Source organism: Arvicanthis niloticus, chromosome 10 (genome assembly GCF_011762505.2).
Source record: "Arvicanthis niloticus isolate mArvNil1 chromosome 10, mArvNil1.pat.X, whole genome shotgun sequence".
NCBI classification, from domain to species: domain Eukaryota; kingdom Metazoa; phylum Chordata; class Mammalia; order Rodentia; family Muridae; genus Arvicanthis; species Arvicanthis niloticus.
Genome location: NC_047667.1, coordinates 51,039,914 through 51,328,271, shown reverse-complemented (window position 1 = coordinate 51,328,271; position 288,358 = coordinate 51,039,914). Strand labels below are relative to the sequence as shown.

General features: G+C 41.7%; 3 protein-coding genes and 2 long non-coding RNA genes across 13 annotated transcripts; 2 read left to right on the top strand and 3 right to left on the bottom strand.

The window, feature by feature from the left end:
• Positions 1 to 86,265: 86,265 nt before the first annotated feature.
• LOC143443717 (uncharacterized) lies at positions 86,266 to 91,970 on the bottom strand. Its single transcript, XR_013112922.1, has 2 exons — positions 91,758 to 91,970; positions 86,266 to 87,460 (listed from the first exon to the last, which is right to left on the bottom strand). It is a non-coding gene; the product is annotated as an uncharacterized LOC143443717 (long non-coding RNA).
• Positions 91,971 to 104,287: 12,317 nt separating this feature from the next.
• On the bottom strand, positions 104,288 to 114,721 carry LOC143443716 (uncharacterized). Its single transcript, XR_013112921.1, has 2 exons — positions 113,950 to 114,721; positions 104,288 to 108,656 (listed from the first exon to the last, which is right to left on the bottom strand). It is a non-coding gene; the product is annotated as an uncharacterized LOC143443716 (long non-coding RNA).
• A 141-nt stretch (positions 114,722 to 114,862) lies between these two features.
• Atp1b1 (ATPase Na+/K+ transporting subunit beta 1) lies at positions 114,863 to 137,135 on the top strand. The gene is made up of 6 exons (XM_034512963.2): positions 114,863 to 115,929; positions 120,109 to 120,237; positions 130,126 to 130,281; positions 131,384 to 131,568; positions 134,831 to 134,914; positions 135,709 to 137,135. Exons 1-6 carry the CDS (start codon positions 115,833 to 115,835, stop codon positions 135,970 to 135,972), a joined length of 915 nt encoding a protein of 304 aa, XP_034368854.1. The 5' UTR covers positions 114,863 to 115,832; the 3' UTR covers positions 135,973 to 137,135.
• Positions 136,945 to 269,764, bottom strand: Nme7 (NME/NM23 family member 7). Of its 9 annotated transcripts, none has more exons than XM_034512959.2 (14): positions 269,619 to 269,764; positions 269,116 to 269,306; positions 264,494 to 264,576; positions 247,360 to 247,467; positions 244,653 to 244,819; positions 236,446 to 236,556; positions 234,009 to 234,059; positions 230,653 to 230,860; positions 228,314 to 228,419; positions 191,761 to 191,825; positions 189,756 to 189,824; positions 183,938 to 184,039; positions 165,734 to 165,841; positions 136,945 to 137,228 (listed from the first exon to the last, which is right to left on the bottom strand). In XM_034512959.2, exons 3-14 carry the CDS (start codon positions 264,551 to 264,553, stop codon positions 137,196 to 137,198), a joined length of 1,188 nt encoding a protein of 395 aa, XP_034368850.1. In that variant the 5' UTR covers positions 264,554 to 264,576; positions 269,116 to 269,306; positions 269,619 to 269,764; the 3' UTR covers positions 136,945 to 137,195. The 9 variants fall into 9 exon arrangements, with proteins under 9 accessions (XP_034368850.1, XP_076797632.1, XP_076797633.1 ...); XM_076941512.1 differs by lacking the exons at positions 136,945 to 137,228; positions 165,734 to 165,841 and adding exons at positions 182,548 to 182,769; positions 256,416 to 256,564 and having other exon boundaries at positions 264,494 to 264,579; positions 269,183 to 269,306; XM_076941517.1 differs by lacking the exons at positions 269,116 to 269,306; positions 269,619 to 269,764 and adding an exon at positions 256,416 to 256,567.
• A 68-nt stretch (positions 269,765 to 269,832) lies between these two features.
• On the top strand, positions 269,833 to 285,564 carry Blzf1 (basic leucine zipper nuclear factor 1). The gene is made up of 7 exons (XM_034513594.2): positions 269,833 to 270,209; positions 270,835 to 270,908; positions 274,659 to 275,095; positions 277,156 to 277,355; positions 278,599 to 278,727; positions 281,447 to 281,666; positions 284,302 to 285,564. Exons 2-7 carry the CDS (start codon positions 270,878 to 270,880, stop codon positions 284,485 to 284,487), a joined length of 1,203 nt encoding a protein of 400 aa, XP_034369485.1. The 5' UTR covers positions 269,833 to 270,209; positions 270,835 to 270,877; the 3' UTR covers positions 284,488 to 285,564.
• Positions 285,565 to 288,358: the final 2,794 nt, after the last annotated feature.

Genomic DNA, 288,358 nt, shown 5'->3' with positions numbered 1-288,358 from the left:
TGACAGCAAGCAGCAGGCATGGATGCTGAGTTCACATCTCAACCTCAAGCATGAAGCAGAGAAGACGTACTAGAAGTGAAGTGAGACCAAATGCCTTCTCTATACATCCCCACCACCACCCAGGGACCTGAGACTTGACTTCACTCCATCAAGGCCACATTTCCTGAAGCTCCCAAAAGAGTGCCATTTATTGGGAAACCAAGTATTCAAACACATGAGCCTATGGGGGACATTTTTTCATTCATATTTTCAGAAATCAAATCTATTTGCTGCAAGTGAGGTTTTGCCACAATTACATGTCCAAATTTGTGACTATGACTTTGCCTAATTCTTTAATAATCTGTTTCAGCCCTGTTGCCTGTTTAAGCTTGTTAGGGCCTAGGTAAAATGTTAAGGTTTAGATAACTATTAGCTGTCTAGCCTGCCCTTTTGTGCTGTTACCAATGTTATAAGGAAACTTTCTCAGTTGTTGTTACTGCTGTTACTAAGAAACTGTCTCAAGCCTAAGTTGATTGCGTATTCTGCTATATTCTGTGCTCTTGGAAACAAATCACAATAGTAGTCAGTTAGAACTGGTTTGTATAGTTAGCCACAATAAGCTTGGACCAGAACCAACCATCCAGCAGGACTTCCTGTACCTGTGTATAAGCTTTTATGGTATTTGTCTTTATAAATTGCTCCTGGGATGTACTTCAACATAAGAGAGACCCCTGAATGTATTTAGAATAAGACTTACATTTTGGGTAAGCGTCAAGTAAAGTTTAAGTTCCTAAGATCTCCCTGGGAACTGACATCCTACTTGGCAGAAAGAAACATGTATGTGGGTAACTGACATCCTGGTTGACAAATTAAGACATGAATGTTGGACCAGGCAAGTCCCCTGTCACAGCTGAATACCCCAACCAATGTGAGCAGGATAAGTACACAACAACCATGTTCCTAAGGAAATCCTCTATCCCCCAATTCTGATTGGTAGAATAACTTGGCCCAGATGTTTGTAGATCTCAGGCTTCAAAAACCCTATAAGATCTTGACTTAACATCACAACCAACTCCTGAGTCTGGATTGTGAGCTTGATCAATCAGTTCTGGGACATATGTTCAATAAACTCTTCTTGTCTGATTGAGATCAGTGTTCATGTGGTTTGTGGGCCAATTCCTGGACACCAACAATATTCCAGGTTCTTCTAAGTGAATGCAGCATTTAGTTGATTCAACTAGTAGATTGACCAGAGTACTATATATGATAGTTAGTATTAATGGTCAACTTGAGTAAATCTAAAATCTGGGCAATAAGTCTCTAGACATGCCTATGAGGGATGATTTTGACTTTATTGGTTGAGATAGGAAAGCCTTCTATCTGTGGGCAGCACTATTCCCTGTTTGAGATATTGGACTGAAAACAGGACAACAGAATGGGTTTCTGAATGTGGATGTGATTTGATCAACTACTTCAAGCTCCAGCCATCTTGATTTCCCTATATGATAGTTGGTAGCCTTGAAGCATAAACCAGAATGAACCTTTTTTTTTTCTTAATTAGCTTATCATAGCAACAGGAAAAGAAAACCAAAGCACTGTCCTAGAATATTTTGCATCTTTCTTCTTTCTAAGGACTGTATTTCTACAAATAGACAAATAGACAAATATCTGATTGTATTCTACATGATTAATACATTCATAGCTGCTACAATAATGTATAGTATGTAAGACCCCAACTTACCTTTAAAATACCCCATCTTCTTCTACAAGTTAACATGTCATTGTGAGGAAATCCTGATAATTAAGGTCGAAGTCTACCATGACCAGATAGCTCTTCTGAGCTCATTGAAAAATGGAGCAGGGTTTTTCTTTCTCTGACCTTGTCTGGGGACCCTGAACTCCCCATGTGCTACCTGGAGAAGGTGGACTAGTCCTTGGCAAACCTACAAGTTCAACTTCCTCTTTCCCAATAAGAACCCTCCCATCAAGTACCTGGGATTCTTAGAATGCCTCTCCATGCAAATAAGGCATCCCCAGTACTTTAAATTCTAGCCAATGAAACTTTACCTTAAGAAGAACACTTTCCCACTCTCCAAGATCCATATATACCCCTGGTTCACCTGAAATAAAGTGTATGAGTACAAGCCCACTCCAATAAAGGTATGTGCACAAGCTAAGGTTGTGGAAGAGAGCTTTTTCATTGAAGATCATCAGAGAAGTTCGTAGCCTAAAAGAACTGTAATACTAAAATCCTACCACCCACCTTTCTCCACCCCTACTAGACCAGGATCCTGCAGAACCCCACCTGTTCCTCAGGACTGCACTTCAATCATCCAGCCTGGTGTTCAGGTGTCTGGAAACTCTGAGAGGGAGGAAGGGGAGGACAAGGAACCACAGCTGGACCCCAAACACACATAACACATGCCATGTCATGGGATTTCAATTCTTAAAAATGAAACTCAATATATGTATGCTTATCATATGTAAGATATATATATCAAAGTATTTATACAAAATACACATTAGAGAATAGTCAGTTGTTATAAAAAAAACTGTTTTAATTTTATTTTTTTATTTTTAGGACTTCCTATATGTGCTATTTAAGATTAAGTTTCTTGAAATTGATAAAGGCCTGTGGAACTGAATGATAAACATGAGCATATTTGTATTTCAGTGTACATTTGAGCATCAATTTTGTATAAACAGCATCCCTTGCAATTTTAGTCTTTTCTTCAATTCAAACATATGAACAACTGCATTTCACTAGTATCATATAGTAATTGTAGGAATTCCTTATCATGAATATAAAGGTTGTGTAAGTCAAACATAAAACATGGCAATAAGCATTAGCTATAACATATAATCACGATGTTGTATGTTTTCTAGTAGTTTGTCATTTTACCACTATGTTGCCTAAACATAAATATATCATTATAATAAATGAGACTTATTTTATTGCTGCATGAATATATATTATAAATGTATATTTATGAATATATAATTAAATCTCTAATAGTTAATTTTACTTTAAAAACATTTATTCTATTTTAAGTATGTGTGTGTTTGGAGGGGTATGTATATGTGAGTATAGGTGACTGAAGAGTCTAGAAGAGGGTGTTAGAGCCCCTAATCTGGAGTTACAAGCAGTTGTGAGGTACCCAATGTGGGTGTTGGGAACCAAGTTTAGGTCCTCTGCAAAAGCAGTTTGAGCTCTTATCCATTGATCCATCTCTCCAGCCACAGTAATTAATTTTAAAAGCCCATAGTTAATCATGTTGTATAGCAACTTGGACATATTAGAATCTACAGATTACATAGACATGTATTATATATAAATTATATGTACATGGATGCACACCCACACATATATAAATGTCTTTTGCCATCTTGCAGTGTGTTGCTAGAGTTAAGTGCCTTTCAGATATCCCTCTATCGAGGCTCATAGCCAGCCCGTCAGGTAGATGGCGAGCATCGTTCCTGTCAAGCTTGAAGGGTTTAGTAACTGGCTGAAAGGACTTAGCTCCTCAGCACCAAGCTCAAACATCAGTCTAACTCTAACTGATTCCCTACTGTCATTTTACCCAGAATTTTCCATTCACAATCATCTGTAGCGTCTGTCTGCAATGTTCTCAAGGATCTCGACAAACTGGAGAAAGGCAGTTAAGTATAGTTATAAACAAATAAAAAATATGAAATTTTTGATTTAATACTAACCTAAAGACACACATTCTTTGCAAAATAATGATTCGACATATAAAAAAAATAACTCCCTGAGTACATCGAAAATATTATTCAGTTTGCCATAAAACAAATCACACATGACTTTCCAGCTTTAATGTGTCTTGTGCTTATGAACTAATGCTTTAGATTTTTGTATTGGCCTCTCTTATTTCTGAGCTAAGCCAAAGACCCTGCAATGGCCCCTGCTTCCTAATGTTTATACTCTTGTATTGTCAGACAGACATGAAATGAAGGAAGAGATACCAGACTTTCATCTTGCCTTAGTTATTGTGTGGGCCAACTGTGAAGCCAATGCATTTTTAGAAAAGACAACTTCTAAAAGCCTGTAGGGTTTTTTTTTTCCTTCCTCTTCAGAATAGAATAAATTTAGCTGTTTTACATTATCTTGTAATTGTTTTTCCTCACCTATCTGTGACTTGCCTTCAGAGCAGATTTCAAGATTCTTGTATATGGAAACTCTGTGTGGGCAAGCAGAGCACATGTGTGAGTGCATACAATGTAACTGACAGGATCCCCAGACAAGCTCTCCCTGCCCAGGGATCCTACCACTGCTAACCTTGGCTGACCCACCATGGCAGACATTGAACCAAAAGGCCTATAATGAGAATACCATCCTGGAATAAATATTCATTTAGGCTCCCAACAGCATCTACGTAGCTCATCTTCCCCAACAAGATAGGCAGTTCTAACATTCCCAGTTCTAACAGAATGCAGCTCCCTCAGTCTGGTCAAATACTCAACTACTCTTTGCTGAGAAAGATAAATCTTATAGGTGAACCACACTGGAAGATATTCAAGATTTGATGAACAAACAAAAGAATAATAAAACAAATGAAGTTCTTTCTAGAAGACTTTCCTCTTCCGACTCTTTTTTTTTTTTCCAGAACTCTCAGCGGACAGGGCGGTCGACCGAGACCTTAGCGACAAAGTGTTGAGGCAGAGTGTGGGTTCAACATTTGTGGCATCCAACGTCGGGCTCCAGTAAGCGGGATACAGTGGAAGACACCCTGCGCTGGAGAACCAGTCGACTGATGGAGCTGGCTGAATTCGGAAGTGAAACAAAGGTGATTACATAGTAACAAAAATGGGGCAAAAAATAAGCAAAAACAGATGAAAAGGGTTTTAAAGATGCAAGGAGTAAATTGCAGGCTGCTCTGAGTCAAGAGAGCCAAACAGATAGATAAAGGTTATAGTAACAAAAACGGGACAAGAAATAAGTAAGCAGAAACAGATGAAAAAGGTTTTAAAGATGCAAGGAGTAAATTACAGGCTGCTCTGAGTCAAGAGAGCCAAACAGATAAATAAATAAAGGTTATAGTAACGAAAATGGGGCAAGAAATAAGTTAGTAAAAACAGGCGAGGAATAAATAGAAGGCTGCTCTAGACAGAGAGCTAAGCAGAATGATAATGTTAATTGATTTAACTTCCAAAATGGGTGTGATTCTGAGTTATATAGTTATATTTTTCTGGATAAAAACTCAATATAAAGGTTTTTCTGGTTACTGGCTTAAGGAAAGGCTAATTTGGAAAAAAAGTTTTTTCTATGAGTTTTCTGATGAGGTCATTAAGGTAGTAGTTATGTCTTCCAGAATTATATGGATCAGACATGACAGAGGTAGGCCTCCAGAACACTAGATTTCAGAGAATCAAAATAATTACCTTGATACTAAAACTTGTTTTGAGATTTGTATATTACAGAATACACAGCCTTGGTGAATGAATCTTCTTATCACCTGCATGTTCACTGATGTCCTGGACTTCCAGCTGGATGCAGTTAAGACAGACTTCAGATGCTTATCAATTTACCCTTCCCCTCATTCCTCTTCTAAAAGTCAACACCCATGTTCAGCTTGAAGAAGTTAATGAGGAGTCGGTGCCCCAATTCCCTGGACTTGGGGACTGAGGTGGTTAATATTAGGCTGTCTAAATCTGTATAATTGTTACTAAGCTGATACAAATTCAAAGATTTCATTGGTATAATTTCTTCTATTGAAAATTTGTGGGTACAAGGCTTAGACCTTTCACTTCTCCAACAGGGGAAGTTGTGTGTTGCCTTAAAGAGTGTTGCTTTTATACCAACTATTTAGGCATTAAGTCTCTTGTCTCTTGGGTTGATGTGGTTCAACTGACTGATGGCTTTTATACGACAACAGATAGATGCTATTCAAATGAAACCCATACAGGTCCAATATTACAGGCTGGAAGCAGGGGACTCTTAAACCTCTGTCATCAAGACTGATGAGGATTAACCCCTAACTTACGTGTTAAGCCGGATAGCCAATGACGGGTAAGAGAGCATATCGAGACCCTTGCCCCTAAAATAAGGGAGGCCTCACCATCTTAAGTGAGGCTGGGGTCCTTTGTTCCAACCTAGGACAGGCACAGTTTCCATAAGTTTTCCCAGCTTTCCTTTTTGAAAAAATTTTAAAAGGGGGACCTGTTGGGAGCCGACTTTAGTAGAAAGCGGCTAGATCAACTTTAGTTTCCAAAGCCCAGAGTAAGTATTTGTTCATTTGTGTCTCATTTAGTACAATTTTAACTTGTACTGGGCCTTCATCAGGGTGCAGTTCAACCAGAAATATCCCTGTTTGCTTTATCTCCTAATACCTTAGTGCAGCACCTACAACCTGCATGTGCTATTTCTTCTCCCAAGTAGCACCTGATACACTATAGCAGGTGACCTGGGTGTAAGCCTCAACTAGAGTTTTAGCTTTCAAGTTGGATTTTTTTTTTTTTTTTTTTTTTTTTTGTATCTGCACAAGTTTGGTAGGAGGGAGAAGGTCAGAGAACAGTGAAAACAGTGAAGAGGAGGAGGAGTAAGAGGAGAAGAGGAGGAGGAAGAGGAAGAGGAAAAAGAGGAAGCAGAGAGAAGGGTGGATGTTGGCCTAGTGTTGAAGAGACACATGACTTTGCAAAAACTTACTGATATATAAGCATGAGGCCTGTAAACACCAAATAGCAAGAATCCGTCATCAGCAACAGGAAGAACCTTTTCAGGAGAGAAGCATCGAGAATTCCAGGAAGCACATATTCAAAGCCTGTTCCCTAGGCAGCTGAAACCACCCACCATCCCTTGAACAAACGGAGGCCGATTCAGTTCTCAAATGTGCTGTTTGCCTAGGCTTTCAAAATAATCCTGGGTTCTCTTGCCTTCTGAAAGCAGCCTGTTAGAGAAAGGTTTCACGATGTTCTCTATCTGGCCATGGACACACTTTAATTGCCCGCCTCACCCTCTTACAGTACATGTCCCACTTGCATGGTGTCTTTAACCTAAGCTTCAGTATCAGTACCTACAAAGACAGTGTCTTTCAAGCCTTTAAGTCCTTGAAAATGAACAGAGTAAAACCTCTATCACTGTATCTGAAACCCAACACTAGCCGTTTAAGTCTGGCTGGACTTCAGGGAAATGCAAATTAAAACCGCTTTGAGATTCTGTCTCACCCCAGTCCAAGTAGCTATTATCAAGAAAATAAAAGACATCAAATGCCTGGGGAAAAGGGAGACCCTTATGCTGGGAGAAGTGGAAACTGGCGCAGCCATTATGGAAATCACCATGGTGGTTTCTCAAACCATTTAAAATGAAGCTTTTGTAGGGCCCTGCTGTCCCACTCCTGAACATATACGTAAAGGACTTCATAGCTTTCCACAGAGATTCCTCCACCCTGTTTATTGCTTCTCTATTCACAATAGCAAGGAAATGGAACCAGCCTAGATGCTCATGAACAGGTGAATGGATAATGAAAGGTTGGTGCATAGACACAATGGAATTTTATTCAGCTATAAAAAAACATAAAATTATGAGATTTGAAGGAAAATTAAGGAGTCTGAAAATTATATTAGTAAAGAAAAATACTGTATGTCCTCTCATAGGCTGACATAGGTATGCATGTATATACAAGCCATGACATTATAAAAGGAAACATGAGAGAGAGAAGATGGGTGAATGATCAGACACATGTGACATAAAAACGGAACAGAGACCGCTGGGGATGGGTGGAAATGCAACTGGCAAGGGTATTAGTAAGGACAGGGGATTGCCACAACCAAATTTCAGATTTAACACACAGATACACACACACACACACACACACACACACACACACACAAATATGGCTTTAGATAGACAATGGTAAATGTATGCGCTAAAATACTGTGTAGGCAATATTGAATATGTTATATGAAAATAACGATATTCAGGAACATTTAGGGCATAGCATTATTGTCATTATTACAATGATGGAAATGGAATCCAGGTCTTTGTGCGTAACTGACAAATACTCTCCTCCCGAGCTACACCCCCAGAAAACAGTAGTATATGAAAGTAAAAAAAAAAAAAAAATTAAATTATCCTAACAAAGTAAAAATGTGAGCCTGGAAAGAAAAGAAACAAAGAAAAGTGTTAATTATTTTTAAAAAAATAAACAAGAATTATACAGTGTAAAGCCACGGGACTAGCGTGTAGCTCAGTGGTAGTGTACCTGCCTGGCAAGCTTAAGGTATTAGGTTCAATCCACAGTTTTAAAGGAAGTGCCACAGGGTCTTCTGTGATCTCAAACCCTTCTGCCTCATCTCTCCTCTCCACCTAAAGCACCCAGGCCTTGCCCTCACAAGCCAACATTTTGTTCTGTACTGTCCTAGGTCCCTGGCAGCTCTTTGAATGCATGTCCTGTTTGGCTAGACTCTCTTGTTTTCCTCTTGTACAGAAACACCCACCTTCGATGACTAAGCACAGAACTGCACACAGCAGGTATATGATTGAATAGCTAGCCATCAGAGCCAAAGTCAGTGAGAGGCAGGAGAGAATGTTAGTGGTATAGGAAAAGTGGAGTTAAAATAACAAGATGATAGTTGGATGCAGAATGGTGTTTTCATAAGCCTTTGTGTTGTCTAAGAGGAAAGGGGGCTATCTGTTCTGAAAAAAGCCCCCCTCCCCTGTGTGTATGTGACTGTCTGTCTCTTTATGTTTATATGAAAGAGAGAGACAGACAGACAGAGACACAGAGACAGAGAGATAGAGAGAGTTCCACAATAGAATCCCTTAGCAAGTGACTTAAAATTTGGTCATGCTTGATAAATAGACTTGAGCTGAACAAAAGCAAACACCCACTCTCCACCGAATTGTGCCACCGCTTCCAACACAAACCCTAACTGAGGTTAGAGGACGCGGAACAGGGCCAACCGAAGCCCCTCCACAATCCTAAGTTTGGAGCAGCTGTTAGAAGAAAGGAAGTCAGCAGAAGCTGCTGTAGGCAGAGAACCACTAAAAATCACCATACCAACACTTTCTATTACAGTTTCCCAGAGAGACTGGCATAGTCACCCATCCATGAGTACACAGCAAACCCAGTCCATTCCTGCTAGGACTGGAATGTCTTACAGGGTGGAGATTCTGAAAAGGCTTAAGGTAAGCCTTGTTAAACTAACTCACAGCCCAGCAGCCAGATGGATCTTTTGTTTTGACTTGTTTTGGCCTGACTCTGAATGTGTAGTGTTTTATAAACACTTGACTTTGAGTGGTTTCTTTTCTATGGTGCAGGTGTGCTCCGATTTGCCAGGTCCCCACTCTTCCCAGTCCTTTCTCCTCGCTCGTCTTGTAACTGATATTGAGCATTCTAATTTCCACTAGAAATACAGCCATGGGAACAGAGATTCTAGTACTGGGAAGAGTATAGTTAAAAATGTTAATTTTTAGCAAACATCCAGTTAGTGCTGCTGCTGCACTGGGGTCTATTTTAAGAGTTTTATATGCAGATAACATTGAACATTCCAAGCAGGTTGAGGCCTCCGCTGCAAGGATCCTGTCCTGTCCCCTTTTGACCATTTCTGCTAGACTGGATGCATTCAAATTGGGTATTTAGAACTCTTTTTCAAATGACTGACTTAAGGACACTGGAGCCTTGTAATTTCCTAATTTCCCAAACCCCCTTCCCATTGATGATATTGGTTACAGGTTTGCTTAATGTAATATCTCTCTCTGTCTCTCCATCTCTCTCTCTCTCTCTCTCTCTCTCTCTCTCTCTCTCTCTCTCTCTCACACACACACACACATACACACACACACACACACACACAATTAGGTTGGCACTTCCCCTGAAAGCCTTCCTCCAATGGACTTCTCCTGTTGCCACACTTGCTTATTCTTATTGCACATATAAAGACATCAAAGCCAAGATTAGCTTCTACTACAGATTCTCCAAAATGACAAGTTACAGAACCAGATCTATGTGAGCTTCAGTGATTCCTAATGGTGTGCTAAGACGAACAGAAGTCATTTTTACAATGACAGGGCTAGTTTATCCAGACATGATTGTCTCCCCTCTTCTCTCTCCCCTTCACATCCTGTTATCTAAGGGCTCTTTCCTGAGGAAACTCTACATTCACAAAAGGATTTTGTTGAGGAGTGAGATCACTAGAAGCCAGCTATGTGTTAAAGGAAACCTTGAAGAGTAGATGTGTTGCATGTTGCTCTATGCGTCCAACAAATGCTACATTGTCATCATCTTGACAAAAAAAAAAAAGCACTGCGTAGCTTAGTTATTTTGTATTGTTCCAATTAGTTTTGAAACAAATACCAAAAAAAAAAAAATGAGTCATATGTTCATATATTCAAATAATATCAATTGCAACCTACTATGTACAAAGTCCTGAGGTCAGATTTGGGACTTCAGTGCTGACCAAAAGAGGGTTGTTGTACAGATACACTCTGAGATGTTATTTCTTGAGGCTACAGCCATAGTTTTCCATAAATATATGTGAAGTAGGGCACTCACTTTTCTCAGGCTTGCTCTGCCCAGAGAAAGACAGGACTCATTCTAGGCTGATTTGCAGCATCTTTTGAATTTCATCAGGCTCTGTGTTTTAATATCATCCTGAAAATGTCCCCCAACAAGTGCAGCCACACCTCTCTGCATCCTCCTTAAGTTAATTAATTACTTGTTTTCTCTGTTTACATCTGGATTCTTAATACAGTTGGTACAAGTGTGAATTAAATGATTAGCCAGAATTTCAGAAGGCTGAGATTTCATTAGGAGGTCACCAAAATAAGTCACAACAACACAGAGACACACACAGACACACAGACACACACACACACAGAGAGAGAGAGAGACAGAGAGACAGAGACAGAGAGACAGAGAGAGGGGGGGACAGAGAGTCCTATTCAGAGGCCTTAAGTGTTTCTTTTCTACCTTGCTTCCTTCATCTATTAGAACAATCAAACATTTCAAATCCTTCATAATTGCTTCTTGGCTTCTCTTCCTTCCAAAAGCATCATGCATCTTTGTCCTTACACTTACAGACCATTTTGTTAGCGTCCGTCTAAGAAAAATTAAAGGAAGTCTACTTCGCTTTTTATTTTTATTCTTTTAGTGGATAATCATCTTGAAATTTGTTTATGGTGATCATAACACTTATTATGTTTCCATAATTGAACTATTACAGAAGACAATGCCCCTATATTTGTTTCATCGGTCAGTGACTTCTTTAATGATCCATTGGTTTTTCTCCTAATCTACTTAGCTGAAGCCTGGTATTAAACAAATCTTGTAGCTGAAATCTGTGGTCAGTTTAGGTCCATCCCCTTATCACAGACACCATGATGATATTGAAACCCTAGCTCGTAACCTCCACAAGGCAGGAGACATTTCTGTGCTTTAGGACAGTTAATGAAGTACCCCACCCAGAGGACGCATAGCCAGGTAAGGGTGAAGATGCAGAATGGAAAACGAGAGCTAACGTGGGAAATGAGCTGCAGAAAGCTAATGCAAACAACCAAAGAAATCGCAAAGATAATCAGCTAAAGATGCTTAGCTGAGAAAAAAAAAGGGGGGGGGGGTAAAATTGCTCAACTTTGAAAGAGAAACTCTACACTTCAGTGTTGTCGCTGCACAGCCTTTTCGCGGTTCTATGCCTCTCGCTCAGAGCACATCGTCTCCAGAGTCCCAGAGCTTATGAATACTTACGAGTGACAATCATGGAGAAGCCCTACAGGGGCTTTATATCTAGTCAGCTTTATATCGACCTCTGAATTACCTATCCCGTAGGACTATGTTGCTTACATAATCCAGGAAATCCAGGTAGAATAGAACTGGAAAATTCTAATGTGTATAGTCTTTGGGGGAGATTCCCTGAGTTCCTGTCTGTCATAGCAACAACAAAATTGACTGCTGAAAATGTCTGGAAGATCTCAATCAATGTAGCCGGGGACTTCATGCTTCGTAACATCTTTAGGAATAATGACCCTCTTGTATCAGTCGGTGGATAAAGCACTTGCCACGTGAGCGTTCTGACTGGAATTCCGACCTTTGGAACCCATTAAAGTTTACTGAGGTATCTCCTTTCTGTAATCTAAGTGTGTCTTTGAGGAGAGAGAGGGCAGAAGCTTACAGGGCAGTTATTAGTAGCGAATGATAGGGGGCCCCACCTCAAACAAGGTGGGAAGGGTACCAGAACCCAAGGTTGTTCTCTGGCCTTCACGTGTGCATTGGGCACATGCTCCTCCTACGCATGCGCAAAAAGACCCAGGGCCTCCAGCTCAGTGGTGGGAGACTCAGAATAAGAAGTTCCTGTACAGATGACTCCTGAGGCTTCTTCTAGGTCTAACATTCTATTTGTCCCTAAGTTAGCATCATTGCAATCACATTTTAACACTGCCAAGTTTTACTACATTGTTTGGGCTATGCATTGTAACATCTCTGAGTGTCTGGTGGCTTGTCACAACTGTAAAGAGTAACAGAAGTAATCGTGTTTAAAAGCCTGAGGTTATAATGAAAAAACCCCTTTCACCTCTGTGGGAAATCATATAGACAGATAAAGCCCCCTTCTCAAAGACATCTACACCTATTCCTTGGATCTTCTAAGTATATGAAATCATACAGCAAAGGGAACTTTGCAGGAGTATGGTCCTTTGAGACTTTGAGAAGGAAAAAATCCTGAGTTATTCAGTGGACTCAACCTAATCACATAAACCCAAAACTACAGAGAGGTTTATCCAGCTGGAGTCAGGGAGAAGTGGGCACAGTAAGGAGAGGGAGGGGCAAGAGAAGACCTTTGTGTGGGCACAGCAGACACACACACATACTACATATACCACACACAACACATAGATACCACATACACCACACGCACACACACACACACACACACACACACACACACACACACACACACCACAGAGCTATGAAACTGTAGATTTCAATTGTTTCAAAATAAGTCACTAAGTTTGGGGTAAATTTTAAATCAGCCATAGGAAATCCTATCACTGCTTCTTTGGCCCATCTCATGACAGCCTTATCTTAAATGATGGAAAGGTTGCTGGTTCCTGCATTGACTTTAAACTAAGACGTTCCCTCTTCTGTGGTTTCTTATTCTCGCTTGCTAGTTATACTTTTCATTTTTCCCTCAAATTATATTCATCTGTTTGCTTATTCATGAATGAAATGTTAGGCAACAGTAATCAGAAGAGAAGGGACACTTTGAAGAGAGGGTTTCCTTCTCAGAATTTCCATTGTTGTGATAGAAGCTGCAAGCCCAGCTGGCCTTTCACATGACTAAGCATGTGGTCAGGACCCGTGAAGACAGCTTCCTCAGGCTCCACCCCTCCCTTGCTTATCAGAATGAAACCTGTCGTTCCTGGATTTCTCACTCTCATTTGACGATTTTCAACACCTGTAGGTTACTGCCCAAACCTGTGCTGGGTAGGTCTCTCCTAGGATGTGGTTTCCACACACATGTGATGACTGAGGTAAACTTGGAAAACAGCTAGGCCTCAAGGCAAGGCAGAGCCTCTGGTTTATAATCTACCTGGATCCTCAGGGCTACCCTGCAGTTCTTTAAGCTTGCTCATTGATGATACTAATGATAGAAAACTGGATCAAGTTTGAAGACAGAGAGCACCAAGCTTCTACACACCTAATCAACCCGTGTGGGTCAGGTTGGACTATCCTTTTGCTTCTATAGGAAGACCATCCTTGGACCTATGTGGGGATCAGATATCTGGAGTGCACCACATAGAAATGATGCCAACACGCACAGCAGCCAATACATTAGTGAGTGGGTGTCAAATCCAATCAAGACAACACATTTAACCTCCATGGCTGAACTTGAAGCTTCTCTTTCCCACTGTAGAACTTTTCTATTACAGGATAAACTATAGTAACAGCTGTTGGAAAGAGTTTACCTTTAGTTGTTCTTAAGGCCACATTGTGTTACTTGGGGTTTGTTTTGTTTTGTTTTTGTTGTTGTTGGTTGGGTGTTGTTGAAGTTGTTTGGTTTTTGGTTTTGTTTGTTTGTTTTTTCTGTTACTCTCCTTCCTTATCACAGAATTAGCCTGGCCCCTAACCTTGGACGACACTTTGATACAAACTTGGGTCTGAAATGGGAGTGGAAGGGGCAACTTTCCACCTAGAGCCAGCTTCTTAGTGATTTACAAACTATACATTACACCATGAAGGAAAATACTAGCTTGTGTCTAAGGAATGATCTGAATCATCTTAAAGGTAGTGACCTTCCCCTTCAGTAAGTAAATCAAATTGTCTTAAAGGTAGTGACCTCCCCTCCAGTGAGTAACTCAAGGCTGCTCCATGATCCAAGTTCAGATTACCTAATTCAGAAGTGACGAGATGGGTAGTAGAAGGAAAGACAGTGGTCACGCTCACAGACTGATCACTGTGTGGGATGCCATCACAAGATCTGGATTCAGTTCCTTATTCTATTTAATAACTGAAGGAGAGGGAAACGTTCCCTTCCTGAATCTAGGGTTCTCTTCCTTTCGGTGTACGTAAAAATAACCATCATTTCCCAATGCTTTTGCTTTATGTGCAAGTTTCATTTATAAGAAATGAGGCCATGAATCTGAAATTTTTGCAAACTATTAATCTGTACACGGGGGCAGGAGGTTTGTATTATTCTTCAGTGAGAAGTAAAGGCACTACCAGATCTCTTGACCTCAAAAGAACACCACTTAATCATTTGTACAAGATTTTTTACTTTGAGGTGTTAGGTTTATCTGGCAAGTTCATTCCCTGTCTGTGACTTTCCTCACTTGAGGCTTTGGTAGCTGTCTGACACATTCGCTTTCATAGTCAGATGGTTCTCCTCCAGAGACTCAAGCTGCTCCACAGACAGTTATCGTGTTCATCATTGCAACCTGAGAGAGAAGTGGGGGGAAGTCCTTTGAGTCTGGTGAACTAGAGAAGAGCAGAATCAAAAAACCCACACAGTTTTTATCCATATGTCCTCTTATTTCTATGGCTAATGCCCACTTCCTGGCCCCTTACATCTCTACCAGGCATCCATCCTAGGGTTCCATCCAAGACATCAATGGTAGGAGAGGCAAGTGAGTATTAACAGAGCTTTGTGAAAGACTGGGCAAAATGGTGTCCCTCTTGTTGGCCATTCAACTATCCAATACAATGCCTCAAAGTCCTGGTCACATTTGATAGAGAAGCTTGGTCTTTGCTTCGACTTACATATTTCTTGGGAAAATATTTTTATAGTCAGCCTGGTTCTGATTTTCTGCTTCTACCAAACTACTGTAAATCACACCGTAAATCTTCAGCCCAGTCTCTACTTGCAATCTCATTTCTCTTCTACCTCACACTAACTCACACTGTGAGGTAGCACCCCAACTAACCCCAGAAAACCACCAACCCAAGTATGTGTTGTTTAATACTTTTGTTTCAAGGTTTAAGAAAGTGGAAAGTTTTAATGTGACAGCCTTACCACAAAGCAAGGGTGGAGGTCACTGGAAAGATGTCTCAGTGGGTAAAGGTATTTGACATTAAGCCTGTTGGCCTAACTTCAATACCCATGACTTACCTGTTAGAGGAGATAACCAAGTCCCCCAAATTGTCTTCTGATCTCCATATATATGTCAGGGCAGATGTATGCCCACATATGGGTACACATGCACACACACACATGAACAAACACATATACATGTGCACACGTGCACACACATACAGACACCATTATAAAATACTAATGTAATAACTTTTTAGTGGAGAAAAACGTATCATGAACATATGTAAGTCTTTTGGCAGTCTTCCTCTGAAGATTTCTCACAGGTCTCCATAGCTGTGTCTCCCAGCCTGTGCCCAACTTTCTCCAGACTCTTCTGGCTTCCTGATTTCATCAGTTCCAGGCTTCTGTTACCTTCTTGGGCACGAAAGCCTAGTGATCAGTGTTAACATCTGGTCTTCATCTTCTTTCCCAATATATTTGAGCAGGCTGGTTTTTTCAGGACAAAAGGTTATCTATTTCAGAGAAGTATTACAGTCCTCAACTAGGAAGCAAAAGTGGCTGGCAGTTGAGTATGGTCTCTAAAAAGACTGTTTATATTTTATTTTATGGTGTTTGAAAACTGTGCTTTTTATTCTTTAATTTTATTATGAGTGTAAATTCTTTGCACAAAAATGGTGATGTTCAGTACAATATTTCATGTATATCGTGCACTTTGTTCACATTTACTTCCCATTTACCGCCCCCTTCCAAATGGTCTCCTTCGTCTTCACAAATAGTCCCCCTTTTACTTTAGAATCATAGATACACACTTACACTCATACACACAGACACACACACAGAGATCTACATTTCACATGTAAGAAAAAATGTTACTTTTATCTTTCTTAGTCTGGCATATCTCACTTAACATAATCTACAGTTCCATTTAAGCATATGGAACAAGTGTGTGTGTGTGTGTGTGTGTGTGTGTGTGTGTGTGTGCGTGTGTTCCATCCATCATGTGGGTTCTGGAACCAATTAAGGCTGTTAGGCTTGATCTCTCTGGCTCCTTAAGGAGTCCTTATTTTAGTAAAATCTGACTTAGACAAGTTCAAGACATGCCTAAGCTATAGAGGTAGTTCAGACCCAACCTGGGCAACTTAATTAGATTTGAGATTCTGTCTTAAAACAGAAAGATAAACAGGGCAGGGAATGTGGCTCACTCATAAAGAGCTTGGCTCAAATATGTGAGGCTCTGGGTTCGGTTCTTAGTATCTGTCTGTCTCTTTGCTTATTGTCTATCTCATCATACCAGGAGTCTACAAATGTATTCAGAAGTTGCTAGTTTGCTAGTTGGTTTTGATTTTGAAGTTCGTACCAAACAGACCTCAAACTCATATGACTCCTGAATCAGCTCTCAAGTATTGAGAGACCAAATAGTGCATCTAGCTGGCAAATGCTTTCTGGCAAGAGCAGAAAATGAATACTTTAGGGGTTTTTTTCCATTCAGTTTCTACTGCTACTACTCAACTCCACTGCTAGGTATAAAAGAAGCCATAGACAGGACCCCATACAGCTGTGTCCTAGTATTGATTTTTATATTCCATGTGTGTGTCATGAAATTTTATTCTTATTTTATTACATTTTAAAATATAAAAATCACTCTTAGCTTGCAGGCAACAGACTGTAGTTGGCCTGGGAGCTGTAGTTGAGTGAGTCCTGGAATAGACCAGAATGTCCAGGAAGTAAAAATGAGTTCAGTTCATTCACTGTTGAGTGTCTAACACAAAGCACAATGTTTGGCATGTAATGATGATGTGTGTTGTCCAGCTCAAAGCAAAAAGACTGATTGACTTGTTGGAAGGCCAAAGGAAGGAAAACATAATAGTAAAAATCAGAACTCAAGAAACCGCCCAGGCAAAAGCTGAAGACAGGCTACTACTCAAATGTGCACTGTCTGAAGCAAAATACCATGGCTCTGCAATATGATGAGAGTCCAAAGGCTCAGAGCAGTCTTCTGCAAGCATTAGCACCTATGAGGCTTAAAACCTGTGCTACCATAGGATGAGTTGTACTGTTTTCATGGTTTGGAGAAGGAAATGGTTCATTTGTTAGTAATGGGGAGGGGGTGGGAATAGTCCATTTGCTGGTAAAGGGGAAGCTGTTGCTTTATACACTGGGTCTGTTGAGATTTGGGTGATATTTTTTAAAGGTAGAGTTTAGCCATTACATTAAAATGATTTACTTTTACTGTGAGAATTTGAAAAATGGGTCAGTCAGTATGGTACCTTTCACAAAAGCATGAGTTCAGATAACCATGAACTGCATAAACCTTTATATGGCAGCACACGCCTTCATTAACCTAGTACTGGTGGAAGAGTGGGAGTGGAGACCAGGTAAACCCTGGAAACTATTCATCAGCCAGCCTACACTAATCCATACACTCCATGTTCACTGGAAGACTCTACCTTAAAAATAAGATAGAGAATAATTAAGGAAGACACTCAACATTGACTTCTGGCTTACTTGTGCATCCATAGCTACTCATACATACTCACAGATACATATACACAAACCAGATAGATAGGTAGGTAGATAAACAGACAGACAGACAGACAGACAGACAGATAGTTTAAAGGAACTGTTGATTCAAAATGTGGATAATTTAGATTTTTTAAATAATCATATTAAGCTTTAATGTAAATAGCAGTGAGTCATAAGAAAGGCACAGAATTTATATGTTTGTGTGGATACATTTTACATCCTCAAAGGCAACTTTCACGAATAACTCTGGTGTTTTGATTACTTTGAAGTTGAGCTGTTCTTCAAATTTTTATCATTGCCTTAAACATCCACCTTGTCCTTGACCCATCTATTGCTGAAGGCTTTTGTACTCAATTCTAATGAGGCCTTTGTATTTCCAGTATTTAGGGAGACCTCTTACTTTTCTAATCTCATGTTTTGGTCAAGATATTTCCCTTTAAGAAAGGAGTCTTTGTCTAAATCCCACTGGGCCTGGAAAATCATGGGGGCTACGTTTGAACTCAGTGAAGCAAGTCATATTCAGTTTCGTCGTCTTCATATTTATTCAGTACCTGTTGGGCATTCCTCCATCTCTAAATATGGGCATCAACATTAATGGTGTCTATGACTCTGCCACCAACAGAAATGATATTTTTTTATATCCTGTTGTATATACTGAACTGTGCTTTGCGGTCACTGCAAGTTGATACCTCCACTAGTTATTAGATTTGCTGTTAAGCTCACTATGAGGTAATTAATTTAAGAAAGTAAGTAAGGCGGATTTATTTTTCTAAGCCTCCAAAATATTGAAATACTTTTTAAATTGAATTTTAATACAATTTCTTTTTTTGTGATTCTATGCACCTCATTAAATGATTTTTTAAAATAATTCCAAGAAAAGAGTCTACAAGTGTCACCAGGCTACCAGTGTGTTCTATGCTCCAAAAATTAAAAATTCCTGCCCTGAAACAACACCCATGGCCTCTCTTACTCTTCCTTAGAGGGAAAGACCATTGAAGTTTAGAATGAAGTGTCTTTCCATAGGCCCATGCTTTGAATGCTTATTTCTAGCTATTTGGGCATTTTGGAAGGGCTATGGGACCCACCCTCTAAGGAGATGCTGGAGAAAGTCACAGCCTAGCCTCTGGTTCTAACCTGCTCCCTGATTCCTGGTCGTCCATGATGTACGAAGCCTTTATTACAGGCTCCACCTTTCTACCTTCTACACCCTGACATTTGGAGACACTCTGAAGCTCTGAGTGAAGTAACTCTTGCCACCAGATATTCCTCCCAGGCATTTTGTCAGGACAACATGAAAGTAACCAACGTAACCTTAATGAGCTACTTTTCCGTTGCTGTGATAAAATACTATGGCTAAAAGCCCCTTAGATGTGGTTTAGCTTACAGTTTGAGGGGCACAGTTCATCGTGGCATTTCCATGAAGACAGGGCAGCAGGTGAGGCCAGCCTGACACTGTGCCCATCGGAAGCTAAGAAAACAACAGGAAGTTGGGACCCCAGTGACTTACCTCCTCCACTAAGGCTCCACCTCCTAAAGCTTCAGCTCTCCCAACAGTGCCACCAACTGCAGACCAAGTGTTTAAAAATATGAACCTATAGGTGACATTTCTTATTCAAACCACCACACAAACCTACTCACCTAAAGCTGTATATAGATATAGAGATGGAGATGGAGATGATGGAGATGGAGATGGAGATGGAGATGGAGATGGAGATGGAGATGGAGATGGAGATGGAGATGGAGATGGAGATGGAGATGATGGAGATGGAGATGGAGATGATGGAGATGGAGATGGAGATGGAGATGGAGATGGAGATGGAGATGGAGATGGAGATGGAGATGATGGAGGTGGAGGTGGAGGTGGAGGTGGAGGTGGAGGTGGAGGTGGAGGTGGAGGTGGAGGTGGAGGTGGAGATGGAGATGATGGAGATGGAGATGGAGATGGAGATGGAGATGGAGATGGAGATGGAGATAGGCATGGAGACACATTCCTTTAATCCCAGGACTTGGAGGAGGCAGAGGCAGACAGGTATCTGTGAGTTCATTAACAGCTTGGTCTACATAGTGAGTTCCAGGACAGCCAGGGCTACTTGCAGAGACCCAGTCTCAAAACAAACAAACAGAGAAAAGAATAAAAAGAAAGGGAAGGAAGAAGGGAGAGAAGGGAGAGAAGGGAGGAAGGAAGAAAAGAGGGGAAGAAATTAAATTACTGATTGATCAAAATGTTTTCAGCATCCCCTCTTTTGCCTGTCTGGTGGGATCTTGTACTCGCTGACTCCTCTTTCTCCTCCCTTCCATCTCCTCTGTACGTCTCCTGCCTGCTCTCTACTTAGGAGTAAGAACTTGAGGCAGGCTCTGACAGCGGGGAGGCCAATAGCCATCTTGCTCTGCCTGGGACAAAGGAGACAACTTTACCCCTGGGATGTGGTACTAAGAAAGTCACCACAGGCTTAATTTAAACTGATCCATATTTGATTATCAAAAAAAGTGATATTTTTACTTTATATTGGCCTCATTTCTCTAACCTAAACTTGTTCTTAACTTGAAAGAAAAACAAAAAAATATTAATTATGAGGCTCCTAAAACCAACATAGTAACTTTGAAAACATAATTCCAAATTTATCTTCCTTTTTTCTTTCTTTCTGTCTTTGTTTCTTCTTCATTTTTTTTTAAATTACAGAAGCTTTCAAATTTTGGATCAGTTTATCTTTTCCTTTTAATTTCACCCACTGCCTTATGTTTAGGAATATCTAATATGTTTTCCAGTCTTCTTAAAAATTATTTTACTTTAAAATCATAATTAACCTGAAATTTATCTCACTATATGCTGTGACACAGTGGTCCTCTCAATGGACTGTTTTTTAGCTTCAAACAGCTAACAAAAGTAATTAAGATTATATTCATGTATAATAAAATAATGATCCCTTATGTTCTTTGATTCTATGGAAATTTTTGCTACATGCTTACTGGGTGCCAAGGCTAGTTCCTCACAGTGTAACTTCAACATGGAAGAAAATTAACTCTCCTCCTGGACGTATTCAAGGTCTGATACATTATGTTGGCTCATCTTTTTATGTAAGTCCCATATGAACTTCTATAATCTGATAAGATACATTAATATACATTACAGTTTGGATCAATAACTTTTTTTCTGTGTAAGAAGACATCTCAACACTTGGTGACTTAAAACTATAAATAGCAGAAGCTAGGGAAATGGCTCAGTTGGTAAAGTGCTTGCCTTGCAAGAAGAACCCTAGCTCAATTCCCAAAGCCCACATTTTTCTTTAAAGCTAGGCAAAGTAATAATAATCCCAGTGCTGAGGAGGCAGTGATAGGTAGATCATATCCCTGGGCTCACTAATCAGCTACCCTAACCTGGTTGGAGAGTTTCAGGACAGTAAAAGACCATCCTTAACACACGGACAAACAAAAAGGACATCAGGTTACACCTTGGAAATCATACCCAAGATCCTTTGACCTTCACAAAGTGCGTGCATGTATGTGTGCATTCACACACAAACACACACACACTCTACAATATTTGCTATTTTTCATGACTGCATATTTGCTATTTTTCATGACTGCATGGCTAGCTAGACATCTGTTCTAAAAACAAAAAAGCCAGAACAGAAAAATCCATAATGGATTCCACCATTCACAGGATCAGTCTCATGAAAAACCATGTTGGTTGTCACGTCTTTCATCTTCAGGGAAACGCTCCAGCTTTGTTTCTATGATGCTTTTCAGATCTGTGCAGCAAGAGGAACAAGTGTCTGTGGACAAGCATTTTTGAAACCCTGCTGTGTCATATTTCCTTTTATTCCACTGGCCGGGGCCACTCATGTGACTGGGTGCAGACAGAGTCCACACAAAGGATGACACCCATAGATCTGCTGGGTGGAGAACTATGTGAACCCTTTTTCAAACAAGCTACATGGTAGATCTCTAAAAAAATGTTCCAGACACTTCTGAACCTTTTTCTTCTCTTAAATACCATTTTACCCAAATCTTCAAAGCTTCTGAAAATAATACCAATGGCATTTTTATGTGATAAGTCTATAAATTAGTAGAGACATAACTGGGTCTTATTTGGCATCATATGTATCCTTACTTAATTAAATATTCTTTTGACATTTTTATCTACATCCTCCCTCATGTTTCTAACTATAGTTCGTCTTATGTGCGTTATCTGCTATCTGCATTATTCTCAATTGTGAATCCAGTTACATTTTGAGTGTATGATCTAAGGAAAGAGAAATAAATACACACAAAACCAGTCTCTTCCTGCTCCTGTCCATACATGTTTATGAAATGGAATAACCCTTCAGTAAGACAATGGAGCAAGCCTGGCAAACAGTTCACATCTTCAATGAGATAGAATCAAATAGCCCTAATGAGAAATGGGTTTCTGTGGGTTTATTTGTTTGTGTTTATTTTCTGCCATTCTAGATTGAAAATGATGGAGAGCCAGTGTAACTGCCTAGGCAAAGAGGCTGCAGAGGAAAAATTGCCTGATGACACCTCAGTAAAATCACTGAGTGAAAAAGAAAGAAATCTAAAGCTGGGAAATGGGCATTAACATGAACTGACTGCCTGACCAGAAGTCAGCCAAGGTGACTGGGCTCAGGTGGGAGAGTTAAAGGCCACATGTAGGTGACTAGTTAGTGAGGGGTGCATTTCACAAATATTGTTTCTTGTTTCTTTCTGGCATCATGGGTGATATGAGCAAAAGACAACCCAGGTAGAATCCGAGGCAGAGGAGATGTCCAAATGCAGCCCTAGGTCTTCTAGTCGAGTCGGCCATTGTCCTTCACCAACAGGAACCCATTGCTAATTCTACTCTACTCGGACTGCCCCACAGGACTCATACTGGAACATGCTGGCAGGTCACTGCAAGTTTGCTGTAGCACTTCAGGCCACGTGTGATCTACCTGAGAGGAGCTTCAGGTGATGGCCAGCCTGTTCCCACACCATCTGTCAAGGATCTCAAAGAAGACCAAGCCAGGTCTCTTGCTGTTGCCACACCATTCCTAAATCTATTCACAGCCTCATGTGGGTATCACATGGGTTATTATGATAACACACACACACACACACACACACACACACACACACACTAATGCACACATGTCCAAAAGAACCATATAGCCCCAGCTCAGCTGTGCCCTACTGTCTTTTCAGCCTCTGGCCCATTTTCCTCTGGCCTGAGGCCATCCTCAGCCATTGAACTGGTGACTCCCATGTGCTCTGTACTAATCAAATGACCTCCACTCACCATGGTCACTTCCTTTTATCTACTCCTTTCTATGTTTGCACCTTGTGTCTGTCACTTCAATTCAATTCTTACAAGTTCTTCATTGTGCATGTCTGTGTGCTGATATTAACTTCTGAGTCTGAGAGAGGTATTGCCAGCTCTAGAATGTTCCAGAAAATAAATGCAGCCCTAGACGCAGAACCCTTGAAGGAAGAATCCCATAAGAGTTCCCCCAAGTGTTTATGTAGATCCAACTGGAGGTTGGGGAAAGACTTCTCCAAAATTGATTGTTTCAGGCCTGATCTAGAATGTGTAAATTTGGAGTGTCTGTGCATCTATTGTACATATATCATGGAGAGACAATCACAATCTGCATCCTGACTCACATCCAACTGGTTAACACAAGGCACCTACCCTAAGCTGCTTGCATGCCTGCCCAGCCTTAGCAAGGAGGTGCACACAGATAACAACACAGACAGTAGCCAGTGGCAAATACAATTGGTATTCCTGTAGTGGATAATCCTCTGCCTCAGTTCCCCTAATCAACATAAGGCTATACCATACTCCCATCATTCACAGAGCCTCTGACTGTAACACTCAACTGCACCTCCTCCCATTCTGTCTTTAGCCCCTAAATGATGGTTGAGCCTCAGACATTGTCCTTGGACACTGCCTTCTCCTCCTAGTCTAGGTATTCTCACTCCAGGTCACTTTAGTTAAGAAAAGATACCACACAGAAAAATAATATCGCTGAAATGTCTAGACTACCCAATGTGATCTACAGAGACAACACCATCTCTAGCAAAACTTAATTTTTCACAGAAAGAGAAAAAAATTACTTCATACCAAAACACAAAGGAAGTACAAATTAAAACCACAATGAAATAGCGTCTTACTTTAATTAGAATGAATAGTATTTAAAAGCTAACAAATACTGGTGAGAACACAGAGAAAAGATGCAACTCTTAAACATTGTTGGTGGGAATTAAATTAGTAGAGCCGTTATGAAGAACTATATGGAGGTATCTCAAAAATTTAAGAGCAAATCTACCATGTGATCCAACTATCCTACTGATGGATTTAAACCCATAGAACATGAAATCACTATAACAACTAGATGACCAAAGTTCTGGGCTTACTGTGACTTCATTCACAATACCCAAGGCACAGAATTAACTTAGATTATACACTCACAAATGTGAGTGCTACTCAACCATAAAAAGAGTGAAATCCTCTCACTTGAAAAAGTCCACAATACTGGAGGAATTACATTGAATGATACTAGCCAAATATAATAAAATAAGCACTGAACATTCTCTTTTCTATGTGGGCCCTAGAAAAGGTTTCCCTGAATGTTGTTTCTAGAATCTGGGAAGGGTGAGGAAAAGAGGAGATAGAAGTGTGGACAGTGGATACTATAACACAGCTAAGTAGAAGAACTAAATTATAATGTTTCATAACATCATAATTTGGTATGATAGGGTGACTACCATTCTCGGTAACCTATTATAGACTGGGTAGAGGCCTAGAGAAAAGCTTAATAGCTGTAAACATAAGAAAGTCAAATAGAAGTAAATCAAAATTATCCTGATTTAACCACAGCACTTTCTATGAATGTGTTTAACTTAATGTAACCTTAGTATGTACAATTAATACTTGCTACTAAAAATGCTGCTTAATTCAAAACCTATACTATAATGCTATAGTAATCAAAGCAGCATGACACTGGAATAAAAACAGATATATAAACGAGTGGAAAAGAACAAGGTACCCAGAAATAAACTGATAATTTACAGCCAGGCAATATTTAGTGGAAGTGGAGAACACGATATGAATAAAGGACAGTGTCTTTGATGATGTTGGAAAACTGAATATCTCTAGGCAGAAGAATAAAATTGAACCTATCTTACTCACAAAACTGTCTAGAAATGAATTGGATATTTCTTGGATAAAAAAATCACAAAATTTCTTTATATAAAATATAAGATAAATTGTTTTTAACAGTTACTTTTTTTGAAATGACATTAAATTTGTAGGCCACAGAAACAAAACTAAACAAGTTGGACAGCATTGAAGTTTCTGCACAACAAACATCTCTGCCAGCCAAATGCCAGGCAGTAAGCAGAACTTCAGAAAGTATCTGACAGCCAAATGCTAGTAAGGGGTCAACACTCAAAATACATGGAAAACTCATAACTCAAAGGCAAAATATGTCACTATCATTATCAGATTAGAACTGAGCAAAGTACCTGAAGAGATATTTTACCAAAGAAGATATACAAACATCCAATGGGTACCTTAAAAGGTGACTCACCACGACTCACGAGGGAAATGCTAGGAACACACCAATAACCATGGAGTAGTGCATATTATGAGTAGGTCACTGCATAAGCCACAATAACTAGAGTCAAAGGAAAGATGGCATGATGAATGACCAAGAAGCCATGAAAAATGCTAACATTTCATTTAGCTTATAATGACCCAACAGGAACAGAGGCTATTAAAAGGGACATTCTCTCTCTCTCTTTCTCTTTCTCTTTCTCTCTCTCTCTCTCTCTTTCTCTCTCTCTCTCTCTCTCTCTCTCTTTCTCTCCCTCTCCCCACCCCTGTTACATATGCACACATACCTTTTTTCACAGTTGGTGATCAAATACATTCCCAGCCCTGAAATGGGACATAACCTTTATTTTTATAGACTTGTGGATGGCTGTATGCAGGGCAATAGAGCTTATTTGGGAAAGCAAAAAATAATATCACTAGGTAAAAGTTACAGGGAGGCATTTCACCTCAGGATAAAAGAATTCTTCACTAAGAGTCTGAGTAGCTTGAAAGAGAGTATGTGTCACACGAAGTAGAGCGATATTGGAGATGCCCATGGAGGACCACAAAACCCTTGCTACAGAAGACATCTACACTGAAGAGCTGTAATGGACCAGGTAATATCTGAATGTCCCACTCACACTAATACAGAGTCATCATATCTAAGAAGGGGAAATGGACTCCACTGCCATCAATGGCTTTGTGGTTATTAAGCCAACTTCTGTGTGAAGTTCTAGAATTCGTGGGCTTACTTTTGTCATGCTGTTCTTTTTAGGGCAATAAGCAAACTTTCACTTATTTTCAGCCTCACATACAATCATTAAGGACATGTTTTATAATTTTCCACCATATGCTACCTGTACCTCTCCTGTCGCTTACTCATTCATTCAAAAAGACTTCACGGAGCACTGCGAGCAAAACAAAAACAAACAAACAGACAAAACATACTTGTCTTAGTTAGGGTTTTACTGCTGTGAAGAGACACGATGACCAAGGCAACTCTTGTAAGGATAACAAACCATCACAATACTAGACTCTCTACTTATTTCTTGCTTTCCCTCCTCTGGATGAACTCCTATCTGTATGCTCAAAGTACAACACACTTGGAAAGCTATTTCTAGCAATACCTGAATGGTGCTTGCATGAAACACCAGTTGAGGGTAGCTGAAGATCTCATCATTGTAATCTGTAAGCAATTACATTTTTGCTCTGTGCATTAATTACTTTTTGCAATGTTGTGTCAAACTACAAAGCAATTCAGGGAGGATAGGTTTATTTAGGTTGGTGGTATGAGGAGATTCAGCCCATCATGAGAGGGGGAGTGTGAGATGACTGGTCATACTGCAGTTAGACAGGAAACACAGAGAGATGAACGATGTGTTCAGCTTGTTTTCTATCTTTGTTCTTTTTATTCAGTCTGGGAACCCAGCCTACAGGTTGGTGCCTATGGTTCAGTGTGGGTCTTCCCTCCTCAATTACAATTCTCTAGAAATACCCTCATGGACCACATACAGAGCTACATCTCCAAGGATGATTCAGAAGCCAATCAAGCTTAAAATGAAGTTTTACTGCTACCGTCCATTTCTAGAATCATTAAATCATTTGACTGCCTTGATCAGCTGATCACTAAAGATAATTCTCTTCATTTGACCCTAGTGATGTCCAGCCTCTACTTAACAGCCAGACAGAAATGGCTCTGGTTTTCCTGTGCTTGAGCTAGGCAGCTCCCAGTCTGCTAACAGGACTCTGACTTCTTCCTTCACCTCTGTGTCTCCATGTTTTGTCTGTGAGAGCACACAACTGCTGCAATGGCAAACAGGATTGCACTGGTGATCAAGTGGCCTGAACTTGGGGAGTGCCTTAAGAATGAGTGAATGGCACTTCCTAAAGGTGCCTCCCACCCCCATCCCTGCCAGCTGCAGATTTCCAGTCTTCTCCTAGCCCTCTGGTCCTCTCTCCTGTCTCTCTCCACACCTGATCTTGCCAGAGAAGTGGGATGGAGGAGGTTCCCAGGAGTCTATGAGGGTGACTTTAGCTGAGACTCAAAGCAGTGGGAATATGGAACCTGAAATGGCCATCTCCTGTAGCCAGGCAGGATCCCCAGTGGAGGGATAAGGACAACAACCCACCCACAAAACTTTCAACCCAAAATTTGGCCTATCAGAAAAAAAATGCAGGGTCAAAGATGGAGCAGAGACTGAAGGAATGGCACTCCAATAACCAACTGAACTTAAGACTCATCCCATGAGCAAGCATCAATCCCTGACACTATTAATGATACTCTGTTATGCTTGCAGACAGGACCCTACCATAACTGTCCTATGAGAGGATAGCCAATGGAAAGAGATGCAGAGACCCACAAACAAATATTGAAGGGAGCTAGGAGATGCTTATGGAAAGGTTGGGGGAGGAGTTGCAGGCCCCAAAGGGAATAGGAACTTCACAGGAAGACCAACAGAGTTAACTAACCTGGACTCTTGGAAGCTCTCAGAGACTGAACCACCAACCAAAGAGCATATATGTGCTGGACCTAGGCATAGATAGATAGATAGATAGATAGATAGATAGATAGATAGATAAATAGATGATAGATAGATAGATAGACAGACAGACAGATAGATATCACATATGCAGTTCAGCCTTCATGCAGGTCCTGAACAACTGGAACAAGGGCTATTCCAAAAACTGTTGCCTGTTCGTTCCCCTAACTGGGCTGCCTTGTCTGTCCTCAGTGGGAGAGGATGCACCAAGGCCTGCAGAAACTTGATGTGCCAGGGTGGGGGAATACCCAAGGTGGGGGGGCTCTACCCTCTCAGAGGAGAAGAGGAGGGAGTATGGGGGAGAGATTCTATAAAAAGTGAATAAACAAACGAACAAATGGACAAAGAACACAAGAATGAGTGAACAGAGCATTTGCTAACGCTCAGTGTTGCTGCGTCTTCACGCCACTTCCCTGTCCTGTGGCTTTATTCTCTCAATCTGAAGAATGCCATGTACAGTGTCTGACCCACAGAAGACATTCCATAAACAGCATACGAAGTCATTAATAAATCAGCATAGGAAACATGAGTCCATCCTCAAGGATCAGACAGACAACTCATCCCTCTATGGTTGGGAAGTGACTTACTCAGCTGGGACATTTCAAAGAATGAACCACAAATCTACAAGATCACCCCTAAAACATGCACTGTCTCTACCATCCCCCTACACACACACACACACACACACATACACACACACACACTCATGGTATCATTCTGACACTGTATTTGTTTGATGCCTGTTGAGAAGGGTTAACAAGTGCCATGTGTGTCCAAAGATGAGTTATGAAGACCAAGCGTCAAACTCACCAAACCTATCTCATCCAAAGATCACACTCCCTCATAAGGCTCTCAGAAGAGTCACCGACCTTCTGCTCAAATCACACAGCAGAGCAACTCCCTCCTGCCAGGTGACACTTTGTGCTCTCACTGATAAGATGCCGGCAAACATAACTCTCTAAGTCTAGTCTCATATCTGGCCATGTTTAAAGCCCCCCATCAGTTAATGCCTCCTGGGACATCTTTTTATACCATTTTATACCCACTACATAGATCACTTAATCCCACTGTAGAGAGAGGGTGCTCACAGCTAGGGAACACAGTAAGTAATGGTTACGGCCATTTCCTAGGTAAGCGTAGTATATTCCTGGGGGTTGGCTTTTTCATATGACAAATTTTTAGGAACTAGAAGAAAGATCTCTTCCATCCCATACAGGACAAAGTTATTTGTGGTCAGGATTAATTTATCAGTTATCAAATTGTTTTGTAGTATGGGGATACTGCTCTATACTAGAGCACTTGTGTAATGTGCACAAGGTCCTGGGTCCGATACCTGGTACTGAATAAAGAAAAGAAGGGATGGAGGTGGCTGTTAATGGAGGATAAGAAAAAGCCCCCAAACACCAGCAAAGGAAACATCATTAATGGGCACAGTGAAACCACAGGGGATGCTGGTTACAAATGAAGAAGATTCCTGTGCTCTCAACATCCAAACGCTCAGATCCAAAACATCTAGAAATCAGTGTGATGAACGTGGCTCCAAGGAAACCTTTCTCTCTAGACAGGTCTGTACACAGAAATGGAGGCGGCTCTGGCCAACATAGATCTGTCAGCCTCCTCTGGGCCGAGATAGACAGTCAGTAATTTCCCCTGAGCCTCAGCAGCAATCGGAACAGCGGTGGCAGCGGCAGGACCTATGTGTGCTTCTCTGAAGGCTGTATGACATCCCATTTGATTGTTTTTACAGCATTGCTCCCAGGGGACAGAAGGCTATGCCCAATTTTCTTTGATCTGACACTGAAGAGATTTCCCATTGCTGCCTTCGAAGTGCTGAGTCAAAGCTGTACAGGAACCAGGAAGACAGGTCTAATGTGGAACTGCTCTCTCTCCGGTGAGTGAGAGGGGCATCCGGAGTTCAAGGACACTTTGAAGGTCACAGCTTGAAAAAGACTCTGACTCAAACGCCTGAGTCCCTCCAAAATGTCCTTCTGGGCTGAGACTTTCCAGCATTCCTCCTTTTTATTCATTCCCAGGTGTCAAAATGAGGCTGGCTACAGGGAAGGATGGGAACTGGGAAATGCTGTGTTTACAGGCGCAGCTGGAGGAAAATGTAGAATGTGTACTCCTTCCCTTCTGGGCCTTCCTCGTTGGACCTTGCACAGAGTATGCCCATGAGGAGCCCAGAGGAAATAAAATGTTTGTGTGGCCCAGAGGAGGGAGGGCCTGCAGCGGGTAACAGGAGCAGAGTGTGAGGGTGAGCGCCAATAACTGCATCTTAAAATGCTTATGATGTAACATTTTAGCAAACACTTCAAAGAGACGAGTTTGAATCTTGCAGGACCCTGGTGAATGAAGAGAGGAACACTAGATGCAGAGACCCTGAGAGGCAAACTAGAAAAAATAGTCCCAGGGGCTAGAATAGAATGAGCTAAGGACAGTAGGGACAGTGGACAGTGACATCTGACATGCAGTGGAGTGACCAAAATATATGATGTAGAACCTCAAAGGACAGGCTAAGTATGCCAACATGGAGTCATTTGAACACAAGTTATTTTATGCTTTAACTAGGTCAATATGGCGGTTGTACTGAGACTAGACAGAAGAGGCCAGAGCAAAAGGTGAGGGAGCACTCTGAAGACTATCATAACTATCCTTGTGAGACACTACGGTGATGCCACCAAGGCGATGTCAAGGCAATGACCAAAGAATGACAAAACTTGCCTCAAAATGAGCAGAGGAAAGCACGACAAACTTCAAGGAAACTGAGCCCTGAATCCAGGTGAAAGGCACTCTTGGGATCTTTGTTCTTTTCTCTCTCCCTTTGAATGTTACAAGAAAGTTTTTAAACAAGCACACACAAAAATGAATGATCCGAGTAAATCATTGAAGAAGCAAAGCACCAGCCAATAGGCACAGAGCATGGCTGTGGGGTGTGGGTCAGGGTTAGCCTTTCTCGACAGGAAAGAATAAAGGCTGGATTACAGTGGGGAGCAGGGGCGAGGGGTCATGCTTAGAGGCAGAGCAGGAAAGGAAGAAATAAAGGAGGGAGGGCCTCATTCAATGACCTCAAAATTCTCACAAAGCTGAACTCCCTACCTTGGGCCTACGCAATGAAATAAACAGGAAGTCGGGTTAAGGTTTGGAGAAGAGAAGTTTATGACGCAACCGTTGCGCATGACGCCAGAGAAGACGGACAGCAGGGACAGCAGGCTGCAGGTTCGTCTGGCATCTCGGCGTCTCAGAAGAGCAGTGTGTTCTGAGACCTCACCACAGTTCTGCCATGTCATTTCTAGGCACTCCAGTGCCTCAGAGTGTATTATGCTAGGAAGGCCACTTTCCTTTATTCCTCGGTTTTTTCAAGGTTGTGGAGATTCTTTCTTCCTACAACTCTCTGCAGCCAGCTCCCAGAACTCTAGGGTTGGGGGTGGAGTGGGGTGCCGGACAGTGGTACTCAAACAGTAGATAAACTTTCTTAGTCATTAGTCAAAAAAACATTTGCTCTGCAGTGGCCTTCAGGATTCAGCAAAATTAATAAGTCAGTCCTAGTGGGGAAGAGGACACATAAGCCAGCTGCTTCCATCCAGGGAGAAGGACACGTGACAAAAGCCTAAGGCTAGCACTAGCGTTTTAGTGTCTGGCACAGCCATTCAGAGACACTGCCACCTCCCGATTCTTTTCACAGGCTGTGAGGCCTGGTGTATCATGGAAACTTACTGTGCCTGTGGAAAATTTCCAGGAATGCAAACTGTAAGAGTTCTATCTAAGCTGAGCTGCAGGGCACTTGTTTGGCCATCTGAAAAAAACTGGAACGCTTGCAAGTTAAATGACAAATGTCAGCGAGAGTCCCTTAGGAATAATTCAACATACCTTGATGAACTTTCTTAGACCTTAGTCATTAGTCAGAGAAACGTTCGCTCTGCAGTGGCCTTTAGAATTTCAAGACATTAATATGGGGGTGGGATGTGGTTAAAATGATAGGGCGTCTTTAAAAGACTTAACAGTGAGGCTAGCACATACCCAGTTCTAGAAAATACTGGTCCTCTTAACTGCTGTTCACTCATTGGAAGGGGATATGAGTAGAGCTACTAGGGACCAAGTAACACACTGTCCCTTCACTGAGGTTCTGGCTGAAGATGTAAGTTCAATTTGTAAAAAAAAAATCCTTAATCTGCACTCATAGGATCTCCATACTTTTATTCACGTTAAGTCTGAATTAAAAGTTATTAAATGTTTATGGGCTAGAAAGAGAGTTCTTCAGTTAAGGGGACTTGCTGTGCAATCATGGGGACCAGAGTTCAGATCTTAAGCACCATGTATTCTACACATACCTGTAACTCCTTGTCTGAATGGAATGGAAACAAGAGAATCACTAGGGCTCACTGGCTTCCAGCCTAGGTAAACACACACACACACATGCACATACCATATACACATATACACACACACTGTATACACATATATACACACATACTGTATACACACATACATACACATATACACACATCATATACACATACACTGTATACACATATATACACACATACTGTATACACACATACATACACATATACACACACATCATATACACATATACACACATACACACATGCACTCATACACACCATTTACACACATACATATATACACACCATATACACACATACACACACATACACATATACACACACATCATATACACATATACACACATACACACATGCACTCATACACACCATTTACACACATACATACATACACACCATATACACACATACACACACATACACACACATACACATATACACACACTCATACACATACCATATACACACATACACACACTCATACACACACATACACAGAGTTATACACACATACACATGCACATACATACACAGACAGCCATACACACACACACACATATCACAGGGGCAGAGAGAGGGACCTTACGTCAGAGAAACAAGCAGAGAGTAAGAGATGAGGATGACAATCCATGCTTGCACACAGGCACCTGTACCCTCCTCATACACATATGTGTTCATATGCTCACACACAGAAACACATACACAAATAAATAAATAAAAATTTTAAAGTAATTAAACTCAAGAAAAATACTGCCGATCACAAGTGACTGGTTGAAGCCAGGCGGTAGTGGCGCACACCTTTAATCCCAGCATTGGGAGGCAGAGGCAGGCGGATTTCTGAGTTCGAGGCCAGCCTGGTCTACAGAGTGAGTTCCAGTTCAGCCAGGACTACACAGAGAAACCCTGTCCTGAAAAACCAAAAAAAAAAAAAAAAAAAAAAAGTGACTGGTTGCTGGTTGATCTATTAAGTCAGGACCATCTCTACTTAAGTTAATTAAAATATTTGAATTATCTAAATTTTAATATTTTTCAAATACTTATAATTTGACATTCCCTTTTACGTAGACATACCTACACTGATAAAATTAGGGAATATTTCTCAACTTTATATATGTATGTGTGCATGTATACATATGTGTGTCTGTCTGTGTGTGTGTGTTGATATTTTGAATGAACAGCTTTTACCTTTTTCATTTTCCTTCTTTCAGCCCTAGTCACTATTGTTTAGAAACTTCTTTAGCAAGTAAGAATAAATGAAAGCAAGGAACCAATGAATATATGTATACATACACATGTACGTGTGTATGTTACAACCATTCTTGCTTTATAATACATTATAATTTTAGTCGCTTACTTCTTTGAAATTTATGTGTCTGCTTCCTATCTGCCTCTCTTCCTAGATATGGGCTGTGAGAGTCACATAGGGTTCTCTCAGTCCTTATATTCCCTGAAACCAACAGGGTGCCTAGTTCATAGGCAAACACTCAGTAGTTGTCGAATGAACAAATGAAAAACTTGAAACAATGAATAAATGAGAGATCTTCTATTTGTTTTGATTGAGCAAGTTCTTTGAACAAGCCCTAGAGAAGACATGAGCCTGTGTCCCTGCTGCCAGAAGAATCTATGATAATGTAAAGAAACAGAAGGGCCTTTCAAGGAGTCTCTCAAGTTCTTTATTGGGTAAATTGTTCAAATAAATGTCAGAGAACTTTGTCCTTATTTTTATTACACAAAACTTTTCATCTTAGAAGTGCTTTAAAAACAGGTCCCCTTCATTGTATGTATACTAGTGAATTTTCCTGTTTATACCCAAGAAACCTTTACGATAAAGTCATAAAGGACCCAAGAGAGAAATAAATGAAACACATAAGTTCAACCTGAGTTATTAATAGTAATAAAATATAAGAAATCACACACACCAAGGACAGAGAAACTACATGGGTAAGCATAAAACAACAACAAAAAAAAAAAAAAAAAAAAAAAAAAAAAAAAAAAAAAAAAAAAAAAAAAAAAAAAAAAAACGAGGATAAGGGGGTTGTTTCAAGACATGCAGACACATCAACAAGAGATGACAGAGCTGAGAGAAAAATTATTCCTCTACTGCCTGTGTGTGTGTGGAGGTTTGAATGCCGCAGCATCCACCCGGGGAAGGCTGCTCAGATGCAGATCTCAGCAGGGCTGGGCTTGAAGCTGAGAAACTTGACCTTCAGAGTTGCCTCCCACCTATTACATGTTCCCACATTCTCACCCACCAACAGATTTCCTGTCTTGCTGTTGGCCAGCCTCCCCTCACCTTCCCAGAGAACAGTCTTCTAATTATCAACACCCTGCAGGGCAACACCTCTTCTTTCAGGCCTGTTCTCTCTCCAGTCCTCTGTCAAGGCAGCATAGGCCTAGGTCTCAGACCCTAGAACCCAAATTCTTTGTCCCTCTTACAATTTAACTCACATTGTTCTTTGTCTTTGAGTGACTTTACAGAGATTGAATTCCCTGGCCATGCTAGGCCTCCATTTAAGTATGCAGGCCAGTGGCTTCAGTATATTATAACTGCACAATCACCACTGTTAATCAGTTCTAAAATAGACTCACAGTCCTGGAAATACATTCCAGTACCAGATCTAACCAGCCACTCTCCTGGTTTCTGCCTCCAGGGAGATACTTTCTATGACTTGGGCAACATGTATGTGCTCTGGCTTCTTCCTCTAAGCAGGAAGTTCTCAGTGTTTGCCCCTGTTATAGTGGGAATCAGGATCAGTAGTTCCTTCCTTGTTTCTGAATAATACTCCATTGTATGAATAGCCGGCATTTGTGTTTACTGATTCTTCGGGTGACGGATATGTGGTTTACTCCCACTTGTTGGCCATGCTGAATAAAGCTATTGGCTAGTCACAAACTGTCCAGTGTTCTTTCCTGGTGTGTTAGAACCAGAAGACATGTAGCAGTCACCTGGTATAATCCTGTTTAACTTATAACTCTTTTTGACAAAGCCTTTAAAATTGTGTTTAGCCTCGTTGGAATGACTCCAAAAGTGGGGAACTATCCTGGTGAAGCACAAAACATATATATTCCTGCAAAGGTCAATATTCCGTACCAGACCCAGACTGTCACAGCTGCTGTGAGTTGATATGTGCAGTTGCCCCTTTGTGTGTGGAAACTACTTCACTGACTCTGGCTCTTAAAACCTTTCTGCGATGAACCCCAAGCCTCAAGAGGGAAATGCAGAATATAGGTGTCCTGGTTAGGGTTATTAACCTCTGGAATCCCACTTCCTCATCTACATAATTGAAATATCAATTCACTTTGCCTTATAAGTAGCTGTGAGACATAGATAGACCAAAAGCTAGGTTAATATTCTCCATCATTGTCAAGAAGCTATAATATGCCCTCCTGTGAGCTATTATTACTAATTGTCAACATAGCAGATATGAGATCTCTTTCTTTCCAAGGTATCAATACTGTTCCCACAACAGATTATCTATACATCACACATATCAGGAAATAATAATGAGTACCATTAACCTTTCCAGATATGCAATATTGGCATGTAAACATCACCTTCATTAAACAAACTTTGAGGGGTGACTTCCTATATAGTAGCAAATACCATAATAAAATGATCTTTACGTAAGAAGAAAGGTTAAATTGGTAGTGACTACTAAAGGAGAATCATTATAACCAAATAAGGTTTTCTAAAAATAAAAGCACTGTGTTTATGATACCACACAGAAAGGAAATTTTCTTTTGAAGGAAGATGTCTAAGGAGATTGTTCTCCTTTGACATCACGGACATTCCTAGCAGCACTAGGGGCTGAAGTGCATCTCTGCTGACTGTAGAGGCAAGCCTCCACAGTGAAGCTGTCAATCAGAGCCTTTAAACACCTTCTCCCTGTGAATTTCTGTGCCAGTGTGTTACACAGAAGTGAATTGGGGATTTATTAACCACAGTGGGTTCTAATCAACAGAGGACAAGAAGTCCCTCGGGGATCCAAAGAAGCCATTTGGTTCACATTTGGGGCTTTAGTAACAAGAACATTTGGATGGGTAAGGCCGCAAGGGACAAAGAAAACAAAAATAGAAGGTAAAACTGACTAGGTAAGAAATAGGATCACCAAGCAAATGAGGACAACTTCTGTTCCCACTTCCTTGTCCAAGCACACAGATTGTCTATCTGTCTTCTCTCTGCCCGTTCCATGGAATCTTCCCCATTCCTATGGGGTTTTGGAAGCTGAGGTAAGTCCTCTCTAAGATATTGTCTCTGTGGAGATGAAGAACTTCTGGGATGTACAAATGTCTAAGAGAGTGACCACTATAGCTTCTAAAGGCAGCTCAGCCAGAAACAGGGTCAACCCAGTATCCATTTAGCAAATACTGATTAAGCCACACATTTCTTAGCCACAAAGACAGGCACTTTCAGTCTTCAGGGGAATCCACATCTGGCTCTGCCTTCAAGAAGGCCATTGTCTGTGGAAGCTTCCACAATGATCTGGATCTGAGTCAGAGAGATAGAAAATCCTCTGTGTCACTTTAGAAGATAGAAGAAAGCCAGAGAGAAGAACATGGAGGGGGGAAGGTTTCCACAACTCTCTCACTGATTTCCACACAAATTCTGGGGGTAGACAGCAAGAACCCCGACACAAGCACACTCCAGCTTCTTCCTAGGAAATCAGTAGCTACACTTAGAGCTTCCTCTACTAACAGCATCTAGGGTAGATTTCAAAGTCTGGAGAACTAGTGACCTAGCAAACAGTGTGAAAGGGACAATCAAATCTGGGCCTTTCATAACAGGCAGACATTTCCAGTTTACAAAGTCAGCCTTGGAAATTAGGGGGTGTGGGGCTGATATCTCACTTTGTTCAGCACTGTGCACTTCCTAAAAGTTTCTGTCCAATTTTAACACCAATTACGAAGCCCCTGATTGAAGTCAAACCATCTACTGAACACTTCAAATCTACTGATTCATTGTAATTTTGATAGTTACTGTGTTAGTTCATTGTTGTCAGAAGGTGAATCAGAAATTGGTAACATGCACCAAGTTCAAACAACTAGAAAACAGCAACAAGATAACATTGTCTATGAAGTCTCTGTTTACTGTGTTTCCCCCACTCCTTCTCTACCTAGAGTAGACACCATTGATAGCTTAAGTCTCATACTACAACAGAGAAAAGAGTTCACATGATCAATGGACATCTTATGGGCCCATTTGTTTCCTCTACTACAGGTCATGGACTGGAGGGTCCCTCCAAATGTGTGTGTCGAAATCCTAGTACCCAGGACTTGAGAATGTGGTTCAGTGAGATGAGTTTTTGTCATGACTTCAATATTTGCAGAGAAGCATATAAGAGAACAGCCTCGTGGGACAGGATTCTTCCCGTTTCCATCTGTGCCTAGAGCTGACCCTGTGCCACAGCTCTCCATACTCAAGTCCCACCAAAAGAGAGCAGGTCTCCCAGGAGTGCTGACACACCTGAGAGAACAGGTGAGACCACCACTTCTGCTCAAATTCCTGGCCCAAGAGGGTGCCACCCAGAGCCATCAGGACACTGGAACCAGAGGATCCTTCAGTTTCAGTCTGTGCCTGGAGCTGACCCTGTACCACAACTCTACAGTCAGAGACTGCAAGACCAGCTAAAACCAGAGATAACTAGATGGCAAGAGGCAAGGGCAAGAACATAAGCAACAAAAACCAAGGCTACTTGCCATCATCAGAACTCAGTTTTCCCACCACAGCAAACCCTGGATACTCCATGACACTGGAAATGCAAGATTCTGATTTAAAATCACATCTCATGATGAGGACAGAGGACTTTAAGAAGGACATAAATAACTCCCTTAAAGAAATACAGGAGAACACAAGTAAACAGGTAGAAGCCTTTAAAGAGGAAACAGAAAAATCCATTAAAGATTTGCAAGAATAAACAAACAAACAGGTGAAGAAATTGAACAAAACTATCCAGGATCTAAAAATAGAAATAGAAACAATAAAAAAAAATCACAAAGGGAGACAACTCTGGAATTAGAAAACCTAGGAAAGAATCGGGAGTCATAGATGCAAGCATCATCAACAGAATACAAGAGGTAGAAGACAGAACTTCATGTGCAGAAGATACCATGGAAAACATTGACACAACAATCAAAGAAAATGCAAAATACAAAAAGCTCCTAACCCAAAACATCCAGGAAATCCAGGACACAATGAGAAGGCCAAACCTAAGGATGATAGGTATAGAAGAGAGTGAAGATTCTCAAAGGACCAGTAAATATCTTCAACAAAATTATAGAAAAAACTTCCCTAACCTAAAGAAGGAGATGCCCATAAACATACAAGAAGCCTACAGAATTCCAAATGGATTGGACCAGAAAAAAAATTCCTCCTGTTACATAAAAGTCAAAACACCAAATGCACAAAACAAAGAAAAAAAATGTTAAAAGTGGTAAGGGAAAAAGGTCAAGTAACATATAAAGGCAGACCTATCGGAATTACACCAGATTTTTCAACAGAGACAAAACCATATTTACACAATATCTTTCCACAAATCCTGCCATATAAAGGATAATAGATGGAAAATTCCAATACAAGGAGGGAAACTACACCCTTAAAAACGCAAAAAATTAATCTTCTTTCAACAATCCCAAAAGAAGATAGCCACAGTTATGCTGGTATCAAAACCACACAAAGACCCAACAAAGAAAGAGGACTACGGACCATTTTCCCTTATGAATATCGATGCAAAAATACTCAATAAAATTCTCACAAACCAAATCCAAGAACACATCAAAACAATCATCCATCATGATCAAGTAGGCTTCATCCCAGACATGCAGGGATGGTTCAATATATAGAAATCCATCAATGTAATCCACTACATAAACAAATTCAAAGAAAAAAAACCACATGATCATTTCATTAGATGCAGAAAAGGCATTTGACAAAATCCAACCTCCCTTCATGGTAAAAGTCTTAGAAAGATCAGGAACTCAAGGCCCATACCTAAACATAGTAAAAGCAATATACAGCAAGCCAGTAGCCAACATGAAACTAAATGAAGAGAAACTTGAAGCAATCCCACTAAAGTCAGGTACTAGACAAGGCTGCCCACTCTCTCCCTACCTATTCAACATAGTACTGGAAGCCCTAGCCAGAGCAATTAGACAACAAAAGGAGGTTAAAGGGATACAAATAGAAAAGAAAGAAGTCAAAATATCACTATTTGCAGATGATAGTATAAGTAAGTGACCCAAAAAATTCCACCAGAGAACCCCTACAGCTGATACACAACTTCAACAAAGTGGCTGGATATAAAATTAACTCAAACAAATCAGTAGCCTTCCTATACTCAAAGGATAAAAACAGGCTCAGAAAGAAATTAGGGAAATGTCACCCTTCACAATAGTCACACACAATATAAAATATCTTGGTGTCACTCTAACCAAACAAGTGAAAGATCTGTACAACAAGAACTTCAAGTCTCTGAAGAAAGAAATCAAAGAAGACCTCAGAAGATGGAAAGATCTCCCATGCTCATGGATTGGCAGGATTAATATAGTAAAAATGGCCATCTTGCCAAAAGCAATCTACAGATTCAATGAAATCCCCATCAAAATTCCAACTCAATTCTTCATAGAGTTAGAAAGAGCAATTCTCAACTTCATTGGAATAACAAAAAACCAGGATATCAGAAAAACTAGTCACAACAATAAAAGAATGTCTGGGGGGGGGGGGGAATCATCATCCCTGACCTCAGCTGTACTACAGAGCAATAGTGATAAAAGACAGCATGGTATTGGTACAGAGACAGGCAGGTAGATCAATGGAATAGAATTGAAGACCCAGAAATGAACCCACCCACTTATGGTCACTTGATCTTTGACAAAGAAGGTAAATCCATCCAGTGGAAAAAAAGACAGCATTTTCAACAAATGGTGCTGGTTCAACTGGAAGTCAACATGTAGAAGATTGCAAATTGATCCATTCTTATCTCCCTGTACAAAGCTCAAGTCCAAGTGGATCAAGGACCTCCACCTAAAACCAGATACACTGAATCTAATAGAAGAGAAAGTGGGGAAAAGCTTTGAACACATGGGCACAGGGGAAAAGTGTCACTAGGACACTGTCAATAGGACAAAAAGGCAACCAACAGAATGGGAAAAGATCTTTACCAATTCTACATTTGATAGAGGGCTAATATTTAATATATACAAAGAACTCAAGAAGTTAGACTCCAGACAACCAAATAACCCTATTAAAAATGGGGAACAGAGCTAAACAGGGAATTCTCAACTGAGGAAACTTGAATGGCTGAGAAGCACCTAAAGAAATGTTCAGCATCCTTACTCATCAGGGAAATGCAAATCAAAATGACCTTGAGATTCCACCTCACACTAGTCAGAATAGCTAAGATCAAAAACTCAGGTGACAGCAAATGCTAGCAAGGATGTGGGGAGAAAGAGAAAAACACTCCTCCACTGCTGGTGGGATTGCAAGCTGGTACAACCACTCTGGAAATCAGTCTGGTGGTTCCTCAGAAAATACTAGTACTAATACCTAGTATTTCCTGAGTACCCAGCTATACCATTCCTGAGCATATACCCAGAAGATGCTCCAACATGTAATAAGGACACATGCTCCACTATGTTCATAGCAGCCATATTTATAATAGCCAGAAGCTGAAAACAACCCAAATGTCCCTCAACAGAAGAAGGGATACAGAAAATGTGGTACATTTACACAATGGAATACTACTCAGATATTAAAAACAATGGCTTCATGAAATTCACAGGCAAATGCATGGAACTAGAAAATATCATCCTGAGTGAGGTAACTCAGTCACAAAAGACAACACATGGTATGCACTCACTGATAAGTGGATATTAGGCAAAGAACATAAAATACCCACGATACAAGTCATAGACCACATGAAGCTCCAGAGGAAGGAAGACCAAAGAGTGAATGCTTTAGTTCTACTTAGAAGGGGGAACAAAAAATCATGGGAAGTAGAGGGTGGGAGGGACTTGGGAAGAAGAGAATAGGGGGAGGGGAAAAAGAGAGGAAGAATCAGGTGTGGAAGGAGATGGAGAAGTACAGAAGGTCAGGAAATTAATTAAACAGAGATGTGTAGCAATGGGGGATGGGGAACTGGGAGTAACAACCAGAAAGTCCCAGATCAGGAAAGCAAGAGGTTCCCAGGACCCCGCGGGGATGACATTAGCTGAAATACCCCACAAAGGGGAGGGAGAGCCTATCGAGGCCATATCCAGAGGTTAGGCATGGCCCCCGGTTGAGGGATGGGGCCACTCACCCATCTCCAAAATTTAAACCCAGAATTGCTCCTGTCTAAAGGAAATACAGGGACAAAGAGTAGAGCAGAGACTGAAGGAAAGTCCATCCAGAGACTGCCCCACCTGGGGATCCATCCCACATGCAGACACCAAACCCAGACACTGTTGTGGATGCCAAGAAGTGCTTGCTGACAGGAGCCTGATACAGCTGTCTCCTGAGAGGCTCTGCCAGATCCTGACCAATACAGAGACAAATGCGGATGCTTGCAGCCAACCATTGGACTGAGCACAGGGACCTCAATGGAGGAGTTAGGGGAAGGACTGAAGGAGGTATGTGGCATCAGTGGCATCAGTGGCATCAGTGGGAGGGGAGGCCCTTGGTCCTGTGATGGCTCGATCCTCCAGTGGAGAGAAATGCTCAGTGGAGAGGGCAGTGAGGCAGGAGTGGGTGGGTGGATGGGGGAGCACCCTTATAGAAGCAGGGTAAGTGGGGATGGGATAGAGGGTTTGCAGAAGGGAAACTGGGAAAGGGGATAACATTTGAAATGTAAATAAATAAAATATCCAATTAAAAAAAGAGAGAACAGCCTCTCAACCTTGGTCTCTGAACCACAGGGGTTTTTTTGTTTTGTTTTGGCTTTTTGTTTTTTGTGTTTTGGGGGTTTGGGGGTTTGGTTTTGTTTTGTTTTGGTCTTTGCTTTGCTTTGTTGTTTTGTTTTAGGAGACAGGGTTTCACTGTGTAGCAAAGGCTGGCCAGGAACTTGCTATGTAAATCAAGCTGACTCAGAACTCCAGGCAATCTTCTAGCTTCTGCTTCCTGAATACTAGGATTACAGGTACCAACTACTGTGACCAGTCTATGGAGCATGAGTGTGTGTGTGTGTGTGTGTGTGTGTGTGTACAGGAGATTGAACCCAGGACCTCATGCATATTAGGCAATCCTTCTAATACTGAATTATATCTCCAGCCCCCAGCTAAGGAACTTTTCCTTGCAGGAGCATTGACCACATTTTCTAGGGTCATGGAACACAAGAGCTGATAATGGATTTTCAGCTGGACTCACTCCCAGAGAGCTCCGCATCCCTTCATCTCATCGACAGTAGTACAGTGGCTAGAAAAAAAAAAAATGCTTCATTTGCAAACTACACGATTCAAATGTGCAAAACTAAAAATGTGAATTCTTTTATTCATCTCTAACTCCACTTCTATTTCAAGCACCAATTTTCTTCTTGTTGGCAGAAAACTTGATCCAGTCAATTGAGATAAAAACAGTAGTCATATTTAAATGTGGTCATTTCTATAGTCCCTACTCCTTAAGTAGCATCAAGGGTTGGGAGATTTCCATGGTAGATGATCTGGAGTGAACAGGCCTGTGGTAGCTTTGCTCCCTCTATCAGAGACATCTGTAGCCACTGGCACTTCCTGGAACATCTGAGATTCTATCTAGTTTCCAGCCTTGGTCCACATTGCTTCTGCTTCTGCTTCATCCAGGTCTCTATGTACAGAGGCCAACACTTGGATAATTCTGAGTTTCCCTTTACCTTCTGATAGGGCATTTGGGCCCTACCTCCTAAAAGATCATCTAGGCAGGAAGAGACCCAGGGTTTAATCCTTTGTCTACAGTACACATATACACACACATACATACACATTCACACAGACATACACAGACACATGCACACAAACATACACACATACACACATACAGTCACACCCACAGAGACAGACATACACACGTACTCACAAACACAAACATATATACAGACACACACATTTATGCATACCTACTTATACACACAGTCACACTCAGAGACAGACATACACACACATACACACACAGACATACACAAATACACACACATATACACACTCTCACATAGACATATATTTATGTACACGTATACACTCACAGACACACATATATACATGCACACATACTCACACACACACACACACCCACACACGCATACACACATACTCACCCAGAGACACGCACACAAACACACATACGCACACAATCATGCATACACGCACAAACACATACTCACATACACTATTAGAGGATCAGCATAGTTGGGATAAAAAATAATAATAGCAAAATCTGTCTGAGAAAAAATAAATGTCAAGAATGTTTAGGTGAAGTCAGGAAGACTTCCATTTGCTTGAGAGAAAAGAAAGAAGCCACAGTGGTTGGGGCTCAGTCAGGTAGAGATAAGTCAGCATCAGAAACACAAGGCATGTGCACCCACTATTGCTGGTGCCCTGCTGTAATCGCAGGAGACTCTGTTGCAACAGCCTGGTTCCTTAAACTCCCTTCCTGCAAATCCCTCTCCTCCTACTCTACTCCCACAGCAAGAGATGACCTTGACTCAGACTCTGAGCTCCTAGCCCTGTCCCTGTCCTGCACAGGGGCACATTCAAAGCCCCCTTACATAAAGCATCGATGCCCCCTCCTTCAGCTTCCTTTCTCCATAAACAGGCTTTGGGAAAGGTCTGTGGCCCTTGATTCTTCCCTGAAGAATCTCAGGTTTCAATAGATTTAGATGAGACCAATGTTTTTTGCTTTCCATTTCAAGAATTTCTAAGCTCCTGCTTTTTTCCCCTTAAATGACGTCATTATACTTGCTTCTATAAGGGAAACATTAGTGAAGCAAGCTATATGGGGAAGACAAGAGCTCAAGAACATGACTTGGTACTGCCTGTGTTTTCTGAATCCTTGCCCTACATAACCACACTGCCAAGTAAATGGACACGAAGTCCAGAGGTGACAAGGAATTGAAGAGAGAGAAAACTGCTCCAGTGTTTGCTCTGTTCTTAATGTCACCTCTTCAAGGGAGACCATTCCTGTTCCTCTCCCTTAGCAGCCCCTCCCCCACACCCATCACCTTTGTAATGATATCAGCTGTCTTCTATTTGGTTTTACCCATTTATATTGTCTCTCTGCTCTTCTTTACCCATCACAGAGAGAGAGAGAGAGAGAGAGAGAGAGAGAGAGAGAGAGAGAGAGAGAGAGAGAGAGAGAAGGAGGATGTAAGCTTAGGAGCGATTGGGTTTGAACTGTTGACTGTCATATTCCTAACGATTATAGTGTGTCATATTATAGTATGTCATATTAGCTATAGGAAGCATTAAGGGATGAAGAGGCATAGGGGACTGTTGTCTGGTCATCCCTCTCCCACCTCAGCTTTTCAAGAGTCTCAAAACACATTACCCAAAGTTTGTCATCTTACTTCTTTCAGGAGCCATGTTTGTATTCTCTGCTTTTCTCCCAGCCCTTAGGTGACTCCCGACTCAGGACTCAGGCTGTTCTTCCGAGGCCATATGCCTGTCATCAAGGCTTTGCTTAGCATGGGGCAACCTACAGGGAGATCCAGTGTCCCGTATGGCATATGCTTCTGGGACACCAGCCAAGATCACCCCAAAACCTTCTCTTCTCTGCTCACCCCACAACAATGTGGGGAGAAGAGAGTATTGTTAACCAGGACTAGGAGTAATGGAACACACAGCTCTTCACTTTCTTCAGTCAGGGTTACATTCTGAGGTCTTTGTGGTGGCCCATATCCCTCCCCACAGGGACAGTCAGTCTCCATCTGAGCTACCTATTCTGAGGTCTTCCCTGGTATGGGCTCTGGCATGGCCATGCTTCCGTTCATCTCCTCTCTGAGCTTACAAGCATGATGCTGAGGCATTCCCACCCCACCCCCCTCCAATGCCCTCTTCATCTCATTTAACAGGCAGACTTCTTCCTTTCAAGCTTCAACTCAAACCTGGAACTTGTCTGATCCCACCTCCTTCTCAGTCTGGATTGGTTTTCCTCCTCCCCCTCCCCCTCCTCCTCGTCTTTCTCCTCCTCCTCTTCTTCTTTTTCCTCCTCTTTTTCCTCCTCCTCCTCTTTCTCCTCCTCCTCTTTCTCCTCCTCCTCCTCTTCTTTCTCCTCTTCCTCCTCTTTCTCCTCCTCTTCCTCTTCCCCCTCTTCCTCTTCTTCCTCCTCCTCTTCCTCCTTCCCTCCTCCTCTTCCTCCTCCTCCTCTTCTTCTTCCTCTACCTCCCACAGCCAGCATGTTTGTCATTCTGTGTTGTAATTACAATTCCCTTCCTCTTTCACCACCTGCTATGGGGGAGAGGGTGCTACTGAAAACAGAAGTCAGTCTAGTATCTGCAGTATTGGCTGTCCCTAGCTCAGAGTCTGACACGTGCTCGTCATAAAATGAACGTTTGGAAATTCGATTATCCATCCCACATACTGGAGCCAGCACTAAAAGTACTAAAGCAAAAACCTCAGGCGTGATCTCTGTCCCCAAGGGTCTGCATTACAATTGACTGTGAGAGTGGGGTGGGTGAGGAGAGCAGGCAGTAACCAAGTAGTTGCTGATTATTATTAAGCTCGCGAAGGAAATAGTACTTTGATCAGCATTAATAGAGGGGTGTTTCTTTAAGGAGAGTATCCAGGAGAAATATAGGAAAAGAAATGGATGGGTGGATGGATGGATGGATGGATGGATGGATGGATGGGATAATTAACCACAGTGAAGTTGGGTCCAGAGTACAGCCTAATCGCTACACGTCTCTGTATCCTGGGAGAGTTTCTGTCACTCAGAATTCAACAAGCAGCAGAGATTTAAGCTTGGCTTTCTAGGCAAATGGCAAGGCAGACTAATTTACCCAGAAGTCTCCTTTCTAGTTATCTACCTTGTGGGTCAGTGAGAGGAGAGGTGTTAAGATTCTGGAAACACAGTAAGGATGAAACTCAGTTACTCCTGAGAGCTCACTGTGCTAGCGCTTAGAGGCAGGCCCTGGAGATAGCATTAAAAATGCATGGAGTTTCTTCCCTAGGCAAACCTCTGGGAGCTTAGGTGTAAACACCTAAAGCCGATCCACCGAACAGTTGTCACAGGACAGAGAACAGGAGACTACAGAAACATAGAGGATGGACAGAAAGCAGGTGGCAGACAGACAAGGGGAAGATTAAAAGAAGGGGCACTGGCAAGAATGGCTCACAGGAATGAGAAAGCAGAAACAGAGAAGCAGAGAGGGACATGTAGGAGGAGGCCAGGTGTGACTGGTGCTGTAGTGTGGAGGTGGAGAGAGAAGGAAAAGAAAGAGGCTTGGTCCAGCCCGTGTGTTCAGGCAACACAGGAATGTCAGGGCCTCCTTCATGCTTCTAGAAAACAGCTTGCAAAAGATCAGGAAATTCACATTCAAATTCAGAGTCTGTATCTGTAGGAAATATCAAATAATGGCTCCCACCTTCAGGGCAGGGATAGCAGGACAGGCCCTGCTCCCAGGGCTAACCCTAACCCTAAGGAATACACACTTCTGGGTGAGGGGTTGGTGGGCATAGAATATCCGGGGAAACTGGGACTATAAAGGAAGTAAGATGAACCAGATGCCTGACTCCTTCAGGCACAGACAATAATCTTGTGTGTGGGCTCCAGCAGCTTCTGGATCTTCAGCACTGCTCAGGAAGGGTGGAATCCTCTTGTACCTCTGTCCTGGGGATTTGTTGATGAGCCACCTGTCCCTATAACAAGTACAGGACACTGCCAAATAAAGCCTTTAAGACCAGTCATGCATCCTGGGTTCTGACAACCCCACCTGCATCCAGGAAGGATAGCACCTGTACTCTCTTGCCCCTGGTTTTCCTTTGAGGGATTCTGACAGAAAGACCTCCTTGCAAGGGGTCTCAAGAAGGCCAAAACTAGTGCCTTGTGGGAAATGATGGGAAGTAGAGGCATACAGAAGATACAAGATTGCTTTCCAATAAGTAAGCGTGAGTATGCACAAAGCACTTACGTGTGCCAGAATCCGGGTATACACATAAGCACCAAGCTTTTAGTGTAAGCATTGGTTAGATTATATTGCACAAACAAAACCATCTATCTTCTCAGCTGATGCTGCATTTTGCCTTGGGCATTCTCAGTGGGAATGCTGACTTCCACAACTCTGCATATGAGGAAGGTCTGAGGAAAGCCCACAGGTCCTGCAGGACTAAGGACTTTCTTCTGTGGGATATACTGAGTGCTTCCTTTAAGTCTAGAGCCTAAAAGTGGAGACTGCGGAGCCTTAGAGCAAGCACTTGGGAAAATATGTCTCGGGAGGTATGTAGGCAACAGCTCACACTCGTAACTTAGTTGATCATTAGCTCACCCACACACAGATCACAGGGAAGACAGAGGACAGGTGTGTGCAGGGTTGTAAGCCACGCCCTGCCCTGCCTGGCCATCCACATTGGGCTCCTAGATCTACTTCCTCATGAAATTCCTAGTATCATCTGACCTTCCCTCCTCCCCTCCCTCCTCCTACCCAATTGCACTACAACCCCACCCATGTCCTGTGGCATCTTCTGTCATTCCGGGGCAGCTTCCAGTCTCAGAGATCCCCAGGTGTGCCCTGGGCTGTTTGAGCTGTCCTTGGCTCAGAGCTTTGTTTTCTGAACACTTAAGCTCACACTCTGTGGTTGGAACTCCACCCATGTCGCTTCACCATGGAGTGGGCAGGGGGAGGCAGGAAGGAGAACCAACCATCAGTGGGTTTTGTTTGTTTGTTGTTTTTTCTTTCAAAAATAGAAAGCAGAGGACTAAGGAAAAGGAGGTAGCCATAAAGGCACCCAAGAAACCAAAAGAGGAGGTAGTGGGAAAATGCCCTGTCAATGCAAAGGTAGTAAGGGCCAAATAGCACTGAAAGGAAAGCTTGCAAGAAGCAAGCTAAGGCTGCCTTCCATGCACTGGACTGAAGACTGAAGATGATGGAGCCAGTAACCCAAAAAAAAAGATGGGTTGGAAAAGGCAGCTGTAAGTGATGGTTTAAGCAATTATAACTTGTTCAGGGATAGTGGTCTTCAAAGATCAACGGATATACAAATCATAGGGGATGCTTGTTTTAATATAGGGCACCAGGGTTAGGTATGTAATACAGTGGCCACAGTGCTTGCCTTGTATACACAAAAGTCCTCAGTCAAACTCCAGCATGTAAAACAGTAGACATGGCAGCACATGCACATAATCTCAAGATTTTGGAGGTCAAGGTGGAAGGATTAAAAGTTTTAGGTCATCCTCTACCATATAGCAAGTTGAAAGCCAGGCTGGGCTGCACTGAGCAAGTTGGAAATGTCCTTAGAGAGAGCAACATGGTGTGTGAAACTTTGAAGCGCTTATCCTCCAAATCTGAAATTTTAAATGTTCTATTTTGAGATCCATCTACTTTCTTTGGCCATAGACGCAAAAACTGGGCTTGGTGGCATCTGACTGTGTGTGCCAGGTGCCTATCTGAGTCTCACATCGGGGCAGGTGCTTGCTTACACCAATCTTCTTGGCTGTGACATCGGAGGTGGGGTTAGAAAAATTCCAAGGACCATTTTGTTGAAAAACAAAAATTCCAGAATTTCTGAGATTTGGTCATTTTGGTCTGCTTTGACAAATTTGTATATTCTGAAGCTGAACCCGGACCAGATGCTTATCCTTGGCTCGGTTTTCAAGGTCACTCAATCCTGTCTCCAATAGCCTGGCCTGCCCAAGTCACTGTAACACTCCTGCCTCATGTCATCTTAACTCTGCCTCTTTGCATTTGTTCACACTGATGGCCCCCATCCAGAGTTCTTTTTGCCTTTAAACCCCATTCTATTCAAAAGGTGACCTGAGCATCCTGGCATTTCCACAGAAAACAGCTTTCCCACACTCATGCTCCCTCTCCTCCAGATCCTCACAGAGTAAAGACTTCATTGTATCATTTTCTATCTCATGATGTATGGCTGTCTACTTTCTACCTGGTCACCTGTTAGTTTTCACATCTGTTAGTCTTTTTTTCCTATGAAAAATATAAATGTTTGAAGATGATGCCTGCATCTTCCTGTTTCACCCAAAGGACCCTTTCAAAGAGAAGGCAAACTGGACCCAACCCCAAATGAACAACACACGGTGTTTTTACATGCATTCACCCAGGGATGTCATTACAAAATACCACAGGCTGCTTGGGTTAAATATCAGAAATTTATTTCTTACTGTATTGGAGGTTTGACGTCCAAGATCAACAGCATGCTGGGGTTTCTTGGAGACCTCTCTTAGCAGCTTTTAGATAGTCACTTTCTCCATCCATATTTTTTTTCTTCTAAGGAAGCCAATCAAAACAGATTAGAGTTCACAGGAATGTTCTCATTTTAACTTAATCACCTCTGTAAAGACTGTCTCTCCAGATACATGCCATATCATAAAGAAGTAGGAGTTAGAGGTTGAACTTACAAGATTCCTGTCCCTTAAACTATAGTTTAGAGTATGGGTAGATACATGCCCCAAAGGTGGCTGTGGTGGTTTGAATAGGTATGACCCCCATGGACTCATGTGTTTGACTACTTGGCTATAGGGAGCGGCACTATTAAGAGGTGCAGCCTTGTAGGAGGAGGTGTGTCACTGTGGAGGTGGACTTTGAGGTCTTCTATGCTCAAGGTATGCTTGCTGAGGCACACAGTCTCCTTCTGAGGGTTAAGATGTAGAACTCTCAGCCCCTTCTCCAGCACCGTGTCTGCTTGCATGCCACCATGTTTCCTACCATGACTATAACAGACCTCTGAAACTGTAAGCCAGCCCCAACTAAACATTGTCCTTTATAGGAATTGCCATGGTCAGGTTGTCTCTTCACAGCAATAAAACTCTACGACAGCAGACAATCCATACCCAAGTATTCTGCAAGAACAGCAAGAACAAGTGCTCTCAACCACTGAGCTATCTCTCCAGCTACAATAGAAAGGTTTTTAAATAGAGACTCATATAGTCCAGGCTAACTTCGAACTTCCAGTGGGGTGGGGCCAAGATGAGGATGACTTTGAACTCTTGATCTCCTTTCACCTCCCAGGTCCTGGGGATAGCTAGTAATCTGTCACATGGCTTTATACAAAAACAAAAACAAAAACAAACAAACAAAAAAACCCCTCTCTCCAGCAAGATACAATGGTAATTGCCTAGAAAAGTTATTTTCTTTCCAAAGAACTTGAAACAGAGAACATAAAGAAAAGCTGCCTGTTGTTCACAGGTAAAGGCAGAAATGTTAATATTGTGTGTTCTTCATGTCATTCACACTTGCCTCCTGTTAGTACCCCAGTTGTTCAGTATATACCCATTGAGTATGGTTCAGCGGAGACAGATTCTATCAGAGGTCTACATTTCCAAGCATAATTTTACCTTTGGGCACTAATAGCACTCTAATTCATCTCTAAACACCTAGTGTTTGCCTCAAAGTTTTCCCATGCTTACCTTCAAAACTGGCTTCTATAGCCAGTTATGGTGGCTCACCCTTGCATCCCCAGGACCTGAGAGGTGAAAATTGATGAAGAGCTCAAAATCACTCTCAGCTTGGCCCCATTGGAAGTTTGAAGCTAGCTTGGACATCCGACTGTTTTTAAAAACCTTTCTACTGTGGCTGGAGAGAGAGCTCAGTGGTTAAGAGCATTTATTGTTCTTGTTGTTCTTGCAGAACACTGGGTTTGATTCCCAGCACCCAGGATGATTCACAACAGTCTGTAATCCCAGTTCCAGAGGATCCAATGGCCTCTTCCAGCTTTGATGAACACCAGGCATGCACACAGTACATAGATATACAGGCAAGCGTGAGTTAGCCATACCCATAAAATAAAATGCTTCTATTTGAAGGCAACTGCAGATATAACATTTACGTATTCTCAAGGACTCCAAAATTCTACATCAGATACAAACCTACCCTGTACTGACCTATACCTAATACAAAAAACAAATACAACAACCCCCTAGAAAAACCACTTTTCCAGGCCTACATAGTCATTCTGTGAATTATAAATTCAGAAATGGACAGCTTGCCTCTATGCTAAAATATGAAGTACTGGGTGGGATGACTTGATCCCTGAGGATTATTTGATGGTAAGAAAATGAGATCTTATAAAGGATCACTCACTCAGAGTGGTGGTCCACAGGGGACTGTTGGCTAGGAGGACCTCAGCTATGGCAGTCCACGGAACTCTCATATCACCTCTCCACATTACCTCTCCACAAGGAGAAAATCCTAAGTGTTCAGGACAAGCATCTCAAGGGAACTAGGTAGATGCTACCCTAGTTTTAACAGAGTTTTGTTTCTGCCATAGCTTCACATTTGCTCAGTTTCAAAGAAAGGGGTAGAGTCTCTGTCCCTACATGAGCAAGACTGCACTACAAAAACAAATGGTGTTGTTGGGGCTTTAACTGGAAAGTACAATTGTTTAGTCAGTTATTTATCCTTCTTACCTGATAAATTCTTGCCTCTAAGACCACCAAATCTCACTCGATCACGACATCAGGCCATTGTTTAAACCAGGCACCTCAGATACAGCAATCTGAGTACCATTCCTCCACCATTAAGAGTAAGCTGAAGTTACTGAACGTACTCTCCACCCCCACCTTTCACCCCCCCCCAACCCCCAGTTATACAATAGTTCAACATAACTATGACAGACACTCCTGTTCATAATGGAAGGATGTATGAGGTGCATACCAGTCACAGGTCCAGACATCTTTCTGAAACCCAGAGGGGCACATACTGCCCAGTATTCACTTGGTTCTGAAGCTCTTGGCACTGTCTGCCGAGTCCTTGGCTCTGCCACTAAGTAATTTTCTCAGCCAGCTCATTACATGTATCAAGGAGTCCAAATGTCCCATTTCATTTGTGCTGGTTGTGAGCCTTTCAGTGTAAGCTGATACAATCCCTTTGAAAGCTTTGTGAACTTTTGGGGTTATCAATTTATAATTTATTCTGTCAGACTTTTAAAAGCCTGACCACGAATCTCCTTGTGACTGACTTTGCTTTCTCTGCTTTGGGGTCCTTGTGATATTTTATAAGGCAATAATATCCTTAAGGCTCTTTTCATTTTTTTTTCTTTTAACTACATTTATTTATTTGTTTGAGATAGGTGCACTTGTGCCAGGTCCCTCATGTGTTGGTCAGAGGACAGCTAGCAGGCATCAGTTCTTCTCCTTCTGCCATGAGGGTCCCTTAGGGCCAAACAAAGTCGTCAGGCTTGGTGGAAAGTGCCTTCAGCTGCTGAGCCATCTATCTTACCAGTATCCTACCCTTTCTCTTTCTTTTTCTTTTTTCTTGAGAAAGGGTCTTCCTACATAGTCTTCAGGGCGACTGTGAACTCATGATACTCCTTCCTCGGCCTCATAAGCTCTGGAACTGTGGAAGGAAACCATGGCCACTGATGCTACAACATCTTTAGAAGTCCTATTGCCAAACAGAAAAGGAGGTCAGATGTTACCAGCTTTTCTGGAGTGTCTTAGACAACAGTGAGGTAGGGGTGCTAAACCTATTCCTGCTCTAAGCCAAAAGCTACTACTGAAGGCTGGACCTCTGTTTGAAAAGCTCAAAGGCAAACTGTCTTTGGGAACAGAACCACAGGATTCCAAAATCATTAAACTCAAGTTGGGAACTCATGAAGATGGTCAAGCAAACAAGAGGGGCAAACCACTTGTGACAACATATTTAGTCAACTAACAATTGCAAATATTGGGGCTGTCAAATTAAGATGGGGAGGAGGAAAGAGAGAGAGAGGCAGACAGAGAGACAGAAAGCCTACAAATAGGAATTGAAGCAGAGACTAGAGACAAGTGTTGCTTCCTGGCTTTCTTTCCATGGTTTGCTCTCCTTACTTTCTTATACAACCAATGACTCGGGGGAGGTATCACCCGCAGTGATCTGGCCCTCCCATATCAACAATAAATCAAGATGGTATCCCATAGACATGCCCAGTGGAGGCAATTCCTCAGTTGTCTTCCCTCTTCTCAACTGACTCTAGTTTTTGCCAAGTTGACAAAGAAAGGTTTTTTGTTTGGTTTTTTTTTTTTTTTTTTAATTTTTTTTACATTATTGGAGCAGGGGCCTAGGGAGATGGCTCACTGGGTAAGCACTTCCCTTGCAAGTGTGTGAGGTCTTGAGTTCATGTCTCCAGAATGTAAAGCCGGATGCTGCTGTCGTGCTTGTCTGTAATTCCACAGCTCCTGTGGTGAAATGAGAACCCGAGCAGGAGCATCTTTGCAAGTTCTTGGACCAGTGAACAGCAAGTGATCCTGTCTCTGCATAACTGCACCCGGGCTAGGGCTTGTGCACACTAAGACACACAAATGTGCATGCGTACACACGCATCCATGGACATACATCCTACACTGCACACACATAAGCAATTCATGAAAACAGTCAAAGACACTCAAATTTGCCCTACATGTCAGATAATATCGTGTTTTCCATGGGGAACTTTCTGAATCTGCTGTGTGTTACGTCAGAGAATGTCCTTGCTCTTTGGAGACATGTGCTAAGTTATTCCGGGTAACAGTAACTGAATTCTGTGTGGAAGGACTTTTCAGTGGTACATCAGAAAATAGTGTGAGCATGCAAGTGTGAGAGGAAAATGGAAAGGCTAGCGTGGAAAGTGCTGGAAGCTGGTGACTCTAGGTCTGTGGTCTCAACCTGTCAGTCATGACCCCTTTGGAGGGACAAGTGACCCTTTCACAGGGATCACCTAAGATCATCAAGAAAACGCAGATGTTTACATTCTGATTCATAACAGTAGCGAAATTACAGATATGAAGTAGCAATGAAAATAATTTTATGGTCAGAGTTCACCACAGCGTGATGGACTGTATTAAAGGTGTTAGGAACTGCATTAAAGGGTCACAGCACTAGGAAGGTTGAGAAGCACGGCTCTAGATAAACAGTGGGCAGAATGGGCAAGAGCAACTTTTCCATGGGTTTGGATTTAAAAGCACATAAAGTAATAGATTGAAGAAAACATCAGCTGCAAAGAAAAAACAGAAGATGCCATATTAGTTACCATCAGGATCTCCTGCACCTGAGACGGCCATTCCTCTCTGCCTGGCGAAGCCAGACCTTTTATTACCCTCTTTTGAAAAGGCCTGGCATGATGAGGCAACTCCCCAAGGCCTCAGAGAAAAGTGTTAAATATCTTGTTGAACAAGCAGAGACTACAAAGCTGGACTTCAGACACATCTTTGCACACATTTCCTGCAAACATGAAAATAGCCTTAGCTGATCGGTCATGTAAATTGGAGATGAGCCTGGGTAGAGAACATACAGACGAACACAATGGCATTGGCTGTGCTGGGGCGGTGGCATCGAGCTGATGTTCTGTGGGCTTTCCTTTGGCAAAGGTTTGAAAAGTTTAGCCAGGGAAGAGAAGAAAGAAGGATGAATGCTGCCTTGGGTAAATGTTATGGATACCACTGTAGCCCATTATGTGGCAGAGCCCATCTCAGATTGCAGAGTCTCTCAGCTACCCAACCGTCTTTCTCTTGCCACCATCTCCTGGAATTCCAGTAGACTGGCCTGCCCAGTCACTGCTCAGTCCTTTGAACCTGAACTTAGACCAATGGCAAGTCACATTGCCACTTGAAAGCCTGGGAGGCCACTCAAGGACAGGCCACTATGAAGCCAGAAGAATATAGTATGTAGTCTGTATTCACACAGCCTTAAGGCTCAGAGGACTGATGGAGGTATGATTTTCTTCTTCCTCAGTAACAGCACCTCCGTTAAGGTTTCTCAGATTCCAGGTTCACACTTGACCACTTTTCTTTGTGCTTCTTTTGATCAGAGGTGACTGCCTTTGTGCTGTGCTTCTGTAGCTCGGGGGGTGTGTGTGATCTTGGGTATGACATATCAGTTAGCACTTTTAGAATCATCTGTTATGCTTTCTGGTATCCTAAAATGGCTCATTAGGGGAGAGATACCCACCATCTTAGGAAACAGTTTGGTATGTGCTGATATTTTATAATTCCAAAGTCTTGTCAGAAGCAAGTTGCAAACTACAGAAGGATGCCTACAGCATTCATGGGAGCTTCCAGATCTTTCCAACTAGATCTCGGGGAGACCACTAGGACTGACAAAGAGGAGGTGGCTCTGCAGAGGTTTGCAATGTAGGGACAGTAGCTCTGTTGCTGCTTCCACCTCGTGGAAAATTTAGGCTCTAAAATGACAAGGGAAATAACGGCCTAGATGTGAGCCTATGTCCGGAATCCCAGCTCTCCAGAAGGTGGGGCAGAATTACCCCAAGTCACAGGCCAGCCAGGGCTATATTAGTAAATACCAGAGTACCTAGCCAGTCAGGGGTTCTAGCAAGACTCTACTTCAAATAGTAGTAGTTGTGGCTGTAAAAGTAGTAAAAAGAAGCCAGGTGGTGGTGGCACATGCCTTTAATCCCAGCACTGGAGAGACAGAGGAAGGTGTATCTCTGTGAGTTCAAGGCTACACAGAGATAGCATGTTTTGAAAAACTACTACCACCATCACTACCACCACCACCAACAACAACAACAGTAACAACAACAATAATAGAATTCCTGGTCTCCTCCCCTCTTCCTCCTCCCCTCTATCCCCCAAGCTCAGGACAATCTCTCTGATTGCACAGAAGGGAAAAAAGCCAAGTCATTAGTACCTTCACAAAGGGACTTCAGCACTCAGGGAAGTGTGCAATCTGGTCAGGGTCAATGTCCCTTTACTGTTGATGCAAGAGACACAACTCTTACCTCAAAAGGGATAAGAAATCATTTATTCTGGAGCCAAACATGAGTGATTATGGCCTGGGAACACAGATTTGGGTTGCCCAAAATTTCATGTTCTGATGAGGTAGCAATGTCAGGAGATTTTTATAGGAACAGAACAAAAAATAAAAAGGGTCATAAATCAATACATTTCCCAAGACAGTGGTGGGAACATCAGGTAACCAGGTTGCAATCAACCAGAGAAACCTTTGCTTGTGGCCCCAGATGCTGTCTAATGGCTTGTTTAGCTTCGGGTTAGTGGAAGCCAGAAATCTATTAGTACATTCCCAGTGATTTATCTAATAGTCGCAAGGATGTTAGGTCACAGAAGTGGTCACTAGATGGCTATTAAGGGGATGAAGACAGCCCAGGATAGTTTGCAACATTCTACCCATTCCACATCATTAAATCCTAAACAGAAAATCAGCCTTTATCGCTTCTGCTTCTTTCCAGAAACTTTTGTTCATGTTATCTAGACAGAGTGAAAAAATAAAAGAAAATAAAACTTTGTTGTTATTGTTGTTGTTGCTATCACGACTATTATTTTATAGAGATAGCTCAGTAGCTAGAATGCTTGCCTCTCAGGCATGAGGACCTGAGATACCCCCTTGCACCCATGTTAAAAAAAAAAGTTGAGTGTGATAATCCCAGTGTTTTGTAATCCCAATGCTGGAGAAACAGGGATAGGTGGACGGACCCCCTTAGCTTGCTCATGAGTCAACCTAGACTACTTAGCAAGTTCTAGGCTAGTAAAAGAGCTTATCTTTTAAAAATCAAATCAAATTATATTAAATTTAACATTTATCTAAAGATGGGCAATGCCTGAGGAGCAACAGCCTAGATTGTTCTCTGACCTCTGCACATACATACACATATACACATACACATATATACACATACACACATACACACATATACACATATACACATATACACATACATATGTGTATTCACTCATACAACATGAACATGCACACACAAACACACAGTTAAAGTCATCATTTCATCCTTTATGGTATACTACATAGATTGGGGAGACAAAAATTATAGTCCCTCCTCCCAAGTGACTCAGAGTAGAGTGGCGATGAGCCTGCATGAAACCACAGAACCATTAGACGGGAAGAGACCAATCCAGGAAAAGGGAAGATAAATCAAGATGAACCATCCCAGGAAGGATGAAAAGAGAGGCCCCTACTCAGGCCAAAGAACAGAGGGAAAGAAGAGAGCAGATGACTTGTAGCACAGTACACAGCAAAATTGTCAACATGACAACTCCAAGTTTGCAACAAAATGACTTTGAGTCATGATGAGTTGATAATCTCAGAAACCTTCAAAACGAACGGCTTGGGTAGAGGGAAAAGCAGTAACATTTGAAAATTGTAGCACGCAGCCTCGCTGATAAGGAGCACGCCACACTTCAGGATTCTTCTGACAGCATTTATTAAACAGCTCTCTTAATAGTGAGGTGGAGGAAGGACCCCTAGCTCAGAAAGCCCGCTGCTTAAATAGAGCTTTGTGAGATGTGCAGATCCCTCATTGGCTCAAATCTTTCATCCAATTGTCATACTCTGTTTTCGAGCCATGCGCAGGCACATTCTCAAGTAAAGCTTCCGTGAAGAACCAGGAAGCAGAAGCCTGCACCATCTTTTAATGGCAAATTCGGCTCCTCACAGAAAATCATCCAGTAAAGGATCTGTGGGAAACATTCTTAATTACAGTGCTAGCAGTCTGAGTGGTCCAGCTCTATGCATGTTTTCCCTTAAGTCTGGGGACTAACACCTCTAACATTTACTTTTAGACAAAAGCCCAATGTTTTGTGCTAAGTGAAAAGAGCCAGGCACGAGAAGGTGACTATCACATGACCTCCCTCCCATGAGCACTCTTGCACCTAATGCATAGAAAGAGAAGTTACCAAAAGCAGAGTGTTGGGGAGAAGGAACCTGCTAATCAAAGAACATACATTTCAATTAAACTAGAAGAATAAGTTTACGACATTTAGTGTGCATCACGGTGACTAAGAGTTGATATATCATATCTGACCTTTAAAACTACTAATAGTGTACACTTTAGTTGTTCTCAGCACACATACCAAATGTGGGTAAATGGATAAGTTAAATAGCTTGATTTTGCCACCCCAAAATGCTTATATATCAAAATCTAATGTTAAACTTCATAAATATATACAATTGGATGTCAATTAACATTTTAAATATTTTAATTAAAAATAAATATTCTAAATATGTTAATTAAAACATTTTTAAAACCATAAAATAATAATTAATATATTAATGTAAGGCAATAAAATACTTATTTTCAAAATACAAACACAGAGATAAACCTAAAGACTAGATTTAAGAAATATAAGCACCTGGGTCAAATGCCGTCTGTCCATGTTGACTAATTTAACTATGATTTAGTTAAGGCGGCCTGGGCTACAGCCAGATGGGCTTTGAGCCTGATGGGACATCTAGGCTACTGTTGGCTTTCTCGCAAGTGTTAGAAGCATTGACTGTGTTGTTACATCAGCTCTGTCTTAGCCATCTCCACTAGAATTTAGGTACTGGTAGACTAGTCCTGTCTAGAACAGTCTGTCCATCCTAGGGAAGCCCCTTCTCCTGAGGCAAGCCTTAGGGGAATACAAAGAGCCTGCAGTCAGATAGGCAGGATCTCTCCCAAACTGTGTCACACATGAAAGATTATTTTTGGTAACTAAATTTTCCTCTTATTTCTATCCCCCTTGACTCCTTCTCCCTTCCAGATTATTAACACTTAGGCTTTTTTTCTGTCTCTTTGAAGTATCTTAAAAGGCCTTTGATCTTTTTTTAATCCAAAAATGTTTAAGAAATTCAATTCAAATTTTGACCAAAGTTGGGCAAAGTTTTTTTTAAAGGGAATTGCAAAATAGACTCTCGATGATGTCTGACTTTTCTCTTCTACAGAATCTCTAGCCATTGGATCTCATTTGAAGAAAAACAAACAAGCAAATAAAAAACTAGCAGGTGTTTCATGGTGCTTTCTGGCCAAGCAACTTCTATCTCTGGTAGTTAACACCTAGTTAGAAAATTTCCTACTGAGCAGGTCACATTGAAAAGGCTGATAGTTTATTTGTTCACGAGTCTACTGTTAGGCCATGTAGCCATTGCCAATGGCAGGTCTGTCATACTCATGGGCAACCTCTGGAGCTCAGCTTTCTTGGTCAGGTTCCAGTTCTGTGATTTCCCAGGAGTGTGGCCACCTGAGCTCTTCTGTGCCTCAGACTTCTCATCTCTGAGATGGGAGAGGTGGTGACAACACCCTGGTGCAGATGTGAAGTCTGTTCACACATGGAGGTGACAGTGAGAACTTAAGATGTGGGAAGAAAAAACCTGGATGTGATGACAGAGCCTTATAATGTTAATACCTAGGAGACTGAGACAGGAAGGTTGTCAAGAGTTCAAGGCCACCCTGGACAATATGACAAGTACCAAGCTAATCAGAACTACATAGAGAAGTCCTGTCTCAAGAAATCAAAACAAAAACAAAACAAAATCAACATTATTAACTTAATTCCTCCCCTGCCCTAAAGAACTATAGAGATCGATGGCTTTGCTTCTGCCTCTCTTTGTTTCAACTCTCTTCAAAAGCTGTTTTCTTTTTTGTCTTTCTTATTTCTGCTGCATAGAAATTTGTAAGAGTCCATATCTTAGAGACTCTAGATATTTCTATAAATCAAAGTTATAACCCTGCTACCTAAATAGTGTAACAGACAAATCAGCATAAACATGCCTGTAATGTCAAAGTACTATGAACACTGTGCCTTTAGGGTGTTTGTGTGTTTGTCGTTTGTTGGTTGGTTTGTTTTTTGTTGTTTTATTTTTGTTTGTTTGTTTTGTTTTGTTTTGTTTTGTTGCCCCACTTTGCTTTCAAAGAGACAAAGAGGTAGGGACAAGCAAACCCTCACAATATACAATGGCTAACAGACAAATGCTTGTACCCTCTGTGGGCCAGAGCTGATGTCTTAACTCTGACACATGGCTTTGTCATCCACAAAACCAGTAAGTTGAAAAGTCCTAAGCAGGGTATGTTCACAGAATATGTAAAGAGAAAAGAAAAAAGAAAAAAAAAAAAAAAAAAAACCTGTGCCTAAAGGAGTGCTTAGCCAATAAATAGATGGGCAATGAATGACTGCATTGATTGTGGAAAGGCCAGATACTTTGGCAAACACTATGAATATCATTGCTGATATATAAAACAATAGCAGCCCCCAAAAGGCAGCATTAGTCTCTGCACTTTGTGGAAGAGGAAAGTGACTCAGACTGATTAAATAACCTGCCCAAGAGGCAAAGCCATGAGCAGAACTCCCAGCCACAATGATTTTAAAGCCTTCCTTTGCCAGGATGCATAGCAGAAGGTCTGGCATTTGCATGGAGGTTGTACTAAACAGAAGGCACAGACCCAGGTCAGACATTCCACTATAGCTCTGTGGCCCTGGCAGTTCACAGAAGCACCAGAAGAGCCTCAGACTGGAGAAGAGGCACCAGGTGTGAGAGGAGGCCTGGAGGACTGTCCTAGGTTGTCCCAGCAGCAGCACAGCAAAAACTGGATCCTGCTGTCCTAGACTAGCAGTGTCAACAGTCACTTGTTGGCTATGATACAAATCAAGTCTATCACCCCTACTTACAAAAAAGTAGGTACTTACATTTAAAATTGTCCATATCTTCTGAGGTTAGGCAGTAGGTTTCTATTCAAAATTAAAAGTGCCTAATTCTCTCTACCGTCTTCCCTGCTGGCATGTTGACAAGGATCACCTGAAATAAAAACAATGCAGATTTGCACTTATTTTAAAATACTCTGTTACATATTCACCTGAAAACACACTGGCCTAAAATTTTGTAAAGCACACTGATAAAGGCCTGGTGCAAGTTTTTGTTTATTAGAGATTCATGACAGCCCTGGTTTCAGGTGTAGGGCTTCCTAAAATATCTAATATGTATCAAATATGTATTGATTTAAAAAAATTTAAAACTAAAATTTAAAAATTTTTAAAAATTTAAAAACATAATAATTTTTGTACTTGTTAGAGAAAATATGTTTATTGTTTTCCTCTGGCTGTTCTTGTTAATTATAGTGTTTTTCTGTTGAAGCTCAGCAAGTGGTGCTATAAATGTGCCCTCATACCCAGGGAAGGCATGGTAAACACCTTCTGACCTCGGCAAGATGGCCACCCTGATGGAAACATATCAAGCCAACATAAACAAGAGGTGACAGCTTATTGCACAGACTGGTTTCCAAGAGGTAGACTGCCCCTGATCCCAAGTTCACAGTTCCAAAATCTATTGTTAACTAACTTGGAGCCTTAAGGTGGTGTAAAATTGGAAGCTAACCACACTCACTCTGTTGTGATAGTAAGCATGGAAGTAGTAAGGTGTGCTCAACAACCCAAAGATGCTGTTTGTCCATGTGTGTTCGTCTTCCTAGTTTGGGCTTCCTTACAATGCATGAATATTCAGATCTACAGAGAACACAAAGACCAGGTTCCTGCCAACTGCTAGGCATTGTCAAACACTGGACAAATTCTTTATTACTTTGTTATTTAATCTTTAAGCAACTTGGTGAGGTAGAATTTCTTAATCCTATTTTTCAGAGAAGGAAACCGGGCCTCGGATGGTTTTTGTTGAGTGCCACAAACCTAGAAAGTCCTCTCTCTAAAGAAAAAGGGGAAAGGAGCTGTCTCAGATCAGGCTCTTGTGACAGACCAGCCTGGGAGGCCTATAATCATGATAAAGTTATTTCCCAGTTTGGAGGCCAGCAAGTCAGAGATCAAGACTCTTGCCCTTTTTGGTGTCTGGTGACAGCCTAGCTCATAGGTGGTCATCTTACCATGTCTACATAGTAGATAAGATGAGGAAGTCTCTGAAGTCTCTTCACTAAGGGACTAATCGACTTACAAGAACTCCACTCTCAAGAACTGATCATCTCCCAAAGGCCCAGTTCCAAATATCATCAGGTTAGGGGTTAAATTCCAATCTATGACTGGAAGGGGGAGCCTAAGCACTTTGTCTACTGTCTATTTATATTTAAATGCCTCCATGACTATGTATTTACCTAACACATGCAAGCCAAATAAGTTCTATCTAAATATTTATAATACCCAGTGTTGGTCAGGGACTCTCATAAAATTCATAAATACAAATGGCACAAAATGTGTATGCATTTTAACTCAAGAATTATATCTGATACCCTATATCTCCTGGGAGAAATATGTCAGAATGAAAATACCATAACAGGGAGCTGGAAAGACAGTTTAGTAGTTGAGAGAGCAGACAGCTCTCGCAGAAGAGCAAGGTTCCGTTCCCAGCACCCACATGTAGGAGGCTCACAACCACAAGTAACTCTAGCCCCAGGGGATCAAACACCCTGTTCTGGCCTCTTCATCAGGCAACTGTAGGCACATGGTATACACCCATACACTCAGGCACACAAACAAAATAAAATAAATCTAAACCAACATTTAACATATCTTGATATTCATAACAATAGTGTTTATAACATCTTTTGATAACAACATAAAAGCCTTTCAGCATGGAACTAAGCAAATCAAGCAATACAAATAATACAGATAATAAGATGCAATAAAAACCTTTAAAGAGAAAGGTAGAAACACAGGAAAACAGTATCCAAGATATGGATCCTGTATGTGATTGTAATCTTATATTAAACAAAAAAAAAAATCTTTGTGGGCAGGCAGTTTCTAAGAGGAAAGGAGGGCTGGGCGGTGATGGTGCACGCCTTTAATCCCAGCACTTGGGAGGCAGAGGCAGGCGGATTTCTGAATTCGAGGCCAGCCTGATCTACAGAGTTCCAGGACAGCCAGGACTACACAGAGAAACCCTGTCTCGAAAAAATAAATAAATAAATAAATAAATAAATAAGAGGAAAGGAGGTTCAGTCTGTCTGATAACAAAGGGAATTTTGGAGAACAGGACAAAAAGATGAGAAAATCCCCCAGGATAGAGTAACCATTGACTAGGCAACCACAGTAGAAATACCAACAGATGTGGCTTCAAACTCCTGTCTATGGAGTGACCTCCTAGAACTAACCAAGGCTCTACCCTAACTGCCCCAGATTACAGGCAAGAGGGCACCTCTCCTGTGACACTGACTTGGGCTATAGACTCTGATTTCCCTGAGCCCAACAAATTCAGAATGCCCGCTGAACTGGGCAAAGCTGAAGCACCATGTCTGCTTTAGTGTCTAGATACTCTGCTTTACTTTCTTACTGACTGTCTTAGTTTGGGTTTTACTGCTGTGAACAGATACCATGACCAAGGCAACTCTTACAAGGACAGCGTTTAATTGGGGCTGGCTTACAGATTCAGAGGTTCAGCCCATTATCATCAAGGTGGAAGCATGGCAGCACCCAGGCAGGCATGGTCCAGGAGGAGGTGAGAGTCCTACATCTTCATCTGAAGGCTGCTACAGAATACTCACTATGACAGAGTTTTGAGTAGAGGAAGGGTGGGCAGGACCTGACTCCATTTTAGAAAGATGGCTAGTTATATAGTACCCAGTACCAAAGGTAGAAGCAGGAAGAAAGACTCAAGCAAAAGCCATGGCAGGAATCTAGGAGGGCAAACCATGGGCAAAAACCTAATTAGAGGGAGCATGAAAGAAAATGACTCAACTCAGATCTTAGCTGATTAACATAATTTTTTATCTTGGAGAAAGGGCCTCTTTATGAGGTCCAGTCTAGCACTGAACCTAAGAGCGTCCTGTTTCCTCATCGCTGCGTGGGTGCAGTAACGGAGCTCAGCGCTCCCAAACCTCAGTGCGCATTCCACACAACTCCCAGGGTTGCCTTTCTGAAGAGCAGATCTGACCAGTGTTTGCCTATGCCCACAGAGTGTAGAACCCCATAACCCAGCCAAGTCTGTCTCTCTGGGTCCACTTCTTTTCATTCCCTCCCTCTGACTGCCCACAATGCCCTCTCTCTGTGTGACTCCTCTTCCGCCATCACAGCCCAAATCTAATGACTTCTGTGAAATCACATCCCTTCCCCGGAGCTCATTCAATGCAGACCGGACTACTTCCCCTCTGCAGACTTAAGTTCTCTGTACACAGTTCCATTAAACTGCCATAGAAATATAATTATGAACTCATAAGCCTTAAAGTCAGGGTGTACAGGGGAATAACTGTGAGCTTTAAAATTAGATTAATCTGAGTTAAAACCCAAGCTCTTGGTTGCCATATATAACTTTAAGCCAGTTATTTGATTTCTCCACACTCCATTTCTTATAAAGATAATAATTCTTCCTTTATAGCATTGTGTCAAGAATAAATGAGATAAGTTCATGATCCAGTATAGGACCTAACCCTCAACAAGTCACTAAAAAGTATTAATACTTCAATATTCTTGAGGTCATAAAATGTTTTATTTATACTATGGATGTCGTATCGTTAACTGATCCCTGAGGTTTTACAGACATTGGACAGGTGTTGAGCTAACTGAATAGGCTCTGTCTTCTTAGAAATATTTATTATTGTATTTTAGAAATACATAGTACACCTGCTAAGAGGTTGGAAGGCAAGTGTGTGTGTGTGTGTGTGTGTGTGTGTGTGTGTGTGTGTGTGTGTGTTAGGCAGGGGGTTGGATAGAAGGTAGAAAAATGGGGAGTTCTACCCATGGTGCCAGGTAACAGGGATACAGGATGACCAATGCCACTTGGCCACTCACTGCTCATAAAAGAGTGTCATTTGTCAGGCTGGAGAGGTGGCTCAGCAGTTAAGAGCACTGACTGCTCTTCCAGAGGTCTTGAGTTCAATCCCCAGCAACCACATGGTAGCTCACAACCATCTGTAATGGGATCTGATGCCCTCTTCTGGTGTGTCTGAAGAGAGCAAAGTGTACTTATATAGATAAAAAGAAAAAAGAAAAAAAATTCTTTAACAACAAAAAAAAGAGTGTTATTGTCTTGGAACTAAAGTACAGGCAACTGTGAGCTATCAGGCACGGGTGCTGAAAACCAAACTCCAGTCCTAGGGGAGCTGCAAGAGATCTTAACTACTCTGTAGTCTCAGGGAGAAGTGGGCTTTGACAGAGCATCGTGTGGTGAGCCTGCAGAAGAGCCTCCATTGTTTATCTCTGCAGAGTCGGCAGTCTTCGACAGTGTTTTCCTCCTCGTTCTCTGGAATGGCTGTAACTGCACTGTTTCTCATTTCCTCCTCAGCTGCTCTCCCACTCCTTGGCCTTGCTTGTTCCCTCTGCCTTCGCCATTTTCCACCACACACCATATGGTTTTTTATGGTCTGCCTTGAGTTTGGGATTCCACAGCCCTCTCCAGATCTCACCAGGGCAGCCAGGGATCTCTGGCCCACCATCTACCCGCCTCCAACTTGCAGCACTGTCTGGGGCTCATGGTACAGCAGCCCTGTTCCCAATGAGATACACGCTAACAACCACCTCCTGGATCTGCGGTTGCCAGTTAACTCGCGGACTAGAGTGCTGTGAGCAGACATCGCTCATCCAAGCACAAAAGAATTCTCTGATTAATTCCAGATTATCAAAAGACTACAGGGCAAATACAGATAGGCACATAGTTACTTCTTCCCAATCTCATACAGGAGCAAGGTGTGTTGTCATGGTTTGTGTATGCTGGGCCCAGGGAGTGGCACATTTGGAGGTGTGGCCTTATTGGAGTGGGTGTGGCCTTGTTGGAGTAGGTGTGTCATTGTGGGTGTGGGCTTTAAGACCTTACTTCTAGCTGCCTGGAAGCCAGTCTTGGCAGCCTTCAGATGAAGATGTAGAACTCTCAGCTCCTCCTGCACCATGCCTGCCTGGGTGCTGTTATGTTCCTGCCTTGATGATTATGGACTGAGCCTCTGAACCTGTAAACTAGTCCCAATTAAATGCTGTCCTTGTCAGAGTTGCCTTGGTCATGGTATCTGTTCACAGCAATAAAACCCTAAGACAGGTGCTGTGGTTGAAGCACAAACACATGCTTGTACCCAAGCTCTGTGTCTCCATTACGACAGCACATGTGTTTGACGTGAGAGCCTACTTTCCACATTGGTGAAGCAGAGATCACAGCACCTGTCACAGAGGTCGTTGCAAATATGTGCTTGTTGTCTGTTAAAATCCTAACAAGTCAGCCCAAATCTGTGGCACAAAGACAAGAGTTCTTTTTGTTACTTCTTGTAGTTCATGATTTTTCCAGGTCCTGAGTCTTGAGAGTAGCTGAGATAGGTTGTCCTGGGGCTGACATGAGACTTCAGGCAATTGGTGGCCAGAATGAGCATCCATTTCAAACACATCTGCCTTTGATGGGATAAAAGTATGTATCAATTTATGGGGGAGGGGAATTAAAAGAATGAAAAAGAGAAACCAAGATAATGTTGGCACTTGCTATGTGCCATGCCCAGTGTTAAATGCTTAATACCCACTATCAATTTTAATCCTCAGAACAACCCTCTATGAACTCTTTTCTAAAGGAGAACTTTGGAGACTACAAATACTAAATTTATTATCCAGGATTAGAGAGCTATTAAAGACAGAAACCATAATAAAAACACATGACCAGACCTGAGATCCTTTAAGCCTAATCACTACAAAGGCCACCCTAGCTGGGAGACAAACAGCTCAGAAACCTGTGACTTAATCTGCATTTCTGCCCCCTTCATTTTCCTAATTTGAGAGGTGGGATACCTGCATAAGCCAATGGAAAGGAACCTAAAAATGTAAGAAGCCCCTGAACCCAGAAAGATGTTGCTTATGAGGGAAGAAAAGAGAGATGGGGGCTCTACCCATGGTGCCAGGCAACAGGGATGCAGGATGACCAGTGCCACTTGGCCACTCACTGGCTCTCCTCACCTGTTTAGCACCCAGTGTCCATGGAAAACATCTAACCAGAGTCCCTTCCACCAGCACCATGCCAGATTAGCTAGCTCAAGCACTGCTTCCCACCAGGGATTTCCCCTCAGTTTCTCCTCCAAGAGAAGGAAACCATCTCCCTTTGAATTGATAGGTATCTTGGGACTGAGCAGAGCTGGAGGAAAATACTGCCATTTGGATTCATCTTCATAGCATCTCCTGGACTCAAGCACTGAGACAGAGTAGAGTTTTAGCCAGAGCCAATCAGGAATTTCCTGGTCTAGCCTCTGAACCCTGACACACTGAGGTTGAAACAAAAGCTCTAACAAGCTGCAGTTTTTCCACAGTTCCTGAGAGACACCACTCTTGAGAAGGGATGCATTGACTCTTGCAGTGACCCCTTCAAGTTGACACAACCCTGCTCCTTCATGCCTGGCTTCCTCAGATGCCCGCCCTCTGACAATATCGGTACATGTCTGGCAGTCTGCCTTCATTGGTTCGTCTCCACCCCTCTGTGTTTTAGTCTGGACTCACCTCACACCGATGCTTTCCCTTCTTCAACTTCAGTGAAGTATTCAAAACACTCCTAGTTCTAAGTCTACAAAGTCAGCCATTAGAAAAATATTTAAGGAGCGCATGCCCCATGTGCCAGACATTGTTCTAGAACCGGAGAGTAAGCAAAGAGGAGAGTACAAGAGGTCCCCCTTCCCTGAGCTTAGGAGTTTTCACAGAAGGAGTTTTATCCTTCACAAGAAAAAAAAAAAAAAAAAAAAAAGACCTTGGGGTGGGTAGAGGTAAGACTAGAGGAACTTCCTCAAAATATTATCTGCAAGTTCCTGTCACAACTCACTGAAAGCACATGCTGCCACAGTCTATAAAACTAAGACAGTGCCCTTGGAACCGAGCGGTGGCTTGCAGGAAGTCACTTGGATTCTCAGCATGGTGACAGCCTTTTGACCTGTACAGCAGGGGAATTAATTTTATCTGTGGCAGGAATGTCTGGTCTGTGCTCACCCTGGAGTTTCCAGCTAGAGGATCAGAGGTAGGGAAGTTGCTACATCCACCCAAGGTATTTCCCTTGCTTTAGCCTCTTCCGTCTTGGCAACAGGGATCTTTTTCAAGTTCTGTCCACAGACTGCTTCTGGAAACAGACGCTGGCCAGTTGGCATCATGTGGGGGTAAAACCTTGCCAGGGATTGATGTAGTGTCACTTCCAATAGAAAATTTGCAGCATAAAAGGAGTTAAATAATTTAACTGGTGAGGTTTTTTTTTAAATGAATTTTACATTAAGAAAAAGATATTTTAGAAACTAGAATAAAATTTTCACATGAATTTCAAAGTTAAAGACATATGAAGTCTTTTGGCCTGGCAGCTCTAGATACCCAGCCCTACACATACACACACCACACACACATACACACATACCACACACACACATACACACATGTTGTACATATGTTAATTAACTAATAAATCCAGTCAGCATGGTTCACTTCTTGCCTCAATGGTTTATGTTCCCAAACGAGACACACACAGCTTTAATATTTTAATATGTCTTAAACAGCACAATAGTGTGTAAACAGTTTTGGGTGTTAACATGATTAACATTTGTAATACAAGCAGCTGCACACATACACACACACAGCACCCACATACATACACAGCACATACACACATACATACATATACACACATACCACACACACATACCACACAATATGCAAACACACACATACCACATACACACATACACACATGTGCACACACCACACCTACATATCACACACATGTACACACACATGCACACACCACACATACATATCATGTACACACACACACACACAGGAGTGTACACACACACACACACACACACACACCCCACATCCAGTCCTCAAGGGCTTGCCCTCCTCACTCCCTAATACCTGTAGACTGACTGAAAGGCTCTGCAGTGCACCTGCCTTGTCTTCTCCCAGCAGTTCCCCAAGCAGAGAAAGGCGAGCAGGCGAGCCAGACAATCAGACAGCCAGACAGCTGCCTCCCCCAGGTGTTCACTTGCTTTCACAATAGTAACCCAACCAGAAGAACCCTCCGAGGCTGGCCAGGACAATTCTCTCTCAGGGCAGCAGCTTCCAAACAAGAAAAGCTCCAGGGCTGTGTAAAAGGCCAGCTGGAAAAGGGCACCCAGGACCCAGACCCCCCTTCATTTTCTCTCTCTGCCATTCTGAGTTTGTTTGAGCTCATGACATCAAGATAGCTGCAATGGTTCCAACCACAGTCGATTTGCATAATGGCATGTGGGAACAGGGCAACAGGGAGCACTCCTACCTTGTATTGCTTTCTTAAGAGTAAGAAATTCCTAACAGCTTCCTCACACTAACAGATTTCCCCTCAGACCTGAACAAATAGAATTACAGCAAAAACTAGTAGACATGAGGAAGGAGATAGACATGCCAGGAATATCTGGTCCTGGAGCAAGAAGGGGACCTAGCCTTCCCTGAAGGATGCAGTCACTTGTAACTGAACCAATCGAGGGTTCTAGTTGTGTCTCCCATCTCCCCTCACCAGCAGAGATAGCTCTGTGGGAAGACGGAGTAATTAATTGTGAAAAATGTCAGTCGGCATTTTTCTTCTAAGAGGGAGGAGCTTCGTCTCTGGTTTTGCTTTTCTTCATCTGACTCACACTTCACCAGGTGAATCCATCAGTTGCTTCGCTTTCCAACTTGAAGAGTTTTCAGCTTGGAAGGAAGGAGCGAGCCAAGCCCAGGCTGAAGCAGGATCTTTCACAGAGCAGGTTTTCGAGCTTCTGCTGAGCCACACACTACATCCCCGGGATCAGGACACGGATGCTCAGAAGCACTGAACACGAATGCTGGGTCCTATTGGTAACACTCCTTAGATAAGGTAAAAGCAGACAGGACAGGGCTTCCCAAGCCCAGACATGCGTGTGCGCGCGCGTGTGTGCGTGCATGCGTGCGTGCGTGCGTGTGTGCGTGGCAGAGGACAACCTCAGGTATCCTCAGAAACAACATCCGCCTTCTTTGAGACCCTTTCTCTCATTAGCTTGTAGCTCTCCAATTAGGCTACACTGACTGGCCAGTGAGTCCCAGGGATCCCACTGTCTCTGACTCTCAAGTGCAAGATTACAAGGGTGTTCCACCACACAGCATCCTCACATGGTTTCTGAGACTCAGATAACCATTCATGCAAGCCAAATGCTTTACCAGCTGAACTGTCTCTTCAGGCCCACGAGGAGCCTTTTGACAGACAAGCCGGTCAATGCTGGCAAATAAATAGACTTCCACGACACAGACCAGAGGCAGAGGCTAAGACTGCTGCTGTGGGAAGCAGACAGAGCGGCCTTCCTGGCATATAGAAAGTGGGTCTCTTTAATCTTTTAGTCGAATACAATAAGCCCGCTCATTTTAAATAGGTTAACATCAAAGGAAGGAAAAAATTAAAACAACCATTTACATGAAATGGTGAAAATAAACACGATGTTTGACTTCAACCAGAGAACTCAGTTTAAACTACAGACAGAGCAACTATTTCTGTGGCTTACTGATGTCCTTCACAGATATTCAGGATGACGCAAACATCTCACTGGGCCGGAGAACTTCCTTTGGAAGTCTCACGCTTCATCAGATCAAGCAACAAAGATGCCATTGCCCATACATTTAGAATAAACTCAGTAAAATCCCAGTTATATATTTGTGCTGACTAATTGAAAAAGAAGCATTTGATAAATCCTAAGTGTTTGTTTATTTCTCTTTGAGACATTAGGGTTCGTGGTTTACACTTACGTGCTTGCCTTGTCTCAGGTACTGAAAGAACTCTCGAAAAGTTCTGAGCCAGGCCGTGTTTACCATGTCAAGTGAGTAAAATAAGAAGCTAGGAAGTGTTTGAGACTGGGAAACCTTTAAAGGAGAGGTAGCTGGTGATTTCCAGGAGGATGATACGTCCGTCGCCTCCTTCAGCAATCTACCGAGGATGGCTGAGTCACATGGATAATACTTTGTGAATTACCCAAATCTTTCAGGCTACTAGATTTTCTTGAACATCTCAGAATATAAACACTTAAATTCATCTTATTAATTAAAAAAAAAAATTCCTGTTAGAGAATTAGTATCCAGAATACACAAAGAACTCACAAAGCATTCCTTGGCATACGCCCAAAGGACTGGACATCCTACGTCACAGATACTTGTTCAGCCATGTTCCTCGGTGCTCTGTTCACCAGAGTCACCAAACAGAAACAACACAAATGTCCTTTGATGAGTGGATAATAAAATGAACCACAGGCCATGTAAAATGAGTAGAACTCAAAAACATTATGCTGAGTGAGGCAACCAGGATCCAGAAGAGCAAACACTACGTGACCTCTCCTGTATGTGGACCCTAGCTCCAAATCTTCAAATGTGAGCATAGAACCTGGAGTGACCACATTAACCAAGAAAATAAAAAAAGGATTGTGAGCAGAGTGCTCTGGGGAGGGGAACAGCAGGACATTGGGTGTTATGAAGGGGGAAATGGAGAAAACCAGATAAGGGGGCTGTGGCTGTAAAGGGGACATGGGGGGACAATAAGAGGGAGTGAGAGGGTACTAAGGATGTTTATAAAAGCCATAGGAAATATTGTATAGTAAATGTGTGTATGTATGCATAGAATTTACATAGAGTAAGACTACTTGGGGTGATGATGCAGTTAGACTCCTTGGGGAGACAAAACTTCTACAAGAGCCATGGACTATTTTACAAAAATACCAGTGCCAGGAATAGAAAACTTCCTATCTAGAGATGTTCGGGGGAGTCTAAGAAACTCCCCAAACAGTAGAAGCTATTGTTATTGCCCTTGGTTGTCTACCAGAATTTGAAGGTAGGACCTTCAGACACAGGACTTGAAGGAATCAAGGTGGAAGTATCTGAATTTGCTATGTAAGTTATCAAGGGAGAAATATCGATCAGTAGTCCTACCCAGTAGTAAAGCCTATGAACCACAATGACCAGCCAAAGCAAAATATGCCCAGTGGTGAATTAGGGGCATTTATATCTTTTGGGTAACCAATAGTTGTCTGACTGGACTTACATTCCTCTCAAAACGAGGAGATTCATGCCTGGTACTATAAACCCAGCCAACTACCTGTGGCCTGGGACATAATAGACCCTAGAGAAGAACCTACTAGTGCCACTTTCTTGAACCAGTATATTTCCTAACCACCTGTCCATATGATGGTCTTGTAGTGGGTTGTCCCTTTGTTTGTTATCCCAGTTTGCCTGCCTAAAAATCCTAGTCTTTCCATCCTACACCTGCTATACAGAAGACTGATGAATAGAGTATTCACTAACCTCTCACCTGTCATCTTAACCCTGTGAAACTTACTCAATCTCTGAATGCCTCATACAGTAAAGTTAATTATTAAGTGAAGTGCTATATGGAAATCTAGTACTTAATAAATGTTACTGAAATGACTAATAGTGTTGCATCATTATGCATCGTGAACTCCTGAAAGGGAAGGATTTGAACTGGCTTATTCCTGTGTCCTAGGAACTTAATTCAACACTTGTTACAGCGAAATACTTAACAAAAATAAAATGTTAAATTGAGTCACGTTTCCCTAGCACTTGTAGCCTGCACCATTCAAATGCTTTTTGCCATCCAGTTGCTTGCTCTGGCTTAGAGTACGCAGGGCACTTAACTTCAACTGACCCTTGTTCTATAAATGTGCATAATATCTTAGTCACTTTGGTGTGCCCCCTACCTTCTGCCTGCTCATAGTAGGTGTTCAGGAACTCTTCACAATCTTAAACTAACTTCATTTCTTAATCCTGATAGCAAGGAAATCACATGGAATGCGTAAGAGAGCAGATAGCATACATAATTTATACCCCAGCAACACTATCATTTAAGAGTGGGAGGGGATTCCAGATTATCAGGGCATCAAGATTGGGGCTGACAGACAGGAGTGGGAAGAGAGGGGCTGCCTGAAGGCTGGCCTGTGCAGTAAACTATGTGTTCCTCATTGGAATGACCTTGTTTCCTTGTTTCTCAGGCACCTGGTGCAGTGTCTGACACACACTGAGCACAATGACTGGCATAGAAAGTCATGAACTATGTCATGTTCGAGCCCACAATCCCAATATCAGAGGTGTTCTTATCAGCATTCCCTTGTACCTAAGTACAAAGCTCCTGCCCCACGCACGCTCTTTTTACTGCTGCCAGATATTCCGGATCTCTGATCAAGTCTTCACTCAAACCCAACTTGGCATGATTAGTCATGCTCTGTGCTTATGCAAAGCAACTCCAAGCCACTAATGCACACTCAAATCTCTCCTTGCTGTCCATAAGGTACCAACAGTGAATCTTACGTCCTGTCAGAGAGGAGAAAGTTCTTTTTATAAACCTCTTGGTTATACTCTTCTTGAACTAGATCAGTCTTTAGAAATAAGGGCCTCTCTCATAAGGACCAGATCTTTGAAGAATTGAAGCATTTTTAGGAGAAAGACCAGTCAGAACCACTAATCAGATATGCCTGCCTTTTTTTTCTCTTTTCATAGGTAAGAGAGAAAAGAGTTTGTCAACTCAGCTTCTTCAGTCAACATTAACTTGGCAAACAGAAGCCCTGTTGGATACTTTATCCAGCAAATGATATGGGAATAGCAGCTTAAAAAAAATAAGATTTAAAACATTTGTGTATAACTGGAAGTCTTGAGCTAGAGCCTCAAGTCTTGAGTCAAAGGGGATTCATTTGACATAGAAATATTACAAATCAACCCTATCTTGCAGTTTTTTCTGCATCTCCAAGACCTACTATGGGTCAAGTGTTACATACTGTCAAAAAACCTGATGATGAAAGGTAATGTCCTTACCTTGTACCTGTCTATCAGAAGCCTCCTTGTGTCTCTTTAGCCAGTGTTCACATAAACTGCCCATGATGAAGTAACCATTAGGCCAAGGGAAGCCACCTTTGAAGATGTACCTGTGATCATATAGAAGGTCAGTTTTTTTTTTTAAAGGGTTTGCATCTTCAGAGGAGAGCAACTAAATTCAGACCTTAGTAACAAAGAAGAAAGGGCTGGTGGGAGATAGTTTTTTGGTAGGTAGCCAACAGTGTCTGTGATAGATAAGGTTGACTAGGTTATCTCTAAGTAAGGAATTGAGTAAAATTTGAATAAAGTCAGTCTTGGGGACATATAACACGAGGACGAGCCTGCTGGACTCAGAGCTACCATCTGTCAAGAACTAAAGCACTCCGGAAAGCAATAGCTGAAGATGGCTTTACAGCCATTCTGTGACAGAATAGAACTCTCCAGCGAACAAAAGAGGAAATTCTCCTGCAATGGCCAGTCATGAGGTCTGCCCATATCTGTGCCCCCTATACAAGTTACGACTGTTACAGGAGAGATTCCCCCCAGGAAGAATGTGCTGCTACTTCTCACGGGAAACCCCAGTGTGGTTTTTGTAAAGATTCTTTTGGAAAGACTTGAAAACTTCTAACTCCTTGTGGGAGAAAAAAAAAAATACAGACATATGTAAGAGAACTGTTGGATCCTGAAGACATGTTTGTTGGTTTTCTTCTCTAAGATTTATATTAAGCACGAAATATGAGGATCAAGTTGCTGCTTTGCTGAGGATTCATTCCTTCTCTCAGCCTTAGGCTCTCTGGTCTCCTTCCTGTTTACACCCTCAGACAGCTCTCAGGAGCACAGGTGCTGAATGCCTGGATCTCTACCACTGATCACTGGCAGAAGAGCTACCAGGGCTTATCTCCCTCCAATACATATATGTGATGTGCCTCAGAATGTGACTGTGTCTGGAGACATAATCCTTAAAGAGACAATTAGTTTAAAAGGGAGTTTCCTGCAGAGGGGATAGGGACTCCACAAGAAGACCAACAGGGTCAACTAACCTGGACCCTTGGGGATCCCAGAGACTGAACCACCAACCAAAGAGCACCCATGAGCTGGTCCTAGGCTACCCATACATATGAAGCAGATGTGCAGCTTGGTCTTCATGCAAGTCCCCAACAACTGAAGGGCTTACCCTGACTCTGTTGCCTGTCTATGGATCCCATTCCTCTAACTGGGCTGTCTTAGCTGGCCTCAATTGGAGAGGATGTGTCTAGTCCTGGAGTGACTTGAGGTGTCAGGATGGATTGGTACCCAGGCAGAACCTCAACTTTTTCAGAGATAAAAGGGAGGAAAGGATAGGGGTGGGGCTATGAGAGGGGAGACTGGGAGAAGATGTAAAGTGAATGAACAAATTAATGGGAAAAATGGGTTACCTGGAGTATACCCTAATTTATTTTGACTGACATCCTTATAAAAAGAGAAAATTAGAGAAAAAAATTGGGGAAAAATGGGGGAAAAAAGGCCCCAGGGATGCACACATACAAAGGACAGTAGGTAGCCAGCTTCAAGCCAAGCAAAGATGCCACAGGAAAAATCGAGCCCCAAACCACCTTAATCTTAGACTTTTGACATCTAGTGCTATGTTTAAGTCACCTTGTCTATGGGATTTTGTTATGGTAGACTTAACAAATGAATACGGGGAGCTTACTTTGATTTTCCCCACCCCCTCCCTCTGTGGGAAGTCCCCACACTGGCTTCCCCAGCTGCAGGGCCCTCCACCCACAAGATGAATGCAAACCTACTCGGATTCTTCAGCAATGAACAGAGTACTATTTTGTTGTGAAATCCTTTCCTCCTCTGACTCCTCTCTCCAGGAATGACTAAGGATCAGACTCTAGGGTCAGACACAGAAGCGCTTTCCTCTGGAGAAGAATCAATGCTGTGATCCTGCAGAATGCATGGAAACCTCACCTGAGAAAACCCACAAGGATCTTTTCAGCCTAGTTCACTGAGCACTTTAGTTTGCTGTGCTTCCTGAGAGCATGCTGCTCTAGAGTTAGCAGAAACTGGCTGAAAGCAGAGGCAACAGGTTGTAAACTGTCAGGAGGATTGTTTCGGATGTGTGACCTTGCCAGACCAGAGTACACATCTTCTAGCAGGTATCCTACCCTGTAAACCAGAGCATAGGCTGTATGTGTTTATTGTATTCAGAAGAGAAGTAAAAAACACTCCACAGCTTAAGAGTTGGGGGTTAAGATGAGAGACAAGACCACCCTGTGTTTAAAGTTGAAGATATGTCGAGGGTTTAAATTCCTGCTCCATTGCTTACTAACTACATGTGACTTGAACATATTGTTCAACTCGTTTAAACCACCATCCACTCACCTCTAAAGTGAGAGCTCATAAAACAGCTGGATGGAATTAAGATAAAGCAGTAAAGTATTGGGTATAAAGAAGTCTACAGCAAGAATATCAGCACCAACTAATAAAACAGAAGACCAAGCAGAAGAATGCAGTGTTTCATGAGCCCTGACTGGGGCTCAACTCTGCACTTCTTGGTTGGTTATTTAAGTGGAAATGGAGGGTGTAGAGATGAAAGTGGAAAGCAGGTGGCCAGAATGTGGCATCCTTTGGAGATGGAGGAGCACAGAGTGAGCCAAGGTTAGATGGGATCTTAAGTTTGAGGTAGAGGCTATGGGGAAACATCCTGTGGTTTTGGAGTTTACCACTTCTTTTGATCAAGTATTTTCATCAAAGGCAGTTAATGTTTTCCCCAGTAGAAATAGTCCCACAGTCAAGTTACCTCATCCCAGAAACAACAGTCCCCAAGAGCTATTCCACTGAGAAACAACAGGTCCTCTTCAGCTATATCCCAAGGCAACAGCCCAGAGCATGCAACTCTGCCAGTTGTGGGAGAGCCTGCTATTTTAAGAAGTAGATTAAAAAGTAGAAACTCCTCTAAATTATGTCAACAACCAGGCCTCATGTCACAGTGCCTGTCCAGCCAAAAAGACAGTCCAAAAAGCAAGCTAGGGACTCCGGCTGTTTCTCAGATGGCTAGATGGACATACTTGGGGCAGTCTACTTTTACTACAGGAGGAAGGAAGAGTTCTAGGAGAGTAACCGAGCAGAGTGAAAGGTCTTACATTGTTCCTCCATCTTTCCATCAACAGAATAAACATTTGCACAGACTCTGGTATCTGCAAACATGCATGCTCACCAGTGAAAGCATGATGAGATTATTTACTAAGTGAAAACTTCAAAATTGACCTTCATTGAATCTATATAAAATTATTTTCTTACGTAGATTATGGAATTGGTGATTACTTTAAAAAATAAGAAGAAAGGGGGGAAGGAGAAGGAAATGAGTGAAAGAACATAATTTCAGGCTGAAGAGGTGGCTCAGTGGTTAGCACTGTCTGCTCTTCCATAGGACCCAGGGTCAAATCTCAGCACCCACATCACAGATCACAACTGCAGGCAACTCTAGCTTCGGGAGATCTAGGTCCCTCTTTTGGCCTCCAAGGGCACCAGGCATGTACACAGTGCACACACATACATGCAGGCACTCAACTATACACATAAAACAAAAATAAGTAAATCATTGTTGTTGTTGTTAAGAATATAAATTAAGCCAGGCAGCGGTGTCACATGCCTTAATCCCAGTATTTGGGAAGCAAAGACAAAATGGATCTCTGAGTTTGAGGTCAGCCTAGGCTACACAAAGAAACCTTGTCTCAAACAAAACAAAAGACAACAACAAAAAAGACTACAAGCTAGAAGAGAATAGGTGTGTACCCTGGAGATAGTATGAAATCTTATACATTCTACAGCACTCTCACCTTAAATGTGTGTGGGCTTGAAACTGTTTTGACCAAGCCAATAGTCAATCCAAGCCTGTGTCATAGAGTGACTTCCGGTTTCCACATTGTTTTCTGGAATGTTCCCCTTTGGACTTCTGAGCTGCCCTGTGAGAATTCTAACTGTTCCCAGGCTGTCATGCTACTTGGACCACATAAAATACTTGGTAGAAAGTCCCTTCTGAGGGAGCTTTCCAGCCGCCTCCTCCCCAAGGCCTGAGACATAAATATGACTCCATCTTGGATTCTTCAAAGGGACCAAGCCATAAACTGCTCGTTGCACAATGATGTACAAAAATTACCAGCTAAGCCAAACCCAAACCCCTAACCTACATAAAAAGAGTGTATAATAAAAATAGTTGTTGTTTTATGAGATTTCATTAAATCTTGAAATTGCTTGATTTAAGAATTGGATAACTGGGCCAATATAGAAGGCCTTTGAAGCACAGAAGCTTGGCAGGAATCCCAAGACTGTCATAAATTTGAATTTTTTAAACTTCTCTGTCAGGTAGCATCACAAACAATATTTAAAAAGTAGTGCTGAACTGGAAAGATGTTCTTATAAAACATGTAAGGAAAAGAATAAGACAATGGGAAATGCTGAGAACAAAGAAGCAGGTCTCAGAACAAACTTTAGGAGGTAAAAAAGAGAGTATGCCTACTATTTGTGGCATAATAGATGCAGATTAGATAATGAGACAGCTTTTTTGCCATAGAATTTGCAAGGATTCTAAAAAACAGTAACACTCATGCCTCCAAGCCGACAGTAAAGACAGGAGCTTTCCTCAGAGCCTATAAGGATGTGCACTGGTAACCTTTGAGGAGGTCAATTTAATAATATAAATTAAATTCTCCTGGTTCCAGTGATCATAATCCTAGAAGCCAATGAAAAATGGCAAAAAGACTCTACAGTGAAATTGTTGATGAATTTTTCATCAGGGAACACCAGAAGCCAACTACAACCATGTTTTTCAAAATATTAAAAGCCAGGGAGATATATTTTTGATAGAATTGAAGTGAAGAAAAAAGTAGTTAAAAGTATAGGAGAAAACTAAACAAGGTGGTACACACCTGTAATTCCAGTATTCCGGAAGGTGAAGCAGAAGGATTGAGAGTTCTAGATCAGTTAGTTGGCTTACACAATGATCCTATATTTGGAAAAAAGGAAGGAAGGAAGGAAGGAAGGAAGGAAGGAAGGAAGGAAGGAAGGAAGGAAGAAACAAAAATAAAGTACATAATGAATTGTTGCGTGGCTGGAGAGATGGTGCTGCACTTGGTAATGCTTGCTACTCTTCCAGAAGACCAGTTCCATCCCCAGAATCTACACAAGGTGTCTCACAACTGCCTGTCACTCCAGCCCCAAGAGATCTGATGCTTTTTCCTGTCCTCCATGGGCACCCACACACATGTGGCTTACACACCTAGACATAAAGATGCACACACAAATAAAAATAAATCTAAAAAAAACCTACACCTTTAATTCTAGCACTCAGGAGGCCTTAAAGAGAGGTAGATCTCTGATTCCAAAGTCAGACTGGTTGACAGAGTTCCAGGACAAGCAGGACTACACAGAGAAACCCTATCTAAAAATTATTGTTGTTATTATTATTAATAATAGCCAATAATAATATAGCCACAACTTTCTTTTCACAGATGGACAAATCGTTTTTAAAAATGAATGGAGGAGATGGAGAAGTGGCACAGAGTGGTTAAAGTACTTGTTACTCTTGCAGACTACCTGGGTTAGGTTCCCGACACCCACACGGTAGCTCTCAACCTTCTGTAACTCCTGTTCTGAGGATCTGATGGTCTCTTGTGGCTGAACGGCCACTGTCCTCACACAGTGCACATACATACACACAGGCAAAAAGCACATAAAAACAAGTAAATAAATAAATAAGTAAATAAATAAATTCCACAATTTTAATAATAGTCTGTGAATAAGGGGCCTAAGGAAATGTTATGTTCTTTTCCCTGTCAAATGTTTCTTATTTTCCAATGTGGAATTATAGTAGTCCTATAACCAGGGGAAAAAAAAATCTATTTTCTTTTAAGTGGATAATTAAAAAATACTAAAGTTCTAAAATAGTACCCTTGACAAAAACATACTCAAATGGTATCCCTAAAAAAGACAAATAGTATCTATAATGAATACACACATATTCACACATTCTCACACACTCACACATTCACACACACACACACACACTTTCAGTGCCCTTGTGTTAACATAAAATTACAATGGACAACCCTTAGTCTAAATATGGATTATATCTCTTAGTAATTTCCAAATCTTCCAGTGTTCTTCATAACTACAGGAATAAAGGTCCTTTTTTCCTAGTCCCCACTAAACACAACTAAAACCTATGAATATTCTAAAAAGAAGCCATGGGTTGAGTAAGGACCCCAAAGTCTCAATCTATTGTGGTACAGCAATATCTAAACTACATCTGAATCTCATCAGCTCAGAAATCCCAGTCTCCCTTCTAAGTCTCTCAAAAAGGTATGGAAAACACTCTGGGCGTGGCCCACCAGCCTGGAGTAAAATCTCTGTCTATCTAGGACTCATAGAGCTGGAAACAAGCTATTGAATGTTTAAAGGGAGATTTGGGAGAGTCATCAGTCCCAAGCAATTCTGAACTTCAGCTTGGAAAATTTCATGTATATATATATACATGAAATATATATATTTTCTCCCTCTCCCTTTCCTTCTCCCTCTCCTTCTCCCTCTCCCTCCCCTTCCCCCCTCCCCTCCCCCTCTCACCTCCCCGTCTCCCCTCCCCCCTCCCCTCCCCCTCTCCCCTCCCCCCTCTCCCCTCCCCCCTCCCCTGTCTCCCTCTCCCTCTCCTCCCGCTTACTCCCCCTCTCCCCTCCCCCTCCCTTCACCCTCTCCCCTCACCCTCTCCCCTCCCCCCTTCTCTCCCCCATCTCCCCTTCCCCCCTCCCCTTCCCCCTCTCCCCTCCCCCCTCTCCCCATCCCCCATCCCTCTCCTCCCTCTCCCCCCTCCCCCTTTCCCCTCCCCCTTTCCCCTCCCCATCTCCCCTCCCCCCTCCTCTCCCCCCTCTCCCCCATCTTCCCCTTCTTCCCCCCACCCCCTCTCCCCCCTCCCCCCTCCTCTCCCCCTCTCCCCCTCTCCCCCTCCCCCCTTTCCCCCTTCTCTCCCCCTCTTCCCCTCTCTCTCAACCTCTCCCCCTCCCCCTCCCCCTTTTCCTCTCTCTCTCTGTGTATGTGTGTGTGTCTGTGTGTGTATGTGTGTGTGTGTCTCTGTGTGTGTGTGTGTCTGTGTGTGTGTGTGTGTGTGTGTCTTTCATTAAAGAACCCAAAACATTGGGGTGGATAGTAAGGAACACCACTGCCGTCAGTGTCAATTGGAGTAGCATTAACTGGGAGCTGCTACAGAAATATTTAAAAGGTAGGATTTGAGATTTTATTTATTTGTTTGTTTGTTTGTTTTTTTAATTTTTGATGATGAAAGTAAAAACAAATAAAAGAAAAAAATGGCTTTGTTAAAATTGTTTTCATCTCCTTTGCTATAGAGGGCAGAAAGTCAAACTACAGAGTGAGAAAACGCATGCAAATTAAATATCTAACAAAAGACTAGAATCTAGAATAAAGAAAATTAAATTCTCTAAACTCTAAGTAAACAATAGTTAGAAAATAGACAAACTATATGGACAGCCGTTTTACCAAGGACAATATTCAAATAGCAAATAAAACACGAATAGATAGATATTCAACACCAAAAGCCATTAGGGGTGTACAAATTAAAACCACAAAAAGAAGTCTTGACACACCTGTCAGGATGGCTAAAGCAAAAATCATGAAAGCACTAAACACTGGTGAGAATGCACAGAAGTTGGGTGATGCCACTTATAGAACATTCTAGAAATGATACAATTATATAAATAAAGAGAAAATTAACAGCTGTCAAGAGTCAACGAGGTAGTGGGGATGGCCACATAGGTGACAAGAAGAAGATAATCTGTACCACCCTTATATTGATTAAAAATGCCCTTTCTTTTGACTGTATTGGTGTCAAATCCTAATTATATCATGGCAAGGTGTGCTAGTGATGGGAGAGAACAACAAACAGACTCTTTAGGCCTGCTAAATGGGTCAACACAGATCAGTTTAATGCACTTTCACATAAAAACCTAGGTCCCTTGTTGGGGATTGGTTCTAATGCTTTGATTAATTGGGAATCTGTATGTCCAAACGCTGAAGGTCCTTGTCCCCAATTGGTTTTTGATAGATCAATAAAGATGCCAGCAGACAATGGCTAAGCAATGAGAGATGGAGCAGGACCTTTAGATTTGTGCAAGCTAGGAACTGGAAAAAAAGGAGACAGAGAGTCTCCATGACTCAAGGGAGAAGAATGGGACACAGGAGCAGCAGGAGAGAAAGCCGACCAGCCATGTGAGAATTCAGGTGGGTGGCCACTGGACACCTCCCTGATTAGGCCTGGAGTAGCAGGGGAAGGTTTAGGAGTGTCCAGTCTTTGAGCTAACCAAGACATTTTAAAGTTTAAAGTTAACGTGTATGTGTGTGTGTGTGTGTGTGTGTGTGTGTGTGTGTGTGTGTAGCCCTTTACTGCTACTGTCCCTACCTTCTTGAGGAACATGACAGGATTTTATTCACTTCCATATATGCCTCTCGTGGGCTGAACTAGATGGGTAGCTGTGCTTTCAGCTTGGCCATATTGTCTATCATGTCGACTGTATTGTGTTTTATAAAAAGAAAAAGAAGCCAGGGATATGTTTGGTAGAGGTGCAGTATGGTGCAGGGGATAGACATGCCTCTGTGGGTCCATACTGAGGCACCCCTTCTCCCTGAGGTACCAGTCACATGACAGGTATAGTACATAAATAAACTCTATTCCATGAATAGGAATTCATGGAATAGAGTTTATTTAGGACATGGGGAGGGGAGTAGAGGGGGTAGTAGAGACAGAGAGGAGAGAGAGAGAGAGGAGAGAGAGAGAGGAGAGAGAGAGAGAGAGAGAGAGAGAGAGAGGAGAGAGAGAGGAGAGAGAGAGAGAGAGAGAGAGAGAGAGAGAGAGAGAGAGAGATGAATACAGCCATGAGCACGTGCAGAGAGAGGGGAGAAGGGAATGGGGAGAGAAAATACAGAGAGAGAAGATGGGATGAGAGCAAGAGAGAAGGGGGGGGCAAACAGCCCCTTTTATAGTGAGTCCGGCATACCTAGCTGTTGCCAGGTAACTGTGGGGTGGTGCCTAGAAGGAATGCTAACACACAGGAGTTTTTCTCCTAGGTATCACCCAGCTCTCCTGCTCTGTCTCTGTCTTCCCATCCCTCTCCCCTCTCCTTCTCTGTCCCCAGCACCTGCCCAGTCTCTGTAAAGTAAGCATTTGAAGTTTCTACTTTCATACAAAGTAGCTTGTTAATACCACCAGTTGAGAATAAAGCCTCTACCACAATTTTTGAGCCAAATTCAAAGCAGGCTTTATTAAATACCAGCCAGGAAGATGGACATTGGCCAGGTCCATACTCAGGATTCCCAGAGAATGGCTGAGAATTATGTTAGTCAGGTGCTCATAAAGGCGAACCCCACAAGGCTATGTACTTCCTACCTTCATCCAATGGGGGGCAAGCGTACATTCTGACATACTTCCTAGGTACATATCTTCTGCCTCTGTGTGATCAAGCACATCCTGTGCTGTTGAGACAACCACCTTATTTACAGAAGTGAAAACAGGCGGCTTGTTATCTTACAAGAGCAACCTCCAGCATTCCAGAAAGTCGTCTGTCCTTGGACAAGTGGGGCTTACCAGTTAAAGGCTCTTTTGTTTTATGGATTGCCGAAGCACAATACTTTAAACTTGAAACATAACTTTAGCTCTCACATTTTCTTACTCCAAAGGAGGCTGCAAAGCACAGTGATGCTATGCAGGGCACTCATGAAAATATATATGGCCTTAAGTCTGGAAAACAAGGACCTTGAACACTATGCTACCCTGCTGCAGTCTCCAGCTGCCTGGATTTCCTACCTAAGGATCTACCTTGGCCTATTTCTCCTCATCTTTGAGGACAGGATGCCTGTGAGCCAGAAGGTCCTCTTCAGGCAGCTTGTCAAAGCCAGTTAGAACTAAGATGGCTGCCAGAGTAAAGAGAGACAACATCACAATGTCATTTACATGTCAGATGTCCTCCTCACCCTAGGACCACAAGGTTAACAACTGCTGTGAAGGTGACTGGGAAGAGCTGTGACAGGAGTCATAGCAAGCAAATAGTAAAGCAAGCACCAGCCACTGCCAGAATACTTGGGATTCTTTGTCCTTTCACAGAGGAGATGTGAATATTCACACACACACACACACACACACACACACACACACACACACACACACACACACCTTGTTAGCCTGTCCCTCCTCTCTGCTCTGCTATCTTAAATCTGAAACTACCCAACCCCAATCAGATTGCTTTGGAGGCTTATCTCTTTGTCTCCTATTTTGCGCCAAGAATAACAGTTTTCCATGTTGCTCAGTCTTGTAAGCCTGCCTCCAACTTTAAAAGAGAAAATGGACCCAGTTTGAGGTCTGAAGTTTGCAAATAACTACACCCTTTGGTGGAATCTCTTGCAATTCAGAACGGCTTGGGTTAAGATTTCCCCACCTGTCCTTGGACAGATTAAATCTATTTCCACAGGTGTACTTATAAAACAGAGATAATAATACTAACTCAGTCAACTGTGTACTCACCTGCATAAAGACGTGCTTGCTAATGCATCCTTCTGTAATGGAGTGGCTCCTCCCTGCCTAACCAACAGCTCTATGCTGCACAAATTGGTTCCTGCTGGACTTTTATACACATGTTTATCACTAATGGGAACTTAGCTTTCATTTTAGTAAACACCTTATGGAATGATCTTGCAATCTTTGCAAATAATCTGCCAAAGCAGGTTCTTACTTGTACCCTCCTCTTCTTTCAAATGAGGAGTTTAAGACAGAGTCGTTTGGCTGCTGAGGGCAAAAGCCAGTAGTCTAAAAGCACAGACTTGAGTCTGTGCGTTTAGTTCTTTTCCCACAATCTCTTGAGGGTTGGGGCTTTCACACAGCTTGATAGAACTTTCCTTCCCAGACTCTGTCCAGGGACCAGCTGGCTTTTCGTGCTAGAGTAAGATGAAGTCAGGAATGGTGACTTCCAGCCAAGCCTTGCTTGACAGCCTTCAGGAGCCTGTCCTCCTTTTATGCTTCACCTTCTCTCCTAGGAATGGGAAATGTCTCTAGGGGTGAGCCTGTGACTCACCTCCTGGAACCTCCATGTGGTCGCTTGTTTGATTTTTTTTTTTTTTTTAGATGCCGTGTCCCACACAGAGAATATCGTTGTTTTGGGAGCTATCTTCCTGTGCTAGCTTTATTGGCATCTCTTCCATGAGCTGACTCTCTCATTGACACTGACTTATGTTGGCAAAGAGACAAAAAAACAATCAACAGAGAGAGTGAAATACCATCTCTCCGCGAGGACTGGTTGCTGGCCAACATTCTCAGAAGTGTCACTCACTGGACACGAGGACATGCAAGAACAGCAGGATACTCCCTGGCTCTTGAAGAGTGTCCAAGGCTTTCCCAGGAAACAAGAAAAGAGAAAAGCTTAAGGCCTAGTGTCCCATTAGAACCTGGGCTTGAGGCTCAACTCTTACATTTCAACCCTAGGTATTTGAGTAAGGTACTAATCATTCTTCCCAGGTCTGCTTTGTTCATTTTGTAAAATTAAATCAGTCCTTCCTTGGTCTTTGAAAGATGCACATGAGGTGAGACAGGACAGGTGCCTGCCACAGTACCTCACCAGCAATGAGCAGCCAGCAACACTGCTGGTATATTCCTTGGGATTTGTGATAAGCCAGTGAGAGGGTAGGATGATGATGATATTTTAATTATTATCTTCAAAATCATCAGAGGAAAAAGCTTAAACTTCAAAGGACACTCTAGAAAAGTTAGCCTCCCAGAAAAATTATAGGCTTCAAATTCTCTGGGCTTGAATAGTTGAAAATTAAACCAGCCAGGCATGGTGGCACATGCTATTAATCTCAGCTCTCAGAGGCAGAGGCAGAGGCAGAGGCAGAGGCAGAGGCAGAGGCAGAGGCAGAGGCAGAGGCAGAGGCAGAGGCAGAGGCAGAGGCAGAGGCAGAGGCAGAGGCAGAGGCAGAGGCAGAGGCAGAGGCAGAGGCAGAGGCAGAGGCAGGTGGATCTCTGTGAATTTTGAGGCCACCCTGGTCTACATAGTAAGTTCCAGGATAGCCAAGGCTATATAGTATGATCCTGTCAAAAAGAAGAAGGAGGAAGAAGAGGAGGAGGAAGAGGAGGAGGAGGAGGAGGAGGAGGAGGAGGAGGAGGAGGAGGAGGAGGAAAGAAGGAAGAAGAAAGAAGAAAGAAAAAAGATAAGAAATATTAAACCATATTTTCCACTTAAGTTAGTGTACAACCATAGAAATATTTTATTTTTGGTGTGATGGGCTTAACACTTTTATTTTTTGAAGCTCTTAGAATTAAATCCAGCTAGGTAAGTAGTCTACTCTTAAGACATAACTTAGCTTTGGGGCTATAGGCTTTTTTTGTTTGTTTGCTTGTTTGTGCTTTAAATAAAGAGTATGTCTCACTTTTCTAACTTTGCAACTTAACCAACATTATAATGTTATTCACCTTTTAAAATATTATCAGTTCCTTAGCTATAAAATTGGGCTCTAGATCACCCAGGATAACACATGCAAAGGTATTTTACAAAACAGTAAAACGATCTTAGATGCTAAGTTTCAATGGCTCCTCCAGGGTAGGTGTACCTGTGCTCTCTGCTTAGGGCATTCATAAAATGAAGAATACTTCCAATCTAAAAGTAATAGCAACCAAATTTGTCCTTCTACATTTACATGTTATTTTCTGAAAGAAGATGAAGCTGTGGGAAAGTATGCTGATGAGAGAGGAATAGGTCACGTGAGGAAAAGTATGTGGAAAACTGATATGTCAGAAACTTGATGAAACCCTCCCTGCTTCGCAGAGAGACAGATGGTGAAGGACAGAAAATGTTTCCACGTGACTATCACGGGCCCCATCACAAGCCTGGGTCTCTTAGATCCCAGGTAGTGAACTATTTCTGAGTCAACAGAGATCACAATCTGGTATTTTAGCTCACTGCTCCCCTGCTCCAGAATTCCCTAAGTGTCTATACACAGAGTGTGGTTCAGCTTCTGGTGTGGAGTTGTCGTCTTTATCAGGAGATGGCACAGTTCCCATGGCCCTTCTCCAGCAGGTCTCTGCCTGTCCCTGTAACATCTGCAGGCCATCGTGAGCATCCACTACTGCAAACAGTCACTCTGCGGCCATCATTTCTCCGGTCCTTTAGTCTTTCATCTCCTTTAATCCTTCCTGGCTCTGTTTTTTTGGTTTTTGGTTTTCCCCATCTATCTGCCTACTTCACCTGTTGTCTTAGCACCCAGGAATATCTATTTAAATCTTCACTGTCGTTAGTCACAGGCTCCCAGGATCCCTCCTTCAATGTCCAGGTGCCTTTGGCTCTTCAGCTGTGGTTACTTCTGCACCAACTGGAGTGGTCAGCTTCCTTGTAGGACCTACAGTGTAGATGAGTATCTGTTCCCAGCTGGGCTGTTCCTGCTGGAGAACCAAAATTATTCAGTTTGTTTGTTTGTTGTTTTTTGGGTTTTTTTTTTTTTTTAATTTCTGATGCATTGGGTTTTGTTTGTTCTGTGACTTTTTCCAGAAAGGCTTGAAGGCAGCTTACAATAAAAATATCACACAGACAGATATTACACACACACACACATACACACACACACACAGAGGACACACACACACAGGACACACACACAGAGGCACCCATGCACACACATGGAAATCTAAATAATCTGTGTTCTGCTTCGTTCCAGTTTCTCTCAATCCCAGGTTTTCATTCTAAAGATTCCCAGACTGTCAAGGCTCAGTGTCCCCATGTCCACATTAGGCCCTTAGTTTAGAGCAACATGGCAATGACAGAATCTGGTATAAACCCTTTATTCTGTTAAAAAAAAAAAAAAAAGTAAACATATACTGTATTTGTTAAAAGTAAGTTACAAGAAGGTATTGTTTTGTACTAACCTCCTATACTCATGGACAGATCAAAGCAAAAATCAAACTGCACTCAAGTAAAGTTCCATATCACCAAACCAAGGTAAGTTCATGCTACCTACCAAGAAATCAGGAGGGATAAAGATTGAATTCCTCAAACTGTTCTTTGTTTTAATGTTTACAGAAGGCAACCTGCAGTAGCCCAATGTTAACCACACCATTGTTTCATTGTTTCTCTATCGTCTCTCACCCTGCCTTATAAGAAGTAAAGTCAATTTCCCTGGTAATTCTTCCTTGCTTTTCTGTCTTTCCTTGTTTACAAAAAATAATAATAATAAAATAAAATAAAATAAAACAAAAACCCTCTTCTTTGGCTCAATCCAGCAGAAGAGATTTTTTTGGTTTTCTTTTTGTCAAATTTTTTTTACTGGATATTATATTTACATTTCAGATTTTACCCCCTTACTCCATTCCCCCCACCACCCAGGAACCTCCTATCCCATCCCCCCTCCTCCTGCTTTTATAAGGATGTGCCCCCACCTACCCTCCACTCCCACGTCCCCACCCTCGAATTCCCCCCCACTCAGTGTTCAGCCTTCATGGGACCAAGGATCTCCTCTCCCACCTATGCCCTACAAGACCATCCTCCTCTACATATACAGATGAAGTCATGGGCCCCTCCCTATGTGCTCCCAGGCTGGTGGTTTAGACCCTGGGAGCTCTGGTTGGTTGGTATTGTTGCTCTCCTCATGGGGCCACCAACCCTTTCAGCCCCTCCAGTCTTCTCTCTAACTTCTCCATTGGGAACCCCTTGATCAGATCAGTGGTTAGCTGCGAGCATCTGCCTCTGAGTATGTCAGACTCTGGCAGACCTCTAAGGAGACAGCTATATCAGGCTCTTGTGGATACAAAAGTTGAAAACAAAGTTAAGATCTTTGAACTAATGTAGTTCTAGTCTTGTTCATCTACATTCATGTGCTGTACACTGCTTGCACAGCTCATCCCAGAGCTGAAATTCCCTTCACCCTTCTGACCTATTCACTAAATAATGAAATTGAAGGGGGAAATTCAACTTCTTTTCCTTCTCTACCAACATATGATAAATTTGAAAAAAAGCAAAACAAATTGGACTCAGTATGTTAGAAAGAAAGGAAGAAAGGGAGAAAGAAAGGGAGGGAGAAAGAAAGAAAGAAAGAAAGAAAGAAAGAAAGAAAGAAAGAAAGGCAAGACACAAAGCTAGGAGGGGGTAAGGGGTTAAGATGGGTCTGAAAGGACTTAGGGAAGTAGTTTTGGTAAGTAGGATCAAAATACACTGTATTCATGTATAAAGTTTTCAAAAATTAGTAAAAATATTATATTAAAAAGCAGAGATCGGAATCTAGAAACAGCATGGTGAGCATACCATGCCATACTTAAATTGTATAACAATACTCATCAACTCAGTGTAACAAACTCAACATATGAAACAAGATGGTTAAGCTTCAAAAAGATTCTACAGGTAGTGCATTGTATTTATTTGACACAGGAAGTGCAGTGACAGACATCAGATCTCTGGTTGCTCCTGTGAGGGGAGAATTGACTGAGAATAGTTACAAGGGAACATACCAGAATGTCTGAATATCTCACCTTTTGATATACACCCAGAAAAATGTACTCAAAACCTACCCATTACACCATCTTCAGTTATACAGTCACAAACAATTAAGCTCCAAAAGCTGCTGCCTAAAGAATGTCTTGGAACTAGACAGTGTTGGTAGTTGTATAATGTCTGGCTGAAACTCACTGAACTGTTCCCTAACTGTGAGTGGATTTCATGACTTATCAAGTATATCTCAATAAATTGTGGAATGAAAAGATAGTACATGTGGGATTGTAAAGATAACCACTCATGGATTGGGGGGACATCTTTTCTTCAGGGCAATTTAGTGCTGTGTGATAAGACCCTTAAAGGAAGTCTGCCTTCTGGACAAGCAATTCCACTTTAGAAATTTTTGACAGGAAAGTATTTGAGGACATTCACAGGAATTTATTTTGACAGATGTATGCTGACGTACCATTTGTTATAGATGAAACTTGAAGGCAAGTTAACATCTACCAGTAATCCACTAGTGAAATATGTATGAATGTGTGTGCACACAGATATAAAATAATGTTGTAAACTAATAATAGTCTATATTGAAAACTATTCACAAGAAATTGGTAAAAATACATGTTGCAAAATATGTACAAAACAGTATGAATAATCTTATTATAGATCACATAGTGCCTTCAGTATTATTATGTTACTATTACTCACATATTTTAATACTACACTTATCTGGAATAGTGATTAAATGGGGCATGGTAGAGTTTAGATAGTACATTTGTATCTGTTTTTCCTAATTATGTGTTCCTTTGAAAATTCATATTTCATTTTTAAAATAATCTTTACAGGCCTAGAGAGACGACTCAGCAGTTAAGAGCACGGTCTGCTCTTCCAGAGGACGCGGTTCAATTCCCAGTACCCACATGGCAGCTCACTCACACCTTCCATTTTCAGGGGACTAATGCTGTCTTCTGGCTTCTGGTATCATGTGTGCAAGTGATACACAGACATACATGCAAGTGAAATAACCCATACTCAGGAAGTAAAATTTAATCTAATGTGAGTTAATAATAGGAGAAGTAAGAGATCCTTAGAATTAGTATTCATTTGTGGAGAATAAGATAATATAGTACAAAGAGATTCATATACTGTATGACTTTAATGGGTTCTGAAAACTTGGTCCAACTCATGAGTAAATTGAATCATGTAGTCTGATGCCAATAAAATTCTACAAGGAAAGGAATCACTTCAGTGCACCTATTGCCTGTGTTTCTGTCCTCAACATTCACAACACTTCAGCATTCCGATTAAATCAGAAAGCACTAAAACCTGTGTAGACTCATGTAATTGCTTGTACATGTAGAGGTCAGAGGCCAAAATCAAGGGTTTTCCTCAGTGTCTGTCTACCTTCTGAGACAGGGTTTCTCACTGAACCTGCAGCTCAGTAATTTGACCAAACTGGCTGGCCAGCAAGCTCCATAGATTCACCTATGTCCATCTTCCCAGCTGCTGTTATAGAAAAATACCAACTTTTTATGTGAGTGCTTAAGGAGCCAAACAGAGGCCCTTATCCTTGTGTGGCAAGCACTGGCTAAGCCATCACAGCCCCAGAAGAGATGCTTAATTGTTGTATTTTTGTATTGTGTTGATCGAATTCTTAAACTCAGTCATGTGAAGGAAGCCTGGCTCTTTGTCCTGCTTTAACTTTTCCAGTTTTAAGGGAGCAGCCACTTACCTGCTCAGCCACTTTAAGAACCAGCTGAAAGAGCTCAAATGCTTGAGGAATTGAGCTGATCAACTGGGACATAGCTCAGCTGGTAGAGTGCTTGCCTGGTATGCTCAGTCCTTGGTTTGAATGCCAGTGTGCATAAACTAGATTGTAGGGGTACATGCCTATTATTCCATAATTCTGGAGAGTCAGGAATTCAAGGTAATCCTTGACTATATTGTGAATTTAAGGCCTTGGTTTCATAAGTACCTGTTTCAAAAAAAAAAAAAAAAAAGGAAAGAAAGAAAGAAGGAAGGAAGGAAGGAAGAAGGAAAAGAGGAAGGAAGAAAAGAAGGAAGAAAATAATCTGCCTTCTTTCTAGGGATACTAAACTGTGCATGCAGCTGCCCTCATAGACTGTGGACAGGAAGCAAAACTACCTACAGTCCAAGAGCCAAGGGCCTAAGCAACATACAGATCCCCCCTCCCCCATAGGAGAAAAGACACCCTTCTCCATGGCATTCCTTCCAGAAATGGAAGTACCGAGGACTCACCTTTCTCGGGAAACATGAGCTCTTAGAGAAAGGTCACCTTAGCCAGGTGCTGTGCCCTCTGTGGAAAGTGAAACTGTAGCTCAAGGTTAGCCAGAAGTCAGGAGCAAGGCTATGGTTTTGGGTCCTTCGTCTCCTAACAAGGTCCAAAGCTCTAGGTGAAAGAAGACAATGAGGTTTGAAGCCGAACTTTAGGATGGGAAGTTGGGAAACCTGTGTGTTGGCGTTGGCTTTGTTCCTAATTGGCCACATTTTCTAGCACAGCCTTCTCCTGGTTTTAGCTGGTATACCTCCTGACCTCAAAAAACGTATGCTCACGGGAAAAGCTCCTTCAGGTCAGACAGCTTATGGCTTTCAGAAACCCATACTTTACCCGGACCCCCCTCAAATCTAATCCCAACAGGCATCTGTGCTCTCCTCACCCTCCACCATTTCTGGTACCCCTGGGCACATCTGCCTTGTCTCCTTCAAGCTTTGCAAGGTCAAAGGATTGTCCTATGAGCTGCTCAAGCAAGTGGTGAAACATTTTCACCCACTGCATGATCTTTTTAGCTAGAGCTGTATAACATTTTTCCTCATACAAACTGGATTAACTGGATACACATATATGTCTGTAGACAAATACTATTTATTGACCATACTCTACAGAGTAAATAGAAGTTCTCTTTTCCTTATATGGACACTAAGTGCCTGTGGATGTATACAGCCAAGATAAATGGTATCCTCAGGCAGCTGGTCTCTCCTCTGGTAGGGGCTGTTCAGATCCTGACCCAGACATGAGTGAGGAATGAATTCGGGGGGGGGGGGGGCGGGGCAGGGGGGGGGAAGAGGGTTTTGCCACATCCATCTAGATCAAACTATGAACCAAGCAAGAGAGAGGCAGAGGGATCTGGGTTGTGTTACTAATTCAATTTTCAATGCCAGTTAACTTCATTGGCCTAACAAGATAGAGACATTGCCAAAGTCAATACTGCCGATCTGTGTGCCTCAGGCAAGCTTTGGTGCTAAAGGAGCTTTTTAATCCCAGACAGTCTGTCCTCTGAATGTTAGTTAACGTCCATTTTAGTCTCTAGTTTCTACATGTAGTTATGAATCTCATATTGAAGTTGACAGGATTAAATTTTGAGTGTTCAAGCCAAACTTTTAGTAAGGTCTTCTATCCTAGATGCCATTTACACACATGTAAACTTGTATGGCTTTTTAAACATATAATACAAAATGATTTTTAAAATTAACAAGTATTTCCAGACAGGATGCTATTAAAATCATTCACTTCCTAGGCAGAATTAATCGTTTTTAACCATAAAAAAAAAAAATCCCTACCATTTCCTTATTAAAATGTCTTTTTAACATTATTTATTTTATTTTTACTTGTGTGTGTAAATCTGTGTATATGACACATGTGAGGGTTCTCAGGGAGGCCAGAAGCATTGTATGCACTGGAAAAGTAGTTACAGGCAGTTGTGAGCTGCCTGACATGGGTGCTGGGAATTGACCGCTGCTGCTTCTGGACCACTGTACCATCTCCCCAACCCTACTCTAGTCACTGAGGATGTAATCACTTCGAAGCTGAATATTGAAAGCCATATTTGTTTTAAAGAGATTCAGTGAGGCATGGCATAGAGCATCATCTGGGACACGTGACCTGTAGACAATCAGCCTCATCTGGGAACGATAGGTACTAATTACATAGTTACCTTTTTTCTTTGGCCTTCTTGCTTTAGGTGACTGACTGGATACATTTGTAGCCACACATCTGGACTATTTACCTTATAGGAAACCTACAATGTTAACTGGGCTAATTGCAAAGCATTGAGGTCCCGACATGTTTATCTTCTTGTGCTGGCTGAAGGGCAGCTTCTAATAACTCAGATGATGGTAAAGTTGTCTGTGCTCAGAACAGATCATGTTCTTTCCTGCTGAAAGCCTAGTGCACACCTGGAGTCTGTACTTTGCCTTCAACATATTCATATAAAAGTTAAACTTTAAATCTATAAAAAGGCCAATGTTCACCAACAATAAATCTCACCTACTTTCCCATTTCCCTTTCGTAGTGTGATGGTTCACTTCAATAGTTTTTGTAAAGAAAGGTTATTTGAGGTTTCAATTTTTGCTAAAAATATCCCATAATTGACTTGATAAAGTTAAGCCTTCTTTACGACATAGGTTTGCTAAGTATTTACAAGGGAAGATCATATGTTCCTTAGGATAAGAGATGTCTACATACCTATACTTACATTCATCAGCATTGTTAAAGTGGGCTCTTCCCTAGGCAGCTTTTTAGAAATTTAATTTTATTCTGTGTGCATTGGTGTTTTGCCTCCATGTATATCTGTATGACGGTGTTGGAATACCTGGAACTGGAATTACAGACAGGTGTGAACTGCCGAGTGACCTGCTGGGAATTGAACCTGGGTCCTCTGGAAGAGCACTCGGGGACCTAAGCTAGGCAGCTTTCCAAGAGAAAAATGCTACTGACAAATCCACTGAAATTTTCTTTATCAAAACATTTGCTCCTGTGTATAAATATGATTATCTTACTTTATGCCTTTAAAACATTTGGGTATTTTATCAAACGTTACACTTTCTTAAGTACACACCATAATCCCAGCATGGAGGAAGCTAGAATGGGAGAGGAGAAGAGCAGAGAGGGCTGCAGAGTGAGTTCTGGGCCAGCTTGATAGGATAGTAATATCCTGTCTCTATAGATCATACACACACACACACACACACACACACACTCACTCACTCACAAATATGTTGTTGTTTTATACAAGGTCTCATATATTCCAGACTGGCCTAGAGTTCTCTACATAGACAAGGGTAAATTTGGGCTTTTGAACCCCCATTTCCACCTCCGAATTGCTAGAACTGCAGGGATATACTACAATGTTCTTTTTGTTAGATGCTAGCGATTGAATCCAAGGCTTTGTACATGATGTGTGCTGTTCTGACAACTGAGCCACTTCCCCAGACTCCAAGATCTTTTGCTTATATGAATGTTCTTGTTTTGGGAGCCTTTACTAGTTTTAAAAGGTATTCAAAGGAGAAAATCAGGGCCTGAGACCAGTCAGTTAGAAACTGTCACCAGAAGAACAGCACATCCTACTTTGATCAGGAAAATTAAAATATTTTTCCAAGAAATTCTATTTGTAAAATAGTTTCCAAAACGAGGTCCAGTGGCAAGAATATTTTTGGTAACAAAGCAGCAGGGGCTGAGAACCTGGTCTGTACCAACTAACTCCGGTGACCAGGGCTGGAAAATCTGGCTTAGAGAATGATATTCTGAAACTCACAGGGCTTAGCCCATGTAAGAAACAACATGTGTGTGCTAGGCAGCAGCACTTTAGCCACTGGAGCTGGCCAGCTCCTCAGTACCCAGGGCATGGAATGCTGTGGCACTGAATGGTACATAAAGGAGAGAACACCTTGGGAGGAAGACATCCTGACGCTCGACATAAGCCTGGTATCTACACCTAGTAAATTTGAAAGACACATGCACCTGGCTGAACTGAAGTATCCTAAGGTCTGAATGGAGAGATTCAGAACCTTTTTGAATGAGATGCCAGGAGCATTTGGGGCATAGGGCTTGGCTGGCTGTTTTAAGCCTGGCAATGGGAATGGGAAGGCTTACAGGAAAATACCCACGTTAGATAAAACAATACAGGGGATCTCAAAATAACCCTGGCAAGAAAAAGCCAGGTGCTTTTAAAATGAGTTTATACTCCATGATTACATTTATATAAAACTCTAGCAAGTGCAAGCTAATCTACACTGACACAAAGCAAATGTTGCTTCTATGAGAGACAGAAGGAAAGATTATAAAGAATATATAAATACATTTACTCTTTTGACTATAACGATGGGCCATGGGTGTCTACATACATAAACCTTAACTAATTATATAGTTTGGATATGGAAAATATCTTGTAAGTCAGCTATATATCCATGAAAAAGAGACTGAAATTATACCCGACTTACAGAAATTCTGATTCTAGAGGTTGAGGTAGAACCTGGGCATCTTCACTATCTTTATGTGTTACCCAAATGATTAGGGATGCACATCCAGGCTGAACGTATGGTACCTTCTGAGCCACAGTGAGGTGTGTGGTGAGACTGAAGGGCATTGAACTCATCATTGCAGAGATCCAAGTAAAACACCTCTCCTGCCAAGTATGGTTTCTTTGGAGAACATGGGACCCATGTAGATATAGTTCTTCTACTGAGCCTATTGTGGCACTATAGTCAGTAGGTCTTTTACATTCTGAGAAAATCTATCACAGCTGGGCATAGTCTGGTTATTTGGTTTAGTTTGTTTGTTTTCACGCTGCCAGGTAACAAATGATTATAGTTTCCAGCTGCCAAGCCAATCAAGGTGACTGCTATGACCACGTTTGCAGGTTCAGGTTCCCAGGCGCCCACCAAGGCATCCCACCCTGGGTTCTCCTCAATCAATAGGCTTTCATGATAAGTCAAGCAAAACTCAACAGAGTATCGTGTTAAATTCCCCTGAGGTACAAACACAAAAGAATGCAAACTACTACCAAGGTCAACCCTATATTAGTAGCAAGAAGATATGTTGACACTGGTAGCTAGAAATACCTTTAATCCCAACACTCAAGAGGCAGAGGCAGATGGATCTCTGTGATCTTACAGGCCAGTCTGGTCTTTATAGTGACTTTCAGGACAGCTCAGGCTACATAGTGAGATACTGCTCATAAAACAGAAAGGAAGGAAGAAGGAAGGAAGGAAGGAAGGAAGGAAGGAAGGAAGGAAGGAAGGAAGGAAGGGGAGAGAGAAGGAAAGAAAGGAAGGAAGGAAGAAAAGAGAGAGAGAAAGAAAGAAAGAAGAAAGAAAGAAAGAAAGAAAGAAAGAAAGAAAGAAAGAAAGGAAGGAAGGAAGAGAGAAAGGAAGAAAGAAAGAAAGGAAGGAAGGAAGAAAGAAAGAAAGAAAGAAAATTTTTACATATTTCTATTTTGTATATTTTTAATTTTAAAAATTAGGCCTATAGGCCTTTAGGTTAATAGCTATATAGTTTCAGTTTAGAATACTTTAAGAAATTCATGTAAAATTTTGAGTTCTTGCTGAGTTTATCAGAATGTGGCACAATAATTTTAGGAACCAATATTTACATATTTGTGGATTTAAATTTACATAAATATTGAAGTATGTTAGAAGGTTTTGTTTCTTGGTAAAAGTAGTTTGTCCACCCCATTCTTTGGTTCACAGATACAGATGGGAGGGAACAGAATAACCACAACTTAAACTATTTTAAAGTATTACTATTTACTTATGGGCCTTTAACAAGAAACCACTAGGTTCTGCTAGACTAAAAATATACCCACAGATAAAAGCAAAATGGAGTTAACAACACTTATAATTTTTACTTTACTAGTTTCTATTAATTTTTTTTTGCAGGGGTAGAGGTTTGGTTTGGTTTCAATGTTGGTTCTTGGGACATGTTCTTGCTGAGTAACTTGGACTCGGAAGTCGGCCTCACTCAGTCTTTGAGTACTAGGATTAGAGGTATGTGCCAGCACGCCAGGCCAGACTGCTACTTTTCTTCATGTGTATGTGTGTACTGTGTGTATGTGTATACATGTTCACATGTGAGAGTGCACACATGTGTGGAGAACTGAGGTTGACATCAAGAATCTTCCTCACTTGGTCCCTACCTTATTTTTTGAGGTGCGGTCTCTCAGTTGAACCCAGGGCTTGCTGATACGGGACATGTGGGCATCTTCCAATTCTAGAACTACAAGCAGCTGCTGTGCCCACCCAGCATTTATGACAGTACTAGGGGTCTGCACTCTGTTCCTCACACTTGCATGACAAGCTCTGCCCACTGAGCCATCTTCACAAGCCTAGACTATTCATTTTTAATCTAAAGGTAAATTTCTGGGTAGGTTTTTCCCTATATTCAAGAAACATCTTCAATTATATCTAGAAACTTCTTTCCACATAAGGAACTACCACTGAGTGTACCCAATGTTGTGTCGAGAAAAGATGAACAAGCAGGAGGATGAGATCTGAGGATGGCCAAGAGAGTGCTTGAGGGTTAGGAGTCGGTAAAGCAAGAACAGGCTAGGACTGTACGCAGGGGAGAACCACAGAGAGTTTGACCACTCAACAGAGATGATTACTATGGAAGATGAAACAAGATTCTTTCTTTCTCCTTCTCAGAGTCCAAGGCCAGAAACTAAGAGGGAGCTCTGCCTCTTGGAGGAACAGTAAGATGTTTAGTGTGACTACAGTCTGCTTGGACAGGGAAGGGGAGACCTGCTCTCTCCAAATGGCTGAGTTTCTGGGAACTAGTAAAGTGGGTCTAGTGTCGTGTGATGAAGGACCAGAAGACCTGCTGCTGCAAGGCCTTCCCTCTTCAACATGTCCTTTGGCTCCATTATTTTGTGGGAGGAATTGTATGTCTTCAGAGAACAGACATTTAAGTTTCCTGGGATTTAACTACTCAGATAACCAAGGCTTTCCTTCAGTGTGTCTGACGCCTAAATGGACACACGGCAACTGAACAGCTCCTCTTGGCAAAACCATGGGGTCTCCGCCCTCTGAAACAGTGTGATTTGTTCATGGCAAAGGACCACAGAGGATCTACAGCAGAAAGGATCATGTCTCTCAGCGTTGCCATGGGGACTGCTGGCTGGGTTAACTGAATGCTCTGTGGAGAATAACTCTCCTTTTAAAAAGAAAAATAGCTTCTCTATTCCAAAGACTAAATGGTAGAGCAGGTAAGTAGAAATTCTAGGAGGGCAAGAAGTGGGAGCAGTTAGAAGTCTGACTGTTGCAGCAGGAGCAGCGTCTGGTTAGGAAACCGGAGTCATTCAACCCACCGCCAAGGGTAAGATCTCCACCAGAGGATGTGGGCTTTTCTCAGTTAACATCTGTATGAGAGGAGGAGTAGACATGAGGTTTGTAAGGCTCACTTTTAGTTCTATCAACTGCAGTCTTCAAATAACTCTGAGCCTCCTCACATGTCTCATGGGTCAGGAATAAGCCAGAGGAAGGGAGACCCAAGAAGCATTCCTTTCGAAGGTGTTAAGGGCACCCTGAAACAAAGCCATTTGCAGCAGTGCATGAATGTCTGTGAAAAACTTTTCATGCTAAGTTATAAGGACGCCTAGGCCTCACATCCCTGTGCTTGCCTGATGGCTACCTTACTGTTAGGACCTCAGACCGTACCACCAAATCTCCATAGAACAAGTGTCCGTGTACATTCCATCAATAGAGAAATGCCTTTGATGTTCCCAGAGCTACCTCATCGCCCACACAACACTGAATGGAACTAGATGATTGGGAGACAGTAGCTCAGCCCTGACATCTGCCCCAGACTGGCAGCAAGGGTTTTAGGAGTTCTGTGAACTATTGTGTCCATCCAACCTGCCATCTGTCACTGGTTTACCATGGCGTTTGGTCAATGACGTCCCAAGTCTGTGCCATCTGTGAAATGTGGATAACAGCACATCACAACCGCTGTCTGGTCTATCCTTTGTCCACAACTCTCTCTCCCTCCCTCTATTCCTCTGTCTTGTCTTCTTCTTCTTCTTCTTCTTCTTCTTCTTCTTCTTCTTCTTCTTCTTCTTCTTCTTCTTCTTCTTCTTCTTCTTCTTCCTCTTCCTCTTCTTCTTCCTCCTCCTCCTCCTCCTCCTCCTCCTCCTCCTCCTCCTCCTCCTCCTCCTCCTCCTCCTCCTCCTCCTCCTCTTCTTCTTCTTCTTCTTCTTCTTCTTCTTCTTCTTCTTCTCCCTAAATCAGAGAGACAATGTGTCTGCAAAGCTCTCTAAGCTCCTTGGAGACAGAAGCTCTATAAATATAAGCTGTTATCACTGTCACCATGGAAACATACAGGGAGAACTGAGCTGCATTCCTACGTGTGCTCAGCTTTGTTCTGACCTTCTTGCCTGCTGGCTGTTGAACACCCATGGTTTTATAGAGCTGTGTGGCCAGGTAGAGGTGGGGACCCCAGATTGAACTTGCTTACTGGTCAATTCTTCTCCATGTCACTTTAAACAAAGACATTGTATATCTGTTTGCTAAGTAGTAATCTAAAGCTGGTGAAAGGAAGAATGCAATTTATGACTGGCTTAATTTGCAGTGCACCCATCCTAGGACCTAAGTTAGAAACCAGGCTCACTAGGGAACAATTCTAATGTACTTTAGGCATAATATTCTACACATTTTCTAACGGTGTCCCCAATCCTGACTCCTTGACTTCAGAACTAAGGTTAGAAAACCTTTGCAGTGAAGAGGATTAGAAGCCTAGACCTTTATGCCGGGGATTGGCCCCTGGAAAGCAGAACTAGACCATTGTCATCACTGTCTTACTGGGCCTAGCACAGTGCCTGCCATGTAGCCGATGCTTTGCAGAGGTTTGCAACAAAGTGGATATTTGAATGAATAAGTAATCATCCTTACCTGTTACATAGAAATGTATCCAGTATTAAGTGGGACCTAGAGCCTGAAGTACATCATCTCTTCTTGAGGCTTGCCTGAGTCCCCACCCCACTGTCAAATACAGGAACAGTGCCCCAACCCCGAACGTCTAGTATCATGAGCTGCCCTGGGAAAGCCTTATACAGAATGATTTAGAATAACAGTTTCACCCTGACCCCAGCTCTAGGGCCGGCTTCCCAAGGGTGTAACCTGTGGAGTCACACATCCCCAGCACAGAGCACCTCCAGGCTCTATTTAGTGTTAGGTTAGCATCCTCTTGGGCTTTAAAATGATATAACAAGTACTTCACATTTTGTACCACATGGTAGGGTTTGCTTGGCTGTCTGTAGTCCTTGAGTGGTTTTTCTTCGTTCACATCCTGTAATCTCTCTTCGTGAAGAAAGGGGATCCCGCCATCTTCTAGTGGGATGGAAACATCTCCCAGACCTGTAGACTAAGCTCCAGGGAGTGCTTTTTTCGTGACAGGTAGCTTTCTTCATACAAAGTGGCTAATACAAGAGAATGAGCATGCATTGACTCTTCCATGAGCTGTTCTTTGTATACTTGCTGTACTAAAGCTATTTCCTCCAGTCATGGCACATTCATAGGCCTTCAAGAAGAAGAGTTGTGGAGTGACCTGTGGAGTATCTGGCCACAGCCACATCAGCAAGGTAAGCAGAACAATACTGCAGACTAAGTGTGTGGCAATAGAAACGTGGCTATTGACATTCCTATGGAGAAGGGAGAGGCACCCACTTAGACACCGCTCAGAGGCCACCTACACTCTACTCACTGCGTGCCCTTAACCCTCAGCCGTATGCGATCTTGGGGAACTGGGAGAGTTGCTACAGAAGAGGTAGAAGGTTGATTACATGGGATTGTTGCCATGGTGATAAGCTTTCATGAACCACAGCCCATGCTAGTGTAAGGCTTTTGTGGTGATGCCACTGCCTTTGAGTTAGCCACACTCATGTAAGCGATGCCAAGAAATGTACTGGTCCACCAAACTGAACTTGGGTGAAATCATTTTCTTTTTTTCTGGACTGCTAGTACCCTAGCTTGGGTGAGTAGATGTTTCTTTATGTCTCCCCCAAAAAAGCCACGTGATACTTAATGAACTTTGGTGAAATAATAGGGTAAAACAGATGAAATTATAATCTCATGATATTCAGTGAAGAAAGAAGAGTGAAAAGGTAGCAGGGGACCTATCATCAGATGAATGGCTGTTATATACTAGGCACTGCTAGGTGCTTTCTATTTTCAAATTAAGTGGAAAGTAATTGGCAGAGAAAAACAAAGCCTAAGTAATTGCCCAGGCCACTAATAACTAAGAGGTGGGCGTCAGAATCTGTTTGTCTAGTTTTTCTTTAAAGCTTGGGCTCAAAGTTAATTTCCATATATCTCGGTAAAGAAACTTACGTTAGTCATTCATCATTGTACCTCAGCACAAAAGAAAAGTTCATGTGACCTGTTTTAATTATATTCTCATTTTTTTTTTTTAATTTAAAATTTTTGGTTTTTTGAGACAAGATTTTTCTGTCCTAGAACTCAGAGAGAGATCTACCTGTCTCTGCCTCCCTCGTGATGGGATTAAAGGTGTGGGACACCATTGTCTGGCTTTTAATTATATTCTTTATTTGTAGACAGAGACTTGTTGGGGAATGGGGACTACCGAGGGCAAATTCAATCATTAACCAAGACGGGACTTTGTTCTGTGAAACCTTACAGTGTGACACCGGGAGAATTCATTGTCTTCCCACAACTTCCCTTTAATACTAGATGGAAAGAAACAGAGAGATTGCAGTCTGTGTTTGAAGGGCTTACTTAGTAAAGTGGAATGCAGATGTGCGAATGACTCTGTCTGCCATGCAGAGGAGGCCACCACCACAGGAGGCCGTGAGAGCAGCACTTGGAAGGACAAGGGACCTACCTCACTTTTAGGCTGTTGTGCAAGATGATGGCTCTTTTCTTGGAGCCACTGTATATTCAGGTTGCTGGGACCTCAACTTAGTTTTAACTACACAAGAATGACCAGTCTGTTCATGAAGGAAGCTGCCATGGAGTTGGTGTCCAGTCAGTCCAGTCTGCCGTCTGAGGCACCCTGATCATAGGCTTAGACACACCTCTAGGAACATTTGTAAATCCTGTGGTGGGGGAGGTAGCTGCAGAAGCATTTCAGCTAAGGCAGAGGTCGTGAGCGCCAGCCTATCCTAAAATTTCCAATATGCTATACATTGTGAGTGCAAGATGTCACATTCCAATTGCAGCATAGAAGACTTTTGCTTGCACCCGGGCTTCTTAATGTATAATATCTTTAACTAAAGGACTTGTTAAAAATGGGTCGCTACCCTTCTGAAGCCCAAGAATTAATTCTAATAAACGTCTAGGTGCTTCTGTTGCTGCTGCTGCTGGTGGTATGGGGACCACAGTTTGAGATCCTCTGGCACATACTGTGTACTGCCATTGCCTACTTGAAATCTATATAGCCTGTGATGGTCAGCAGGACATTAACCGAAGTCTGAATGCTAGATGCTAATGAATATTCAATGTTAGAGTATTTTGGTATATTCAAAATACCAGGATACATCTCCACTCTGTAGCACGGTGAGCAAACAAATACATAATTTATTTAACAAATCTCCTCAGTGCTGATTTGGAGTCAGGCATTGAGAAGCAGGAGGTACAAAATAGACAGAAATGCTGGACTTTAAGGATCTTAAAATGTGAGTGGGGAATATCCTTTACCAAACTTCAGCTAAGTCCTTTTACATCAAAGAGCTCAGGTTCTCACAGGAACAATGCCACTGTCCTGTACATCTCCAAGATGAGACTATGGAGACTCAAGTAGTTGTGACTTTCACAGCGCTCGATGCCTGTGTCCCCAAGGCCCATATGCTTTCCCCAGCATCTCAGGGAAATATTTATGGTTAAGTCTAGAAAAGGGACTTTCCATTGACGTATCCTGCACTCCATCAGGTAAGGATCTCTTTTCCACAGCTATAAGTGGAGAGATCTCTAAGAGACATTTCATTTTAAGATCCCCAGAGCTGAGATGGGCGGATCCTGGATGGCAAGAAGACAAAGGTTAGTTCTTACCCACACCCATTCACTGAACACCTGGCCAGGTAATTGGCTATTCAGAGCTTTTATGTTTAGAGGGTTACTTTGATCAGCAACTTGGCATTTACTCAGCAGGACCCTGGCTAAGAGTGATAATCCTTTCTTCCCTTTTGATAAATGTTGCCTAGAGTTCCTGAGTTCCAGACACTGTGCTTGACACTGGAACATTCCCAGGCAAGTGGAACTTGCTCCCCTGGTAAGTTCAATATTTAGGCTCCTCTGCTGCTTCTTCATGGTCGCCCTCTGTGTTCCACATTTGAGCCTCTTGGGGGCTTGTTCTAGTTTGCATCTCTACTGTTGGGATGACATACTGACCTAAAGCAACAGGAGATATAGTGGGGTGGTATTTTCACTTATAGATTACAGACCATCATGGAGGAAGCTGAGGCAGGAACCTGGAAGCAGGAACTGAAGCAGAGATTATGGAAGAACATTGCTGACCAGCTGGTTCCCATAGCTAACTAGCAAGGGGTTATTCTCCTATTTCATGGTTTAAATTTTTATTTTTATTCATGACCACAGCTAATATATCAATTTATGGCAGTGTTATGTTTGGTTTTAGTAGAGTTATTAAATAATAAGATCAGAGTATATAGTGAGATAATAATACAGTAATTGATATTTGAAAGAGAGATGGCAGTGATGGGGCAGGGAGATGGATTGCCAGTGAGAACAGTTGCCTCACAAGGAGGAGCTGAGCTGGGTTGTCCATTCTCACATCTAAGCCAGGTGTGTCCCTGTCATCCCAGCACCTCGGAGGGCAAAGACTAAAGGATGGCAGGGGCTTGCCAACTATCAGCCTATTCTAGGTGCAGTGAGAGACCTGTCTCAAGTGCCTACCTCATAAGTGCACGGGCACACTCAGCTGCCCCCAACGCACACTTTGTGCAGAAAACATACCCACACATAATAAATAAATAAATTGATTAAAATATGGAAAGAAATGACAGTGATTATCCAAGATCTTGAGGTTTTTTTTTTTTTTTTTTTTTAACATTTATTCAGTATTTAACATTTAAATATGTATGGATGAGCATATGGGAGCCGAGAACAACTTGTGGGTGTTAGTTTTCTCCCTCAGCCTTGTGAGTCTCAGGGATTGAACTCGGGTCTTCAGCCTTGGCAGCAAGCGCCTTTACACACTAAGCCACCTTGTGAACCCCTTAACTTTGCCTTTTGCATTTACTTACTTACTTTCTTTCTTCCTCTCTCTCTCTCTCTCTCTCTCTCTCTCTCTCTTTCTCTCTCTCTTTCTTTATTTGTATTTGGAGTATGTCTGTCTGTCTGTTTATCTGTCTGTCTGTCTGTCATGTGTATGCCAAGGGCTATGTGTGGACATGTAGAGGCAATTGGCCAGAGTCCTTCCATTATTCGGACAGACTGAGCCCAGTCACCAGTCCATTGAGAAGGGCTTTTTTGTTTGTTTGTTTGTTTGTTTGGTTGGTTGGTTGGTTGGTTGGTTTTTTTGTTTGTTTTTGTTTTTTGTTTTTTTAAGGACTAGGTCCTAGAACACTGAGAGAAGGTAGGTGGGGAGTTGGGGGAGGAATCCCTGGAAGGTAAAGAACCTTGGATCTTTAAAGGATAAGAACTAGCCTCTGAGGAAGCAGGGAGAGACAAGGAATCTGGGAAGAGGAAGAGATCTTTGGAATTGAAGGGGGTAAATGGGCAGAGAGAGGGGTAGGCAGTAAAAAACCACACAAATGCTCTGTGTGATTTGCTGTCAACTTTTGTGCCCTCTTTTGTTAAACGGCACATGAGACCATATATATGCCCAACTTCTTGTTCTTGTTTTTGAGAAAACAAAGATTAACATTTCCCAGCGGCTTTGTTTAAATATCTTTCACAGGTAACCTTATGTATACCTTAGTAAGTTTGGAGCTCTAAAAGCAGACTCAGGGCTCCAGAGAGGACTCTGTTCCTGATTCAGAAGGCCCCAAGTTAAGAACAGTGAGTCACCGGTCTAGAGGCGATAACAAGCCACTGATAACAACCAAAACCAAGTCCGATTTTTTTTTTTTTTTTTTTTGCTTTGTTTTGTTTTTTTCAAGATAGGGTTTCACTGTTAGCCCTGACTAGCCTGGAACTCACTCTGTAGACCAGGCTGGACTCAAACTCACAGATCCAATTCCTTCTGTCTCCCAAGTGCTAGGATTAAAGGCATACTCCACCACTGCTGGGCTCCAGGTCCACTTCTTTAAACCCTTCTGTGCAGCAGTGTTAAGTGAATCCACAGGGAAGACAATTTATCCCCATACTGCCTGACTCCCCAGTCTCATTTAACAGCTGCCTCCAGACTTTCCCTGCTGTTTTCAAGTCTCAGAGTGCAAAGCAGTATACTGCCATTCTCTGTTCTCTCCATTTAAGCAGAGGTAGCTCTTGAAGGCAACAAGAGCTGGCTCATTCCTACGGTGTTAAGTTGTCTCCTAGCTGTACCATCTCCCCACCTTCTCTCTTACCCTACAGTGGGGCTTCTCTGATTGAGCAGTTAACAGTGTCCTATACTGGGCATGTGATTCAGGAGTACTTGCCTAGTGTATGTGAGGTCCTGTGTGTTCAGTCCCTAGCACTACCCAAAAAATTATTCTAAATAAATAAACAAATCCATTTACCTAAAAAGCTTGTTCACGTGCCGATTTCTAAACTGCCAACATCTGTTTGTAAAAGTGGGATAAAGGTCAGGGAGCTGAATGTTAAGGAAGTGAGACAGGCCAACTGGAGGCAGGCTGCTCATAATTTACATAGAGAACCCTTGCAGCTACGTGAGGGTTGGAGACATTCAAGGGGGGCAGCTTCATTCATTCAGCCCAGTTAACTGAGAACACACTGTGTGTTCCCACAGGGTACTGGAATAAACAGGGTGAAACTCATTCTTATGAATTTACAGTTTAAGCAAATAATCATACAAGCAAGCATAGAGAGACAACAGTGACAAATTCACAAAGAATTGCACATAGCCTGGGAAAACATCTGACTCAGACATTCTCCCCACCCCAACTCCCCCAGAAATCAAGGAGTTTGTATCCCAAGGCTCTGTAGGTATTATTCAGCCTAGAGGAAAAGGTGAATATTCCAAGTGAGGAGGACCACAGGGAGTTTAGGACACCAGAGAAGCAGACAGAAATGACTGGGTGTCTTCAGTCACCCATGTCCAGCACTGGTCAACCCTCATGCGGGCTTCCAGAGTTCTCTCCAACGCCCCCACCCTTTTAGAAGGCTAGTGGAATTGAAGAAATATCAGTTTGCTGAACGCTGCTATTAATTCACAGCTAAATGCATGCTGCTTGCTTAAGACCCTTTGTCAGTTACACAGTTGACACTTCCGATGGCATTCAGGCTTGAGTAGATCACACAGCCTATGTCACCACATCCGGTGCTAAGAATGGGCAACAGCTGTCTAAATCCCAGAAGCTCCCAACGAGGCTAGCAGAGAATGGGATTCCTGCTGTGAAGGGAAGGGAGACTAGGACATCCACAGGGCTGGGCGTGCCAACTGGTCAAGTCAGTGATGGTGCCCTGTGCCATATGCAACTGCTTTCTGGTCTCTCTTAAGGATTCTGCCTGGCTGCTTCAAGGGCCACCTCACCTGACCCCAGAAGCCTGGACTCGTCTAATAGAATACCCTTGTATGGGATTATCTTACAGCAAAAAGAAAGAGATCTATTTGTGTGTGTGTGTGCGTGTGTGTGGAAGAGTAAGGTTTTAAACAATGCTTGCCCTCCTGGGACTTGTATTTTTAAAAAGTCTGGGTAATACTTTAGAGTTAAGAAGCCCATCAGGGTGCATCAAGTTTTCTTGTTTCCTCCTGCCCAGGCAGCAACGGGGCCCCCTGTTCTTAGCTAGACATGGTGCCCAGAATAAGAACCATAATTCTTAGCTTCTCAGTTCCCTAAGTGTTGCCCCGTGGCCGAGTTCTGACCAGAAAGATGGAAACAGAAGTGCCCTGGGACAGTTTCTAGGACAGATGTTTCTGTAAAGGGTGGCTGACTTCCATTTTCTTCTGTCCTCGTCCCTCCCTCCAGCCAGAATATGACTGCTGGCCCTCTTGGCTACTAAAGAGCCATGTAGGAGGGATGGTAGGAGAGCAGGAAGCGGGCAGCAATCCCTGAGACCTTAGTAGACAGAGCCACTGGCTTGGGCCATCGATCTCTGAACTTGTAGGAGAATAAAATCTGATGTCACTGAACACAATGATTTCTATCATCCACAGAATGGCAACTCTTCAGTCATGTTCCTCATCTGCCTTCATCCATTCCTCACCCGAAATCAGCCTTCTTCTTACAAATCTGGTGATGGTGGTAGTCCACATGTATGCTGTATGTGTGTGTGTGCGCGTGTGTGTATGTGTGTGTGTGAGAGTGCACGTGTGCGTGTATATGTGTGTGTGTGTGAGCGCATACATGCACATGATCGGTAGAGGTGGGCAGCAAGACCTTGTGGGTGTCACACTGGACAAGAAGCTGTCATATTTTCCAGTACATTTCTGTAAAAGGCACTCGCTTGCTTCTCCATGAGGTTGCTAGGGAAGGTACCATAGGGGGATAGGTATGAAACACTGTTACCATTTATTAATGAGAAAAAAAAAATAGTGTTAAGCAGCTGGTTTAGCTGGATACAGTGACTGCAACAGTCTGTCTGCTAAAAACGACTTATTACTTGATTTAGTTGTCATCTATTTGATGCAAGTTATTTTGCATTTTCCCATCTCCAAGTTTTTCCTTTTAAAGTCAAATGAAAGTAAAATGTTCTTGTTTTTGTCAACCCCCCCCCCAAAAAAAAAAAAAAAACTAGGCACAACAAAATGCAGTATTTCTAGAGTTGATCTGGAGAGGTACAGTTCCTTAGGGGGAAAAAAAAGAGGCACATTAGAGGTGGTATATGGGACACCCTTTGTTCTGTGTCTGCTTACCTGTGTGGCTCAGCAGCCATTCGGTCCAGCAGGATCCTCAGATGCTCAGTGCCTTGGCTACATGGGAGGGAGGAACCCAGGCCTCACATCCAGGCTTAGGTTTCCCAGCAACCTATGACCTGCCAGGAAAATGTGCCCTGTGTCAATCTGACTCCTTCTGCTCGGAGTCCAGACTGAAAGTGAAGCCTTGCCAGCTATCAGTGGGAACTGCAGCTTCGGGATCATGAGAAAGGCAGGGCTATAAAAATTGTAGGCATCAGACGAGGACACAGGAAGTCAGGGACATGGTTAGAGGCAAACGGCAGCATTTGGGTGGACACAGCCAGTCCTATCACGGGGGAATTCTAGAATTTATAATAGGTGTTAGCTTCTCTGGACATTACATTCCTTGGAAGCAGAGTAGCTTCTTAAGAAAGGCAGTGATAGATGAGAATCTGTGTGGAAGAAAGCAGTAAACATGATGTGAGAATTCAAGGACTGAAGAAATGCCGGCTTCCTTTTCCACAAAGTACAAATGAACTGGGCATGGTGGAGCAAAACTTACATGCCTGTGGTCTGCAGAAGCAGAGGCAGGTGGCTGTCTGTATGTTCAAGGCCAGCCTGGTCTATATAATGAGTTCCTTGCCAGTCAGAGCTACATAGTAGGACCTTATCTCAAACAAACAAAGAAACAAAAACAAGGCAAACAAACAAAAAACCTCCAAGGGACTGGAGAGATGGCTCAAACATTAACAATACTTGCTGCTTTTGCAAAGGATCCCAACTTGGATGTCAGTATCTATGTGGATGCTCACAGATACCTGAAACTTGAGTTCCAGAGGATACAATGCCCACTTCTGGTCTCCCTGGGCACCAGGCATACATGTAGTGCATATACATGCATGCAAAGACTCACACATATACATAAAATAACTAAATATTTTTAAAATATAAGCCAAGCCAGATGGTGGTGGTGCACATTTTTTTATCCCAGCATCCGGGTGGTAGAGGCAGGCAGATCTCTGAGTTTGGGGCCAGCCTGGTCTACAAAGCGAGTTCTGAAACAACCAGGGCTACACAGAGAAATCCAAAATCTTGAAAAGGCAACAAACTAACAAACAAACAAATCAAAAACCAAAAACCAAACCAAACCAAACCAAACAACCAAACCACAAAAAAAGAATTACAAAAAAGAAGAAGGAGAAGAAGAAGAAGAAGAGAAAGAGGAAGAGGAAGAGGAAGAGGAAGAGGAAGAGGAAGAGGAAGAAGAAGAAGAAGAAGAAGAAGAAGAAGAAGAAGAAGAAGAAGAAGAAGAAAGAAAGAAAGAAAGAAAGAAAGAAAGAAAGAAAGAAAGAAAGAAAGAAAAAAAGCTAAACCAAAATAATGTAAAATGGAGGGCTGGGAGGTTCGTTTTTTGATATTTGTAAATTGCCGTTTGCTTCTTGTTCTTGCAAACAAGGAACTAAGATTGAAGAGAAGTCACAAGGAGCTAGGGTTTAGCTCAGGATTTCCCAAGCACAGGATGTTTTGCTGCAGGGAGCATGTGGCTAGAGAGCTGAGAGTCCTGGAGGATAGTTGGCCTTGTCCCTGTAGATGGGAGTTTGAACTGGGGACCTCTCCAAGAGCACCACCATTGTCTTCTAGCCTTTGTCTGGATCTGCAGTAAGAAGTTAAAGATTAAGTTGACAAAAAAAAAAAAAAAAAAAAAAAAAAAAAAAAAAAAAAAAGACATTCCCTTTTATCTTTAAAAGACTCCAAAGTCTTTGAGGTTAAAAAAAAAAAAAAAAAAAAGCCAAAGAAGGTCATAAAATAGCCCCAGCTCTCCCTCTCAGCTACTTTTTATGTATATGTGTGAGTCTTTGCATGCATGTATATGCACTACATGTATGCCTGGTGCCCAGGGAGACCAGAAGTGGGCATTGTATCCTCTGGAACTCAAGTTTCAGGTATCTGTGAGCATCCACATAGATACTGAGACCCAAGTTGGGATCCTTTGCAAAAGCAGCAAGTATTGTTAATGTTTGAGCCATCTCTCCAGAAAAAAAAGCTCAGAAACTTTTCTGGAATGCTTATAGAAGAACCTTCCTTCTCCTTTAGATTACCCCTTCAGAAAGAAGTCCACCGTTGACTTAAAAAAATTTAAGTTTATGTTGTAGGTGTGTGCAACTGAGTTCGGGGACCAGCAGAGGCCAAAGGTATAGGTTCCTGCGGAAGCTGGAGTTTTAGGCCATCGGGAGCTGCCTGATGTGGGTGATAGGCACTGAACTCAGGGTCTCTGGAAGGAGAGCATGCTATTCCTAAACACTGAGCCACCTCTCTAGCTCCTCCATCACTACTGTCTTGAAAACAGATGGAAGATTCTGGAGATGAATTTATATATATATTGAGAAATGTATGGCTCTTGCCTTAAAGCAACCTTCCTCAGTAATTGGGGCTACCTTGAGGACCTATCCCTTATGGACCCTCATCTTTACTTCTGGCAACTGAGTTTACATATGCAACTAGACAAGTGCTCTACAACCGAAATTTGTACTCAGGCCAACAACTTTATTTTTAAAGCTGAGACAAGATGCCTTCTCTGGTGCAAATATTCTAAAGGAATTCAATCAGTTCACCTCTGACTGGGGGCACAAAGGAGCAGCTTGGGTGGTCCAAAAGCTCCAGCACGAGTTGGTACCAGTATCCCATGGGACTCCCAAACATGTGGGTGAGTCATGGTTCATTGGCAGCACCAATCATCTCTGTTTTGCCAGAACAAAGGAAACACCATTCTTTATGTATTGTTTTTGCTCTGCTGCAGCCACCTCCACCATATACACACTAAGATGGAAGGAGATGGAGAATCTTAGCTTGTCTTGATACACAGATGTCTTGTGGATTCATCAGTCAAGAAACAGAGCAGCAGAAAATTATTTTCCAGTTTCTAAGCCAAACAGCATCCTGGTCCTCCAACTAATAGTAGAAAAATACAACTTTCTAAGGATGGTCAGTCATAAAGGTTAAAAAGGTCTCTTTGGGGTTTTGAGGCCATCACATAGCCTAAGCTAGCCTCAGACTCACTATGCAGCAGGAGATAACTCTGAACTTCTGATCCTCTTGTCTGACCTTCTGGACCATTGGGCTTACCAGAGTCTTGGTCCTTAGTCTCCAGGGTCTCTATTTGCTATTTTCATAGTTTCCTCATATAGGTCATAGATTCAATGACCAAGGGATATAGAAAAGTGTCAGAAAGACCACAAATGAAAGCAGTGGAGGCTGGTGTCTATTAGTTTCCATTTATCTATTCAAGGTGTCTGAAACTGGAGCTGTCTCAGAAAATAGTTTCTCTGGTACCCATGAGGCATATTATAAAGCAGAGTGACACCCTGTGGACTAATCAGGAGTCCTTCTGTGATGGATGGTGAGGGTATTCAACCCTGCCTCTTGTCCACTTACACTCCAGCCACGCTGTTGACCAGTCCACAGCCTTTCCCAAGCCCTCCAACTGCAGAACTGTACATCTGAGCTGCTTTCTACATAGCCTGCCACCAAGCCATTTTCTTCTGCAGTGCACACAGCTTCTGCTGCCAGGATGAGTCACCTCCCAACTCATCCCTTCAGCCCCTCCACTCGGTACTTAAAATACTCTGGGGCTGGCCGAAAAGAACCCTGCTGTGTGTGAGCACGTGTGTGAGTGTGTGAAAGTAGGGTTGGTTGGCAGCTCAGCCTTCCGCAGCCTCTGCAGAGCCTGACTGCATTCTGTTTGCCAGAGGGCTTTAGAGAGCCGACTGCTCCAGGGAGTTCTGTTTTCGGTGGCTCTGGTTCTCTCAAGCAGGCTGCCAAGACTCTCCTTTTCGGGCACCTCCATTTTGGTCTCCTTGGTTTTGAGCAGAAGAATCTTAGAGATAATGTGTTCAGTATCTTTTCTCAACCCCGTTTCTGGATTGCCATCTTGCTACAGGCAAGAATATCTATCCCATTTTGCTTTTACCTGCTGGACCCTGTCTCTGCCCCCAGGTAAATGCTATATCAGTTACGAATGCATCTGGCTGTTTTCGGGAGTTGGAATCTGTTATCCTCACTTGGATAACACCCTGCCCTGCTCTTGGCTGTCAATTCTGTTTAATGCTTCACCTCTGTCCACCCACACAGAATATTAACCTTGGGCAGAACCAATCATAGGATACCAGAACCATCTCTTTTCCCTAGCCAGCACGGAAAGAGGTCTGTTCTCTCCTTGAGCCCTTATACTGAGCTGAATATTCTCTTCCTCCAGTGAACTTCCACAGGTACCTAGGGAACAATATGCTCTTGGTTCCCGACGGTCCACACCCAGCTGCACACTGCACACTGCACCTGCTGGAGGTACCCCTCCCTCTGGAGAACCACACACATTTTGATTTCAACCTGCTGGTACAGCACCCTTCACAGAAGGGGCCTTCGAACAAAAGCCCAGCCCAGTACACTCCAAAGGGACATTATGTGCTTGAGTTATTCATTACTTGAGTTACTCGAGGTCACAGAGCAGGAAGCAGGTTGGGAAGAGAGGGAAAAGGTGGCATTGAGGGTGGGGAATTAGTCAGGGTGACCTTCCAGGGCCCAAAGGGAACTCAGAGTCCTGGTTAAGTATCACAGTAAGATGGTCAGTCATAAAGTCATACCAATAGCTTCAAGGTTAGGCAAGGTCATGTGGAAGGAATTACAGTTAAGCTAGCTACTTAATAGCTCTTGCTATGCACTAGGCACAGCGCTTAACGCTTTCCCAGATCCTTCTTTTAATCCTGGCTACAATGTATCACTCTAATTTTACAGCCCTGGGAACAGCCCTGGAGAGCAAGCGACTTGACCAAGGTGGAGAAGCTGGCCGGCCTGGAAGAGAGGACTCTGTCTCATCTTTCCCAGGGCTGCTCTAGGTGGCAAGATGGGGAAATGCATACCAGACAGTTCCAGACGGTGGAGACTGCCTGGGCAGGTGGAGCTTGTGGTGAGCCACGAACAGAAATGGTTCCCACACAAGTGGGCTGAAATCATGTTCTCCTGTGGCAACACTAGCTCTGGGTGGGAACAGGGATGATTCTCAGGAACCTGGGGGAGATGCTGCAATGGCCCTGAGCAGAGCTGGGGAGCTCACTTGAGAAAGGGAAAAATCTACCAGAGGAAGACCTGGCAAGGGCAAGAAAGCAAGCTTGCCTCCCTCTACCCATTCCCAGTATAACAGGCATTTATCACACAAGTTGGCAGCTAAGGTGCAGCACTCTTTTTTTTTTTTTTTTTTTTTTTTTTTTAAATAATAAAGGAAGTTCTGATTTAAAACCTGCCACTATGAACTGTTTGCAAGACATGCTTCTGGGGGTTTGAGGTACACTGGCAATGAGGGATGGGCATGGCAACAACCTTAAGAGCCCTCTTACTCTCTTTTCCTTTTCTTAATTCCTCAGATTTGCAATCCTCCTGTCTATCTCCAGATTGGGGTTATAGGCAGAAGCCATCAAACTCTGGTCAAGCCTCATCTCTCTTAAGGCTTACCTTACACCCTACTTTTATTCCTTATGGGTTTTTTTTTTTTTTCGTTGTTTTCCCTGATTCTGCCCACAGAATTTCCTACCTCTTACTGTAGTGAATGTGAAATACACACACACACACACACACACACACACACACACACACCCTTCTCAGTGGTCTGGTCTGCCGGAAACCCCTCCATGATGTATGTTCTGCCTAGAGACAGTGGCATTGAATCTACAGGTACAGTCCCTTCCAATAGCTTACCAACCACAAACTTGGTTTTTTTCCAAAATAAACGCTGCAGGGGCAAAGCAGGGATGACTTCTTTCTCAACAAGCTGCTCTCACAGTTGTCCTTGACACAGCGGGTTGGCAGCCCCTGTGGACTCGGAGGGACTAAGTTGCTATTCCTTCCCTGAATTTTGAGAATTTTCAGGTTTTCTTCAGTCTTGCAAGTGGGATCAATGAGGAAAAGCTCATTTTGCATCCCTTTAATCCTGTCCGTGGGCCTGCAAGGTTGACCTTGAAAATGACAGGGTGCCTTGGGAAACCATCCCTGTGTTGGGAAGGTCTTTGATAAGAAACTAGCTCTTTCCACAACCAGCAGGTCGCTCCAGGGACAGGCTTTTCTGCAGCCACTGCAGAAGCATCGCCATGTTTTCTGCTGTGTCATCACGGTAAGAGCTGTGTGGGAAGCTGCTCAGGGGGCACGGTGGATGAAAATGAGAGTGGTTTTTCAGCCAACAAGTATGGAAAGAATGGGAAGCAGGTCATGTCCAACACTTCGTTCACGACATCTTGACATGTGAGCTGGGTCTTCCCAAGTGCTCGGTTATTTCAAGAATTCTACAGTATAGGGTAGGGGTGCCCCCAGTAAGATAGAACAGTAAGCCAACGGGAATACCAGCCACAGACCTGGGCCAGGAGAGTCTCAGGTGGCTGGATCACGTGCATAAATTGTTCCCCGGGGTCTAGACTGGCAGGAGCTACAGCCAGTTCCCAGCTACAGCCCAGGGTGGGTTTGGCAATTGTCCGGATTGAGGTGGTTCAGGCCGCCCACAAGAAGCACAGACCAGGAGTTAGGGACCGAGGCTGCCCGCTGGGCTGGCCTGCAGAAGAGGGACGGGCCGGAACTGCAACCGCAGTGTCAGAGAGTGCTAGGGGGCGGCAGGTGCACAAGCAGAGAGGCGGAGCAGAGCTGGGCAGAGTTACTAGCGTTCTGGAGTGACCTTCCCCCACCTAGTCAGGGCCTAGGGGAGGTGGACCTGCAGTAAACCCAGATCAGGAGTACCGGGGTAAGACCAGTACGAGGAAGGGGTTGGGGTCTCAGAGGCTCCCAGAGAGGGACGCAGGTGCAGGCCACAGGATCAGCGCACGGGGAGGGGGGGTTCTCCAGAGATAGCTCGCGGAGGAGAGAGGGCCAGCAGAGCTGCGGGAGCACTACTCACCCGCCCCCAGTCCCTCTCCGCACCCTAGCTGCCGTGCCAGCCCCTCTAGCCTAGCCGGCTCCTTTGTGCCGGCCCCGCGCCCGCCCCTTCGGGGCTCAGGTCCCGCCTTCTCGGCGCCGGCGATTGGTCTGCAGTGTCGCCGGTAGGCGGAGCTACGGATGGTGGAGGCGCGGTATATAGTAAAGGTAGGGCGTGCGCCCTCAGCCAATTTCTCGGCTCCTGGCCTGCGCGCCCGTGTGTCGAGCCTGCGCTCCACTCTTCTTGTCCTTCCCGGTGACTTTCCCTCCTTGTCCCTGGTCCATCTCGCCAGAGGTCACAGCAGGCAGAGTGGTGCAGCTACAGCTTGAAGCAGCAGCTGCGGGGTCCGCTGAGTCCCCCGGAAGGCGATCGGAGCGCGGGGAGAGCCCGAGAGCGGCCGCGCGCCCACCTCTAGGTGCGGGGCTCGGAGCCGCCCAGCCCGCGCGCGCCCTCCTCCCTCGTCCCTCCTCCCTCCGCCCCCGCCGCGCCTCCCCCTCCTCCCGCTCTGCCTAGACTGCTCCGCGGCGCGCCTCGCACTCGGAGAGCCGCAGCGGCAGCGGCGAGTCTCGCTTTCGGAGACAGAGCCGGGCCGCGGGGACACCGAGCAGCCGCCGCGAGGACGCCAGGGCGCGCGCCGCACTCGCCTTCCCTCGGCCTCGGCCGCCACTGCTGAGCAGACACCATGGCCCGCGGAAAAGCCAAGGAGGAAGGCAGCTGGAAGAAATTCATCTGGAACTCGGAGAAGAAGGAGTTTTTGGGCAGGACCGGTGGTAGTTGGTGTAAGTACGCGCTCTGCGGCTTTCACCGTCGGCGCCTTGGCTTTTCCTAGGAGGCGCATCCCTGTACGCGGGCACTGCGGACAGTTCGGCGCCCTCGGGGCTGTCCAGGGTATTAGGGATTGGGTGGTAGGTGCTGCTAGGAGCGCGCGGGCCTGGGCTTGGCATCTAGTGACAAATGTGGGGGGTCCCCAGGATACGGCTCGGGTGGGAGCTGGAGCTAGCTAGACTGAAGGTTTTGGGCATGGTAGGGAATCTTCGTTTCCTAAGCCTTCCCTCCTGGGAAATTCGTTCAGGTTTCAGGAGACTATGTATGTGCCCTCCCTCTCCATCTCCCAAGACCTTAGAAAAATGAGATTTGGGGCTCCGCGCAGAACTCATGAGCTTACCTGTTCTAATGCAGACGATTCTGCGATAGCATCATTCTTCCAGCCTAGAAATGTATCTAGAATGGAGAGGAACGGGGAGGAGAAATGCATCCACACTGCAGTCTTCACACACTGCAGTCATCACAGCCCAGAAATGGCCCAGTGAGCTCCGTATCATGGCCCGTTTTTAAGCCTTGGCTAGACATGGTGTTTTTTAAGAGCTTCATGATACAGATGAAGAAACAGGTTACATTAGTACATTTCATGCAGCCTGTTGCTTCCTTGGCTGGAATCCCCTCATACCCCATTGAAAATTAGATACCGTATTTGGATGTTTTACCTCCTTACACCGGAAAGGTGGCAGGTTTTTTTTTTTAAAGGTCATTTTGAAGGGCATAGTTGTAGACAAATCCATGAGTCGTGACTGCGGAAGGGAGGGAGGGAGGGAACTCCCCTCTGCTGCATCACTGCCCCCTCCTTCTCCAGTATCACCATCACCACCAGCACCTCTACCTCCTCTTTCGCCTCCTTCCCCCTCCCTCCCCTATAGCAGCAGCATTGCAGTCACTAAGGGAACCCTGAAAACTAGCGATGCGGTGTTTCTGTTTGGGGAGGGTCTATGGAAATAGGCCGGAGAATGAGTCAGGGAAACAACGCTTGGCTGACATTTTGAAAAGGAAGAAACTGGGATATATGTTTTTCTTTTTTTTTTTTTTTTTTTTCTTAATGAAAAAAAAATCAGTTAGGGAGCCTCTCAACTGACAAGAATAAAGGGTTAATAATGCATCATACTTCAAGGTTAGTCAAGGTGAAGCCTCATTCATTCTACAGTATTACTAGGAAGCATAGGCATCCCTGAGACATGGGAAAATGGAGTCTTAAATTGATAGCCTTTCATTTCACTTTATGTTCCATTTTATTTGGGGAGACTGTTCTTCCATGGGAGTATGCCCATAGTGTTCCTGTAATGTGGAAGGAGAAACCTGAAGAAATGTGAGGTCTGTACAGGATGAACAGCCAGGGCCACTACCTAGCAACTCCTTGTAACTCAGCTAGGAGGCCTAGGAGGTGCACTGCGGAACTGGCCCCTCCTCCCAGGTTAGCTGGGGCTGCCTTCCCTGGTGGTCTGGTCCCTGCAGCAGCATCACAGGACCAGGGGTGGCATGGACTCCAGGTACCTTGTGAAATTTGCCCTCTAGTGTTTTTCCACTTCTTAAAACATATTTCTTTCCTCATTCCAACCTCACACTCCTTCTTTGAATAATATTTGCTTTAGAGGGTAAGGAAGGCCGTATGGAACAGTTTGTTCTTTAAACCGACATTTAATGGGACAACCCTTCCATATCAGAAAGGGAGAAAGAATGAGCCTGTGTGGTCTTGATGATCACATCCAGCAAGGTAGTGATACCCACGGGCTTAGGAAGCAGCCATCGTAACTCATCTTCCATTTTGTGGATTCTGAGCTTGAAACCCAGTTTGTGTTTTGTGCAATCCTATTTGAGCCCTTTTAACAATGTAAGACGTGGCAGAGCAGTTCGTATCTCATAGAGACAGATGCCCGTTTCCAGCTCTGGGCCCAACATGGATGCCCTTGGGACCAGGGCAGGATGTCCTTGGCTTCGTTTTTTTTTTTTTTTTTTTTTTTTTTTTTGCTTATAGGTAGATTTTTCACCAAGATGGACGGCAGGAGGCTCCAGCCTGTCACCTGCTGGAGAGATCACAACTTACAAATCACTTTGTGCTTTCTACCTTTTTATTAAGTTAATACATGTGTTGGTAGGTTTTTATATTTGGCATTGGTTTCCCAGGCCACTTTTTAAACCTTATTTTTGACATTTTAAGGGATATGGAGATATATATATATATATATATATATATATATATATATATATATATATATATATATTTCTGGTGTTCCTTGTTCTTTAAATATAGAAGAAAAGAAAATTTGTTTTAAAGAATAAAAAATGCTCCTAAAGCCGACACCCCAGCCTCCAACATCATGTCACCAGCCTCCAACATCGTGTCACCAGGCTGGTGGGTGGGACTAACCTAAGGTGTGTGCCTGTTTCTACTGTGCCACTGGTAGCCTTGGTCTTGGAGAGTCCATTGGCCGAGCCCACTGGACATGCGTGCTGCGCTCTGTCTAACCAAGTGACTTTACTGCAGTGACAGTTTTACCAAGTCCGTGTCTAGCGGCAGCAGAGTCCCTCCCTCAGCTTTGCTTTTCTGTGGGCAGAGTGGAAAGGGTGTGTATGTTCTTGAGCTTAATCATTGCGCTTGTAAAATGACTAATTTTTCCATCAATTTGTCTTTTAAACTGTAGCCTCGGTCCTGTGCCTTCTTGGGTTGGGATTAGCTACCTGGAGTCCAGGATATGAGTAGAGAGGTTGTAGTTGCTAGGAGAGGCAAATGTGGCTAAGCTGAGAGCACCCAGGGTGGCACTGGAAGGGCAGCAGGACAAGACAACAGCTGAGAAGCCAGGCTCTCAGGGGCTCTCTCGCCGACTGGGTTATACCAGCTCTGTACCTCCTCGTTCCCTGGAAAAAATTTTCCAGATCCCTTGACGTCACAAGCTTGCCATTTGCCTACCACTGCCTGGATACCAAACGCAGCTCTTAACCCTTGTCCTGCCGGGAGGAAGGGATAGAATGGGGGCTGTGGTTCTAGATGGTGCAGCCTCCTCTCTTCTCATCTTTGCTTTTTATCTTTATGTAGGGGAGACTAGGGATGAGGCTCAACGCTTGTATGGGCTTTGGTGTGTGTTCTGGGTTGTTTCACTAGCTCCAGAACACTGCTGTCTTGAAGTATGTATTCCTGAAGGGGAAAGTTGGTATTTTTCCATGTATGGAGAGGGCTATGTGACTCATTTCCACGGCTCGTGTGTCCACTTCATTCCTGGCTTCCAGCATGTACATACATACCTTTTCAATAATCTCTTCACCCTGTAGCGTTTTCTCAGAGACCCTTTAGAAGGAACCTGTGCCCCCCTTTGCAGTCATGTCTCTGATAACCTTACAGGTCTCTTGCTTCCACTTTCCCCTTCTCGATGAGTTGTTTGACTGGCTCAGGACAGCCAGGCGATGCCTGGTACAGCCTGTTACTATACTGCTAATCGGGGAGATAATCCTTGTATACCAGTAACTGATAGCTTTATTCCAGTCTACTGGCTTCCTGTTGGTTCAAGGTGGTTTTTTGTTTGTTTGCTTGCTTTTTATTTTTATTTTTTTAAAGTTTATTTGTAGCTAGCTCGGCCTGCCTTCTATTAACCATGAGAAAAAGAAAATGTAGCTTACACAAGCAGTCCTTACTCTGCTAGTCAGATGGTGAGGTAAAAATGGCGGCCATAGAGTTTCCTTTGTATGTTTGACTGGTTCCAGTTGCCGCCCTGTGTCCTTGAGGAAAAAGATAGTGCTTTGTAGACTGAGTGACTTGATAAGGAGGGTTCCACCTGTGTTTCTGAGCTGATTGTTCTTAGCCGTTGCCGGGTGTGGGGGATCAGCAAGTGACGCCCCTAAGAGAACACACCGCTGAGTGTCAGATGCATTGCGTAAGCGTGTGAATGCAGCTGCAGGTTTGCTGCTGATTTTCTTTTCAGAAAAGGAAGTGACTTCCTGTTAGCCCTTCAGCTACCTCAAGCGTTTCTCCACCTCTGCCTTCCAAAAAAAAAATGTGGCTCCCTCTTTTGATTACTGAGAGAAACTGGCTGAAGAGGAGCCGGGAAGGAGCTGTCTGTGGTTGTCTTTGGGAAGGTTAGGCTTTGATTCTGAGCTCCTGAGTACATCACAGCCGTCTCTGTCTGTTCTGCCCACAGTTAAGATCCTTCTGTTCTACGTGATATTTTATGGCTGCCTGGCTGGCATCTTCATTGGGACCATCCAAGTGATGCTGCTTACCATCAGTGAGCTGAAACCCACATACCAGGACCGAGTGGCCCCGCCAGGTAAAACCCAGGGAGTGGCTTTTCCAGAGATAAAAGGATTCCATATCCAGCCTAGAGGACACCTTAAGAAAACCGTGTAGTAGAGCTTCAAGCTAAGCATGGGGAGGAATCGGGAGCTCTGCTGCAGCCACGGCTGCAGCCCGCATTGCGGCTGAACTCCAGATGGCTGGCTGCAGACATCCGTCTTACACAGCTCTCGGGTGAGGGTGGTGCATGCAGCCCCACTGTGTGACTGAGCACATCAGGGCCCCTCGGGCTTCATTCTCCTTGGCCTTAACACTCAAGCGCTTGGTCAGCAGGCTCACTCTGGGGCCCGTTTGGCTCTTAAACATTTGTTTTTTCACTTGTAATAAATCCTTCAAATACGCATGCCCACAGAGAGGAACCATGATGGGGGGGGGGTTGTCATTCTGCTGATTTGACCTTGAACACAAACACCCTCTGCTGTGTCTCACTGGGCCCCTTAGGGGTTTGTGAGCCCTCTTTCCAGTTTGGCTGTCTCTGTTTGTTCTAAAAAGTTCATGGGGGTGGGGGGGGGGTGCTGGGAGGGAGTCCTCATGGCGAAAGCAGTACTCCACAAGAGTTCAGAGGGGTCTTGGCTGTTGTCAGTGTTGCACACACGGGTCCTCACACACCATGGAAGGCCACTGCCGACAAGCCTGGGGCTAAATGACAGGCTGGTGGGCAATGGTAAACACAATTTTACCATTTGGTTCTTTTGCTTGGAGGATAGAGCTGGGGGAGAAGGAAAGGGGTTTGTGTTCTCACCTTTCAGTTTTCACCTTATAAATGACCTTGGGGTTGCAGCTGGGGTGACAGTGAGTCTTATGTGGGCAAGGCTACGGTTTGGAAACGGCCATCTGTAAGTGACAGTCTTGGGGGACACGTGCAAGCACTGAGTGGTGCCCATGGCACACATGTCTTGCACTTCTCCTTGGGAACAAGGAAGAAGGAACTGCAGAACGCACAGGTGGCAAACAGTACCTCACAGGACTAAGTCAACAATCCTCCTGCGCAGGTGCAGGGAAAGACCCAGGATGTTTTCAGATACATTTAGGTGGAAAATGAAAAAAGAGAACATGTAAGTATATGCATTGAATTCGGCCTCTTCTGTGATGCAAAGATCCCTGAAGCTCTTCTGTACCAAAAGGTGGGACTCAGGAAAGGCCAAGCAAGGTTCCGATGTGCTGACAACTTTCGGATCCACAGGGCTCCTGTGGTCCTAAGGCCTGTCTCCCATGTCCTCTTCTGCCAGGATCCTTACGTCAGCACAAGTAGTCGTAGTACTTTTATACAGAGCTCTTATCTTTTTGTCTTGCCACTAAGTTGTTCTTCAGTCATGATTCCGTTTTATAATAACTTAAACTTGAAGCAAAAGTCAACTTTATTTAAAAAAAAAAAAAAAGACTATAAATTTTGGAGAAATAAGTCATTTATTTATTTAGTTTTTGGTTTTTTTGAGACAGGGTTTCCCTGTGCAGTGCTGGCTGTCCTGGGGCTCACTCTGTAGCCTGGGCTGGCCATGAAAGAATGAACTCAGATCCATCTGCAGGATTCTGCCTTCCAAGTTCTGGGATTAATAGTGTGTGCCACCAAGCCTGGCAGAAATAATGAAATTTAAAACAAAACAAAAACAAACAAACAAAAAACAAAAACTCAAAAAAACCTTTTCCAGGTACTTTTCTGAAAAAAAATGTTACCTTCTAAAGTAAATCATCCAAGGGCCTGATGCAAAGTAAGGATTTGCAGTTGACCTTGCCCTGACTGTCTGAGTCAGTCCCCTCCCCCACCCCGTCTCCCTCTTTTCTTCCCAGCCTTTCCTATGAGCACCTATATTTAGTGTGCTCGCAGCAGTTGGACTGACCTGACAAACCCTCACTTCTCCAAAGAATGTGAGTGGCTCATCTTGGAAATATGCATTCCTGTCCTTCAGTCTGAGTCACAGGCGACGTCTTCGGTCCTTCACCTTCCCAGTCATCTCTGTGGTTTTATCACAAATCATTTAGTGATTTCTGTTTCTGTCTGTCCTTAGCTTTTACTTTAGTTGCAGAGCCTGCACACCACCCTGCCCTACTGTGGGTTTTTCTCTCCTTCTCCTGACACTTTTTCAAATATGATGGTAACTTTGAATCAGGTCAATAGAGTGAAAAATACAGCTCCTGGACAGTCCTGAGCACTCTGCAACCCCTGAGGGACCCTAACTGGACCCCTATCTTTCAGAATAGATGTTGAGAATGTGTGTTTGGGGGGGTATTAATAGTTCATTAACCCCACAGACTGAATAAATGTATGGAGGTATATTCTGATCATTTTTTGGCTTACACTTAATGTCTCCAAGTCTACATTTCTGTCTTGGGAAAAGAGGGAGTTCTCAGTCAGATGTAGAAGGGAAGTGTGTACAACCATAGCACTCAAAGCTACTGGGGATTATGTTGTGTTGTCCTCTGACCTTGGGGCACGAATACAAACATGGCCGTCCAGTCAAGTTTGGCATGCCTTTTACACATTGAAATACCTTGTAACTAGATCTCTTCCTAATAGTGTTGAGGGAAGGAGGGGGTGGGACACAGATACAGCTGTGGCAATCCTGCCCTGCTGTAATTGTGTAGGTTGTATATAGAATAAGCTAATAGGCCAAATGGGAAAGGCCCAGAGAGAGGAGAAAGATAACAGAATGGAAGGGAAATGGAAGGACAAACCAGTCATGTGATTTCTGGACCCGAGCAGTAGCTGCTGTCCTACCCCTACCGCTGTGATTGTCAGATCTAAGCTGCTCACTCCACCCAGAAAGCAGAGTCTTGGATGAGATGTTGACACATATTATAAAATAGCCATTTTCATAGCTCAAAAAAAAAAATCACCATTTCTAACTTTCTGTTGCTTTAATGTACTATTAAAGCAGTGTTCAAAGCTCAAAGCCATTAGCCCTTCCTGAAGTTATAAGTTGAGCCCAGCTCCCACCGCTCATCACCCCTGACCATACCCAGCCTCAGTTTGGTTATGAGGAATATCCTGTGACGGTTAGACAGAAGATCTTTGCAGAATGTTAGTACTTAACAGAGGTAAACTAAATACAGCTGTTGGCAGCAGCCTTTGTCCTTTATGTCTCTCCTTCCACTAGAAGCAGAAGGCTCTGGATTTCCAGACAGCCAGTTTTCGGTGATAGAGATGCTGCAGACTTAAATTTCATGGTGTCAGTCCGCCCTTAGCTTTCCCTGAAAAGGATTTGAATATCAGTGGATTAGAAAACATTCAGAGAGAGCCTCTGGTGAATCTAAGTGACACAGTAGCCAGCTCTTCTGTTCCACACCTACACCTGCCATGTAGCATCTGAGCTTCTGTCCAGAGGAGAATCTCTTGCAGGGTGTGTGGCAGTGTCTCCTCTCAGCTGGATCTTGGAGAGACACTGCCAGTTGCCATGCTGCAGAGAGTCAAGCCCAGCGCACATGTACTTGCATTCATGTATTCCCCGTGCATCCATTCTTGCTCATCAGGCCTTGCTCACCTGATGGCCTGCCCAGTGGTGTAATGGAAAAGTCTCTTTCCTGGGCTGTCACCCAACCCCCACCCCAGGTTATATGAGCAACTGTGCAGTAAATTTGAAGGTCACTGTGTGTCATCCCTAGTCCACAGAGTTCCCACCTGGCTCGCTTCCTGGAGCAAAGGTAGGAATGTATTCCCTGTTCTTCCTCTGTAAGTTGTGGGAGGTTCTTTGTTTTATTTGTAAAGGTGGCTCAGTGAGGAGAGAATTCAGTTTAAAGGGGTCAGGTTCTTGGCACCTGGGTAACTGGAATTGAGGCAGGAAGGTGGGGTGGATGAACATGAGCAGAGGCAGCCATTTTGTGAACGGAACAGCTAGCCGCTGCGTGAGGGCGCAGCCATCTTAGCCTCCCCCTCAGCACGCTTCAGGCTCAGAAAAACTGTTTTCCAACTCCTTGATGATTTGCCCTCTTCAATTTCAGAGATAGGAGTAGAACCAGCTTCTCCCTGTGATTTGGAGGAGCTGTACCTCCAGAGTGTTAGGGGCATTTGTTTGTTTGTTTTATCATTTCCTGTCAGTCAGTTGGTCTGTGATCACCTAGCTGACGCATTTGGGTTTGACTTCTGCTCACTCTTCCCATCCTCCCGTGAATCCTGACAACCTATTACCAAAGGAGCTAGCCCAAGTAGTTTATTTCTAGTCTTCTAGGTATGCAGGGAGCCCAGTGATTGACATAAGATATTTTTGGAAAGCCAGGTGTAGAATGTCTTAATGTCTTTAAGCCCAGTACTGAGAGGCAGGAAGGTTGTCACAAGTTTCAGGTCAGCCCAGAACTGCAGAAAAGTGGGTTTTACTCATTTGAAGATGAGTAAGTAGAGCTAGGACCTCTGTTAAGAGGAGCTAACAAGGAATGGAAGTGGTCATGGAGGAAAAGGCAGATATGTCAGTGTCACCTCAGACTTGTGGCGTTCTCATAAGAAGAGAACTCCACTCTGGGGATCAGCACTTGGTAAGACCATTGGTTTCACACCTTCATTTCTGCTGATGTAGGATCAGACAGGAGAGGACAGGTCATTGGCCATTGAGGGCTCTCATGCTAGAAGTTGCCACTTGATGTTGACCAGACTCCAGAGAGGCTTGGGCAATGAAGGGTATCCAGTGATGTATTATTACCCAAAAGCTTCTGACCAGGAAATTACCCCACATCATTCAGGGGTAGGCCTCCTAGAGTACCATCCATACTAAGGCATCAGATTTCAGGGTTTTAGTTACTTAGAGAGTGCTGTGTTTTGAACTTCGACAAGTCAAGTATACACTTGTTCTTTGTTTGACTTTGGCAAAACCAAACCAACCAACCAACCAACCAACCAACCAACCAAAAAAACATGTGTAAACTGCCTAGAACTTGTCTATTGCCTTCCCCTTCATAAAGAGGTAGTGCCTTCTTTGTTTTGTGAATAAACACAATCACGAGCTAGCCAAAACAGCACTCTATCTGGTAAAATTGTACTTTTAAAAGATACAACGTCCCTCCACACCAAGGGTGGTTAACCAGCTAAGTAGACTGTAGAAAACAGGTGAGCTGTTCCTCCAAGACTTTTCAAAGAGAGCAGGCCTAGGTGTCTGGGTATTCCTAGATGATAGATGGGCCTGTTGCCTCAAGGCAGACCACTTACTCCAGGCTAACACACATGCTAATCCTGAGGCAAAAGGTAAGTGGAAGGGGACTGGTTCCCAGAATTCTGTTAGATAACTGTCAATAATAACCCAACAGATAAAATAATAAAAATAAAGCACCTAGGTTGTTCGGATTGACATTTAATGGGAGGTACTCTTCCAAATGTGTAACTGTAAATGTGCACATGCGTATATGTAACCGGAAAGTACTTTAAACCTGGAATGGGTAGTAGCCATGCTCACATGAACGTTTCTCTTAGCTTCCCATGCCCTTGGAGGTTTCTATGGAAGATGATACCTGTATAAGAGTATTTGGCTTTGAGTCATCAGAAGTATTGAATGACAGGTCCAAGCAGCCTGCTCTGGGAGCTTTGGTATTTATTCACTGGGGGAAACTGCTACAAGGTTAAAATGGCCACATTCTCCTTAAAATACTTCAGCTCTGGGAGCAGATTGAGAAATCACAAACTTGCTACATTGTAGACCCAACTGGAAACGAAATGCTGGTTAATGAAAAGCCTCTTTTCTTTTTTGTCTTCTGTTCATTCCCCCTACCCTGAACACCCACTAAAGCCTGAAGTGGAGGTGTTTGCCTTCTTTGTTTCACAGGAGGTGGAGTCGGGAGAGGCAGGTGCATCTGGAAAGGGCAAATGTGAAGTCAGAGGCGCGTGCGTGCGTGCGTGCGTGCGTGCGTGCGTGCGTGCGTGCGTGTGTATGTGTGTGTGTGTGTGTGTGTGTGTGTGTGTGTGTGTGTTTGAGACCAGGTTTCTCTGTGTACCCCTGGCTGACCTGGAACTCTGTAGACCAGGCTGGCCCTGAACTCAGATATGCCTGCCTCTGCCTGGATGCTGGGACTATGGCTTGTGCTACCAACCACCTAGCAAAGCCAGAGGTTTTTGTTTTTATACTCCAGATCTTAATATAAAACTGAAGTACTTTTAAGAACCCCAAATTAACATTATTCAAATTATTGTTTCAGTCCCCATAAGTGACTTTGCTAGGTAACAGCAGGACTAGTTTTCACTGGTGAGGACGAAGCAGGGCTGTATTGAGCTTCACCTCCTTAATAGATATTTAGGCACTTAGAACAGAGTCAGGAGGCAAGATCTGCTTCAGGGCCCATAGTTTGGAACCATAGCCAGAGCTTGGATGTTCTGCTGTGGCCTCTGGGAGTTACCACTGAGGTAGAGCTCACCCTTGTTCAGTTATTACCAACAGCTTTAGGAGTGGGCAAGGAAAAACCAGAAGCCAAAAGCTCCTATGTAGGTGGCAAAGACAGCAGTTGACAAGTTGGGGGTGGGGGTCGGGGTAGGGCTTTGAGGTGGAAATCAGTGTGGCTCCAGCGTTTGGTTTTGTTATTTATTTGCCTTGACTAGAGAAGGATGGCACTGATTGCACGGCACTCTTCTGGGTCAGTGGTGCCACCGCAGGTAACTACAGTACAGGTCAGATGACAGGCCGTGGGCAGCTGACGCACTTGCTCATAAGTGAGGTCCTGAAAAACAAGGACTGAGTTACAGGAACTCATGTTTGGGAGTCTGGCACATGTCATTCTGTCTCTTAATGGAGACCTTGACTTGGGATGGTGAGAGAACGACAAGGACTCTCTGTAATCCCATGGTCCTTTGCTCTTCCAAGAAGTGGCGTCGCTGTACTTCATACAGACACCTAAGAAATGGCACCTCAAGTCGCCCCTGAAAGAGACTACAGAGGAACAGCTGGAAAGTGAGAGGTAGTTGGGAATTCCAGCTGATGCCAGGGCAGAAGGGACAGTGGCATGGGTGAACCTGCTTTGCCACCTGGGTCCTCCTACCTTGTTTTATTTTCATTGTAACCCTGAGGTCATTTTAGTGGGTGCAGCTTGTCTGCCGGACTCTCCTTGCTTTGTTAGCAGGGTGGGGCTTTGCCGTGTCTCCTGCTCTGCTGGGGACCACCGCTTGAACTGCTGTTACTTAGCATGCTGGTGGCCCTTCCTCAGCTGGCTGCAGTCTCTTTTCTCCTGGCTTCCCTCCTTTCTGAAAAAAATAGATAGGCCTGCTCCTAGCCTTCTGACATTTGATCCCTTTCATTTCTTTACCCTTCCAGCTGCTTCCACCCTCCTCCTGGGCCTGGGAGGCTGAGCAGCCCTGTGGTAACCCTGTGCACATAGTGCTACTCGTCCAGTTCTTCCTGAGAAATTCACAGGCACTTGTTCTCGGCTCTTAGGCATGACTGCCCCTCAAGAGTCCACTTTCTCTGGATCCCAGGGCTGTTCTAGAAAAACACCTCCACTCTCCTGACTTTATTCTCTAGCAGTGGTCTGTGCCCTTCATTTCCCCAGGGTCAGACAAATCACCTTGACTTATGTCTTGTTTACAACTCAGCCTAGGCGTGGACAGCCCTCTAGCTGCCTGCCCTGTTTGTTTCTGCCCTGTCCCCCTGCTCTCCCGTGCTGGCTGCTGCTGTTCTTGCCCTCGATGCCTTCCTCTTTGCAGAGGTCAGTGGTTCTCCTTGCTTTGCTTCATAACACAATGGCTAAGTCACAAGGCCGGCCTCCCATGTAACGTAAAAAGAAAAAAAAAAGTCTAGAATATATTGAGATTTATTTAGACATAAAAACAACCTTTCCTGATTTAGGAGGTTTTACAGAATATTTAATCAAGCCAGGTGTGGTGGTGCATACCTTTGATCCTAGCGCTGGGGGAGGCTGAGGCAAGTGGATTTCTGTGAGTTCTAGGCCAGCCTGGTCTACAGAATGAGTTCCAGGACAGCCAAGGCTACACAGAAGAACCTTGTCTTGAAAAATGGGATGGTGGGGTGGTGATGGGGAGAATGTTTATTGTAGTACCCTTTGTTTATTTCAAGCAGAAGATTTATGAGCTAATTCTGAATAGAATTCCTTTCCACCTGGCCACAGCTCTTTTTCCCTGTGTCCTTAGACTTTTCAAGATTCATTACATAAAAAAAAAATTACTGTTATATGCAGGGTGCACGTGCCATGGTATACACACGTGGAGGTCAGAGGACAACTTTGTGGAGTCATTTTCTCTTCCCCCCTTTATGTGGGTCCCAGGGATCCAGTCAGGCCAGTAGGCTTTTACTTTCTCTGCTGAGCAACCTCACTGGCCTACCCCAAGAAGATTCTTTGTTGTTTGTTTGGTTTGAGACAAAGTCTCACTGTGTAGCTCTGGTTGGCCTAGAACTTGTTCCAGGCTGGCCTGAAACATACAGATTTATGAGTGTTGGAATTAATAGCAGGGTGCCTATGCCACCATGCTGCCTAAGAAGGTGCTTATTGTCCATCTTGACACTGTCATCTTGAACAGTCCTCTTCCCAGCTCTATTCTCACTTCCTCGTCTTCATTTCCTCCCTTCTCCCGTCCCTCTGGCTAGCTGTTCACTGAGCTCCTGCAGATGGGCCACATAGCCGCTACTGAAGCTCAAGGGAGTTTTTACTAGAAAAACTAACAGCTATTACCTTTAACTTGTGTTGAGTGCCACACATGATGGCACTGGTAAATAATTAACTGAGTTGGTTGCACATCCACTTGAATTATGCCATTGTCTGCACTGATGTTGCTACTATTAAATTCTGATCCTCCAGAGCAGTCATTCTAAAACAAGGGTGCTTTGGGCTTAGATGTTATGCCGAGGTAGGCCTGGAATGGATCTTATGAGGCTGCCTGTGGAACATCCTGTGAGGAGAGTGTTGTGGGTGCTCCTGCCTGCCAGGAGGAGATGGAAGGAGGTCGGGTATAGCTCCTGACCAGCAGGCCCCTGACACGGAGTGAGGCTGCCAGATGTCACAACAGAAAACACAGGATAGCTGATTACTTTGAAATCTGCTAGACAGCGTGTGTATTCCTACTACAGAATTGCTCCATGTTTATTTGGAACTGGAATGTAATTGGCTATCTTTATTTGTCTGTTCTGGGGTAGAATGTCATTGTGATTACCTTTCCAACTCACTGACCTGGATGTGGGGCTATTGTGTAATATAGTCCAGGTGCCCATTTAGAGAACACTAAGAGGGCAGAGGCTTGTGATGAGAGACTAACAGTAGAGAAGGCAAACCCACGTCACGAGTCTTGAATTTCACTCTGACAGGGCTGACATGCTCAGACATTTGTATTGGCAACTGCTTATGTATCTTGAACTCCCCATTAGAAGCAGAAAGAAGCTATCCCAGGTTATAAGAGCCAAAGGACTGTCTCTGTGGAGCAGTCTTGAGGTTAGAGAGACTGAGATTTTTCTAACTTGTTGACATGGAACATCTGGGCAGGTGTCTGCTCCACACTTCCGTGCTATTTCTGAAGGGACAGCCAGCTGCACACCGGCTGCTAGCAACACAACTTTGAATATGATTGCATATAAGGGTGCTAGAGAACCACAGGCTTTGGAGAACTGCACACCTGGGTTGAAATTCTGGTTTTCCTGCTTTCTCTGAATCTTCGGACAGAACACTCCTCCTTTCATTGCCAAGTGGTATTCTCATTCATAAAACAGGTTAATCCCTACTATGCCATGTTGGCAAGGGAACTCAATGATATTTGATATTACATCGTCATCATTACATTTAGATAGCTAATCTAAATGCCATCAGAATTCACCAGGGAAGTGGGGATTTAACCCATTCCATGAGCCAGGTGGGGGCGAGGGAAGCGTGTTTGTGCAGGGAACGCCTGCTTTTGATGTCCCCGGGTTGCCTTCCTACAAATAATGACTGTCTTTCTGATTCTTCCCTGGTGTAGGATTGACACAGATTCCTCAGATCCAAAAGACTGAAATTTCCTTCCGACCTAATGACCCCAAGAGCTACGAGGCCTATGTGCTAAACATCGTTAGGTTCCTGGAAAAGTACAAAGATTCGGCCCAGAAGGACGACATGATTTTCGAGGATTGTGGCAGTAAGTGACTCACAGATGCACCCGGCCCCATCATTGAGAAGGACGAGTTGTCAGTTGGCTTCGTTGCTTTAGTAGTTTAAAGGCAATGCCACTGAATTCTTGTTAGAATTTACACAAGGTTTTCACCTTGCTTCAGGATGATTAAAAAGGGACAAATAATGAGCAAGGAGAAATTATGAAGGCATTTAATAAAATGCCCATTATAATAAGAATAGCTATACACAATATATATCAAATATAAAACAAAATATATGCATTGTTTTTCTGTAGCATGACTTAAATTCTGTATTCATTTCATTTTTCTCTGGCTTTTTATGTGAAGCGTGAAGAACATTTCCCAGTTGAATAAGTGCTTGTAATGGGAGGAGAATGTCCAGCCTCCAAAGACAAAACTGACAGCTTCCATCTCCTCCTTGACCATTTACCCTCTGATTGAAGGTGTACCTCCAGAAAATTCTCACCCAAACCTTCCAGCTCAAAAGCACTGACAGCCTTTTAAATTCATGTCCTTGTTGTAACATCCCTGTTTCTAAGAAAACCTGTGTGGGTCTGTGAAAAGGTTGCTGTTGGTGGTGGTGGTCTGGTTTCCTTCAGCCCTAAGTAGCTAGGCAATCCATTAGAGCAGTGGTTCTAAACCTGAGGGGTCTCTGTCCCTTAGGGGTGGCCTAAGACCCTTGGAAAACAGCTATTTACATGATTCATAACAGCAAAATTATGAAGTAGCAATGAAAATAATGTTACGATTGGGGGGGGGCGTCACCACAACATGAGGAACTGTACGATCGGGTCACAGTGCGTTAGGAAGGCTGAGAATCGCTGCCTTAGAACAAGAGAAAGACCAGCGGAGCCTCGGTCTCTGCTGATCATGAAGCAGCACTGCTGGTGAGCAGGTTAGCTTTGGGGTCGTGCACCAGCAATTGCCTTCGCTATACTAACACATCCTTACCTTTTGAAGAGAGCAGACAGCTTGTGGGAAGTCTTGTCTAACATAGACCACGTATAGCCCTGTCTTCAATGGGAATGTATAAGGAACAAGAAGTTCTTTTCTTAGTGGTGCAGAGCGAACGGTTGGTGCACTCTATAAATGTGTTTGTGCTTTTAGGTGTTCCCAGTGAACCCAAGGAACGGGGAGACATCAACCATGAGCGAGGAGAGCGAAAGGTGTGCAGGTTCAAGCTTGACTGGCTGGGGAACTGCTCCGGTCTCAATGACGAGTCTTACGGCTACAAAGAGGGGAAGCCTTGCATCATTATCAAGCTCAACCGAGTGCTGGGCTTCAAACCTAAGGCAAGTGCTGTTTTTACAGTCTCTCATCTGGGGGCCCAGCTGACATGAAAAGACAGGACATTTCAAAACATGCTTACTGGTACTTGTGAAGTGCAGTCAGTCAGTAGCATAACACCAAAATCTTTCTCCTGGATCAAGGGTGACCATCCCAGGCCCTAAAGCTGCAGATTGACTGCCACAGCCAAATTTTGGTGCCTCAAGGCCTTGGATTTTTGTGTTTCAGGATTTCATGTAGCCCAGGCTTAACTTCAGTCACTTTGTGGCCAAGGCTGACCTTGTCATCCCCATCCTCCTAACCCCATCTCCCCAGTGATGAGACTATGGTGTGTGCTCATTCACACCGTGTTCCTATTCTTAATACTCTGCTTCGTTCCCAGATTTAAAAAAAAAAAGTTATTTTTACATGTGAGGGTCTCCTGGTTGCTTGCTGTGATTCCAGGCTGCTTTTGGTTTGGGTCCTTAAAGGAGCAACAAGGGTATTTCAGAAATGCTGTCTGTTGATCAGAAAGAAGTTTTTTCCTGAATGATGATTTCACTACCAAACCAAACATATCACCTTCTCTGCCCTTTGATAATCACACAGTTTCTAACAAGTGACCATTACTTGATCAGCAAATTGCCACTGTATGATATTTTGTGAAATTCTTCACAAAGGGAAAGAAATACTGGTGTTGTCTCAGCTTTTCTAAACGGTTATTTCTCAGATTGCGAATGAAGCAACGTTGTCCTTCTGTAGGCGTGGCTTTTGTCTACAGGTTCCTCTAAGGCTGACATGAACACTGCCCCGTATTCATATATTTTAATTCTGAGGGAATTAACATCAGTACACCGAGTTAAAGCCACTTCCTTTCTGAAGCCTGGCTTTCATTTGCTCAGTTTCTCCTGCACGTCAATTTGTATCCATGATATTTGCTACCCCAAAGGAAATCAAATTAAAGGACGAATTTTCTTTTCTTTCTGTGAGATATGATATCTCTATGTAGGCAGCCCTGGCTGTCCTGGAATTCTTAAGACCAGGGTGGCCTTGAACTCACACAGAGATCCACCTGCCTGAGTGCTGGTATGAAAGGTGTGTGCTATCAAACCCAGGAGGAGTTACCTTAAAGAATACATCCAAGATCCTTTGTGCTATCAGAAGGAGGAACAAGTTGTCAATGGAAGGCTGGTTGTCTGAATGGCTGTCTGCTTGTCTTGTTGGGTCTCTTTCAAATGTTAGTGCACCTTTCAACAGATTTTTCATCTTCCCACAGAGACAAGCATGCAGTGGGAAGTATTGTGGTTGGGACCATTACCCCATGCTTGTACTTGACACTCACACGGTTAGGGTAATCTAGCATTCAGAGAAACTGGTGTGGTGTTTCTGAAGGAAGCCCGAAGCCAATTTCTGCTCTCCGGGTCATTTGCTTTTAATATTGCTCATCACACTTTCAGTGGCACGTGTTAACAGAGCCCAGCCTGGCCCACTGTGTGAGCTCTGTCTTCTACATCTGGATGTCCTGTTCTGTGATAGACATTGACTCCTTCTATATTATGGTCTCCACTTAATACACTGCTTCTTCTCATTTGTCCCTTCTACCCAAATCCCGAGCTGGTTTGTCAGTGGGATTGGTTTTTTGTTAGAGACTGCTGTATCTCATTATTTCCATTGGTGTACCTGGTTCTGTCTTTTCCGAGGACAGATTCTGACAACCTCTTAGATCAATAAGTGTTTCTTATTCCAAGTTTTCAAGGCAGAAACATTGGTAGCAGAAAGCCTCCTCAAAGAGTCAAATCTAGACACTATTTTCTTATATTCCTCAGCAAGTAATGCCAAAATATGAATTTCTAACTGATATGCAGACCTTCAAAACAGCTACTCATTAGACTCTCTGTGTGTGTGATGCATGTTCTATGTCGTGTGTGTGTGTGTGTGTGTGTGAGAGAGAGAGATGCACGTTCTATGTCTTGTGTGTGTGTGTGTGAGAGAGAGAGAGAGAGAGATGCATGTTCTATGTGTGTGTGTGTGAGAGAGAGAGAGAGAGAGATGCACGTTCTATGTCTTGTGTGTGTGTGTGTGAGAGAGAGAGAGATGCATGTTCTATGTCTTGTGTGTGTGTGTGTGAGAGAGAGAGAGAGAGAGATGCATGTTCTATGTGTGTGTGTGTGAGAGAGAGAGAGAGATGCACGTTCTGTGTGTGTGTGTGATGCACGTTCTATGTCTTGTGTGTGTGTGTGAGAGAGAGAGAGAGAGATGCACGTTCTATGTCTTGTGTGTGTGTGATCAGAGAGAGATGCATGTTCTATGTCTTGTGTGTGTGTGTGTGAGAGAGAGAGAGAGATGCACGTTCTATGTCTTGTGTGTGTGTGTGATCAGAGAGAGAGATGCATGTTCTATGTCTTGTGTGTGTGTGAGAGAAAGAGATGCATGTTCTATGTCATGTGTGTGTGTGAGAGAGAGAGAGAGAGAGATGCACGTTCTATGTCTTGTGTGTGTGTGTGAGAGAGAGAGAGAGATGCATGTTCTATGTCGTGTGTGTGTGTGTGAGAGAGAGAGAGAGATGCACGTTCTATGTCTTGTGTGTGTGTGAGAGAGAGAGAGATGCACGTTCTATGTCGTGTGTGTGTGTGTGTGTGTGTGTGTGTGTGTGTGTGTGTGTGTGTGAGATGCACGTTCTATGTCTTATGTCCAGGCTCAGATGCAGGACTAACCTGAGTAAGCAAATGGCTGCTTTCCAGCAGTGCATATTCATCAGCCACCTTTGGAGCTAGATAGGCCAGGGATGGAGGAGGAGGGCTGGGTATTTTGCTGTAACTGTCGGGTTTTTTTCCAGCCTGCCCCCAGGTTTAGTGGATGGTGAAAGCTTGTTTGAAGACTGCATTGAGGAAAAGCACAGAGTATTTACTGATGGCTCAGTACGGAAATCCAACTCTTGCACTAGAGGTGCACTACTCTCTCTTGCACTAGAGGTGCACGACTCTATCTGTGTGGTGACTGCCGTCTTAGCAGGCACCCAGTCAGCTCCTCATCACCCTGAGTCAGGCTTACAGGAGGTTAGCGCCAGGCTGTGTCAAAGCTCGTTTGTAGCGATTGTTTCAAACAAACCAAACAATTGTCTCAGATTGACAAGGGGGACCAGGCATTTGCTTTCCTGATGTGTCTTATTATTTCAGCAGCTTATTGACAACAAGGTGAATTTGTTTGGGCTACAAATGAGTTTTATTTTTCAGGAAAAAAAAAAAAAAAAAACTATCTTTTGCTGACCGATGTGGGTTTTACTTTTAGCCTCCCAAGAATGAATCCTTGGAGACTTACCCACTGATGATGAAGTATAGCCCAAACGTCCTGCCTGTCCAGTGCACTGGCAAGGTGAGAACACATTCGGGGAATGTGGGCAGGGTGAGGAATGGGCGGGACTCCTCACAGTTAGAAGGGCAGTGTTAATACAAGAAACTGCTTTCGGGTGTTAGGCTCAAAAGATGAATCAGAATTATACAAGCTAAAGGGATGGAACTGTGGCTAACAAAACCAAGTTTGTTTACTGGCACAAGAAACACAGATATCTAAATATCTGAATTTAATGTGTAATAGAATGTGGGTTTATGGACCTGAGAGGTGAGCTAGCCCACAGCATGTGCTAAATTCTGGGGCCAACTTTCTTCTCTCTTTTTAAATAAATGCCAAAAATGAGTGCTATGGTACTAAGCCAAGATGGATGTAAGAAATGAGAGGAGGCAACTGTGTAAGTCTTTGGAGAGAATATTGCTGAAGACACTGTCCATAAAGAGACCGTATCCACCAGAACAAGCCAGGGGTTCCTCTCACTATCGGCTTCCTACAAGGCTGAGCCGGCTTAGAGGAACACTTCCTTGGCCTTCTCCTCAGTGCCTCCATTTGCACAAGAGTCCCCTTTTGGGATGCTTCTCGGCTCTTCTGGGCTAGACCTGACCTTCATCCTGTGGTGTCATCCATCCATGTCACCCAGTGCTTGACGGGCTTAGCTTCTGAGAGGCTTGAGGTAGGCACACCACAGGGTGGGCTGTTTTCCTCTACTGCAGTTCAGTTTATGATGGGGTTGAGAGTCTTGCTCGTAAAAACAAGATGAGACCCACAATGTGTGTGTGTGCCCTTAAAATTAAATTGCGTGTCCTTTTGGTTTCCAGCGAGATGAAGATAAGGATAAAGTCGGAAACATAGAGTACTTTGGAATGGGTGGATATTATGGCTTTCCTCTGCAGTATTACCCCTACTATGGGAAACTCCTGCAGCCTAAGTACCTGCAGCCCCTGCTGGCCGTACAGTTCACCAACCTCACCTTGGACACTGAAATCCGCGTTGAGTGTAAGGCGTATGGTGAGAACATTGGGTACAGTGAGAAAGACCGGTTTCAGGGACGCTTTGATGTAAAAATTGAAATTAAGAGCTGATCACAAGCACAAGTCTTTCCCACTAGCCATTTAATAAGTTAAAAAAAGATACACAAACCTACTAGTCTTGAACAAACTGTCATACGTATGGGACCTACACTTAATCTCTATGCTTTACACTAGCTTCTGCATTTAATAGGTTAGAATGTAAATTTAAAGTGTAGCAATAGCAACAAAATATTTATTCTACTGTAAATGACAAAAGAAAAATAAAAATTGAGCCTTGGGACGTGCCCATTTTTACTGTAAATTAGATTCCATAACTGACTGGTAGTGAGCAGTGTTCTGGCCCCTAAGTATTGCCGCCGTGTCTATTTTATTTAGTGTACAGTAAGTACTGTAGGTGCGCACTCTGGTCATTTTTCAAGCCATGTTTTATCATATCTGTTTTCTACTTTCCGTGAGCAAGGTTTGCTGTCCAAGGTGTAAATACTCACTGGGAATAAAACTGGCATGGTACTTTTCCTTTCTTTCTTATTTTCTTGGCTCTGAAATCGCAAAGGTAACGGCCCGTCAATGAGCGTTTTAACACACTCCATAGTCTTTTCCTGTGGTATCAGGTCTTTATTATTATTATTATTTTTCTTTATTTCCTGGGGCTGGGGGGTGGGCTGTCATGGGGGAACTGCCCTTTAAATTTTAAGTGACACTACAAACAAACAAAGGTGATGGTTTGTGTTGTGCTCCGTGCTGAATGCTGTCTCGCCATCTCTCCCCTTGTCCTCCAGTGTGTTCTGAAGCTATGTATGAGATCTGGACCTGCCCGTCACTGGCTGGTGATGGGACTAGTTAATTTGCTTAGTCCGTTTCCTTTTCCTTCTTTCCTTTCTCTGGAGGCATCATGTGCTGGTGCTGTGTCTTTATGAATGTTTTAACCATTTTCATGGTGGAAGAATTTTATATTTATGCAGTTGTACAATTTTATTTTTTCTGCAAGAAAAAGTGTAATGTATGAAATAAAACCAAAGTCACTTGTTTGAAAATAAAATCTTTATTTTGAACTTTATAAAAAGCAATGCAGTACCCCATAGACTGGTGTTAAATGTTGTCTACAGTGCAAATCCATGTTCTAGCATATGTAATAATTGCCAGGAGTACAGTGCTCTTGTTGATCTTGTGTCAGTCAGGTTAACACAACGGACAATAAAAGAATGAACACATTCCTCATGTGTGTGACTCACTTGTCTGAGCGTCTCAGTCTGTGTTGTCTTTACTCTGTACGACTAATTATCCAAGATCTTGAAGAAATACTGGACCTGGAGGGCAAGCACAGATTGTCATTAGCTACATACAGGTCTGGGCTCTTCCACCTGCCACCTGTGAGAGGGTGGAGGGCCCAAGGGACCTAGATGCACACCCCTTCCCCAAGAGATGACGAGTTAACAAGGGGCAAAAGGAATGCTGAGGCTTGGTTTTGAGAAGTGTTTTACGGTGCTGTTCCACTCAATGAACACACGAAATCTTGACTCCCGAGACAATAACCACAGCTCAACAAAGCGTGTTGGCCGAGTGTGTGTGTGTGTGTGTGTGTGTGTGTGTGTGTATAAATGTTAAATGTTTCTATCAGTTAAAAAAATAATGTTAGGTTTGAGACTCAGTAACTTAAAAAGCACACATCTTGCTCTGGTTCAGGATTTAGTCTAAGTACTTACGTGGCCATATTTAATAATTAGTCTTAGTGTCAGAAAAGAAAAAAAATTACTTTCTGAACATTTTTTTTTTTTTTTTTTTTTTTTTTTGGTGTGATGGAGTTGAAGATTTGGTATTGCCAACATGGGGACATGCAAATTAAAATGATGGTGACATTGGACCTGGAAGTCTTGCAGAAGGCCCGGGTAACTATGGCTCCACTAGCATTCCTTCCTACCTTCAGGCTACTGAGAATGCAGGACCACGCCAGCTGGCTCTGAAAGACTAGAGCTAATTTACAAACACTAGTCACAGAGTTGGTTCCCACCTATTCCATACTAAAAATCCCCATTTTTTTCCCTCTAGGTGTGGCTCACCACACCTGTGATCCCAGAACTCAATGGTCACAGAATAAGACTTTGTCTCACTGTATGCAGCCACAAATTATGCGATGACAGATGAATAGCAGAAGAACAGTTCCTGGACCTAACAGGAAGTAACAAAAGACAGCTGTGTTGAACAGCCCAGTTGCTGAACTTCACGCGTTTTAGGAATTCTCTTTCTAGCAAAATTTATAAATGGTATCGTCCATATTAAAGTGGGTTTTTCAAAAAATCAGCTGTATATTTATATAGAATAGAGGTGTCACTCCAGTGAAGAAGATGGTTTATTTTATTGAGACAGCTTGTTTTGAGATCAGGTCTCACTATGTAGCCTTGTGATAGGTAGGTGCTGGGATTGGGTGTGTGCCACCAAGCCTTGATACAGCTCATCTGTTTTTAGGCTGTGAATGAATTATGTTCATGATGTTTGAATAAGAAGGGGAGTGGAGTGGGAGTCTCATCAAAGAATTTTAAACTGGAGGACCATTTACAGTTTTGAAGTTATTCAAGGGTCCCAGTCTTGGTGAGACAAACCTATTGGTTTCACAGACCCTGTGTCCCCAATACTCTAGAACTACCGCACAGGCACACACCAATTTACCTACTACTTCCTTCAAAATTCTTTCCAAATCTTGTTTCCCACAACCTCTGGCACTCCCCACCCAGGATGCTCAGGACTGTACAGGCTAGGAGCCTTGTGAATGTTGTTTACATTCTTTGACTTAACATACACTTGACTGCCCATTACATACCTGCTTTGTCAAGCAGCCGTTCATCTAGAACTAGGTCAAGCTTCCAAAGCGTAAGCCACTCCGCAGTGACACATAGTACGAACGCCATACTCAAGGCATTTTCCTTCCATACACTCAATGTGGGTTTTTTCTCATGTTCACACTTGAGGATTTTTTTTGTTCATGTTCACATTCGTGTATTCTAACCACTTCTTGGGTGTGTGCAGAGAGAGCCATCACCTACCTCCTATATATAGCATGATTGTTACCCTGTTTGTCTAGATCCAGCCAGGCAGACACAGGCAGAAGGGAATGAGGTTTTTCAAAGGCAGTGTTAATCAAAGATAGGCTGGCATTGAAATAATGAGAAGGCTCTTTCTGTCCGTCATGGCCCCTGACGTGTTAGCATGTCCTAGTCCCAGGTTAATAATAAATGGAGGTAGGCCATGAGCGTGGCCTTAGTGAGCGTATTATGTAATTAGAATTTAATGATCTTTACTTTCATTGTATTGATTATCTTCAGCTAAGAATAAGAGTAGTTTTCCATCTATGGCCTTAACATAAACACTCATGTAGAGTAGTAAATATATTTAAAGGAAAATACTACAAAAATATCAAGTAGTAGTAAACTGTGGCAGAAATCTCGAAAGTGAAACTGGTGTCTGAAAGTGGGAGAGAAGCCAGTGTTTCAGTTGTGTACCTGTTTGGGAAAAACTGAATTTGAACTCCATTGATTCTAGAACAATAGCATGTTCTGTCTGCTCCAGCTGTCCTTATTACCAGATGACTGCCCAACTTTAAATTAAAAATGTTATCAGTGACCACAGACAAAAGCCCAGTTATTAGAATCTCTCTAACCCAGCAGTAGCTCAAACTGGCCCTTAAAGGATTAGTAACACTTTCCATTATGTGTGTATATTGCCTACGGTAGAGAATCAAATGGGGTTACCTTGAAAGTCCAGGGCTGAAGACCCTCTACATACAGAAAAAGACTATCCAAGGAATGCTTTCAAACAAGTAAGTAAAGAGATTGGGGTTTCAAATTCAACAGAGGAAACCTGGCTCTATCTTCTGTAAGAGGGGGGCTAGCACGGTGTTTTTATTCCTGAGCTCCTCACTGGGAAACGAGATGAAGAAATAACTGACTGGCAGCTCCCGTTAGCATCACATTCTACTCAATGAAAGACAAGCACAGCTGCAGCACCAGTCTAGTATCTTCATTTCTCTCTGAGTCCATGCCATAAAGGGGGTGGCATGGGTGATCTGGCACTCAGGCACAGCTCCTGATACGGTTTTATTGGGTCTGTCTTTTGGGTTAAGTGTTGCTGACTGATTTTATTTTCATGACTGGAACATACTATCTGTCAATGCCCCTTGGTGTCCATAACTAGTATAGGAATCTATAGTCATTAAATTGGTAGTGGTGGGGTGGGCACAGACCAGCCCTGCAGAGAGGACTCAGGAGCTAGTTTTCATACGGAGCCACGGCAGCCACCAGGGAACGCAGAGGCAGGGAACGCTAAGATCAATGCAGGATTTGAATCACTGAGCTACACAGAGAACCTGCGCCAGCTCCGCCTATTTCCTGACTTCTTCACTTTAAGAAAATCTGCAGTTTGTTGTTCTTCTGGCATCTCTGACCCCCTCAAGCCGATCTAAGAGGACAAACAACAAGGAAGGGGCAGAGTGGCGCTCTGAGGCCGGGAACCTCAGCCTAACTGCACTCCGCCTGCTGCCACCAGCCAGAGGCTCTGGGGCCCATGGCCATTTTTCCCTTACGCTAAGTACATGCCACCGTGTGTGACATCTTTGATACAGACACTGACAACGTGCAGACTAATCTGAAAGCAGCAAACAGGTGGGACAGTTGTAGAAAGAAGTTCCCTATGTGGGGGGGGGGGATCAGAACTCCTTGACTTTCCTTATACATCATCAGCTCAAGAATTCCCCTCTGGCATTGATCCAAGATGAGTTCCAGCTCCATGAATTCCTTCACAACTCACAGTCCTTGGGAAACTTAATAGTGACTTTCAACTCATCCTGATCTAGAATCAGCAGAGACAAGCCTCCCTGGGCATGTCTGTGAGAGATTATCAAGGTTAGGTTAACTGAGGTGGAGAAAGCATCCCCCCACCCACACACACACACACATCTGAGCCGCAGTACTCTCCTGGCTCAGTCCTGACTGTTGAGAGACAGTGATCCAAGTGCAAGCATTCCTGGCTTGCTGCTGCCTGACTAGAGATGCAACATGACCCTGCTTCCAGCTTCCGCCACCATTGCTCCCCTACCTTGAGGAACAGTGCCCTTGAACTGGGAGTCCAAATAAACCCTCTGCTCTTTACGTGATGACATAATCGCTCTTGTTAAACATCATATCCCAACATGAGAAAAGTAGCTAATCCAGTCATTATTAAGAAAGCTAAGCAGTGTTATTCCGTGGTATTTTCCAGTGCAGGCAGCCTGCCTGGGAAGTGTGACAGCAGTGGGATACCTGGGTACTGAGGGGCACACACTGAAGGAGCTTATGTCTCCTCAGGGGATGTCAGACGGCATCTTTGCCCACGCCCGCGATTCTCTGTCCCCTTCATTACAACTGTCAATGCATGCAATATACACACACTGACGGCTCTCATGCAACTAGGCTTTGGATTCAGTCATATCCTAACAGTAAATTTAAAGAAAAAAATTGAGACATGGGTACTCTGTTTAGTCCAAGTTAACTGAATTAACTTAATTAAGTTAACAGCTGATTGAATAGTCCAAACTGGACAAACACCAGAATCACAGAAATTAAGAAATGAAGGAGTGCCGGGCAGCGGTGGCGCAGGCCTTTAGTCCCAGCACTTGGGAGGCAGAGGCAGGTGGATTTCTGAGTTCAAGGCCAGCCTGGTCTACAGAGTGAGTTCCAGGACAGCCAGGGCTACACAGAGAAACCCTGTCTCGAAAAACAAAAACAAAACAAACAAACAAACAAAAAAGAAATGAAGGAAACCTGAATTGTGTACAGTCCCATCATTTAGATCGACCTCTCCTTTCTATGCCCTTTCGTCCCCTAAAACTGAGTAGCAGAAAGTACTGAAGTTTAACAGCTTTACTTCGCTGAGATCAATACCAGAATTAAGGAAAAACAGAGGAAAAGGAAACCTACGGTGATCACGAAAGCTTGTACCAAGTTCGAGTTTATGCCAGTTTCTTCCCTTCATTCACAACATCTCCTGTACACTGCTGTGTTCAGTTCTATGTTAAATCCTAAGAACGAAACTAATAACGCAATACGCAAGGATCCGAGTCTCACAGACGCTACATTACAGTAAGAAGACAAAATCAAACAGCAACAATGACTTTTTTTGAAATATCTAATATATGCTATTAATACTCTCTCACAAATATGTTGAAAGCTTGTTTGTAGCATATGTGGACTAGGGAAATATAATAATAAAAGTAATTAAGGAGACTCTGGAGAAGCTAGAAATTCACGGATCTTTGAAAAATTAGGAGAAGTATCAAAGCCAATGAGCACTGGAGAGTGTGCGTATGGACCAGCATGACCCTAGAAGGAGAACAAGTTTGTGTGGTCAAGAGGGGCAAATAAGATACCATCACAACTGTAATCCAGAAAGCACACAGGACAGGAACAAGACTGGGATCAGTGGCACAGGAGCCTGACTGCACCATGCAGGAGTTCTGACTTCATTATAACTATATAGAAGTGTTTTAGGGATGAGTACCCTGGCTGTGGCAGGACAGCAGAAACTGGTCAACCTGCCCCAAGAGGGGCAGGCTGGCACCGAGTCCCTGTTTCCTAGATCAGTGCTTGTCCCACTGTCAACATGTCAGCAGACTAATAAGCCAAGGGCTGTAAGCTTCCAATTATCTTCTGCCATCTTCTCAAGTCTCACAAACAAAATAAAGGACCACAAAACTTCTATACAGAGCCAAGAAACGTAGTTCACACAGTCTCTAGTCCTTTCGGCTCTGCCAGTATGGCTAGAAACCAGCTGCTGGCCTACCTACACGCACCGCTGTGTCTTAGAGCTCGCACATGCATAGGCAGGCAGTGGGCCGTACGTGGCTAACTGCCTGGAGCTTGCCAACCCCTCATCTAAATCAGGTTATGTTGAATTAACACAGATCCTCTGCTGGTGATGACATACAAGTTTCCCAGTCACTGAATAGGAAAATCAGAGTAGTTATACACAGGAGGAGATACTTAATGTCATAATGGTCACTTACCCTTATATTTACTAACAATACTCTAAAAATTATTAGTAAATAATAACCCCCAGGAGCCAATTTTAGGGTAACAGTTATTGATGGTTCTTAGTGAAGTCAAATGTATATTTTTATCAAATGTATATCTGGTACTTAATAAATACTAAGGATAATGCTAGTTGAACTAACTAAAAAGGATAAAGAATGTTATAGGTTTCTTATTTTTAGAAAGTTTCCCATCATTTAAAAATCGTATCTGTTTACTGTATGGGTATGTGTATGTCATGCACTCCTGGAGAGGTCAGGGGACCATTTGGAAGAGTCAGGTGAGTCACCACGTGAGTCTGAGTGCCACTGAACCCAGTCATCAGGCTCAGTGGCAAGGACCATTACCATGCCTCTGAGCAATCGTTCTACTCCTCCTTACTTCACTAATTCTACCTCATTTATTTATGTGTCATTATAAGAGAACTGCCTGAATAGAAAATGGTCCCAAACCCACTTTGACATCAACTATTGCACAGAAACATCAACTACAGCTCGAGGAGAACAGGGACAGGGAATATGGCACTAGTGGACCTAATTCTTTACTCTGCTCCTCATTTGATAGCCTCTTCTCCCCAGTCTCTGATAACACTCTTTAAATATTCTCAGTCCTGTGAGATCAACTTGTTTAGACTTCACATAGCACTGGTCTTTTTTTGCTTGACTTATTCTAGATCATGTAACGATCTACAGTTCCATCCACGTTACAAATGATAGCAATTCATTTGTTTTAAAGATGAAATAGTTCACACTGAGGTACCACACCAGTCCAGTCAGAATGGTCATTATTAAAAGACCAAGGATAACAAAGTTGTGTGAACGTTGTGGAGAAAGGGAGGGTGGGGACAGCACCGTGGGGCGGGTGCAAATTTGTACAGCCATGATGGCACACAGTGTGGAAGTTCCTTGGCAAACTAAAAACGGAAGCATCATGTGATACAGAGAGCTCCCTAGTGGGAATACAGCCAGAGGAATGAAAACCACTCTTAAGAGACATCTATGCTCTCTACTGCCTTATTCACAATGGCCTAGAAAAGGACACCAGTTAATTGTCTGCCCATTAATGAACAGGTGAGGAAAATGCATTGCACACTCACAGTGGGTTTCATTTCATTTTCCTTCAGAGGAAGAACTTGGATGAACTGGGCTCAGGGCATACCTCAGCTATTAGTCTGTTCTGCAGCTCCCCTGATGCTAAGTTGAGTCCTGTTTCTGGCTAAAGTCATCATGACTTCTATTGTGAGGTACTGTCATGGCTGAATCACACTTCCTTCTTCCCCTCTCAAAGTTCATTTGCTGAAGTGGCTCCTCCCCTGAGCACTTCACAGTGTGGTGGTGTTTGGAGACTGGGTCTTTGTAGAAGTAATTAGATACCTCCACTAAGGTGGGCCTTACTCAGAGAGGATGGTGTAATTATGAGGAGGCTGAGACACAGCCTGGTTCACAGAAGACTAGATACCCATGACTCTCTGCTAGCCAAGGAGAGGCATCTTTGGAAGACAGCATCTAAGAAATGGTGCAGGTATAACTGGGTAGTCACACATACACATGGCAACAAGCTTCGAGTTCTCAGCCTATGTTAGAATCCACGCCAAATGTGTCAGAGAGTTGAAGCTTTAAAAGTGACAGGGGGAAACGAGGGACAAAGACGTTGTCAAGAAATTGATACAGGTGAGTACTTTCTGGACAGACCCCAGTTGCTCAAGAAACAGCATCAAGATTGAGAAACGAGCAAGAAAGCATCTGTGAGCACAGGAGGCAACTGAGGGGAGAAAACCTGTAGAATGAGCCAATCTGCCAGCTGCACATCTGACAGAGGATTCACACGGAGAATATATAAAAGATGAAGAAAGCTAAACACCAAGACTATGAGCAACTCGATCAATAAATGTTCAACATCAGTAACCACTAGAGACGGAACTAAAACCTGCTCTGAGACTCCATCACATCCTCGTGAGAATGGTTTTCATCAAGGAAACAAGAAGACGCTGGGGAGGATGCAGACCCATGGGAATCCTTCCACTCTGGACAGTAGGAATGTAAAGTACTCCAACCACTGCGGAATCAGTAAGAAGCTTCTCCAAAACCAGACAGCAGACCTCTCAAAGGATGCAGCTCTACACCTTGGTGTTTACCCATAGTGCTTTTAAGGAAACACTTCAGGATCCTTGTTCATCCGTGTTTACTGTTGCATCATCCACAACAGCTAAATTACAGAACCAACCTAGGTGTCCGTAACAGAGGGATGGATAAAGAAACTGATTTTATATATGCAACAGATTTTTTTTCATTGGTAAGAAGGAAACTATGTTGTTTGTAGAAAATTGGGTGCAATTAGGCATAATCACATTAAATGAATCAAGCCAGTCTCAGAGAGACAACTGTTGTATGGTTCCTCTCATTTGTGTGTCCTGGACTTTACATAAAATCATGTATGTACAGATGGCATGAAAGTAGAAGCCAAATTACCTGGAGGCGAGCAGAAACGGGGAGAAGAAAGGAAGAGAGGCAGTGGAGAGAATGTGCTTAGAGCACAGTATGTATTTTCATGAGTATATGTAACTTTGTGTACTACAACTTTAAAAATGAAAAAAAATAAATAAATAAACTAATGGCACTGTGTCTGCTATCCAGCCTACAGCACTCTTATGAACAATAGCCATGAACCCAGCTGGTATGAAAACAATTAAAGTAAACAAGAGAAGCCGGTGAATTGTGGGTGGCAAAGAAGATAAAAAAGAAAACTGCGCTGGTCATTTACTTGAAGAGGAGCCAAAGGGGAAAACTCCAGGAAGGAGACAGGACTCAGCACTTAGGGAGCCGGGCCTACGATGGTCAGTTGGAAAATATCTTGATAGGTAAGATACTAATCTGTGGACGTATAAAATCAGAAAAAAAATAATGTTTCTAGTAACCTATACTTGTAATACAAGACCTTGTGTATACTGAGACTGGAAGATTTTAAGTTCTAAGCCAGACTGAGCTACATAGTGAGACTCTTGCCTCAAAGGGGGGGGGGAATAAAAATAAAAATAAAAATAAAAATAAAAATAAAAATAAAAGCAATACTTCTAAACCAATGCTAAAAGATAGCAGACTCCATCATCAGGACCCTTCATCTTTTGAAGAGTCTCAACTATCTCTACAATAAAAACGAAAAGTAAGACACCCCATTCTTCGGGGCCTACTCCTTCAATTTTTCAAATGCCAACCGTGATGCCAACATTGAAGATTTGTTACTTTTAATCTGTGTGAGATACAGCTATGGTTAATGTAATGTCCAGCTACTGTATGGAAGTGGGCTAGGTATAGCACTCACTGCCTGGTGTATGTAAAATTACACCTTCATCAATCATTTTCCTGGGATAACAGAAATCTCTTCAGCCTTCTACTATAAGAGTATCAACTTTTGATAAATGGCCTGTTTGTATAATAAGTCAAAACAACAAAAATAATCTGAGGAAATGAATTGTTTTGGTCAAGAACATTATTTATGTTGTAATAATTTTTAAAAGAGTTACAGTTACCTCTTTGCACCTTCCCGAGATACTTCCTGTGTTTGTGACACACAGGAGCTCAGCAGCAGACCAACTTACTGGATATTCCAAGTTGTAAAGTCAACCAAAAGGCATTTAAATGTAGCCAATGATTATATTAAAAGGACTTTGTTCTCATGGCCAAATAATCTCTGTGATAAGATTAGACCTTCCTGAATCTTTGATCTACACAGAGTTCTAAACTAACCTTTGAGTGAACAAGGAACATTACTGAAAGTGAGTTTAGGGGGCTGGGGAGCGCTCACTGTACAACTATGAAGATCCACATTAACCAGGTAACAGCTAAGTCGGTCTCAAGAAGCCCAGTGCTTGGGATTGTTGGCTCCCAGCTTAGCCAACAAAACTTGGAGGTCTGGATTCAGAGAGAGAGAAGGAGAGGGGGAGGGGAAGGACAGTGGGAGGGGAAGGGGGAGAGGGAGAGGGAGAGGGTTAGGGATAGGGATCTTGGCTCAACAGAATAAGGCAAAGAGGACAGAGAAGGATATTACACGCCCTCCTCTGGCTTCTGTGCATGCACAAGCATGCACAACGATACACCTATGCACATATATTACACACACACATGCAGGCACGCACGCACGCACACAGGCACGCAGACATACACAGACCCAGAGGGAAGAGCTGTACTTTACATTTTAAAATATGAAGGGTTGGAAGAACAGACTTTGTTTAGTTTTTATTTTATTTTGCTTTGCTTTTGTCAGGCTGATGACTGAACCAGCGTACCACATGTCAACTCACCCTTTACCACTGGATTCCACCAGAGAAATACATTCTTTTTTTTTTATTGGATATTATATTTATATTTCAGATTTTATCCCCTTACCCCATTCCCCCCACCACCCAGGAACTCCTTATCCCATCCCCCCTCCTCCTGCTTCTATGAGGATGTGCCCCCACCTACCCCCTACTCCCACCTCCCCACCCTTGAGTTCCCCCCTCCCCTCCCAGAGTTCAGCTTTCATGGGACCAAGGATCTCCTCTCCCACCTATGCCCAACAAGGCCATTCTCCCCTACATATACAGCTGGAGCCATGGGTCCCTCCCATGTGCTCCCAGGCTGGTGGTTTAGACCCTGGGAGCTCTGGTTGGTTGGTATTGTTGCTCTACTCATGGGGCCACAAACCCTTTCAGTTCCTTCAGTCTTCTCTCTAACTAGAGAAATACATTCTTTAATAAACAAAACCAAGCCATAAAAGTCTTAGCATTATAATGAAATCTCTTTTACATACATACATACATACATACATACACACAAACACATATACACACACAAGTATATATATTTAAATGATGTTTAAAAAAAACCACCCTTTCACAGCGTTTAAGGTTTAAAGCCTAGAGAGGTGCTGTTAAATGTGTACTATCTGAAGTCAGGGCGCTGTTGTAATCTCAGCACTGGCAACAAAACTACTCATCTATGTTCTTTTACAATTTAAAGTAACGTACTGTTCCCTTCCTTTGAGGTTTATTTAATTAGTGCAAAGAAATTTTCGAGTCCTTTAGTGATTATGTAGAATTCCACTGTGCTTCTAAGTTGGGAATAAATACTCAAAAATAATCAAATGAAATACTGTTACTGACTAGCATTTGATATTCTCTGTGGCTTTTGTCTAGACTTTATGATTAAAGTGTGCAGAGCAGAAGAATTTTTAAACTGGGCCATTGGACCTAATCTCTGAGTACATAAGGGAATAACAGTCACTAGTGCAGCATGATAGTTTCTGCATTTCTAAAATTCTAACTGCTTAAACAGGAAGAATATTTACTCATCTCCTTGGAATGCAATTAGTCATAAGATCTGTACCAGCAAAATGCTTATCACTTGAGTTGCTATCATTCCCAAAAGACTAGTGAAAATCTTCATACTGAACCATGGAGAGAAAACAATTCTTTTCTTTATTTCCAGTTGGTTATAAATCTATGTTTTCCTTAAAACTTTGTATACTTGTTTAGATGACTCTTGAATGTCAGAGGTTCAATTTTTTTTTTTAAATATTAGGTTTAATTAGAAACACCTTTGAACTAAACTAAGATTGGTGTCAATGTTCAGTATGACTTTCTCTGTGGTCCAGTCACTACACAGTACAGGAAATTCTACAGTCTGTTACTTGGTTCCATTACCATTGGATTAAAAGCTCCAATGTTTGAGTCACAAATATTCAAGAGTTTATTACTCAGATAGCATGCGGAAATCTGATTAGTAAAGAAAATGTGTTTTAATTACTAATCAGCAAGCACTTTGCCTTAGGTTAGCAATTTGCCCCACTTGAACTTGAATTCAAATGCTCTAAGCACTGGGTGTGGTCACACATACCTTCAATCTCAGCACTCAGAAGCAGAGGCAGGTGGATCTCTAAAAGTTTGAGGCAGCCTTGTCTACAGAGTAAGTTCTGGGCCAGCCAAGGCTACACAGTGAGACCTTGTTGTAAATAATAAAAGCAGAAAATATACAAACAGAAAAGCACATTGTTTTCTGGATTTTTCAGTGTCATTGAGTAAGTAAGGGCATTTTACCGGAAAAATAAATGAATCAAAAATGTCAGTTCTCTTGGCTGTAAATATTTAAATGTTTGTTTTTAATATTGACTTTGAATATAAGGATTATTTTATTTGACTGATTAGCATGTATAAAATACAGAATAAAAATGTGATCTGAGAAAAATGTATGCTACCAAGCTAAAGTAGGAGAAAGCTTCCTTACATTATCCTTTGACCTTAAAAAGCCAACCGGAATGCCTACTGCTTTTCTAGGTATATCTCATCAGCTGACAGTGTTGTGCAAACTCGTATCAGTCATTTTAAATTGACTCTTTCCTTGAGCAAAACCAAAGTGCCATCTAAGGATGTCTAGGGTCCCGAGACATGTGGAAAGCCGGCAGAAGAAAGTAGGGAGCTCGGCCTTTGCCCTACTTCTTGGTACATCGGTTGTTCATCTTAAAATGAGTGTAGACAAAGAATTGCAAATGTGTTGTCAGGAAGGCTTCTGGAAGGCAGAGGTGTATCAGACTGAGAGGATGTGAGCAGAAAAAAGGAAATTAATAAAAGAGGAGGGAATAGACAAATTGGTGATGAAACCAAGGTCCTGTCAGAGGCACTTCCTCAGCAGATGGAAAACAGTGTCAAAAGCACTGTGACATCTACAGGTTGTGCTTATCCGAGATACTAGATGCTGTCAGGCATGTTCTGTCACAAAGTGGGGGATCGAAGCTGGTGCTATCATTTTAAGTCACTGAGTCTACTAACTAAATCAAACAATGCGGGATCAGGGTAAGAGGTGTTGCCACGAGGCATGACAATGTGAGTTTGATATCTGGGGCCAACAGGTGGAAGAGAACCAACTCCTTCAAAACGTTCTTTGACCTCCATATGCATGTTGGGTATGTGTACACATGTACGTGTTTGTGTGTATATGTGTGTGCATGCACGTGTGCACATACACATATAATAAAAAATTTACAATACATAGAAACCTTTTCATTCCATATTATTATGTTGAGGGGGTTGTAAATAACGAAGTTCCCAACAAAGGTGATAATTTAGATTTAATTATATTCTATAGAATTCCTCTAGAGATAGAATCAAGTCAACTTCTTTAGGTTAATAAGCAAATTATACATAAACATTAAGTGCTATCTGTACTTTGGTGATAATAAATCAACCACAGACCTTTTCCCCATCAACAACATTTATTTACTGGACATTTTCTATATGTCAGACCCTAGGCTGCACCCCTGTGGCAGACACTAAAGTTGGATCACTGACTTGACAGTATACTTTTATTTGGTAGTTGGAAAGCTATAAACTAAATTTTCCAGATTTCCTTGCAGAGTCCACTAACTTGATTCATTTCCTCTGAGGGCCTAGGCCGCTGACAAGTATGTCAGAGAGACGCTGAATATCTGTAGTGGAAAGTGACAATGCTGACAGTTTTGCTACCAGACTGTGGCGGTGAGATGCAGGTTGGCTGGCAGTTGTGGCTGGGGTGGTAGCACAACAGCTGCCCACCTCTGGATCCAGAAGACAGCGACAAGAGTGTTGTTAACTTCCTCACTCCTGCACAGACCTTCCTCCTTTTGAGTCATTGTCTTCTTGAAAGACCTAGAGTGCATTCTGACTTTTGCATTGAACTCCACTGACTCTGCCCCTTATGACATAGCCTTGTGTAATTCTTACTGTGAAATGCCATTATTTCTATTCTGCGAGTGGGAGCGGGAGAAAGTTAGTCTGAGTAAGATAATTTGTCATGAAATTGGAAGGGGGAGAATGTGGGATTTTATATTCAGATCACCCTTCCAGATCCGTGCTGGGGATCCTCACTCCGCCTCCCTCAGACTTTACATCTCAATGAAGGCCACCGATACCTGCTTTGCATAAGATGATCTGACTTTTACTTTACCAACCCAAGACTTTAAACCTTTGCCTTTGAACTCAAGTTCAGACCTCACAACTATTACAAGCTCAGCGAACTTCTCTTGCCTCTCCTGTGTGCGCACAGACTTTGGACTTTCTCAGGAATGCTCACCTCGCACTGTTCACAGCATGGCCACGCAAGATAAGCAGTTTCAATTCTAAGAATTCAGTTTTCCCGATTCAAGTTTTAGTTAGACGATGTCTGATTACACAGCACACACAGCACTTATTCCAGTCATTGAAAAAGAACAAAATATATTTGTAGTTATAACTAAAAGAAAGAGAAAACAGTGAAGTTGGGAGTGGTGGAAAAATCCAGGGCTTCTGATTAGGGACTCTTTTCTGTATGTCAGCCACGTGACCTTAGGCTAGCTACTTCCCTCACCAGGCTACACTCTCCTCACGGGCAAAACCAACAAGGATAAACTCAGGTTCGATTTGCTCCAAAGTAAAATCCAGAACTGTTTGGGATTCAGGGAGGGAGTCTCAAATGTTGTCACCTCTTGGCATACTCAGAATATGTTAACTTTTGCACAGCACAGGACAACGCAGGAAGCAGGAGCTACTCACTGCTCATTTGTAGGGCCGGCCTCACTGTTGTCTACATGGAGATACTAATTACAAACCCATTTTATGAACTTAAATGCACAGGATGAACCGTTTCCAGTTTAATAATTTAATAATTTAATAGCTTCTGACTTGGCCCCTTATATTCCAGTTCTACATTAGCCAGAGAAATCCCTTAAAAACAAACCAACCAACCAAACAAACAAACAAACAAACACTAAAATACACAAAAATCCAGACCATCAGCAACAATGAAAGACAAATACTAACAAACAAAATGGAATAGTATCAGCCAATCATGCCAACACCAGTCACCCGACTGGTTTCCTGCTGCTGTTAGGATGAAGGTGCCCATTCTTAAAACAACTTGGTCCAGCATCCATCTTTCTAGGTCATTTCAAGCTGGTCCTTGCTTCCTCCCTGCACCAACCAGGGCCTTAGCACGGGTTGTGGTTCTCTGCTGGAGACCTTTTCTCTATTTCTTCAGCTCTCAGTTCAATTATCCTTTGCTCACAAAAAGCTTTCTTAACCTCTTACTGCCCAAGTTCTCTCTCCTAAGTGACTAGCACTGGCTTCCTCTGTTATGATGGGCTCCGTTCTGGGATGTACCTGGTTCACTCTTGAATCTTCAGGGAACTCCCTTGATGTTTAGCTAGGGTCATTAAAATAGTCAGTGAATGGGGTAGTGATTTTTGGTTTTGCTAACTAAGTCTTCCTGGTGATTTTAATTTGTTGAATTAGCACAGTTCAATGCACCAAATTTCCTGATATATGAAGGAGGGCCACGGTAATGGTTTAATTCATTTTAACTATGGACGGCAGCATCTGCCCCTTAGGACTTTTCACTGCAAATATTCTTGATAACTGTTGGGTTGTGGGTCAGGCTGAGCTCTAATAAAAGCTATGGATCATTTTCATAAGACAGTGAGTATGCGCGCGACTTTGAAAGGAGTGTGGAGGAGTTAGCTCTGAGTCTAAATGTACGAATAACTCTAAACTTCCCAAATGTGACATGAAACAAGCACACAGCTTGCTTGAGCCTTAGCCACCTTCCCTTGTTGCCCACCCTTCCCTACATAATATTATTTTAGAGTCCAATCCATGGAATCCATGGATTTCTTTAGCATACACATCATTTCCTCTGCTAGAATGGGATCCTTAAAAAAAAAAAAAAAAAAAAAAAAAATCCAGTCTTTAATACTCAGAACAAACCCTTATCCTCCAAGAATACCACCTGACTAATTTTTTTCAAGACACCATGACACCTGCTGAGGATATCAGCATTTACTGTGAGGGGGAAATGACCTATTTCAATGACGATCTTTCCTACAGATCATTAAATTCATTGGGAATGGAAACTGCCTTATTTATCCCTAGACAGGGTGGCCCTAATAAACACACACAAGGTCAAGAAGGGGCAAAGAATACAATGTAGAAGACCTAAGGGAACATATGGCTAACACCCTTTAGCTAGGAAAATACACCTGACTATGAGCCAGTGAATGTAAGTGTAAGGGTCGACAAAGGCTGTTCAGGGCCACTAAGCTCCTGGGAAAATGGCAAGCAAGTATGATGTGACAAGCTAGCAATGCTGGTGTTGCTTCTGCTACAGAAAAATTACCATGCAGGCAATGGAGCAATAGACTCTTTATTCAAACAACTTGAAGGCAAGCCTCAGAAACCTACCAGCACAAAGGGCATCAAGGAGAGGAGAGCCCCAGCGCGCTCACTGTGCGTGGCGTTTTGTAACCCTTTGCTTTGTGACTCGTAAGCAGCAGATCTTAGCTCTCAGGTAGTGATTGTAGAGTAACCACGAAGTTAATGTGCAACAAGCGAAGGGGAGGACTTTGCACAGAATTTTGGACAACGGATATTCTGAGCAAAGAGATGATTTCGAGGCTTTAAACCCGCAGGAGTGATTCATTTACTCAGGGATTAGGCAATTTGCAGTAGTACGGAAGATGCTAATAATAGGGCCAGTGGCTATCTCCCGCACACCACTCCTTATGTAACACTCTATGGGCATGTGTGATGGATTTTCCTGGTGTGCTTGGTGCAATTCGATGAGAGGGTTAGTCCACACATTTGTTCTCAGTTATTCTTTCCTGTGCTAGATTCTTCTATTGTTGGAGGCAGTGACTGTGGCCCAGGAAATGGTACAGTAGAGGTAGAGGAAGAAACATCAAAAGTCTCATTGAAAGAATGCTCTTTTTTAAAAGGTTTTAAAAAAAAAAAACAAAAAAAAAAAAAAAAACTTCATATACATTGGTGTTTTGCCTGCATGTATGTCTGTGTGAGGGAGTTGGATCCCCTGGAACTGAAGTTACAGACAGCTGTGAGCTGCCATGTGGGTTCTGGAATTGAATCTGGGTCCCCTGGACAGGTTAGGGAACAGACTCTGGACCCAAACTGCCTCGGTTCAATCTATATTATGTCATGCGCCAGACGAATGGCTTTGAGAAAGTTGTTTCAGTAACTCAGTTGTAAATGGGAGTTATCACATGTACTTCATTGGACTCTGGCACTAGCTTAGTTAATGCATATAAATTATTTAGATTAGAACAATTCTTGGCACAAGGCCAAGACTTTTTACAAGTTAGTTTACACACACACACCATATACATAAAAATGCAAAATTGGAGCTGGAGAGACAGCTCACTGATTAAGATAGTCGCTGCTACTCTTGCAGAAGACCCAAGTTCAGTTCCCAGCGTCCAGTTCAGTCACTTCACACCATCTGTAACTCCAGCTCCAGAGGATCCAACATCTCTGGCTTCTATGGGGCATTTGCAGGCACACACATCCTTACACAACCACACATACCTACACACAATTAAAATGATAGTTAAAGTTGTTAAAAAGTTCAAAGAAAAAGAAAATACAAAATCAATAATCAGATGGCATGGCAGAATACAAATAGATTCTATTGCAGGATAAAATTTTAAAAGTAGGGTCTGAAGAGGTGCCTTCATGGCTGAGAGCACTTGGTGCTCTTTCAGAGGACCCTGGTTCAGTCCCTAGCATTCACATTGTAGTTCACAACTTCTGCTCCAAGGGATATGGCAGTCTCCTTAGGCCTTCATGGGTACCATGGGTACCATGGGTAAGCAATATATTCATAAGATTAAAATAGTCACGAGACTTTAGTAAATGACTTTATCAAGTAAGCATTTTTCATTATATTTTGAAACAGATAAATAACATTTTCTTAAAGTAAATTATTCTTAATTGAAAGGCAGAGGTGCTATTGACAAGATGAGATGTCAAGATTCTGTCTGGTGGCTACCTGGGTGGTTAAATGCGTGTTCAGGTTAATCAGAGCAGCAAATCTCATTGCCGATTATTTACAGGAAGTTCCTCACATGGTATTAGTATCTTATTAGTATCTGTAATACTATTCCTCTGACTTCTTTCTAATCAGAACAAAACCAAAACTGTATTACGGACAAAAAGAGGGAGTGGCAGTAGGAGTTATAAATGAAAAAGAGGATAAATTTGATTAGGTCACCAATGTTTTAGGCTCCTTTCTAAGTTCTCCATGCAGGCCTTTAATCAGTTACGTGAGAGTTACTTATTACCTCAGAAACACTTACTTAGTCACTGACTAAGAAATGAACGGTGTGCAGACCAAAGACAAGGACTTGGGGTCAGAGTACAGAGTAGAAAGTCGTACCTTCCTCCTCAGGTTTTCAGAGCTAAGTAAATGAAGAGACTAGACAGCATGGTACTGAGTGGTGAATGATGTATCAGCTATGTTGGGCGAAGAGACACAAATAAATCCTTCCTTGATATCTGATCAAAGCCATCCAAGCCCCTACCTGAGCCGCTTCTGATATCCCTTGTCAATTGTTCTGACCATGGAAGACTCCGACAATGCTGTGGTTCTTCAGCCTCAGGTTTCTCGGAAATGACACCAGAGGGAGCATGTGTATTTGCTGGTTTTAAATAATGCTTGCCTCTGAGGTAATCTTTCAGTTACATACTTCTTTAGAGGACATACTTGTATGGCACAATGCACCTCACTTACAGAGTCCCAAGACGAGTCCGTCTTCTAGTTTCTTTCCATTGAATGGTTTTAGGTGCCTTCTTGATCCCTAATCACCTCCATTTAACTACAGAATACTTTATTTTAAGGTTGATGCAAACACTTTCATTTTCCATGAGAAGGACAAATTGAAGAGTCAGAAGGCAACCTATCCTCTCTGGACCCCAGGTATCAAAAGGAAGAGCTGCATCTTGGTGAGAGGTCACAGCTAATGGAGATAGGGTTGTCAGCATCACCCTGGATTTCATGGACCTTTGTTCACCTTTTAATCTATCATAATAAAATCTCAAGAAAATTTCATACTCACTTAAATTAGAATGTCAGCATTACTGATATTCTGAGAGGCGATCAAGGTAAAAATAGAGACAATTTGGGCTAGCGAGAGGGCTCGGCAGTCATGACTGTATATTGCTCTTCCAGAGTACTTGACTTTGATTCCCAGCACCCATGTCAGGGGGCTCACAACTGCCTGTAACTCTAGCTCTGCGGAAACTAATCTCTACACACGTGGCCTGTGCTTTTTTTTTTTAAGGATCCCATTCTAGCAGAGGAAATGATGTGTATGCACGCACAGAGACACGCACACACATGCACACATACACACATGAATACACACAAAGGCACACGATGAAGTCCTCTTTCTCATTTTTTTAAAAAAAGGATAGTGTTTGAAACCAGATTTTTGTGTGTTTTCCATTTGGTGAATGCAGAATGAGTTGTTCCTTACAGTGCAAATTATACTTGGAGTCTTACCTCAGCTGAGGTATAATTTGTAAAAAGAGGCTAAGAAGCCTGATACCTAATAGGCATGCCATAAAAGTTACAGCCATTCCTCTTCCTCCCCGGGTAAAGGCTGAGAAGGAGAGAACATCTGAGCATATGAACCACCCTCCTCAGGCTTGGGCAGAGGTCTCGGAAGCAGGTGGATGAACCAGCTGTTCATGTGTTGATGCTCTAGGGTGACAGATGTGAAGAGAGATGAATAAAAGGGTGAAGAACAATTGGGCACCAGGAGCCACACATCTGCCCCCAGGGAAGTCGCACGCTAGCACTTCTCCAAAGGCTCTTAGGCCCAATGGCCACCCTGTTTGCTGGGGCACAGCTTATCACTACCTGGGATGGCTTGGGTATATTTGGAGAGGAGAACAGAAATAAGGGAGGTTCCAAGACTAGGACATAAGCCTGGGGTCTAGGGAAGCATCCACGGATGGACCCTATCCGTATCAGCCCTGTCCTCGCGGTCATCTTCCTTTCCATCTACCTTCAGAGTCTCTTGTCATGGCTCGGCTACTGACTGAATGCCACGCTTGACACTGAGGCATTAGATGAGTGCAGCCCTACCCCAGAGCTCTCTCTAGACACACATCCCGTCTGCTGTGGCCCAGGGCTTTTTATCTTCAGTCTCCCTCTTACCAGCCTCTACTTTTAATTTTTAATATATTTTGCAATGAGGAAGGAGACTAAACAAGATCAACTGTAACTGGTACTTTTTATAAGATGTTATAAACTTGTATATTTTATTTATTTATTTTTTACCAGTAAAAGGTAATGTATGTTCCCCTGTTGATATATTTGTATTTAACAACTGAGGCTTTTCTTAAAAATGTCTTTTCTTTTGATCCTAATACATTTATTTTCCAATGGTCAAATTTAAAAATAGCAAAACGTTTAAAAATGTAAGATAACCAACATCAAATTGAGAGTATTCTTTTAAAGTAGATTGTTAAAAAGATTTTGATTTTTAGTGATCTTTGTGTGTATGTGGTGGGCATGTGGATTTGAATACAGGAGCCTATGGAGGCTGGAGTTGTGACTGGAGTTACAGACAGCTGTGAGCTAGGAATCAAACGTGGGTCCTCTGTAAGAAGAGCAGTGAGGGCTTTCAGCTGATAAACCATCTCTCCAGCCCCTGATTTAATCTACTCTTTACAGTTTACCACAAACTAACTTCCACATTGCCTCTCTTTTCTGAGGTAAGTATTAGAATTCTCATCCTAGCCTTAAAGTGAGGGCTTGAGGCACAAGAGTTTAAACAGCTTTCTTAAATATCAAGGAAGTGGCCGAGCTGGAATTTAAACCCAGATAGTCTGATTCAAGTTTCATTTGCCATATTCAAAATATGTAGCCACAGAGCTAGGCCTTAACGTAGTGTCATTACTTTTAGTGTTGATGAATGGTGAGAGCGGTGCAGTGAATGCCTGGCCCTGGGGACTGAGGAATTAACATAAAATACAAGCGACATTCTCACAGAGCACAGGCTGTGGGTAGGCTGTTATTCACAGACATGTTGGGCTTCTGGGTCCTTCAGACTCTGAACTGGATGACCAGAATGTATGTCTCCATTACTATTATCTCCTATTCTCCTTAAACTTCCATCCTTTGTTACGGGGAGCTCAACTCTATCAGGTCATTCTCTGTCCAGAGACTTTTGATGGATCCAATTTTCTACAGCCAAAGAAGCTACTGTTTGTTATTTACAGAGAGAAAAACTTTTCACCTTCACCCAAGGTGGGTTCCAAAACCCATCATGGAGATGGACATCTGTTGAGTAGTGAGTGGCCTTGGAATCTTCCCAATAAATCAAGAATTGGCTCTTGAATTGAATTTTTTTTTTTTTTTTAAATCAACCTTGGCCTTAGTTTTCTGGGGAAAAGCATTAGGTTTGAGACTCAAGGCAGATTTGGGGTTGAACTGCAGTCTTGGCCACTTATTTGTGGTGTGGTCCCAGAGGAGTCACTTCACCTAAGGGAGCTGCACTGCTTTGTAAAAACTGGAGATAATGGAACTTACAAGTGATCTAAGTCAAACTTTTAACAAACGCAGCATATTTTACTTTTATCCTTTTATCATCCATAACTTAACGTTTGTTGTTACCAGAAAACTTCCAGAGGCCCTATGAGTTCTATCTAATTTACATTTCAATATTTATCTCTCATAATTTATTAAAACAGCCCTCTGTACTTCGACCAGATTTAATAAACCCAGTGTCTTATGACAACAGGCTGTCCTGTTCTTTTAGGCACATAAAAACCAACCAAACAAACAAAAAAACAAAACCAAAAAGCTCGGTATTCCTCAAGGCCTTCTCAGTGCTGCTTCCACAGTGGAATTTCCCCGGTTCCTCCAGCCACAGCTGAGGCGCTCCCACTAAGCTCTCACGTTACTGCTGCTGACCCTTCCTCACACGCTCGCTGTCTGACCACACTCCATTCTGCAAGCACATTTATCTTGTTTTACTGAGCTACCTCCATCCAGTGAAACGACCACACATTCTCATCAACAAATGAATGAAATTCATTAAATTAAAATTAAGAAGTTATTTTTAAACTCTTTGTATTATGCTGAAGAACTCAATGTGATTTAAAAAAAAAAAAAGTTTGTGATATTTTACAAGTTTTAAAAGTAGAAAACTATGAGATTGGACCTTGACTTGTCAATTGATCAGAGCTGAATACAGAGCTTATGATATATTTGAACTTGCTCATTCTAAACATGGAAAAAAAAGACTTGATTTTCCCACATATTTGGAAAGGAGTTCAGTTGTTTATTCTTTAATTTGTACAGTTTTTAGCATGTATAAAATCCAATATTATATTCTTGTGACTTAAGAAATCTTAAGTAGTTTATACTCCCTTTTGAACTATGAAACATGATGCATCATTTCTGAATAAAGCCAAGAATGCAGAGTCCACAGTTATGTGACACTTCCATGGCTGCTGCCTGCCATTCCACAAATGGTGGCCATCCAGGACAGCTTTTCACCACTTCCCAGAGAAATGGGGAAACCAGGTCTTCTAGAGGTGTGCAGTGCCAGGCTAGGTGACATTTCCATCTGGGGAGGAGGGAAGGCTTCCTTACTTACATGGAGTTGTTGGAGCCAAGTGACCACAGAAAGCAGAAAATGTGTGGTGACTTTTTCACCTGTTTTTCATCTCTCAACACAGGACAGAGTTTCTGTTCCAGCTGCCCATGCAGAAGACAACTGCTACCACAGCCATAAAAAGTGAGCTAGCTTTGGGGAAAGCTGAAGTCAGTTAACTGAAAGGATATATTTGAGCTCACTTTTCATTATTCTACTGTTAAATACTGTCAGTCACAATATGCCATTTTAAATCAAATTGACAAGGATGCTGATTAAAAGTGATTTTCCCCAATGTCTTTACTGGTCTGTTTTGAAACTGTCCATGTTTGTGAAGTCACAAACATAAGGACATTAACAGAGAAAACATAACAGTGCGAGTGGGCAGTGTCTCAGTCGTAGAATGGTGGCTATCCAAGTGTGATGTCCTGATCCACCACAACAGTGCCAAAACAGAACTTGTTAGAAGGGCAATCGCTGTGGCTTGGCCAGATGTAGCCCACCAGAGACTGTGGAAGAGCATGGCAGGCTGTTTAAAACAGCCTCCAGGAGATTCCACACAGCTGCTTTTAGGAAGCAGTGCTGTGGGAACAGGAAAGGAACGGAGACAATGTGTGAAGATTTGTGACTTGACCTCTTAAGGTCATTTTTAGCCCTATGGTTTGGTTATGGACTTTCCATAGTTACTAACTGATTTGTTTTTCAAAAAATTTTCTAGTGTCTCCACTGATTTTTATAGGTGTCCATACATCTATATACGGAGTGATCAGTCTCATTAACCATTGTCCTTAAGATGTTCATCTTGCTTCTAAGTCACTATGGGAGGAGAGCTAATTTAAAACAAGCTAGCATCATAGCTGTACTGAGAAACTGAGAGACCACAGACCTACAGTTCTCTTTATGGCATTAGGCACTACAACAACTGCTTCAGAGTTATAAAATCAATGTTTATAGAAACTATATGAAGAAAGCAGGTGTTATAATTATTCAGGGGACGTTATTCCAGTACTTTATTACTAGAGATTCATTCTTGTTTTAGAATAAAATTCAAACTCTTACTTATCCTGAGTAAGAGAGATATCAGTGGTCTCAGTAGCACATATGAAGCTGGTGACCCCTGTCCCACTGTCTGTGCTCAGGGACAGCCATTATCATGGTTGGTTCCCACCACTCATCCTTAAGACCCAGTGTGCTCCTCATGTTGTCACTGTGACCTTCCTAAATGTCTTTTGAAAATCATTGTTTCTGAATATCCTAATGGCCACATTCATTCAGACTACCAAAAATTTTCCTGTACACCTCTACACCTAAATACCTTCTCTCTCTCTCTCTCTCCCTCTCTCTCTCTCTCTCTCTCTCTCTCTCTCTCTCTCTCACAGTTACGCCTGTTCTTTCTCCATAAAAAGGCCGTGACCTGTTCTCCATGCTATCCAGAATGCCCTAACACAGACATGACCATGCTGCCCTGTGTAGAACCTTGGGTCACTAATAGCTCTGGATAAAGTTCAGATGTCTTCACATGACTTTACAGTAACTCTTCTAACTTTTCACTTGTCACCTCCCACTTCCTGGTCAAAGCACCAGCCTCACTAGATTATTTTTAGATCCTAAGAGAAAGCTGTTTGCTCTTGTTTTTGCACATTGTGTTCCCTCTTTGACAGTGTACTAGTAAGAATCACAACTTTGCTTCCTCCAAGACAGAAACTAAACAAAGGGTAAATGGCTGGGGTCAGGATGTGGGCAGACCTGTACTAACTATGGCATGTAAATACGGGGCTGTCCAATCAGAACGGGCACCCTACACTTATATTTACTTCCAGCTAGTTCTTGAGTCACTAGGACAAGAATGTTCTCACAAAGACTTGTCTGAGTTTTAGACTTGTTTTCATCAGCTGTTGATGCATACAATGTTTAAATGCTTCTTGAATCTGATATAACAACGTTACAGAATATTTGGAGAAGAAAAACAGAGGGAAGATGCATATTTTATATTCTATAGCACAATTAATATAATTACCAGTAGAGGCTGTGGAGCAAGATCCTTGTAACCTATTTACTGCTATATTCTCAGAACAATGTGTGTGTGTGTGTGTGTGTGTGTGTGTGAGAGAGAGAGAGAGAGAGAGAGAGAGAGAGAGAGAGAGAGAGGTATAAATACGTGTGTGTGCAGTTGTGCATACCTACACACACCCATGGAGGCCAGAAGAAAATGTTTTGTGTACTTCCCATGAGGCTCCCTGCTCTGTTCCTTTAACACAGGGTTTCTCATTGAACACAGAACTTACTGATTTATTGTTAGGTTGGACACAATCCTCAACAATTCTGCCTCACCTTCCTTTCTGCCCAGCACTGGCATGACAGAAACATGCCATGTGGCTACTCATGTCTTTTCACATGGAAGCTTAGAACCCAAACTCCGGAGCTATACAGGTGCTCTTACCCATTGAGCCAGCCCCCCACCCCGCCCTGCCCCATCCATCATGCAAGGTGAGTTAAATGATAAGATCTGAGGGGAGGGTGACTGAGCCATCACCCTGGAACTCAGAGCTTCCTGAATATGCTAAATACACTACTAGAGTCCATCAGCAGCTTTAGGGACAGCGCTGGGAACAGCATTGTCTGTTTTTGCTGGAGATACTAGGTGTTTTCTCCAATGAAAGCTGGGAAGGAAATGGTTAGCTGTGATATTCCATGACCGCCAGTATCAGGGAGAGGTTAGGAATGGCCTTGAGGTGGAGTAGGGGACAGTATACCCAGTTATGTCACAAAATAAAAAGGGCATGGTTCATTTTCTTGGACAAGGAAGTAACGACTTTCTACATGGGGAACACAGCAAAATGAACTGGTCAGTGTCATATTGGAGGGGCAAGTGAAAGCGAGAAAGGCATCTGATAAGTAGAGAAGTAAACGAGTTCATCTGATTAACACTTTTGCTCTTTTCAAAGACTTCAAAGTCATACAAGTAAACTGGAAACACTGAGTGGTTATGCCAGACCGAAGGAAACTAAGAAGATGAACTATACCTCTGTTAGTTCTTAAGCTGAATGCTCACTGTGTGGTGACAGAAGAAAATGCCCTTTGTGTTAAAAATCCACAGGAAGTCCTCAGGAGTGGGGAAGTGTTGGCAGCTCACTTCAACATTTTCACGGAAACCTTTTGTGATTATCAGACTTTTAACATTTCGCAAAGACTGAAAATTTTCCCTTGCTAAGATTATATTTGTTGGTATATTACACAGCTTGTGTGTGGAGGTCAGAGGATAACTGGCTGGAGTCAGGTCATCAGGCTTGGTGGCAAGCTAAGCCATCTTGCCAGCTTCCAAAAAGTTTTACATAGACTCTCAAGGAGTAGGTCTTGGTATTGGTATTTTTAAAAACTGCCTCAATGAGTCTAATATTCACACCTTCTTAATGCTGTGACCCTTTAATACAGTTCTTCATGTTATGGTGACCCCCAACCACAAAATTATTTTCATTGCTACTTCATAACTGTAATTTTGCTACTGTTATGAATAATAATGTAAATATCTGTGTTTGGTCATAGGCAACCCCTGTGAAAGGGTCATTCAACCCCCAAAAGAGTCTCAACCCACAGGTTGAAAACTGCTGGCTTCTCCATCTTAGGTGTAGACTATAATTCAACTACACTTACATTGTTGGGCAACCATCACCATCTGTCTCCATAACCCTGTACCACCAGCCCTCTACCAACTTAGCAACAGAGCTCACTTATTTGACCAGGCTCATGGAAAGTAATACTTTTTTCCTGCTCCTTTGTTTTTGACAATTTTAGGTACCTCAGAGAGTAATCATACAATATTTCATTGTTATTGCTGTTGGCTTATTTCACTTAGCACAATGTCATCAAGCTTTATTCATGTTGCGGGGTTTGTGAGAATTCCTTCTTTATAGGGAACAGTATCCCCTCATATGTATATGCCATATTTTACTTATCTATTACTCTGGTGATGGGCATTTGAACTGCTTCTAGATTTTTAGCCATATGAATGATGCCGTTATGAACATATGGATGTCAGTACCAGCGTGAGCCCTGCTTTTGTTTTGAGAAAGGGTCTCACTATACAGTCCTGATAGGCCTTGAACTCACAGAGATCTGCCTGTCTAGCTGCCCAAGTAATAAGATTAAAAGTGTGTAGCACCAGGCCCAGCAAAGAGCTCTGATTTTAATTCTTTTGGATATACCGTTGGATCATACAGAACGTGTAGCTTTATACTTCTGAGGTACCTCTTTACCACCTTTTACATCTTATGCATTATACACATTGATTCCAATTAAAAATAACACTCTTGCTGGAGGTGGGGGTGGCAGCGGCAGCTCATGCCTTTCATCCCAGCACTCGGGAGGCAGGAAGCAGGCAGATCTCTGTGAGTTTGAGGTCACCCTTATCTACAGAGTGAGTTCCAGTACAACCAGAGCAATACAGAGAAACCCTGTCTTGAAAAACAAAACAAAGAAGGAAGGTATGAAAAAAGGGAGGGAGGGAGGGAGGGAGGGAGGGAGGGAAGGAAGGAGGAAGGGAAGGAGGGAGGGAGGGAGGGAGGGAGGGAGGGACAGAGGGATGGATGGAAGGAAGGAGAAAGGAAGGAAGAGAGGGAAAGAACATTCTTAAGGCCAAATCAAATAATTCTGCACCTCAAAAAAAATTGTTCACTGCTTCTTATTTAAACTTAATTAAATGATGACAGGCCAAAATACAGTTGTGTAAATTATTTGATTTGAAGATGTTACTTAACCTCTATGAGTCTTTACTTTGTTTTCCTGAAAAGCTTAGTAGAATTGCTGAGACAGTAGAAAATAATCACTTATACAAAGTATCATGGTAAAACTTGGCATATGAAAAGCACCAGTAAATGGTGCTATAGTATTGCATATTGTACCTCTTAAGTCTCATTAAAATATTTTTATGACTTGAATTTATAATTCAATTCTGTAGTCTCTTGATTATTAAACCCTTTAAACTATAATCTATGCCAATAAAAAGTATTAATTATTTAATGACTAGCTTTCTATATATACAGAATAGTAAAAGGTAAACTTTCACTGTTCTCAGTTTACTCCTGAGGCTGCCTGGGAACTCTGGAGACCAGGAGATTCTTCTGGCCTAATAACAGTGCCAGCTATGGGTTCCATATTGAGGAATGGGCCATAAATCCAACTAGAGAGTGGTTGGCTACTGCGTGGTGTGCCTGCCACTATTGCTTCAGTCAGTGGGCTTTCTTGACAGACCAGTAGTTACTGTAGCTGCAGGGTTCGATTCTGGGGAAAACTGTTGGTTACTTTTTATTGGCAGTGCACATATCATCTCCAAGCACTATGAGAGCTAGCCAGTAGGGATGAAACTTCCATGTCAGTACTGGCTTGATTTCTCCATGCTCTTTGTGGTATTTTATGGTAAGTTCTAGAAGGCTAACCAAGAGCTATGACAAGAGCTTTTCGTTATTGACCAATATCTCTCTACTCTTATAAGAGAATCTTCTTCTTGTGGTAAGTAGTACATGGAGTTAACACAGAGACTCACAATTGGTCAATGTGCAAAGAATCAGAGATACAGTGCTCAACTCTAAATAGGATCTCTATCTTATGCCCCTCCCTCTCAAGGCTCCTTGTAGAAGAGGGGTAGAAAGACTGTAAGAGTCAGAGGCAATGACTGACTACACTAGAACACTGCTAGTGAGAATACAGTAGGTGCACATAAAAACCCACAGTGACTGTGTCAAGAATTGTGCAAACTCAAGTCAAAAAATCTTCCCTTGAAGGGAGGTAGTACTGAGTCTTGCTCCTAGGTAAGTGGCAACTGATAGCTTTTGGGAAAAGAAGAGTTGGTTTTCTTTAATGGTGTGACTTCTAAAAGAACAACCATGCTCCAGCACATAGCCCAACACCTAGGAGTTTTAGGGCAGCACAAACTGGACTTCTATTTTTTTTTTTTTTTTCTTAAAAAGATATGTAGTTGGGTGGGTAGGGAGGTGAGGATGAGTCTGAGAACTGGGATGGTGTTTGATGTGATGAAAACACACTGTCTGAAATTCTCAAACAATTAGTACAATTTATTATTTTAAGAAAGAAATTCTTTTGTCTTACCCTCTGGAGTATCTGGGATCATAGGTGCATGCTTGAATGTATTTGATATATTGAGTATACTAGTATGAAGATATTGGATAGACAAAAGCCACCCATAATCCCAGACTATCAAACAGTTTGAGATGTGCAAGAACCATGGAGATTACTGATGAGCCTGAAGTACAGGCAGGATTCTCACCCTGCTGCGGCAGGATTCTCACCCTGCTGTGGCTTACCTCCAGGAGCCCATCCTCTGGCAGATCTGTACAATGAACAGCATTTTGAACCTTAGTTTTACCAAAAACTGCCCTGAGAGTCTCAGGTCGTAAATGCCGGGCGATTTCCTGTGAAATACACATACATATATAGTTTAAAGTTAGTCATATGTCATTATGTCATTAGCTACATAAAATATTTTATTTTATAAAATTCAAGTTATATATTGAGGGTGACAACTTTTTTTGGAAACATCATAAATATATGAAGAGTCTGACCACTGAAAATTTATATCTACTAGTGTGAATTTTTTAAACATTAAAATATGTTAGTAGGTTGGATGGTGGTGGCTACTCCTTTAATTCCAGCACTTAAGAGGTAGAAAAAGGGAGATCTCTGAGTTTGAGGCCTTCTTGGTCTACAGAGTGAGTTCCAGGATAGCCAAGGCTATACAGAGAAACACTGTCTTGAACTCCCCACCCCCAATTTTTTTAATGCTATATTACTGTACGTGTATATGTGTGTGTGTGTGTGTGTGTGTGTGTGTGTGTGTGTGTGTGTAGGGAGAGAGAGAGAGAGAGAGAGAGAGAGAGAGAGAGAGAACAATCTGTGTGAGGCAGTTCTCTCTGAGGGATGAGGAACTGATGAACTCAGGTCATTAGTCTTGAAAGCAAGCTCCTTTACCTGCTGAGCCATCTTATCTGCCCTAGTGTGGAGGATTGAATAAGAATGGCCACTATGGGCTCATATATTTGAATGCTTTGTCACCAGGAAGTAGATCTGTTTGAAAGAATTAGAAGGATTAGAGGTTGTGTGGCCTTGTTGGATGAAGTGTGTCCTTTGGGGTGGGCTTTGAGGTTTCAAAGTCCTACTCCAGGCCTAGTCCTCCTACCCGCCTTGCTTGTGGATCAGGATGTAGCTCTCCCCTATTCTGCCAGTACCACACCTGCCTGCCGCCATGTTCCCTGCCACCACACTGCTTACCATGATGATAATGGACTAACCCTAGGAAACTACAAGCAAGCTCCCAACTAAATGCTTTCTTTACGAGAGTTGTCTTGGTCACAGTGTCTCTTCAAAGCAATAAAACAGTGACTAAGATACATAGAAAGGCTTTTTCTGTAGCCCAGTATACAATGCATTATATTAGGAGACAGACAATAATTACATTTCTTTTTATCAACTGATTACTAGACCCGCATAAAATAAGATTATGTGAAAACATATTTTATAAGGATAGTAAGTATCTTAACTTTGTTTAAAACATACCAATTTTGTGGTATTGATTTAAAAATTTTAAAAACTTTAAATCAGCTTAGCATTAGCTCATCCTCAAGGAGAAAAATGGCCACAAATAGCCCATGGCCCTGGATTTACTGTGGCTCAGATAGATGTAAGAACACAAGGGAATAAAAATATTTGGGCAAAAATCCTAAGTAGGAAGTGTAGCCCTAAGTGATGGAGGAAGGTGAGGTGATGGAAAGGCAAGCCAGTGGGTTTGAGCTCAGCTGGTGGGGTAGATCAGTGCTGAGACAAGTGAAGTGGGCAGCTGAGACCACCAGCATGATAGTTCTGACATCACGTGCAAATCTCCAGGAGTGAGGAAAGGGACTGGCAATCACCAGTCTACACGTATAACCATGGCTGAAGTCAATGTGACAGCTGGAATGTTGGAAGAAAGAGAACAGTTTGCATGGCTAAGTTATAGAATGGCCATGTCTATGGATATGGAAATCAGTATGGTGCCAGGCAGGACTATGGTGCATGGATGCTGAGTAGCACTGACAGCAAGTTAAGGCTGCTTTCAAAGTTTTCACTTATTTAATTACAGCTATGTGTTGGGAGCCAACTCCTAGCAGAAAGTGGCTATCATCTTGGCAGCCATCTTGGGCCATATATTTGAAGGTTGATACTTTTCCACCCTGACAAGAGACTTGTTTTTCTAGCATGATGTTTTTGCAAATAGCCCACAACAGCTGAGCACACTCTGGTAAACATCTTGTTTTTCTCAGACATATCCTGGACTCGTTGTTTAGTGTCCCCAGCTGTAAGGCATTTGTGGTAAAGCATTTCCAGTTGCACTCCCCTGCTTGTGCTTATATACCCACAATTGCCTTTCAATAAATGAGACTTGATCAGACACCCTGTCTTGTCTCCATTCTTCACGTCTCTTCCCACTCCATCCCCACTTTCTCTCTCTTGTAGACCCTGTTGACTGAACCACGGGCCAGGTCAGCTACATGTCATCATAAGGACACACTGAATCAATGTGAGCCTATGTACTGAATGAAGGCTACAATGGAGCTGCAATTTTCTATGCACTCATGGCATTGTGGCAGTCATAATGTGGCACAATGTGCCACCCAGCTGATTGTGGTGCTACTAGTGTAAATAAACATATTCTGCCAGTCATATACAAGGGTAGGAATACAATTATGCACAGTCGGTGACACCTGATAGTAACACCGAGGGACAATGTGACCAGTTTATGTCCTTCTCATGTTAAGCCTCTGCATTCTGGGAGTATTCCTATTTATGAGATCGAGCAGCACACCAGGTTTCCCAGGGAGCAGCCTCCACTGCAAGAATTTAGGTTTTCATTTTGGATCATGTCAAAAAGGCCCTGCTAAACTGAAATGCCCTAAATGCGTGTTCCACATACGTTCAAACACACAACGTAAGATGAAACACGAAGAGTAATCTTTCCTCATCACAAGCCCCTTCCGTGATCCAGCAGACTTTCCCCAATTATTCCTAACAGATTCCTGTTCTTTCTTCTACTTATGCTCTATAGTGAAAGCCATCATGTGCTAGCATTTCTTAGTGAGCAGAAATAACTTCTAGACACAACAAGGCTACACTAAGTGCCAACAATTTCATTTAATACCATAAACAATTCTTTAGAAGGAACTTCAGTATTTATACATAAGAGGCTATGCTGAGAAAAGTGGACTCCTTAAAGAGTAATATTTATTTGCACTTGAAGTCAATAGCCTTTCAAACCACCAAGTCTCTGGCATACTCATGCCCCTGGACAATCTGGTGCCCAAGTTCCTAGGTGTTTGGTTATTTCTCATCTCTGCTTAGTTAATCCTGCAGCAGGAGGAAAAAGATTCATCTTAATGAATGCCCTCTAAGTCTACAGCAGGAAAAAAAGATCACCACACAGTATGGTGACTAGCACAAAACTAAAAACAGAGAACGAAAGGCATTTCAGAGAATGCCACTGAGCACCGAACATCTGTCCAGTTGATAAAATATGTTCATGCAAAGAATAAATTGCTCCCATAGTCAACTGCTCCCTTCAGTCTTCACTGATGCAGGAGAGAGATGCAAGAGTGAAAACCTGTCTCATCTCACCCTGTCCATGACCCACAATGCCACCTACACTGCTTCGGCGAGGGTACCAGCATCTCTATACTGTCACAGATTCTCTTCACCTGTGATCCCCTTTGATATTTAGCACTTAGGGTCACCCCCACATTCCTGAAGCTCCCCTTTACACATCCCAGGTGCCATGATCCAATCTCCTCAGGCTCCTCTTGCTACTCACAGTTCAGTCTTGGTCTTTCCCTGTCATCTTACTTTTATTTTTATTTTCTTTCTTATCTTCTGGCCCTCTCCACCCCATCACATTTAGTGCTGTCCATATCTCTTCAGATGACACTTTAGCCCCTAACTTTACTCAACAACATCCCTCAGTCATTCCATTGGAATTGTATATTCTATCTGTCCAAACAGAAGCTCATTATCTTCTCTCCCAGCCTCTCCTTTATCATGAACAGAACCACAGCTTAACCCAGAAGCCTAGGAGTAGTGCTACAGCTTCTTCTCATGCTGTATGTAGACTCGGTGGTCTACTAGCAGCCTTTTTACCTCTATTGTTAACGTTTATCTCATCTGTTTACACATATGCTCATTCTTATAATCCCTACAAACTCAAGGACAAGAGACTATAATCATTACACAGCCAACACACTAAGAGCTCATGAAAGATGCCTGGAGCATCAGTATGAATGACTTAGCATAAGAGTGAATGGATGAATCAAAGGACCAGTAATGCCCAAATTTATACTCAGGGGGACAGAGTGGAGAAACTCAGCCACTTAGTTACCAGTGGTAACTCCTTTTTGCTATATTCTCCAGAAGTGTTTATCTCAAGGAATTCAGAAGAAAATCCCTTTGCCAAATAAGTAACCACCATTTGATTCATCTATTTTGTTTCATTTTCATAAATATGTGCATCATGTGTGTGTTTGTATGCCTGTAGGAGCATCTGTGTGCCATAGTATGTATGAAGGTCAAAGGACAACTTCAGATGTCAACTGTTGCCTTATACCTTGTTTGAGATGGAGTCACACTGTTTGTCACAATGTACATTAGCCTAACTACCCCCCAAACGTCTGGGGGCTTGCCTGTCTCCGCCTCCCATCTCACCATAGCAACACTGAGATTCCAGATGCAGGCTATCATGCCTGGCTTTGCATGGAGTCTGGGGATCTGAACTCAGGTCCTTATAGTTGAGTAGAAGATAGCTCAGATCAACTTACCTATCTGGGCATTGATGACTTTGTTTATCTGAAGTTTGCAAACCAGGGCACACAGGGCTGAGAAGGAACTGAAAACCCTGAACACTAATTCCGTATCTTTGAAGGAGATCTGCTCTGGGACTTTGACTTCAATTGTCACTGACATAAAATTCCATATGGCACCCGTGTGAGATGGGAACCATCAATCAGACAATCATTAGGTTTTAAATCGAAGTGATTTTCCAGTTGTGATATTAAGACAGATTTAAATTCCCAAGAACTAGGGTGTCTTCTGGTGCAGGCACATCCTTGAGCATCAGATTGTATTACAGTAAGTAATCATTCAGTGTATTTGTTAGGCTTATCCATTATTACATTTAAAGAATACACTCTGCTAAATTGCATTAACTCATATTCTTTCTTGTCCCGCCCTTCTCTTTGTCTGTCACCTTTCCTTTCTCCTCTTCCCCCACTTTTTATTTTTTGCTGCATATCAAATCCAAGGACTCACACTTGCTAATAATAACCCACTTTATCAGTGAGCTCGATCCCATTGTTTTATTCACAGTAAAACAATGTTGAGGCTAAAATGATACAGTCACAATCTATTGGACACAGCATTGAAACCTGATATTCCAGTCACAAAATGTACCCAGGGCCTGCCTCTGGGTGTGTTCTTTGTCCCACCCACTCACAAGGACAGCCATCCATTCAACTGCATGGCCAAGCTATTCTCCCAGTCTCCAAGAACCACACCTGGCTCAGCTAAGGAGAGAAATGCTCTCTGTGTTTTCACAGAAATCAACAATTACCACACTGTAGCTGTTCTTCAGAAAGTTTAACTTTGAACTTACAGTTACTAGTTCTTACCAAAACTAGAGTCAGAAAAGCATCTGTACAGAGAAGTTAGATTAAAGGAAGAGAAGTAAAGGAAACAAAAGGAATCCATCATTTCTTTCAGAAGCATATGAGGACACATAGCAACAGTGGTGGGATCAGATACTGTTGATGTCTTTCATAACTGGGACTCACTAAGCTGATACCATCAGGTTCTTGTTGGGGCACAGGTTATCACTGAGGACAGGGAGTGCTCGCTCACACGGCACAATTCGAGATTCAGGAAGAAATTCTCTCTCAAGTTTAGGAAACATTGGGCTTTTTGTGAGCAATTTATTTGTTTTATGCCCATTGTATTTACAAGGTGGGGCTTCTGGAAGCCACTGTATCACTATCACTGAATTCCATTTTTTCTACTACCTGATGTTTTCACGGAGATTCTTACTAAAAAAGGAAGTCTGAAGTTAATGAGGACATTACTTTTTTTGTTGTTGTAAGCTAAAGATTCAAAATCAATTTTCAGTACAAATGTATGTCAGCATACATGTATCTGGCTATAATGGTGCTGTCCCTTTAAGAATTCTCTGTTGCTTTTTTTTTTTTTTTTCTTTGATTGGGTATTATATTTACATTTCAGATTTTATCCCCTTACCCAACTTCCTCCCACCACCCAGAAACCTCCTATCCCATCCCCCCTCCTCATGCTTCTATGAGGTTGTGCCCCCACCTATCCCCCGCCCCCACTACCCCTTCCTCACCCTCACAATTCCCCCCCAACACTCTGTGTTCCTTTTTCATGGGACCAAGAATCTCCTCTCCCATCTATGCCCGACAAGGCCATCCTCCCCTACATATACTGCTGGAGTCATGGGTCCCTCCCTATGTGCTCTCAGGCTGGTGGTTTAGACCCTGGGGGGCTCTGGTTGGTTGGTATTGTTGCTTTTCTCATGGGGTCACAAACCCTTTCTTCTCCTTCAGTCTTCTAACTTCTCCATTGGGAAACCCTTGATCAGAAAAAAGAAACAGGAAAATCACACCCTCATGGAAGCACAGGGAGGGGGGATGGGATGGGGGGTTCCTGGGTGGTGGTGGGAATGGGGTAAGGGGATAAAGTTTGGAATGTAAATATATCCAATAAAAAAAGGGGGGAAAAGTTGTTAGAACCAACATTTTTAATAAAATGTCAACCCTCTAAAAAATTATCTTGATACTAAAACTTGGTTTGAGAATTGTATATTGCAGAATCATCAGCCTTGGTGTATCTACTCATCAAGCAAGCTAAGCAGACCTGTTCAAACCTGTGATGTCCTGGAATTCCATCTGGATGCAGTGAAGACACAGTGTCAGAGGCTTATCAATTTACTCTCCCCTCCCAACCCCTCTTCTAATATCTCAACACTCATAATCAGCTTGAAGAAGTTAATGAAGAGTCAGCGTCCCTATTCCCTGGGCTTGGGGACTAAGGTGGTTAATATTGAGCTGTCTTTCTAGGGAAAAGTAGTGGTTTTTGTTGGAACAGGAAGAATTAGCTAGGATTCATTGCATAGCCATAACCTACTGGTAGAAATATGTATAATTATTATCAAGATGAAGTTATAATTTCTTAAATGGTACAAAATTTACTTTGATTTCAAATTTAAGGTTTTCATTGGTACAATCTTCTTATTGATATAAAAGTGAGATGAATATTGATACTCTCATGGGCATTGTGCCTGTATAACACATTTAGGAATACAAGGCTTAGACCCAGTCCTTCTTTAACTTTTTTAACTGATTTGAGATGGTTAGCCTGTGAGTTAACGGACTATAGCAAATTCATGGCTTTGAGTTTATTGTTAGGGTGTTTTCTATATTTTATTTAGAAATAGCTCAAAGAAGTTAACAGACAACAGTCCAGATTACCTTACATGGATAGTTGGTTTTCAAAACGTCAGAAGTCCACATTATTGACGTTATAAACATTTCTATATTAATGTTCATTTTGATTAGAGACCTGTCTGCTCCTGACAGCTTCCTGTCTTGGATTCTAAGAAGAAATTGAGCATCTTTGGAGTTACTCCAGTTGTGGGGAGACAGCCACTAGGCAAGAATTGCCTCTTTCCATCTACAGACAAATTACTGTCCAGAAAAGGACACACTTGCAGAATAGTTGACTGATTATATCTGCCTAGACAGAGTAATCAGCCCTTAATAATTCTGCATCACTAAGGTCTGTCAGATGATCCTGGGCCAAAAGGCTGAAGATTTTATGCTCCAATGTTCTGTAGTATAGGGACTGTCCAGATGTTCAGCGGTCTCTATAAATTGACTAAGTTTTAGAAGCTATGCTTTGTGCTTCCCATAATTTCAGTTAACTCAGTCATTCTGGATTTCTGATGGGGTTGAGAACTTATAGTCTCAAAGCCAATCCTGGCTATTTACTTTGAGAGAAAAGATCTGAGTGGATGGTTTTCAGCTGACATTCATTCTAACCAAGGAAAAAAGCCAGGTTCAGAACTAAGTGTTTTAGTTAAAAGAGATGACAGAGGTTCTGGTTAGTCAACAAAATGATGGACTGGGTATTAGGACCTCAGTGAGGTATTTGTACCTCACTGGTACAAATAGGCATAATTATGCTCTAATTGTATTTTGAGAGAAAAGTTTTATTTTAACAGGAAGGGTGATATGTAGCAGGAGCTAAGGTGGGAGGAGTACCGAGAGGAAGAGAAGGAGCAAGGAGAGGAGAAGCTAGGTGATGAGAGAGAGAAAGAGAGAGAAAGAAAGGGGGGGGGGGGGACACACATGGAGGCAGATGTTCACGTGTCTCTACCAGTCAAAGATAGTTGATATATCTGGGTTGGGTATTGGGTTACACTTCTGATTGAGCATTACCAAACTTATAAAGCCTTTAATTAACATTTTAAAAAAATTTTATAAAAGCAAAAAGGAAATGGGAGCATGGGATAGGGGTTTTCCAGGGAGGGGAAATGGGGAAAGGGGATGGCATCTGAAATGTAAATAAAATATCCAATAAAAAAAAAAAAAAAGAAAAAGAAAACCATGAATAGGACAATATGTAAATAGACAAATTATCATTAAACAAACTATGAAAAAGCTAAAAAAAAAAAAAGAATTCTGTGTTGCAGGGTCCTCTCACAATGTAATTTATGCATTCGAGCTTGGAAAGATTTATTTACCTTATATTATTAAGCCACTTAAAATAACAAGATACCTGTTTAAGCCATTTGCATTATTTATTTATTCACCATTATTGTTATTTTTTACACTACAGTATCTTATTAATAAGTGACTGCTTAGGCGGAAAAAAGCTGACTTTGGGCACATTTTCCCATAAACATATGAAAAAGCCTCCAAAAACTACAGTCACAAGGAATGCAAATGCTCACCAGTATGGAAATAATTGCACAGTTATTTTAATTCTTTTCCCTTTAATCGTCTTTCTGATTACAGTCCCTGTCACTATTTTTATTTGTAATGTTCAGTACAATGGAATGCTAATTAAATACAGTATTGAGGAAACAGTGACAAGAGAATGCACATCAGTTCAGACGCAATCCCCTCACGGCTCCTTCTGCCTCCACACCCTTCCCCATCGGAAGGCTCCTCCCCATCGCCTTTCATAGCTTGTGTTCTGTGGCTATCCCCACAGCTCTCCCTTCAACTCTCTTTATCCAATCTCACAAGTTCTTTCTGGTTTCCTGGTTTCTCTGAGCCTAGGTAGTCTTGCTTATGGAATATTCTCCACTTCTATCTCTCTCTTTTCCCTGGAAATTCCATAGTTTCATTTCTATTTAGGGCTGAATGAAATTCCGTATCATGTGTGCATGTTTTCATAATCTATTCACCCACTGATGGGCACTGGGGCTGACTGCTTCCTTGCTCCTATGAAAAGAGCAGCGGTAAACATGAATGTGCAAGCACTTCTGTAGGTTGTAGAGTTCTTTGAGTACCTGCGAGGAGCAATGTGGGTGGGTCGTAAGGGAGAGCAATGTTCAGTGCTTTCCTCGGCTGCCACGCAGCTTTCCACAGGGGCTGTCTCAGTTTATACTCCCAGCCACAGTGAAGGAGGCTCTCTTCCCCACCCCCAGCCCCCACGTCCTCTCCAGAATTTGTCCTCATTTGTTTTCTGATGATTGATAAGCTACGCTATAGAAATTCCTATCTTTAAATCAGTGCAATGATACATGGAGTTATGTAACCATTTAAAAATACAAGTGCTTCTATATTGGATTCTGCTTTCAAATGTAATTAAGGGAGAGATTTGAAATACAATAATACAATAAATTCTCAAAATGAGTTACTCCCAGTACTGGGCGAGCAGACTGCTGGCTAGCCAGCTTTTCTTTTCTTATACTCTTCTTGGTTGGTTTGACTCAAGAGCGCAGAGCACAGAATACAGTGTTTAGAAATTAAGCTCCCCGTGTAGGGGCGAAAACTTACAAGATAGATTTCTGTTTGGTGAACATTCATTCTTAATAGAAATTCATGTGTGGGCTGCTTCATGCAGGCTCTGCAGTGCCTGATGTGTTGCATGTGCCAAGAGGAGGCCAGGGCAGGGCACACTGCAGCACCCTTGCCTCCCATCACCCCAGGGTAATGAGGACTCTGAATACCGAGTCATTCTTTTGTATATTAATGTCCATTGGGAATCAGCATCCATCCTGTTACTCAGAGAAAAGGCAAAGGAAACCATGAAATAGTTTAAACTATGTGATATCACAGTTTTAGAAAGAGTAAAATGAAATACATATTAAATGAGGGGTGTTTTGTGTCAATTCAGCAACCTCCAGAAATGGATTCGAAGGCAGTAACAAGAACATGTTCAATCGTTCAGACGGAGTTCAGTCTCCATGGCTACATAGATGAATAAAGAAATAGCAATAGTGAGATACTGAGCTAAGCCCTATGCTGAACACCCACACGGCCTTTTGTTTTGTTTTACAAGACAGAGTTTCTCTGTGTAGCCTTGGCTATCCAGGAACTCTCCTTATAGACAAGGCTGGCCTTGAACTCACAGAGACCTGCCTTCCTCTGTCTCCTGAGTGCTTGGTTAAAGGCCTGCACCACCACACTTGGTTTTTGAGTTTTTAATAACAATGTTATATATTTTTGTATGTGTTGCAAACATGTGAATGTGTATGTGTATGAATGTATATGTGTGTGTGTGTGTGTGTGTGTGTCTGCTTGCACAGGGCCCATGTGTATGTATGTATACATGTGTGTGCATGCACATGGAGGCCAGAGAACAAGCTTGGGTGTTAATCTTCAAGAGTCATTATGACCACTAGTTTGTGAAGGGTCTCTTGCTAGCCCAGGAGCTGATGGAGGAGGCTATGCTGTCTCCACCTCCCTACCCCTGGAATTACAAGCCCATGGCACTACACCTAGCTTCTCTACATGAGTTCTAGGGACTGAGCTCAGGTCAAAAGCATTTTCTAATAGAGCCACTTCCCCAGCCCTGCAGAAGCATATTTAGTACTATTAGTGTAAAACTTAATTAAGCACATATTACACAATATTAGTTACTGGATGATTTAAATCTTAGTTTTATAAATATACTAGTTTAAGGACAAATTACAGTATTTATTTCTGAAAAGAAGAAAACCAAGAATAACTCAGGTAAATATGCTTCCTTCTGTCTCTGTCAGAACAGAGGTGTCTCCCTTGATTTTTGCTGTCTGATTTCACTTGCCAGGAATTTGATTCCAGGGGCAATCTGGAAACCAGGGGAGAAAGCAATACAAAAACCACTCTAAATAGCACATGGCACTTGCACTTTCTAGGAGGAAGGCAAGCCAGATAAACTGGTTGTGGGAATCAAACTCTCTTGTGGGGATGATGGCTTGCCCTAGGTCGTGCTTGGAGCTGGAGATGCCAGTTCTGGCAGCCACCGCTGCCCAGGATTTATCAAAGCAAGCAGAAAATGAGTGCAGTCCTATGAATGCTAAGACTGGCAGGGAAGGTCTTCAGTGAGCATAATCTCCTAGGACCATCTATAATGGATACTATACATGGACAGAAAACACGGCACTTCCTTCTGAACAAGGAGCGTCTCTTTTTTGGCTACTGGTAAAGCTGGACACATGCTCATTGCTGGCTGAGTCCATACGCCTACTTGAGTTCAATCAAAAGGACAAAAGGGTTTACAGGATGTATGTAAGCATCTATTGATCCTCCATCTTCAAGAGATATGTTCAGGACTCCGGCACATGCATGAAGCTTGGGCATTATGTGTTTCTCATACAGACAAACTTTTCATAAAGTTATTTTACCAAAGGAGCACAGTAAGAGGTTATTAACAAGAATAATATAGTAATTATAGTACCCTACTATAACAAAAATTATTTTTAAATGTACTAAATACTTCTAGAATTTTCCATGTATTGTTTTGGACCATGGCTGACTATGAAAAACTGAAACCACTGAAAGCAAACGTGCAGCTAAGGGAGATGGTGTGTGAATAACTCTCGACTTTGAAGTGAGACTTGTTCGTGGGTTCTAGGATTTATTTGGGAAAACTATTTGTCCTAGGAACTAGACTGCCCTGAACAAAGGCAAAAGTGGGAAGAACATGAGATAGCTCGGGTGCAAAGGCTTTTGCTTCTGAATCTGTGTCTAGAAAACTCTGAAATAAGAATTCTTTAAACACAACCTCATCTAATCTGGCATTTATCTAAAAGATAAGTCCATTTCCACTGATCAACAGGATAAATCAGGGGAAAAAGTACATAACACCTCAGTCACTCATTTATATTTATTGTTGTTTTTTAATGTGAAATGTGTTGAGCTTGAGTTTTATTTAAAATATAAGATATCTTTTTAAAGTACTTTTATGAAAAGTACAAACTTCTTTCACAGTATGAATAACTAGTCCCTAAATCATATGTGAGTGGATATTTTCATTACATTTGAATTAAGTGCTTTCAAAAATCATGCAATTAACTATATAGAAATAATGATTTTTGTTTATTAGCTGGTATTAATGAACAAAAACCAACATTCAAGATTAAAAGGGTCACATATACCTACTGGTTGCACTGGAGGGTTCTTAACGCCCTTCTCTTTGGCCTTGTAGGACTGTCTCACTGACACATCCGGAGACATCATGGCTCAGTACTAGTTACACTGATCGTAACTGAGTCAGACTCAAGCCTGGCGCTGGTGTGGTTGGCTTTTACCTTTGAGTAGACTCATAAAGAGACAGGGTCTTCTGTGTCTAAAACTGGTCATTTCCCAGGGTCTCAAAAAGGTTTAAGCACATTTTCCTTCCATCTCAATGCTCAGTCTGTTGTTCTATTCAGTGCCCCTGGGAGCTGACATTTGAAACTGACAAACAGCATGTGTGTGTTAGGAGATAAAGCCGGCACATATGCACCAGCCTCCTGGGATTCCAAAACGCTAGCGGCCCCAGCTGCTGCGGTGCCTCTGTCCCAGAGTGCACTGCTCCAGGCAAGCTTACGTTCCACCTTCTGACTGTCAGGGGGACTCGTCTGACTGGAATACGATTATTCTAAAGTCTTTTAGGGCAAAGGATACAATAGTGTTTTTATCAGTGGAGAGAAAAGTAGCTGAGCTTAGGCTTCACGCATGCTAGTCGAGGGCTCTATCATTGAGCTACACTCTCAGCCTGGAAAGATCTTAAAGAAAACAGCATTACTATTAATATTTATTGAAAAAATACGAAGAGCTGCTTAAACTAACATCCATTTTTTCATATATATATATATTAATACCAGATGTCCTGAAAATACCAGTGAAAGAAAAAAATAAAACTTCCTTTTCTTCCCCATGTTTACAGGGTGGCAGCAGGAAATGAAAATGAGGGTCCAGAACCTAACCTGTGCACAATGTTCAGATGATGGTTCTTACTACAGAGAAAACTAAACCAAAAGTCACCGAGAGTGTGAGAATGTTGCCACTGTTCACGGAGGCAGGAGCTGAGCTAGGTCTCTCCGAGAATGGCACATTCAAACACTAATCCTGCCAAGCACAAATGATGGAATGGACTATGTATCAGCGTAGACTACTGCAGATGCATCATGGATGACGTGTGGAAGGTGCACAGCTATTGCCGTACCCTGAGACTGCTTTCCTAACCAGTCTATTCTTCGTGCTACTCCTGACTCCTCTCTGCCTACAGGAGAACAGTGATTCAGAAACACAATTGTTGCTCTTCAACTGTTAAGAGAAAGACTTTCAAAGCACATTTCCTGTTCATCTTTAGTCAGGTGTCTTTTCCTGCCCCCATATCACTCCCATTCCATGGTACTTATTTTACCTGTTGGATGTCTGTCTTACCAGTGAAACAAAGACGCTGCCAGATAGTGAATTTCTGTCATTCCCTCTCTGGCACCACTGCATCCTTGGACGAGGAATGCTTGGCTTATAAATAGTACTTGGTATACGGTTGAATAAATAAAACAATAATTAAGAATGAGTTTTGGAAAGGAGCAAGTTTAGAAAATCGCCAGGATAGTTCAGAAATTAACCAAGTCCTTCCTGGTTTTTTGAAACAAGGTTTCATGTAGCTCAGGCTGGCTTGAATTCACCGTATAATGGAGGCTAGCCCTGAGCTCATGATCCTTTTTCCTCCACTTCCCCAACCATGGAGACGACAAACAAGTGCCACCATGCCTGTTGACGTTAATATTTGCAGTGTCAGCTTCCCGGAGAAAAAGTTTTGTGTTCTGCCCCCCCCCACCCCCCCATTTGTACTGTGGCGGAAGCCAGTGAGAGGCAGCAGACTGAGCAAGTTAGCACATCTTACAGACTGCTCTGTCTGTGATGTTACCAGTAGCTTTGCTTCTCTGATGGTGACTGCACACAGGTCTGTATTCAAGCTATCTGCCAGAATAGTGGGAAACATGGAGACTGAAGGGCTCAGGATGTAGCTCTCTTGAGAATTAAGAACCTTCCATATAATGACATGCTTATTCCTAACCTAAAGGACAGTCTGGCAGAGGTGCCTGACTGCAGAGAATCTGTGCAGATTTATTTATGCTCTGTCTCCTTGTGGATAAAACGAGGTAACAGTACTATCAGTGAATGACAGCATCTGAATGTCACTGAATCATTGCTGGGACTAAATCAGGTACTTTATACTCAACTGACTTATAAATCAAAAAGAATTAAAAATATATCATTTATTATAATCTCAGTAACTTTATTATCTATTATAATGGTTCACCAAATGTTTCAAACTAAATTTTCTAATTTTACCACCTTTACGCTCAGGTGATGTTATTCCTTGAACTGGAAAGGGTAGATCCTCATTTCACCTTACAGCAACGCCATTCTGAAGAATTTGCCTACTTAGAAACCCTGATATTTATTCCAAAGAAACAGAATCACTTCTTTTTAAAACAAACAAACATTGCTTCTCAGGCCTTTTGTCTAAGATCAAGTGTAAAACAAACAAACAAACAAACAAACAGTCTCTATGTCTCCCTGAAAGCACTTATCTGACTCCCATTTATTTTCCCATTGTCTGTGAGCATCTGTTTTCTTTCTTATAATGATTACAAGAAATACCTAGCAATGTCTTGGCTGTTAGATTTCAATATCTGACATGGCTCTATGCAAATTTGATTTCTGCCTGCAGAAGCTCCTAATATGAGCGGCTCCTTGAGCCACTCTGCTCTCTTCACAGATGATGCAATCCCACTGGAAGTTTTTTTTTTTCCCCTTCTTAAAAGACACCAAATAAAAAGGACGAAGATCATATACTAAAAACAGTTTCCCATGAATTTTCTGACCCACTGTGAGATTGTTTTATAAGATCAAAATAGAAGCCACAGAAACATATTGTGGCGGTTTGAGTAACAACAGCCTCTATAGGCTCATATATTTGATTGCTTAGTCATCAGGGAATGGTGCTATTTGAACAGGATTAGGAGGTGTGGCCTTGTTGGAGGAAGTGTGTCACTGGGGGTGGGCTTTGGATCAGGATGTAGCTCTCAGCTACTTCTCCAGAACCACACCCACCTGCCACCCTGCCCCAATCCTATAACAATTCCTATTGTAACACTTCCCTACTCCTTCTGTACTTCTCCACATGCTCACTTGTGCAGTGTCAGTGGGCTCCTCCTCAGCTCCCCTACCTTAACTTCAGCACCACCATCACAGGCTCCTCTGAAGGAATGAGGGCTCACCCCTAAGACAGCATTCAGCACGTCCTAACTTAACCACTCTCATAAAAATCAAGACCCAGAAAGGAAGTCACTCTTAAGCCTTTTCATCTGCTGTGTGGTAACTCATGGCACATTCCTTAAGAACTCAAAAAATAAAAAATAAAACAGTAAGGAAAAGTTAGCCAGTAGTGCTTACAGTATGTGAGGCACTGTTCTAAGAAGCATAGCCACATTAGCTAATTTAAGCATCATATAGTGTTTTTTTTTTTTTTTTTTTTCATTTTATTGGTGAAAAAACAAGGAGGAATTGCTAGGTGGCTTGGTTTCTGAGCCTTACTATAAAGCAAGCATGCATTACGTACCCTTCCTACTGCCCTTGAGCCCACAGAAGCCAGAAACAGCCATAAAAAATGTGCGAGGCCATGCTGGTGCTCTGGTGACTTCTCCAATGGCTCCCCTCTTACACAGAGTAAAGGCACAAGTCCTCCCCCAGTTCCGCTCTGACCAAAGTGTACTCCAGCTTTGGCGCTTGCAGTGCCTTCTATTTGGAAGCCCAGTGACTTTCTCTCACCTCTGCCAATTCTATAACCTTGCCACCTTTCCCACTCTTCCTCTCCTGGTAACTATTTCTTGTCCCTGCATTATTTCCCCACAGCATTTGCCACCACGGGACACAGAGTGTATTTTACTTTTTAAGGTATGTTCGTGGTCTGCTCGCTCAGGTAGTACCTTGTATGTGGGCAAGGTGATTGTTTTGTCTGTTGACTGCTGAATCTCTAGTCTCTAGAAAAGTACTGCATGTAATGAGGGTCCCACAAAAAAACTTGGCAAATGAAGAAATTCATCCACACAATTAATTAATATAATTACTACAATATAAATATGAGAGTGAGAACAGAAGTTAAGAGACTGAACAAGAAGGATTTGCTGATGTGTTACTAAGGGATATCCTTAGAGGACTGGGCCAGAGAGAAGGCAAAATTACTGCTAGGAAAGGAACAATGTGTAAAACTTCCATGGGCTAAGATAATGTTTTTTTAATTCTGGGAATCATTATTGGTACTCTATAGATCTCCTGTTCTCTAAGATTCCCAGTCTCATCGTGAACTTTCCCCAATGCCATGTGTTTAAATGTACAAATATATAAAATTAATATTCAAATATTGTAATCACATTTTGTGATACAATGTAATGCATGTACTTATTTAGATCTAATAGCAGTTTTGTAAACAACAAAAATGAAATCGCAACATCAAAACCCACAGTGGAGCAATCCCAATTACACCTTCTGGAGGCAAGATCCGAGAACCTGCCAGTCTCCAAACTAAGCCATGAAACGGAACTCCTGCAAGACTAGGAACCTAGCATAGTCATCTTCAGTATGCCCCTGCTGCAGAACCTGGCAGCTTGCACATACCGTTCACCCAAGAAATGTTCACTGAATAACCATATGTAAAGGAAGAGAATCTGTGTTTTCCTTTGTAGTACTCTCGTGCCCACGGATACCCGTGTGTTCGTTCCCCAGCTGTTCCCCAGTGAGCTCTTCCTCGTCGTTTCTGCCTGTGCTCGAGCATCCAAAGAAGAAAAGAGCTCGCTATGAAGTGACTTTAATCACATCATCTGCCACCTTTATCACCTACTTCTCCTCACATGCCACATACTCTCTGGTAAGCTGTCTTGCATCCTTAGACTGAGATATTGATGCTAAAATTCTGGGTTTCCATTTTACTTGTAAATATTTAACAGTGGGATGGCCACAATGCATGAAAATTAACTACTTATGGTGGTTAAGTGATACTCTAAAAATCCTTTGAAGCTTCTGTTTCTTTTTTCACCCAGGTTGACCTTGAACTTATGAGCTCAAACGAGCCTTGTAGCTTAGCCTGCCATGTATTCAGACTCTGCACGTACCACTTTGCCTGGCTGAAGCTTCTATCCTTATATTCATAAGTGTCAGCACAAGTTCAACAACCATTTACTGACTATATGAGAGAAGGAAACAGTGATGAAGCTTAACTTGGTTTTTTTTGTTATTTTTATTTCCCTACTTTTTTCTATTTGGTTAGCTGATCATTCACATTTTAATTTTCTCAAAACAAAAACAAAAACAAAAAGCCCCATTTGACTATCAAACAGAAAACAGAAACTAAAATTGACAAAATGGCTTTGTCCTCAGGTCAAAGGTATCTTTTCCTAGCCTCTCATGATTGACATTCAATAAATCCACAGCAGCAGCACCACTCTGCCGGTGTTCTTTACGCCATGTATCACTGTGCCATTTCTATCCTTCCTCCCTAAACTATGCACAGGCGGCCTTGCTGGCCTACCCGCGGTCCTCAGGTCTGCCCCTTTTGACCACTGGAATCCCTTTGTTTAGCCTCTTTGAATGTAATGTGTCCCAGCTATACCAAAGAAACAATTCTGTGGTAATTTTTAAAACTGAGTTACATATAAAGAATTCTTCTTTCCTGATGTAAAAAAATTATATTTTCTTATTTCCTCTACTTGGGAAAAATACTTATTTCCTCATACTTCCAAAGATGAATGTAACTGAAGACAAGGAAAGCATCCCGCTGCATAGCACAGAGAGCTCTCCGTCCTTCGCTATATTCCCTGTCCCTATGATACAGATACTCATATAGATAAAAATAAATGTCTTTAAAGAAAATTAAACTTGTTACAATAGTTACTTCATAACACAAAACAGACCAGTAGTTTACTAACTTACAGGATCAGCAGGTCCACAGAATTCTCGAAATGTCTTTGTCGGATTACTCTGTTGGATCTCTATTGCTACGCAAGGGCCGGAGCAGAGCTCTGTCACCATATCCTTTGGTATTCAAGAGAAACAAAATGATTAAGATAACTGAATATTTTACCCCTACCCCAAGTCTTTTAATTGTGCTGTTTTCCTACTATCTTCAGTCCCCAAATGGTTGGTCACCTTTGACCTCTTTCCCATCTATGTCCTGCACACAAGCTCTTTCTAAATTATGGCCACCTTTGCTTTGAAATGTTTGTCTCATCCCTTCACCTCCGCTCCTAGGACCACTCGCATTTGAAGGTACTGCTTTGCCCCCTCTGGTCACTTACGCCATTTCTAGCACATCTTCCTTTCAGACTTCCCTCTTTCCATCTGCATAGTTTCATCAAATTAATATCCCTGTTTCTCCTGCAGGGCCTTTAAAAATCTATTATGTGGTTAGCAACAAGGAATAGTGACTAGAAACTAAGAAGAAAATAGATAAACAAGTTTCCATGTATAGGACGGTGGCAGCCTGGGGAAGGGGGACCGTGTAGTAGGCCAGATAATTACTCCATCTTGCTGCATAAAACAGCCGCAGACAGGCGAGGTAGGCACAGGGCAGGTAGGAACAGACAGAAGAGCTGACATTCCCACAGCGCTGCAGAGGCCAGCTCAGTTAAGGGAGTCCAGCAGATAAGATCATCAGGCAGACAGAATACAGCAGGACTCCACACCCTACCACAGAGCTTCTTCCCCACACGTGTTTACTGCTGTTGTATCCACTTGAGCAAGGAAATGGAAGTAAGTTATTTGTCCACCAACAAATGAGTGGTTAATAAAAACTTGGTCATAGGATATTATTCAGCAAAGAAACACATAATCATGAGGTCACATGATACTGAAAAGAAAAATACATGGTCTCCACCACGTGCGGAACCTAGCCAATAACACACACATATGTAAGCAAATGTACACGTGGGCACAGCAGAACACGCAGAGGGTAATCACTAGAGCACGAGGAAGGACTGAACGCAGGCGATGGACATGCGCGCTGAGCAGATTGTTTTCTAGTTCTAACTCTGTCATAGAGTTTTCATTTTCTGTGGTGGATAAGTGTTTAACCATGTATTCACTAGTGGAGGTAAATTAGCAGGAGGCTCCACAGTTTCAAGATGGCCAAGAGAGTACATGCTTCTGTCATCCAGAGCTTGGAACACCCTCACACAGCACATGGGCTCCATATGAGGTAAAATCTCACACAGCACATGGGCTCCATATGAGGTAAAATCTCACACAGCACATGGGCTCCATATGAGGTAAAGCCTCACACAGCACATGGGCTCCATATGAGGTAAAATCTCACACAGCACATGGGCTCCATATGAGGTAAAGCCTCACACAGCACATGGGCTCCTTATGAGGTAAAGCCTCACACAGCGCATGGACTCCTTATGAGGTAAAACCTCACACAGCACATGGGCTCCTTATGAGGTAAAGCCTCACACAGCGCATGGGCTCCTTATGAGGTAAAGCCTCACACAGCGCATGAGCTCCATATGAGGTAAAATCTCACACAGCACATGGGCTCCTTATGAGGTAAAACCTCACACAGCACATGGGCTCCTTATGAGGTAAAGCCTCACACAGCACATGGGCTCCATATGAGGTAAAATCTCACACAGCACATGGGTTCCTTATGAGGTAAAGCCTCACACAGCACATGGGCTCCATATAAGGTAAAACCTTACACAGCACATGGGCTCCATATGAGGTAAAACCTCATACAGTGAATGGGCTCCTTATGAGGTAAAGCCTCACACAGCACATGGGCTCCTTATGAGGTAAAGCCTCACACAGCGCATGGGCTCCTTATGAGGTAAAGCCTCACACAGCGCATGGGCTCCTTATGAGGTAAAGCCTCACACAGCGCATGGGCTCCATATGAGGTAAAACCTCACACAACATCCAGACTCTACATCAGGTGGAGGCCTCAGAAGGGCTCTACTCCATAGCTATCTTAAATTGGCCCTGCGTAATGAGGTGGCATCTGCCCACCTTACAAAGCTTGAGAGCAAGCCTCCTCAGAGTCAAGCTGAACCAAGGCTACTTAACTGAAAGCCAGACCAAAGACTTTATAGGGAACAATCCATGTCATCACACTTCGCGCATGGCTAGTAATTACCAGGCATGAGAAGGAGGAAAATACAAGCCGCCAGCAGAAGCAACGTCAGTAAGGACATGGATCCAGCAGACAGGAGCAATGTAATGACACAAGACTGCTAATACAGCTATCATAGATGAGCTTGCATGCTCAAATTATAGGAGAAATACAAACATTCAGAGGAAAAAAATGAATAGCAGAAGACTCAAATCCAAAAATGAAACCAAAGACACTAAACTAAGCAGTGCTTTGGATGGGTGAGCAGGGCACGGCCCTGCAGGTAAATGACCTGGATGAGCAGGGCACTGCCCTGCAGGTAAACGACCTGAGGCAGGCACTTGAAACTGCTTCAGCACAAGCAAAGAAAGCCACAGGGAAGAAAAACAAAGGCCTTGTGGTTCAGTGTCACACCATTTAACATGGTGTCTTGTAAGAAAAGTCGACAAAGTATTTTAGGAAATAACTGATAAAAAGTACACCAAGTTTCTACCCATAAAGTTCTAAATCCAGCAAAGGACTATGAAGGAAAATAAAAGAGGAAAAAAGTATCAAACAGAAAACCACAACCAGCAACAAACAAACAAACAAACAAACAAAAACCTTAAAAGTTAAGGGAAAAAAAAAAAGACAGGTAAGCAAGGTCAGGTAGCGTCAAAAAGGCCTGCCAGTCTAAGGCATGGACCCAGATCTCACCGTATTTAAACAAACACACACAGACATAGAAAGAGAAAAAAGAGCTGTGAGAACCCAGTACCCAAATCCCTGTCTGTAACACGTAGTCAAAACACACTGCACACATGCATGAAATTCTCAAAAATAAACAAAACATGTTCTCAAGGGGGAGGACAGACAAACATATAAACCTACACAAAACAACAGTAGACGTAGGCAAACAGAAAGCACTTCTTTCTTTTAACTGCCTTGGATCTGTAGATTCATTGGCCTCGTAAGCCCTCATGTCTAGATGAGGGGATACAGACCTTACATAGCTTCTGGGAGACAGAGTAAGGCATGAGGATGGGGCATCCAGAAAGAGTTAAGGGCAATAGATGGGAGGATATAATCAAAATATACTGCATGCCAGTGTAGAATTCCAAAAAATTAAATATAAATATATTCAAAATAGGAAAAAGATAATTATTCAAAGAAAAGCATTAGTTTTCTTTGAGAGGACGGCCCCAGGTAAGTCAACTGCGTTAGAGCAAATGGCTTCTTACTCATTAGGATACAGGCAGCACCAACTGGCTTCAGTGGCTTATTTGTTTGTTTAGTTATTTATTTAATTTATGAGTCAAAGTCTCACTAAGTGGCCTGTGCTGGCCTGACACTTACTATGCAGATCTCCTGGCCACTGCTTCAGAGTGCTGGGGTTGAAGAAATGAGCTACCATGTTCAGAGCAGGGGTGCTTTGTTTGCTTGTTTGTTTTGAGTTTGAGAAACCAAATTGGGAGGGGGTGGGAGCTTGTGGTGGTGGTGAAATCTGGAAAGGGTTAAGGAAAGAATGGGAAAAATATAATCAAAATACACTGTATGCACATGTGAGATTCCAAAAAAATAAATAAAAATATATTTAAAAAAAACAGAATAAAGATCATTCAAAGAAAAACATTAGTGATGCATTGAAGAGTTCATCACACACACACAGAAATAAGATACATGACAAAATAACGCCTGGGATGAGGGGGAAGCTGTTAGGATTTTCACTGGATGTGAAATGGAGTAGTGAAGAACAGGGCCAGAGAAGGGCGCTTCTCAGAGTCTGGACCACTCAGTGCACCTTTTCACTCTCCTGTCAACACTGAAAAGCATTGGTAAAAATAAATACAACTTTGAGGAAGAACACCAGGTGGGTGAGTGGTCATGCCAGGCTGTGCCAGCCCTTTTCCTGACTTCAATGAGTTTGTAACACACAAGACCAAACTAAAGCAACTCATTATAGGACACATTTAAATATTAACCCAAATGCTGTCCTAATGGAAATGACAGAAGAAGAAAGGGATTCATTAAGTAATGTGATATTGAACCCTACTCGTTAGAATCCCTACATTTACCCCAAAGTGACTTTGCTATCTTTATGCATAATTCTGTTGAATTTGATATTCTGTTTCATGCTATTAAAGTACTGCCTATACATAAGGTACCAGGTTTTTAGTCAGAAGAGATATCAAACACATTTTTTGAAAAGGAGAGAAATTATCTGCCTTTCTTCATTTTTTCTTCCTTTCCTACTTTGTCTGTGCCTCTCACTTTGCGTTACCGCTGGCAGCAGACAACAGTTAGAACAGCAGATATACAGATTACTCCAAATGAGCAAAGAGCAAGGAAGACCAGACAGGGAGCAAAGAATGCCACCGAACACAGGACGTGTTTCTTTAAAAGTCGACTCAAAATGTTTTGGTCTTCCCAATTTTTAGTTTTTATGGTTTGTATATGCTCAGCCCAGGGAGTGGCACTATTCGAAGGTGTGGCCTGTTGACGTAGGTGTGTCACTGTGGGTGTGGGCTTTAAGACTCTCATTCTAGCTGCCTGGAAGTCACTATTCTGCTAGCAGACTTTGGATGAAGTAGCACTCTCAGATTCTTTTGAACCATGCCTGCCTGGATGCTGCCATGCTCCTGTCTTGATGATACTGGACTAAACCTCTGAACCGGTAAGCCAGCCCCAATTAAATGTTGTCCTTTTTAAGACTTGCCTTGGTCATGGTGTCTGTTCACACCAGTAAAACCCTAATTAAGACATTAATTAAGGAGAAAATTTTCTAAAAACTTGGTTGATTATTTTTTAAGAGTCTTTTGCTGACCTAAGCTGACAGTCAGTCATACATGGAATGACTGAATTAATGCCTACTCTCATTAGAACTTAACTTCTATCAATGTGAGTCATGTGCCTTTTATCATAAAACTATAAAGTCTATAGTAGATGTTCAGTCAGTATGTGCTGGTCCCATAATAAGAGGATCAGGTCAAACTATCATTTTTTAAGACAATAAATTTGAAGTAAGTTTGAGTGTAAATATAAATTATCAAAAACAATCATCTATCAGATAATTATTGAATTAAACAGTAATAAAAACAACAGCAATAGCAGCTCGTATTTACCCAGCACTCTCAGTGAAGAGACCACTTTACATGATTTGTTTCAATTAATTCTCATAACAATCTTCTAACATTCATCATTCTCATCTGTACATAGGCTAATACAAGCTTTAAAGGCGTAAATACCCAAGGGTCCCAGGAGCTGAACGTGGGCCTCTGAACAGCACATGTCCTCTTAACCAGTGAGCCCTCTCTTCAGTCATGTGGAGCACTTGGCCAATCACACTCATTCTTTTAAGAAATATATTTTTAGATTGTATTTGTGTCTTTTCTTTTTTGACTATAATATCCAAGCTGGCCCCGAGCTCCTGACCCTCCTGCTTCTGCCTTTTAAACATTTGGTACAGCCAGGCATCACTACCTGGTTCTTTGTCCATTCTAAAAATTAGGTTGTCATTTTGCTATTGAGTTGTGGTATTAATCCCTTATCAGATATATGGTTTATAAATCACTCTTTAAAATACTTTGAATAACTATACATTATAAGATTCCCAACACACACATTTCATTTAGTCCCATTATTTACATTTATGTTCGTACTTACATTATACTCAGATACAACGCCTTTATAGACTTCATAGAATTCTTCAACATTAGCCCGATCCATATTGAACTATGGTGAAAACAAAACAAAAGCGTAAGCTGATCAAGTGAGCTCCCTCAGCACTCGGCATTTATCATTTCCAGACACACACTTCTACTTTTTGCTATGTGTGGTCTCTTTTCCGCACACTGCTCTCAAAGACTTTATAAAGCTCAGGCTGCCCTTGAACTTGTGGCTGTTCTACCTCAGCCTCGTAAGGACTGGAATGACAGTTAGTTGCTACCATACCAGTCTCATTCTTTTAACTTCAAGATTTGAGTCCTGGATAATGTATTCTTTTTAGAAGAAAATGTTATTAAAGACCAGCTGATCAATAATAATCTTACTATTTATTTATTGAGATTGATTGAGTACTTCATGTGTGAGGCATGACTAGGTTTCATACATGTGACACCTCATACAAGTCTCACACTCCTGTGACATAAGTAGATGAGAAGCTCAGATTTATGCATGTTACTGCTAAGACGTGGAGGCACCAGGAGACCTCCCGGACTGGCCTTCTATCACTACCAGAGTCCGCCTCCACTGACCATGCTCTCATCCACTAGTCTACAACTATAGGAGTGAAACTCTATTCTTGATACAACAAAACAAGCACTGGCAATATAAAGCTGTTTATTGGTGGATGAGACACACAAGAAAATGTTACTAAGCTCAGGTCCTTCAGATCTTGTAGAGAATAGAAAGCCAAACCATACTATTGCCCTCTGAAGAATTTGAAAAATTCGCTAAAACTAGTTTGTAACAAAGCACTTAGACACATCAGCTGGACTTCTTACTAACACACAAGTGCTAGTGAGAAGTGTGTGTATAAAACACACCGTGAACAACTCACTCCTTATACCCCCATTCCTTCTTTGCTTTTCTAGTATTGCCAAGACTGGAGTCACGGAGAAACGTCAGTCTATGGTCAGCAACTCATGTCAGAAGGATAGACCGCCATGGGCAGTGTTACTATTACAGGGAGGGAATTCGGTTTGACTTAAATGCTTTATGCCGTATTCATTCAGCCTTTACCACCAGTACATCAAAATGTGACATAAAATAAACTTAATAAAGCCCACAGTGGCAAGTACCATTCTCATGGCCTAGATGAAAAACTGAGGCTAAGGATGCCTGACCAGGGCCACATGCCCAGGAAACTGTGGGCCTTCCATGATACCATCGCTGATTCTAAAGACCTACAAGTGCATTCACCAGTGTACTATAATGCCCTCAAAAATGCATCAGTGAGTACAGTTACAGAAGTAGGTGTTACGGCTTCAGTTAAGGACTTTCTGAGAATGTCTGAGCAGGCAATCCTAAGCCAGTATGGGGATGAGGCTTAAGGACCATGGTTGAGATTACATACACTAGCACTTGAGGGACAGTTTGGAAACCAAGCCCAGGCTGAGAGTGGCAAGGGAATCAGAACTCAAATTCTTCCTTTACTATTTGCTAAGAAACTTAGAACACAGAATGCTCACTGATGCACCTCACTTTGTTTGTCACTGGTAAGACTAAAGTAAAATAGTCTTTGTTCCCTACTTTTTAGCCGAAGTGCTAGGAAATGAAGAAACTCTGAAGCTTAAATCTGGTTTATCTTCTGAGTATTAGTATCTCAGCAAACGATTAAATATTTTTGTTTCATTATAAAGCTATTGAGTTCAGTCTTGTTGTTGCTGTTATTTGGTGTGTTTTGTTGTTGTTACCGTTGGGTTTGGCTGGCCTGGAACTTACCACGTACATCAGGCATGTACATGGTAGCTCAAATGCATACCCATCTCTCCTCTCCTCCAGAGTGCTGTGATAAAGGCCTAGGCCACCACATCCAGCCAGGTGAGTGAATTTGTATCTCTTTAATCTGAATAAGTCCCAATCTCAAGTGCGCAGTTAACATTTACTTACATACATTTTAAGGGTTATTAAAAACCAATTCTCCCATACAACATGGCAAAGCACTTACCATCTGTATTGCTGACATTTCAAAGCAGGCATCTCGAATAGTTATTAAAATCTTTCCCAACATTCCTAAAAATGAAGAACAAATTGGTTCAAAATATAAACTATTTGAACTACTTTAGGTTTCTAAGCAACACAAGTTTTCAACAACAATGACCTTTGTCTCTACTCCTAATAAGGAAAATGCAGCATCTCTGCAAGAGAGCCAGTGAATCACCGAACCCAGCACCACACCTCGTCATTTGATTCCCTGTAATGGCTTCAGGACTATCAGTGATGGTCCTGAGAACACTGTGTAAAGCTTTTAAGGTGGTATTTGCCTTTAAGGCCCCATAGATCTACTGATGCAAATATCATGAAAATCAAATAATTTTAAAATAACATTACCAAATGAAATGACAAGATGCTGGATTTAAGAGGAAAACAGCAAGTAACAGAGAAGGTAGGCACAGACTTCGGAGTGGGGGGGAATTATGATATATTTCATCCTTAAATCCTGAAGAAAAATGACGGGCCAAAGAGAAAAGTGTGAGCAACTCAGAAAAGAAGAACACAGATAAAGAAGAGAGATTCCACCCCAGCTGAAGGTCTGTGGAGCTAGTTTGATTCTTTCCCCACTGTGATATACACTGTGGTGGTTTGGGTAAAAATGGCCCTCAGAGGCAAGCATATGTGAATGTTTGGTTCCTTTGTCGGTGGACTGTTTAGGAAGAATGAAGAGGTGTGTGGCCTTGTAAGAGGAGGTGTGTCACTTAGCATAGACTCTGAGGTTTCAAAAGCCCACACCAGGTCCAGTCTCCGTCTGCCCCTGGCTTGAGCATCAGGGTTAAGCTCTCAGCTACCACTCCGCTACAGTATCATGTCTGCCTGTCTGTCACCACCTTTCCTTCAATGACGGAAATAGACTAAGCCTTTGAAACTGTAAGCAACCCCCTAATTAAATGCTTTCTTTTATAAATTGCTTTAGACATAGTATCTCTGCACAGCAATTTATCAATAACTAAGACATACACCACAACCTAAAGAAGCTTGGGGCAAAAAGGGCTTACTTCAGCTTACAACCTCTACTCTGTCATGAAGGGAAGTCAGGATACAAAATTCAAGGCAGGGGCCTGAAGCAGGAAGTAAATCAGAGACCAAGGAGGAAGCCTGATCATTGGCTTGCTTTCCATGGCTTGTTTAGCTAGTTAGCTTCTTCCCTCCCTCCCTCCCTCCCTCCCTCCCTCCCTCCCTCCCTCCCTCTTTCCTTCCTTCCTTCCTCTCTCCCTTCTCCTCCTCCTCTTCTTCTTTTGGCTTTTTGAATCAGGGTCTCATTATGTAGTGCTTGTTGGTTTGGAACTTGCTGTGTAGACCAGATTGGCCTCGGTTCACAGTGCTCTGTCTGCCTCTGCTTCCCTTCCTCAGTGCTGGGATTAATTAAAGGCCCCTGCCACTACTCCCTGGGTCAGCTTGCTTTCTAACACAAAAGGACCACCTGCCTAGAGGTGGCACTGCCCACAGTGAGCTGGGCCCTCTTACATCAACCAACAATCAAGAACTTGCCACACAGACTTTGCCTATAGGCCGGAGTATGGAGGCAGGTCCTCAACTGAGAGTGTCTCTTCCCAGATAGCTCACCATTTGTGTCAAGTTGACAAAAACTAACCGCATAGTCCTGGATGTCAATATGAGGAATTTGGACACAAATTCCTTCACAAATGGGTGGGGTTTTTTTGTTTTGTTTTGTTTGTTTTTTGTTTTGTTTGTAATAAAGGAAAGTTCTGTTGACTCTTAAGAGTATGGCAATAATTTTGAGATACTTTTGCTTCATATAAAACTTTTATGATATAAACATTTCTTATTGATAAATTTTGTTACTTGACAATTTATGCCTTATATAACGTATTCTGGTTACTCTATCCTGCCTACCCTCTCATTTCTCCCTCCCATCCCTATCACCACTGCCACCCCACCAGTCCCTTGCCCAGAATCACAACCCTGGTTTTGAGCTGTGACCCATTTAACCAGGGCCATCTGTATGACCATTAGATTGGAACAGTCTCTCTGTGCCTAGGGGTAGAGATACAACTGAAAGCAATGACTACACCCCCACCTGGCACTCCAACTCTACCATCGAGGGGTAGGGTCTCCAGAGCCTCTCTGCTGACGGGCCCATTCTTTTTTTTTTTTTTTTTAATGTTTATTTTATTTTAATTTTTTTGGATATTTTATTTACATTTCAGATGCCATCCCCTTTCCCCATTTCCCCTCCCTAGAAAACCCCTATCCCATGCTCCCTTTTCCTTTTTGCTTTTATACAATTTTTTTTTAAATGTTAATCAAAGGTTTTATAAGTTTGGTAATGCTCAATCAGAAGTGTAACCCAATACCCAACCTAGATATATCAACTATCTTTGACTGGTGGAGACACGTGAACATCTGCCTCCATGCCCCACCCTCTCTTTCTCTCTCTTATCACCTAGCTTCTCCTCTCTTTCTTCTCCTCTCCTTGCTCCTCTTCCTCTCGGTACTCCTTCCCCCTTAGCTCCTCCTACATATCACCCTTCCTGTTAAAATAAAACTTTCCTCTCAAAATACAATTAGAGCATAATTATGCCAATTAGTACCAGTGAGGTACAAGATAGACCTAATACCCAGTCCATCATTCTGTTGACTAACCAGAACCTCTGTCATCTCTCCTAACTAAAACACTTAGTTTTGAACCTGGCTTTTTTCTTGGCTTTAGAATGAATGTCAACTGAAAACCATCCACTCAGATCTTTTCTCTCAAAGTAAATAGCCAGGATTGGCTATGAGACTATAGGTTTTCAACCCCATCAGAAATCCAGAATGACTGAGTTAACTGAAATTATGGGAAGCAATAAGCATAGCTTCTAAAACTTAGCCAATTTATAGAGACCACTGAACACCTGAACAATCCCTATACTACAGAATATTGGAGCATCAAATCTTCAGCCTTCTGGCCCAGAATCATCTGACAGACCTTAGTGATGCAGAATTATTAAGGGCTGATTACTCTGTCTTAGTCGACTATTCTGCAAGTGTGTCCTTTTCTGGACAGTAATTTGTCTGTAGATGGAAAGAGGCAATTCTTGCCTAGTGGCTGTCTCCCCACAACTGGAGTAACTCCAAAGATGCTCAATTTCTTCTTAGAATCCAAGACAGAAAGCTGTCAGGAGCAGACAGGTCTCTAATCAAAATGAACATTAATATAGAAATGTTTGTAACGTCAATTCTATGGACTTCTGACGTTTTGAAAACCAACTATCCATGTAAGGTAATCTGGACTGTTGTCTGTTAACTCTTCTGAGCTATTTCTAAATAAAATATAGAAAACACATTGCATAGCCATAACCTATTAGTAGAAATCTGTATAATTATTATCAAGATGAAGTTATAATTTCTTAAATGGTACAAAATTTACTTTGATTTCAAATTTAAGGTTTTCATTGGTACAAGCTTCTTATTGATATAAAAGTGAGATGAATAGTGATACTCTCATGGGCATTGTGCCTGTATAACACATTTAGGAATACAAGGCTTAGACCCAGTCCTTCTTTAACTTTTTTAACTGATTTGAGATGGTCAGCCTGTGAGTTAAGGGACTATAGCAAGTTCATGGCTTTGATGGGCCTATTCTTATGCAGACCCAGTGTACACATCCTTAGCTGCTGTGAGTTGTGACAGCAGTCACTGTATGTTGCCTAGAAAATAACTAAGATTTTTCAAGTAAAAAAAAGTTTACAATTCTCTCTCCCTCTTTCTGTCTCTTACACACACTTGTGTGCACATACACATACATACCATATTCTAAGCAATCAGGATATGTACTTAGAAAGTCCAGTCACCAAACAAGAATGATGCCTTAATGTGCATTTTTATTTACTATCTGAATTGCAACCCAGTAGTGCTATTTTAATTGACTTGGGATGGGGGTTGAAAGCAGGCCAAAGGTCAACTTCTTTCTCAAATTACACACAAGTAAAGGCCTGGTGATAGCAACCACAAATCGAGAACACAGGTTTCTCTGAAGTTTGCAGATTGAAAAAAAAAAAAGGCAGTGTTCACTGCAGTTTTCAAACTTTTTGCAATCATGGACCCTGTAATTCTTAGAAATTTTTAAGATTCTAAAGAATTGTTATTTACATAGATTCTATTACCAGCATTTATTATAAATTAAAACAGAAATTTAAAAATACTTACTAATTTAAATATAACGAGTACTTTGTATGTTAACAGAAAATAATATTTTCTGAGGAAAAAGTGAATATTTACTAGTGATAAGAGAGCACGCTTTATATATTTTTAAAGTCTCTTGAACTTCAAAGTGAATGGAGGGCAGCTGGGTTCGTATATAAACTTTAGCTTTCTATCTATGATGTTGTTTTGGCTAGGCATATTTAGTTGGACAATGGTGGAGTATTTTAATAGCAATTCAAGACAAATGTCCACATTCTTTACATGACAAATGAAAGTTTCTTAAAAGGTCACTGCCAAGTATATTTTTGCCACGATATTAAACGCACTAAAAAAGTGCGTTTAATATAAAGTCTACCATATACTTTGTCCATGAGAGGTTTGTACCACACAGTGATCACCCGGGAAGCACCAGTTTGCTGCGTTATGGAGGTCTTTCAAATGCTGACACATTTTGTGCTGCCACAGCTAACAAACTGAGGATACGCCCATCACCAGCACACTGTACGTTTGCGAAGCTAAACAGCTCTAATTGGTGGATGCTGTTCTCTGAGATTTCAGTTTTCACTTACAGTCTTCACTTGGGTTTTACCTATGGCAATAGCTATTGCAAGCTGTTCTCTTTAAAAATGGTATCCGTACTTAAACTTAGGGTCTGGAGAGGTGGCTCGGTGGCTAAGACCCAGTTTCAGTTCCTAGCACCGACATGGTGGTTCACAACCATCTGTACCACTAGTTCCAGGGATCCAATTCCCGTCCAATTCTGGCCTCTGAGGGCACCAGGAACACATATGGTGTACAGACATACATACATGATAATTTAACAAATGAAAATTACATGCTTACTTAATTATAAAAAAAATTCTTTTCAAAATTAGGTATAAAAGCAAGTTGCCAAGTAAAAGTGTAACTATTAGCTTTTCTATGTCCACTCCAGTTCCCGAATAATGACATGGGGGCTTATTTATTTATGAATTAATGCCTAGACCTTAAGCCAGCTTGCTCCCAACCAGCTTACAACTCGATCACACTAACCGAGTTCTGCCACATGGCTGATTATCTCCACTCAGTTTCACACATCCAACCTCTGGACCTCAGTGGTGAATCCTCCACACCTCACTCCTTCCCAGAGATCTCTCCGCCTCAAGTCCTGACTTCCTACTCTCCTTTGCCAAAGGCCATAGACTTTTTATTTTAAACAATCAGAAGGTGCCTTAGGCAGGAAAGGAAGGACAGAGACACATCTACAGTGCACAAAAACATCACTCCAACATAAAAGTGCTATTTAATGACAAAAAAATGCATGTAGTTGATCTTAGCAGAGCTCACAGTCCGAATAACTATTATACAGGATGTGAGCTTCCCGAGACACTTTAACTCTGGAACAGAAGTTGTTCCTGTACACTTCCCATGTCTTCTCATAGAGTGGTCAGATGACCCACGTACTCCATAATATCCCTTTTGTGAGGGGCTTTTTTCCATACAAGAGCATGACAGTTTAAAGTACAATATACACTAGTATAATTTGGCATTTCACTTGATCGATTCAAAGCACTACAATACTCACTGTGCTTCTGTTTTGTGCAAATGTCAACAGACTTAAAGACAGAAGTAAACGTAACAAAGGAATGTTATATCACGCAAATGTTACACATTGTAACACTGTATTTTGATGGAGGTGTGAGGCAGTATTGCATTAGCCAATATAAAGACAAATCTAAAGTCTGTTCTATTAGAAGCCTATATTATCGATCTAGACTCCTATTAAGCTATGTTTCCTTGTGGAATGGATCATTTAAACAATAATTCTACTTACAGACAAGCAGGTAGGATGCTATGGTCCCAGTTATGATAATCACTACTGTCAAGGGCAGTCACAGTCAGGTCTAATTCCTATCAGAACATTCCCTGTGGTTTGGGTCACATGGGATTACTGCTCCCACATGTGCTATCCAGTCTGCTCAATATCTACGGATACCACCTTTTTTTTTTTTATTGAATATTTTATTTACATTTCAGATGTTATTCCCTTACCCCATCCCCCCATACCACCTTTTTATGACCACTTGCTTATGTGTGGTGATAGGTCACAGAAGCATTTAAGAAAGCAGTTTTGTGTTTAACAGCTTAGAAAGAGTCAGTAACCATGTGTCCTCTACTCCATCCTCGATAGAAAATGTCCAGATGACTGAACAAATGGCAGTCACTATGTAAATGAAGCACATGCATGCAGCAATAAAATCAAACAAAATGGTGTCCCAGGAAGCAAAGGACAAACGGGTCAAACAAAGCCGAGCATCTTAACTGGCGAGTGCTTGCACAGCGGCCGCCTTTTAAAATAGCTTGCTTACAATTCCATGAATGTCACCTCTTAAAAGTGTGACTGTCAAGTCATTCCTTTGCTGTGTTTCTCACCTGGTTTGTTTAAAAGTTTCTTTTCAGATGTCTTTCTCACAACAAGTCATGCAATAGCAGATTCTAAAAATTTATCTATTTAATCTTGCTTTTTCTGTAACTATACCCAATTTTCCTTTAAAGGGATTTCCTAGCCATTTGACTAGCAAGGGAGCTGTCAAGTTCCTATAGGACCCAATAACTACAACCTCCATGGAGAGGTCAAGAGGTGGAGCCCAGATCTAAGTAAACCGAATCAAACCTCTTTGATTCCCAGGCCATGGTAATTTAGTTAGGAACCATAATTAGCTTAAGCTACAGAGTCCTTCCTTGGGATTTTTTTTAGGGCTGGAATCGGAGAAGCCACATTTTCCACTGTGTTCACACGGTGAACCCTCTACACTTGGCAGCTCTCCTTTCTCCAAAGTACTGGAAAATTTATCTAGAAGGATGAAGAGAGAGTCAAAGGAAACAAAGACCAAGCAGTGGTAACATAGTTACCAAGTCGCTGTTTAGACTGACTAAACCCAGCACAGCCCTTTTTCTTGTACTTTTGTAAAACTGAGACAGGGACACCAACTTGGCTCTCTTGTCTTGCATCATCAGGGCCCTCCTCATGCTACCTGCTTATGTAGGAAGTAAAGTGCTGCACCCTGAGCTGGATGTGCTGAAGCTGGAAGCCAAGAATAAACATGTGACATTCTGATGCGGGCTGAGTACAGAGTGCAGAGAATGCCCCCAACCCTAACGCATGCGCAGTCAAGGGAGCGGAAGTGCTGTTAGAAGAGAAAAAGTACTCTGGAAAAAGTAGTGAAACGATTACAAGGGGAGGCCATAAAACGAGAACAAAATCTTCTGCTACCTTCAAGTTCAAAAGTTACTTTGAGGAGTATTAAATTTAATCCTTACAAATGGGCTTGCTTCAAATAAAGGAAATAAAGATTACATGGTAAAAACAGGCAAGTTAAAATTAACTGGAATCAACATAAAAGGAACAGTAAATATTTTTGGCAGGAATTAAATTGGAAGGTAAGAAACTTACATTGGGTTACATGGTCTAAGGTAGTTGAAGAGTTGTAAGATAAGCAGCCCAGCCCATTGAAGTAGCACGGTTCAGGTATAATGGGGTTCTGACATATTATTTTTAAGTTATTGAGTTATTAAGAGATTTCATGAGAGACCCTTGACCAACAACTGAATGAAACCCATTCCTGGTCCTGGAAGACTCCTTTGGTGACAAGAGATTGCTAGTTGGAACTCTGTCACTCTCATTATTAGGGGACCTCACTGGGATTGCTTTAATATATTTTAGGGAGTTACTACCTCACTAGGTTTCCTTATCATCTCTCAGCTGCTCCTCAGTTCTAGCTGTCTGCCTCTCCCTGCATTCTCTTGCTCAGCCCTGTCACCCCTCCTCTTCCCCACTTGGTCCTGCCATTTGCATCCCAATCCACCTCCAGTCCACAAATAAAATCTACTCTATCTGCCCCTCCCAGGGAGATCCGTGTGCCCTCCCTAGTTCCTTCCTCTATAACTAACCTCTCTGGGTCTACAGACTATAAGTTAGCTTTTATTTAATTAATGGCTAATATCCACGTATAAGTGAATATATACTGTGTTTGTGTTTATCTTTCTTGGTCTGGGTTCCCTCACTCAGGATGTTTTCTCCTAGTTCCATCCATTTGCCTGCAAATGTTCGATGTCGGGAGGGAGGGGTGGGGGGGGGTTGGGGGGGTGGGGGGGTTTACAGCTGAGTAACTTTTCATGTGCAAATATACCACAGTTCCTTTATCCACTCTTTTGTCCAGGGACTAGGTTGTTTCCAGTTTCTGGCTATTATGAATAGAGCAGGAAAAAAATTAATAGAGCAGCAATAAATGTGGTTGAGCAAGTGTCCTTGGGGCAGGATGAAGCATCCTTTGGTATATGTACAAGAATGGTGTGACTGGATCTCGAGGTAGATAGAGTCCCAGTGTTCTGAGAAACTTCCACATTGATTTCTAGAGTGGCTGTACACGTTTGTACTTCCCCTATCAACGGGGGAGTGTTCACCTTAGTCTACATCCTCGACAGCATGAGTTGTCACTTTTGTTATTAATGATAACCATTCAGATAGGTGTAAGATGGATCCCAAAGTAGTTTTGATTTGCATTTACCTGATAGCCACGGATGTTGAACATTTCTTTGTGTGTGTGTGTGTGTTTTTAGCCATTTGAGATTCCTCTATAGAAAATTCTGTTTAGATCTGTATCCCATTTTAAAATTGAATTATTTTTGGCTTTTTTATATCCAATTTCTTGAGTTCTTTATTTATTTTGGATATTAGTCCTCTATCGGGTATAGAGTTGGTAAAAAATCTTTTCCCACTTTGTAGGCTGCTGCTTTGTCCAAATGGTGGAGTCCTTTGCCTTACAGAAGCTCTTCAGTTTCATGAGGTCCCTTTTATTAATTGTTGGTCTTAGGGCCTGTGTTCTGTTCAGGAAGCCTTCTTCTATGCCGATGAGTTCAAGGATATTCCCCACTTTCTCTTCTATCAGGTTCAATGTATCTGGTTTCATGCTGAGGTCAATGATCCATCTGGAGTTCAGTTTTGTAAAGGGTGATAAATATGGATTGATCTGCAATCTTCTAAATGCAGACACCCAGTTTTACCAGCACTATTTTTTTTAAATGCTATCTTTTTTTCCAGTGTGTATCTTTGGGTTCTTTACTCACAAATCAGGTATCCATGAGTGTATGGGTTTATGTCTGTATCTTCAATTTTATTCCATCCATGAACATGTCTATTTTTATGCCAAACACTATGCTGTTCTTATCACCACCACTTTGGAGTACAACTAGAAATTGGGAAGGGTGAGACCTCCAGAAGTTCTTTTATTGTTCACGATTGTTTTCACTATCCTGGATTTGTTGTTTTTTCCCATGAAGTTGAGAATTGTCCTTTCAAGTTCTGTGAAGAATTGTACTGGAATTTTGATGGAGACTGCATTGAATCTGTAGATTGCTTTCGGTAAGATGGCCTTTTATTATGTTAATCCTAATGATCCATGAGCACATCAATGATGCAGAAAAGAATTTTTACAAAAAGCATGTAATACCCTTCAGAATATAAACTCAGAAAAAAAAAAAATGGGGTGGAAAACTTCATCTTGATGTGTTGTCAGAGGTTAGTTAGAACGATGTGCTGAAGCAAGAAGGAAGTGAGAGGCATCTGGATCAGAAAGGAAAAATTCTAACCAAGATTCCCATATTAAAAATGTTAATCTACAACTAAGTCACAGAAGTAATAACTGGTTTCAACCCAGTGATAGGATTCAAGATGCATGTTAAGAAGTTATAATTCATTCGTGTTTATTGTCTTGCTTGTTCCTTGACTATTTGCATCTTTTGTATTGCTAGACCCTCAACCTAGAACTGACCTTAATACATGCATGTAATCAAAATGGTATAAAAGCAAAAAGGAGGAGGGGGGATGGAATAGGGGGTTTTAGGGAGGTTCCCTAAATGGGGACATGACATCTGAAATGTAAATAAATAAAATATCCAATAAAAAGAAGTTATTATTCTCTTTAAGTTGACAAGTTTAGCATGATCTCTATCAAAATCCTAGTAAAATTTTATACAAATAAAGATACAGCTATTCTAAAACTACAAGGAAACATAACAAAAATGAGAATAGCTAAGACAGCCTCAGGAAGGAATGAAGTGGAGCCAGGCATTGTAGCACACACCTGAATCCCAGCATCTGTGAGACTGAGGTGGGAGAAGAGGAACTGCAAGGCAAGGCCAGCCCGGGCTTCAGGAGAAGTTCAAGGCCAATCTGGGACTTGGGATGACATTTTGTCAAGTGGGAAGACTCATTCTACTCAAATCTGTCATCAAGACGGTGAGTGTTGGCAGAGCAGCCGCATCCATGCACATCAGTGGAACAATAAAACTCTGAACACATGACCCCACACTTTAGGCAAAAGCAACTCAACAGAGGAGAGCTGACCTCAGCCAACTCAGCAGCACCCATGCAGGGACATGAAAAAAAAATGGCTTCCGCAGTTACTTCTCACAACACATGTACACATGGGACATCTCATGGACTTGGTGGTTCTCCTCTCATGTATGTTGTATGTCAGATACCCCTTCATACAATACTCACAGTAGTCCTATGGACTGAATGGTCTATTTTGAGACCCTAAGCTAATGGGATGTATTAGAAAATGGAGGAGCATGCATTCTTAATCTTTGGCTATAATCAAGTATAGAATTAGAAAACATACCCTTTGAGAGTGATTAGGTCATCAAGATAAAGATACACATAGAATCTTTATAAAAGAAACTTTAATAGATGGGAAAATAGTGAAAAATCCCCACAAAAAATTATATTTTATACATATAGGATTTGTTAAGGAACATTTAATCTTGATACAACCAAGAGCATATGAACTAAAAAAACAGATATGTAGATAATGTGTTAAATACTATTATTAATTTAAGACCACAGAGAAATTTTATTGCCTTTAAAATTTATATCTAGTGACATAAAAGACATAACTAATAAAATAGTAGTGTTTTAAAAATGTGATTATCATAAACCAAACAAAGGTGAAGATGATGAACATTTAGATTTATTTACAATAAAGCACAAAAGAAATCACAAGAACTGCTACATTCAACAGAAGAAATTTAATGCTAATCCAAGAAAACATGAATAACAAATAAAACTACGTGGAAATATTTGTCTTCTCTATAGAAAAGTCATGAAGCAATATCACTTCAGTGGGAATTTTCACTTGGGATATGTTTTGGAAGCCCACAGATTGGTCTGGCTGTGTCTCAGCCAGCTTCCCTTACCACTCAACAGATATCTGAAAAGTCAACTTACAAAAAATTTCTTTTGGCTCACAGTTTGGCACATTTCATTCTATGATGTGTTGCTTTTAGGTCTGTGATAAGACTACCTAGCACAGCAGAAATGCCTGACAGAGAAAAGCATTCACCTCATGGCCACAAAGCTAGAGACAAGAAGGGATAGGTCTCATCATCCGCCTCAGGGATACACCCTCGATGATCTCAAACCCCTTACCAGGCCCCACCTTCTAAGGTCACCATGAAGTATGTCATTAACACTATGAGAATTGAGAGAACACTTAGGATCCAAAATACAGTTGACTTGTTGTGGTTTATGCTACCATTCCAAAAATAAGCAAAACTTCAGTATAATTGCATTAATTTGGTAACACACATAGTTTAGATTCAGTTTAACTATTAAATTAAGAACTCATGTTGATCCATTACCTGACCATAAAATTAAACCTAGTTGTTAAGCAAGTAGGCTTACAAAACAGATCTGATTTAAGCAACACCATTAGTGACCGTCCAGTTATAGCACACTTGTAGATCTAAAATGAACATTTTCTTTACCAAGTGTCCAAGAAGGATTACTCAGAACTCACTGCAGTGCAGTGGGAGACAGGATAGGTTTAACATAGCACAGGAGGAAAGGAACAGCTAGCCAGGTTGCAATAAGATAGCAGTAAACCTGTTATTAAGACTTAAAAGATCAAGAAAAATGAAAAACAACATAGGGACCAGGGAAAGCCAGGAAAGCCAGAAATAAAGCTAGGTTCTGCATCGCAGGGACTTCCAGCTTCCTACAGGGGAGGTTCTTCCTGATCTGAGAGGTGAACTCATTAGAAACAGGAAAAACAACAATTCTCACTTGAGGATGGCTCCAAGCTTCTAGATTTTCAAGAGTGCAATAAGAAGGATGCTATATACATGAAAAACCACTGGTAGAAATTTTTTTCTTTTAGAACCAAACACCACAAAAAAAAAACAAACAAACAAAACAACAACAACAAAAAAACACCCTGAAAAGCTAACTCTAAGCCATGTAAACATTTGTCCAAATATGGGACAAAATAAATATTTTTCCTGACCTAAAATTAGTTCTGTTGTTTGTCACCTTTTCAAGAAACGTATTTTAAAAACGTCTCAAGGCTACCTGGCTTTCTGTATATGTGTGTATTTTTAAAGGACTACACAGATTTGTTTACTTTAGCTACCCAAAGTCACAGCTAAGGAGACTTGCAAAGTTAGAAACAATATTTCAAGAACATTGCTTCTTCTGTTGGTTTCAAATGGCTCTGTCATATCCAGCTTCAGGGAGGCTATATTGCCATTCATCCACAGGCTTCAAAATAGGCACATCCTTGGCTACAAATCAAATAAGTAATACCTGCCCTCGCCTGTGCAGCATGGACTATATTCACTGGTACAGAATACTTTCCCCCTAGTTCCCGGCATGGTGATGGTAGGACAGGTTGGCTGTTGGGGCTCCTCCAAGTACCGTGCCAGCATTACGTAGTATGAGCATGAGCTGGAATATTAACCAAAAATCAAGCTCTTGTGGGACATGATGGTACAGGCCTATAATCACAGACTCGGCAGAGTCTGAGGCAGGAGGACCACAAAAGAGTCACAGCTTTTCTGTCTACAGCTCAACTTACCCAACCAAGGGGAGTCACAGATGTGCAACTAGTTTTGTCTTAATTTCTCCTACTCTTTACTCTTTAATTTGGAAAGTATGAAACACATGAAATAAAAATAAAGTTGTGTATCATGAAAGTAAAATTTCCCCTACTTGAGAATTTCATTTCATAAAGGCATTCATCGCTGTGCTCGTGTCTCCCATGTTCTTCTAAAATGCTCAACCCACACACAAGCACATGTGTGTGCGTGCCACATGTTTTATGCTTTACTTAATTTCCATATATGAGTTGGAAATAAAAATAAACCTATGGTGCAGCAGAAGCATACATGTGAGGTGTAATACACAGTTTTGGAGAGAACCACCAGCGACATCCCAAGCAGCAGCTCTTGTTACAGGTCTCTCCATTGGGTAGCCTTTCTCCCTTCGGAGGAGACTGCTTGGCTTTGGAATAATCATTCCTTTATGCTTTACCACATATGCATTATTGTGTTTTATTGATACTTAAGGTAAAATGAAGGGTCAAGGAGAAAAGGAAAGAACAAGAAGGAAAGACAAACTAAGGAAAAGAAATGGAGAAGAAATGTTAAGAAGGCGAGAGCAAAGAACAAGAGACTGGAGGAGAGAAAAATAAAAAGATGTCATGAGAAAGTTCATAACTAACAGATAAGTATAAAAGGGGAATAAACAAAAAAAAGAAAAACAATTAGTCAAGTGCATGGGGATTATGGAGATGACTAAAAAAGATGCATAGAAGACAGGATAAAATATGATCAAGTAAAATATCTGTAAAAGTACAATGAAAAGACCAGAAAGGAGTGTCATCACCCGCCCATGCTTTCTGCTGCTCTGTGCTGAACTGTACTGGGTGACTGACATCCCCCAAAGGCCTTCACTTTCCTAGTTGCTTAGCAGCGGCCTCTGCTGGTCACAGTCAGCTTTGCAGTCTATGTGCTGGACTGATTGCCCCACCCTTCTGTGTCTACCAGTTTGTAGCCTCTGAGTTGGCTGTGAGGCAGGGGGTTGCTCCCAAGTGCCCTAACGTGAGGAATGCAGCCACAGCACCGAGGGCTGCACAAACACCTGAGCATTAATCATCAGGGAGGGCTGTGCTGCAGATGACAAGCATCCCCCTGGAGCCTACAATAGGCACTTGGCTCTAGAGACTGGTCTAGCTGTGGACCTTAGGCGCAGAGTCATTCTTAGCGAAGGAAGTCAGTTTCCAGGCACCGGAGGCAAGACTTTCTTTATACATGTCACTGTCTGGGATGAATGGTTTGGGGTCTGAATTTTTGGGGCTTGTCAGCAAATCGTGGAATTAGATTGAAGCTTCTGAAAGCTATAGCTTGTCTTGAGGGCAAGACTCCAGATAGTTTTCACCAGAGCTTCTTAGTCATGCCCACTGGTTTCTAACTGGAGCATTCCAAGACAAAGTGCACTGCACATGTGCTCAGCAAGCCTGTGCTGCAGCATGCCTTAGGGACATAAGCACTAGGGAAAATCACAGTCAAGTCCAAAAAGTAACATGAGAGGGACCACACAAACATCTGAATATCAGTGTGGTGGCCTCAAGGAAATAGCCCCACCCACTCATTGGGAGGAGTATTACTGCATCAGTGTGGTGGTCTCAATGAAAATGGCCCTCACAGACTCACAGGGAGGAGCACTGTTGTATCAGTGTGGTGGTCTCAAAGACCAGCCCCCACAGACTCTTAGGGAGGGGCATTATTGGAGGTGTGGCCTTGTCTGAGGAACTGTGTCACTGGGAGTTGGACTTTGAGGTTTCAAAAGCTGAAGCCAGTCTTAGTGGCTCACTGTCTCTTCTTGCTGCCTGCAGATCTAGATGTAGAACTCTTGGCTAGCTCTCTGTCATCATGTCCGCCTGCATCCCTGCCACCATGTTTCCCCGCTATGATGATAATAGATGAAACCTTTGAACTGTAAGCCAGCTCTAATGAAATGTTTTCCTTTGTAAGAGTTGCCACGGTCATGGTGTCTCTTCACAACAATAAAACCCTAAGACAATCAAGAATCACGACTGACAAAGAGCCACAAAGTGCATCAACTGGGAGAGTGGAACCTGTGCCTCAACTGGGCAGCAAAGTGAAACTGGCTCTGGTCACTCCCAAAGAGCAGGAGAGCTGCCCCTGCCCCTGCTGGTGGCAGCATTGGGTGGGCTAGCTGGGGCAGCACTGGAGAGCTTGCTCAGCTCTCTAATACACTTCCAGGCCCAGATCCAGGACTCTGAGTTGACCCACCCCCAAATCTATACCATCTGTGAACTGTTGGTACACATGAAAGGGCCAAAGCAGTTCCAAAGCAGAAGACTTTCCATGACACAGGAGGGCAACAACAGGATAACTGGGAGGAGTCCTGGATCCAGTACTAATGGTATGACAGAATTCAGAGGCCTTGAACCAGACCAATGACTCATTGCAATGAACATTTGCAAGTGAAGATGTGTGAACGGAGGGATATTCTGTGGGACATGCTATGACATATTACAGTTTCTATGATAAGATGTTTTCTATGCTTTTATTTTGTTGTAGTTGTTGTTTTATTTTCTTTTGAGGGTGGGGTTTGCAAGGGTGAAGAGTGAATTCGAAAAGGTCGGGATGTAAGATGTTCCCAACCTTTCACAAAAATATTAATTAAAAAAAAAAAACCAAGCAAACATAGAAGAAGCATCTTGGAGCTGGGGATGGAGCGATTGTGCCACTACTGATAGTGTTCTTCAAACTTTGGTGTCTGCAACCACCTGAGTCTGTGGACCATGCCTACTCACAGGCCTTAACCTTTTACTTTTCTCCATCAGATTAGCACCTTCTCAGCCTGCTCAGTAGCTCTAGAGTAGGGCTGAGACGTGCATTGAAGGTGTCCGAGTTGTCTCTGTGAATGCGCTGTTTGAGAATAACTAAACTGAAAACTTGACAGTGGGCAATACCCTCATTTCCCCCAGAAATCTGTCTCACTCGGAGGCAGGCCTTATGAAATTTGATACACAACGGAATAACACTAGTTTATTCCCTGACATATGTCAGTAACTACCACAGATGGTAAGCGGAGCATGAAGGTCAGTTTTCAGTTATTCCTTTAATGGAGAAGCGTCTCTGTGATACTTCAGATTTATGATAATTTCACAGTAGAATGGTATCCAAAACATTCTGTTCTGCCCACGTACTCTCTCTAACACACTTACTCTTCAGCACAGCAGCTATTCAATGTAAATAACCACAAAGTATCATTTGTGGCTACACATGTCTCTTAGTGAGGCTGTGAGAAAATCCAGCTTTATGGAAATAAAGAGGCGGAGCTGGAACAACATCAGGGATTGTCAGGACAGGTTCTCCAGTCACACTGCAATTTAAACTTAATAGCTCTCTAAGTATAAATGCTAGATACAATGCCATCTAATTTTTTTGTTTAAACTTCCTTTATGTATACAAACTTTTAAGAAGTATTTTATATATTTAACCTTGAAGATTTTTAACATTTGTCTGTGGTATGTGTGTGCATGTATATGTGAATGCATGTGTGTTTGTGTGTGCATGTATATGTGACTGCATGTGTGTTTGTGTGTGCATGCATATGTAAATGCATGTGTGTTTGTGTGTACATGTATATGTGAATGTGTTTGTATGTGCAGGTATATGTGAATGCATACATGTTTGTGTGTACATGTATATGTGAACGCATGTGTGTTTGTATGTGCAGGTATATGTGAATGCATGTGTATTTATGTGTGAAGATATATGTGAACGCATGTGTGTTTGTATGTGCAGGTATATGTGAATGCATGTGTATTTATGTGTGAAGATATATGTGAATGCATGCATGTTTGTGTGTGCAGGTATATGTGAATGCATATGTGTTTGTGTGTGCAGGTTTATGTGAATGCATGTGTGTTTGTATATGCAGGTATATGTGAATACATATGTTATTTATGTGTGAAGATATATGTGAATGCATGCATGTTTGTGAGTGCAGGTATATGTGAATGCATATGTGTTTGTGTGTGCAGGTATATGTGAATGCATGTGTGTTTGTATATGCAGGTATATGTGAATACATATGTTATTTATGTGTGAAGATATATGTGAATGCATGCATGTTTGTGTGTGCAGGTATATATGAATACCTGTGTATTTATGTGTGAAGATATATGTGAATGCATGCATGTTTGTGTGTGCAGGTATATGTGAATGCATGCGTGTTTGTGTGTGCAGGTATATGTGAATGCATGCGTGTTTGTGTGCAGGTATATGTGAATGCATGCATGTTTGTGTGTGCAGGTATATGTGAATGCATATATGTTTGTGTGTGCATGTATATGTGAATGCATGCATGTTTGTGTGTGCATGTATATGTGAAGGCATGAGTGTTTGGTGTACATGCATGTGGAGGCCAGAGGCTGACACTGGGTGTCTTCCTCTTCCACCTTATATTTTGTACTTAGTTTACTATAAGGTTATTTCACTTTATATGTATGAGTATTTTGATTGCATGTCCATATATCTGTGTACCACATGTACATGCCTGGTGCCTGTGGAGGGCAGAAAAGGTCACTGGATCTTTTATAACTAGAATTGCAGACAGTTGTGGGCCACTATGTGGGTGCTGGAAATCAATCCCACGGCCTCTGTAAAGCTAAGTGCCCCTAACCACTGAGCCATCTCTTTAACCCTTCTACCTTAATTTTTGAGACAGGGTCTCTCACTGAATCTGGAGCTTACCTTGGCTAAGGCTAGTCAGCAAATTCGGGGAATTCACCTGTCTCTGTCGGTCCCCTCCCCCAACACTGGGGTTGGAGATGGGTCTTTGTTTGTTTGTTTGTTTCTTTAATGTGGGTGCTAGAGATCCCAACAAGGACCCTCAATAAAGTGCACACAAACTGACTGAGGTCACCCCGGGTCACTCAATTTTTTTTTTTTTTTTTTTTTTGGTCTGGTAAACATTTGTAAAAGAAATTTCAATAATCCCGTTCTCTCACTTTTTACTGTGTCTTAGGATTCAAGGCTCACTCCCACTCAGACACTGATGAGAAGCAATCTGACATGCACTTGACTAGTCAGCTATTCAATGGTTCAGTTCTAGATATATGAAGAAACTTCTAGAAGAGGATTAATGCCAACGTTACCCAGGTCTCCAACGACAGAGCGCCATCTCCCTCGCTAGTTTCCCAGGCTATTCTACCAGAGGGCTGATCATCTATGAGAGGGGAAATCTTCAACCGTTTTAGAGCTGATGGTAACTAAGGTGCACATGACACAGACTGAAGAAAAATAGATCTCAAAGACCTTGCAGCAGACAGAAGGTGTGCCCATCCATGTTTATCTGAGCACTGCCTGGCGCCGGTTCCCGATCTTCTCTTAGCCCTGTGCACGAGAGCCTGTGTAACCACAGTGAGGAACAGACCTTCCTTCCTCCCTCCCATATGCTCTGTTCTGCAGACTGCTTCCTCCCTTTCCTCTTCCAACCAGGAGCAAGGCCAGGCCCTATAGAGGTGGGATCCAGGGATTTGCCATACATGACATTTTATTATTTAGTTTATTAAGAAATATTTGAAAAATGGGAAAATAGGAAAAAGCACAGTCTGCTATCAAAAGACTAGGAATGATGCATGCTCAAAAGATTAAAATGTCCAAATTCTGACGTATAGTTACAATAGGGTCTTATGAGGAAGGAGTAGAAAATGTAAAAAACACGCTTACTGATGACAAGCCTCTGAAAATCCAGGCTCCTGAGTGACATGGGAAATGATGGGAGGACTTAATGTTTATAAAAAATGCTGGAAGTGACTGCATGAGCTGAGAGCCAGCCTGCATCCTGCGATCCTGCATATTTGTGCATCTTTTTTACGCCAGAAAACCTGTGGATCAAAGCCCTTAATTACTCTTTTAAAGTTCTTTATTTCTAAGCCACCACCAAGTCCACATCTCTGTCTTGACACTTAACACACACAGCTGGCCTCTGGGTGTGAACGGGGAGCAAGGCATTCACTCTAGTTACTTCACCAGAGCTGTTTTCATGGTAGTTGTGGCAGCATGGCTGGTTTGTGGTAAGGAAGGCTGGCAGCAATTTGAGCAAATTGGGACTAAGTAGGTCAGATGCTGGTGTACTTGAAATCAGTCTCGAAGCTTCTGGTACAGACAGATGCCATTCATTTCATTACCTTACCATTCTTTAGAGTACTCTGAACTCAAGTGAGATGAATTTTAAGCTGGATCTTATTTAAGCATTAGACTCAATCGGAAGATTTACATTTTAGATCAAATAAAACTATAAGTAAGATGGTGGACTAAATGCTGACCTGCTGAAGTGCCACGTACAAAAGAGGGGAGGAAGAACCTCAGAAACCCGCAAAAGGGTGACAGGGCAGGTCAAAGGCACAGAAAAACAGAGAAGCATCTCAATAAATGAGGCCACACCAGCTGCACAGCACCCGCCTGGCATGAGGAGAACTTAAGTCAGGCAGAGGCCGTGTGGAGAGCCTGCAGGGTGAGAGACAGTCATACATGGACCAGCTCTGCCTCACTCCCAGATGACTGAATGGAGCCACACACGCTTAAGGACTTTGGGTATCCTGCAGAGGGATTATCAACTGACAGTACACACACTTGTGAGCAACAACTAATCATTTTTAAAACACTAAGTTGGAGGGTGGCTTGTTGTAAAGAAATACATAGTTAAAATACTACCAATATGGGTTTCAAAATATATTTGGGCTTCTAAATAGATGAGATGGCCTCTGAAATTACTATTAGTAGCTAACATTTTATCACAGTACAAACTGTGCTCAGGATGTCACTTATTTTAAATTAGGCAGGAAGTATATTTTATCACCTCTACTAAACGGATGGGGAAAGGCAGGCTTTAAGGAACTCAGGGATTATTTCTAAGATCAGCAATTCACGGCAAAGCCACAGAGGGGTAACAGTCACTTCAAGAATTAGACACTACAAACCAAGGCAGGATTCCACAACGCTCTTCCTGCCGCTTTCTACACTCATAAGTTTTCTCATTCAGGTGTGTACAGATCTTCTGTGTGCAACATGCATCGCAGGCTCTGAAGGGACCCTAAGGTTCCTGTGTCTGAGACATCACAGTTGTTAGGTGCTGACTGCTGCCTAGCAACAGATGACATCACACTTGTTAGGTGCTGACTGCTGCCTAGCAACAGATGTCACTTTATCTCTAGTCAGGAGTTAGAGTACCTCTGACTTCAAACGATAGCAGACTTTCCATTTCTCTGTCTTTAATAGAAAGGATGACCGTGAAGGCAGATAATTAAGTATGGACTGAATCTACTCAGTTCTTCAGCTGTGAGCAGTACCAATCAACTGAGCAACCAAATAGGCTAAAAGCACACACACATCCTCTAAGTGTCCAAAAGGGACGCACCGAGCAAAACCAGGTTCATAAGCTGAGAACTTGATTCGGGGAGTTCAAGACAACAAAGATTATAACTAGAACTTCACACTTGGAATATATGCATTTTGTATTACATAAGTTAAAGAAGTTAATATAAAAATAAAAATAAAAAATACATGAGTTAACATTCTCACAATGGGAGATTTCAGCAGATGTTTAAAGTATGCTAATTTCCTTCTATTTCAGTTCAAGTCTGGAGTGAATAAGTTTAAGTTTCATAAATAAAATTTAGAGTAAAGTATACATGCTAAAATTTGGCATAACAAAGTATATAACTTATGGGAAAGGTTCTATGGAAGACAGAGTAATTAATATTTACAGTTCTTTCCATCACATGGTATACGTTACAGCTTCTTCTGCTGAATAACCTAACAACAACCACAGACAAAGCAGAACTTGGTAGCTATGGCTGACCTCCAACAAAACGGTGTATTCACAAAACCAGTCAGTCAGCCCAATATAGACAAAGTTGTCGGCTAATTGTTGACAAGCTAATAATGGGCAGATGATCATCCTGAAATGCTTGCCTCGGATTATTATATAATCTGCGACAAGTGTGCCCCATTAGCAAGGCTGTGGTGGACGTGATTTTAAGAAAGATTCCTGCTATTAATATGCTTTTCCCATTATTATTGTTATTATACATATGCTACTATCACTAAGCAATAGCACTCCCCTTTGTAGCAGATCTCTGCAGATCCACAAAGATGTACTGTCTTGTAGTGATGCTATATAGACAAATAGATGACTTAAGTCTTAATGATGATCCTATAAGAATTCCTAAAATTATATCAGTGATTATTAAGCTCTTTTATAACAGGACTGCTATTAAGTCCCTCAGGCATAGTCAAAACTGCAAAGAGAACTCTGCCAGTCTCCTGAGTGTTATCAGTTAATTGTCCCAAGAGAGATAGTAACTGGACCTTCTCCTGCTCAGAGCACATTCCAAGAGGTCATAAAACAATTAGCCTAGGTTACTAGAGGGAATCCACAATTTATTATAGGTACCAGGACAGAAGAGAAAATATTACCTGGGTTTATCTATACAAAACTTCACTAATTTCTTAAGTTATATTTTCAAACTTTCTGCGAACCTCTGGAGCTAGACAGGTGATGAATGTCTAGCTAGATACTTACTCCTAATGAATATTCATGTAAACATTCTGTGTTGTAAACTTCTATTTCAATTTATGAATTGAATTTTGGTGTGAACTTGTGATGAACCTTGTAACATGTGACCATGTACTCTGAAAGATGTATAAGTTCTGAGAACAAAGAGATGAGAGTTCAGTTAGAATGGTGAGTTAGACTAGTCAGTTAGTTAGACCCCATCGCCCTTTCCTTTCCCTCTGCCTAGAATTTTTCTCCCTTAGGTTTTTTACTTTGTTAGAATCTTTTCTTCTTCCCCACTCAGGACCTTTCCACGTTTCCCCTCAGATAGCTTTCATAGGATACTTTTTACACTTAATAAACTCTGTAGTAACTTTTCTAAAGTATCTTTTCTTCCTTTGACCCAGCAGCAAGTTAGAGCCCAGCAGTTCCTGCTGAGCTATAACAAAGGCCACGTTGCCTAATCCTCTGCTGTTAGGCTATAAGTGTTAATCACCCTAGCCTGCAGTCTCTTACCCTCAGAAGAAGTTTTTAGGATAGTACAAGGCTATTTACTTAACTCCTTGCTGGTCTTAAGGCCAGAATGCTGACTGCAGGTCAGCTACAGTAGCTTAGAGGCTGCCTTGAGAAGAACCAGAGGGAGGAGGAGAAGAAAGAAGAAGCAGCTGCATCTCTCTCTCCCCCTCTCCCCCCCCCCACAAGCTGGGGGCGAGGGGGTTGGCCCCCCGCACAAAGTGCTGTTTATTGATTTCCCCTAAAAAATTATGTGTATATGTGTGTATCTTTGTGTGCAGAGCACAAGTGAGTACAAGGCTATGCAGAAGCCAGAGGTGTGAGATCCCTCTGGATTAAGCTGCAGGTACATGTGAACCACCCAACATGTATGCTGGACTCTAGAAAAGCAGTACAGGCCCTTTCCTTCACTGTTGAACCATTTCTTCAGGCCCTATGTATTATTTTTAAATTCCTGATCTATGACTTTAAAACGAGCTCATGAACAAAGGGAAGGGGGACAATACAAAGACTGTTTGTGTGGTAGAGAGCAAGACTTTCAGAGCAAGTGGAAAAATAAGCTTCAAGGAAATGAATTCAAACAGATCAATAATTGCAATAAATATTAATAAATTAAATTCAAATACTATAAGACTACTTGATTCAACTTAAAAAGAGTCAATGTTATTTATATTGAATATATATGAAAAAGATATAAATATCTTCTAAGTTCAAAAACAACAATGAGAATAAAGTAAAATGCTATATAATTAGCAATTAATAATTATATAATTAACAATAGTCATACATAATGACTCAAGTACACAAAAAAGCAGTTAAAAGAAAAAATCAAATAGAACAATAAGATATTAATAATTTTTAAAGCCCAATTATTCTAGAGACCACAGATTCTCTGATGACATTTGCATACTAAAAGAAATTCCTAAATAACATACAGCCTAAATTATAATGAAAAGTAGAAAACTGTCCCCAAAAAAGTTCTATCTTGTGGGAGAGGCATACAATGATCATTAGCCAACAACCAACATGTAGTACCGACAGTGAGTGGTATTTACACACATACTATAGAGGAGCAAACTGTACACACTAAGCACTGTCTTACAGGTAGTTTAATGTACTTGGTGGGACATCTGATAGAAACTTCACCTGTCTAACTCTTTCACAAAGAAGACAGAACTGCAAATCTGACCTAAGTAAGCATGTCTCAAGCCTTTTTGTTATTGTTTCAACCAAGTTAAATTTAAAATGCTTCAACTAAATCCTTCTACACTAAAAGTGTCCACACCTTCTTGACAGCTTCCCAGAAGCTGAATGCCACAAAGGAAATTGAATATAAAAAGCCAGGAGCCTAACTAATAAAGCAATCAGCCCCAAAGGAGGAGACGGAATAGACAGAGTGTGTCTAGCAGAGGGCTCTTGGTCTACTCTCTTGGCAATCAAAACCATCTTGAGAAGGAAAAAGCATTATTTTGGCTTGCAGGATGCACACCACCATCCAGGGAAACTGGGGCAGGAACAAAAGCAGAGAGCACAGAGAAGGCTGCTCTCTGCCTTGCTCCCTGGCTTGCTCAGCTCCCTTTCTTTTACAGCTCAGATCCACCCGCCTAGGGATGGTACTGCCCACAGTGGGCTAGGCGCTCCTACAACACTTAGCAATTAAGAAAATGTCCCACAGAGACAGTTCTTCAGGTGAGATCCTTTCTTCCTATTTACATTTATGTCCCATTGACAACTGAGGCCAAACTATAACAACATGCTTTAAATGTAAAATTATTGTTCTAATTTAACTAGAAAATTTTAGTAAGGTGGTCTAGTTTATAATTTCCATGAACTAGCTCATTATTTATCTTTATATTGGACATACCAGTATCAATTTCTCCAAAATTTGTCATAAACTGTGAATATTTTTCACCAAGTTAAGATGTCACTTATTAAGATCATCATTCATATGAATTATTATACAATTATTATTTGTCTATTTATAGCTTTGATCCCTTGATTTGAATATTCGTGATACAAATAATCTCAGCTGTGGCACGAAATGGTTCTACTTTTGAGATGTACCTATCATTTCTGATTCTTAGATTCCATACCTGATAGTATGGTCACAATCCAATAGCATCAGAAGATTAGAATATGAAAGCACCTCAGCTGAGGACTGAATCTGAAGCTTTGTGCACAGGCAAGCTACTCCATCCTGAGCTGCATCCCCAGTCCTGATGTTCACTATTTCTAAATAACTCCATAATGTACACCAATCTCCAGGAGCCATTAACTCTGATCCTTTCTCAACTGTTACAATACACTGGCATTCCTGGGATGCTTCCTAATTAACGAATCCCTAAGAGCATTTCAAGTTCCTAGGAAAGCCGGGTGACCATGACTTAGAGGAAGGAAAACACACCCACACCTATTGCCCTGCACCTCAGTGTGAAACTTAAAACTCTAAAAGTGCTAGAAGAAGATGCAGGAAGTGCCCTACAGGAGTGGTATGGGAAAGGACTGCCTGAAAAGCATTCCATTTGTTCAGGACTTAAGGCCAACAACTGATAAATGGAACCTGATGAAACAAAAAAACAAACGAAAGACAAAAACATACAAACAAAAAAGCTTCTGTATAGCTAAGAAAACAATCAACCAAGGGAAGAGGAAGCCCACAAAATGGGCGAGCACTCTGCAGCTACACATCTGGCAGAGGAATATCCAGAATACACAGGGACTAAAAAAGAGCAAAGAAAACAAATGACCCAGTTGAAAAACCAAAGTTCGCAGATCTGAACAGAGAGCTTTCAAAAGAACAAAGAAAAATAGCCAAGAAATATCTTTAAAAGTGTTCAACATTCTCATTAGTTGGGGAAATGCAAACTAAAACCGTTTTGAGATATTTTATCTTTTCCCAAACAGAATGGATAAGATCAGAAAAACAACTGACAACAAGTGTTGGCAAGGATGCCAGGGCTTGCAAACAGGCACAGCCATGATGAAAGTTGGTGTGGAGAATTCCCAAAAAGGTAAACGTAGATCTACCACATGTCCCAATAAAATCACTCACAGGCATACACCCAATGGACCTGGTGTCTTACTCCACAGGTACTGGCTCAGCTATGTCCAACATCACTATAGAGTATGACAGCTAGGAATTGTAAACAACATAAATATCCTTCAACTGATGGATGAGTAATAAAGATGTGGTGTGCAAACACTATGAAATACTATTTAATTATAATGAACAATGAAATCATAAAAGTTGCAGGTAAAAGAGGAAACTGAAACTATTCTACTAAGTGGATGACTCAGGCTTAGGAAGACAAACACTGTACATTTCCTCTCATCTGTGGATCCTAGCTCTGATTCTTTAGATGTGACTATACAACCTGGAGTAATGGTAGAAACCAGGAAAGTAAAGAGATCAGAGGAGCAGACGAGGAACGTTCTAGAGAGGGAGAAAGACGGGCATAGGTACTACACACACACACACACACACACACACACACACACACACACACACACACACACACACACACACACGGGGGGGGGGCAGAGAGGGAGAGAGCTGGAGAGAGTGACTGTAAATGAGGTAATGACCCTCCCCTAAGGAGTTATAGGCTCTCTAACAAAACCTCCAGTGTTAGGTATCTGGAAACCTCCCTTCAAGTTACTGATCAAGCTCAAGAGACTCCAAAACAACATATGCTATCACCATTTACCATGGCTGCCTCCCAGAACCTGAAGGTAAGACCCTAGTGCTGAAGATACTACATACTTCAGACACAGAATTTGGAGGAACAGAGCTGGAACTGACCTGGAAGCCTCCTTGAAGACTAGTTCTTAAAGTACTCAAAGATGCTATGCAAGCTACCAAGGGAGAACGCAATTAACAGCTTTACACAGCTCTAAAGCCCACAAACCACAATGACCAGCCCAATAAGCTATTCTAAAGGGAGTTAAATATAGTGCACTTATATGAAGTTTAAAGAATCAAATTTTAAAAGTTCCAAAACTTAAAAATTCAGAAAATATTAAAAGTACACACTAAGCACTGTCTTACAGGTAGTTTAATGTACTTGGTGGGACATCTGATAGAAACTTCACCTGTCTAACTCTTTCACACAGAAGACAGAACTGCAAATCTGATCTAAGTAAGCATGTCTCAAGCCTTTTTGTTATTGTTTCAACCAAGTTAAATTTAAAATGCTTCAACTAAATCCTTCTACACTAAAAGTGTCCACACCTTCTTGACAGCTTCCCAGAAGCTGAATGCCACAAAGGAAATTGAATTTAAAAAGCCAAGAGCCTAACTAATAATGCAATCAGCCCCAAAGAAGGAGACGGAATAGACAGAGTGTGTCTAGCAGGGCTCTTGGTCTACTCTCTTGGCAATCAAAACCATCTTGAGAAGGAAAAAGCATTATTTTGGCTTACAGGATGCACGCCAACTGTGAATATTTTTCACCATGTTAAGATGTCACTTATTAAGATCATCATTTATACTCTCCATGTAAATACTAAAACACTAAAAGAAGTTCTAAGAAAACCCAGATTTACAAGTGATAAGATGTTCCCGCTGCCAGACTGCATAGGTCAGGCATCACCAGAGCCAATTCTGGCACCAAAGTTAAAAACCGTTAATGTTCTAATAAATGCTTAGCATACACAAAGAAAACTCAACAGTGTTTTCCATATTTATTTCAAAAAATACTAAAACTGCTTTGAAATATTCTCATTAAAACTAAAGTAATTTTACAACCCAAACCACATCAAAATACACACTATAGGGTTCTTTATTAGGAATTTTGACACAGTTCCACAGAATCATGGAATATATAAACTTCAAGGTTGAGACAAAGCTTGAAACACCTTGATTTGACTAAAGAAGCAAAATTCAGAATAAACTATATCATGATCTATGTAATAAAACAGTCTAATGCATGAATCTGTTATAAGAATGGAAATGTTCTAAGAAATTTTCAGTCTTAATTAAGACATCTTAATATTTTTTAAAGCAAAATTGTTCAGTCAATCCATGTGCAAATCCAGTTTAGTTATCTCCTCCTGCCTGTCACCAATCACAATAGGAAACCAGAGAGCAGCAAGCCCATGGCTAGTAGGTCATAGGCCCTCAAGGGGAACCAATACTGTTGTTTTGTTAAACAGACACGTGTCAAACCGCCTTCTAAGTAATTATGTTTATACCCATAGGTTTGGGCTGCTCTCCACTTTGGAGGAGAGAAGCTTCCTCAGTGAGCAGCAGTGTGTGCATTCATGCTGCTCATAACCTGTCAAAATGGTGAGGAGCAGTGACTTGTGAGTTTCTAGTTTTTCTTTCTTTCTTTCTTTTTTTTTTTTAAAGACTCATTTGTTTTATGTATATGAGCACACTGTGGCTGTCCTCAGACACACCAGAAGAGGGCATCAGATCCCATTACAGATGGTTGTGAGCCACCATGTGGTTGCTGGGAATTGAACTCAGGACCTCTGGAAGAGCAGTCAGTGTTCCTAACCCCCGAGCCATCTCTCCAGCCCAAGTTTCTAGCCTTAATTGGGACATCTATATCAACCTTCCCATTCACACTCCTGCAAAAGGTCAAGGGGCTCAAGAAGAGTGGGAAGAAAGAATGTATGCCCTGAAGCATGGGGAGAAGGACTGTGAAAAGCTGTCATATGGACTCAACACAGCTGTGACACTCATGACCTCATTGTAGTTGTGGTCATCCACACAAGGAGAGTCAATATTCTAGTAGGCATCACTAATTGGATTCACTGGATGGGGGGTGGGTGAGAGGGAAAACGAGAGTGAGAAACAGAAGGGGAATTGGAAGAAAGGAAGGAGAAAAAGAAGGAAGGAAAGAAGGAAGGAAGGAAGGAAGGAAGGAAGGAAGGAAGGAAGGAAGGAAGGAAGGAAGGAAGAAGAAGGCGTGAGAGTGAGAAAGGTAGGTTGGGAGCTATCTAGGGGAAGTGGAAGTGAGGAGTTGAGGGTAGATATGTTCAAGCTACATGGTATGAATGATACAAACTGTTAACGAATAAATAAAAGAAAGTAGCTGCTGAATTAGTTCCCTTTAAGCAACAACCCCCCTTTATGAACTGAATTTAGACATAGGCTTTAACTAAGAAAAAAAAGAAAAACTGAAGTCCCTTTTTCCTTAAACAATGATAGGAATCTTACTTTTTCCCCTGTGGATGGTGGGTTTTGGTAGCATTTTAAACTGCTCTCTTACTAGGGAAAAGTTCAACTGTAGATGAAAATTAAGCTCATGCATGGTATTGCGGTGGCATTTCTAGTAAAGGGTACTAACCACAGCAGCAACAATGTCTGAGACACACAGTGGTACTAACCACAACAGCACAATGTCTGAGACACACCATTCTTAACAAGTGTTGGGTATTGTCCTAAGTACCTTTCATATAGAGTAAGAGTTTAATCCTTGGTCACCCAAGAGGTCTATCATCATTTTATAAATATGTGAACAAAACACAAAAAGACAAAATAATTGATCATATATATATATATATATATATGGATATATACATATATATGGATTGTAATCAACAGAACAGTATTCAAGGAACATAATCAGATTTCAGAATAAAATTATCTACCTATATCTCTATTTACAGTTAACCTTTAGAGACTGACTGAAATGATTTAAGTCTGATAAAAATTATATATGTAACATAGATTTCATTTTGATACCTGTCAATTATATAATTATAAAATTATATATAATTTGTTACATTCATCTGTGTAATTATGTTATACAGTTACGTTTTTCTAACTTCCCTGTATTTTATAACTATTCATTTTATTGACAGAATTAAATTAACTACATATAAATAATACTGAGAACATATAAACATGATTTTGAAATTAAGAATGAAAAATCCAAAACCAAACATTCACCTGGTTTTACTTTCTTTTCAGTTCTGAGCTCTGAGATGAAAAATGTATCTCAATCTAGATAAAAAGGACCATAAAACCTCAAACACACTTTTCTCCTCACAATGTATTTAAAGAAACAAAAACGAAAACAAAAAATAAAACAAAAGCCCAACAGAAGTTTCTCCTTTGCCTAGCACTCTTAGAAGTGAGGGGAGGAATTACTGTAACCTCGTAGATTAAATGTAGGAGTAAGAATTAACAGTGCTTCCATACACATGACTACTATTTATGCCCAGAAATTCTTACCCTGAAAGATAAGGATGAAAGTCAGTAAAAGACTTCAATTGTGCACACCAGGAACTCCCCCAAACTCACTTATCCCAACAATAGACTACTCAAACAGACACGGTTTCCCTTACAGTTCCCTCCAACTGGCCAAACAACTTACTTATCAGCAACTGTACACTCAAAGTATGGAGTTGTGATTCCAATCCACTGTGTGACAACACCACCTAAAGGTGGTGAATGAACTCTGCACAACCTCCATCTCTGATGAAGAACCCTTCCTAGACAGCATTTTCTAATGGCTGCTCGCAGATCTGGTCTACGAGGACCGCATCAAGGCTATGCTCTTCCTTACCGCAGCCAGAGCTTGGGGATCAGGTACCCAGGGAATTCCGGAGGAAGGCAGCACATTGCCCGTTCCATCTCAGTCCTTCTCTAACTAGTAACTACCTTTAAATTTCTTAGTCTCTGCCTAGAGTAACCATGGGTAAAAATCAAATATAGCGGCGTATGGGATTATTACAGAAAGAGACAATTGTAAACAAAATGATGAGGGCTACAAGAAATTTGACATTAGACTTCAACCTTCAAACTTCATTATTGCCACAGTGAATTGGACTGATCATAAATTTCAAAATGATCACAAAGTCTCAGTGTAATCCAAGCTTAGGGATAAAAGAAAAAAGGGGCTTAAAAACTCTAAAACGTCAAAGTTCATACTGGCAACTGAGAAGACTTTTTTAAAATTTTTTTCTTAATTAATTTTATATCCTAAAGTTTTTAAGCTTGAAAAGGAGCTGAGAATGTGGTGCAGAGGCAGAGCCCTTATCTAATTTGAGCAAAGCCCTGGGTTTCATTGCTAGGACCACAGAAAAAAGACAGGTAAGTTTTTTAAAATGGCTCTAACAAAAATTACTTAATTGTGTATAAGTAAAAAATTATCTATGAGTGTAATAAAACTGAGCATTTTGATATCACTAATGTATATATTTTATTAGCTATCACTTATGTTTATCTATGTGACAAGTTATACAGCTAATGTTTATTCTAAAGCTAACATTTATTCTAATCTTGCATTATTTTACTTTAACCTCACATTTTTTTTCTTTATAAAATATTAAAACAGGAGATGAGGATTTAGTTCAATGTGCTTGCCTAGCAAGTGGAAGGCCATGTGTGGACCTCAGAATTAAATCACATAAATATCTAACTGAATAAAACAAATTAAGATGCTGATATTTAGCAATTTAAGTCAGTATTTGTTTCCTCACATTCAAACAGGTGTTATGTTTGTACATGTATATGCATATGTAAAATCTATGAAAAATAGAATTTTACATAGAATCCATACATATTGTGGTGGTTTGAATATGCTTGGCCCATGGGAAGTAGCACTATTAGGAGGTGTGGCCTTGTTGGAATAGGTGTGGCCTTGTTGGAGGAAGTGTGTCACTGTGTAGGTGGGTTTTTCGGGTTCCTCGGGCTCAAGCTCCACCCACTGTGAAAAAAGGCCTTCTCCTGGCTGCTTGCAGAAGACATAGTCTCCTTTTGGATGCCTTCAGATCAAGATGAAGAACTCTCGGCTCCTCCAGTACCATGTCTGCCTTCATGCTCCCATGTTTCTTGCTATGATAATGGAGTGAACCTCTGAAACTGTAAGCCAGTCTCAATTAAATGTTTGCCTTTATAAGAGTTGCCTTGGTCATAGTATCGATTCATAGCAATAAAACCCTGACTAAGATACATACCTACCACTCCCAGGTAAAAAAATAATTATGTACATGTACTTGTGTATATATGCACATCATAGATATATATATGCAAATAGCCTTGGGGATATATATGTTATATTACATATATGTGTATGTGCATGTATACATATGCATATAGACCTATACATATATCCCTGAGCAAGAAAAATAAGTATAACATTAACCAGCAGTTTACAGGGAACACAAGAATAAAGTAATAAATTTGATATGAAATTTTAGACTACATTTCATTATTACCACAGAGGCTTTTGGCCATCTAGACTGCTAACATTTCCTGTGAAATCTTACCAACCACATGCTGAGAAAATGTAAATTAGAAAAGATGAGATTTGAGCAGAACATGGTAGCACATGCCTGTAAGGCCAGCATTCTGAGTGGAAAGAAAGATCAGGAATTCAAGATTATCCTCAGCTATAGAATAAGTTTCAGGCTAGCCTTGGTAAAAATGAAACCCTATCTCAAACAAACAAACACACAACAGGAACAGAAGATAATCTGGACTCCGGGCTTCCTACTCTACATTAAGAATAATAGTCTCCTAACCTCATGGGATTTCAGCTTGCTTATCTAGAAAAGAATGATAACTCTACCTACATGGTGAACTTGCTCTGCTGATTCAAAAAGATGTTAAGGTCTTGACCAGCCTGCTATCTGACAGTGTCGCAACTAACATAAGTGCTTATTACCCATCATGCATGGAAATGCCCCATAATTATGTTCCTAAAGACCAGTATGATAGATAATAAAGTACTTTCTAAATAATTAAAGATGTATTAATTATGCAACAAGATATTTAAGGTTCATATCCTTCTAGAAATGTAGCCAGAGGAATTGATTAGAATACCATCAAATATTTATATAGAAAGATATTCTTTACTTTTTCCTGTTATTGAAAATAAGATTCACTTCTCATACAATATATCCTGATTCCCCTCCCTCAACCCTTCTCAGTTCCTCTCCACTTCCCCTCCTATCTGGATACACTCCTTTCTATCTCTCATTAGAAAATTAACTGAAACAGATCAGTATCCTTACTTTATACAAATGATAAACAGGCTGAGAAAGAAATTAGGGAAACAACACCCTCCACAATAGTCACAAACAATATAAAATATTTTGGTATAACTCTAACCAAGCAAGTGAAAGAGCTGTATGACAAGAACTTCACATCACTGAAGGAAGAAATCAAAGACCCCCATCCTATCCCCCCCTGCTTCTATGAGGGTGTTCCCCCACCCACCTACCCACTCCCTCCTCACTGCCCTAGAATTCTCCTATGCTGAAGCATTAAATCGTCACAGGACCAAGGGCCTCCCCTCCCATTGATGCCAGATAAGGTCATGGGAAAACCAGGAAGGAGGATAACACTTGAAATGTAAATAAATAAAATAACCAATAAGAAAACAAAAGAAATCAAAGACCTCAGAAGATGGAAGTATCTCCCATGCTCATGGATTGGTAGAATTAACATAGTGAAAATGGCCATCTTACCAAAAGCAATCTACAAATTCAATGCAATTCCCATCAAAATTCCAACACAATTCTTAACAGACATTGAAAGAACAACTCTCACCTTCATACAGAAAAAAAAAAAAAAAAAAACCCAGGATAGTTCAAACAATTCTCAATAATAAAAGATCTTCTCAGGGAATTACCATCCCAGACCTCAAGCTGTACTACAGAGCAATAGTGATAAAGACTGCATGGTATTGGTACAGAGGCAGACAGGTGGATCAATGGAATAGAATCGAAGACCCAGAAATAAACCCTCACATCTATGGACACTAATGGACACTTGATCTAAGAAGCCAAAACTATAAAGTGGAAAAAAGGAAGCATCTTCAATAAATGGTGCTGGTCTAACTGGTGGTCTGTATGTAGGAGAATGAAATTAGATCCACATTTATCTCCTTGCACAAAGCTCAAGTCCAAGTGGATCAAAGACCTCAACATAAAACCAGATACACTGAATCTAATAGAAGAGAAAGTCAGAAAGAGCCTCAAATCCACTGGTACAGGAAAATTTCCTGAAAAGATCATTGATGACTCTGGCTCTAAGATCAACAATTGACAAATGGAACCTCAGGAAATTGAAAAGCTTCTGTAAGGCAAAGGACACCGTTAACAGGACAAATCAGCAACCGACAGATTGGGAAAAAAATCTTCACCAGCCCTACATCCGATCGAAGCTAATACCCAAAATATAAAAAGACCTCAAGAAGTTAACCTCCAAAAAACTCCAAATTACCCAATTTAAAAATGGAGTACAGAGCTAAAAAGAGAATTCTCAACAGAGGAATCTAGAATGGTCAAGAAGCACTTAAGAAATGTTTAACATCCTCAGTCATCAGGGAAGTGCAAATCAAAATGACCCTGAGAGTCCATCTTATACCAATCAGAATAGCTAAGATCAAAAACTCAGGTGACAGCAGATGCTGGTGAGGATGTGGAGAAAGAGGAACACTCCTCCACTGCTGGTGGGATTGCAAGCTGGTACAACCACTCTGGAAACTAATCTGGAGATTCCTCAGAAAATTGGAAATAGTTCTACCTGAAGACCCAGCTATACTACTACTGGGTATATACCCAAAAGATGTTCAACGTATACCAAGAACACATGGCCCACTATGTTCATAGCAGCCTTATTTATAATAGTCAGAAGCTGGAAACAACCCAGATGTCCCTCAACGGAAGAATGGATACAGAAAATATGGTACGTTTATTTACACAATGGAGTACTACTCAGCTATTAAACACAATGACTTCATGAAATTTGTAGGCAAACGGATGGAACTAGAAAAATATCATCTTGAGTGAGGTAACCCAGACCCAAAAGGACACACATGGTTTGTACTCACTGATAAGTAAATATCAGCCAAAAAAATACAGAATACCCAGGATACAACTAATAGACCCAAAGAAGTTAAACAAGCAGGAAGACCCAAAGAAGTTAAACAAGCAGGAAGGCCCAAGTGAGGATGCTTCAATCTCATTTAGAAAGGGAAACAAAATAATCGCAGAAGGCAGAGAGAGGGAGGAACCTGGGTGGGAGAGGGGTGGGGGAGAGGAAAAAGGAAACAGGATCAAATATGAAGGGGTGAGCAGAAGAGAAGCCCAGAGGGCCTGGAGAATGAATGGAAATATGCAGATTCTGTGAATAGGAGGTGGTGGTGGGGGGGCATCTAGAAAGGTGAGAGAATCTCAGGACTCAATGGGTGTGACCTTAGCCAAAATGCCCAAGAGTGGGGAGACGGAACTCGAAGAGTCCACTTCCAGTAGATAGACAAAACCTCAAGTGTGGGTTACCAACCCACAGTCAAAATTTTTGAGCCAGAAGTATTCCCATCTAAAAGAACTGCAAAGACAAAAATGGAGAAGAGACTGAATGAAAGGCTGTCCAGTGTCCAGTCCAACTTGGGATCCATCTCATGGTGGGAAGTGAGGTGGGGGGCAGACACCAAGGTCTGACACTACTACTGATACTATGACATGTTTACAGACAGGAGCCTGGCATGGCTGTCTTCTGAGAGGCCCTACCAGCAGCTGACTGAAACAGATGCAAATACTTACACCCAACCATTGGACTGAAGTTGGGGACCACTATGGAGGAATGAGGGGAAGGAGCTGAAGGGAAGAATGACCCCATAGGAAGATCAGCAGTCTCAAAAACCGGGACCCTTGGGAGATCCCAAAGACTGAGCAGGCAGCATACATGGGCCAGTCCGAGGCCCCCAGCACATATATACCCAAGGATGGCCTAATCTGGCCTTGGTGGGAGAAGATGCCCCTAATTCTCAAAAGACCTGAGGCCCAAGGGAGGGAAAAGACCTGGTGGGGAGGGGGGGGGAGAGTATCCTCTCTGAAACAGGGGGAGGAGGAACTGGATGAAGAACTGATGGGGGCGAAGTACTGGGGGAAATGGCTGGAATACAAATAAATAAAAATTAATTAAAAAGAAAGAAAAGAACAGGCTTCTAAGCGATAACAACAAAACATAACAAAATAACAGGACAGAACAAAACCCATCTCATCAAAGTTGAACAAGGCAAACCAACAGAAGGAGAAGAGCACAAAAGAAAAAGCAACTTATTGTTAATAATAAAAAAAGAACCCAAATATCACACATGATTGCTATGAAATATTCAATCAATCTTTAGAATATTCATGAAGCCTCAAAGGTCAGAAATGCTCACAATAATTAAATTATAGCAACTGAATATAGACACACATCTCAGCTACACTGTACTCACATGTATCATATATGAATATACATGCGCACGTACGTGCACACACACACACATACACATACACACACACACACACACACACACACGCGCGCGCGCGCACGCAGAAAAAAACATACCAAACTATTAACAGTAACAATTTTGATAGAAAGCAGTTCTTATTCTTTGCAACAAGGCCTTGCTATATAGTCCAGTCTGGCCTCCAACTCACTATGTAGCTCAGGATGACTTAAAGGCACAACTGTCCTGTCTCAGACTTCTGAGTGCTCAGCTTCCAGATGTGTGCCACTGTGCCTGGCTTAGGTAAATTGTTATTGTCTCATGTACAAACATGTATGTGTATGCAATTTTCAAGTTTTTCTACTATATGTATGCTTAGAACACATGAAAACTCCACTCTATTGTATACACTACTCAGTATATTCCATTTTCCAAGGAGTATTTTTAGATTATTTTTATTATTTCTAAAACAACTTGGAATAGCTGATGGAGATGCACACAACAGACTCACACAGATGGAGAAACAGATAAAATTAAGAAATAAACTTGTACATTTTAGTGTACATACTAGTGTATACGTGTGCATATCACATATGTCTATGAAGGTGTGTAGATACACATTTATATAATATAGATATTCATTTCTATCAAAGAACTGTTTCAGATACAGAAGACTAGAGGGAGTATCTCCAACTCTCTCAATAAAGACATGCTCTAGTTGTAATAAACATGTATGCCTGGTTCCCTCAAGGACAGAAGAGGGCATCAGATCCCTTGGAACTGGAGTTGTGGATGGTTGTGAGCCACCATGTGGATGCTGGGAACCAAGCCCAGGCCCTCTGCAAAAACAGTAATTACTCTTAACTGTTGAGCCACCTCTCCAGCAGTATACACAGTGCTTTAAGTAAGGCTCTGGAGGTGGTACCTAAGTGAAGTGAGCGAGCCTCAGTTATGTGGTTGGAAAGACAGAAGATCTGAAGCACAGAAGCAAGATCTGTTCATAGCATAACTAGCACAGCTACGACCAGGAGCCCAAGGAACAGCTACTACCAATGCAGAGATACCAAAATAAAGACAGGAATTGAGACAGATTTCCCCTTAGATATAGCTTTGAGTCGTATGCCTTCAAAGAAAAACACCTGAAATATTAAAGTAGACTTTAACGTCATCATGCAAAACACAGCAAGAAGACAAATATTAGCAAAATAAGCTATTCCATTACAAAACATCTACGACACAGCCCTTACCTTCACTGATAGCATGGGGCTTAATAATGCAACAGGTGCAGTTGGTAAATTTAGCAGTGTTTGCTGGTCCACAGCCTCCACTTGAAGGAAAAAACAGTTCCATTTCCTAAAGACAGAGGAAGATGAGGAAAAGAATTTGACACAAATGATCTCTTATCTGAAACTTGTAGACTGTTTCTGGAGATACACAATTACACTTAAAGTTTCATGACAAAGTCTTTGCTTCAAATTTCCTGAATGTGAATTTATAAAAACTGAGTAACTTAGCTCTGCTTCAGCGTTACGATCAGAGAGTATTAATTGAAGCAATACAACGTCATTGTGTGACCTCTATTATAAGTGACAAGATCTCAACAAATTCTGAGGATTAGGAAAAAAAAAGTATGAAGCTCCTACTTTCCCCAAAATAAGTTTATAAACATAGATATAATATAAAGTTTAAAATATAAAAAAAATAAAATTAAAACAAGAATATCCCTACAGAACAGAGACATTAATGTTTAGGAGTCTGAGAACTACAGTTAATTAACCATAATTTACAATAGTTCTATTATAAATCAAAATAAGCAATATAATATAGAATATGGCTTGATTCACACAGTGGTTACTTACTTTGCCAATGGCTCATACCAACAAGTCATAAATCTGAACCACAAAGACATTCACATTAATCAGTTCTTTAATAACTTAAATGCTGCCCTAAGCTTTTAGCAATATTCTGTCCACGATGTTCTCCATAAAAACCTCTGTTCCACGCTCCAGCATCTGCCACTGAGCAAAGGACTCCCAAATATGCTCACCTCTACAAAGCTTTTCCCGACACCCCCATCAGCACCATGTATCTGCCACAGCAGTGACTATTCAAGGACCTGCCGTCTACCACATTATACAACTGAAGAAAAGAACCAACTTGCAGAGCTTGCTAGCTTCCAAACCCTAGAACAAAACCTGCCTCCGAGTACGTATGTTCTTTTAGCTAAAATTATATTGGAAAGATCAAACCTGCCATTCCACAGGCAGAGGCAAGAGGCTAGTACAAGTCCCCATGGCCAATAGAACAAGTTCCAGGCCAGCTATGGTTACGTAGTGAGACCTTGATTCAAATTTACAATTAAAAAAAAAAGATAACAGATATGTTAATATGCTATACTATAAATTTTATATTTTATTAGACTACATTAGGAAATTAGAATAAATATAGAAAAATAGGCTTCACGGGGACGTTTTCATAGAAGTGCACACACACTGTGATCTTACCTAATCCCACGTTACTCTCTCTTACTTTTCCCTCTGTCCTCCTCCATCCTCTTCTCTAATGGTCTTCCTTCTACTTTTATGTGTAAACATTTTTAAAAACATAAGCAAGCAGAAGGAGGAGAATTTACTCAAATACTGTATATATTTGAGTAAGCCTGTTAGCAGAACACTTAAAAATTAATTAACTATTATTATTGACTATTAATCTGCTGTCACTATAAATTAATTTCTATAATTTTATATAAATAGATTCATACATTGGTATGCTATTTTCTCTAGCTTCTTTCACTCAGCAAAAATATTCTGAGCTTTCCTTCCTATAACACATTCTTTTCCCTTTCTTTTTTCTTTTTGACAAATCAGGTTCCATGGATGGCTACATGGTGGTTTGTTCATTCGTCCATCTGCTGGGCGCCTGCGACATTGCTAACATGGACTATTACAAATAATAAGCGTCCAAGCTTCTCACAGGAGACTTCTTAAGACCTAGATTTCTTCCTTTCTTTTTTAAAGAAAGAAACTTTTTTGCTCTGAAATTTTTATTACATGTCTGTATGTCTATCTGTGTATATGTGCAGTGTGTATGTGCATGGGCAGAGGCCAGAGAACAACACAGTAGGACACTGGGCTTTGCTACAAGTGCCTTTACCCACTGAGCTACCCTGCCAGCCCAAGACCTCGGGTTCTTGCTTCTTCATGTATGCTGCATGTTCCAGGTCTAGTCACCTACTTCGCTCACACCACTGCTTGATCTGAATTACAAATAAACTACTCAGATGACACATTCTCTTGGAATATCTACTATAGATCCATAAACTAGTATCCTTAATTGAATTAAGTCACAAACTTAAGAGGCAACAAATGTCAGATTTTGAGAAAACTGCACTCAACAACTGTGACCAACAGGACTAATTTTAAAAGGAGGTGTGGCTTTGAAACACTACCTTATCCTAGGAAAACGTCACCAGTTGTTTTCCCACTACTACATTAGATGTTCCAAACCTCCCAACGTCCTCAGTAGGAGGAGCATGAAACAATTTCCCAAACAAAACAGGAGGAAAATATTTCTCAAAACAACTTACTCTGGCAGCAGATGCAAAAGTGTCAGGGCCGTGAGCTGCATTTCTTATGCCATCTGTCCCAAAGAGGGCTCGGATGCTTCCCGGGGCATCTGAACGTGCTAGCCCAGAGTTTGCGGGTCCCAGCAACCTCTTCCACTCAGATATGGCATCGTCTCTTAAGATCTCCATGGCAATAACAGGCCCACTTGTGAGAAACTGGATCAGTTCGCTGGGAAGCAGGGAAAAGCCCGAGTTACTTCTCTACCACAATCTAAATGTCTGCTAGACAATGAAGATTGTCAGGACATCAGTAAGTTCCAGGACTAGCATGCTGTGATCTCCATTTCTGGGCACAGGGAAGTAGGTGAATATGAGCAATCCACAGGAATAGAGTGCCGCCTTACAGCGACTGCGTTTGCTACAAAATCATTTCAGATGATATGACAAGGTCACTTCTGTTTGCAAGGGGAGGGAACACTTGTTGAATTAGGATGATTTTGTCAACTTAAAATGCATATCCTTGATCTGATCTTTCCCTACTGCTCTAAGAAGGACAAAGGTGATTCCATTTTATTTTCCTATGGTTTACCACAGCAGTCAAGTAGAATGTTACAACAAAGTGACACGCATGGCATTTCATAACATTCTCAAGAAGAACTTATTTAATTTTGTAGTGTGTAACTACTGGAATGCAGAGACTGACAACTCTAAATCAATGTGATAAAAAGAATGTCAACAGGCCTTCAAAACCAGGCCTTTATTAGGAGAAAACCTGCCCTGGGTGATGATATCTCAGTGATGGACCAGACACACAGGCTTTTATTGAAATTTATGTCTGAGTCCCAGCTCCCTGGGAATGAAAACTGACACTTCATTTTATTTTTCCATTTCTTCATGTGCACATGATGCAATGATAAATGATAAATTTATGCAATGATAAATTTAACTTAAAATAAGTGACGTCCCAGCCTCTTACCATCAGTTTTGCAGAGGCAAAACTGAGAGGACAGGGCCTTCTCAGAGAAAGGAAGACATGTACAGGCCTTCCAAGGCCTATTGCCTTATAACTGCATAGCATATAGCTTCTGAGCCCTTCCTTAATCCCTCCAGTTCACTTAGAAGAACATTTCCAAGAAATAACATGTAGAAGGAAGTGTCTCTATCCAATATGCTAAGAGGACAAGACCTCCTCAAACTTCTGCTAGGCTTTAGCAGCCAAAACCAAAACAAAAAAGAGAAGGAAGGAAGGAATTAATTAATTTAATTATCTAAATATAATATATTAATTAATAATATTATAATTATTAATTATATAATTGATATTATTAATATTATAATAATATGTAATATATTATTATTTATAATTGCCCACATATCAGAATCTAAGCCATAAAATAAGATCCAACTTCAAACTCTTTAATCTAGTATCCAATTACTACAGAATTCTCTAATGAGTGTGGCATGTGACAGCTGAGGGAGCTACTGAGAAGATATTGATCATGACTGACTTCCAGTTACCGCGCATCTAGTCATTTGTTAAGTTTCAGTGCCACAGAACCAGCTAATTCATTCCTTAAAACTTTCTGTACATGAATTATATAGACAATATTAAACTAGGAGCTGTGATTTAGTGTTATAAAGATATACAAAGACTGAGGCATCCCCACTTGGTCTTCCTTCTTTATGAGCTTCATGTGGTCTGTGAGTTGAGTCTTCACTATTCCAAGCTTTTGGGCTAACATCGGCTTATCAGTGAGTAAATACCAATGTGTGTTCTTTTGTGATTGGGTTAACTCACTCAGGATGATAATTTCTAGTTCCATTCATTTACTTAAGAATTTCTCGAATTCATTATTTTTAATAGCTGAGTAATACTCCATTGTGTAAATGTACCACATTTTTTGTATCCATTCCTCTGTTGAGGGACATCTGGGTTCTTTCCAGCTTCTGCCTCAGTCCTACTCAGAAGGAGTAACAAAAATACTCAAGGGAGCAAATATGGAAACAAAATGTGGGACAGAAACTGAAGGAGGGGCCATCTGGAGACCATTCCAACCTGGGTATCCATCCCATGTACAGTCACCTAAGCTAAACACTGATGTGGATGGCTGGAAGTACATGCTGACAAGAACCTGATATAGCTGTCTCCTTAGAGGTCTGCCAGAGCCTGAAATATACAGAGGCAGATGATCACAGTTAACCACTGATCTGATCAAGGGTTTCCCAATGGAGAAGTTAGAGAGAAGACTGAAGGAGCAGAAAGGGTTTGTGACCCCATGACGAGAGCAACAATACCAACCAACCAGAGCTCCCCAAGGTCTAAACCACCAGCCTGGGAGCACATAGGGAGGGACCCATGACTCTAGCTATATATGTAGGGGAGGATGGCCTTTTCGGACATAGGTGGAAGAGGAGATTCTTGGTCCCATGGAGGACAAACACCAAGTGGGGGGGAATGTGAGGGTGGGGAGGTGGGAGTGGGGGATGTAGGCGGGGGCACAGCCTCATAGAAGTATGAGGAGGGGAGAAGGGATAGGAGGTTTCTGGGTGGTGGGGGGAAGTGGGGTAAGGGGATAAAATCAGAAATGTAAATACCCAATTTTTAAAAAAAGACATACAAAGAACCTAAAATAAAGAATAATTGCCAAAAAATGTATATGATAATTCTAACAAAGTTTAGGAATATTTTACAATATATGATTAAGCCATAATACAACAATTTTATTATATAAACGTTCCTCTTTTAAAAGTTAATCTTTTATGTGTGATATCAAATAAAATGTTGACCCCAGCAGATTGGCTAAAATTTCATTTGTCTTTCTTAGAAGTTTGTCACTCATTTATCAGTGACAATGAGGATGCACAGTATTCACTTTAAATACATCCAAAGTACTTAAAATAGAGTTCAATTTCTAACATTTCTAGCCATTTCCAAAGGAACAAAATACATATCCTTATTTAGTTCTCTGCTTTGTCCATACAAGATAGCAAAATAAAGACCTTAAAGGCACAACAAAATTGACAACATAAAATATAATTACAAACATGATCTTTTAATTCAATGAAATATAAAACGATGTTTCCTAAGACACATAAGTCACCCATTTGTTTCTGATTAAGGATTAAAGTACTGAGTGGTGGATATAAAAAGTCTTATCTAGCCAGGCAGTGGTGGCACAAGCCTTTAATCCCAGCACTTAGGTGGCAGAGGCAGGCAGATTTCTGAGTTCAAGGCCAGCCTGGTCTACAGAGTGAGTTCCAGGACAGCCAGGGCTACAAAGAGAAAGCCTGTCTCCAAAAAAACCAAAAAACCAAAAAAAAAAAAAAAAAAAAAAAATATATAAAGAACAATTTTAGTCCCCAAGCTGAGTACCTACTTATAAAAAGGCCTTGAGTGATGGTCAGCATGAAAGTCTGCTGCTTCTTTCCTATAAGATAATAAAAGTTAAAATTTATAAAAATAGTTATTTTAGCTTACATTAATAAACTAAAGATTAAAACACACACATATGATCTGTATATAAACTAATTAATGTTTTTTCCACCAAATAGCATATTTCAAGTAATGGTCCTAGGTATGGTAAGATATAAAATTAAAGAAAGAGGATATTTTTACTTCTGTATTAATGTTACACTTCATCCATCTTCTGTTTGACTAGCATCTCATTGTATCCTAATACAATGTTATCTATCAGATCAGTAAGTGTTTGTTAACAAGTTACATAAAACATAGACATCTTCTAATTCAAAAATCAGAATTAATTTTAAGCTTTAGAATTTATGCTACAGCTTATTTCATTTTTTATTGCCTAGGGCCTCACTCATGCTAGGAGGGGGCTCTGCTGCTGAGCCATATCCCAAGCCCTGCAGTTTATAATTTACTAGTTGTTGCTTAATTCTTAGTTAGATATCTTCAAGGAAAGGATCTACGTATTTGTAATTGTTGATTGCTTGACAAATTATACATATTAAATATACATATCCACTGAAAGTATATATACAGACAATAAAAAGATATTATAATCTACACTGGAAGCTTAAAATCTAAAAACAGCTTTCTTCTGTCCCACCAAAATCGTAACTGCACGGCTTTCTTAGTGGGTTGAAAAGATTTTACACTGTGTAACAACTATATATAAACACCAACTATTTTTTTAAATGTTAATTTATTTTAAATGTCGAGGGTTTAGCCTGCATGTCTGTTTAGCACATGCACAAAGTACCTGTTGTGCTCAGGAGGAAAGTGTCAGATAACCTAGTTACAGATGGTTGTCTACCACCATGTGGGTGCTGGGAACTGAACTGGGGTCCTCTGGAAGAGCAGCTAGTACTTTTCTCTGCTGAGCCATCTCTTCAGTCCCTCAACTATTTTTTAAAATCGCAAATAAACTAAAAGTGTTCACTAGCAAAGCCCCACAACCTTTTAGACTTGAAAACTAATTTTGTATACAATGCTTTTAAGAGCTTATCCATGGCTAGGGAGGCCACAGACCATTGTGGAAGCCTATCTTTAGCTAAATTGACATGGTGTCAAACTGTCTTCTACGCAACTGTTTGTACCCACAGACAAATGCTGCTCTCAAGAACCTTACTCATGTAAGCCTCTTCCCAGAGAACAGCAATCAACACAAAGATTCAAGGACGCTCAAGGTATCGAGAGAGGGAGACAGTTAAGTACTGAGCCCTAAGGATCACTCAGCCCTAATGCTGAGTGCGAAGCCCTAAACAAGATACTTATACCATCCCCTCTAAGGCTCAGGGACAACCATAGAAGCAAGGGTGGAAAGAGGGTAAGAGATGGAAGACTGGGAGGAAGGCTGCAAAATGTAATACTCTGCTGGGCTTCACACAGGCATCACAGGCATGAGCTCAGCTGCTGTGGCTGCCTACACTGGACCTGAGCAAGACTGGATGATCAATGGTAGCACAAGTAATTTGTTAGTAAGAATTGCATACTCCGCTCTACTTTCCTACTGCTGGATGCTTCATTTGTTGTTTACAGTAGCATCATCTCTAAACAGTGCTAAGTTGTCTGACATGACAGCTATGATGTCACTAGGTAATGAGTTCCCATCTCCATTGGAACGCTGTAAGACTACCATCATAGACCAGTCTTATCATTGACCAAATGTTGATATGTGCCGTGTCACTTCACTTATTTCTGTCCTACCTTGAGTCAGACTCTGGCACTGAAAAAAGACATACTTCTCTCTTCTTTGCTTGGTATTGTGACTGTTCGTTTACTATTCCCCTTTGTCCCGGGATCACAATTATTTTTGCGATAGAAAAGGCTTCCTAGGGTAAGTCTTCTTTTCATCAAATTCTTTCAGAAATATCTCACTAGGTTAGGTCATATCGCTGTTTGGAGAAGTAAACAGGCATCATACTGGGGTCCCATTAGGATGAGTAAGATGTAAGTGAGCATCTCCAAATGCATCCCTTTGGGCAACCACAACTAATAGAAATCATTGGATGGTCGCACCCTCCGCTATCTTCATACCGTACACTCTTACACTGAGGAGGAGACCGAGTCAAAAACTGCTGTTATGAAAGCGGAAGAGTATGGGCGTCACCACAGCTAGATGAGGGTGAGGAATCTGGTTCTAGTGCTTCCAGCTTGGGCCTGGTTTAGCTGATTATCTATCGTCTGGCTTTTGTCACCATGATGTTCTGTATTTGCCATCCAGTGAAAGGATTTTTGTTGTTGATCTTGTTCTGAGGGCTTGTTGTTTGTTTGGTCTTTGTTTTTGTTTATTTAAAGACTAAAGGGAAAGATAAGTGACATTGTATAATTGAAAACGATCGACATGTTACCTTGTCAGCGTCATCATGCGGAGTTTGGTTATAGTGAACCCGCTTTTGTTTATCATCTCAATGATTTCGCCGGCCTTTGACACTGCATCTGGTTTGATCAGGGCTAAAGTTCTGTAAAGAAATAAAGAATGGATTTGAAAATAAAATCAGTCCTATAGTTTTTATTTAGGATTCCCAGCAGTCATTTCCTTCACAAACATATCAGACCATTGACATCCAAATTAAGAGTATAGGGAAGTGTGTTGAAGATGATATCTTAAAAACTTCACTATTTTTAAAAAAAAATCAAAATTAGCTAAACCTTATTTTTAAAAAGCAAGAGGCTGGGTATGGTGGCACACCATTTATTTAATTCTAGTACCTAGTGGGCAGAAGAGGTAGTTCTCTCTTGTGAGTTTGAGGCCAGCCTGGTCTACATTGAGAGTTCCAGGCTAGCCAAGAATGTATAGCAAGACTCTAATCTATTAAAAAAATAATAATAAAATACAGTAAAATAAAATCAGAGGAAATGGTGGAGGAAGAGAAGAATGTGGGTAGGAAAGAACACTTAAGTTGTTTTTTTTTTTTTTATTTTTAATTTTAATTACATTTCTTTAATTTGCGTGTGTGTGTGTGTGTGTGTGTGTGTGTGTGTGTGTGTGTATTTATGTGTGAGGGTATGAGCATTCTAAAGCCTGTGAATGGAAGCCAAAAGACAATCAGTAAAAGTCAGTTCTCTTTTATCATATGGATGTCTGGGCTATAACTCAGTCCTCTGTCTCAGTGGCAGGTGTCTTTACCTGTTGAGCTATCTCATCAGCCCTAAAGTAATGTGAGTGTGTGTGTGAGTGTGTGTGTATGAGTGTGTGTGAGTGTGTGTGTGTGTGTGTGTGTGTGTGTTTTAAATACCCAAATTAGAAAACACAGGTGCTTTAAATGTCTATATATTATAGGATATTTTTATATATAGAACTAATCTGCAAGAAATTGCATTAAATATACTAGGAATTTAGTGTCTGTTCTCTAATAACTAAAACTTAATGCATGCCATGTTTTCAGTTCAGCAATGACCCATAAGTACTTATTAATTCTTCTACTGTGTCTCTTAGTCATGGCCAAGTTAAAACACAAAAACCCAGAGGTTCTCTCACCTAACAACACATGTGAACATCAAATGCCATGACAGCCTTTCAACATGAGACACACTTTCTTCCAAAGGCGCCACCCTGAACCTGCACTCAGTCTTGCCAGCTCCGGAAGTCCCCTCCTTGCTTACACTGAAATAAGCATTCTACACATCGGGGGGCAGATTCAAGAGAAAACAATATGAAAACCAGGATGTTAAATTAACCTCTCAACAGACAGTGAGAAACAGATTGGTCAGCCTTGCATTCACCAAAGCAGACAGGATGCAGATTTCTAGAATGCAACAATCCTCCCAGAGCCATGCAGACAAACATCTCTTAAATGTTTCAGGCTCTAAGCAAAACTGCAGCAACCTTGTCTGTGAGAAGACAACTAGCAGTCTGCCATAAAACAACATCCTAGACAACAGTTCGGACCCTGTGCAGGGGGCATGTCATTTCTGTGCAGTAGGCCGGAAGGAGTAGACGTGATCTTTTATGAAAATGTTCCAATATGTATGCATGTTTGTTCTAAGTATATAACAATCCACTTTAAACAACAATTTGTGATTTCTGTTACGTTCTCTTTGCAAGCATAAAGTATGTGCTCAGTTCATGGATGAAGGACTACAGTCTAAAGAGGATCCTTCTACTGAAAACTTTTAAAACATGGGTAATACTTATTGAAGGAAAGGAAGGAAGGTAGAGAGACCTGGACAGACAAAGGGAGGAAGGAAGGAAACAGGCAAGGAAGGAATTTTGCTATAACCTTGAATTTTCAACTCTCCTGTTTCTGATTCCTGAGGGTTAGATATACAGACATGTTCTACCATGCCAAGCACCTTTAAGATAAAATTCTTAAGGTAGAAATGGGTTGACTAGATAGTAAACAGCTATCAAGAAAATCTAAAATATGGAATCTCAGGAAAGGTAAGAATCAAAGTTGCTTTTGACTTGCTAACATGGCCTCTGGCAATCTGAATTTTAATATGTTCTGCAGTACTTGAGGAAGAAATAGATTTTAACAGATGATAAACCCTAAAATAATTTGGGACCAAATTCTACAACTTCAGGGTAAGCCAGAAGGCACATGTTCACATCATAGATTCAGAACTAAAAAAGAATGTTTAACTTTGGTTTTAAATGTTGTGTGTGTGTGTGTGTGTGTGTGTGTGTGTGTGTGTGTGTGTGTGTGTACTGGTGCGTGCACATGTGCAAGCACATCATGGCATACATTCGAAAATCAGAGAACAATCTGAGAGGCTAAGTTCTTTCCTTTCACCATATGGTTCCCAGGAATCAAGTTCAAGTCATAAATCTTGGCAGCTGGCACCTTTATCCACTGAGCCAACTTCTCAGCCCTTGAGCCTGGATAATGCTCACACAAACCGGCCGTTCCTCTAGGAAACAGGCAGAAGCAAATGGTTTGTCCTCAGGAGCTAAGTAAGTTTATTCTGTCCCTCAAGTAACTCAACATAAACACAGCACATCCATCTTTCACATTTGTGCAGTTCTCCCAAACATACGCTCACAATAATCACAACATACAGATAACATGAGAGAGAGAGAGAGAGAGAGAGAGAACCAACATAAGAAAGAAGCAGAAGAGACACCAAAGAAGAGATAAGGACCTATAAACCTATAAATACTTCAGATGCTGGCACTATAAGTTTTGAAACAATTTAGAGGAGAAATGGAGACTAGATAAACTGAAAAGATCATAAGAAGATAACAACAGCTGATAAATGTAGAAGTTGCTGGGGAAGGTAAGTTGATAACATATGACCCCTGTCTGGATGTGGGGTTACAATGAAGATGGGGTTCAGTAAGTCGTGAATCACCTACATCTGTGAGTGAGTGGAGGCTGAGAAATCAGAAGGTTATTAGCAAAAGAGAACTCCATTTTGAATTTGTTAATTGTTAAAAAAAACCTGTGAAAAATCCAGGTGGAAATGTACAGGAAATAGATGACCGTATGGTTTTGCAGCTGAGGTGGAATGTAATGTATTCAACGGGAGAAGTGAGGGCCCAGGGACAGGACTGTGTTAATGATGAATATCTGTGGTAAACAAACATGTAATTATTTGGATGTACTTAAACATTCAAAAGAGATTTAGGTCTTTTAAAAAAGACATCTTTAAACATCTTTTTAAGCACAGATACCACTTTAAAGGCATCTTGGAATACTTATGCTCTTTTTCAAGGCACTGGACACATAAAATCAGGTCAAATTCCTAGACTCAGAAATGTATTTAAAACACCCAAATGGCTGATATTATTTACTATCCATTTGCAATTAGAAATGAATCAGAAAAGAAAATGGTGAAATAATTTGTCAGTGGACTATACACTACTACATGCATTAAGATCAACTATATTTACAAAGGCCCAATACTTCAAATATTTATTAGTCCCTGTGGTGGTTTGAATAGGTATGGGGACCATGGACTCATGTGTTTGAATGCTTGGCCTATGGAGAGGAGCACTATTAGGAGGTGTGGTCTTGTTGGAGGAAGTGTGTCACTATGGGGATGGGCTTTGAGGTCTCTTATGCTCAAGCTCTATCTAGTGTGGAGCACAGTCACCTTCTGCTGCCTAGGGCCAAGATGTAGAACTCTCAGCTCGTACTCCAGCACCACGTCTGCCTGGACGCTGGCATGCTTCCTACCATGATGATGATGATGGACTAAAGAAACCTCTGAAACTATAAGCCAACCCAATTAAATGTTTTTCTTTATAGGAGTTGCCTTGGTCATAGTGTCTGTTCACAGCAATGAAGTCCTAAGACAGAAGTTGGCACCAGGAATGGGGTATTGCTGTGACAGACCTGACCATGTTTTAGGAAGCCTGTGAAAGGACTTTGGGACTTGGGGCTAGAAAAGCCATTGAATGTCAAGACCTCAATGGGATGCTTTGTGGGAGCTTGAAAGAAAAGACGGTTGAGAGCAGTGCAGAAGCCAGAGGTCTGGCTTGTGACATTTCAGAGGGAAGATAAAAGGCTCTATCAGGACCATCTGCAATTCTGATTTAAGATTCTGTGGTTCTTGTTAGCTGGGGCTGAAGAATCAGCTGTGATTAATAAGAGACCAGAACCACTCAAATGAAACCTTTGTGATATTGGGATGATTGATGCTAGTTAGCTGGACCTAAGAAATTAGCAGTGATTAATAAGAGACCAGCATCAGTAAGGAGAAATCTTCTGGAACATGTTCCCTGATAATCAGCACAGAGAATCTGTGTTCCAGAAGTGGCCACAGTTGTATCTTACAATGTCACCTGGACTTGGTAATGCGTAAGAGTCACCCAGGTGATACTGGTTTTGAAGGCGTGAAGGGGACATGGAGAGAAGCTGATGCTTGGCACTGTGAGAGGCCTGGAGAGGTTACTGGTGAAGGTGCAGCCTCAGTTGCAGCTGACAGCCTAGGACTGAAGGGGTCATGCAAAAAATTTGAGGCTTGGCACCATGAAGAGAGCTTATGAGAGGCTATTGGTGAAAGAGCAGCCTGGTTGGAGGAGAAGACCCCAGCAGTGTTGGTGATGCCAGTTCCATGGGATGACCACTAACAGCAGTAGCACTGGATGGAGCCAGCCTAGAAGACAGAGCTCTATGGGCTACAGAGAGCAGTTAGAGAAGTAACCCAAGCCCTTTGGAGGAGTCTAGAAGATTGTGAGGAGGTCCTAGGTATTAGACGGCTGGAATTTGATTTTGATTTGATTGTGATTGTACCCTGATTTTCTCCTCTTGAAATTAATTTATTGAAGACTACAATTAAGGGACTTTGAATTTTAAAAGACACTGGATTTTAAGAGATTAGCTGTTTTAAAGGGATGGAAATTTTAATGTTTCAATGCATAAAGACTGTGGGAGTTTTAAAGTTAGAGATCTTGGGAGTGAATAAGAAAAGAAGGGTTGTGGCTTAATTGGAATGTGTTTGTGTGTCAAGTTGACAAGGGCTTAGCTGGACTGGCTGATTTTGTGTGTCAACTTGATACAAGTAAGAGTCATCAGAGAGGAAGGAGCCTTAGTTGAGGAAATGCCTCCATGAGATCCACTGTAAGGCATTTTCTCAATTAGTGATCTGTGGGGGAGGACCTAGCCCATTGTGGGTGGTGCCATCCCTGGACTGGTAGTCCTGGGTCTATTAGAAAGCAGACTAAGCAAGCCACGTGAAACAAGCCAGTAAGCAGCACTACTTCTCAATGGCCTCTGCATCAGCTCCTGCCTCCAGGATCCTATCCTGTTTGAGTTTCTGTCCTGACTTCCTTCAGTGATGAAAAGCAATATGGAAATGTAAGCCAAATAAACCCTTTCCTCCCCTGCTTGCTTTTTGATCATGGAGTTCCTGGCCTGTTCCTCATGGCTTGCTCAGCCTGTTTTTCATCGGCCCAGGGTGGCACCACCCACAATGAGCTTGACATTCCCACGTGGATCACTAATTGAGAAAATGCTTTAGAGTCCTGTCTACAACTTGATCTTAAGGAGCCATTTTCTTAATTGAAGTTCCCTCCTCTCAGATGACTTCATATAAAGTTTATACAAAACTAGCCAGGACACTGGTGTATATCATTGTCCACAATAAATGAAAGCTATAGATAGTTACTACTTATAAAAGGGATTATAGAGGCTGGAGATATGGCTCAGTTGGTGAAATGCTTGCCACAAAAAGTGTGAAAGCCTGAGTTTTGGAACCCATGCTAAAAACTGAGCATGGCTATAGACATAACGTTATTATGCACTGTGGGAACACTACCCTGGTTTTACTCAAATGCTGATCTCTGTGCCCCCATATGCAACTGCACTCCTTACTCCAAGAATCTCCTGCCTCAATGCTGTGTAAACAGTGCTCTCCAATTATTCCCTGATTGGCCAATAAAAAAGCTAATTAATTAGCCAATAACTGATTAGGGGAGAGAATATTGATGGCCTTCCTCCCAGCCAGGGGAGCAAGGAAGGAGAGAGAGGAATAGTGAATTTGCCATGTAGGTGGAAATTAACCTGGCACTTACAATGTGTAAAGAGATTTGCCCAGTGTTGCAGAAGACACAAAAATGAATAAGACAGGATAAGAAGAATCAACCCCAGGTCCTAGCCAGTCTTCTGTGTTTAAATTCTCATGTCCTTTTATTTTTCAGGAATTAAAATTTATCTTAGTTTTCTTAAAAAAATGTATAAATGCAAAAAGGAAAAGGGGGCATGGGATAGGGGTTTTCTAAGGGGGGGGGAATGGGGAAACGGGATGGTATCTGAAGTGTAAATGAAAGATCTAATAAAAAAAATTTATCTTAGTTATTGCACAGAGCAATGAGCTTCACTGTTCCATTTTCATAATGTACATTGTTGAACTTCGCTCATCTACCAGCCTTACCCACTCCCATCCTCTCCCACCTCTAGTCAGTCCCCTTCAGATGAGGCTTCTGTCCCACCCTGCCCCAGCCCCTCCTGCCAGGGAGCTGCCACAGTGGAGCAGTGTGCTATGCCCTCTTTCCCACTGGGTTGTCTTTTTTGTTTGCCCACACTTTATAGCTAACATAATTTTTTTTTAAAAAAAATTGTTTTTTTTAGCTAGTATATAAAATAATGTGACTCATGGTGACATTTTTGTTATAGTCTGTTCTTTTCACACTCCTCCCCCCCTCCCCAATCCTGACTCATTTGTTAGTCTCTTTCCCTTCCCCCAATAATCTGTCAGCTTTTATGACATCTATATTTTATTACAATTTTTCATTCCCCAACTCCCCACTCTCTTTAGACTTCTCTCCTCCATGGTCCCCTTTCTACACTCTATCTATCTATCTATCTATCTATCTATCTATCTATCCACCCACCAATTATCTATCCATTATCCATATTCAACATATTAAAAAAGACACTTGATATCTATCAGTAGGTTGGCTTCTTTCACTTAACGTAATGATCTCCAGTTCTATCCATTTTCTTGCAGTGTTAGAATTTCACTCTCTAGTTGAATTAAATTCCCCAGAGCACACTATTTCTTGCTTTGTGATTTCTGATGTTCTCCTAATCTCTCTCTCCTTGGAGCAGGGTCTATTCTCTATTATCTTGTCTTGTCTCCTCTGCTACATTGCCCTGAGCTTCTCATCATCATCTCACCCGAAGTTTCTAGAACTTCCATTCTTAACTTGAACAGTCTTTAAGCTTTATTATTATTATTATTTAATTTTTTTTTTTTTTTGAGACAGAGTCACAAGTAACCCAAGCTGGCCTTAGACTCCCTATGTAAACTGATATGACCTTGAACTTCTGATCGTCCTACCTCCACTTCCCCAGTGCTGGCATGACAGATATGTGCCTCCACCTCCAGTTTTATGCAGGGCTAGGGCTCAAACCCAGGCCTTCAGGGCTTCATCTGTGCTACACAAACACTGTACCAACTGAGCTGCTTCCCAGCATGCATTACTCCATTTCTATTAATCAAATATACTCCCTATTTCTTCTTCATATCTATTGTTACCATAATAATTCAGATCATTACTTTAGCAATTAAACTTTTATAAGTTTTAACCATCAACTTACTCAAGCAGGATAATAAATAGTTGTTCTCAACTTAAGACAGAATTTCCCACCTTTGTATCTTTCTTTATACTCACTCCTTTGACTAGCATTTCTCCCCAGTTTATCTAATTGGGTGATAATTCAGTTCAGTTTTATCAAAATTGAACAAACCCACAAAGCCTTCATTTTTGCAAGAACTAACTTCATCATCTCCTGGGTTTACAGTGACTCATGCATCATTACATCCCCTCTCCCCAACATCATGCTTACCTTTAGGAAGAAAACCTTATGCTCAAATAGTCTTAGGTTTTAGTGGGAAATATAAAAAAAAGATAGCAAGTCTAAGAGCTTTATCTCTGCCACCCACCCATCCAAATAGTCACCACCTAAGACTACAGATACTACATCATTATTCTAATCAGGAACAAGTCCTAGAATCAGCACCTAAATACTTTTTAGATGTTACAAAATTATATTGAGTCACAGGAAAAACTATGTTGTGAAAATATGATTGAGAGAGGAAATCAGAAGTTAGTGGACAAAGTCACAGGCAATGTTTCAATGGAAAAAGATGGCATGACTGTTCTTACTTCTCCTTCCTGCTGCCCAGCTGGCGGGCTGTGTATTGGTCCCCGTAGTCAATCAACACCAGCTGTCGAGAAAACACATTGACTTTGTTGCCTATAAATAAATCTTCCAAGCGCAGGTCCTCATACTTGGTCCTCTTTAAGAAGGTGCGACGATTCTTTACGTCATGCTAGAAACAAACACAGTAAGAATACTTATGAAGACCATATGCCTACAGAGAACAGAAACAGTTTCCAAATTATGTTACAAAAATCTATATTCTATTACTTTTTAACTACACATATAAATTATATTTTATACTGTAAATATTTGTTTCCAAATCCAATGTGGTGATAAAGGTTTGTAATTAAAATATGTATTTTAAGATATCCTGTATAGACCTTTACTAGCCAAGTTACTTCAGTAACTCAGCATCTATGGATGACAGAGACAGATTCTCATATTTCTTTTTACATACACAATCCAATACCAAAAAAGCTCACTAAAAACTTTAAGTGATGTGTATTTATGTGTGTCTCCCTCTCTGTGGGTATGTACATGTGAGTGCAGGTGCAGAAGACCGTGTTGGCTTGCCAGCAGCTAGAGTTACAGTTGCTGTGAGCTGCTCAGTGTAGGTGCTAGGCACCAAACTTGGGACCTACAAGAGCAGCCAGCACTCTTAACTGAGCCTTCTCTAGGCCCTCCATCCCCAAATAGGCTGGATTTTTAAAGCGATTACCAATGAAGGGATGCAAAAAAAAAGGGACCCTCTTAGAGCCTCTTAAATTTGACTTTTTATACAGATACCAATAATTTTATGACTTTAATAACCATTTATCTATAACCACTTCTCAAATATTGATTTATCCAAAACACCAGTTGTCCTACTTCATCTATACATATCTATCTACTTCTATGTGTGTGTGTTATACGCATGCTTACATACGTGTGCATATTTAGGTGTGCATCCCTACATACATATATGAGAGAGCCATAGGAGGTTGTCTGATGTCTTCCTCGGGCATTTCCCACCTTATTCTCTTGACACAGGCTCTCTCACTGAACCTGACATTTGCTTTGAGTTAGGCCAGCTGGCCAGGGAGCTCCAGGGAGTTCCTGTCTCTGTTACTCTGGGTTGGAGTTCTCACAGGGAACAAGGCCCAATTATCATGCAGGTAGTTGCTTAAGACTCAAGCTCAGAACTTCACACTTTTGCAGCCAGTATTATTTCCAACTAAGAGATCTTTCTAGGCCTGTTTGTTTGTCAGGCTAACTTCTAACTTGAGAATTCTGCCTCAGCCTCCTAAGTGTTGAAATTATAGTCAAATGTCACCATGCTTAAGCTGTTCTTATATTTTTAATATAAACTCTTGCAAAAATACTTTGGTTAGAAATTTGCAACAAGCCTGGTGTGAAGGTGCACATTTATAACCCCAGTTGAAATAAGACCAGATTGCAAGTGAGCAGCCAGACTGGATTATGTATTTAAAATCTGTCTACCACATAACTCAGAAAAAAAAAAAAAAAAAAAAAAAAAAAAAAAAGGCACAAAGTTATCTTCCTGTAATGGCATATTTTCTTGGTGCTTTACTAAAAAAGAAATTTACTTTACTAAAAATTTACTTTACTAAAAAGAAATCCAATAAAATATATCTACAGATAGTGGTTGGTTACTCCCACGACTCTGCATTAGCGTTACCCTGCAGACTGGTCACTGTGTGCATGAATGTGTGTGTTTCAGGGTCTTCACGTGTTTCTTGTACTTTTCTTTGGATTCTTCTGTTTGTTTTGTCATATTCTGGTTTGTTTTTATTTTATTATTTTTAGATGCTTGTTTGTATTCTAATGAAAAAGAGAGAGAAAGAACGTAGTGGGGAAGACCCAAGAGGAGTTAGGAGAGGGGAAACTGTAATCGAAATCTATTGTATGGAAAAAAAATATATTTTCAATTAAAAAAAGAAAAAATACATCTTCAAATGCAATTTCAGAATCAACCACACAAAGGCAGCCTTATTCTCCCCATCCCGTAGGAGATAATTTTGCTAACTTTTAAGCAAACAGAGGTTATCAGTCAGTGTGCGAGCTCCCATGTATGAGTGGACTTCCATCATACGAATGGAAGCCTAAGGTGAACTTCAGGTCTTGTTCTCAGGAGCCTTACTTGCATTTGCTTGCTCTGTTTTGCTCTGTTTTGCTCTGTTTGGGGGAGTTGGTTTGGTTTGGTTTGGTTTGGTTTGGTTTGCAGACAAGATCTCTCAACATAGCCCTGCCTAGCCGAGACCTTATTATATATTTTTGGTTTTGGTTTTGTCTTACTTTGCCTTTTTTCGTATTTTTTTTGGGGGGGGGTTGTTTGTTAATTTGTTTGTTTGTTTTTGAGACAGGGTTTCTCAGTATAGCCCAGGCTGTCCTGGAACTTCCTTTGTAGACCAGGCTGGCCTCAAATTTAGAGATCCAGCAGCCTTTGCCTCCTGAATATCAGATTAAAGATGTGTACCACCACACCTGGCTCACCTTGTAATCTGAGACGAAACCTCCCAGGCTTACCCGAGGCTTAGGCATTCAGATAGACCATCTAGCCAGCAAATCCAAGGTCTCTACTTGCACAGCGCTGGGAATACACATAGGCAGCACCAGGCTTGCCTTTTTACCTGGCTGCTGAGGATCAGGTTCTCATGCTTACGTGGCACGCACCTGACCGACTGAGCCATCTTTCTAGCCCTCATTTACCATTTCAACAGATCCATCTACGGGGTAAAACAGAAGTTCATAGCGTCGGAGCAGTGAAGCATTTGGATCATACCACTCTGCAATGAAAGCAAATCGCTCACTCTGATTCTGTGAAGAAAAACAAATAATTTGATCACTATCGTATAAGCACTCTTGTGTAAGTCATACAAAATAAGGGTTTGCAAATATTTACATACAAACAAATCTTTGCTATTATACTCAATTTATTCTTTTCCTAGAAATCTGTCCTGCTAGTTTCTGATTAGATACACTCACGTATTTCAAAGGAGAGTCTAATCATCTTTTCAAGGCAATTCAACATTCTTAATTCAGTCAGCAGTCTTTGGAACATGAGCTCCTGATCTGATTACTTTAACAATTCATAGTTGGTCTGCAGTCAAGTTTACTTCAAAATTATCAACAAGCTTCTAGGACACTCCATTGCTAGAAGTTTTAATATCTTAAATTTGGGAGTTTAGCAAGTGTAGACTATTGCACTAATGTGTAAACGTCTCTTCTCTCAGTAATTTCACAGCAGGATCATTTTGTAAAAACAGCAGGGGAAAGCGTACACCTCTGTGAAACAGATTCGAGACAGGCCTCTGTTCATTCCTCTCTGATAAGTAAGCACCAAAGAGAAAAACCCACAAGATGATTTCTACTGTTTCCAAAAGGTTCAAACACTCCTAAGCTCTCAGGTATGAACTCTTAAGAGTTTTGACCTAGAGTTTACAATAGAAACTACAGACAGAGATGTATCCTGTGTATCATCTATAAAATGTAGCCAGTTTCTTCTATAACAATGACTTGCCTCAGTGAAACACATACACACACACACACACACACACACACACACACACACACACAATCAAGGAATTGCTACTCACAGATGCAGAAAAACAATTCCTAAGTCATACATACTGTTTCCTTCATGAGGTAAGAAGGTATTCAAACTTGGCTTAAAATCTGCATCTGATTTCCTTTTGTAGTGCACACATTGTCCCTTCTTGGGTTTCACATGCACTTGGGGATTTGAGGGTGGTACATCTAAGTACAAGTTAGGCTTCACTAAAGGTTTGCATGTCCCTTCCAAACACGTTTCCAAAAGTTAATTTCCACTGTGACAGGAGTGAACTTTAAGAGATGTTCACAGGTTGATATTTAGTTAACTAATACCTCAGTGCTCCATTGGGAGTGAGTTGTTACAAAAGGAAGAGCCACTCATCCCCTATGACTATCCACAAAGATGCCTGTGGCACATTCCGTGAAATCTCAACCCCCCAGAACAATGAGCCAAATGTATTTTATTTTCTTTTTAAGTTACCCAGTCTCACCTATTCTGTTAAAACAACAGATATTAAGAGAGCTTGATCTCTCTGTCTCTGTCTCTGTCTCTCTCTGTCTCTCTGTCTCTCTGTCTCTCTGTCTCTCTGTCTCTCTCTCTCTCTCTCTCTCTCTCTCTCTCTCACACACACACACACACTCCCAGAGTATTCTCATTTTCAAAAATTTTTAAATTTTACTTTTCAATTTAATTGAGCCACGTCTATCAAAAAACAAAAACAAAAACATAATTTCTCCTTTTCTAAGTGATAGCAATTTTGTTCAAACATTTCTTTTCATAGATAAAGAAACTGAGTTCCAGATGATACACATGACCAGCATAACATCACAAAGCTTGTCATGTGACTGAACCAAACCCAGAAGCTGCTCGCTGCATTCTCTGATCTGGCCTTGTAGGTGAACTCCAGGAGAAACTGACTCTCACAGGACACCCAGACAGCCACCTTCAGTTAGTTCCATAATGTGCCCAAGGATTACAGGAATAATCTTATCCCATCTTCACTGAAATTTCAGTTTCTCTCAGAAATACTTTTATAGAGAATATTCAAACATTACATTATATTTTAAAAATCCTGTTTTTAAAAAATTGTTTTGGTTTTGGTAGTGGTGAGATGAAATTCAGGCTCACTCACTAGCTAAACCCAAGACTGTTTCTTAAAGAGGCTAAATCAGAAGCGGGGTGGATATGGAACACTGTGCTCCTACATAACACCATCTCCTCATTAGTCAGAGCAGCTGGGATCACTCAAGCATCATAAGGAGGCCTGTTGATGTTCCCTCACAGAAGGAGCATGGGAGGAGGGACATCAGACCTTCCTCTGAGATTCCAGCTACTTCCTGAGCACCCCCCTTCCCAGTTGTATATAATTATGCCCCATGAGCATAAGACCCTGGGAGGCTGTGGGCTACAGTCACACATAGCAGCAGGTAAACTGAAGGAGGCTCTGTCTATGCATCTGGGGGACACTCCGACAATCATAGAATTCTATCTAATAATTAGGTAGCAATTTTCTTTTTAAATTGTATAATTCCATTGGTTATATAATGATTTGTTTTACAAAACTTTGAATTTACAAAATAGGCAAGGCATTTCATATTGAAAAACATCAATAATAACACTAATCAATATGAAACTCCTATTAACAAATTATAGCTATGAGAAATTATGAGAAATTAACTACTGTGTTTTGGTTTTGCACAAAAATCAACCATGTTATGAAAATAGCAAAGTCTTCACATTCACATAATTAATGTAATTTTGTTTTATGGATTTTAAATTGAAATTTACTGTTTAGAGACAGGGCCTCATATAGCTTAAGTCATATAGCCAAGAGTGGGACGACTGACAGTTTCTGCTCTACCTTTTAAGTGCTAGAGTTACACAAAGATGCCAACAGGCCCAGCACCAACTTTAAAGTCATGTTATACACTACACTTATTATCTGTGTATTTGCCTAAAACAGAGAGCCTAATGCCACATAGCTACTCTAAAACTAAAAATTAATTACAACTAGGTTTGCAGGGCCAAACAGGAACCTAAGAACTCTATCAAGGCTTATGACAAAACGACTTACATATTTTATTTAAAAGGAATATGCACAGCATTTCAGTCCAAGGATTTCTGGTATCAAACATAAAGCAAGCAAAATTCTTTTCAAATAAATTGCTGGATTTTCCATTTAATGGCTCACTAGTGAAGTAAATCTTAAGGAATTGCTGCATTACAAATGGTCTATTTTTATAATTTTTAATTAAATATTACATCATTCTTCTTCCTCCAACCGCTCCCAACGGCTCTCAAATTTTATCCTATTTCCTTTAATTATTATTTTTACATATACACATCTATGATAAATACAAGCTGCCAGGTTCATCCAGTGTTACTTGTCTCTATATGATTTCAGGGTTGACCACCTGGCATTGGATAACCAATTAGGAGGCTCATCCCCATGGAAGATTAATTCCCTCTCTTAAGTTAGCCATTATAAATTACAACATTTCTCAAGACAAGCTGTGCTAATATATTTTTCTGATACAACAAAACCCCTAATTAAAATTCCTTATGCTTTTCCAAGACCTGATATTCTGGTGAAGCCTCAAGAGGGCAGAGCAAAATTCAAAATAAGGAGTAAGATTAGCAACATACTGACATCACTCTTAGGGACCAAAACCTCAAAAATGCAATCAAGGGAGGACAAAACCGAGGGAGTGTTGGGCCTAACACGAGGTCTAATCTCCATTCCACCTTCACCCTTCACCTTGATGAACAGGCCCTAGAGAGATTTACATACTAATGAGGTACCTGAAGGCCAGAGGTGGAGCTGATTAAACATTCCTCCCTAGCCCCTCCCCCCTCCTCCCCTCCCTATTCAACTCAGGTCCACCCGGGGTTTTGTGGGGTATGCATCCAGATCCATCCACCAGCCGCCATGTCAATAAACCGGTTTTGGAAACCCAAGGACTTCCTCGTGTGTTGGGGCCCCGACGCCATGGGGAACCGTGAGGAACTGTGGGGAGGGCTTTAGTTAATGAGCAGCCCAGCCAAACTTCCAGCTGGAGGAACCCAGAGTGTTCCCAGCCGACTACCCACAGCATGGCGGGAGGAACCCTGGGTTCCCCAGCCATATTTTCTCCTACAAGGGAGGTGGGGAGGGAGGTTATTATTGTTTTGGGATGAGGGTACCAACTACCAGAACCTTTCATAAGTCATCGAGGTCTACTGCTTATATGTGGTTGCTTTTATTAGGGTACTTAGTGCTCTATAAACTACTATTATTTTAGCAAATCTCTTAAAGTCCTTTTTTTTTCCCCATGAGACTCACTGAGAGTCACACGGGGAAACCAGGGCAGGATTTGAACTCAGAAAGTCGAGACATGTCCGCCCTCTGGTGTCTTAAAGTCTTATTTATTTCTCCAAGTGATTAGAAACAAATATTATATTTAAGTGTGGGGGTGGAGGTAGAATGAAATCAATTAACACTATGGCAGTTGATTCTATATGTATGCAGCTAATAATCCTCAAAACATACATGTAGTTTCGGCTTCTTCCTACATTCTACCCACGTGAAAACACAGGTTCAATCTTACTGGGTCAAACAGCTAGTCATAGCCAGACTTGGACTTTCAAACAAAGTTGTGTCTGATGCCAAAAATCAATATTTTGTCCAGATACCAAAAGCCCTGAATCAAAAAAAGAAAAACAGGATGAAGAGTTCTGATGGGCCAACAGAAGAACGGGGAAGAAGAGTCTGCCTACTCGGTACTCTGGAGAAAACAGGACACGACTGTAAGAAGAAGTCAGCCATCACTAACTATGGACCATCAGTTTGGCCTTCATCCTAGGAAAAGCGGCTCTGACCTGTTCTTACTTTCAATGTTTCTGGCAATGTTATTTAAGACACAAAAAGGAATCCGAATCCACACACTACAGAAATACCTGATCTGTCAGGAGTGATGACACAAGCCTTTAATCCCAGCAGTTAGGAGGCATGAAGGTGTCTGTGGTTAGAAGCTAGCTTTGTCTACATAGCAAGTTCCAAGTCAGCCAAAGCCATGCAACCACACCTTGTCTCAGAAAGCAAAACAGAAAACAAGTAAGCAAACAAATAAAAGCCCTTGACTATCGCGTTTATTGTGGCATCATTTACAGCAGCCAAGAGACAGAATCAGTCTAGTGTCCCTCAACCAATAAATCAATAAACAAAAAGAAGTATGAATACACAGGAAGTTTTATTCAGCCACAGAGAAGAGTAAAATTATGTTGCTTGGTGGGTGAGACTGTAGACCATCACATAACGGAAAACAAGCCAGAACCAGAAAAACGAACATTGCATTTTTTTTCATTCTTATGTGGAACTTAGATATTCTCTCCCCCACTCCCCCCTCTCTCTCTCTCAAAGAAGGGAACTATTTAGGAACAAAAAGAACAGCAAGGCAAAAAGAAAGACAAAAAAGACAACGGGAATGAATTAGTTAAAGAACATGATGTGTTTGATTTAAAAAAAAAAAGTCCTTATATGAAGCCAGTAAGTGAGACTTAGTTGAAGTGCTAAAAAGGCATACAAAAAAAGAGCAAACAAATATAACAGTTAGTAGCAAGGTGTAGCAATGTGAATTCAAAACTACAGCAGATGTTTGGAAATGTCTTTATTTCATCTTCAAGAATTTACTGGCACAGAATTCTGTGACATAGCCCTAATAGTTACAATGGAATGTATCCAGAGGAACAATACTTGGGAATTCTTGTCCTTAAACTAGTAACTGAGAGCACTATCCTAACTAACCTGCTTTTCAAAAAAAAAATTCATCCATTAACACTCACTGAAATCACATACCTGTCATCTAATGTATGCCTGGTGCAGTGCCTGAGAGCAGGGAGGCGGGAAACGTTAACACTGCTGCTTGCACATTTAATGATTATATATGCTATGCGCAAAAGGTCATTGTTCAAAGAGAAATACCGAGAGCTATTTACACACAAATATGACAGATTGGGCATCCAGGATAGGAAGTGAAAATGCTTATAAAGTTGACTAAGATGGCTGAAGGAGCTTACACTTAACCAAGAAAAGATGCACTGCTAGCATTTAAAATTATTTTAAAAGTCAAAAATGACAAAAGTTACGAATTTCTTGAACATTCTCAAAAAGTTTTCACTACCTCCCAATAATGTCAGCAACTCTGAGCCCTCATGATATATGACGTGGCACTGTATGTTTTTGCCATATGTTATTACACAATCCTTATGATAACCCTAAGCTGTCATTATCCAGAATAAAAAAACTACACACAGCAAATTACTGATGAAGTGTCAGATAAGATGACCTATCCTAAGCCAATAATCCGGGAAGTACTGGATCTGCTGAAGGAAGAGCAAAGGCATCAATATTTCTATCTCTTAGTTTTATGCTAGTTCATTAGTGTTTTATTACTACAGATGAGTTAGAATACAATATACTAATAATATATACAAATAACTTTACACATAATTCCAACTAAGCACAGTTTTCCAGTAGAAATGTGAGATCAAAATAGTTTAGAGAGCAAATGGATCGTTTTGCCTCCACATCAACTTTTCTTATAAGAACTCAATGTCAACTTCACCTCTTTCTGTTTAAATACAGACCATAGCTAACTGGATACTCAATTCATGTAATCATTATCTATTCCAAAATATGGATCAACTTCATCTTTTACACATAATTCTATGGCAAATCCCATGAACTCTATGATGCAATTCCTGCAGTTAAGACATCAGAACCATGATACCCCCACATGTAGTAAACCCTTACAGCCCACAATGTAAGAAGCCAGAGTGTGAAGGAGCAGCACTGTCAGTCAAGCACTGGCCTGAGACTTCATTTTATCTACACAGCAGGACGATTTTTCCTTTACAGATGACTCCTTCCACAGCCTGGGAACAACCGTGAAGCTAGGCAGTTAGATTCAAAACACTTGCTCCTAACCACGGTCCTTAAGAATGGTGAAATGCCTGGAGCACATAAGGAGCTCGGCAGCAAGGTCTGATGAACTGAGTTTCAGTGCCAGGACCCACACACAGAAAGAGAAATGACTCTAGAGAGCGGTTCTCTGACCTATACAGTACACACATGCACACACTTACATTTCAGTTCCAGCAACTACACACTGTCACCTTAATCCTCCAATAGAGCAAAAACAGCAACCCAGCAACATAAATTTGGCTATGTTCTCAGACACAAGTCTAACAACACTGAATGTGTACATATTTTATTACATATTAGCATTGCATTGCTGTATTTCAAGTTAGCAAGACATAAATGTCTCTTGTTTATATCATACCCAAATGGATAAATATGCTACATCACGGAGCAATGTCTTGAACTGACTAAAAATAGGATTCTCAGAATCCGAATATTTGGAATCAACACTAGCTCTTTATCTGACTTAACAAATAAATATCAGCTACCGTGTGCCTTCATTAAACTCTGAGGCAATAAAAGTTACAATTCAACAGGCTATTAAACTAGTGTGAGCCTCTCATCTGTGCCAGTAACCGCCCTGAACAGCTTTACTCAGCTGCATCTGAAGTTGAGGCACCAGAGACCTGCCCACTCCAGCCAGCTGATTCCAGTAAGGGAGAGTAAAAAGTGGGTGCCGAAGAACAAATTTCATGTTGCTCTGAACATTCTGAGAACATAGTGAATCATTAAAAATTTATTAGCAGGCACAGTCAGTGGCTAAGCCAGCAGTTCCTACCTTAGATACAACACAATAAGCCCAGGGAATGGAAACACGGCAACCAAGCCAGAGTTTAAGCAAATAAATTGTTTTATACTTGGCCTTTACAAGATGCTCTCCTAAAATCTAAACCTTGGGGTAGCCAAGGAGAAAGTGCTCCAATTCAGGACCAGTTTGCATTTTTAAACAAAAGCACTACAGCAATACCCTGAAGGCAGAGGCAGGAAGAGCACAAGTTCAAAGCCAGCCTGGGCTCCACAGGGAGTTCCAGGCCAGCCTGGGCTACCTATCTACTAAGACAACTGTCTCAAAAAGACAGAAAACCAAACCAACCCAAAAACTCAGTATACAAGCTTGTGGTGTGTTTCTCCCAACTGTGATGCTAAGGAATGCTCACACTTCTTAAAGAGTAGAGGGGAGAAAAGCAAAAGAACCAGGGCCACAGTGAGCACCCATCTAGAAAGGGGTTTTGTTTTCAAATCGTTTTCTTCTTGAGCCCCAACTTTAAAAAAAAAATCTCTTGACTTCTGAGATCACTTAATACAGACTTGTATTAAGGAAAGCTCTTTGAAAATCAAAGGCAAACCTGCCTCAGACATCTTAAAGCAAACACGATTGCTGCCAAATCTTCCCACACCAACGCCAGCCCATCGGGAGTCGGGATTTCTGGACTTGTGATTCAGTTTTCACAGAGGCACAGATATCAAAGGGACATGAACAATGAGAGAAAAGAAGTGCAAACAAGTGACTTGGCAAGGGCTCTGTGACTTGTTACACAGCTCTACAAGGACCCTTGTTCCCTTGTGGGACAGACAAATTTCCCACAGTATAGCACTGGCTTGTCATCTGGTATGCTAGTACAATTAAAATTCTCTTTATAACCAGATTATAAGCTTCTAGAAGATAGTGACTATCATTTCTTTTCAAAGTTCTTATTGGCATGTGTAGTTCTGAGACCTTTGAAACATCAAAAAAAAAAAAAAAAAAAAAAAAACCTAAATTAAAGATCCAAAGAAGGAAATACATGTACCATAGACAGATCTTGGTAAAATGGCAAAATCAAATATTCAATATTCTAAAAGGCTCAAAAAATTTTGTTATGTTTTTCTGGAAAGAATCTAAAGATCCCCCTCCGACCCAGACCCCTTGCCTATGTTCCCTGTAGCACCTTACAGAACACAGCTGACATGGTGTTAGGTAAAACCAGGGCAAAGATTACCCTTAGGGAATGCTTGACATCAGCTAAGCTCAAAACTAAGAAGAAATGGATTTGAGACAAAACAAAACTGCTGGCTCTAAATATATGTAGCACAATAATTCTAAAGTAATTATATACTATTTATATTCAATATTCAATTACAGAATTGACTACAGTTCAGCCACAAACCATGTGAGAGCAGAGAAAATACCAATAGAAATGCTGTCTAAGCTTTGCAACTGTCAGGGTCACAAGCACACTGGGGAAAAGCTATGCCTCTCTTTAACCACCACACCACTAGGCCTGGAAACGGATGTGCTGGACATTTTCCATTCATCCCTCCGGATCCTCTGTCAGAGCCTGCAGTCAGCCCTGGGCCTGGGCAGAGAGTGGCCTTCATGAACTTTACCGCAGACTCCTTTACGTTTCATCTTTCACATGGACCTGCTGGGAGGAGACAATGGCCGGATCAGGGAGGAATGCTGGGGTAAGATGTTTGCTTTCCCAGCTCCCAGTCAGATCCCGCTTATAGCTGAGCTCCACTGAAGCCATAGCTCTTGTCAGACAGCCCTCCGCTCTAGCCCATCTCTGGCAGTTCTCTCTGCTCTTGCCAGTCCCTCCTCCTGCTGCCTGCAGCTCCTTGTCAGTTTCTCTAACTCTGTCCCTACTTCGCCACTCAGCCCTTATTCGGCTTCTTCCCCGCAGATGTCCACACCTGTGTCCAGCTAGGATCTACAAGTGGTACTTCAGAAGCGCCCCCTGCTTCACATTTGCAGTTCTAGAACATTTCACCGGCAAGAGGATGGCACTCTGGGTGACTTGTGACTTTGATGTCATATTCAAGAAAGCTTTGCTTGACACAATACAGCAGAGATGTAGACCTAGGCTTCATTGTAAGAGATTCCTGATTTGGGGTTTTATATTTGGGTCTATGATCTTTCTTTGAGCTACTTAAGATAAGAGTCTAAATTGATCCTTGTCATGCAAATATTCAATTATTACAGCAGTAACTTGCAAATACCACTTTTTCCCTCACTGAATGGTGCTGGTATTTTTGTTAAAATCAATTTATTGCCAAGAGTTTACCTCTGGGCTCTGAACGCCGTTCCACTCATCATGAAGCCTACCTATCCCTGGGCTGCATCACACTGTCTAAAACAGAAACTTTATACCTTTTTCATTTGGGAAAGGCAAATCTTCCATCTTCCTGTTTTTAAGCAATTATCTTGGCTAGAATTCAGGAGACGACTCAGTTGGTAAAACACGTAACATGCAAGCATGGAAAGCTGACTCCAGTTCCTAGAGCACATGTAAAATAACTGGGTGTGGCAGCACATACCCCCGTAACCCTAGCGCTTGGGAGGTAGAGACGGGCAGATAGATCTCTGGGGCTCACTAGTCAACCAACCAACCTTTCAGTGAGCTCCAGGTTCAGTGAAAGACACTAACTCAAAAGATAAGATGGGACATAAATGAGACAGACACCCAGTGCTGACCTCCAGCCTCCTCCCATCCATCCACTCATGCACACATACACACTGCCTTGGCTAATCTCAGGACTTCATGTCACCATCTCAAATGTAGAATGAGCTTGTCAGTTTCTGCAAAAATAGCCTCTGGGAGTTTAACAGGGAGCGCACTCAGTCTGTTTACCCCAGTGGAATATCAAGTCTTCTAGTGCACGAATATGGAGTGCCTCCATTTCAACCAAACCCTACGATGACGTCTGTCTTCTAACTACCTATCTGCAATGGCCTCCCACATCCGTCACTGTTTCGGACTTTACCCTAGACACATAATTCTTTGTATGCACCCAAGAGCCTTCCCACTGCCGGTCTTACCTACTTCCTGGAAAGTTTCCCTCCAACATCTCCATGGCTCATTCTTCCTCATCCCCAACCTTGCTCCACTTTCATCTTCTTCTCTATGAGAGAGACCTTGGCCTCTCTCGGAATCCTATCCACCAGCTGGGGCGCTCACTGCTCACAGCAGCCATCACTCAGTTTCCCTAAGCATTTACTGTCTTCATGCAACAGAAGCTTACTGCCGAGCTCCCTCCCCTGCTAAAACGTCCGTTTGGTTCAAGGCTGCATCTGAAAGGACTACGTGTATAGTATATGTGTAGTATAGTATATAGTTGTATACAGAAAATGCAGCAGAATACTTTTTGAGTAAATATATGAATAACTTTGATAAGCAGTACATATCCATTGGTAGTCACAAAGGAAAGCTAGGCATTCTTAAAGGTTGGACTTATTTCATTTGCTAATAAATATGAATGACTTCTCTTTGTCAGCACTACAACAGACACGCAGAATGTTCAAAATGGACAGAACTCTATTAATATAGACCATACTACTCACTTTCATCTCATACTTTGCATAGAATGGAAAACAGATAATACAATACTTGTCATAATAAATGCTCTAAGGACAAGGGAATAGGTATATGTGATAAATTTTAGGTATAAGAGATAAGGAACCCACATTAACTAGGAGAGACAGTTAAGATCTCTCTAAGACAATATCAGAACCAGGACAAGGAGAAGCCAGTTATGCAGAGACCTAGGAGAGAAATATTCCTGGGAGATAAAAGGTACAGAGCTATGATGGGGAAGGCAGGGTTTGGCAAGTTCAAGAAACAAAAAGGAACCACAACCTGAAGCTGGTGTAGAGATAGCAGATACACTGGGAGGAGATCCTGTCTCCACTGTGCCACCTAAACCGACCTTGACACCTTTAGCAAGTTCAATCCTTCCTAGGCTATGCTTTTATTCATTTTTCTCTCTAGGGGTTGGCAGCATAGATAAGCAGTGTCATTGACAAAGGTGTCTAACATCTGTGCACACAGAGAAGGCTGTGCTCTTCTCAGAACCTTGTTTCCATTGGCTAGAAAATATGTCTGCATGAGGGCACCTGCAGCTCCTCCCCAACCCTGCAGAGCCCGCTGCAAGAATGCACTCGGCAAGACACAGCCTAAGGTGTGGGAACAAAGGAAGACAGATTTGACAAGCAGGTTGGTTCTGGGATGGTGTTTTTTCCTCTTTCATGTGCTACATGCTGCAGAAACCAAATGCATGCATGCACTTGCATGCACTGAAACAGCCACCAATGGGCATTAGCCACAAGTCACTCCAGAGTCTATTTGCATTTTTGTCAGGAGCAAAGGGCGTCTGAATATTCATTCCTGGAGAAGATGGTGTGTTGATGGTGAGCTGACAGGGATCAAGCGGCTATGAACACAGGCACCCTTGTACCGGGATAAAAGCCTGTGTGTGCCAGCATGCATCAACAACACCGACTGCCAGAGTCTGCCTGAAGACATACTTATTAGGACAGAGTTTTCTTTCATGCACTTGCCTAGATAGCTTCGCACAAGTCAGATATCATTTAATGTTGTAGCTTTACTTTTTTTTGTAAGACAAGCAGCATTTTCAAGTTTAATCCAACAGAAAAATTCATCATTCACTTTGATGTTTTTTAACTTTAACTTTATGAGAAATAAGCAGTGGTTCTGCACACTCCTGATGCACACAATGGTGGCATCTGAAAGGTAAACCAGTAAAGCACCAATGAAATTAATAAACACTGAGGAAGAGCCAGAAAGGACCGCCAGCCTGAAAGAATGCCATCGAGTAATGGAGGAGCGCCACCTAGTGCTCACTGCAGCTACAACATGTCACCAAAGCTGGGTCGGTCACACAACCACTCTACATGCTCACCAATTTAGTCCCGCGATTGTGAGCTAAATCATAGCAAATCTGCAAAAGTTCTAGTCAAGCAGCACCATGTGAGTCGGAAATTTTTGTAAAAACCAGTATGTTTCACTCTATCTTCTAGAAATTGAAGGTTTGAAAACAAAGCTAACGTGTCATTCGTTGTACAGCTACATGAAAGCTGCAGAGTCATTCCCTAGAATTAAAGAAAATAAAACGTGAAACATCTTCACCCTAACTATGGCTAGAAATTACACAGAACTGTAAATTAAAAAAAATAAAAATGCAACCTGGTCTACACTGTGGAGCCTCATCATCAAGAGTGTTCACCCAATTGGGACATTACCACACAAAGGGCAGCAGGGAAGTACTCAGTAGCTGACACACAGGAACTGTGAAGAGCACCAGGCTTCCCTCCCGTTCCGATTCCTAAGGGAAAGAATTGTCTTTGGCTCTACTCTACCATCTCCATGCCAAGTCAGGCCAACAACGTCTAATCCCTCATTAAGAGGGGGACCTAATCTGATTTTTTTGTCATCTCCCCAGGTTATTCCCGAGCAAGTTTGAAGCCTTGTTTTTTAGCCACTGGTAAAATTATCAGGCTCAACACCTACTGTAATGGAGGGTGACTAACAGATGACTCTCCTCAGCTGCCCCTAACACCGAAGTCAATTATATGAGAGGAAAGCAATTTAAAAATAAATGTTCTATTAGCAACCTCAAGAATAACTTCCTTGTGGCATAAAGACTGAGTGTGTGTGTACGTGTGCATGTATGTGTATGTACATGTGTGTGTATGTGTGAAGTTTTTTCAGCTTTTGTATTCATCTTATCAAGCTCCTTGAAAGGTCTCTGAAGTTACATAAATTTAATTAAACCTCTTTTGAAGATGTGGATTTTTAAAATTTGCCCTCAGAAGAATTTAGCTATAATCCACAGAGACAGTAACTAGCATAGTCTTTAAGCAAAGAGTTGCAGAGAACAGGGAGTAAGCATGGTCTACCACACTCTTCTCAGTCCTCCAAGAGCCAGGAGCCAGGGCGTACAGGGCAGTGCCCGATGCCTGTGGTCAGAAATGGGTGCAACGCTACCAGCGCTGCCTCCTGGGAGTCTCAGGTCTAGAAAGGGCAGAGGGATCTTGGAGAGGGCAGGGGTGACTGGCAGGGGCAGACACAGCTACTTCCTTCTCAGACTCAGCCACTTCTCAGTTTTCCCTCTGGGGCGTTGGTGTCTCTCTCTCCCTCTTTTGTACTTTGGGTATTTTTCTATAGGTATAGACAGAGGACATTAAAGATTGAAAGAGGAACAGAAAGGGGGAAGAGCCAGGAGAGAAGGATGGTAACATAACAGAAGCGGGCACTTGCCAGCATGGAGCTGATTAACGCTTTTTAAAAATTGGAATATAACTACATAACTTTGCCCTTCCTCTCCTCTCGCTAATCCCTGCCATATCCCACCCTGCAAATTCATGGCCCTTTTCTTTAATCACTATCATACACATACACACATACATATATACAAATATATATATATATATATATATATATATATATATATGCACACACAGATGTATACGTTATATATATATATATATATATATATATATACACACACATATACCCTATATATGCAACCTGCTAAGTCTACTTAGTGTTGTTTGGATGTATTTTTACTTATTTATGTATTTTTATTTATTTATTTATTTATTTATTTATTTTTCTAGGGTTGGCTAAAGCTTTTAACTCCTTCCCTTCATGAGGAACTAGAACTAATTAAGGACGGGTCAGCTGGGTATACACAGGGAAGTGTACACAAGCCAGTGGGAGGGCAGACAGCAAGAATGCTACAATGAGACATATGGCCTCAAAGCCCGTCTCAGCTTACTTATCTTTAAATTTGAGGATTAGGCTAGATTAGCAGATCATGAACATGTTTTTTAAAAATAGCAATCAAGTATATGAATTATAGTTTCCACTAGAACCAACACACACACAAACACACACACACAAACACACACACACAAACACACACACACACACACACACACACACACACACACTACCACCACCATCACAACAGCAGAAAAAAAAAGGAACTTCTATGAAATGATTATTATCCTCAATGTGTACATAAATCAATACACTTTTGAGATTTCATTTCATTTTATTCTGTGTATGGATGTTTTGCCTACATGATGTGTGTCTCTGTAGCACAAGCAATGCCTGTGAAGATCAGAAGAGGGTGTCAGATCCCTCAGAGCTGGAGTTAGCGGTGGCTGTCAGCTGCCATGTGGTGCTTGGAAATGAACCCATTTCCTCTGGCAGGGCAGCCTGTGCTCTTAACTGACAGCCATCACTCCGCCCCCCTGCATTCTTTTATACAGGCCTACTGCTATCCACAATTTACAGTCTACTTCGAATTAGGTGACAATTGGTCTCAGTTTCAGAATCATCGGAATTAGAAAAACCCAAGGTATCTTGCAGTCCTAACGAACTACACCGCTGTGCCACACTGGGTCTCACTGCTCCGAGGTCCAGCACTTCCTCAATCCACTGCTATCCTGTTCCTCAGGATGGCTGCGTCTGACTGGCCTGGACACCCTAGAGCGCTAAGTCAACCTTCCCAATACTGCAACCCCTTAATACAGGTTCATGTTGTGGTGACCCCCAACCAGAACATCGTTTTCATTGTTACATCGTAACTGTAATTTTGCTACTGTTATTAATTGTAATGTAAATATTTTGGGAGACAGAGGTTTGCCAAAGGGGTCAGAACCCACAGGTTGAGAACCACTGTCTTAGATGACCCCTCTCACCCACCCTGTAATTGTTTTAATTTTTGTCATTATAATATAATCACACTAAACCCCCCCCCCTTCCCGCTCCTCCCACCAGACCATTGTGTATACCACTCCCTTGCTTTCTTTCAAATTCATGGCATCCTTTTCTTTAATCAATGTTATGCATACACACACAACCTGCTCAGCCATATGTTACTACCCCAGGATCTCTACACAGACAATTCTCTCTGACCAGCCCATTCTCCTTCGAGGGACTGGGAAGGGGCTTCCTTGACTATCCAGTACCAGCCCTTTCTATATTCCTCACTCCACAACCTTACAAGGTATTTCCTTTCTCATGGTTAGTAATACCTGATGTCATATCATATCCTTTTCCCTCTAAAATTGTGTATCTCTTCAAACTGAGCTGTTTTAGTTCCTTAGGGGTTTGAAGGTTGGCTAGAACAGTGAGTAGCACACAGTAGAAATTTAACAGTGACTGGGCATGGATGAAGCAAGACTTCTCTCAGAACAAACATCCGCTGCTTCTGATCTAGAATTTTAGTTTTTCACAGTACCAGGTAGGCCCGACAGGAAATCATTTTCTGCCATGTTTTCTAGCAATGACTAGCGCGGATACACGGAGAAAGTCAACTTGCTTCCTTTCCTCTCCACTATCTTTTCGCAGCACTCTTCTTTAGCTGTCCATCCTCTCTCTCCAACTGTGCGGAATTACCCTCTCTGTGCATATCATACCACCCTCCAGAGACACGGGGGATTACTTAAAACTCCTAACTGAAATAAAAGAGAAAAACTACAAAATTTCAAGAATGATCCTTATTTTTGAGATGCCTGCCACTTTGTAATGTTTTTGTCAGACACTAAGATGAAAAGAGATGGACAGGAAGCAGGATGCTGCTTCAGAAGGGTGGGCAGGGCTACCGCGCCTCCCACTGAGGCGCCATCTGAGCACAGGGATAGAAGAAAAGCAGGAGCTTTTCAGGTAGAGGAAAGAACAGGTGACTGGAGTGCATTTGAGTCTAGAACCACAGACTGGGCCTCAAAAAAAAAAAGAGTATGTTTATCGAGAGAGATTTTAGACAGATGGATGAATAGATGGATGGATGGATGGATGGATGGATGGATGGATAGATACAGATGATATGCAAAATACAAAGTTTTTATTTTTATGCTCACTCATAACTCATAAAAAAGGATTCAATGAGAAAAACTAACACTGATAGAAAAGAGAGAAATAAAGTCTGTTTAAGCACTTCAGTATACAGATAACAAGCTGAACTCTAACACTGATCCATAACAACATGGTATCCTACTGTCTCCAGATGCCTTCTGGTAAATTTAGGGACTGATGTTGGCATTAAAATGCACAAGCTTCACTTTGAATTTATATGAATATTTATTCATATGTTAAAGAAAGCATAAAGCTCACTGAATAAAAGGAACACAAAAAAGCTATAATGTTAGCTAATTTTGTTATTTTTAATTACCATTTCTTAGGTTGGGGATTTGGTAGTAGATACTTTGTCTAGCAAGCAGAAGGCCCTGGGTTTGGTCTTCATCATTGGGAAAAAAAAAAAAAACAATAAACAAAAATTAACATTATCTCATAGTGATTAGTCTTTCCTCTGTGTTCCTCAATTTTTGAAACTTCTCTTAATACTTGTCAATGTGTCTACTACATGTGCCTAACAGCCAGGGGTTACCAAACAAAAGTCTCATAACAGATGTGGGATACTTCCGTTTATGCTGTTGGTCGGAGAGATCCCAGGGGCTCCCTACACAATACCGGCTCTTGTAACTCCTCTTGGTGTTCACCAGAATCCGTCGGTAAGGCTATATTGCTGAAGACACTACACACCTTGGGTGCAAGATATGGAGAAACCAAACTGGAAATTCTTCCCTGCTGACCAGCTTTCATACTGCCCGAGGATGGAACGCCTGCTGCTGGGGAAGAAAAGGCATCAGTAACCATCGATGTCCACATGATGAGCCCATGAACTACAATACCAACCCGCAGGCAAGATGTGCTTATCACTGCAGCAATGGCCCAAGCGTAAGGAGGAAAACCAAGTACTCTGATCCGTTTCCAGGCCTGCCTACTAAGAGGGAATTCATGCCTGGCACTGTAAACCCCGTTAAGACCCATGGGGAAGGAGGTTTAACAACCAACTGGGGAACTTATTACTGCTGGTAAGCTAACCTGACAGTGCCAAGTTGTCTTCTATAGCCTTATATGTATATCCACAGACAAATGCTACTCTCGTTCTGAATCGAAGAAATATTTCTTATAATGAGCATTGGTGAATGCAGACATGTTCAGGACACTGAGAATACGTGACTGTGGAGTGCTCCACCCTAAATGTGACATTCATACGACTGGCTGCAGAGGGGCAGAGAGAATGTAAAAGCCCCAGTACCGTGAGAAGTGCTATGAAACACTGTCATGAGCATGACTCCATCAATGGAATCATAATCTCACATCAAAATGGGATTGAACAAGACTGGGTCAAATGGCAACCATACGTGAGGTAGGGGTTCGAGTGGCACTCCTTCTCCCTGGTGCACTGTGGTCTACTGATGGATTCTGGAGGAGAGCCAGATGTTGCCTTCAGTTACTTACCCACTGATGAGACCACCAAGCTCTAATGGACAGCTACAAATCCCTAGTCACATAGGTGAATCTTGTTCAACTCAGTGGGTCAGAAAACAAAACAAAAAGGCATAAATGAAGAAAAGGGACTAAGGGGACTAGTAACTGTAGTAGGTGGGAGATAAAAGAAGGTGAACATGACAGTAATCAGGAAGATATAGATATGTATATATATGTATATATATGTATACATATATATATTATATATATATTTGCCAAAAAACTAAAAGATGAACAGTAGCAATAACTAAGATTAATATGCTTAGAATATATAAAGCATTAAGGTAAGTATCATATCACTTAATTATAACAGTATCTCTGTAATAAGGCTACAAACAAGAAAACTGGATTCCTTTTTTAGTGTTCATTAAAATAAGACTCAAAAGACTCACACGATGAGCTCCTTAAAGAAAGCGATCTGTATGCTTTCTGCTTTTAAAAAGTTAGGGTTATGTTTTTATCTCATGTGTGTATTACACTGTAAGGAGCCTATGCCCTGTGTCCATGTCTAATGTTTCAAGAAGCATTTCAGGTTTGAAATTTCTAATGTTTCAAGTTTGTATTTCAGTGGCATGTATTATATCCTATGTATAAAGGATATTGTAAAACAAAACAAATCAAAAACCTCATGAAGCTCCCAGTAGCTCTAAAGCTAGAGGTAACTGGGTATATTATGGAAGCCACTCTCCCTTCGCATAAAACCACAATTATGAAAGGTATTTAGATATCAAAGGGGTTTGTCTTTTAAATTTTGGATGTGCATGGTAAAATGTAGTAAGTTACTTAACAAAACAATGATTGCCACAAACAACAGAGGTGAACTTGCCACTAGACGGAGGGATTGTCATTTTTTGCAAAGCCATATTTCTGAACCCAAGTAGCAAGAAATGGATGAGGTCTGAACACTCTTGATGTATATTCACGATCAAATGTCACTGAAAATTAAAGCCAAGAACTACAAGCCACAGAAGCAAATACTGGCAATTAATCCATTTAAACTGAGTAGAAATCCATGGCTATCAGATGTGAGGCCTGATAAAATCAGGCCTGTTTAGCTGCCCTGGCCCCCAAAATCAAATGTGTTCTTTTAAAATATATTTCAATTAATTCTATGACAATTTCATACAACATATATTGTACATACATACACACACACACACACACACACACACACACACAAAACATATATTCTCCATTTCCCCCTCTAGCTCCTCCCAGATCAACACCCCCCCCCCCAGCTCCCAGCCCTCTCAGCCTCAGCTCCCTTTTCTTTTCGTAGCACACCAAGTCCAATTTGTGGCACCCATTCACTAGTGGGTGTGTGGCCATCCACGGACCCTCTGGGCTCTTAAAACTGAACTCAAGACTCCCCCTAGTTCTTATCCTCTCCTCTCTTTTCTCTGGCCTCTCACTACTTCCACCAGGAAAATGAATCTGTAAGAGAACTTGAAGAACAATTAATTTAATATACAAAAGTAAATTTCTCAATAGTAAAAGTACTCAAGAATCCTGGCAACTTTAAATAGCGATTTCTGAAGCTTATTTTAGATAAAAAAAAAAATCTCATTCCTTTTACCCCAACTATTTCCCCTTCTCCTTAGGAAGCAATCTAGTTATATGAAAACAATATATTCCATATATATAGTACATTCCAGTTTATGAATTACTTTTATAGACATTCACTATTCCATCCTCATAAGAGTCCTAAGGTAATCAGAATAAAAAGCAGCTTTCTGACTTCATGGATGAGAAGACGAGGGCCCTAAAATACCACAGTGCCTGCCTAACTGGTAAGTGCTCAGGCCAGGAGAGCAACAGAGATTGGGAAACTCAGGTTCTGGCTCCACAGCAGGGGCTGCCACAAGCAGCAACAAGCCGCCGCTTCCAACTAGAAAAAAGAGGACTAGCCATCTGTATGAGTAAGGGTGTCTGAAGCCAGCTTTTGGTGTCCTCACCATATACAGGTAATACACTTCAAATTCCAACACTTCATGAGAGATATAAAAAAAAAATACAGGTAAATATTAGCAATTACTTTCAGTTATGAAACATGCAGGAATTTGTGATCTTTCTCAACATTCTAAGAAAAGCAAGGGCCTTTCTTAGTAAAAGATCCAGTCTATTGTCAGATGTTTATATGTACAGATGTACAGACCCAACAGTTCTGTTTATCACTGGCTGGTTTTGTGTTATTAACTTGACACAAGCTGGAGTTATCACAGAGTAAGAAGCCTCTCCCTTCAGCAAATGCCTCCATGAGATCCAACTGTAAGACATTTTCTCAATTAGTGATCAAGGGTGAGAGGGCCCATTGGGTGGTGCCATCCCTGGGCTGATAGTCCTGGGTTCTACAAGACAGCAAGCTGAGCAAGCCAGGGGAAGCAAGCCAGTAAGTAACATCCCTCCATGGCCTCTGCATCAGCTCCTGCTTCCTGACCTGCTTGAGTTCCTGTCCTGACTTCCTTTGGTGATCAACAGCAATGTGGAAGTGTAAGCTGAGTAAACCCTTTCCTCCCCAACTTGCTTTTTGGTCATGATGTTTTGTGCCAAAATAGAAATCCTAACTAAGACAGTGACAAAAGTAGTTTTCTACTCTCTCTCTCTCTCTGTCTCTCTCTCTGTCTCTCTGTCTCTGCCTCTCTCTCTCTCTCTCTCTCTCTCTCTCTCTCTCTCTCACACACACATATTTAATTTAATTCATTAGGTCTATGGATAAGGATTAAATTAAGCTTAAATTCATCTGAGAGGCCTACAGCCATTACACATGCGTACAGAAGCACATGTACAGAATAGAGAAACAACTGCAAGGTGAGTCAGTCAAGATGACAGTCAGTAGCAGCAGCAGGCCAGTCTCAGTACCAGGAAACAAGACGTGAGGTGAAGGGGACACTGCAATGCTGTAATGTCCTACATATGACTAACAGAGCATCTTTAAATAGCCACAGGTTTAAAATGAAGTCACTTAGGCCGTTTGCAGAAGCAACGGAGGATACCTCTTCGGAAGTAAAGAATATTTCTAGAGAGTAATTCGCTGCTGCAGCATCAAAAAGGCAATATAAAAGCCTTGGAGAAAACTGCACCTCATCAACACCCATGGAAGTTACTATGGAAACTAAAAACAGCCAGAAAAGGACAACCAAAACCTGCATGCCCAGAATTCCACTCTTCATGCCCTAAGACCAAGTTTTGATTTTGATGAATCATGAGTCACAGTAAGAAATGTAGTTGCATAATAATCAGCATACACCACACACACACACACACAAGAACAGATCAAATGCTAACTAACTTCACGCCACAAATGGATACAATAGACGGGAGAAAGGGACATCAAGAGCAAAACAGATGAATGGTCACTTCTTTAAAGTAGAAATACGAGGCTACAGAATGGATGAAATCATTGATTATTTGGAATCCGATACTAAATGCATTGCCTCTTAGATTCTGTCAAGTGCCTAGAAAGGAGAAAAGAGGGAGGAGACAGGGTTTGTAAAGGTTTGTAATAGTCTCTACAGGAAAAAGGACCAGATTGGATAACAAAAAGGACAGTTGAGCATCTGTGAGAAAACCTGGAATGTGGAGATGTCTCTTGCTAAATCACAGCTATACCCATCTGAAGGCAACATCTTGCTACGTCCAGTTCACCACACACAAGTACTGCGATGACTACAGATGAGTTAACTAGAACTCTGCACTGGGGCAGTGGGTGCATTAAAATCATCGAAAGGCTTATGAAAATGCAAATTACCAAGCCCCATTCCTAGTCAGTCATAATTTATGGTGGTATTGGTGAATGCTAGAAGCTCTCCAAGCAATCCTGAAAGCCATACCTGCTAAAACACAGAGATCTGGAAAGTATGAAATGAACTAGAAGCTGAGCCAGCAGACATCTATTACCAGGCGGTCCTGGTAGGAGATGCAAGGCAGAACTCCACCGCTTGGGAGAACAGACTCCAGTATTCAGGGAGATTCAGATCCAGGTTAGTGTTGAGACAGCACCACGTCGATATGGGCCTGCAAGCTTGAAAAATGAAAAAGATGAACAATGCAAACTTAGAAACTGTTTATTCGAAATAACGTCTCATCGGGTTTTCTTCAATTCCAAATCACCCCCATTTACTTTCTGTTGCATTACTCTCTGGATAGAGGTCTTAGTGGCGCTAAAACGGAAATTAGGGTGCTGCAAGAAAAGGGTAGAGCAGAGAGAGATAGAAGGAACTGCTTCTAGCGAGATAAGGAGGTGAAGAAAGGCGGGATGCCTGATCGCCCAAAGACTTGGACGTTCAGTAACCAGGGTCTCGGAGGTTTTCGGAGAGCCTCCGGTAGCACTCACCATAGTTTGTGGATCTCAGCACAGGAAATAGGTATCTGTACACAGGAAGACAACACCACCACCAAAGATCCGGTTACTCTGGCAACGCAAGCCCCGCCTTCCTCCAGCCTCTGCCAGAGACTCCGCCTCGAAGCTGCTTCATCTCCATTGGCTGGGAGTAGTTAGGCCCCGCCCACTCACTCAAAGACCCACCCATTGCCTCATCTCCTGGGGCAACGCGTTCCAACGTGTTCACTTCCGTCTGGTTGGTAGTGACCCGGAAGTTTAAGCCTTTATACCGCTTGCTTTATATATCGGTACATTTTTTTAAAAAGTAGATATTTTCCACTTTTCGCTTTCTGAGTAGAGCCTGTATTTCTTTCATAGTAGATCCTGTATTTCTTTATTGTACACACAGCACGAAGTGTTGGTTGGTCCTTGTCCTTCAGAAGAGCATTCCGGAAATGAAACCCTGACTAATAGGAAGTGATTAGAGTGAGCGAGTAGCTAGGTGCCAGGAAGGCTTGGGCGGGTTGGCTTCCGAATGCCACAGGAGTTTACAAGTTAGCCGGCTGCTGAGTGAGTGAAGAGCCTGAGCGGTGAACATCAGAGGTAAATCCTGGAGTCGACCCGTGTGCCAGACGCGGTTGGAAGAGGGTAGTCTGGGTTGGACGTCGGCGGCCGTTGGTTTTGGATTTAAAGGTTGTTCTGGGAAGAGGCTTCTGACAGGGACAAACTTGGTCTCCTCTCCTTGGGAATGAGGCTGACAGTCTTAATGCTTCCACGCCCTCGCCTTTTAAACTTGGCACCCAGGCCTCCCCACACCTTCACCCGGTGTTTCTTAGACAAGGACACTGGCTATTCGGCATCACAAGGTCCCAGCTAAGTTTCTCACTTTTAAATCTCTGTTCGCTTTTGGATACAGTTTCAGGATGCATTCCCAGGGCAAGGATTTGTGATGTTCAGGAAGTTAGACCGTGTACTGAATCGTATATATCAGAGAACAGTCGGCTTTTAGGATGTGTGGTCACCTGTTCTACAGTCTAGACTCCAGAGAGCACTTAAACCTATGCCTGGTTTTCCAGTATGTAACAGGTATACATTAACCCCTGTCAAAAGGAATAATGAAGAACGTGGGTACCAAAGGCAGAGACAATTAAAACATACCTTTTAAAGTAGAAGCATTCACTGAATATATTGTCATTGCTTTGATTCTTTCATATGTATACATTTCTAGGTCCTCGGTGAAAGTCTTGGATTGTATTTTCATTACAGAAAAAATGACTACCCTTAAAAGTTTTGAAAACAAAGGTGAGTCTTTCTGTTTTGATAATAATTGGTTTGTTTGGGTTTTATGTTCGTTTGTTTGTTTTTCTGATTGGTTGCTTTTTTTTGTTTTGTTTTGAGGGGGGTTGTTTTGGGGGGTTTATTTTGGAGTGGGAGAGCGGGATTCAAAACAGGGTTTCTCTGTATAGCCCCAGCTGCCCTAGAACTCACTGGCCTTGAACTCAAAGAGATCCACCTTGATTATCTAGTAAGGCAGGTAATACAACTGTCTGTTTTATTTTTACTATAAAATGTAACTGTTGTTAGTGAAAAAAAGATGTTTGTGCTACATGGATCGAGAAAGAGAATACCTGCATTTGATGTTGTCACTTGTCTACATCCCTTAGCTGCCTCGGGAGAGCAATGTGATCTTTAGTAAAGCAACAGAACTTTCTCTCAAGCCTGTGAGTAGCACTGCCAGCACAGGAGGGGCGACCATCACTGCTAGGGCTCATCTCAAACCTAACACAGGCAGTTTCATTACAAAGTTAAAGCAGTAGACTTCTGTATTAAAAAATATAGCTATGCCAGGCGGTGTTGGCGCACGCCTTTAATCCCAGCACTTGGGAGGCAGAGGCAGGCGGATTTCTGAGTTCGAGACCAGCCTGGTCTACAGAGTGAGTTCCAGGACAGCCAGGGCTATACGGAGAAACCCTGTCTCAAAAAAACAAACAAATAAATAAATAAATAAATAAATAATATAGCTATGACAGTTTAGAAACAGATGGCCTGGGACATTTAAATAATAAGGATGGGTGAAAATGATTCTATGAGCAAATGAATTGGAAATGCTGGGTTGAATTGGTTATACAAGCATTTCTTAGTACTGTCAGGAAACCAGTATATACTGTGAAACACCAGAGGCTACGCATCATGCACAAGTGTGCACAGACATTTGACCAAGCAGTTGTTTATCCAGAGCCTATAGAGCAGAGGTTCTCAATATGTGGGTCATAACCCCACATATCAGATATTTGCATTTCATATATACATAACAGTAGCAAAATTATAGTTATGAAGTAGTAACACAATGTAGTGTTGGGGTCACCACAACCTGGGGACCTGTATAAAAGGGTCTCAGCATTTGGAAGGTCGAAAACCATTGGACTAGAGGAAAGGTCACCTTCATATGATTGTCTATAGCATATTTTTCTAATGTAATAGCTAAACTTTACCAAGTGATAATGGTGACACTGAAAAGAACACTAAAGTTGGGTCTTGTGGCACAGGCTTGTAATTCCAGCTACTTGGGAGGCTGAGACAGGAGGATCACAAGTTCATACTTGTTTGGGCTACAGAGTCAGTTCAAGGCTAGCATAGGCAACCTAGGGAGATCCTGTCTCAAAATGTAAAATGAGGGCTGGGATAAAGCTTTGTGCTAGACTGCTTGCTGTGCTTGGACCTAGCTTCATTCCCAGCTGCTGCCTCATGTATGGCAAAAGAATACTGTCTTAAAATTTACTGAGAGACATCCTCAGTTTGCCAGTTTATTGTTTAATTTGCATATGTTCCAGAGAGTCTGTCAGACTATAGCATAAAGGAGCTATGAATTAATGTTTTAATGTAGAAGGGAAAGCTGAGTTGTTTTAGAAGTTGTTTCCTAAAGGTTTAAATGAAGTTTAGGTATGTGTTCATAGAGTAATAAACTTATTAATTAAACATTTGCTTTTCTTCTTTATCCATGCACATTTTCTTAGCTGGTAAAATGAGCTTGTAAAAGTATCTGTAACTAAAGGAGCTTCCAGTAGTCCAGCCTGGAAGAGACTCAGATCATTCTGAAATACTATAGCACTTAGAGTATTCTCCAGCCCCAGGGATAGAAGGATGGTGAAGCCCGTCATGGGGCTAGGGTTGTACCACACCTAGTAGTGGAAACTTAGTATTATTTTGGATCATGAGTTTGATGCTCTGCCTTGCCCAGTCATGTGACTTAAAAGTACTTCTACTCACACATTTACACTGTCATTAATAAGGGAAATATTTGTTCAGTGATGGCCTCTAATCATGCTCTTTTCCTTCCAGAATCTAAAACAAACATTGGTAAATTGTGACCCTCAGACCACTTTAAAAAGTTTGCAATCAGTTTGATGATTATATACAGTGACTGAATCCATGTAAATCAGGTGTTACCTGAATAAAATAGATTCTGTTTTTCTTATTACCTACTTAACCAAAAATGGTTTTGTTTTCTCATGTAAGTGCCTAGAAACTTTCTTCAGTTTTACTTAATCATTCTAAAGCCTATAGTCTTCCCCCACCGGCCCTTACCAAGTTGTTCACCAGCCCCCGTGTAGAAAGTAGACTAATGACCTTGCTGGTTCTTCACCTTTCATCAGTCAAGGGAAAGCCAGGATGGAAAAGCCACAAACCTTCCATATGTTTTAACTGATCAGTCCATGATCACAGGTGAAAAGAAGGGAGTGATCAGGGATGCGTGTGGCTCCGTCAAGGATGGAGAACCAGGACTGGTGGTTTGCTTCGCTCAGTGTTATTCATAATTCCAGAGCTGGCGCCAGAGGTTTTTGTCTTCTCACTTGAAAGATGTAATTATTCATGACTGTGTCCTGAATTGCCTAGTACATATGTAATAAAGGGTTCTCTGTGTGTCACAGGGAAAAGGGGAATTATGAAAGGTAAGAAAATGCAAAGCCCCAGCTGTGCCTGCTCACCAGTACATTAGCAAGAGCTGGTGATTTACTTCTGGCAGCCATGAGTTCCTAGTAAAAAGGCCAGTTTAAATAAAGTTAAGAGTAAATTGGAATTAAAAGTTGGTATACTTCTTGACTGGAATTTTGTTTTGTTTGAAAAGAAGTATCTGTCAAGTACACATTTGTTTCTTTGCCTTCCAACAGACTTTGTGATTTGTCCTCAAATTTCTATTATTTGGAGTTCCTTTCTTTAATTTTTTTCTTTATAAAAGCATTATTTAAACTCCTAGGTCAACTATGTTATGACTTGCCTAGGAATCCATTTTGACTTAAGCTATAACTAAGTATCCCACCTGCTTCTTACTGGCCCAGCTCAGTGGGCTGGGACGGAGTTACTTTAGGGGTGATTATTTTTGTTTTTGTTAACTTATACTTAATACATAATTCTACACTCTTAAATACCAGAAGTAGACAACAAACCACAGATAAGATAAAATTAGACAAGCCTATTAAGAATATGAAAACTAGTCAACCATAGTGCTGTGTGAAAAGGCAGAGGCAGGAAGAATCCAGACTGAGGGTGTCAGGACTGCATGTCAGCTTTGTGGCCAGCTTCAATTACATAGTAAGGCCCTGTCTACACACACACACACACACACACACTTCTTTATTTTTAATCTATGAAATGAAAATGTCTTATATTCCAGTGACATCATTTTAACACTATCATAAGAAAAAGTCAGAATTTTACCAGGTGCCATAGTTGTTATAAGCCTCTTCCCAGCAGCCTGGCTGGTTTCTGTTTCTTTCAGGCAGCTGGTCTAATCTCCTCAGAGATCTTTGCAGCTAGGCTCCTTAGAGTGACTGTAGGCCTTCATTGTTTACTAGAGGAATGGAGGGGCCTAGTGAATCTTGTCATTTTCTGGGACTTCCTGGAGCTGTTTTGGGTTGTTTACTTCTGGCTTAAGGAGCTTCCCTGCAAGAGGGAGTATTTCAGTCTGGGAGGAAACTGGTACATGACAGGTAGTCTTGGTGGCTTTTTTACCATTTCTTTTGGCAATTGTCCTCCATTTAACATCCTTGTTAGGCATCCTTACTTCGACCCCAATCCGAGGAGCAGGAGATGGAATGGAAACGGAGGAGCCCACTAAGTCTGTTGAAGTCACCCATGGAGTCCAACCCGTAAATCAACATGTCATTCCAAGTCCACGTAAGAAAGTCCCCTCAGACAGCCCAGGTGTTCTTCAGCTGGGGAAGATTCTTAATGAAAGAACAGTGGAAGTTGAAGCTGTCAGAATATTTGTTCCCAAAGCTGCTATCACTCATGACATCCCCACCAAGAACACAAAGGTGAAGTCCTTAGGACATCACAGAGAAGAACTCCACAATCAGCCAGAGGCGCTCACAGACCCGAGGAAGGAACTCGCAGAGGTAAAGAAGGTTTTGGAAAAGCTCAAGAATTCTGAAAGGAGGCTACTTCAGGACAAAGAAGGCCTTTCAAATCAGCTCCGTGTACAGACAGAGGTGAGCGCAGCCCGCAGCTTCAGTGAGCTCTGTCTGATCGTTACCTCTGGGCCTTGTAATCCCATGCTAGCAAACCACATTTTCTCAGAAATGTCGTCTGTCATAGGTTGTCATTTCTCTAAATATTTCCTCTTCTAATTTTTCCTTCTGCCATAGGGCCTCTAGAAAGAGTTTATGATGGGAACGCATACTGTGAATGTGAGAGAAGTGGAGGTGCTAGGAGCTTTAGACATGACTGTCTCTCAGTTAGAAAAGTAGGTTACGTTTATAAACTGACTAAGTCAATCTTTGCCATCAACAGCTTAGCAGTCCTTGTTTTAAGAATTCATTCCTGATACTTGGGGGTGGGAAGTGAAATAAGTTACTGGGTCTTCATTAAAAATCAATAAGATTCTATAGTGTTCAGTTGTTACTTTAATCTTTGCAGCTTAAGAAAATTGCTTTAACCCTCCCTTGTTTCTGTTTAACCTTTACATCTTTGCATTGTTGTTGCTGTTGTTAGTGTGTGTTGGTGTTAATGTGTGCTGTATATGGAAGGTGAAGGGACTCTGGCCAGCTTGAGCATGGTGAACATGGCTCCAGCAGGCCTTGCCCTTCTCCTGCATTGCCTCTGCTTTGCTAAAAACTGTTAGATTACATTTCTAAAGCTAGACACTAAAGTCCCTCTCCTTATTTGAACATGTCCTCCTCCTGAGGCTGACTACCAAGGTCCAGCTATCAGTGCCCCCTTTGGCTTACCTAATTACTATGCCCAATCACAATTAAATACATCATGCTAGCATGGGGTTTGCCCATGTAACTTTATAAACCACCATTTTCTTATGTGCCACGTGTGTCTCCTCTCTACCCAGAGACAGTCCTTTGTCTCCCTCCAAGACAAATACTCAACTCCCTCTCCCTTGTTCCCTTCTTCTCCCTTGTCCCCTGTCTCCTGTCTTTGTCTCTTATTTCCTGCCCTTTGTCCTTCTGGGGCAAATAAATCTTTGTGCTGAGAACTTGGTCTTGGGGTCCTGAGCCTTACTTTTCCTAACAGAGGGAGTCATTCTTCTTCACAAGTGTGGAGGTCAGAAGAACTTGCATGGAACGCACTTGAGTTCAAGGGTTACACTCAGTTCAGGTTGACAGGCCTTCATAGTGAGCTCTACCCACTGAACCATCTCTGTAGCCCAAAAGTACATCTCTTTGCAAGAAGATTTTGTTTGTAACATAATGACTAGTGGTTCTTATCAAGGGAAACTTCATGAATTTAATGTTTTAATAGACTTCATTAATTTCTAAGTACAAAATAATATATACTTATTTGTAAACATTTTAGAAGATTCAGAAAGAAGAGACTAGGAAAATGGCTTAGTGGGTAAGAATGCTGACTGTCAAGTGTAGAGACCTGAGTTCAGATCTCCAACACCTATGTAAAAAGCCTGTCATAGCCAAACACACCTCTCCTGTCAGTTCGAGACTGTTGGGGTGGAGGCCTAGACAAGATTGCTAGTGCTTACTAGCCTCCAGCCTGCCTATGTTTCAGTGACGGACCCGGTCTCAAGAAAGTCAGGTATAGGGACACTGATGTCCTCTCTGGCCTCCACATGTGTGTGTACATACACACACACACACACACACACACACACACACACACACCATTTTTAAAAGATTAAAAAGAAAATTCAGAAAGATAATAAAAATGGTAACACCTATAATTACATTATCTAGATATAAGTACATAACTGCCCATATAAGTTCATCTTGTCTTAGTTATGGTATTTTTTTTCTTAATTTATTTCTTTTTGTTGAAAATAGATTTCTGTTTTGCATAATATATCCTAATTTCAGCTTCCCCTCCCTGTACTCCTCCCATCCTCCTCCCCTCCCTTTCGCATCTCTGTCCACCCCTTTTCTATCTTCTCATTAGAAAACAAACAAGCCTTTAAGGAATAAGAATAAAATATAAGACGAAAACTAGCACATTGGAATAGGATCTAAAGGACACAGAAATAAATTGTCATAAATTTGGCTACATTCAAATCTGTGACATTTCTTAAGCTTGGCTGTCTTCTTCATCCTAGATAAATCGTGAGTTAAAAAAGTTGCTCGTGGCTTCTGTTGGGGATGACCCGCAGTATCACTTTGAACGTCTAGCCCGAGAGAAGAACCAACTCATCTTAGAAAATGAAGCACTAGGTCGGAACACAGCCCAGCTTTCTGAACAGCTGGAACGGATGTCAATACAGTGTGATGTTTGGAGAAGTAAATTCCTTGCAAGCAGGTATTCTTCTGTTAGAAATAGTATCTTCTTCCCCATTGTTTTTCTGTCTGTTACCATTTTGATGCATAAAACAAAGTAATAGTGAAAATTTCTGACTTAAGATTGTCAGAGTGCCTCATACATTACTTGATGAGTAGCACTCCCCCTCTGGAGGGCCATGCAGTCCCCTAGAGAGGTGATACATGGTCCCCCTTTATTCTAGAATCACTCTTACTACAGGAGACAAAACACAGCTGTAAAATTAAATACCGAAATATTGTGGTCAGAAAAAGCAAAATAGACCTCACCCTCCCCTTTCTTCTCCTGCTCTCCTGTACCCTCCTCTCACTCCTCCCCCCTCCCTCCTACTAGAAAGAACCACCTGATTCCTACTTCCTAGGACAGTCTTCTCCACCCAGGGTGTCTGTGCTTTTAGCTCCTTTATCCGTGTAAAGAGCTTCTCAAGCTCCTTTCCCCACACATGAGAGAAAGCTGTGTCGTCTATGGACTATCTGATGAGGCAAATGTTGACTCATGCAAAAAGCCACAAAGCTGTAGAGTCCAGGCCTGAGCACGAAGCTCTGCTGTGTATTTTGGTTCCTCATCTGTTCATCCTCTCTCCACTCCACTCCACTTTTCACGGGCCTTAAAATTTGCCTCATCAAATACTTAAAAAGTATCTTCTGGAGAAAATAAAAAGCAGGGTGTAGAAAGTTTTGTGATAAATGTTTGCTTCTAGTAAACACATTCCATGTATTTATTTTTCACACACTCATGTTGAAATATGCTAAATTTATTTTTTTGAAAAATAAGAAACTTGTCTATATAAAAGGAGAATGAGCCTACTTAGCAGGGGGAAAGACTACTTTGTTTTATAGAAACTTTTCAGTATTTTGCTGAGAGGAAAATATAATTGAGTAGTAAGAAAAATCACCTATTTTTCTTTCCCTTTCTGTTTCTTATAGTTAGAAGTGGCCACTTAGTAATTGTAAACTGAAACATTTAGAGTAACATTGGTAAATTCAAGTTACTTTATAGAAAGTTAAGTACAGCTCTGTCATTTCAGAATATTTCCACTGCTCCTGCTTCATAAGTGCTGCATGTTAAAGTGTTCTCACTTAAAATGCTGGATTGTAAAACAGTCTGAGCGGGTTCAGTCTTGTCGTCAGCTTTGGAAACTTAACAATCACAAAAAAGCAGTAGATTAACTTCTGTGTGCTGTGTTACCATGGGAGAACTGGATATGAGTTTTCATCTTTTTCAGGGTTATGGCAGATGAATTAACAAACTTCAGGGTAGTTTTACAGCGTCAGAACCGAGATGCCCAGAGTGCTATACAAGATCTCCTGAGTGAACGAGAACAGTTTCGTCAGGAAATGATCTCTACCCAGAAGTAAGGCACTTGTTCTCATTTCCAAACTCCTCTCTTGTCTCCTGTGGGTTTTGCTATTATGAAAGGTTTTGTTTGAGTGAGTGTTTAAGTGTGGCCATATTTGTTAACATGCCGACTGTATATTGTAAGTCTCACTTTAAAATAGATGCTCTGAGAAGAAGAAACCCTAAAAACAGAAAGGATGAAGGATGGTGCTATATCCTACATTGCTAATAGGGAAAAGAATGATTACATCCTTAAGTGAGGGTGTTCTGCCTTTAAAAGCAGTTCCTGAGTGTGATTATGGTGGTTTGTCTAGTTTGTGTCTTAGTCATGACCATGGCAACTCTTATAAAGGAAACATTGAATTGAGGCTGGCTTACAGTCTCAGAGGTTTAGTCCATTATTGTCATTCAAGAATCATGGGAACATGCAGGCAGACATGGAGAAGGAGCTGAGAGTTCTACATCTTGATCCTCAGGCAGCAGGAGACTATGTGCCACACTGGCTGGGCATAGCTTGAGCTTCTAAGACAAAGCCCACATCCACAGTGACACACTTCCTCCAACAAGGCCTCCAGCAACCTCCTAATAGTGCCACTGTCTATGGACCAAGCATTCAAACACGAGTCTTTGGGGGCCATACCTATTCAGACCGCAACACCAAGTGACATACTTGTTTTTCCTATGGGAGAGCTTTTTGAAGTCTTTTTGTAGTATTAGAACATGTCTGCATATCTTTACATTCCAGTACTAACAAGCTTAAATCTTTAAAGATGATAATAATAATAAATAAATAAATGGGCAGTGTTCCTTAAAAGGACTTTGTATTTTTATGTAGCTGAATAATTAGCAATCAATTGTATGGGAAATTATAAGAATAAAGCATAATATATCAAAGTATGGACATTTTTTAGAAACAATTAAGGCAGTGCTTCAAGGGAAATGCTTGTTTGAGGGTGGCCATGATGGGGCATACCTATAATTCAGGACTTCGGAGGCTGAGGCTGAAGTACCTGAATTCCAGGCCAGTCTGGGCAATACAGTAAGATCATATCTTTAAGGAGATAAAAAGGGAAGTTTATTTGGGACATGAGAAAAGTCTCATTAGTAATTTAAGTCACTACATCAAGAAGTAAAAAAAACAACCAAACAAACAAATTCAACCCAAACTAAACAGAAGTGAGAAGGAATACTAATGATGATAGCTAAAACAATCTTTTGATGATCCTTTTTTAAAAAGATAACCTGAAGAAATGTCCAGCGTGAAGTGGCAGTTACAAAGCCTGCGTGGGTCTGTGCTGAGTCCTCATACACGCTGTGGTTGTTTAGTTTAGGGTTTTTGTGGAACTCCTAACAATGGGAGTGGAGGTGTCTCTGAGTCTTTTGCCTATTCTTGGGATCCCTTTCCTCCTACTGACTTGCCTCATTCTGCCTTGATAAAAGGGTTTGTGCTTAGTCTTACTGCATCTTATTATACTGTGTCTACTTGATGATACCACTGGGAGGCCTGGTGTTTTCTGAAGGGAAACAGAAGAGCAGTGGATCTGGGGGAGAGGGGAGGTGGTGGTGGGGAAACTAGGTAGAGAGGAGGTAGGGGAGGTTGTGGTTGGTATGCATTATATAAGAGAAGAAAAGATAAATAAGAGAAAAGAAAAAAAGAAATGCCTAACCAGTAAACTAAAGAAAGATGGCACCTGTTAAGTGTTAGGAATGAAAGCCTGCACACAATAGATTGAGTAGACATAGCAAAGACAGTAAGGGAATGTTATTGATACCTCTAGCCAATCAAGTCAATGATTTAGATAAGCTCCGTAAAGGCATTACTAAGTTTACTTAAGGGCAAGCATAGGAGGCTGGAGAGGTGGTGCAGCAGTTAAGAGTGCGTACTACACTTGCAGAGCATCTGAGGTTAGTTCTCAGCACCACACTAGACAGCTTAGCACTTGCAACTTCAGCTGCAGGAGATCTGATACCCTCTTCTAGCCTCTGTGGGCACCTACACACTCTCTCTCTCTCTCTCTCTCTCTCTCTCTCTCTCTCTCTCTCTCTCTCGCACACACACACACACACACACACACACACACACACACACTAATTTTAAAATAAAATAAAGCAATTAAACTTGTAGTTAAAAACCAACATGTGAAGGAAATTCTAGCCCAGATGGATCCACCAAATGCTAATAAACTTCTAAAGAAGAAAGAAACACAATTGTGCACAAATTCTTCTAGAGCATAGAAGGAAAGGGAATAATTTTCAGATCATTTTTGGGGCAAGCATTATAACAAACTAGAGACATAAGCAAAAACCTGTAGACTTTCTCTCTTTAATGAACATAGATAGAAAAATTCTTACTAGAATGTTAGCAAATCGAATTTAACAATACAGAAAATCATTTATACATAATGACCAAGCAGAGTTAACTACAGATAATGGAGATGGACTTAACATTCAGACATCAACAAGTGCTAAAACTCTGAAATACACTAGTATCTGTAATTTCTATACCAATATATGATTACACTAAACTATACTGCTTGATTCATGGTTTTCAGGTAACAACGTAGTAGATTAACAAGTATCTTCTGTCCTATAACCTATGTGACCAGATGTCCTGAACTTTGAAATATGAGCAAAGATGTTAAATGACTTCTGAAATATGTTGCTCACTTATTTTCTCTTACTGGTTCTTATATTTTGTCTTTTTATCAGTGTCCATTCATGTGTGTTCTGTGCAGGTTTTTGGAAGAACTCTTGGTCTCCTTACAGTGGGGGAGAGAGCAGACATACTCCCCGAACACACAGCCCCACAGCACAACAGACCTAGCACTCACCAACCACGAGCTGGCAGAAGCAATACATGCTCATCTGTTGGGGAATGTTGGCATTAGCCATCAAAAGAAGATTCCAGCAACAGTAGAATTCTGCAGTACCCCAGCTGAGAAAATGGCAGAAAAGGTAACATTTTTCTCTTCCATGCACTGTGGAACGTGTTCTCTGAGCTGCAAGATTTTATTCACCTCTTACTGAAAACTATGTGTTATGCTTGGCATTCAGAGTTTTGAAATGAAGATCTTGAATTTGTTTTCTGTGTTAATAAGCTTGTGGTCCTAGAGAAAATTCCTCCTCTGACTCTTAAATTTCCAAATGTCACTAGTCTATTCTAAGGAGAAAAATATAATAGTTTTAAAAGAAATTAGCTATCAGATCATTTTTTATTCATTTTCTTATAAAAGTATTCTGTAGGAATTTTATCTTAGTAAATTATAGGTCACATCAGAAGTGATCTAAGATTATTTAATTTCTACATATAGATGGGAGAGACACTGAGTACTACAGAACCAAATAGACCGAGTACTTATTGCCCTCGCAGAACTCAGGCCTGTGTAGGCGACCTGTCACACTGTCACATACCAAGTTTACCTCCATTAAGACCTCCGTACCCAACTCCCGTACTCCATAAGCCTGTTATTAACTAGAACTCTTCTGCTATTAAGTGTTAACTACTGCTCTGTGTGACCTGTGACCACAGGCTCGTCTTAGCTCGCTCTCATTCATCATGGTTACTTTTCTGTGTTTCCCCATTGGCCACATCATTAGTGTAATTCCTTTGAGCTGCACATCTTTTCCCCTGTCTGATTAGCTTGCTTTCCTGGCTTCTCTTTTTCTCTGTCTTTGCTAGTTATCATTCCTAAGTACCTGTCCCCATATCCTTCTCCCAGCTACCCAGAATCCAAAGTTTATGTCAGTTTAACTATTTCTTTTCTTGTGGTACTTCTTAGATTACTACTTCCTGTTCAGCATATGACTTTGATTCCTAATTCATATACATTTCTCTCCCAGGAAAAAGTATCCCTTACTTAGCTTTTATATTATTATTTTGTAATTCTCCCTCTAAAATTACTTAAAGGCTGGAGAATATGTCTTACTATGTTTCTTCATGAGCTAGTATAATGTTGCACATAGTAGGTGCTCAGCTACTTACTAAAAGGGTCAGAACCTAAAAAGTAAACTACTCAAAGCTTGTTTGTTCTTTCCTACTATGTCTTTGTTGGGAAGTTACACCATGATGTACTCAGTTATCGTCAGTATCTTTGAGGGTGGTTGGCTTTTTCCCTCTTCAACAAACACTTCTCTGCCTTGGTTTCTGTGACTGACCTCCACTTCCGTGTCTTCTCTGCTCTCTGCCTCATTGTGCAATATTGGGTGTGCTTCAGACCTGGTCTAGACCTACTTGTTCTTCTGCTGCCTTACTCATCACACTCCCTCACGGAACAAGACTGACAGCCTCTTCTCATGCGTACTTCACGACCTTCCAGCCTGATTCCTTCAGGAGCTGATCTTTCAGAGATAAATGCAACAACTTAGTCTCTGCTCTTCCTCCATCTGCTTTAATGCCACCTATTTCCATCCTCCATGCTGGGTCGCAGGATCTCCGCAAGGCTTAAAACCCTTCCCCGTCATTTTCAGGCTAAAATTTAAAAGGCTTTCTGCCATATCTCAGTCTCCCACAGAATTCCCTTAGCATTTTATTTTTTACTTTAAACACTCATAACATCATAGCATATGCCATACTTGGAAACCATTCTTTTCCCCTCAAAGTTTACAAGAAACATTACTTTCTGTCTTTGCTTGTCATCCAACATTTAACTAAGGTCCATAAAAATAAAAGGTCTGAACGCTGAATTTTAAAAGTATAGTTAGCAAATGGAAGTCCTAAAGTAGTATGGTAGCTTTTACATAAGGCCAAGATGTTTTAAACAGGAGCTAGGGCGGCTTGGATATGCTGTTAACTTCGAAGAGGGAACAGTCTGCAGAGAGTGTGAGGCCAGGGAGGAAGCCTGGGAGCACTGTTGAGTAGTGCGACTGTAGGAAAGGGAGCCAGAGCCTGCCCTTCCCTGCTGCTTCTGTCAGAGGAGCTCACCAGTCGCAGTACCTGCCACCTTCAAAACATGACGCTGCTAACATGATTAGTTTGAGAATCTGAACTTGAGAAATAAGAGATGGAAACCAAAAGGTTCTTCTTGTCCTGTTGTTCAACTCAAGGCCTCCCCTCCTGCTTTGAGTCTCAGTAGAGGAAACAGGAGAAGCCAGGACCAAGGAAGAAATGAGAGAACAAAGTATTGTGAACATAGTTGTTAGCATAAAATATTATCTATAATTGAAAAAGAGAGAAATGAAGGGCCATCTATTTTACCATAAATAACAGCATTTCTACAGAAGAATGGTGGTCTAATCATTGTAAACAATTGAATGAAACGGAGGAGACAGGCAGGGAGTGCTTTTTGGCTAAAACTGAAAAATTGATATCATATGATGTAGAATTGATAAAACTTAATTTTTCTGGTTTTTTTCCTTGTATAGATATCTATAAAAGAGTATTAGTTTATAATTACTAAATTATAATGTTATAACTAGGCATCATTGCTAAAATAGCATTTTGGAAAAAAGGGTAAATTCAAATTCATTCAGATATTTTTTTATGCCAGCTCCATAGAACTCCATGAAACTATAGGTAGTGACGTACTGGTGAAACTCAAGGCCTTCACAGCACGTGCTGCGTCCACCTGATGTGACCTCTCATTTGTCTTAGGTTCTGCGGATTTTGGATCCAGTTGCCTGTACAGAAAGCTCTCCAGACAACCCATTTGCTGAATCTTCACCAACCACATTACTCACTACAAAGAAAAATATTGGACGTTTCCATCCCTATACGAGATATGAAAATATCACTTTCAATTGCTGCAATCACTGCCGGGGAGAGCTCATTGCTCTTTAGTGTGTAGTCTGTTGAGGCATGCTTAGTACCCCACAATCATTATTTGGGAGCCCGGATTATTAAGATGCTAGAAATAAAATCAATTCATCTTTATATAATACATACCCATAAAACTATTTCATATACTGGATTCCAGATTATTTTTCTTAACAAATATCTCAGGGTAAGAAAGTGAAGCTTTGTAGATATATTTAAAGTACAAAATACTTCCCAGTACATAGTATTTATGCTAAAAACAAAAAAGATTTTATAACTTTCTTTAGGCCCTATTATTATTCTGTGTTATATATTTTATATAAACTATGAACAGGTTTCATTATGGTGCATAAAACAAAAGCAGGCAAACTACAGCCATGCGTTGTAAAGAGATGTGGTCATGTCCATCCTTTACCACTGTCTAGGCTGCTTGACTGTACAGCAGCAGAGTCTAGTGTGGCTAGCAAAGTCCATCCCTTTATAGAGCAAGTCTTCTAGTGTAGCTGGGGAACAGGAAAAAGGGAGTTACAGTCCCTTTATGGTCACATTGTAGGTATACAGGAGGCCTTCAGAATCACTGAGGTAAAGGGGTAATCTTTCTAAACAATATATTATAAAAATAAAAAAGTATTTTAGAGCTACAGCAAATACTTCAACAAGTGTTTCATGCTGTTTGGTTTTGACAGGGTGTTCTGTCTTTGCACGGTTACAGTTTGACAAAGGAAACAGATTCATAAGTACCAACTCATGTTGGTGTGTTCAGAACAACGGGAGAACTAGTTTGCTAATAGAATGAAAGAAAATGATCTTCTAGGGGAAAAATGTAATCCATCAATTTATATATATTATTAAATATATTGTTGTATAGCATATCATAAGATGCTCATTTATTTACCTTTAAATATTCACAAAAATCTTCATTTAATAAAATACCAAATTTTACAAATTAGTTGGAACAGTGCCTACCAGAGAAATCTTCAAAAGGCAGATCTGGTCAGATCAAAGTGGACTTCAGTGTGAGAACCTACTGCTTTTGTCTGATTCATCTGAGCCATCTTTATAGCTTTCATTGGCAATAAAGTTCCTATTTCTTTGTGGTCATTCCCTTTTCCTTTCAGAATAACATACTTTGGCTTCAGTCTTCATGGGGCTTTTACTGATTATGCTGGTTTGTTGCCTTTTCCCTTCTTAGAAATGGAAGTTTTCATGACATGGAATTTGACTATGATTTCTTGTGTATAACAACAAAAGCACAAGAAGTGAAAACATGGATTTCACCTAAATTTAAAACCTTTATGGTTTGAGGTACACAGCAGCTCTAAGAATGGGAGAAAAAAATGAGTAAATTATACATCTGAGAAATGGCCAGAAGACACAAAGAACTGCAATTCAACAACCAAAAAACCTACCCAGTTAGAAGTGGGCAGAGGCTGAAGAGATACCTCCGTCTATAGAATACTGCCCATAACATGAGACCCCAAGCCCAGCTCTCCAAGCACTCACAGAAAACACTGCGTGCAGCAGTGTACATCTGTAATCCCAGCCAGCACACTTGGAGCAGAAGCAGGTGAGTGGAGTTCATTGACCAGTCTCCAGCTGAATTGAGCTCCAGGGTAAGTTGGAAATCCTGTCTCAAACATTAAGGTGGAGAGTGATAAAGGCCTAGTATCTAAGCCTCTGTCCTTGGCAGGCATGTGCACACATTCTGTGTGTGCCATACATATTTGGAAAAATGAGCAAGTTATTAAATAGTTACCTAAAATATGTGTATATATTTGTATATACACACGAATAGCAAACAAGCTTACCAGAAGATTGTCAGCATCAGTGATGCGTGAAGTGCAGTCATTACCACTTTCTCTAGGTAGGATAACTATTAACAAAATAGGGTGTCTATTAACAAAGAAGCAAGATGGCAACTGTAGACAAGCCTGAAGAAACCAGTAGATGGGTAAAACAGCTTTCACTGAAGATAGCACACAAGTTCAAGAAGAAAAAAAAATCTTGCCTGATCCATCATTCTAGGTGTATAGCCAAGAGAACTTAGGCACTGTCATAGATTTTTTTTTGTCATAGATTTTGTTTGTATACCTGTTTTTGTAGCAGTATCATTCATGGTTGCTAAAAGTTAAATATAATCTTAATCAATGATTAAGCAAATAAAATTATATGACAAGAAATACATTCAATCTCTAAAATGCACACTTGGTGCATGCTATTTACATAAATATTACATGAACTAGGTTAGATACAAATGGACAAATACTGGTACCAGGGTCTGGAGAAGGGCAGGGATGGGTATTTAAAAAACTAAAGAACATTCATATTTTTTTCAATAATGAGTGGGAAATATTACAAAGTGACTCATATTGGATGCCTATATGTCTTTCTGATCAGAAATAAAAACAAAAAGAATCCATAAAGTTAGAGGGGATATAGCAAAGGGAGTTGAGGATGCATCAGAGGAGTTAGGTGGGAGGTAGGTGTAGATACTATGTATGGAATTCTCAGTGGACAAGTAACCAAAAAATACAATAAAATTTAAATAACTGACTTAGACAATTCTTTCTCCCAAGATCGTTCACAGGAGGCCAACAGTCACACATCTGGTTATTAGGACCATGCAAATCAGTTAAGGAGCTGTGTGATGGCGTAGAAATGGGGATCATGACTGAAACTGTTAAAATGGTGTGCGTTGAGGGGAACACTGACAAACTGTATAAGCATTCTGTACACTGCATTCCTGTCTGAGGCGTATATCCAAGAGAAAACATACTTAAATAGTTGTACAAATATGACTTTCCCAGCAGCTCTGTTCACCATGTCCAAATAACAAAAATGGCCCAGGTGATGAGCGTATGCACAGAGCCCCACCCAAATGTAACATATTTTCTTCCATAAAAAAGGAGTTAAATACTGACACATGCTATGTTGTGCCTGAGCTTCCAAAGCTCTATGTTAAGTGGAAGAAGCCACATATAAAAGACCATGTTTTCAATTCTCTGAAATGTCTAGAAGAGGCAAATCCCTAGACATAGCATCTACTCAGAGGAAGCGTCAGAGCTAGAGACATTGGAAGTGACTGGTTCTGGGAGTGATGGAAGAATCTTGGAACCACAAGGAGAGTTGGGGCTGTGTAATGTATGAATAAGCTAACTGCAGCTGGATTGTGGGTGTAGGAGAATTAGTTTTATATTCTGAAGTCACCTCAGCAAAATTAGAGAGAGTGGGGAGCCACCATTTTTTGTCATACTTTCCCAGCTATCTTACAACTATACTATCACACATTTATTGGTTTTTTTTTTTTTTTTGTTTTGTTTTTTTTTTTTTGGCATTTAGAAGTATTGCTTCACTGTCCCATTCTAATGCCCTGCTTCCTCTTCCCCCCAGACCCAACGCTAAGATTCCCTCCATTCCCTTAAAAGTTAAAACATTTGCTCCAGATGGGGACAGGTGGGACTTTGAATTTTTTCACAAATGTCTTCACTTATGAATCAAGTATTTGGATACCCTGCATATTCTGAATTCAGTTTTGCTTCTAAATCATTTAACAATTCTAAATTGAGTATTACACAATGTGCACTTGGATATCAAAACCAATTGTAATGAACTATAAGACCATTTGAGTGCTACAAAAGTTAAGACAGGCACAGAGCGTAGTGGTCCACACCTGCAATCCTGGCACATGAGGCAGAGGCAGGAGGATTGTTAAATTCAAGGCCAACCTAGGCTACATAGAAAGACCCCCATATCACAAAAACAAAACTAACAAACACAAGACTAAACTCTTCTCTCTGCATTTTCCAATTCTTACAAAATACATGTTAGATTTTCTGTAAATAAACTCACATATATGTAATATATTACTATGAATTTATATATCTTTAGACATAAA

Coding starts and splice junctions, on each gene's coding strand:
- Blzf1 (XM_034513594.2), top strand. CDS start 270,878: ATGACTACCCTTAAAAGTTTTGAAAACAAAG. Junction 270,909..274,658: donor TAAAAGTTTTGAAAACAAAG/GTGAGTCTTTCT, acceptor CATCCTTGTTAG/GCATCCTTACTTCGACCCCA. Junction 277,356..278,598: donor AGTAAATTCCTTGCAAGCAG/GTATTCTTCTGT, acceptor CATCTTTTTCAG/GGTTATGGCAGATGAATTAA.
- Atp1b1 (XM_034512963.2), top strand. CDS start 115,833: ATGGCCCGCGGAAAAGCCAAGGAGGAAGGCAGCTGGAAGAAATTCATC. Junction 115,930..120,108: donor CAGGACCGGTGGTAGTTGGT/GTAAGTACGCGC, acceptor TTCTGCCCACAG/TTAAGATCCTTCTGTTCTAC. Junction 134,915..135,708: donor CTGTCCAGTGCACTGGCAAG/GTGAGAACACAT, acceptor TTTGGTTTCCAG/CGAGATGAAGATAAGGATAA.
- Nme7 (XM_076941512.1), bottom strand. CDS start 256,520: ATGAAGGCCACTCTCTGCCCAGGCCCAGGGCTGACTGCAGGCTCTGAC. Junction 234,060..236,445: donor CGCATGATGACGCTGACAAG/GTAACATGTCGA, acceptor ATTATCTTATAG/GAAAGAAGCAGCAGACTTTC. Junction 228,420..230,652: donor CTTTTGCATCTGCTGCCAGA/GTAAGTTGTTTT, acceptor CTCTGTCTTTAG/GAAATGGAACTGTTTTTTCC.